The sequence below is a fragment of the Pimephales promelas genome, chromosome 6, assembly GCF_988280905.1.
Source record: "Pimephales promelas chromosome 6, fPimPro1.hap1.1, whole genome shotgun sequence".
Lineage (NCBI taxonomy): Eukaryota > Metazoa > Chordata > Actinopteri > Cypriniformes > Leuciscidae > Pimephales > Pimephales promelas.
Window position 1 is genome coordinate 36,541,027 of NC_142774.1, and position 288,358 is coordinate 36,829,384.

Consider the following 288,358-nt stretch of genomic DNA (forward strand, 5'->3'; position numbering starts at 1 on the left):
TCTATGGGTTGGGCCCCACAACAGCCCCGACAATCATCACCACCTTTCTCCCTCAAGACATTAACAGCAAATTTGTTTTCGGATTGAGATCTGGGGAACTTGGAGGTAGAGGAAACACTTCGTCATGTTCCTAAAAACTATTTCTGAAGAATTTTTGCACTGTGGCAGGGTGCATTATCCTCCTGAAAGAGGCCATTGCCACCAGGGAGCACCATTGCCATGAAGGGGTGTACGTGGTCTGCAAATATCCACATGAATGCCAGGACCTAAAGTTTCCCAGCATTATATTGCCCAGAATATGACACGGTGCATCCTGGTGCCATCTCTTCCCTAGATACATGACACACACGCACCAGGCCATCCACCTGATCTAAAAGAAAATGTGATTCATCAGACCAGGCAACCTCCACAGCTCCATGGTCCAGTTCTGACGCTCACATGCCCATTGCAGGCCCTTTCGGCGGTGGACAGGGGCATTATGGGCACTCTGACCCGTCTGCAGCTACACAGCAAACTGTGATGTGTTCATTGTGTTGTTCTGACGCCATTCTATCATGGCCAGTCTTTCAGCAATTTGAGCTAAAGTATAGCTTTTCCGTCTGATCGGACCAGACGAGCAAGCCTTCGCTCCCCGCGTGCATCAATTAGCCTCGGACACCCATTAGGACTGGGTTAAAAATATTGATTTCTTGATGTTAATCGAATGTCATTTTGATAAGAACCAAGCAATTGCTGTTTTGTTGATGGATGCACACAATTGTGTTGTCTCCCATCCATTAAATCGCAATAAGCTATTTTTGATATGAAACAATGTCTCAGCGTTCAAATTCTCTCAATATCATTACAAAATCCAAACAATAAATAGAGTTTTGATGCTCTTTAAGGTGGCTTGACAGATCACGGTAACACTTGAAGGAGCAGCATAGAGAATGTGAACCGATCATCTCTTCTGATCATCCTACTATGGTAGTCAATGGGGATTGAGATCTGTTTGATTAAAACATTCTTCCAAATATCTTCCTTTGTGTTCAGAACAAATAAGCACATAGAGGTTTGGAACAACATGAGGGGGAGTAAATACTGACAGAATTTTCATTTTTGGGTGAACTAACCCTTTAATGTTCTTCACTTCAGCCTGTTGTGGCTGATACTCTACAATTTTCCGAACACAAACATTCAGTGAGGAAGCCTGCATTACATTGGGCGGAGGCTTGTGATCATGTGACTAAAATCACTTTAGGAAAAAAAGGCAAACTTCCATAGTGCAAACAAGTCTCAGTTCAAATTAACAAATTTTCTATATACACACCAAATGTGTGTGTGTGCTTATGTATGTGTGCGTGATGAAAAGGAGAGAAATCTGGCTGATATTGGAGAGTTAATTAAATTGTGTGAGTAAATGTCACACAGTATTAGAGACAAGCTGCTCTTTCTGTCATCCACACACACTCACAATTAGATATGAACTCCGGGAGGTTTATTAAAGCAGGAGACTGAAGCAGAGAGACATGCTGACAACAACGTGCACACATGCGCACAAACACACTATTTGACCGATGCAAATCACTGGAAAACATCTGATAGAATCTTCATGATAAAGTTCTCAATAGCATAACCAGAATAACTTAATGAGAAATATTCATATTGAAATGTCTGCAAATCTGTGGACAGTGCGAAACATTGTTAAGATCTTTTCTGAAGCTCACATATGGAATTATTGGGATTTTTCAGCCAAAAATGCAACTTCTGTCATCATTTATTCTCCCTCATGTTGTTCCATATTCATATGCTGTTATTTTTTCAGTGGTTCACTATGGCCACATCTGCCAAGCTTCAAAATGAGTGAGGAACAGACACAATTTTAGCATGTATGAGGAAAATGAAAGCCCACTGCTGTTTTGGCATCAGTGATGTTGAGACGGCATTTTTGAATCTGGATGTTAAGGGTAAGCCTCATCTGATCTGATTCACATTTTGCTCTGTTTCTAGCTATCATATGAGTTTAAAAGACGTGTAATATAACATACAAGTCATATATCATCACATTGTATATATCAAATTTAGGACATTTTTAGACCTTTTGGAAGACCTGCACAAATTAAATTGGTATGTCCACACAGAACAAACCCATCCAATTTAAAATTAAATTATGTATGTCTGGGCTAAGCCAGTTGGTCATTCAAAAAAAATAATAATAATGGAGATAAAATATACAACATTTTACAATATAAACTAGAATTATAATATACAATCTAGAATTCTTGACCACATTTTAAAGAACCCTTTATGCCGAAAAGGTTCTACAGAAGGAGAAATGTGTTAAATGATGGCATAATACTACATGTCTAATGGGTTATTTCAAATAAAGTATGTTTAAAAGCTGTTTAGTTCATAACATTTATTTAAAATTAGAAGGTTAAGGTACAAGGTTAACCATAAATGTTCTATGAACGACATTCATTGATTGCAAACTACTCTGAAACCATGAGCCTGCAGAATGCGCATCAATTCATTTTTACTTTGAAATATGCGGCCCTCATTTATTTAACTACATGTCAGCCTTTTGAAGTTTAATAGTCACATTGGGCTGATTCCTGTTTTTCATCCCTGAATTTTAGGCCTCTTACATGCAATTCATGATATTTAAGATTTTTTAATGAGCTTTAATTTAAAAATAATAATAATAATTTTTTGCTCTGAAAGTTAGTCTGGCAAAGAGCTCATTCAAGCCCATTTCCAATCCGTCGAAATCGCGGCACCAATCAGAAAAGTTGGGGCGGGCTTTACACGATGACGACAGCGCTTGGATTTTGATGTCTACATTACAAAGATGGATGCCGCCGTCGATAATCACTCGTTCGAATCAGCTATCGCGTCTGTTTTAAGCGATTTGAACGTTTCCTTTTTGTTAAAAACCGAGCAAAGAGCAACACTCGGAGTTACCGAGTTACATCTGGATCTGGATCCAACTCCTCCCCCTAGATTTCGTGTTCTGCAATGAGGACCATCTCATCATTTTGGCAACACAGCACTGTCAAAAAGGATGCCCAAAATAGGTTGGAATTACAACGGTAAAAAGACAGGCGAATGATGTACTAATAAAAATGTGAACATTTATTTAAAAGCAAAAACACCAAAAATGGACTAAATTTTATTTTAAAAGTTTAATAATTAATAATGTTTAAGAACAAATTTGACCACGCTGTATTAGAGTATTTTTTTTCTCCCGCCAATGAGCATTACAGCTTAAACCATCAGGCGGATAGAAAGCTAGTACTCAAAAATCATGTGAAACACCCATTCAGCAGCATTTTGCACCAGCCCGCAATGCATTGTGCACTACAATACAGTAGATTACTGTTGAAAATGGGGTGTAAGTTAACAGCAGTTGCTTACCGTATATATTGCCCAGTATGAATTGTTTTCTACAGCAAAAACAGCAGGCTATGTTCCTATCAGAATTTGGTCATTTCTTTCCCCCAGCAATTGTTTACAATGTGTTCATCGTGTGATTGTGTCTCTACAGGAGACTTGGATCAATATGGATTATTATGGATTCCAAGAATGTTTTCAACCGTCAGCGTTTTGGGTGATCAGTCTTTCAATAAAGGGACAGAAATCTCACACATATCGTTACAAATATCTTCATTTTTGTTCCAAAGATGAACGATATGATGACAGAACTTTATTTTCTGAGTAAACTAACCTTTTTAGCCTTAAATTGCTCTCCATTCAATCTCATAGTTGACTTGTAGAAGCAGTTGTGCTCATTTTTTTTCCTATGACATGTAGTCACAAGTTTGTAAAGAGAAACTGTTGATAAAGTCTGATGGGCTTTTCTCGAGGCCTGTCCATGATAAACCACTACAGACAAAGGAAAAGCAGCCTTTTAAATTCGGGTTCTCTTTTATGAGTCTATCTTTGTCACTTTCATGAACGCTGTATAAATCACAGAGCTGACATTTTAATTTTTGACTCTGCACAAAACAGTTACAGCCTGTTCTGACAGAGTGTTGCTTGCTAATTCAGTACTTCATTTGAACATTAAAATGCAGGAGAGCTTCGGCTAATTTCCCTTCAATCGGTGTACTGTGGGCTTAGTGGGTGACATTAGTGAGGACAGAGTAAGGACGACACTCAAGGACTGCAAATTCAAAGGTGTCATTGCTAAGATGCCATGTCCGCAAATAACCTATGTGAGTTCAACCGCTGGTTGAGCAAAAAAATGCGACAAAAGTTAAAGTTGATCAAAAAACAGTGCACCAAAGCATCCGCAGGCACAGAACATCTCCGAAATGCAATATTCCCCAGAAAATATTCATGCAGGAGTGACACAAGAGCTTTAGACATTAGATATTTGACAGGCAGAATGATGAATGTCACTCACGGCAATTGTCTAACTTAACATCAACATCAGAAAGTCCTACTTGCCACGACTGTACCGTCTGCCAAGCCCAATTGTAAAATGGAACAATAATATTTATAATAGGAGCAACTGCACGCATTTGTTTCATAGTTGGTATGTAGCAACCAGAACGAACCTTTAAAGGAAGCATTAGAATGGAGGATTAAAGGCAGTTACACACATTATTGTAATTAATTATGGTAGCAGTAATAATGTCAATGTGCAATTATGGGTGTTCCACAACACAATTACAGTACATGTTGTTCATTTATATAACTATAATGTTACAAAACATATACACAGGAAAGAAAAATCAATTTTCAATCAGTTCAAATATGCTATGAGTAAGTTTCTCCCAAGAAAAAGTTTCTCCCCATTAATCTTTTATTTGTGTCTTCGATCAGATTTTGCAAAAAGTAAACCAGAGATTTCAATTTGAACTAAAATATTTCTCAAAGATCAGATAATTAGAGATCAATTTAACTAATGCAAGCGTTTGTTTGTTTTGGTGACACAAAACAAGTTTTTTAAATTTTTTATTAAGTTTTGAATTATTTGTGATGTCACAACACACTGATGGCTTATCTCATGAATATTAACAAGGCAACCTTCAGCCCAGTCAAGGTTATTAATATTAACTGAATTCATAATGTAGTTTGATATATCAGATACTAAAACAAACAAATAAACAAAAAAGACTAAAATAGAAATGCAGCCCAACAAAAAAAAAAATACATCATTTCAACAAACCAATTTTTGTTCAGCAATGCTAGATTATGGTGTATTGTATTTTAACAGCTGCCTCATTTGTGTCTATTTTTATTTCTCCCAAGTAATTTTAGGAGAAATATCTGAGACAAAGCTATATAACCGAGAACTCCAATAAAGATACAATTAAAAAAAAAAAAAAAAACCTGCAAAAATAATAGTCCTCTCCAAACTGGCTTCCCAAACATGTTATATTCACATTATTTATATTGATTAATATTTTGAATTAGCTTTTACTTTTTAGATTTTTCAGCTTGCATTTTAACTTTAAAGTTTTACTAATTTTATTAATTTAATATTTTTTTTACTAGTTTTTGTTTAATATTCCTATTTATTTCGTTTTAAGAAAAATACTTGGAATTTATCTTACTTCAGTTACTTGACAAAAGGCACCTTTTCTAATACTTTAAGTTAAAAAATAATAATATAATATTTAGATTTTAGTTTATTTCAGCTTTATTTCAATTAACGGAAACCATTTTTATAGTTTTGGTTAACAGACATAAAGGTAGTCCCGCCCCAAAATCACGCCATTGGTTCAGTCAGAAATGGCAATGACAGATTGCTCCAATAAACGGAATAAGGAAAGGCAAACTCCAAATGACTTATTATTTCTGCACATATCACTGGGACATTGAACTTCAACTTGAATTGTGAGCAACCTCTGAGCCATTAACTTTTCCTCTGGGCAGACACACACACACTCACAGGACATTCTGTGACGCATAATTTCAACATCACCAGCACAGTCCGTTCACCCTGACACTGAACCTCAGGATGTGCTGTAACCTGTATGACTATGACTAATGATGCTGTATGTTAGCATATGGAGAGCGTGACTGACTGCAGGTGAGTGAGTGTGAGCTGGACAAGGAGGAGGGAAGGAGGGAAGACTGTTAGTATTTAATAAGACAGAGTGCCTCTCTTCATAAAGAGAATGACTGATGAATGACTGAATGTCTGCCATTCATTCCAACTTGGAACCCTCCGCAAGGACATCGCTATGGAAACTCTCCTTTCCTCTCTCTCCCCACTCCTGTACATCCATCATCCTCATCTTTTTATTCAAACGCCACTTCATCAATGAAATTTAATTTTGTAACTTTGGCCAAAAAGCAGGGCTTTTCCAGCACACAGTCCATCCATGTGGAGACTATTAAGCGTTTAACTTTACATATAGATGCAGATAGTTCGACTAAAACACCCTGACACACACACACACACCACTTTATCTGATCAAAGTGGTCAAATCATGATTTTCCTTGATCTTTTGATATAATAGAACTCAATGTACCATCTAGGCTAAACCTGCTCTAGCTTTCCTGCTCATCTCATTAGTATTCATAGGTATTCTTACGTAAGGTGTACTTCTAGCACACATGGGTGGATCTCAAGAAACCAGTCAAGAAACTGTCTGGTTCAGATTTCACCCCAAAATCCAAAAGAGAGAAAAGAGAGACACGTGACCTAGATATAAAAACTGTAATTTTGTGCCCATGTGAAGTTTATTTCAATCTAACGTGAACCGATACAAAAACAAAACAAAGACTTCGCTTGACTTCGCTTGTCACTTTGTAAGCCAAAACGCGGAAGTGAGTTAGCATTTTAGCACTTCTGGTTCCCTCGTCTAAAGTCTATTGGTTTTTTGAATGGGTTTTTGCTAAATCACCTGAAATAAGGTCTGTGGTGAACAAAGCCTCGAAATATTTGCACATTTTGATCTGACATAAAACACACTAGTTATAACCAGCTTGTGTTTTTTTTTTTAACTTTATTGTGTCTGCTTGTGTTTTTTTTTTAACTTTATATAGTCTTCAAAATGAATACATTTTGTATTAACTTGTAAAGATAATCTTGATAGACAAAACGTGTAAGGGTCACAACTCTTCGTAGAAAACAGATGTTATTTTTTGCGATTTTCCAAAAGTCTATGGGGAAAATGCATAGCTTTTAGATCGCGGGAACTCATGCGCCGGTAGCTTTCCAGTTGTCCTACAAAATGACGTCATAAATTCGGCACTCTATAGGCGATAAGAATTAATAGACAAAAAAACTTGACTATAAGGCCGTGTGTCCACCAAAGCATTTTTCCACGCGCCTGGCGTTTGTTTTCAATTGTTTTCAATCAGAGCGCCACGTTTTTTAAACGCCATGAGCGTAACAAGGTGCTGAGAGTTTTATTCACGCTGAAGCGCAGAGCGCCCAGTGTTTTTTACTGATCGCCGAGAGTTGAAAAATGTTCAACTTTGGATAAAAACTCAGCGCTCATCACTGTCACTTTTTACCCACCTGTCCAATCACAGTGGAGGAGGGGCGGGACTAAACAACACTGACCAACTGTCACAACATTCTTTCTGTACAACGACATCAACCAACAGAGCTAACCGAACAACATGGATGAAAAATAATTTTTTAGTATGAAACAAATTTTCTGCGAAAACAGTTACAAGTAAACTGTGCAGCAGATATTCTGTACCATAGCAACAAAACGTCTCAACGGAAAAAATGCTGCGCTGCCAAAACACTCTCAAGCGTCCAAAGCACAGCGTCTTCAGCAGAACTTCAGCTGGCTAAAAACGCTTTGGTGGACACACGGACTAACCCATGAAACCAGAAACCAAACAGCAGTTACAATAAGCTAAGCTAAGCTAGACAAGAAACAACAGTAACATAAAGGCTATTTATATACACAAAGACTAATGACTAACAAGGAACACCTGTGAATAATCAAACAATGAACCAATCACAAAACAGAACAGAGAAACACATGACCGAAAACAACTAAGAACAAGACACCTTGAACTTGCGTTGTACAGGCCGATCGGTGAACGACATCAAAGTACCGCGAGAACAATTAGAGAGAAGACGGCTCCGTATGCTTTTGAATCGTGGTTCGAACAAGCCTATAAGATTAGGGAAACACAAGACATGATCACATGAGGGCAAGGAGTCACATGACAAGGAAGCAGGAAACATGACTTAATTTCAAAATAAAAGACATGAAAACATGAAATTAAACCAAAAACAGACGTTATTGACAGATATGTACAAATAACTGAAATTTGTGATCATGAAAATTACTGACGTGTAATAATTTCAATGAACAACTTTATTGACGCAATCTTTGAATCCTGTCTACATCTACCTGAATTCAAAGAATATTAAGTGACAAAGTCAAAAGAATCAAAAGTGGTCATATTAAACTGATTGAAACCCGGTTTAACATAATAAAAAACCATGACAAAACATTGATGACAAGGCCCCTTCAAAACTCAAATTGAACAAACTTAAGGATTATAGGCTTCACCACTTGAGCTAACAAATAAATTCTGCTAACCAAAAAGATTTAATTCTCCCTTCACGCTCTGGTAAAATTTAGTAATTCATGGTGTGATCTGTTGACATGTTTGCGGTGCAGTAAAGAACATTTTAATTGTGGGTTCCTGTGGACAGGTTTCTGACACATCGCGGCCCTAATGAGCAGTGAATATGATCAAATGATCAGACGGCTCAGAAGTAGAGAGACGAGTCATTATAGCAGACACCCTCTGCACTGCAAAACTCAGCTCAGTGTGAGTGGGTTTAAGATGTGCCATTGTGCTGTTACATTAACACACACTGTGCTTTGCAAAAGACCCTTCAGAACCCACTGGGGTTTCATTTGTTTACTTAAGCTATTTTAAAGCACTTTTTTCATTTACAGTAATGTGATTTTTTTTTGTAATAAAAAACATAAAATATAAGTAGAAATTTAATAAAAAACGATATAAATAAAATAAAAATCTATAAATCTAATTGTATTATTTTATAGTGTCTTCTGGTGTTGAGAATTTTAAGAGCTCTGAGGAAGCTTGTTTCCACCATTGAAAAAAATGGTTGCAGATTTTCTCACAATTTTGACTTTTTTTCAATTAAAGGGATACTCCACCGTTTTTTCATTAAACTATTTTATTCTCTTAACTAAGATTAGTTGATAGGCCCACATACCCCTCTCGTCTCAGTGCGTGCACTCAATCGCTCTGGCGCGCGAGACACTTTGATCGCACTTAACTAGCCCAGTTCATTCAATATGGGCCAAGCAGAGAAGCGACCAAACACCTCCACGTTTTCCCTATTTAAATACAGTTACACGAGTAGAGTAACTCAACCTAGGACGGTGACACAAAATAAAATGTTGCGCTTTTCTAAGCGTGTAAAGTGTATAAATACAGTATATTGTATGGCAGAATGCCACAGAAAGTGATTGGGAGCACTTCGACTTGACGCATATTGTTGGTTTAACTTAAAAAATTAAGTAACCTGGTTGCCTTAAAATTTTAAGTTGATTGAACTTGAAAAAGTGAGTTAAAGGGCACCTATTATGGAAAATTCACTTTTACATGGTGTTTGAACATAAATGTGTGTTGGCAGTGTGTGAGCAAAACCACCCTAGAATGATAAAAATCCATCCAGTAGTTTTTTTACAATCTCAATAAATCATATGCACTGCCTCAGAACGAGCTGTTCTGAGATCCAGGTCTTTGTGACGTAGAACGGGAGACAGGGGGTTGATTGACAGTGTGGCTGTGGCCTAGACCCCGCCCTCGGTGATCTGTACACACCATCCTTCATTGTTTCAACGACGACAGCCGGTAATGTCTCTTGGAAACGTAAATGTATGTTCTGTCGTGGACTCGTGGGTTAATCCTGTTGTTGTAGCTTAAAAGTTAATCCTCAAGTGTGGATTGTCGTCTACTGTTTGCGATCCACCGTCACATCCAGTAACAGTAAGTGTATTTTATGATTTTTGAGCAAATAGTTATTTCAGTCAATGTCAGCCAATTCAACAACAAATGCGTCTAAAGTTATTGCCGTCATAGGATGTCTGTGTATATAATTTAAAACCTTGTTTGTATAGTGTGTAACCACACGTTTATAAATATATATATTTTTAAAGATATTGTATTAAAAACTGCATATATGTTGGTGTTCTGTAAGTTAGCCATCTTCTCACATTTGCCACAGAAGCACCCGTATGACAAGTAAACATGACGCCACAGGTCCCTCGCATAAATGTAATTTCGCTCGTACGTAGCAAACTTTATCACAGAATGTGTATGTAGTTTCAAAAAATTGCGCTAGTGTCTGTGTGTGTGTGTGTGTTGGACATCCATCATTTCAAATGGGACGCGATTACAACTCTAAAGTACATAAAAGTATCAAATAACCATACCGAGACGTACTGGTCCATTCTCATTTGTTTATTTTGCCGTAGTCTCTTCGTACTATTTATATATTCCGATTCAAACATACGCTGAATGACATTCAATACGGCGCGTCTCTCACTCTCTCAGTACCGACTGCCATTGGTATCAAGTTACGCCCTCATCCAATGGCAGGGCGGGGATATGCAGCTCATTTGCATTTAAGGTGGAATACCCCCTGAAACAGCTCATTTTTAAACAGGCCCCAAAATGACATTTTCAAGTGGTTATAATAAATGAACTGTGGGGTATTTTGAGCTGAAACTTCACAAATACATTCTGGGGACACCCGAGACCAATATTACATCTTGTTAAAAGGGGCATAATAGGTGCCCTTTAATACAATGAAGGAGATTGATTTAATCATCAGAAACTCAAAATAATAAGTTATCTGAACTAAATAAATTATTTAAGTTGATTTGACAAAAGAAAAAAAATGTTGTGATAACAAATCTTGAAAATTACAATGTGTATCTATGGACTCGGCACTGTAATATCATCACTCCTGAGAGTGAGACGGGGGGAGAGGACTTTTCACTAGTGATGATTTTACTGCGCGATATCACTTGCTGTGGTATTCTGCCATACAATGTAGTTATCCATTTTACATGCTTAGAAAAGCGCAACGTTTTATTTTGTGTCACCGTCCTAGGTCGAGTTACACTGCTCGAGTAACTGTGGGAAAACATGGAGGTGTTTGGTCGCTTCTCTGCTAGGCCCCTATTGAATGAACTTAAGTGCTATCAAAGAGTCTTGCGCACCAGAGCGATTGAGTGCACGCACTGAGACGAGAGAGCTATGTATCAACTCGTCTTAGTTAAAGGAATAACAGTTTTTATATGAAAAAAACGGTGGAGTATCCCTTTTAAGACTTTGTATCTCACAATTGTGAGAAAAGTCAGAATTACAACTAGGATTGGCAGGAAAAAAAGTCAGAATTGTGAATCGTAAATTCAGAATCACAAGAAAAAAGTCAGAATTGTGAGATATAAATTCACAATTGTGAGGAATAATTCTGAGAAAAAAAGTTAGAATTCGGAGGTATAAACCCAGGCAACTTCTGGCAAATTTAGATTTGCTCTGAAAGTTAGTCTGGCAAAGAACTCATTCAAGCCCATTTCTAATCCGTCGAAATCGAGGCACCCATCAGAAACGTTGGGGCGGGCTTTACACGATGACGACAGCGATGTGATTTTGAAGCAGATTTGGTAGCCTACATTACAATGGATGTCACCGTCAAACATCACTCGTTCGAATTAGCTCTCGCGTCCGTTTTAAGTGATTTGAACATTTCTTTTTTGTTAAAAACCGAGCAAAGAGCAACACTCGGAGATGTTTCTCCGCCGCTCTGCATACGTCATTTCCTTCATCGCTCTGATTGGTTTTAGGTCTACCCGCGACGTCCGTTGGGAAATGATTTGTCTAGGACAGTTTGCCAGACAATAACTCAGTTACAACTGAGAATGGTCTGGTTTTAAACAGGCTACAGAATTGCAAGACAAAAAATTCAGATTTGCAAGTTATAAACTTGGAATTGCAGGGAAAAAAAAGAGTGAGATATAAACTCACAATTGCAAGGGATAATTCTGAAAAAAAAAGTCAGAATTGTGAGATATACACTTGTAAATCTGATAAATAAAGTCAGAATTGTGAGAAATAAAGTCTCAATTCTAAAAGAAATTCTAAAATTCTAAAGTCTCAATACAATTTTAAAATATAAAATTGCAATTGCCTTCTTTATGTTTTATTCCATGGTGGAGACAAGCTTCCATTCTTCACGAGGTGTAATTTTGGCAAACAGCTTGGCTTCAGGTTGTTCAGGTTAATAGGATGAAGATTATGCAATCTGCAAATTTAGTGTCACAGACTCTCATTTGGACAGAGATCAGGCTTTGACTGGGACTTTGTAGAGCATTTCCTTTCTTAAACCGTTCCAAATTTAATTTGGCTTTGCGTTTGGGATCAGTGTCTTGCCGAGCTTGTTCCAAACTTCTGGTTTTAGCAGAATGAAACTGTGTGTTTTGCAGGATCTAATCTTCACATTTAACAAGATCCCCCAGTCCCTGCTAATGAAAGGAGTCCCGCAGCATGTGGCTTCAGAAGGCTGGTACGGTGTTGAGGTGTGGGTAAATCTGTGCCATGTACAATGCTTTGGTCTTGGTCTTCTTATCGTTTTATGAAAAGCTTTCCCCATATTACAAATGGGTCACTAGAATGTTTTTTTTAGCGAACTCCACTTTACACATCCGTAGGACAAAATCTTGAATTTGATTGGATTGTGCAGCATCAACAATCTGCAAAACCTGTTCAGAAAGGGGCCATCACAGATTAACCACAGGAGCAGTCCACCACAATAACTACATGTTCCAGTAACGTTAGACAACCAGAAAGTGTCCAAATACATTTCCTCTTTAATTTAAACAGCATATTCATTGTTTTTAGCGATGCACAGATAATAATATTCAAAGACGATCTCAAAAAACGTGGGTTTGAAATCGCTGATGTTTCTGACGTCCCAAAATACCTTGTAACCAATCAGGTCAATATGTGATCATCAACGAGTGGATCTCTGAGCGGGTCAAAGATTAATAAACACTGTAACAAGCGTATTGCTCATTGCTAGTTAATGTTAAAGGGATACTCCACTTTTTTACAACTCCCCCAGAGTTAAACAGTTGTTTTACCGTTTTTGAATCCATTCAGACGATTTTCTGATATTTAGAAGAATATCAGTAACCAGACGGTTTCTGGTCTCATTGACTTCCATAGTAGGAAAAAAAAATACTATGGAAGTCAATGAGACCAGAAACTATCTGGTTACTGATATTCTTCTAAATATCAGAAAATCTGCTGAATAGATTAGAAAACGGTAAAACTCAACTGTTTAACTCTGGGGGAGTGGTAAAATGAGCCTATTTCCAAAAAAAGTGGAGTATCCCTTTAAAGGAGCTGCATGTAAGAAATGTATTTCAAATAATCATAAAACGGCCCTGATATGTCACTTGACATTAAAAAATCATGTTCATTTCAAATACTTATCACTGACAATAGCAGTCCGGCCAGGATATTGTCATTTAAAAAGTGAAGTTGCAGCCCTATACTGTCATGTTGTGTTTTGGTCTAATGCTCCACCCTCCACCGATCTACCAATCACGAAGTCAGTAGTGTTGCAGCATTCGGGTTACCAGCTCTGCTCTAGTTACCACAGCTGCAGCTACAAACACGTGGGATAAAAAAAAATATATAAAATATTAATTATAAAATAATACTTATAAAATATAAAAACTTATAACATAAATATAAAATATAAAAAATATATAAAATATAAAAACATCCCCGGGTATCACAGACTCTTTCTCTTGTTACATACAAACACAGCTGCCGCCTTTTTGCAATGATTGCTTTGTGCACTGTAATGGATTATAAGATAGCATGCGCTTTTGTGACTCACCTGTTCAAACTCGTTCATCAAAATGAACGAATCTTTTTCAGAGTCAATTCGTTCATTTCGTTCGTTCGAAACAGGAGAGTCACGAACGTTCATCACAGAGCAAAGCAAGGCTAACATTTGAGCTTATAAAACTTAAACATTGTTTTTTTTTTTTTTTTAATGAGCGATCGTTTCGCTTGATAAGACCCTTATGCATCGTCTGGAATCGTTTAAAGCCCCTTGAAAAGTTTGTAGTTTGCACTGAAACTGTCTTTTGGACCTTGAACCGTTTGGTTCCCAATGAAGTCCATTATATGGAGAAAAATCCTGGAATGTTTTCATCAGAAACCTTAATTTCTTTTCGACTGAAGAAAGAATGACATGGACATCTTGGATGACATGGGGGTGAGTAAATTATCAGCAAAAGTTTTTTTTGAAAGTGAACAACTCCTTTTTAATGTATGTCTAGTTTGAATTTTCCGGAAGCTTCTCATTTAAAGACCTAATTCAAGTACGCTTCACATCAGGGTCCTGATCACCCTATCAGGCTTTATTTTGCGCTAACAACTTGGATGTACATTATCCCTTGCATAAATGCAATGTAAATGGGAACCAAATATGGGAACCAAACATTCTCAATTAAATATCGCCTGGTACTAACATAATGTGCGTGATAAATCGTTTTTAAAAACGTCTGTGAATGTTTATTGTGTGATCATTATAATAAATCATTAGGTGTTTTTTATGTATTGAAGAGAACATGGTTGTAGATCACATGAAAGGTAATTAATGGTCATCTTTGACATTACAGATGCACAATAACAAACTCTAATATCGTCAATAATCACCACGTACTCAAAATAGAAAATTCCAACCGGTGAAATTATGATAAATTGACAGTTAATCGCAATTAGCCAAAATGACAGAGTGCAAAGGCTCAACTGGGCACTGGAGATTCAGCAGCGGTCTGTCTAATGTGGTCAGACAAAGCAAAGCAGAGGAGTGTGGAGTTATTGATCCGTGACAGGTCGAGAAACTGGAGAGAGTGATCAATTTGAACAAGGCAGAGGGAAAAGAAGGAGAGAACTAGAGAGTGAAAGAGAGGGGGGAGGAAATAGAGCGATGAATAGTCGCAGAAAGACATCTGGCAGATTGTGTACACTCTGAAATAAACAAGGGCTTTTCCAACCATCAGAGCAATTCAAGCTTGAATGAAAGTCCGCCTCAATAATATATGTCTTATATTATCTTAATTATGGAGTGTTTCTTTGCAAAAGAAATAAACTATAATGGACATTTGCATTCAAAATGTCATTATTGAGCAAAAGACACTTAATAAACAACCCTACTTCACATTCAAGACATATGTCATGGTATGGTTATGAAGGTGTCGTGTCAGTCTTATGCAAACCCCTCCAAGTAAAGTGTACTTAGATACACACTTTTCATCATTGACTTAACTCTACTAAATACATTTTTCCCAATTAAAAAGTACTTTACTGTAAGACGCAGAGAAAGCATTCGAGACATTAAAAACTGCTTCCGTCCATTCAGTTTTCAATGAGCTGCAGTTTTTCTGCCATAATGCTTTTGCAGCATCACTTAAAATCCATGAACACACACACACACACACACACTACAACTCAAACTCATCAGCACACATGCGGACAAAAACAATTACGCAATCAATTTACTCTAATTTAGCATAAAACTAATATTTCAGGCTTAATGGCGAAATAGCTGAAGTCTGTAATTATCAGACATCATTCCATTAAACTGCAGCTATCCTAATTGGACTAACGCATCAGCTATTAGATTAAAACCTCTGTATAAAGCATTAAGCCCACAACACCTTGTGATGACGCTTTAGGCTGAGCCCTAGAGACAAAGATGAACAGAAAGGCATGGAGAATACATGGACAGAGCGAGTGGAGGGAGACGGGAACCGTGCCGGCAGTGTGTTGTGGTTCTTTAGAGGTGATTGATGAAACGCAAGGTGATAGAGGCAGAACGCAGGGAAATGAAGCCTAACGTGCCCCCGCCAACTACACAGATTTGGCCAATAACAAACCCTGCATGTTTTGTTATGAATTGCCAATGAAATGTTATAAGCATTCAAAATAAACAACAACAATAATATGATAGCAAGCTATTCTCCATGATAAACTGTCCACAGTAAGCCCTCCCCCAAAACGCTGAGTCAGCCAATCAAATGTGTCGGAGGCTCTGGGTATAGAGTGGGGTCTTAGCTCATTTGTTGCCTGGCAACCAGGTGCTTTCCAAGGAAGGGTTGATCCCGAAGAGAGTCCACATATAGTGTTGTAATATAGCGCAAACCCCCTGCTTCTTCCTGATTAACTTCTTATGTCCACCCACCCGCACACACACACACACACACACACACACACAGATGTAGAGATACACCAATCTCGCCACACAGGAATCTGTCAGCACTCTCACCGGCATCACCAACAGAGATGAACCCTTGGAGGCTACACGCTTGGTACATGGGTTAGTGATTATGGGCTGGTCACTTGGGATCTCTCTAGCTTTTAGTAGAAAAACTGTTTTCGGTGCATCCACCTTTGCTTCTACCATTACTAAAGGGATGGTACACCAGAAAAAAAACAAAAAAAACGCCATTTTCTACTGTCATCATGCAGTTCCAAAAACGTTTGTCCCCTGAAATCAATTATTTTATTTGTCTATCATTGAATGGGTCTGATTTGCTCTAATCCCTCTTGATTTTTCCCTCTCAACAAAGATTATTGGAATACATTTTAAAATAATAGTCTTTCTAATTCAACATTTTATATACATTTACACTCAACATTTAATACAATGCCACTTATTTTTAATTATGTGAAATTGACTAGCCATTTCTGAGGGAAAAAAGTAAAAAACCTACACAAGTTTATTTCATTGATCATTGGGATTGTTTGCACCATCTGATTGCTTGAATTGAATTATCCATTGCATACAATGTTTTTGTACAAGGGTTCCATGATGAGTCCTTGATCACTCTTTTTTTTTTTTACTGTAGTTAGTGTGTAATGTTGCTGTTTCAGCATAAACAACATCTGGAAAGTTACGACGCTCAAAGTTCAATGCAAATAGAGATATTTTCGATTTTTAAGGACTACAACAAACAGCTGGTAGGGACTACAACAAGCTTCTTCCCAGGTTGGTGACATCACAAACCCTTAAGTTCAGTAGCCACGCCCACTGATTTGAGCATGACAAGTAGTAGTAGGTAAATAACAGACGTGACGCTAACACTGGATCGAGCAACTAAGTGATAAACATGCATTTGAAGAGTGTAAAATGTGGTGCAGTGCCAGGTTGTGGAAAAACACACTCTTAGAAAAAAGGGTTCAATGCGGAGTTCTATATATGAAGTATAAGGTTCTTTACTCAATTCCAAAGAATCCTTTTATGCTAAAAAGGTTCTATAATGACAAGAAAGAACCTTTTTGGCACAGGTTCTTTATAGGCTATTATTCATTTATATATTACATTATTCTGCAACATTTTGTAGTCTTAATTAAATTATTGTTTATTGAACTGTTGTAGCAACTTAAAGGAGTAGTTCACTTTTGAAAAAAAAAACTTTTGCTGATAATTTACTCACCCCAATGTCATCCAAGATGTGCATGTCTTTCGTTCTTTGGTCGAAAAGAAATTAAGGTTTTTGATGAAAACATTCCAGCATTTTTCTCCAAATAATGCACTTCAGTGAGAACCAAACGACACTTTCAGTACAAACTGCAAACTGTTCAAAGGGCTTTAAACGATTCCAGACGATGAATAAGGGTCTTACCAAGCGAAACGATCGCTCATTTAATAAATAAATAACAAAGTTTAAGTTTTGCACTGAAACTGTCTTTAGACCTTGAACCGTTTGGTTCCCACTGAAGTGCATTATATGTTTTCATCAAACATTTCTTTTAGACTGAAGAAAGAAAGACATGGACATCTTGGATGACATGGGGTGAGTAAATTATCAGCAAAAGTTTTTTGTAAAGTGAACTGCTCCTTTAATATCACATTTTAATCATGCTGATTTTTGGAGGAGAAAAAAATGAAATGAAATTCTTCATGGGATATTGATTAACTACAAAAAATTATATAAATATACACATTTTCTAACCCCCATATCTTGAATTTTGTGATCATTCACATGCATTCATAAATACATTTTAGGGTCTTGATGCTTGTCAATAATATTAAAGGGTTCTTATTATTGAACCCTTAAAAAGGGTTCTGTATAGAACATTTTAGGGGTTCCAAATACATAGCGCTGATAGAACCTTTTCTTCTAAAGTGTATTTGCATCGGATTTGCAGAAATAAAAAAAAACAACAACTGTGCCTTCTATATTGGATCCCAAAGGAACGACAGAACACACTTATGCGAGTAAAAATGTTTTTAGTCACTATTGCTTTGTTAAACGGTTGATACGTATGGATTATGTGTACAGTTCCTTTTTTAACAGACTCAAAGACTATACGACACTGGGGAGTGGAATATATACCTCACGCTCAAGCACACACATAAAGCTTGCAGCAAAGCACTGGCAAAAGTAGTCAAGTGAGACACATCCCTGGGCATAACCGGCGTAAACTAGTGTTTTTCCTTGATGCCTCGCCACAGCCAATCGTGCTGCAAGCATATTGGCTCACTGATGTTGAGATTACCCCCATATGTATCAAAATGTGGTATTGAAAGACAAGACAAGACGAGGCAATTCGTTTGGTCCCTAAAAAGTATCTCAAAATTCCAAGCCTTACTAACCAAGTATTTGAAAGTTGAGCAGCTCACTTGGCTACTGATTCAGCAGAAACCAATCAGCTGTTCCCTATGGAGACGATGTGATTGCAAGTAGATTGAGTTAAGGACCTATCAGGCAGTGCAAACTTGAATTTAATGACATAATTTTGTACTTGTAAACAGAAAATGTCCATTAATAATTTACCACGCTGATGGTAGATTTGGGACCTGGCATATCGGCGGATTAATTAATCTCTTGTTGAGACCACAATCTCAGAAAGTGAATGAGGTAATGAAATGAATGCTTTAAGACTCTACTAACGACACATTGCCATTATACTGTAATATCCTAAACATTTTGCATGATTAATGTAAATAGTAGCCTACACAAAAAAAAAAAAAAACTGAGAAAGTATTCCTTTTTTGGGTGTCCAAGTGCATATTACACACCAGTGTCCCACAGTAGAAAGCCTTTTGTTCCATATTAAGAAGAGCTTGTTTTATGTCTTTATTTATTTAGGAGTGTGAGTGGCAGCATGCAGCTAAAGTCGCCTAGGGCTTCATATTCAGCCTCACTGTCCGCGGCTCTCGCTGGGTCAGTGTTTGCGCTCTTGTGTGAGTGTGGCAAGGTACTGACACGATACTCAAACAGGGCATACCCATGGTGACGTTACCGTAGCAACATCTCCTTGCTGCTGACAAAAGAAGTTAAACCTTGTGCGTGTTGTGAAGTGCACGAGTACATCCTGCTTTTCCCTGTGATTTTGTCTGCATGTATTCAGTGATTTATATCTTAAAAAGTACACTGGCTGCAGAGACTGTCAGATTGTAAACATAAATACCGCATAAAAATACACACTCATCAATAGCCCCCGTCTCCAGTCTGGGAGTGTTCGGGCTGGACTGATGCTTGCTGACAAGGGTGTTACATCACCGAACAGCACAAATCTGTCAAGAGACACACTTTAGAAGAATATTTTTTCAATAAACAAACAAAAAAAAAACGTACGATTCCAGACACTTCAATCTATTGGTGCATCATGTGCCATGTGATACACTGCATTCAATGCTCTATTCTCTTTTAAGACAGTTTTATTTGTGTAGGTTTGACCTGAACACTAAGTTAAGTCAAATTAAAACATAAAAAGAGTTATGCACAATAATAAACTGTGAAAAATAACTAAATTTGGTGTACGCGCACAGAAAGCCAAGCGTGAATACACACACAATTATGTCAAATGCTCATATCAGTAAAAAAAAAAAAAACTTATTCGTGCATTGGGTCGGCAGCCATTAGCGAGTCACTAACCTTAATCAAACAAAAGAGAAAATAACTTACAGCATGTGACTGAATTTTTTTTTTTTTAGCTTTAATAAGAATGCATTTATATTTAAATGATACGGTGAAGACTATGCAGTATATTAATTTTTTTCAATTAGTTTCTGTACTATTTCGAACAATAATTACAGAACATGTTCTGCCTTACAACTTTTCATTCTCATAAAAAATTCCTATACAGAAGATAATAGAATCATCCCATAAACGCATATAAATGTCTCATTTATCTTTGCATTTACTCTTGAGAAATAACGGTTTCTGTCTGTAATTTCTCTCTTGTTTAATAAGAGCGGTCTGCTTTTATGTTATACATCAAATTTAATGCTAAATAAGAAATACAATGACTAATTAAAACATAATTTGGTGGCTCTCTTTTGCTTTGCAGAGCCAAGCTTGAACAGAAATTAGCATATAAAGCTACCCACTTAATTGCATTAATTAATTTAAAATGATAGACAGGCTATCCAATAATAAATAAAATTGAATAAATTGAATGGTCAATAGAAATCAAACTTTTATATAATTTGTATATTTATATTAAATAATCCAAAAACCGTTCACAATTGTCTTGACACAGTCACAGACATTTTTTTTCACATTCTTAGTCAGTTTTCTTTTTTGACTTCATTACTTCCTCTCCCTCTCGGTGTAAGGTGGATGAACTCTGCGCTTAGTTACTGTACATCAGTGACTCCCGTTGTCTTGGAAACCAGTATGGTTACCCTGACAGCAATGACAATCATCTGTAACCCCAGAGATTCATTAGTGACAGTAGCCATGGAGATCACCAATCAGCTAAGTTTTTGCACCAGTGTCATTAAGAGTTTCCTTGGGGACTGGGTCTGTGTGTAGATATTTAAATATATATATATATATATATGCATGTACACTTGAGATACAAATGCTGTCATATCTCTCTAGAACATAATGTCATCTTCTGACATTCCCTTACTTTCTCAATGTCTCAATGTTATCCTCATGGACATAGTCACACATATACACACAGGTATTGGCGAGCTCTGGCTTGTTATTTCACATTAGGTATAGACTTCACTAGGGACTGTCCTTTCAATTAAAGAACAAAACACATATGCATCCAGGTTTCAATTAACACATATAACCCCCACAAATAGGATAAATAAATGAGAACCTGTCAAATCTAACACCTCAAGTTCACACTCTGATATGCAGGGCATCTAGAGACTAAAGAGATGGTTCACTTTGAAATTAATTTTTGCTATGTTTTAGCTTACATCAAGTGCATCCAAGATGTAGGTGTCTTTGTTTCTGCATTTGATATTTTTAAGTCAAACCGTTCTTGTCTGTCAGTCATATAATGGAGGTCTATGGTCACCACCTCAAAGAGCATGCTCAGAGAAGTCCAAATTAAACATGATTAAATGACTCGTAAATGTAAGTGCACATTGATGGCCTAAGACACAAAACGAGCGGTTTGTGTGAGAAAACGAACAGTATCTTGAATGTTACCTCCCGGGAAATTGTGGCGATGACTTTAATATGATTAAGTAAAAACATGTTTAATTTCTGGGAATGACAGCAGTGTGTCTCAGTTCTGGCAGCATATGCGTTGCTCCATCCTTGTGACTGAGTAAATTAAATGAGTGAGTAAATTAATAAGTTCAACTTTATATTCGACTGATTCCACTAAATAGTGAAAGAGCCAGCATTTCACATACTGAGATGAGAAGAAATGTATAGGCTTACACATTGATAGCTCATCCATGCTGTTGTACTGTATGAGAAAGTCTCTATCGTGTCAAGGCTTTTGTTTATTAATATAGTAAACAATATAGCTATTGACTTCACTGTCTAAACAAACAGATCTCATCCCTTTAAAAATGAAAGTGTGGACAGTCAATCCTAAAGATTGGATTAGTGTGAACAAAAGCCATAGAGACCTGTTTGATATTAGCTCAATAAATAATAACCTAGCAACCACTCAGAACAGCCTAGCAACCACATAGCATCATACTAATCCCAACAAAAACTGCATAACAATACCCTGACAACCATTACTTTCATTCAGAATATCCCTAAAATAAACACTCACCTAAAGGATTATTAGGAACACCATACTAATACTGTGTTTGACCCCCTTTCTGCCTTAATTCTACGTGGCATTGATTCAACAAGGTGCTGAAAGCATACTTTAGAAATGTTGGTCCATATTGATTGGATAGCATCTTGCAGTTGATGGAGATTTGTGAGATGCACATCTAGGGCACGAAGCTCCCGTTCCACCACATCCCAAAGATGCTCTATTGGGTTGAGATCTGGTGACTGTGAGGGCCATTTTAGTACAGTGAACTCATTGTCATGTTCAAGAAACCAATTTGAAAGGATTCAAGCTTTGTGACATGGTGCATTATCCTGCTGGAAGTAGCCATCGCCATCAGAGGATGGTCATAAAGGGATGGACATGGTCAGAAACAATGCTCAGGTAGGCCGTGGCATTTAAACGATGCCCAATTGGCACTGAGGGGCCTAAAGTGTGCCAAGAAAACATCCCCCACACCATTACACCACCACCACCAGCCTGCACAGTGGTAACAAGGCATGATGGATCCATGTTCTCATTCTGTTTACGCCAAATTCTGACTCTACCATCTGAATGTCTCAACAGAAATCGAGACTCATCAGACCAGGCAACATTTTTCCAGTCTTCAACTGTCCAATTTTGGTGAGCTCTTGCAATTTGTAGCCTCTTTTTCCTGTTTGTAGTGGAGATGAGTGGTGGGGTTTTCTGCTGGTGTGGCCCATCCTCCTCAAGGTTGTGGGTGTTGTGGCTTCACAAATGCTTTGCTGCATACCTCGGTTGTAACGAGTGGTTATTTCAGTCAAAGTTGCTCTTCTATCAGCTTGAATCAGTCGGCCCATTCTCCTCTGACCTCTAGCATCAACAAGGCATTTTCGCCCATAGGACTGCCACATACTGGATGTTTTTACCTTTTCACACCATTCTTTGTAAACCCTAGAAATGGTTGTGTGTGAGAATCCCAGTAACTGAGATCAGATTGTGAAATACTCAAACCGGCCCGTCTGGCACCAACAACCATGCCACGCTCAAAATTGCTTAAATCACCTTTCTTTCCCATTCTGACATTCAGTTTGGAGTTCAGGAGATTGTCTTGACCAGGACCACACCCCTACATGCATTGAAGCAACTGCCATGTGATTGGTTGATTAGATCATTGCATTAATGAGAAATTGAACAGGTATTCCTAATAATCCTTTAGGTGAGTGTATATACTATCTGTGCATTCTCTTACAATATTTTCACACACACACACATCCTCAGCACTGATGATCCTTCAAAAATAATAAATCGACAGATGCTTCACAACCTAGGAAGTGCACAATCACACACAATCATCCCCTCATGTCTCATGGTTAACATCAAAGTGCATGAAAGGAGACATGAGACAGAAATACTCGGTAAACGTACTCACTCTCTGGGAAGACCAGTGGTTACATAACACGGTCAAATTGCATTGTTTCTCTTCTGCGAGACCAATAATGCCACTAAAGGGACAGTTTGACAACACTTCGGTAATTTCCAACGTAATCCTTGTGAGATACAGAGTCTTAAATTATGAATATCATTTATGTGTCTCATAACTTTATGCAACAGAAAAGCTCCCTCGGTGGAATTTATGACGCAACATAGAGAATTATCTCGTAATTTTTGCTTCGCATGCAGGCCGCCTTCCCTCTTAGAACTTAAGAAAATGCAATATATGAAAATTCGGATGATTTTTTTCATTGCACAAAGGGGAGAAGCAAGTGAACGGTATGGACAAACCACACTGCATGCAGCAATTATTCATCAGCACAAGGCTGGCTCATGGCCATGGCGAACATCATCAGCTGAGAGGGACAACAATGAATTAGTGAGACAGAAACAAAAGCAGTTCTCCGCCTAGAAAAAGAGTGAGAGGGAGAGGTGTACTAACAGCACAGTAAGTCTAATTGCCAGTGTTTAATTATTGTACACTATACAAACAAACAATAAGCTTATTGCTTTAAGGAGCTTTTTCTACCTAATCTGAAACTGAAAATGGCTTTTCTAACTAGTCAGAAACTAAAAATGACTCTTGTTGAAATAAGTTGTAATAGCTTTTTTCTATTCTATATCATATTTTCATTTTCTATTTAATTAATATATACATTAAATAATTTGCAGCATTTTTATGATGGTATATATTTTTGATAGACTCTATTTTTTATATTGATGATGATAAATATATAGTAGATAATATTGAGTTAATATAGTCAATATGATAATTTCCAGGACTTTTTTTTTAGCTAATCTGAAATTGAAAATTACTTTTGTTGTAATCAGGGGTAGTAATTATCCATGTTGTATTATTTTACTAATTTAATTTATAAATCAAATAAAAATGTATAAACTTTGCAGAATTTAAATGGTACTTTATTTGTTATTTATTGTATACCTTATTTGCACAATTTCTGACTACATTGATGATTAATATATAAATACATAATTAATATGAGGGATTTTTCTAGCTAATCTGACACCAAAAAATACTTTTGTTGTAATAAGGGGTAGTAATTATTTTATTTTATAATTTTTTTATTAATTTATTTGATTAATTAATACATTTAAAATGTATAAAAATGGCAGTATTTTCTATTTATTTATTTGTTATTTATTGTATACCCTATTTGCACAAATTTTGACTATATATATATATATATATATGGACGATTAATATATAGTATATATTATTGAGTCAGTAGTGAATTTGATTAGTCCCAGGGCATTTTTCAAACCGATCTAAAAACTGAAAATGACTTTTGTTGTAACGAGAGGCAGTGATTTTTTTTTTTACTTTATTATTCGCATTATTTTATTAATTTAATTCAACTAATGTTTTTATTATACTTTATGTGTTATTTACGTCTATTTGCAGAATATTGATTAAGTATTGATTAAATATTGATGATAAAGTTTCGCACGCAGGTATTTTCATGATAAGTATACCAATACTGCATACATTTTGCCATGTCAATAAACCATCCTAAATGGAGAATAAGCAGGAGTGCACACAAAGAAAGGATATGGGCTGCACACAAGTGCAAGGCACCAGCTGCGGGGTCGAGTGCTCTGATGGAGCCAGAAGAACACCACCGGTGCAAGGGTCGGATATGGAAGCTGCACATTCTCCTTCACCTCTGCCATGCTGCCAGTGGACTTCCAAGATGTTTCGCCACTTCCAGTAAGGCCACCGGGCAGGTCCTCAGCCTCCTCGAGGCCTGGGCCTTCAGCCTGAGCTGCTGTGGTCCGATCCGGCCACAGGGTTGGTTCTGTGTCCTCACCGGTGGTCATGATGATAGAATAGTGGGCAGCAACGTGACCCTGCTGATGGGAACGTCACTCATATACCAGTCCTCCATCCTAAGAAAATTTACTTAAACACATTATGCCTTTCACTTTCTCTGCATATGAATAGGGTTAGTCCATCTAAAAATTCCCTTGCTCGCCCTTATGTAGTTCTAAACCCACCTGACTTTGTGTTCCAAAGGGATGCTCAAAACCCCAACATTTTAAAAATGCCAGCATAAAGATCAACATTTAGCAAGTTCCTTTAATCAAAAGGTAAGCCATAGGAACATCAATCACGCTCTCTTTTCATTTCCATTAAGGCCATCACTATAGAGCCAAAACTGACGTCTTTTCCCTGCAGTGGGATTTTTAGATGTCCAAGCAAAACGTGTTGTGCCAGCAACCCTGTTGTTGTTGTTTTTTTCAGGATTATCATTATTACTTTCCATGCCTTATAATGTAACCAAACTGTAAATTGTAGAACTTTATAATGAAGACCAAATGCTGTGTGAGGAATAAAAATTCCACACATTTTACTGTTAGTTGCACTTTAGATATCATTTTGCTTTAAAGTTGTTTTGTTATATTTCATGAAACATTTTTTTTAAAGCCTTTCAATGACAAATAAAGAAATGGTCAGGGTGTCTATAAATACGAAAACATGCTTAGATGTATTTATTAATTAATTTTTAAACATTATACTACAGTAGTAACTGTCGATCAAAAAATATATTTCTTTGCTGAATAAAAAAACAAAGTAAAAAAGAACTGATTTTAGAGACCTAAATTATTTATTTTATTTCCTGTTTTCTAGCATCAATCATAAAGTTTAACGAACCGTACATTGTAAAAGTATGTCATTTTGAAAAGTAAAAATGCTCCATTAAACTATACCTTATCTAACCATAGCAAAACAATACATGTTATTTTACTGTCAATATTGTGAAAAGGCTACAATAAAAATCTAATAAGTTATTACCATATATGAAATTTTTGTAAAAACTGTAAAATTTTTACAAAAAAAGATTTTACAAGTTCTACATTTACCAAGACAATGTGCCATCTATAATGCTAAATTATTACTGAAAATACGTTTTTTACTGAAAAGTATGAATAACCAGGGAAATTCCCAGAATGCCATGCGAATCATGACATTTGTTTATATTATTTATTTAGGCTCATTATTATGCCCATTGCAGTTTTTATGTTGCAGACAGTTGATGTTATTCAGTATGTTTATAATTATTTTAGTTTAATATTTGTTACACTGTCGCTATTTTGATATGTTTATGTTATCATTGATCACATCAGTTGCAATATCCCAAGTCATTATGTGGCCTTCTATTGTTATTATCAACACATTTTCCAATAGAAACCCGATTTAAAAGCTCAAATAGTTTGTTAAACTAGCATTATATCATTCAACGACTGTAATATATACCAAAATCACAAAAAAACGCCATCCCGTAACATCGTCACTGCATTTTATGCGGTAAAGTTCAGGCAAACACAGCTGCCAGTTTTACCGCGCATTGAGAACAGTGTAGTTTCTTACCGTGTGTGAAATGACAGCACGTTCTGGCTCATGCTCTCAACTGCGGCTCCCAATCCCACATAAAATTAGTCCCATCACGTCCCTTCTTCATGAAAGGATCCAGAAAAACAAGAACGATGCATAAAACTCTCAGTTACATCAGGTTTAAGGAACTCCTTGTATGATAATACTCCTTTGAGTGAGAAGCGCGAGGGTCAGTGCAGCGCGCGTCTTGGCACACTCGAGTCTCGAGCTTGAAGTTTCTACTGGACGCGTGACGCGCTCTGTGTCGCGAGGAGAACTCCTGTGCGCGCGCTTCTTCCTCTCTCTCTCTCTCTCTCTCTCTCTCTCTCTCTCTCTCTCTCTCTCTCTCTCTCTCTCTCTCTCTCTCTCTCTCACTCTCTCACTCACTCTCTCTCTCTCTCTCAGTTCAGAACAAACGCGCGTCTTCCACGGCAGCGCAATTTATTTCTTCCGGCAGAAAGTGAGATGTAGAAGACAGGGATTCCCCCAGGAACAGATCCAGATTTAGGCGAAACATTTACAGCTTCTTTCATACAGTCCCTCGACGGCATACATTTATTTGCCTTAGAGATCAGATTTATGTTATTTTGAGGGCACAGTTTCGTAAGTTTGCTGTATCCAGGTGACCCGAGCGCTTATAAAATGTGGTCGTCTTTGAAAATCAGTGTTTCTGCTGCTCTTAATGAGCTCATCCACTCTCACCTCTGACCTTTCAACGATTTACCTTTTAATTACCATAAATTACATCTTTTCCACATCATTTTCAGCCAGCAATCACATTATTATTCACTTCGTATTGTTAATAGCACTCCTGTGTGGAATAATCAGTAATCTGCTTTCAAAGTTTTCACTTTTTGTACAATATAATTTCATATAGCCCACAGCTACTAATCTTTTTTCTCTCAGCTTTGAGCATCAAACTTCAAGTCTTAATTTCTATACTTTCTTAATTTCTATAATTTCTATATTTTATGAAGAAAAGGACAGTTATAATTCTGACATCCTCCCTTTATAGGGACTTGGGATTTGGAAAAATGATTCAAAGTTTTTTCACTGTAAAATGCAAAACATTTGGTTCATTCTAATACATTTTTACACAATAACACCAGAAGCCATTTGCATGGTGGAGTAAACATGTTTGTGTGCGTATCTGATTCTTCGCCAGACATATGATATCAGCATTAGTTTTGTGACCCGGGTTAGGTTACCATAACAACCATTGCTATGACATCATCACAAAATGCATTCTGTGTTTCCCATATTGTGTGCACAATTCGTGTCTGTTGTAAAATAATGCCATTCTGAATTGTGAAGGTTTAGTTTCATCCATAATTAAACATCTAAATCAGCTAATCAAGGTTTTCAGGATTACTCAGGAAAGTGACCCTGATCGAAATGACACACCCAGAAGCATGATGGTGTAAAAGGGTTAATCACAATGATACCCTGTAAGTGGATACTCCTCAAATGATTGTGGAAATGAAGTGCTCAGAATCAGACTAATGGTGCATGTAAGTGTCTATCAAACCAAGTGTGTGCTTTGTGCTTCGTCTCTTTGTGTGTAGACGGGAGTGTTTATAGATTTAAACAGGTTACAGGCCTATGCATTCCACTGTGACTGCAGTACCGAAAAACTGCAACATGGGCAATACATCCCCCCACACACACACACAGGCACACACACACCCTCACACAGACACACACGCACAATCACATTTAGTTTTGGGCCTTTGTTTTGTCCCCAAATATATAGTTCAACCAGGTCAATTTAAAAACTACAAACAGGCATCACAGCTTTCTTTACCGATGTGAAGCAAAGTTCACATGTAATTTAGTAATACTGAGAGCTTTGCACTTTGCAGTGTGGTTTTAGCATGAGGACTGATGGATTGAGGACAGAGCAAAAATCAATGTGATCACTCAGCGGAGTAAATGAAGGGAAACAACACTATAGGTGACGTGATGTGTTTGATCCACTGCAGTGGTTCTTCCTCAAGTGAGTCACGAGAGCACAGAGTTAAAAGGTCAACCGAGGAAAGTGACAAGAGAATTCAGAAACATGGATGATATTCTGTAACAGGGTGGCTTAATAAGTAAGTCCTTAAAAAATGAAAAAAATTCCAGTTAAAGTAATTTGAAAGTGTAAAAAATATTTCAGCCTATTTTTGAGATTTACACATTTCAATTGTATTTTAAAATTCCATTAAATTGAATAAAAAACGTGAAAATATTGTTACATTTATTAATACGAATCGCATAAACTAAACAGTCCATTAACTTCTCCATTGAGATTTATACAAAATAGTTCACCTCAAAATCTCAATTCTGTCATTATTTACTCACCCTCATGTCATTGCAAACCCGAAAGACTTCCGTTCATCTTCGCAACACAAATGAATATATTTTTGATGAAATCTGAAAGATTTCTGTCCCTCCATTGACAGTTACGTAACTACCACTTTGATGCTTCAAAAAGTTCATAAAGAGATAAAAATAAAGAGAGTAAAAACTAATCCATATGAATTGGTTAAGTCCAATTTCTCTGAAGAGACACGGTTGCTTTACTAGATCAACAGATTTCATTTAGGCTTTTATTCACAGTATAAACATTCATGAACTCACACCTCAGTTGTGGTAAACGGAAGCTCAAGCATGTTTGCCAATGCGGTTCATTCTCGTGTTACGTATCTTTTGAGCTTCAGCAAGAACCAATGAGGTTCATTCTCGTGTTACGCATCACGTTTGAGCTTCTGCAAGAGCCAATGAGGTTTATTCTCAAGTTATGCATCACGTTTGAGCTTTAGCAAGAACCAATGAGGTTCATTCTCGAGTTACACTAGGAGAAATGGTTCTATTTAGAACCAGAAATGGTTCCATCCCCCACTTCATATGGAACTCCAAAATGGTATATAGAACCATTTTTTTTTTGGTAAAAGGTTCTATTGGCCAAGTATGGAACCCCAGGGTTCTATATAGAACCCAGAGGAACCCTTTTTTTAAGAGTGTATAGAACCTTTTAGGGGTTCCAAATATGTAGCGCTGATAGAACCTTTTAAAGTTCTATACAGAACCTTTTCTTCTAAGAGTGTACACATCACGTTTGAGCTTCAGCAAGAACCAATGAGGTTCATTCTCGTGTTACGCATCACGTTTGAGCTTCTGCAAGAACCAATGAGCTTCATTCTCGAGTTATGCTTCACGATTGAGCTTCAGCAAGAACCAATGAGGTTCATTCTTGAGTTACGCATCACATTTGAGCTTCAGCAAGAACCAATGAGGTTCATTCTTGAGTTACGCATCACATTTGAGCTTCAGCAAGAACCAATGAGGTTTGTTCTCGAGTTATGCATCACGTTTGAGCTTCAGCAAGAGCCAATGAGGTTAATTCTTGAGATACGCATCACGTTTGAGCTTCAGCAAGAACCAATGAGGTTCATTCTTGAGTTACGCATCACGATTGAGCTTCAGCAAGAACCAATGAGCTTCATTCTCGAGTTATGCTTCACGATTGAGCTTCAGCAAGAACCAATGAGGTTCATTCTTGAGTTACGCATCACATTTGAGCTTCAGCAAGAACCAATGAGGTTCATTCTTGAGTTACGCATCACATTTGAGCTTCAGCAAGAACCAATGAGGTTTGTTCTCGAGTTATGCATCACGTTTGAGCTTCAGCAAGAGCCAATGAGGTTAATTCTTGAGATACGCATCACGTTTGAGCTTCAGCAAGAACCAATGAGGTTCATTCTTGAGTTACGCATCACGATTGAGCTTCAGCAAGAACCAATGAGGTTCGTTCTTGAGATACGCATCACGATTGAGCTTCAGCAAGAACCAATGAGGTTCATTCTTGAGTTACGCATCACATTTGAGCTTCAGCAAGAACCAATGAGGTTCATTCTTGAGATACGCATCACGTTTGAGCTTCAGCAAGAACCAATGAGGTTCATTCTTGAGTTACGCATCACATTTGAGCTTCAGCAAGAACCAATGAGGTTCATTCTTGAGATACGCATCACGTTTGAGCTTCAGCAAGAACCAATGAGGTTCATTCTCACTCGTCAAGTAGGTTCAGTTGAGCTTCTGTTTATGTTTGCTGATCAATGTTTAAATGTGAATAAAAATCTTAAATCAAATTAAAAGGCTTATTTCTTTTTGAGCGTGTTGTTCCAGAAGGGCAAACTATATGAGCTATTTTATTTATTCAACAAATAAATATGACTAAATATTTAGCTAGAATCCGTGTGTGTATGCGTGATTTGACACATTACGTGTTGTATGTGTGATTTGTGATTTTAAATGAGAACCAATGTTTGAAACTCTCTCGATTAAAATGTTTTAGAAAAATAATACACACATATATTCTTAATATAGAGATCTATTGGAGATTCGGGGATGTTGAATGATCGATTCTGATTGGTTGACGAACATTCTAAGGTGTGCAATTATTTTCAGAGAAACTGAAGGAAATGAAGTAGTTCCAGGTCTTGACCGGATCCCCATTACAGTTCCATATCACTTCGTCAAATGATTTTAATTATTTCAAAGGTCCTTTCAGCTTCACGGTGTAGCCACATTACCACCTGAAGTGTGCATTCTTTTTCTAATAATTCAAGTCCATTAACTCTTGTGATATGTGATTCGGGCTTTAAAAACGAATAGGAAACCAATTTGTCCCCTATTTGTGCAAAGTGCCAGGTAATGATGAAATAGCTGGCAGTTGCATACTTTACATAAATTTACATGATTTAGTTTCCTTTTATAGGCGATTAATTCAGCAAACTAAAATACACTAAAACTAGACGTCTGCTGATGAATGGCTCTCTTTGTAGAAACATCTCACAGCTCATTATATTTTGACCTGGAGCTATAAGGCGCAAGAATGTCAGTTGCTCTCTGTACAGCTGAAACATGCAGCGATTATGTTTGCTTAGATTTGGTAACTGAATGTTTAATCAACACTAGAACACATTCATTATTCTGAACTAAAGTATATAACAAGCTTAAATGATCTAAAGGACATAAACGGTCGGTTGAATAAGCTGGTGTGATCATGTGATCTACCTGACCTTTATATCTGTTCAAATGCACACAAAATGGACATGCAAATGGGCATTTTTAAATACAGCAAGTCTAATCACATGCAAAGTGCATATTCACTTAGTCTATGAATTTAAAAATATAAAATACACTCGTATTCAAAGCATCATCTTTCAAAAGGACAGTAACTGCAGATGAGTTGCTTAGCAACCTTTGGCCTTGATAAGAGGGAATTGTAGTCCCCACTACGCAATCACAGGTACACATACATTGAGGCCAGCATGAGGCGATATTCCTTAGATGAATTAAGAGTTTGTTAACCTTCGTTTTATCAGCAAAAGATTAATGAGGATGGAGGAAGCTTGTGCCGTAGGTAGAGGAAGCTGATAAGAGAGTTTTATGGCAAACACACAGTGCCGAATCAGCGACTTTCATTGTTTTAAACGAGACAGCAAAGGGGAGATAGGCGAAAGAGATATATCATACACTGACTCACTAATACACACGCAGAGATCTTCCCATAGTGCGCAGAACCATAAAGCTGCTTATATACTCACATCATTTCCCAACATTCAGGTTGCTGACATTAAAGTCAATCACTCTCAAATCTGCTGACACAGCATCTCATACAGTAAATGATATTTCATTAAAAGCACTTAACATCTGTTCACTGGATGATATTATTTTTTATGATAACGTCAAATGTCAGTCATGGTTCAGGCATGAGAGTTTGAAAGCGTGGACAATTGAACCAGTAGAATTGTGTTTCTGAGAGAAATATGAAGTGTTGTGTTTGTGTTAAGGACATTAAAACTTAATATTGCAAATTATAATACTAATTAAAGTCCTATGATGCCTATGATTGTGCAATTGCAAAATGAAGTAATACAATAAATGTAGTTCAAGCCTGATTATATTGCAATCAAGAAAATCAGAAAGGTGGATGGGGACTTACTATGCAATAAAATAACTTAAAACAACATAAACTGATATAACGCACTGGAGAGTGTCTCTTTTAAGGGGTTGCCGATGTTGTTCTCATCTCATTGCAATACTGCCACCTAGAGGTCAACACTGTATTTCATTGCATTCTAATGTGTCAGCATTGACAGGATTCACATGTAAGATTGTGACTTGTTTTTGATAGATGTGTCAAAAAGGGAAGTTCACATGGCAAGCCGTTTTAACTTTTAATCATTTCCAGGATATGAATTCTTGATATCAACAATTTGCATAAAAGTTATTGATATCCGGAATTAGATTTCTTCTAGTAACAATGGAAATTTTTGATATCAGGAATTACATCTCAACTAGTAAAAATTTTCATTCTTGATATCAACAATTCAATTTTAACTTGTAAAAGCTATCATTCTTGATATTATTAACAGTTGAATTTCAACTAGTAAAAGCTATAATTCTTGATATTAACAATTTGGGAATGGCAATAAGCAAGCCGTTTTGACTTTTAATAATTAATTCTTGATATCAACAACTACATTTTCACTAGTTAAAATGATACTAATTGATATCAGGAATTAGATTTCTCTTAGTAACAATGACAATTTTTGATATCAGGAATAACATCAGTTTGGTGTCATATTGAAGCTTCTCTTATGGCAAGCCATTTTAACTTTTATTCCCGCATATGAATTCTTGATATCAACAATTGTAGTGAAATGTCACCATAGGCTGCCATTCAAAAACCAATTGTTGATATCAAGAATTGATTTCTTACTAGTTGAAATTCCAATTTCACAGAAATACAATTATTACTAGTAAAAACCTTTATTTTTGATATCAAGAATTCAATTGTTACTCGTTGAAATGTCTATACCCACAATTTAATTGCTACTAGTTACTTTAATTTACTTTTAGTGTGTATTTGAAAGTTTGGGTTGTTGTTTAGAACATTTGTTCATACTTGAGCAAGGGAAAATAGAAACATGATAGAAAGAGGACCTCACTTGTGCCCAGTGGAGGAGGAAGTTGACACACACATGCCAGAATCTGTGGAAATAAACAAACACACACAGGCTTACTCAGCTGCGCCTGTCAAACCCTGAGCTTAAGATGTGTTACTCATTACTTCTGGCAGAAATAGAAAAGTCAAAGAAAAGGAGTGCATGTGGGACAGAGCAAAAGAGTGATGTTATGAAGTGCTATTATAGGAAATCAGTTCATTCTTAACTAAAATTAAATGATTAGTTAAAATATATACAAATAAGACATGGATTAAATAGTTCAATTATTCAATGAATTAATGTTTAATTAATGACCTTAATTAAATGTATTTTATATACAAGCACAATTGGTGTGATGTGTTTATGTAGTATTACTTAATTGCAATTTTGCATCATATTACTGTGTCGTATTTGAATTGTCCTAGACTTTGTATCAGATACATTTGCCTTAAATGGCAGTCATCAGATTTTTGGCAGAAGGATGTCTTAATTTATTAGATTGTTTTTTTATTTTTATTTTGTGACTTTTTAAAATTAAATTAAATTCATCTTTTTATGTGGCCCTCCTAGTCCTCTCTTAATACCTGAATAAGGACGACGGACAGCAGACACTGGAGCAAGAACAGAAAGCACTTTCTGAAGCCTGCCGTGGTGTCACGTGCCCGAGGAAAACAACATTAGAAAGTGCATTCGCCACACTGATATATAAAAATGCATCAGATATTATGCATTCATCCATATAGACGTGTGAGCATTAACGTGCGTCCACATTTACTGTTTGATGAGCCTGATGATTGATGTCTTGTTGGTTAAACTGTACTGTGCAGGCCAGCCCACAGATGGCGCTAGAGAGCTGAATTACGCTCAAAGAGTCTGATGTGTTCGGGAACCAGAGGATCTAAAAAGCAATGCTGTCAATGAATAGATCAGAAACAATGGATAATGTACAGTTGATTAACATAATATAATGCAAATATTTTGTAAATAGATAATAAATAAAAATGCATATGATACAATAATGCAGATACAACGGCAAGTGATTCCACTTACAAAGACTTGGCTTTATTAGTGAAACCAGGATTTGTGCCATTGTACAACAGCTTGAATAAGTACAACAACATGGCCTGCTAATAGATCACAAAAGGTCAACATGTTTAAAGGGGTCATGACCATAAGACTGTAAAAAATAGGTAATGACAAGAGAAACAAATTTGCCTATAGTTAAGATTTTAATGCGTCTACACAGATTAGGGGATTAGGGTGTTAAAATATTAAAATGAATAATGTCATGAGCAAATCTTCTTGGCAGGTTGTCGAGTTGAAGGGAAATGAGCGGCGGTGAGTTGTAGGATAGATTATGTTAAACCAGATCTCACTTTGTAGGAAGATTTCATTGTTGTTGATGTTTTAACTGCTCCCGAGGCAGCACACGACCTCTCCATACTCCTGCATGATACACACCATCTCACATTCAGCTACACAAGCACAGTTTATAATGGTTGCTTTGTTGATAATGATATAAATAATTCTGAGCATTGCCAGATCTCACTAGAAAACAAGCAATCAGCTCCGATATAACAAGCCTAAAACAAGCAACTGCAGCTTGGTTGGTCTTCCTCTGGGAGGGGTTTATGAATCAAGGATTGTTTCATTTAATTTATCTGATTCTGATAAAGATATATTTTACGCATTGCATATTTTATTTAAAATAATGTAAACTTGCATCAGTAGTGGACCAACAACACATGGGAAATGTATTGATTAATAGAAATTTCATATATATATATATATATGCAATTCATTTTCATCAAAATAAATACAAATAAATAAATAAATAAATAAATAAAGGATTGTTGTGTGTGTGTGTTACTCTGGGAAGTGCAGTCTGTAAATAAAGGCACCAGCAATGAAACATTATCAATGTTCTGCAGATGTGGCCTCACATTCTCTATTCCTTTTGGAAGTTTGGCCTGGAAAAACAAGAATCAGGTTATCTCTATTTATGTCAAAGTGTGTGTGAGTGTGTGCATGTGTGTGCGTACAGCTTGTCTATCAGTTTAAAAATCATTCCTACCTCCTGGTCCCAACAAAGAAAACAGCTTCTTAGACGGTCTATATAATTCCTTTTATAGATATCTGAAGTGTTAACAATGTAAATGAGTGGCACCCTGTATAAGCCCTCGATAAGACATGCTCCATGGCTATCTCTGGCACTGTCTCTTAGCAAAATCTCCTCTCTGAAATCAATGAACAGTACTGTTTAAAATTCAACAATTGGTCATAGACTAGCCAGCATGTGTCTGTCTCTCACCTGCTTCCTCCATGGCTCCTCCACGTTATCTGGGTCGAGAGAGAAGCTCTCTGATTGGAGGGAGATGTGACAGTCCCATTTTCTCAGCAAACACCTACTCATGGAGTGATTCAAAATGTAAATAACATGAATAACATTTGTACAGTCAATCACCCGACATTGCTTAAATAATAAAAAAAAAATGTTAAACAGCAGCTGAGGAGTGAGTCACATGATTCAGGACATGTTTCCTTTGAAGCAGAGGAAAAACATTCCTATCCAACAATCATAACCTGACTTAAAGTCAACAAAGACCCTATTTACTGTTTTTAAACACATTCCTGGTATGTTTTGTCAATGTACAGCCGCAGATAATTCCAAAGATATTATATTTTCACATTAGCAGATTTCAAATCAGCATATTAGAATGATTTTTGAAGGATCAGTGACACTGAGTAAAATTCTGATTTGCTATCACAGGTACACATTAACTGTTTTCTATGTTAATATATTTTAAAATGTACAGTAAATTGTAATAATACTACTGTATTTTTGATCAAATAAACACAGCCTTGGCGAGAGTCTTATAACCCAATCTTACTGACCCCAAACGTTTGAATGGTAGTGTGTTGAAGCCATTTCAACCAATAATAATATGTTTATTTAGTAAAATCTGAGAATACCTGTGTTGCAATTGGAACGTAGAAATTTGAATGTAAGCAGTTGCCCAGTGATTTAATATAATGCAATTTGATTGGTTATTAGATTAATATGAAAGAAGAAGTAGTAGCCCATACTGCGAAGCAGTCAGAAGCCACTGGACTTTGGAGCAACACAAAGTCCAGTGGCTTCTTTTGACCTACACGGAACAGTTAATTTGTTTTTTAAAAGTTTTTGTTTTATTTTATGTTTTGAAATTCATAATTAAACAGTCAAACGAAGAACTTTGGATTCAAGACTTTTATTCGCTGACGTTTTGTGTTGCGTACAAAAGAACTTTGAAGTCCTAAGCTAGTGAGTCAGGTTGCTGCACTCACAGTAGTGTATGTCATATTAAATATATTTCAATTTATATTTAAATGTATTATATTTATACAACTATAGAAGCTTTCCCCTAATGCCAAAATCACTTCCCTTTTCATCTGATCTGTTCAGGCTATTGGTTAGCATAAACCGGGGGACAAAATGCCTCAGGCTATTACGAATGTGTGTAGGAGTGTTTGTGTCTGCTGACCTGACTTCAAACTTCCTCTTTAACGGGAAAATAGACAAAATGAACGAAAGCACTGTCCAGACCCAAGATAAGTCTAACCACATCAGGATGAGCTAGATACTGTGACGACACCAGACCAAGAAAGATCTGGTCCCTGAGGGGTGTGATATAGATGTCATCTACACACACACACACACACACACACAGATTTCCTCCAGATTTTTTTTTTCAATCAAATCCATGATCATAATTCTTCACACCTGTAGTGTCATCATGTACTGTACCTGTGGTATTGTGGTTCAAAGGCACACACACACACACACACACACACACACACACACACACACACATGCTATCAGGATGTAAAGAGACTTTCAACTAGCATAAAAAAAAAAAAATATTTCTGGAACAAATCAACTACCCTCCCTTTAAGCCAACAGTAGATACTCTAGTCTAGGGTATGCCAGCAGTAAATGTACTAGACTTGGGGTACTTGGATTCAATTGTGAATGAACTCAGACTCACAGCAGGTCACTGCATTGCTTCTACTGCTGTAACACTCACACATGCAGAGTTCACAGCATGAATCTACACTAGAAGACCTGTCAGAGTCGGTGAGGTGTTAAATATCCTCACCATCCTAGAATTCAGTGCATGCACCCAAAATGACATCAGCTGAGCCATATGAGAACAATTGAAGATCTCTTTAGGACAAAAAAATTGTTCTCAGTGTAATTTGTGATATTACGAAACTGTTAATCTGAAGCATATTTACCGTACTTAAATCCAGTTCAATTAACATTTATTTCAAATTCAAGTTCAAGTTGCTTTACTTGTACCTGGAGGTAGATTTTGTTTGCAGTAGAGTCCTCACACATATGGAAAACAAAGGGGCACATATAACACACCATTCAACTTAAGACTGATTTCCATTACATGAGAGTAGATGTTAAAACGTGATGCAGACAGTACAAATTAGGAGATGGCAAAAAAAAAAAAAAAAAAAAAAAAAAAAAAGTTCTTACCGATACAGAATACATTTTACATACATAAAAGCAACACCTGTGCAAAGTATAGCTATGACTTATTCCTCAGTGTAATGGGTGCAGGGACAAAACTGTTTTTGTGTCATTTTGTTCTACACCTAGGGATTATAAACCTACGCCCAGAGGGTAGAAGCTGAAACTCTGTGTGCAATGGATGGGAACTGTCGTTTAAGATGAAACCAGTTATGTTTTGTGCACAAGTTCTCCACTCTCCACATTGAGCAGTGGCTCACCATATCTGCTAGACCACTTTACTATTTGGTTGAGTGAGTTTTTATTTTTCAAAGAGAGGTTCCCAAACCAGGCTTCTAGCGCAAATGATACAACTGATTCAATAAAAGCGTGGTAAAAGAGGGTCATGATGGATTTGTCAACGTGAAAGCGACTGGCGCTGATGCCCTTTTCTTACAACTTTACAGTTATTTTCAAATGTGAGTTTTCAGTCTGTTATAGGTATTTATACAATTGCACACATTGAACAGTTTGACCTTCGATTGGTGTAATTTATTGTGTTTGGATTATTTTTCTAAAATCAATGATCATGTCCTTTGTTTTGGCTACATTTAGAGTGAATTAGGATGTAACGAAAAGGTGAGAGTACGCCTCTTTGTGGAGAGCCGGTTGATCAACAGACTTTGTCAAAAAAGACTGCAATTCACTCTCACTCTTTGCGTCCTGTTTGTTAAAAAGTTAAGGATCCAGTCTACCAGGTTATTGCTCGGGTCAAACCGTTCTAACAGCCTTGTGGTTAAAATATAGGGTTGGATTGTATTAAAAGCAGAGGAAAAGCCAACAAATAAAAGTCTGGCATGGGAGCCTCACTGTTTTCCAAATGAAGAGTTCAGATGCAAAAGCCTCTAAATGCCATTTGAAATTTTCTTCTTTAATGATGATTTTTGTCAAACTCGTATATTTAAGTTCAGTAAGATCACTTAAATAACAATTAATAGGTAATTATCATTGCCATTTAAGTGAAATCACTGAACTTAAATATACAAGTTTGATAAAAATCATCATTAAAGAAGAAAATTTCAAATGGTATTTAGAGGCTTTTGCATCTGAACTCTTCAAATGCTTCAAAAGTAAATTAAGTAAAAATGAATGCGGCATCTTCCAAAAAAAAAAATAAATACATAGAGCACCTTTTATTTATTTTATTTATTTGGTAAGCAGCCTTGCAAAGAGTGGGATATAGTATAATCTACAAAATAATTATTATCATAAAATAAACTCCTTCCTTACATAATGCATTTTTTTCATATACTATTTCTGTACACGGTAGCAATAAACATAGTAACTGCTAACTATTGGCGGTGAGTGATGTAATGTCAAAGGTCACGTGCATCCAAGGATGTTCATGCATGTGTGTATGCTCACCGGTTTGTGAGATGTGAGAAAGGAAGCCCTCTCATTGACACAGAAGGTGGAGCAGTGGTCCCTGGGTGTCCCGGGCAGGAGGAGGGCAGAGTGTAGGCTGCCACACTCATTCTCTGTTCCAAAGGATCATTTGTGGAGGTGGAGATAAGCCTAGATATGAACAAATGCAGTGTTACAGTAGGAATGCAATTGCAGTTTTTATGGAAATTTGTTTGATGGAATTTGAAAAATATGAAAGATTTCTGGTTACATGACACTGATGAATCAGTAACCGTAATATTATGATGATATTTTTTGAATAACGGTACAATACCATGGTATTAATTACCATGTGAAATCACCACAAAATGACCAACGCATTCTCATCCCAAGGCGTCATATACGACACTTTTGCCAAAGCGTAGACATCCAACGGACATGGCACCCTTTAGCGTCAAAATGAGACGCTTCGGTTATGGTAGGTTTAGATATGGGGTAGGGTTAGACCACTAGGAGGCGCCGTCTGCCCCACATATATCGGCGTCTCATTTGACGCTAAAGGGTGCCATGTGCGTTGGATGTCTATGCTGTGGCAAAATCATCATTACTCTGAGACCTACAAATACCACATAGAAATTATGTTATTATGTTATCATGGACAATACCACTTTTGTGTAATTTTTAAATTGTGTAATTAAAAATGAAACACTAAACATGAAAATCAATAGTTTTAAATGCTAAAAGTGAATGTGGCCATATAATACAGCATGAAGAATGGATTATCATTTTGAAATTTGCTTACATTTAATTTAATTACAGCAAAGGTCATTTAAATGTAAATAAGCATGAGCACCAATATCGTCCAATGTGATTAATTGAAAATCCTCTACTATTGGCCAATAACCATTATGATCCCTATATATCAACTCTACACTCTAGGACAAGTCAATAAAAATAGGGCCTAATGAACTTTTAGGTTTTAGAGTCAAAAAGTAAATGTCAGTAATATTAATAGATAATGTGCCATTAATTACCAGAACTTTTTCCATTTTTCTATAGATTTACCTGCACATTTCAATAGCGTTATCATCTTGATTTAATTTAAGACATTATTAGACCCATTTATAAACCATTTCAGGACCATCAAAAACCAACAAGGATGTTTTTGTTATATTTATATGAATACATTTAAGTATACACACACTAAGACCGCAAGGGATTTGTTCACAGATATGCTGGTACACACTGAAGCTCTCATTTCAGTATTGCATTACTTTGAGAGAGATAGAATAGCATTCACTGCCCCAATGTCACCTCACGTGAGAGATGCTATCATTGTAGTGCAAAAAACACTTGGTAATTTACACAGCCCGGCACATATAAACTCCCATTTCTTCAGCATTTAGAATCGCTGCTCGCATTAAACTCTCTCCTCCAACCCCAACTCCACCCAACAAACCTTTAATCATTCTGTTTTCCTATAAAGTCATACATTGCAAGCTTTATCATGTAGTTTTACAACTTATAATTGAGGATTTTAATATGCATGCATTTACTGATTCTGTTCTGTACCTCAGGGGGTTTGATTTGCTCTCCCCGCTCTGCCCAGGCATAGCAGCATGGACAGGCGTAGGAGTTTTTGCCCAGAACTGAACCATACCGCCAACACTAACTGCTATAATTGCAATAAATTTATATACTTGGCAAAGTGGTCTTGACTGAACTTACATGCAAGTCTTTTTTGCTTGGTTGCAGTGGAGATCCAGATCCCAGACAGTGCAGCAAACTAGCAGTGTGGCAGAGTGTTGGTGTTTGACCCCAGAACACTGAGTAACATTTCTTGAGGGTCAGCTTCCACATTTCCTATTCAATGAAATGAGAAAATCAATTTCACAGTCCAAAATCAGTACCAACAATATATTCATTCACATGGTTACAGTTGTGAGCAATAAAAATACAGCCAGCTATTGAGTGGTTTCCTCTTTATTGAACATACTGACCTCCGCTGGCAGCGAGCCCATCTGTATATGAGCATGGCCTCTCTGTACAACCCAAAGCAGGGGGAATTTTTTTTTCTTTTTTTTTAAACATTTTTTTTTTCCTATTTATGCGAGTAATCAACTGGTAAAGTTTCATGGTGACATCTGTAAGTTAAATTTTTTATCCTATTCACCTGCAGTGTCTCGCCTTAAGAGCAGAAGGATTATCTATCTCTCTATTTAGTTATGAGAAAAAAAAACATATTCATCCGCAGCCACGCATAGCTTAAACTCAGCCATAATAATGTTCTTTTGCAAAATGCTTGCAGTTTTGTTTTTTTAACTGCTAAAGTGCCAAAAGTTACATAGTGTGGCTAAATATAAAACATTGTGCATGTTTTGCTCTACTACATCACATGTCCTCACAAACTATGATGAGCATTTTGTAACAAAGTATTTGCATTTTGTGTGTTTCAGAGAATGTTAGATGTGTGTATGCTTGTTTTGGATATCCTACAGGTACTGTTGCTGCAGGAGTGTGAGGAACGCCAAAACAAATATACAACAGATTCAGAGCCAGAAGCAGCACCTTGAGAATAAAGGTCAGATAAATGTTACAACCAATCCGGGACAGGGGAATTTTTCCATTTCATAAACAGTGAAAAAAGCTATTTCACAGTTCAACACTAACAAAAGAAATACCAAAACACCAAGGTACTTTTTTTTTCAGGGCAAATAGCTTGAAAATTAAAAAAATACTAATCAAAACAAACAAATACTTTGAAAGCTATGTTAGTTAGTTCTTATAAAAATACATCAGCCAAATGAAAGCCATAAAAAATATTAAAAAAAAATGTGTCTCACAAGTCTCACAAAAGTTGCTGGGCCTCTCTCTAGTAAACATTGCACAGTGAAACGTTCATTATCCACTGATCTGATACAGGTCTTTGATGAGAGAGCTCCAAACAACTCCTACATAAAAAGATCCATACAAAAGAGATGCGGTGCCAAATTCTGGGCTTTTTTTCCCATAAACCCGGCTCTTGTGAACATCCTGGGGCTGTAGTTTAGGAGTTCAAATGTATTGGATATGCTTTGCCATTGTCAATGACAATTTCTGTCATGTTGTTACAAGCTGATAATAGAGGAATATCCATATCATATTGAATACAGTCCTTAAGCTCTTAAGTCCTCCACTAGGATCTGTGTTTTGTGTCTGGCACAGATAAGCAAACATTAAAAGACTCTTATTCAAAAGAGAGTATTAGAACACACAAGGACACAATAGAGCTTGTTATCTGACTGAAACCCTTTGTCTTTTACGTCTATAAATATGTTGATTTGTCAATAAAATATAACTGAGGACTACATTAACTCTCTTGAGCTTTGAAAAAGCGATAACATTTTCCTCTGGGAAGCACTTGTTTTCTGAATTATTAGCCCAAAGGTTTCTGTTGGCTTGCAGTACTTAATTTTTTTTAATCATTGAGCAAACAAATAGCAACATGATAGCTACAGTATAACACCAAAAAATTACAGTCTTTAGCATCAAAAACAGGATTTATTTTATTTTCCCAAATCTTCTGTCCATGTGAACCACACAGCCTTCTTTTACAGTTCTATAATTGTATATGCCACCTGGGCATTAGAATAGATGTCATGGTTATGCAAATAATAATACAGTTTCTGATTGGCATTGCATTTTGCAAGGATTCGTGGGTAGTTAAAGTGCGTGGAGCCTGCTTCTATGCGGGCTTCGCGGAAGACCGCTTCAATGGTACAAAGGGGGCGCTGCTGAGCACACTTTAGAGCGTTAAAATGCTAAATGGGACGGCCTACGGACTCGTAGACTTCAGGTGAAAAAGACGTACACTTAAGTGTATTAAAAATGTACTTACATTTGTTTTTAGTACAATACAAATATAATGTAATGCATTTTTAATACACTTAATTGCACGTCTTTTTCACCTGGGAATTGGCGAGCATGCGCAATTTAAGTCCACTAGACCGAAAGTCTGCATGAAGTGCGCCATTTGGGACAGGGCCTTACTGAACCTCTTCAGCCGCTGGAGTCTTCATTACTCTGAAGAGCTGTGGTTGGAGCAAACGATGTGGGTGGGGCCTTCCACTATCCAATGGGGATGAAGGAGAGGAGAGGTGAGGGATATCACTGGGGGATAAGACAGCATGATCCTCTTCCTGTCCGCAGACCAATCAGAGAAAAGAAAATGATTTTATGCTCTTGTGCAAAGAGAAAGTCTTTTAGTTCCAATCAGTAATGGAAAAGAATGGAATTCATCTGTTGAAAACAGCATAAAAATATGCCTTCGGCACATTGGAAACAAACTGCATTTATTTACACAGCGTTATTTATTCATTATAATGGTTCTGCTCTTTTACATGAAGCATATGTCAAGCTCCCTAAATACTGGTCTGTTTTTAACACTAAGCAAATTTTAGCTTCAGAGAACTAAGAATATTGTGCATGAGTCATATTGACTATTTTTATGCTGCTTTTTCGTCCCTTAAGCAGCTTTGCAGGTTCTGGTCACTGTATGTGTTTGTATGGGAAAGAGAATTGTATTTGTGAAAATAAAATCATACGTCTTTTCAGCTTTTGACCATGCGTCATCTAACTGACGCTTTAGGCACCCTTTAGCGTCAGTAGGATGACGCTTTCCTAGCAGTCTAACCCTAACCCTACCCCAGACCTAAACCTACCCGCGCCTGACGCTAAAGGTAAAGCGTCAGTTAGATGATGCCCTAGGATTGCGTCAACTAATTGACGCTAAAGGGTGCCTAAAGCTTCGGATGTTGAAGCATGGTCAAAAGTGTCAGTTAGATGTTGCCTTGGGATGAGAATGCGTTGGTCATATCACTTTTAGGTGAACTATTTCTTTGAGTGCGTCATGTATCCTCTCTAACCTGAATTCCTCAGAGTTCAGGTGTTTCACTGCCAGGGCGTAGACTAGAGATAATGTTACCCTTCTCCACCAGCAGATTGACAGGTAGATTGACAAGTTTCTTGTCCAGTCTCCTGACACCCCAGGGGAGGGTGGGGTGAACAGGTCTTCTGTGCCTCTTAGCCAACCAGAGGAAGGGTGTTTCAAGAGCTCTGGATGCATCCAAAGAGCAGCTAAAGTAACCATGAACTCAAAATTATTTTTTTATGGAATATTGCGGTATTTATTATAAATGATTAATCCGTGTAAAATAATCCAAAATAACTTCCTTAATTAAGTCTTCTAGCTGTGCCAAGAGGAATCTGAATCATTGCCTTCCAAATCTAGCAGACACTGAGAGCGTGAGTAGGAGCTGTCCATGAGATAGCAGCAGGAGCAACTTTATGACTCTCTATGGCTCTCCCTTTGACTTTATGCCTCCACGTTCTCCCGATTGTCCGTGTAACCCCAACACCCGGGTCCCACTCGACCCTCGAACCCGAGTCTCCGGCATGAGAGTCAGGCGCTTTAACAATGAGGCTAAAGACTGCAGCCTATAGCGTCTGTCGCTAGAGTGCCTATTGAGATCAGGGGAGTGAGGTTTACTCGCACAGCAACTATAGCTGGCCTCCGTTACATCCGCGAGCTTCTCCTCATTTCAATACGGTAAGTTCTCTACTGTGCGACAGAGAGTCGTGTGGTTGTGACGCAATCGTTAGCCTATTTTTTACAAAAACTGCTTCTACAGGGCCATAACATAAGATACAAGGTAATGGAGCCTTTTATACACCGCCGTGTTTCTTTAGAAATAAACAATGGGCAAATGGAGTCTTTAAACGACTCAGATGTGAAGTTATTCGCTGTCAAAGTGATGCTAAAATGAATGGGAGTCAATGGAATGCTAACAGCAGGTGAAGGTTTGCTAACCAATGGCGGCCCCCAGGGTCCAGGAGGCTTCAGTTTCCGGCTGGTCAGACTGATCTCATGAAATGGCGTATGTATGACACGCCAATTCGTATTTCCATTTTTGGTGTGCCATCAACACGCATAATCGCTTTTCAGAGTGTTTATGAATGCCGTTGACTTAATCGTTACATACTGTATATATAAATATATGTCCTACACCAACCCCGTCCCTAAACCTACCCGTCACTGGGGTTAATGGCATTTATGAGTGTTGCCCTACCATCCTAGGAAAATTTTTTTTCGCTCCCCAGACGTAGATCTACATTTTGCTTTGTTTTGCTCAGACATTTAACAGCGTGTACATACACACGGAATCACTCGGACATTTAACGGCGTAGACATGTACGTATACACGCGGATAGCTAAAAATGCGTATGGATAACACGCCACTTTCAAGTCAAGTTTATGCAAAAGTCATGATGTCATGTTGGGCTGGTGTCTCATCCCAAGACATCATATAACTGACGTGTTGGGACGACTTTTGACCCTACGTCAACATCCGCCGTTTTAGGGTACCCTTTAACGTCAGTTACATGACGATCCTTGGACGTCATACAACTGACGCTTTACCTTTAACGTCGGTTAGTTGACGGGGTAGGTTTAGGTCTGGGGTAGGGTTAGGATCCGATAACGTCATCTAACCGACATTAAAGGGTACCCTAAAACGGCGGATGTTGACGTATGGTCAAAAGACGTCCCAAGACGTCAGCTATATGACGTCTTGGGGTGGATTACCCCCTTGCCACAACCATGCAATCAGTTCCCAATGGACAACATTAAGTCCCACCCTAATTTTTTTTCTTGTTTGAGAAGACAGATTTAAGTCACATTAGGGACAAATAGAGTATAACAACTTCTGTTTCATGCTGACTTTGATTATTTTTCTTTGCAAAGTATTAAAACAATGTAGCTAATTTAAGCTAAAAAGACAAAAACAAAAAACAGCTGTAAACTAAAATATAAAGAACCCTTGTAAAGTAAATGGCACAATGTTTATTTTAAGGACTTGTTTTTAAATAGTAATAAAAACCCATTACCAGAAGTATGCAGCCCGATATAAGTCGAGCAACCTGGGCAATTAAATGTTCTCCTGGCAAGAAACGTGGATGAGCATGCCTCGACAAAACACTCCTTGTACTGTGTCAAACTAGAACTGGAGAGTATTCAAATGAAATGAATGACGCACTCAGGATGCGTGCTCAGTAGGGTACATGTGAATAACCCTGCAAAGTGTTCAGTATAGTCTCCACTCAGCAGGGCATCTCCTCTCTCTCTCTTCAGCCACTGGAAGACGGTATGGCAACCAGCCCAGCCAGAAGGAGAAACAACACAGTGTCAAAGCGGTCACTATGACAACCATAAAACAACATAACTTGTGTAACATTGCACTATTATATGCAAATGACAGATGAATCAGTGTTTAAGATGCACACATTATTTTTTGGCTGAAACCAAAGAGGTTTTGTATTTTCCGAAGGTGTATTTGGCACACACTAATCTTTAAGTGTAAATAAATAAATAAGTGCACTTAGTTAATACATGCATTTGTGTAAATGTCTTACGTGTTTGGTTCTATTACATGCACACAGGGCTGTCAGTAAAACCCTGACCAGTGAACACTGGACCAAAGTAGGGTTAGACATCATAACAAAAGGTAACCTAACAAAAGACCATCGCTGATTGTAAAAGCTCTTTGAGAATCTTTAATTTTAGCCCACTTGCCTTCCAATGGTCATCTGCATCTCTGTAATGTTTGCAGATGACAGCTGAGGATGAAGCTGAGATAGAGCTTCCTCCGAGGACAAGCCGGGTTGTCTCTAGTAAGAGAGATATATTACAGAAACTGATTTGCATGCAAATCGTCTCCAGTGAGCTGAAATACATCAAGCATCAGTGAGTACACAGTCTTTGAGATATGATCGTTGTGGAATGGGTTTTTTGTCAGTATGACCCTTGAATCAATAATAATGTTTATGCAAATTCTTTCAAGAGGTCAAATGCAATCTCTAAATTCGAAATACTTAATGTAAAGATAGAAATTGAACTTTAAATATTCCAATATACTGACTGAATATATTTTAACAAATGAGGTTGCAGTCTGAATTGAATGTAATGAGAATGTAAGAGGATTCTTTCAAAAAGGCTCCCGATTATGTTATAATATTTCTAATCACATTCTGAATGGCAAGCTCTAGTTACTTTCAGCGATGTCCATCTCAAAACAATGCAAGGTTCCTGAAATATACAGTATATATCATGGTTGTTTGTATGAATTACCTCAAAAATTAATATCTGAATAAACTATGCGTTTAAATTGTGTACATCCGCTAAAAATGCATTAATTATGCAATTTACATGAAATTGGGTGAGCTGTGTGAGAAAGGGGTTTAACTTATAAAATTTGAACTAAAACTAAAAGAGAAGGATCACTTACATTTATCCTAAGCAGAAAGAAAATGCTAAGCTTTTTTATGATAATGAAATTTTACATTTAATTTAAAATGTAAACATTTTATTTGCCAATTTTTATGCTAAGCTTTGGAAATTGTTTATTTTCAGTAGTTTATGTAATAACCTTTTTTCTTAAAATTGTATTGATAGTGATATCTTTATTCACCATATTTTGTGCATATTGTAATACAGCCTATATTTTTATAAGACTCTTATTTACTTTATTTCTTGTATAACCATGATTTAAACTGTGACATTTCTATTAAGTATAAGTAACAATATAGGCTATGGCTTCTCATTACCACGTTCAAATCTATACTTATCAAATTGGTGCTTGCTATGAAAGCATAACTAAAATAATCTCCCTCCCTAAATGAATCCTCAAAGTTACCGCATACCATGCATTCAGTTTTACTATAGTACATTCTCAAAAGAGTCAAATAATTGTTGTACTTCTAGAAAATATAATAATATCACTATTCTATTCATTTTAATGAAAATATTGTTTCTGTACTCACTGACTCAAAGTTATCCTTCATAAAGCTCTCATTGTGAGCACTGAAGGGATGGTTTCTTACATCGTTGTGTGTGTGTGCAGGATAGAGAGCTGGGTGGACGCTGCACATGTTCTCAGACATGCCAACTGACTGTCATCTGTCAGATACAGGGAACTGAAATCCTCTCCATGCAAACAATTAAATATTCAGTGCAGTCTCGTGTGCAAGTTATTCAGTTCTGAGACGCTCTCTTTAAAATGAATTAATCAAGCTGCACTAAGTCAAAAAAAAAAAAAAAAATCGTGTCATCTGATCTGAATCAGAGCGAACGTGACCAACATGCACAGCTGCAATAAGCGCTCTTAAAGGGATAGTTCACTTTGAAATTAATTTTTGATATGTTTTAGCTTACCTCAAGGGCATCCAAGATGTAGGTGTCTGTTTCCACAGTATTTTCAATTTTGACATTTTTCAGTCAAACCGTTGTTGTCTATCAGTCATACACTGGAGGCTAAGGGGGTCCACTAAAAAGCGTGCACAGAGAAGTCAAAATTAAACATGATTTAATGACTTGTAAATGTAAGTACACATTGATGTCCTAAGACACGAAACGAGTGTTTTTTGTGAGAAAACGAAGTATTTATATCGTTTTTGTGTGAGAAAACATATTATTCATATCATGAATTAAGAATTTTAAATGAGTTTAATAAAACATTTTGTATAAAGAAGGAAAGAGGGAACATTAAGTCCATGTGATTCATATTCATGAATTTAAAGTCCCAGTGAAATAGAAGTCTCCAGTGTTGTGACGTATTTCCTTGTGAAACGGATTATAGAGTGCCGAAGTTACGCGGAAGTGAGTTAGCATTTTAGCACTTCTGGTTTCCTCGCTCTAAAGTCTATTTTTGAATGGGTTTTTGCTAAATCGCCTGAAATAAGGTCTGTGGTGAACAAAGCCTCTATATATTTTGATTTGAGCAGATTTTGATTAAAGATTACCACAACAAACTTATTTCTGTGCATTAACTTGTACGGATTAATTGTTCAGCACAAGAATAGTAATGTGCGCTAACAAAGTAAATAGGGTAAATTTTGTTTTCACTTTGAAAATATATATACATATATTTTTAATGTATGAATAGCCTAGAAAACATCAACTGGTCTAATCAATTATAAGAATAACAATAGCACGTTACTAGCATTGTTTAATGTGTTTTGCATGACTTGGCACATTGCTAGCATGAATTAACATGTTGCTGACAAGTTTTAGCATGTTGCTAACATGATTTATCATACTCTTAGAATTAGCATGTTGCTAACATGTTTTAGCACATTGCTGGAATGATTTAGCATGCTGCCAGCATGTTTTACATTGTTTTACATTTCATATTTTTTGCAAGTATGTTTTAACACGTTGTTTGCATGAATTAGCATGCTGGCATGTTTTAGCATGTCCTAGTTGCTAGGCTTTGCAAGTGATAGATACTTGGTGGATGTGAAGCTATACTCTATTACAGTATAAACATTTTGGTCCCCTCAATGAAATTATATGGGATAGTTTTAAAAACCTAAAGATATAGCAATCCGAGTCAGAACAGTCTGAAGGTCTGACCTGAGTTTGGTGGGTGTAGCTTTAAAGCTAATAGGAGGAGATACTGACTTAATTTATTCTCAGAAGAAGAAGAAGAAGAAGAAGAAGAAGAAGCTTAAATAGGATTTCAGTGTGCTGGTTTTGTCAAGCCAACAGAAGAACATAAATTCACTCAAGTGTGTCTTAATTTGTGACTGTACATTTTTTGTTGTGCATTATATTTCCTCATATATCGAAAAATCGAATCAAAAGCATGTGATGTTCTGATCAGTTCACTGCTTTTCTGCTCTCTTTAATTTTCTCTTTTTTCTTTTCTCTCACTCACTTTCTCTCTCTCTCCTTCCCCCTCCGCTGCACAGCTGTACTGGCAGACACACATATTCTCTCCGTTTCTCTATCAACATTGTGCTTCCTCAGTTTTTCACTCTATGTTTTTTTGTCGCTCCAGTTTTTCTGCGCTGAAGGCTGTACTCATCGTCCTTCTACAGATTATCCTTCTCATTCACCCTCTCCATTCTACATCTCCATCTTTTTTAATAACCTTTTCATCTTTTTCAATTTGTGCTCATCCTTTCCCATCCCTTTTTTTCTCTTCCCTCTTTCTTGTCTTCATCCTGGTCTCATCTCCACTTCACTGCCTGTTATTTTTCTCTTCTGGTCTTTCTTCAATGGAGGCTGAGGCTCTTTACAGTTTCAGAGCGAGTGAATGTGATGAACTCAGTTTCCAGAAGGGTGACATCCTGAAGGTGAGTCTGCATGCAATAGTTCACTGTGAACACTAGTATGATACTACAAGGATTATAGTCTGCATGCTGAAATTTGCAGTGTGTGCATCGGTGTTCTAGCAAATATTTCAGATTGGATATCTGAATGAATAGGTGGTGGTTTATGTAGCTGGGCAGATTGTGGGAGGGTACAGTGCAAGATAATTCTTTCCCCCGGTTTCACAGACAAGGCTTAAGCCTAGTCTCAGACTAAAATGCATATTTGAACTTGCACTGGCATATCTAAAATATGTCACTGCCATTGTTTTGTCTCAAGATGCACACCAGTAATGTGTTTTTCTTAATCTAAGGCATGTTAATAAAAGCAATTAACTGTTCTAAAGCCTAATCCTGGCTTAATCTAAACCCTGTCTGTGAAACCGGGCCATTTTCAACTTTATAATTATAAATCTATTAGGGAAAATTGTAAACATTTCTCAGGGTATACTTTGTGTTATAGGTACTCTATGCAAGAATTGTACCTTCATATAACAGCTTCAACGTCATTTCGGTGGTAAACAAACTCAAAGTAAGGCGTCTCATCCTGGTTGTAAAGATTGGGGGGGGGGGGTATGGGGGTGGACACCGCTGGAAAAACCAGCAATGCAAGTTTGAGAGGAGCGCCACGACAAATCTTGCGAGAATCTCAACATGCTTTACAGCAACGACGTCACACACATCAACCACAACATGAAGCACGAAGTCACTTGCGCGCATTTCAGACGTGATACACGACGATGGAAAAAGCAAAGAAAACGCGGTCGGAAGAGACACGATCCGCAAGTTTTTTTTTTTTGTTCTTTAATGGTCCAGTGGTAGATTTTTGTCAAGCGTGTCAGAGGTTATAGGATCTAAGCTTTTTCTCTCTCATCAAAACTGAATATGTCCATCAGTGGTTACAGTCTATATCAAGCAGGGACACGTTTTTGTGCATTTTATTTTGTGATTTCACCGCAATGAATAGAGAGTCTCCGCAACCGCGATAGATCGAAGAGCGCGTCCGAGTGAAGACCGAGAGAGACACTGTATCCATGACACTGATAGCAGCGGACGCGAGCGTTCAAAAACACATTTTAGCGCAAAAAATGCACGCAAGATTTGTACCTTAATATAACAGCTTCAAATGGGTCAGTCTATGGCAGAGACGCATGAGTGGTATTTACGACAGTAAAATTAAATACAAGTCCTCAACAGCGACTCTAGGGGTCGCTGTTTGACAAAAAACAGAATTCCTGCATAGTGTGCCTTTAACTAGGCAGTAAAACACTAGACCAGTTAATAATTTGTTTATGCGTTATTTGAACTTAAGCGGAAATCTGGTCATTTGCATTGTTTTGCAAAACACTTTTTTTTTTTTTTTGATTAACAAAATGTGTTATCTGGGGCTGTTACATAGTTACATGATACTTGAAAAGTTGTTTAAATTTCCACTTAAGCAAATAGTTATTCTCGAACCTAAGGTGATAGTGGACATCTGAACTCTTATGCAATCTTGCTTATTTTAGGTGACAAACATGGACGACGATCCAAACTGGTACACAGCTGAGCTGTTGGGTAGGCGGGGCTATGTACCGAAGAACTATATCAATGTAAGACCTCACACGTAAGTATCACGTGACCAAAGTCACATTATTTGACATTATCTGTGAATGACAAAATGTTTTGGGAAACCTCTGCAGTCATCTTCTGTTCTGTTCTTGTAACTCATAATTAATATAAATAAATGATGTAGTGATCGTCTTGTTCAGTTTAATTAATTCAAATGAGCTAAAGTAACACAATTTTTCAATTATCTTAATTCAGAAAACTGAAGTTTATTTAATCCGCGTGAGTCATTTTTGTTGACATAACTAGAAACTGGGCTGTGTATCTGTAGTTCCCTGCATGCTTTGCGTTGGACTGCACTAATAGACAGTAGCACCTCATTGCAGTTCACAAGATCCAGGGGGCGGAGTCGGATCCAGATATGAGGGGTGGAGCTGGGTAGGTTTAGGTATACGTAAGGTGGGAGGAGTTGGATCTGGATCCGACTCCCCATGGATTTCATGTTCTGCAGTGAGGACCATCTCCTAATAGATTAAATCTAGGGATAAAGTGATATTTTATGTGTTATTCAGTAAAGGGAAAAACATGTTAGTGTTTAATGTCTTTTTTGTTCTCATTTGTAAATCGCTTTGCCTTTGGATAAAAGCGTCTGCTAAATGAATAAATGTAAATGTTCAGTTATGTTGGTCATTAAGAAGAGTTTCTATGTTTCACACTTCAGTTAACGTCCGTTAGTGAGCAGTGATGCTCCTTGGTTTTCAAGGTGTATTGTGGGTCTTTTTAGGGAGAGGACATTTCTCTGCCCTGGAAAGATTTTGCGATTGAGACAGTCCTTAAAATGACTTCCTGATCAATGCACTGACTTCTGAATATAAAGCTGATAGAGATACACCATAAGTAAGGGTCATTTCTTTTAGTCATGAAATCACTAGTTTGTACTTCAGAACGTATTTGATAGGTGTTGTTTCTCAGTGGTTCTGAAGTATTTGTGATGTGTAAGGTGGATGACAATTGCATCGGTCTTGACTTTGGAATGGTACTGTTGGATGCACAGCCAGAGCTTTGGGGTTGGATGTAGGATTATGTATTTTACAATTGATATGATTCGTCCAGACTAGAAAAAAAAGAAACATTCCTCTGTACAAATGTAGGGATTTCCCAGCATTACACCTCACTGTGATGTCATACAATTTACGAATTGCTGTGGGTGTGGCCTTCCCGTCGGTGTGACTATTATTGAAACTGCTAGGTCAGGACATTGCTAGATAAGGACTTCCTTAGCCTGCAGTTTTACCGTGATGTGGATTATTGAGATTCTTGTGAGACAGTGAGGATTAGCAGGAATCAAAGACCAGACCAAAGCCCTTCAAACATGCTGTGGCTCGACCTGAACAGAGCAGTTTATGACAGAGAATCTACCAGATTGAACTGAAAGGATGAGTCAGTTCAATATTCATGATTGCAATGAAAAAGAGGACTGAATGAGGGCAAACATTGGCTTATGGTCAATACAGCTCAAGTTACTTAAGCAAAGATGGCAGGACACTTGCGCCCAGTGAACCATGTTGTTTCCTATACCCTATATCATGTAAACACTCACATTTCTAAAAATCTGAAAACATGATGAAAACATTATACTTTTTAACACTGAAGGAATTTTGTGAACAAATTGTTATGGAAATTTAAAAAAAAAACTGAAATTTTATTTTCTGAGTAAATTTTTTTTTGTGATGAATAATAACAACAAATAAAATATACTATATATATACTATATATTTTTACTGAAATTTCAAAAAGTAACCATAATTTTAATAATAATTTGCCATTGCTATAGATCAAACAGAGCATGTCATAAGTCATAGGTTAAATTCCCAGAGAATGCATGAACTGATAAAATGTACTTCTGAAATGCAATTTAAAAAGTCAAAATAAATAAATAAATAATGCATTAATTTAAATTTAATAATTGCCTATTTAGATCAAGTCTTACTTGGAAGTTATTTGAGTGTGGTGCAGATTATTCCCTTTATTTACAAGATTTTAAGTTATTCAAAATGATATGCTTCATCTTTTCTATGAAATGTACATGGTGAGCAAAGTGCTTGAGACAAAAAAAAACCCAAAATAAACTGATTATTGTAAGAGGAATAAACTCAATGCAAAAAACTCAATGACAAAAAAAACTTGCAAACGATCCAACAGTACAACCATATTAATTATTCATAGCCTGGTGCATGCTGGGAAGAGGTAGACTGAGACTGAACAACAAGTACATTTGTCAGTGTAGGCCATTGTTTGAGCTAAAAAAAAAAAAAATCTGCCTAGACTTAAAACACTGAATTGCTTCTGTTCTCTTCTACAAAGCAGTACAATAATCAAGTAAATCTTTTCTTGAACTTTTTTTTTATCTGATCAAAGAACCCCCCCCCCCCCCTTTTTTTTTTAAGTAAACTACTATACCAGCATTCCCCTTTTAGTTTCTAAATATACAATATGACGTATTGTGACAGATGAGCTTGTATTTTGCAGGTGGTTTGTGGGTGGAATATCACGACAGGCCGCAGAAAACCGCCTGAGACCGCTGGAGTGTGGAGCGTTCCTCATTAGGGAGAGCGAGAGCACACCGGGAGAGTTCTCTGTGTCTGTCAGGTCAGATACACCCTATAAAAGAAACCTACGTTCACTGCTCGCCTCTACCAAACACATGTACACTTCATAATATAAAGGCTTGATATTATTATTCCCTGCATGTGCTGATGTCTACAGCCGACATGAGTGTGCTTGCATATGCGTGTGTGTTAATGTGTGTCCTTGTTACCCTATCTGGCTCTTCATTAATACACTCTAATTAGAGTGGAGTGCATGGCGTTTTGCTGTGATGTAATCCTTTTGCTCCCAGCACTCAGCCTATTTAAACAGTTCAGAGTTCTCTTGGTGGAAACGGAAACCTTTTAAATATGCCAAGCAAGACGTACTTTTTATAACACTTTGTGTTATACATGCACATAACACATATGTATGCATTTACTGCATGTACTGTTCAGATTACTAGATTATTGCTAGATGTTCTGGTGGACACTTGTGATTATTGCTAGGATGTTCTGGTTACTTGCCCGATTCAAAAGAGCCTATTAAAGGAGTAGTTCACTTTTAAAAATAACCTTTGCAATTTACTCACCCCCATGTCATCCTTTCTTCAGTCGAAAAGAAATTAAGGTTTTTAATGAAAACATTCCAGGATTTTTCTCCATATAATGGACTTCAATGGGAACCAAACCGTTCAAGGTCCAAAAGACAGTTTCAGTGCAAAACTGCAAACTGTTCAAAGGGCTTTAAACGATTTCAGACGATAAATAAGGGTCTTATCAAGCGAAACGATCGCTCTTTTAAAATAAAAATAAAGTTTAAGTTTTGTAAGCTCAAATGGTCGCCTTGCTCTGTTCTGTGATGCGCGTTCGTGGCTCTCCTGTTCGAACTCTCTTATCAAAATGAACAAATCTTTTCCAGAGTCAACTCGTTCATTTCGTTCGTTGAATGAACACAGATAGACTGAACACAACACACTGAAATATACACATGCGCATGACTTCACCATTTTCACAAATTCACATTTGTGTAGTTTACACTTTGAAACCCATTTTCCAAAAATTAGCATTTTCAGGCACCCAAAACGCCATTGGCGTGTAAATGGACAACCAAAACGCGTACAATTCTTTCAGTTTATAGTTGAAAACAGTATCATGTAAACGACACCTTAATGGGACATCTCACCCATCTGATTGCTCACTAGTTTTGCTTAAAAGTAATAGCATGATTTCAGATATCATTCATTGTTTGGGGGTTGTTCAATGATAGTAATATTTTGTCTTTGCATCAACACCTTTTCTTTTCTTCTTTTATGTACAGCTCACAGCTCATGGTAGAACTCGATTGAATTTGAAGTTGAAACTATTGAAGTTGGCATGCGTTGGGAAGGTGGACATGCATGAATTATTTTTTAGATCACTTTGCTTTACACCTCTAAAGGCCTGACCCAAAACGTCAAATTCTACTGAGACAAAGAGAAGGAAATTGAAAGAGAATTCGAGGGATAGTTGCAACATAAATGCAGCACAATGAATCCAATCTAGTCACATATTATTAGCACAGCACCTCTTAACAAGCTTGAGTACCTGAGGCCAGGACAGATGTTTCTGTGTTTTTACATGTGTGTGATGGAGAGGGAGGGAGAAAGCAAGGGAGAAAAGACAGAAAGATATAGAAATAAAAATCATTTATATTTTTTTAGGTAAACCAACCTTCACAGGTATATACAGTGACATTTAGTAGCCTATATTTTTGGAACTCTAACTAATATAAATGCTTAACACACTCTCAGGAAAAAGGTGCAAAAGCTGTCACTGGGTGAGGATCCTTTCAAAAGGTACACCAAATTGTACCTAATAGTACCTCAAAGGTATTGGTACCAAAAGTGATTATATTAGTACCTAAATGGTATATTTTAGATCCTCCCTAGTGACAGCTTTTGTACCATCAGCTTTTGAGTGCATATCATTTGCAAATGTTTGTTCAAATGGTCTCAAAAAGTAGCTGATGAACAGCTGTTTTGTGGTATAGTTATTAAATTATTGTGCAGTTTAGCATAGCTGGAATGCTGTATTGACTAGTCATCATTCAGGAATGAGCTGAACTATACATACTTACAAACATCCCAGATAGCAAACTGACATTGAATCAACGTGGAAATATGACATCGAAACAACGTTGATCTGACATTGTTTTGCTCATCGAATTAACGTTGAACCAACGTCAGACGCGTCATTCTTTCAAAACTAACGGAAAATCAACTTGAAATCAACGCGTTGTTTCAACGTTATGAAAGCAAACCAGTTTTCCATTTTCATTTAGCTTTGAAGAATGCCGCGTCTGACGTTGGTTCAACGTTAATTCGATGAGCAAAATCAACGTTGTTTCAATGTCATGAGAGACGTCGTTTCCACGTTGATTCAATGTCAGTTTGCTATCTGGGATAGCATTTGAAATGTTCCTATTTTTGTTTTAGGAGTTCCCAAAAATTAACGTGCATGCAAGGATAAAAAACACTTTATTTGTCTTATAATATGCATTTATTTTTTAACTGATTTGCTTACCGACTCCCAAATGATTCGTTCGACGATTCATTTTCCCAAACACCTCCTTTGAGTGACGCGAACCTGCGGCGATTGGTCAAATGACCCAGTCAGTTGTTATTGGTAAACCGTAGGCGGAGACTGTCGGCAACGGAACGCCAATAACCAGGATTATAGCTTGTCAAGTGTTGAAAATTGTATATAGTGTTTGAACAAACGTGTCAGAAAAAGTGCACTTTTCACACGGTCCCTTACTCGCGTCTCCGTCAAGAGCGAGCTTTCCCGGCGAAACTCACATTGCGGCGGCTTTTGAAGGGCAGTGCTTATTAGAGCAAAGTCATACTGTATTTGGCTAAGTTTAGGATGTAATTGCCATTTTTCAATGAATGTCTGGCGAATATCAAAAACAAAACTAACTTTACCCCGCTTAGAAGCTGCGCGGAGTGTACACAACACAATATAACTATATTGTGCATGCTACAGAAAATATAGCAGCAAACATTATTAATACTTACAGATTTTGATTTGGAGGAGGACGAACCTGATCCATATACACATACTGAGTCCTCCTTCAGGAACAACCGACTTGCGAATCCACATATGAATTCATTTAGGTTTTTGAATTTTGAATGATTCGTCATTAAAATGATGAGAACACAAGGTTCGGGGCGGGCGTTGCAAATATGAACTCTGACTAGTGATTCTTCACATGCTCGTCCCTGGACAATGGAAACAAGTGGCTGAACTGTCTTTGCAATGGACTATGTGCACGTTAGCATATGCTAGTTCCGGCTGCGAAACCGATATGGGGTGTCTAGTTTCCGGTAGCCTGATGGACGACGTAGAGGATGTATGTTTCTCCAGATGTCTTGAACATTTGCCGAATATTACAGTCGATTATGTTCATCGACTGGCTAATGATTTTCCTCCAGCTCCCCAGAGCAAGAGAGAAGGGGTTTAAATATTACATTTCTCAGTATTTGCATCATTTTGAAGGGAACGTTAAGTCACAACAACATCCATGCTCAGACTGATCTCATGAAATTGCTTATGTATGACATCACGTATTTTTGGCATGCTATCAACACGCATAATCTCTTCTTTTCAGCGTGTTTATGAATACCGTTGACTTAACGTTATATAGAGTTCAGATGCAAAAGCTTCTAAATGCCATTTGAAATTTTCTTCTTAAATGATGATTTTTATCAAACTTGTATATTTAAGTTCAGTGATTTCACTTAAATGGCAATGATAATTACCTATTAATTGTTATTTAAGTGAGATCACTGAACTTAAATATACAAGTTTGATAAAAAAAAAATCATCATTCAAGAAGAAAATTTCAAATGGCATTTAGAGGCTTTTGCATCTGAACTCTTCATATATATATATATATATATATGATATATATATATATGATATATATGACCTACCTCAACCCCAACCTACCCGTCACTCCTACCATCCTAGGAAAAAATAAATATCGCTCCCCAGATGTAGATCTACATTTTGTTTTGTTTCGCTCGGACATTTGACGGCGTGTACATACGCGGTACACGTGGAATCACTCGGACATTAATGTTGCCATGCTACGTGCTCAAGCTATGCGATTTGGTAACTGTTATATCTCTCTATACATTATAAAATGCGAAATCATGCGTTAGAAAGTGCATTTTCCAGAACAGTTTGTGTTGGCCATTGTTTTGTTTAAGATGTTCAGAGGCTATGTTGTTGACAACCACTAGCAGCTATCTATATAGAATGTCACATAGATCAGTGTTGACAACCACTATACATGTCATACAGGGAGTAAAGGTATCCGACGTTGGTTCGTTCCTTATCAAGTTAGGCTGTTTAACACATATTAGGCTGTTCACACATATTTCTAAACAGGTCTCCCTTGCAAAATAGGTTCTAAACCCAGGGGCTTCTCCTGGTTAAAGGGTATAATATAATAAATAATTAGTAGCCTAAAAACTTCCTTCTAGTTGTCATGGATACGCAACGCTCCACTCTGTAAAGCGACTGCTTGGGTGCGGTGACAAAATGTGAAATATCGTTTACTTTTCACAATGCAGCAGCGCCTGGCTCCACCCAAATATGAGTGAAAACTGTGTTGGTTGACTTGACAATGAACAAACGAACATAGTTTTAGACAAATATATTTAGATAGCTAAAGATAGCCGGTCCACTGATGTAGGATGTAAACAACGGCAACCGGAACCGAAATACCCAACATCCGCCCTCAAGGCGGAAGTTAGCATTTTTCTCGTGCACAGAGTCAATGTAGAACACAGCGTCTTCTCGACATGATGCGATTCAGCTGAAGTATTTGAATGTGTTCTAGACGTCACTTCAAGTTTACACTTCCGTATGCACGCGCAGTTGTTGGGAGCGGCCAATGACCTATCTACGTCACGATGTAACAGCTAATGACATAGACTCAGAGTCGACTCTCACTTTTGAAAGACAATAACTTTATATACGGTGGACTTTCCGATATAAATCTTTGCAGGATGTTTTCATTCCCTTAGAGCTATATTTCACACCACATGATTTTCAAAAATCCATGATAGGTGCTCTTTAATGTAATGACAGTTTATGTTGGAGCTTGTGTCTAAGAATTGTTAATGTTGGGTCATATGTAATGACTTTGATTATAATTACTCATAATGTCTTACTCTCCCTAAACATGCCCTGCTGTTTTGATGATCTTTAGAACAATTCCCTCCCTCTCTCTCTCTCTCTCTCTCTCTCTCTTGCACACACACACACACACACACAAATCCACATCCCAGAGGCAGTTCCTCATTCTGTCACCGTTTCTGTCTGAACAAGCAAAGTGATCCATGCAGGATTGCGTGGACTGATATGCATCTGTGTGAGTAACACCCACACAGGTTAAGAGCAGGTGTGGTAGGGTGGATCCACCAGGTGATTAAAGACACATGCCCCAGGTGCAGGGTGTGCATCATTGTTTGCATGTTTCACAGTAAACCAAAAACAATTAAGAGCATGTTCAAATCAGAATTATTTACAATAAATTTAATAAAAATAAGATGAGTCATTTGTAAAAAAAAAAAAAAAAAACAAAACAAAAAAAAACAAAGAAAAAATACATTTATATATTTCTTAAAGATTTATCAATTTACAGGGGTTGTGAAAGGCAATATATATATATATATATTTATTGATATAATAAATATATATTGATCACTTATATATTTAATGCAAGTGATCAAAATTAATTGTAATAAATAAATAATTGTAACAAATTATACATTCTAAAATTAAATAAAAATAAATCATATTTTAGAATATAGACTGAAAGATAGATTGATTGATTTCAGCAAAAAAGAGTAATTGAGAAACAATTATTGATGATAAATATGTTTTTGAAAAATAATTAACACATGTAGTTACAAAATACTTACTGGACATCCACTGTATTACATTGATGCATAAGGATATTGATATTTTGCTGCATTTTTTGATTGATTCTTAGGCCTGGTTTCACAGACAAGGCTTCGATTAAAGGTAAGGCAATTTATGGAGTGGCTAGAAATAGTGAGCTAGCTTTGAAAGCATACGATCCCACCCTCCCTAGAGCGTCTCCAAAGCCACGCCTCCTCCAAAACACATGAACGCATACAGCAGGGAGCAAATAAAAGCGGCACGAGAGACGGTGTTAAACTACCTCAAGTCTCAAAGCACATAACATTACTATAATATTGAACATAAACAACTTGATGAACTCTGACCTGAAATTCATTTCGGCGTTGATAGTGTTGCCATTGAAGCTCATAAATTCGAGTATAACGTCACAGGTTTCCATCTTTTCCAAATTACAGTAGTTAAGGTGTGAACGCAGCATACGTTTGTTGATTTGGATCACGAGGAACTATGAAAGGCGGCTGCAGATTTGTTTGCGGTGCTCAGTGACTGATGTCTGCGTGAGCAAGTGCACGGATGTATGGAAATACATAAGTTGACAGACAGGAAAGACATCGTCCTGTGCCTTCCACGGATGATATATGTTATATAAATATAAATATCTTACACAACTTAACTTTGTGATTGCTATCAGGATGTGAAGAGACTTGCAACCTGCATAAAAAATGTTTCTGGAACAAATCACATACGTAGCTTGCCTTTGGTGTGCGTCTTGAGACAAAACAAAAGTACTGACAAGTTGCTTTCAGTTAAAACAGCTCAAACATGCTTTTTAGTCCAGGATAGGCTCAAGCCTTGTCTGTGAAACTGGGGGATAGTGTATTTATTAGTACACTGTTGAATGTACTGTAATGAGCATTTTATCAGACAGGAATACTGTAATGTATCTGCAGGAGAATAAGCACAGACTTGTTCAGAGCCTAATTTGATTACAGTTATTAACACTGTGCTTTTTCTGAATCATTGGGATTCAAAAACTTGTTGAGAGCTGAAATGTCAAACTGTGATTTATTGGGCAAAACCTTTAATCATACACTCTTAAGCTCAGATTTAATAAACTGGTAAGTCCAGGCAAGATCTACCCCTTAATCTAGAAGCAACAACCCTCTCTCTCTCTCTCTCTCTCTTTCTAGTTACGGGGACCATGTGCAGCACTTTAGGGTTTTGAAGGATGGATTAGGGCAGTACTTCATATGGGATGAAGTCTTCAGCTCCCTCAACCAGCTGGTGGACTTCTACAGAATCAACAGCATTGCCAAAGAGAGGACCGTCTTCCTGCAAGAGCCTGAGGGATCATTAGCTGTAAGAGCCTTACTGAGGTGTCAAAGTTCAACTCTGGTGAACTCCGATCTGCAAATTTGCAAAGCGAAAGGATGTTTGACCAATAGAGGATGTGAAGCCAAGCTTCGATCTCTTGGCTTAATGCAAACCTCTTTAGCTTGAGCGTGACATCATATCCTGTTACAAGCTCTAACGAGGCATGCGTAGAGCCATATGTGACCCCTCCTTTATCAACATTATTGCTGGGAATTTTTTTTCTTTGGGAATCCTTTTGAACTTCAGAGCTATTTTATTTATTTTTATTTTCTCATAAATTACAACTATGTATCCCACAATCGTGGCAGGTATTTCTCACAGTCGTAATTTATTTATGTAATCGTGACTGTCCTAAATTTCTATTTTATCGTGACTTCTGACATAACTTTATATCTCACAATTAAGGCAACTTTCTCTCATAATCGTGAGACTTGTTTCTCATTATTCTGACAATATCTTACAATTGCAACTTCCTCATAAATTTAAATAATTTATTTCGCTGACTTAATTTCTCACAGCCGTGCTTTATAGCTCACAATTGACTTTCTCATCATTTTAAGACTTTTTGTAATCGCAATTTTTTCCTCATAGTTGTGACTATTGCAACTATTTCTCTTACATTTTGATTGCATTTCTTTGTAACCGTGACTTTCTAGCGTGCGAAACGATTTATGGAAGTCGTAACTTTATATCTAACAATTTAGGCATGTTTTTCACAATTGTGAGACTTCTTTCTCCTAATTGCAACTTCATTCCTCAACTTTTGTTTCTCACATTTGTGACTTTATTATTGACAGTAGTGACTTTATATCCAACCAGATCTCATGGCAATTCGTACGAATGTTACGAGGTGGTTAATTCGTAACAATTCGTATGATCTCACTTGTACGGATTAGTAAAATTTCTGCTAAATCGTACATATTTTAAGAGTTGCCCAATTTGAATGAATTCGTATGAATGACCAACCCCTGACCCCGCCCCTAAACCTACCCATCACGTGGGTTTACACAAATCGTACGAGTGAGGTCGTACGAATTCCTACATATTAGCCACTTTTAATCACTCGAACAAATTCATACGAATTGGTTGTGAGATAGCGTTGTTATATCTAACAATTTAGGCATGTTTTTCACAATTGTGAGACTTCTTTCTCCTAATTGCAACTTTATTCCTCCAAAATTTTGATATTATTTCTTTGTTTCTCACATTTGTGACTTTATTATTGACAGTCGTGACTTTATATCGAATTTTACGAGGTGGCTAATTCGTAACAATTCGTACGACTTCACTCAAAAATTTTTGCTAAGTCGTACATATTTTACGAGTTGCCCAATTTGAATGAATTTGTACGAATGACCTACTCCTGACCCCGCCCTTAAACCTACCCATCACGTGGGTTTAGACAAATCCTACAAATTCGTACTAATTAGCCACTTTTAATCACTCGTACAAATTCGTACGAATTGGACATGAGATAGCGTTGTTATATCTCACAATTGTGGTATGTTTTTCATAATTGTGACTTTTTTCTCATAATTGCAATGCATTTCCTGTAATTTTGTGTGTGTGTGTGTGTGTGTGTGTTTCAGAGGCCACGCCATGCCCATGCTCTCTTCGACTTCACATCTCATCATGCGACTCATCTACGTTTCCTGCGCGGTGATGTCATTGATGTGCTGGACTGTTCAGACGCTCAGTGCTGGAGGGGGCGATGCCGGGGAAGAGTGGGCGTTTTCCCACCAGAGTATGTGCAGCCAATTTACCACTGAACTGTCATGTACAGATAAGACTTACTCATCCATTACACACACTCTCCATAAATCTGAAGGGGAACAAAGTCCAATGCATCAATGTTTGGTGTATCAGGTGATTAAGGTTTGAATTAAACTTATGTGTCATGGTCAGCATTTGCCCATAAATCTCTTTGTAAATCATTCTTAGCAAATCAGGAAGCAATTCTAACTTGTCAACAAACCAGTTTTGTAACACCCTTAAGGATTATAACAGTTGACTATTGAGTGACATTTACTCGCTGATCAGCCATCATCTGAGCTTCCTATCTATTCTTCTTTCAAATACTTTCAAATGGAAGGAGTTTTATTGCTCTTAATTCATGATTTTAATTGATAGACATAAAAAACACATTGTCATTTTGCTCATTATTTCCTCTTTTAAAGTGAACATTCATATTAAAGTTGTACATACTTGGAAAATGTTCTTTCTCTTTTTCTTAGAAACATACTTTAATGGCAATTTTTGTGATTTAAAAAATCCAATCCTAGATTGATATTCAGAGACAACATTAAATAATTAGCAAATTGATTTCTTTGTAAACACTGTGGCTTTGTGGTGCTATAAAAACATTTGCTCAACCAATGGCTTGTAACAATATATATATATATATATATATACATATATATATATATACATTTCCAACATCATATCTTAACAAATCATGGATAAAACCAACAAAAATATTTTTTTTTGTTGTTAAATAGGCCACTGGAGATAATTATAAAACTGCATATATGCAAAAAAATATATATGTATTTTTTATATTAAATGGATTTAAGTTTTTCTGTACCAGAAAAGAGAGGGTTATTGGATTGTTTTCAGTCATATGTCTGTTCAGGAAGACCTCTGACTGATGTTCCAATGGAAAGCAAACGTTGGATCCACCCATGCCATGTGAAAACATTTGGGATTCTATGCTGTTAACGTGATCACCATAAAAATAAGCAATAATAAGATAATATTATTTTCAGAGTGACCATAATTTAAGTAACTCTTTCTCTACTGATCAGTTCATGTATTAAAAGCAATGCAATTTAATTTACATTGACATGTATGATGTGTGAAATCAAAGTTTAAATCTTATTTTTCTCTTAAAGCTGCAACTGCTGTTCATTGATATACAAAATAGTATATATTAGCAAGCTTTGCTGCAGTGTTAACGGTCTGATGTACTGTGATAAAATATGAGTCAGCCAAACTGCTAACACGTATTTACACCTAATAATTGCCTGCACGCATTGAACACATGATAGATAACTGTAATGATAAGTTTTGTAGAAATACAGCAGGTGTAATACATAAAAAAAAAAAAAATTAAGGATGTATTTCATGAGCAGATATGGTCTCTATGACCTTTGAACTCAAGGAAAAAAATTAACTTTTATCTAGAAAATTCATTATTTTTAATGCCGTTCACATTTATATTCTATAAAGGAGCATTAAACCCTTAAATTAGATCATCCATCCATCTGTACGTCTACGATTCATTCCCACACACACACACTCCAAACCCAACACACTAGATTTACACATTGCTTCATAATTTTAATGTATCAATTATTAATTTGCACATTAACAATAAAACAATATAAATTAAGAGAAAACAAAAAAGTTAAATATAGACAGTCACAAATATTCAAGCTAATGTTTCATGATTTTCTGTTCTTAAAATTATTGACAAACTGCTCTTACAACCATATAATATAGGCTATTCTCACGCTATTGTTGAAATTATTATTAAGACACAAATTACACAGTCATTGATGTGCTGTACAGAAAATTACAGTTTAATCACTGTTCATTCATTACAGAGAAGAAATACTGCAGTTAAACTTACACCCATTTCTTTGGGAGTATTTAGTAATGAGGTTTTTTTTTTGTCCCAGTTAATGTGAACATATTTATCAAACATAAGATCTTACTTTATGCATATTGCCTTGCAACATGCACTGTGAGAAAACTCATGGTAACTTCTATTCTCCCCTGTTCTCAAAGGTAAATATACAATTGTTCAACATATATGCATTATATGAAAATTTGTATATATATAACTGTTTGATGATGATCTTAATTCAGCTATTGCATTGTTTTGCAGTCGTTCTGATCTAAATGTAATTGTATTTTTAACATGGATATCTAACAAATAAAACCCCAAAGGTTTTATCAGTCAACTAGGTGATGCACTTATATTATCATGACAAAAAAACTGATGTGCGTGACTGTTAGCTGGAGTACGTTACGCATAGTAAGCATAGAGGAAGATGTTAATGCACACAAGGATGATGGCATTGGCGCAGCAGAAGCGAGACCAGAAGGGATCTTCTCTGATGCTGTGAATGATGGGAGATGAATTCCCAGTCACAATTCGGCCAGGTCGGGGACTACAGAACCCAGCGGTGCGCACACACTTACCCCTGCGCACAGACTCACAGCCTAGATTGACACAAAAATGTTGGCTGTGAAATGAACTGCCATGATGCTTTTGATTTTTCATGATTACCATATTCATAAACGATGGGCTTTAAAGGGTTTACTTTATATCTGATTCAACTTTGGGTCATTAACACTGAATCAACATTGAACTGACTACTATTCTAGAGCTTCTTTACAGCAGAATTTGTCTCATATTTGATGAAGTGTGCATTTTTGATTGCTTTTTTTTCCTGTTTATAAAGTGCTATGAAAGGTGGCTTGAGATAGTCTAAGGTTCTTGTAAGAATACCAAGGTATTATCATGGTACAATTTAAAAATCCGTGGACATTTTTTATGCTTAAAAAGCTTCAGAACTGAAAGAAATGACATATTGCGTGATTGCACATAACCTTAATCTGCCCTACAGTTTTCAAATGTTGTGCTTGGTAACATAATCCACCTTATGCATTAAGCTTACTTACATTCCAAACCAAGAAAATGACAATTGGTATTTTTCTCAGTTGCCTTGTGTGTGTTCTCACGCATATAATCATCTTTTGTTTTGTCAACTGATACATAAATGTAGAACACCACCACACCCTGATGAATAGACCGCAACAAACCTCATGAGATCGATCATATTGTAAACTCCTCTCACACCTCCACTCTGTCTCAGGAAGCAGGATTAGTTTGTGTGTGTTCAGGTTTATCTAAATTTGTGTCAAAAATCTCTTCATTAATCAAAAATGGACCTCACTAGTTCAAAAGGCTTATAAATTTGCATCATGTTTATATTCGGATCTAATATATTGCATAGGTTTCTGAAGGGTTCAGGTTTATATCAGAAATTATATAAAAGCAATTGAACTCTATGAGATGTCCTCAATAATATAATCGAACAATAGAGTGTGTGGTTCTGGCTATAGAATGGGGTCAAAATGTCCCCTCAAAGATGGCAATCTCCAAAATCTATTTCCATTTTTTGGTCCCAATGAGGAAAACAGCTCATAAATCACACTAAGTGGTGTTTCTTTGAAAATTTAAAAATGCATAAAGTTTTCTATGATGGGTTTGGTAGGGTTAGTGTAAGGGGACAGAATTTGAACAAAACTCAATCGAATGTCCCCATAAAACATGAAAACCCAATGTGTGTGTGTGTGTGTGTTTCGTACCATCTGTCCTGCGGCTGAGTGTATTTACTTTCTGTAGAGGTATTTCTCTCTCAGCGCTGTCGTGGAGAGTCCACCAGGTAAGATTATGTATCTGAAATGAAATCAAACACAAGCCAATCTACATGACATGCAGCAAAAATACTACTGGATTTAATTGATTAAAGTACTTGATAAAAGACATTAAAATGTATCTTGTAAAAGCTTAGAACAGCATACTATACTATTAGGTACCGTACATTTAATGTATTTATAATTCTGTTTCCTGTAATGCAGGAATCCTGTAATGGAATGCACTTTCCAGTAAGACAAAGGAACTGAAAGTAATATCAGGAATGATTTTAAGATCTTTTCTTTACACATTATTTGATAAGACAAGACAAATTTTCCACAAAATCATTTTAAATGTGCAAAAGAACTATTTTTCTATCTGTACTGATATGCTAATTGAGAGAATATTACCTGTTCCTCATTGGGTGGAGGGGTCAGCAGACTGATCACAGCCACAACAATAGCAGTGAGGGCGCACAGTATGATGGCAAAGTGTAGGTAGTGTACACTCCTTAGGACAGAGGGAGCAGGGTCAAACACTCCACAGCGGGGTAGAGGGAAGACAAACTCAAGGACCATCCGTGTAAAGCCCACCACAAGACCCACCATCAGGCCCCAGAATGCTCCCTGCAAACACAATACCAAACAAACATTACAACCATACAAACATCGCTGTTCCTTTTTCTCAACATGTTATATGAGCGTTGAGAAACTGTTAAACTAACTGTTTATATTGAAACCCTTATATATTTCAGGTATCTGAAAAACAGCTCTGAATGAACTCTGAGCCGAGATTCCTGACATGACAGGCTCTTATTTGCTTATTTAAAGTACTTAAGGGTGGAGTGCAGGGTGAAGATCCCTTGACAAGTGTGAAAATTCCAGCGAAGTGGTGTCATATTTCTGTGAGAGGTGTATTATCAATCTATCTATCTATCTATCTATCTATCTATCTATCTATCTATCTATCTATCTATCTATCTATCTATCTATCTATCTATCTATCTATCTATCTATCTATCTATCTATCTATCTATCTATCTATCTATCTATCTATCTATCTATCTATCTATCTATCTATCTATCTATCTATCTATCTATCTAGGGCCTATGTAAGTGCTCTATGTAGGGATCTATCTATCTATCTATCTATCTATCTATCTATCTATCTATCTATCTATCTATCTATCTATCTATCTATCTATCTATCTATCTATCTATCTATCTATCTATCTATCTATCTATCTGTCTATCTCAGTCAGGGGTGTCTAATAATTATGTGTGCGTAAAGACAGTAGATTTTATAATTAGGCCTATGTAAGTAAAACTTGATTTTATTCTTCTCCATTTTGTTTCACTGACTTACGCAGATGCCCTTACGCAAACATGTTCTAGTATAACAATTTATTTCGTACCCCTATGAATGTCATCTGGCCAGTTTTGGTTTCTTAAGGCAATATTCTCGAGGCAACTTTCGGAATAACGCCCTAAAACGTTAAAAGAATGTTAAACTAATGCTCTCAGTGCTGAAAAATATTTTCAGAGCAATTATACTTATCTCAAATCTCACTAGCTAAAATGGGTATTTCCTATTTGCTGTGGGGGATGTGGATAACTTTCCAGTAAAAGACCCTTCAGGGTAAAAACACACAGGAATTCTGAAATCCCACCCTCGCAGTTTTAAAGCCCTGAAATGATGTGTTAAACAGGTTTACATTATTTTGCTAAACTGACTGGTTTAAGGCTAATTTTTTGCTAAGACATGTGAGCACTGCGTTTTAGCCTCCTGTAATTCTAAATCACTCTAATATGAAAATAAACTATTTTGTTCTACTTTGTGAAACATCCAAGATAATCACACTAGTACACCGCAAAACATTTATTCAAAGCATAGCCTATTTGTTAAAACACATTGGGATGAGGGGTTAATAATAGAATCAAATGAAAGAATCACAAGGCCTTTTTTTCTGTATCTTATGCACTCTCACACAATGTTAGTCCTGTTCTATGATTATATCCTTGTTTATCACTGGTAAAGACCTCAAGAAAACATGTCACACTGGTTTTTCAACAATATCTATCTATAAATGTAATATGCAGCTTATCACAACGCATTATCAATGATTTTTGCTTCTCAAAAGCACACTTTACACACCACAACAATATAATGACTTATATTAAGGTGTGACTTATTTTCCGGGAAAATACAGATATCTATCATCTCAAACACTTACAAGTGAAAGTTAGAAATCACTTACAAGTGAAAGCTCTCTTTTGCTGTCATTCAGACATGTACACACACCCTGACTAAGCTAATGGAATAAAATAGCCAGACATTCCTTCTTCACGAGAGAGAAGTGGTTTCTTCGAATGCGCGTGACTGGTAATGTCAGTATGTCAATATGTACATAGTCCTATAGTGAGGCCTCGGACAGTGTTTATTGTGATCTTTTGTGTGTGCATTACCGCTTCATTGGTTCTTTTCCAGAAAACAGCCATTACGAAAATGGCAGTAACAGGAGGGGCCAGATAGCTGGTCACTGACTGGATGTAAACATACAGCTGACCGCTGTTAGCGCTCTGAAGAATTGGGATCCAAATCACGCTAATCACCACCAGAATAACCGTCACTATCCTGAGAAAACAAATTGACGTACGTTTTATGATCATCTTCGGTTTCAGCAACATTTCTTGATATGATCAAGTTGAGCTCTGGAACATCCAAATCCTATGGGACCCCATAAGTAATACTTGCTAATTTAAATTATCCAGCTTCTAGTTATCTTAATATGAATTTGCGGTTTTATTTTCATTTAAAATGATCTCAACCTAATGACAGGGCATAAATATGAGCTTATCTAAATGAGTAATCCACTCCTTGAGTTCATCCTGCGGTTATGCATTGCATTTCTGAAGATATAAATCATTCTTTCGTAATTGCTTTTGCATAAAAAGCACCATGATGTTGGATCTTAGAAAACATGTAACCTTTACACATGTCATCATAATGATCGATGGTTCTAAATGGGTGACACAATTCTACGCATGAAATGCTCATAAGCACACATAGACACCTGCCAACCAGCAGCAGCTCCTTCTCGCTAGCCCCTCTTCGATACTTCTTCCAGATGTCCATGGTGAAGAGGGTACTGCTACTGTTAAAGATGGAGGTCAGTGATGACATCAAAGCAGCCATCATTACAGCTATCATTAACCCCCGGAGGCCTGGAACACACATGCTTACAATTACTTGATTTTTAGGGCTATTAAAAGGTTGTGACATGTGCTTTATTCACATTTTTGATGTTACCAGTTCAAACATATAATATACACAATATGAAAAACATAAAATCCTGATCCGGATTACCGCTGGGCATGAGCTCGATGACCAGTTTTGGAAAAGCATGGTTGGAACATCCCACCTCTGCACCACACACCTTTAAACACTCTTGAGGGTCCACACAAGCTACTGTGTCTGAAAAAACAGAAATAAACAGTAGCCTATTTAAAATAGATGTTCTAAGGGAAACAAAACACTCATGAAACCGCAAATAATGGAAAAGGTCAAAAAAATGAGTAGGCCTAAGGGATACATAATGTTTGATATATGCCTAACATATAAAGAGAGATTAATTTCTGGACAAAACACACATTTGTGGAACTGGTCTTTTTACTCAAAACTTAACTTAAATTCTTGAGGCAGTTTACCCGTGTGACAACTAGCCCCGGCTGTCCATTTAAGTGTCTGCCTACAACTACTACTTACAAAGTCAGGGGGAAATCGGAACTGTCTGTTCTGTTTCACTTTCCTCCGTTTCCTGTCCTTTTTTTCCCGGACACCCCGCCCAAAACCCACGTAACTGTTGACTCGACAGACACGAGTCTTCGCCGCGTCATCAGTGCTCATGCAACCCGACGTCTGGCCTCTTCCTGGCTCTTTCTAGCCCCACAGAAGTAGGGCAAAGTCCCACAGACTTTAATGGACAACAAACTCAGGACATTATTTACTAAACCAGGAGACGGAACGTGGAAGAAACCGTGAAACTTTTGTTTTCTCGTTGGGGATATCCAAGTGGAAGATATACGCGGATCTCGCCGGTTTGACTGAAGTCTGTTGCGTTTGTGTGTGCATGTGTGTGTGTTTGTGCCCCTCCCGGTCAGGTGACTGAGGTGCGTCTAATCACCAGAGCGCCTCTGGAGATGCTTTGTTCCAGTCTACCTGTCGGTAAAACTGAAAGATGATCTCCGGCTCAGCGGTCAGAAGCGTCCTGTAACGTTACTGAACTACCCTGCTCGGGGAAATATGACCAAATAACATCGGAGGAATCGTGTAACGTTATATCTTAAGGCAACAACAGCCTTTATTCGAATTAAAAACGTGCTTTTGGGTACTTAAGTTATAGTTTTTGTCAGCTTCAACACCTATAATCGATTGAATCGCCACTTTACCATGGGAACGCTTTACCACGATCACGAACGGAATTTTTCTAGCCGTTAACCGAGGAAGACAAACTTTGAGAAGAGTTTTAAGAGGATTATAGTGGGACCTAATTTATTAAAATCCTTAACTAGAAGAAGAAAAAAAAAGGAGCCAGTTTCTATCACCTAATTCGGATTGTGTGGAAACGATGGCGCTCTCTCAAGTTCAGTGTCTGGATAACAATCATGTGAACTGGCGTCTTAATGAATCTAAACCGGAGTTTTTCTACAGTGAGGATCAGCGGCTGGCGCTCGAGGCGCTTGCTACGAAAGGACGCGACGCTTTTGACGCATACGTGAAAGAGCACGAGCTGCGTCCTTTCCTGTCGGAACCGGAGCTCGAGTTGCTCCGTCGGAAAATAGAAGATTATAAGCCCGGTTCTGAGCACCAAAAACCAACTGGTACGACGGAGGGGGAGGACATTGCGGTGTCTTTGCAGTATTGGCCGGACCGCTCCGATATCTCCATACCAAATCTAGATCTCGGATGGCCCGAATGCACTTCTTACCGCGGGGTGACGCGCGTCAATGTGTACACGCAACCGCCGTTGGAGGGACAGTCGCATATAAAAGAGGTTGTGAGGAAAGCCATAGCGCAAGCACAGAAGGTTGGTAAACTAGACTAACTTGAAAAGCACGGTATGGTCAGCCCGCCTTAGAAACACTGCAGACCCTTTGTCAGTGACTTAATAAAAATAAATGTTGTCAGTAATTCGGTGCACATGTCACTTCACCAACTGCCCAGTGTCCACTACACGAGACAAACTACAAGAGAGTTGTTATGCATGTCTAAAATGGCATTGCTCACTTAATTTATCGATGTCGTCCTGATAATAAAGGAAAATGCTTGATATTCATGAGTTGCGATGGTTACCTTTGCACACTCTGAAACGTTGTCTGAAAACATTTTGAACTTATACCTACTTGTACACCCCCCAAACCCATACCAAGTTTCATTAATAACATTTTTCATTATTTGTCTATAATTCTAAGTACTCACTTTGCAAATTATAATAATAATGAAGAGCAAAAATCAATGACAACAGGGGGTGATGGGGTATACCAATAAGCAAACAAGCTGTTAAATTTGTCAACACACTTTTAAACACAACTGTTCTCCTTCAAGCTCATTCATTATTAAAAAGATAACTGGTTAATTGTCCGTTATTAATTGAGTTCAGCATTAAACAACAAAATGTTCAAATATCCATCACGTTTCACAATCTGGTTTCCAACTGACTAATTTTTCTTGTTAGAACTTGCTAAAGCTTGAACCCAAAGCTTCGGCCCATGACACATACTGGCATAAATTCTCTTCCTCCCAGTCTCTCTTTACCTCACACACACTGAAATGTTCATTCAAATAGATCCCTTTATCCAAAGACATTTGTCACAATGAGTGCTTATGAGATGTAGGTAGAGTACAACCGACTTGGGGTGTGTAAGAGTTGTTTTGTGTCTACATCATGTTAAGAGAACACACTCCTTACTAACAAAAGAACTGTAATTGGAGTATGGCCTGTATAGTACACACTGAGAAAGAATACACAATTATTTGTATGTTGTATGGGTTGAACTGTCTAACTAACATCTATACATTTACTGTGTGTGTTTGCAGATGATTGCTGTGGTGATGGATGTTTTCACAGACGTTGACATTTTTAAGGATCTGATAGAGACTGGATTTAAAAAGAAAGTGGCTATATACATTATTATAGACCATGCTGCTGTACAGGACTTCCTATTTATGTGTGAGAGAGCCAACATGCACAAAGGACACCTCAGCGTGAGTTGAAGATGCATTTACTTATGTCTGTTTTAAGTCCTTATTATCAGAAAAGATGTAGTCTGTGTATAAATAACAATTTGTTTTGTTTTTTTAGCATCTGAGGGTGCGATGCATCGGTGGTTGTGAATTCTACACACGCTCCGCTCAGAAGGTTCGTGGCTCATTGAGTCAGAAATTCATGTTTGTGGATGGAGACCGTGCTGTGTCCGGATCATACAGGTTTGTACTGTATGTGTGAATTTTAATGTGTGTATGAACATATACACAGGGCTTGACATTAATGTTTTTGCTCGCCAGCCACTGTGGCTAGTGATTTTCCAAGTGACTAGCCACTCAGCATTTTGACTGACCATAATTTGACATTGATACCATAGGTAAGAACCGCCATTGAGATATTTTTAATATATTATCTCATAATTTGACAGGCTACATATTAGGCTGCCGTCACTTTAAAACCTGATGCACGGACCCATTATACTGTTTTATGTAGCCAATATATTCTGTGGGAATGAGTCAAATTACATATAATTCAGTATTTAAAAAATCGCTTTTTTTGACAACAATACATTGCATGTAGTTTATTATTTCAGATGTCCTTTTAAAAGACTTTAATTGAACAATGTATATATTATAAAATTCAACCTGCCAAAGTGGCTTGTAGGTGGGTGTCAATGTCAAGCCCTGCATATATACATGAAGCTGTGTTTCCTAAATACAAGCCAATCACACAATGCCTGTAGGATGAAGTACAGATATATAGTAAGCATGCTATTAAAACTGCATGCTTTGAAAATTGAAAATTGCCTATGGGATTTAAAAAACAACAACATTTTATTTATGTTTTTAATGATGAAGACCACCTCTGATTCCGTTTAGTGTGAAACAGCAACTACTTCTTTTTCTTTTCTTTTTTTTTTAAACTTACAAAACTATTGAATCAGGTTTAGTAGTCTTGGTTAAAGCCAAACCAAACTCAAAGCAGGATAGGTCTTAACTTTAAAATGGAATCTTCGCTCAATATTGAGTGTTTGGGTGAGATTAGTGAAGCTTTCAGTTGAAAAACATTTAATACACAATGGCAAATAATATTATATTATAGAGGGTATAAATATACAAGGGTGTAACAAAACAAACTAGAATATGGATTAAAAATGTCAAAACAATAATCTAGTCAAACAATAACAAAGTCATGAGACAAGCCTGATAAACCAATCACATGGTAGGAAATACCATAATACAAAAAAGGGAAGTGTGAACAGACAAATCAAGAACAGGAAAGCTACAGTAGTGAGCTACTTTACTGTCACAGAGTTGGATAACATAATGTTGCTATTAGGTAGTTACCCCTTAACACTGGTGTTAACATTCTTTTAGATACTTTGAGTTGCTAGTTTAAATGTCAATTCATGGGCTTCTATTCTGTGCATGTATTATTGTTTCTGACTTCTGGCATTTTCATATTTCAGTTTTACGTGGACAGCTTCTCGTTTGGACCGAAACATAATTACAGTCATGACTGGGCAGTCCGTTGAAACTTTTGATAAGGAGTTTCGCGAGCTGTATCTGAACTCTCTTGGGGTAAACCTCACCAAGATTCCCCTGGCAGAACTTCCGGAGCCTGACCCTACCCCAGTCGTCGTTCCTCCCCCTGTTTCCGCTGCGGTTGCAAGAAAACTAATTAACCCCAAATATGCTTTGGTCAATGTAGATACAACAAGCAAATCCTCTTCAGACAAAGCTAGTGCCAAGATCAATCCTCTGGTCAAGATTCCCAAGCCTAAACAGGAGTTGCAATTGCATCCAGGACTTGTAGGCTTGCCAAAGGCAGATCTCATTCTTTACTTGCCCATCTGGCCCGAGCCAGACCCATCCAGTGATGTTATTGGGTATATTAATATTCGTGACACAAACAAGCCAGCACCAGTGCATTTAATGCGCTCGCAAATGTTTGAAACATCTCAAGCGATCCGCTTTAAAGACCCTTTCACTGGCCCACCTGAGGAACCGCTACCAGATAAGGCAACTCTTCGTTCTGCAACTGCACAGTTGTCTAAAACCAATGCAATAGGTCAATCAAGCGCCCAGCTTCAGCCGGAGACTGATTCTAGTAATGTCCTTCAAGATACACCAGCCAGTTCGCCTGATTCGCCAAGCTCTCCAATCCAGCAACAAGACCCCAAAGCCAACCTTCCTCCACAAGAGCAGGAACCCAACCATGAACCACCAGAGGTCCAACAGGCTTCAAATCCGCCTGTTCCCAAGCCACGCACCATTCAGTTGGTGGTTAATAAGACTGAAGGCTCTGGAGACGCAGAGGTCACTTTAGTCAGAAGGAAGGAAAACCAGACAATGGATGCTGAAGACAACGACGCCATTAGCACCGCTGTGACCTGTGCACATTCATTAAAGGATAAAGATGAAAATTCCACAATGTCAGATGAATACTATGAATGTACTGATTCCGATAGCAGTGACAAACTCCCTAATGGAAGGATAACGGGTTCCAGTCGTGTTGGAGAACACAGCGCTAACGCGCTTAACGTGATGGCCCGCTTCTCTCAATCCATGCTGGACTTGAGATCGGATGACGTTGAACTGGATCTGCAAAGCACTGCCGAGAGGAATCTACTAAACACGCAGAACAGAAACAAAACAAAGGTAGGACTTTGATTTTAGTGTGTCTGAAGGTGAAAGTGCTTTTTATCAGATTTGGCTCTCCACTCTACCAGTCAATAAACCTGGGAGTGTCTCAAATAGATGAGAAGAAGCCAGGCATATGCGTTATGTAACGCACAAGGGTGTGCCGATGTTGATATTTCCTGCATGCCTTAACCTGCTATGAGTGCTTAAACACATGTATAGGGGTAGTGGGTGGGAGGAGGGTAAATGTAAATGAAGTTGCATATCAGATGAGAACAGGAAAATAGCATGTTATTAGGGTTTGTCAGATCCTCATTTTGGATGGATTTTCCCATGAAAGAAGTAGTAGTGTGTGTACATATAGGGCCATTATTGGATAAACTTGCTACTATTTTACTATTACTACTATTTTTCATATTATATGTTTTAACTTAGTGACGCCTTAATACACTTGTTTTTCTAAATAAACTTTAATAATATTGCTATTTATTGTTTATCAACCATAACATAAAATAATAATTTCCCAATATACGGACATCACTACTTTTATCACATCGTTTTTACAAATATTTGCCTAATGCCATTAATTATATCCTAAACTGTTTCCAATAATATTCTAATGTTTCTAATAAAATTCTTCCATTAGGTATGATGTGAAAATATTTTGAAATCACAAGCATTTTGAGGGGTCTAAAACTATCCTGCTTAACCCTCAAACCGTATTCACTTTATAGCCTTTAATCCTGTAATTGTGGACAAATGTGGGCACAGAGAACTTTTTATTTATTATAAATGTCATATCACTGTCTTCGATAAAGTTTTGTCTATCCATTTCTGGAGTTTTCTTTTATTTTGGGGGTATTTTTGAATTTATTTACTTCAAAAAGTACCATATTTTCTATGTAAATTATTCTTATTTTATGTTTTATTTTTTTAACTACATTAAAATATCATTCCAATAAGTTCTTAAAGCTAAAACCTAAAGATGAAGTGACTTTGCTGTCACCTGGTGTCTTATTTTGGCTTATTTTAGAATGCTCTGAATTACAGTTTTTCCCATTCATTTCTATAGGTGCCCATTTTTGACCCAAATACACGATTAAGGACTTTTTTTTTCACACATTTAACATCGTAGAATTGAGTAAAAAAAAACTGTGTGTGTTCAGGAGGCAAACTTAGGAAAAGTAGCCAAGTCTTGTACCGCTCAAATCAAGGGAAGTATTTTTAAAAAATAAATAAACTATTTTGCCCACATTTGTCCAGAATACGGTTTTAGGGTTAAGTTTGTAGATCCTTTTATATGGTTCTAGCTGGTTTAGAATAGTGTAGTACAACTTGATCAAGCTTGGTTAGATCTAGTAGTCCACCTTGGACCAGCAATAAACCAGCTACAATGTACCAAAAACCAACTTGACCAACATAAGCTGGTATTACCTGATTTTCTTTACGCAGTATAAAAAGGTGACAAACTTGCACAGAAGATGACATAGCACTGAATTTTTGCAGCTCTAGCGGATACAGCAGCTGGAGGGTGTGTGTAGTACCTGGGTAGAGGGCCCTGCTGATCATGCCAGGTAGGATGATGAAGATCATGGGAAGCATCTTGAGATAGCTGGCAAAGATGGACGCCCCTTTGGCGTGACTCATATTCTTTGCTGACAGAGATCTCTGCACGATTACCTGCCAATGATCAACCAACATTATTATTTTGTCTTTACTGAATTCTTTTTGAAAAATTCATCTGAACAGTTTATGGTTTAAGTCAAACCATTTGAATTTATGCCTTGAAGGCTGTTTATCATTTTTCTTTTTATATACGTATATACCTTCCTCCCTTTCAGCTTTACCAGATGGTCTCCAGGTCACCTCTTCGAGACGGTTATGGCCGGGCCAAAGTGGTGATTGCAAAACCTGGAGTGTTCCATAGACCCCCTAAAAGCAGCGGCCGTGTGATCGGGGGCCACAGGTACTGGCAGGGGAAGATGCATGGCCATGAACTCTCTTCAAGTGGATCAGGCCAGCAACAGATAAACCGTTCAGGTCGGTCCCCCAGGAGACAAAGCCCCGCCTATACGATAGAAGGACTGCGAACAAGCCAATCACCCGCTCAGCGCCTCATACACTCTCAATCTCTTTCCCCCACTCAACGGGCCTCTCAAACAAAGTCTCCGTCTCCTCGTAGGCGGGTCGAGACTCGTACGCCGTTAGGAATCTCTTTATCTAAACTGGCCACTTTCAAACACCTCAGGGGGAAGGTTCCAGTGAACACGTCTGGTTTTGCTTTGGGGGATAAATTGTTGACTCATAGTCAAAGTGAAAAGTAACTGATTCGTAGTGGCTATCTTCCCGTAAATAACGACTTTGTATTGAGTACAAAGGCATGAATGTGTACTGATGTAGCCGCCAGTCTCCGCCGATAAAGGCTTTTCAACTGGAGTTCAACTGGATCTAAACTGACACGAGTGTTACAGTGGCACACAAACACTGACATTTTCTGGACCGGGCCGAGGAGCTCTTGCTGCATAAAGCCTTTCTCTTTATTGACGTGCCTTTGAGTAATCTGTCCTAGTGCAAGGGAATATGGTGGTGGATTTATGACCATGGTGATGGCGATTTTTCACATTCACCTCTGTTGTTGGCTAATTGGTGTGGGAAAAGGATGTTGAAAAGTTTGTTACAGTACAGACTGAAAGTGGGTTATATTTTAAAACGCATACACTAATATTCTGAGTCTGCAGTTGTCCCTGGTTATATCAGAGATGATCAAGGCCTGTTCACACCAGGACAGATGTTTTGTGCAAAAAAATGAGTTGTGATAAACATTTTAATTTTAGTTAGCGGCTTTAAATGCATCTTTTCACACTGTTTTAAACATTTGCTTGCTGTCAATGCAATTTAAAAAAAATAAGGTTAAAAGGTTTGTGCATTAGGCCCAGAGTTCATAAAACTACGACAAATCTGAAAGACTATTTTGCTTAAAAACTGTTTTTTTTTATGAGCGCCACCTACTTTCAAAAGTAAGTTTGTATTTTCTTTCAGCCCATCTATAGTTTTTTTTATGGAGGCTTGTTTCTGCCACTGAATAAAAAAAAATAAATAAATAAAATAATTGTGACTTTTTATCTCAAAATTGCAAGATATGAAGTCAGAATTGCGTGATATAAAGTCGCAATTGCGTGTTATAAAGTCAAAATTGCGAGATATAAAGTCAGAATTGCGTGATATAAAGTCGCAATTCTGAGAAAAAAAGTTTTTTTTCAAGTCGCGATTGCGACTTTTTATCTCACAATCCTGACTTTATATCTCGCAATTCTGACTATATCTCGCAATTGCGACTTTATATCTCGCAATTCTGACTTTATATCTCGCAATTCAGACTTTATATCTCGCAATTGCGACTTTATATCTCGCAATTCTGAATTTATATCTCACAATTGCGACTTTATATCTCGCAATTGCGACTTTATATCTCGCAATTGCGACTTTATATCTCGCAATTCTGACTTTAAATCTCGCAATTCTGACTTCATATCTCGCAATTGCGACTTTATATCACACAATTCTGACTTCATATCTCGCAATTGCGACTTTATATCTCGCAATTCTGACTTTATATCTCGCAATTCAGACTTTATATCTCGCAATTGCGACTTTATATCTCGCAATTCTGAATTTATATCTCACAATTGCGACTTTATATCTCGCAATTCTGACTTTATATCTCGCAATTGCGACTTTATATCTCGCAATTCTGTTTTTCTGACTTTCTCGCAATTCTGACTTTATATCTCGCAATTCTGACTTCATATCTCACAATTCTGACTATATCTCGCAATTCTGACTTTATCTCGCAATTCTGATTATATCTCACAATTGCGACTTTATATTACGCAATTCTGACTTTACATCTCGCAATTCTGATTTTACATCTCACAATTCTGACTTTACATCTCGCAATTCTGAGAAATAAAGTCAGAATTGCGAGATGTAAACTCGCAATTATGAGAAAAAAAGGTCAATTACCTTTGCAATTACCTTTTTATTTTTCATTCTATGGCGGAAACAAGCTTCCATAATTTTTACATTTTCATCTTAAAAAAAAATTGCATGCAAATAATTGACCACATTTTAACGCCAAACATTGGTGTTGGTGTGAACAAGCCTTTAGCTTTTGAGTTGGAGTCAAGGCCAAACCCTCCAACATCTAGACCAAAACCTGTCCATTTCTTATTCAGAAAATGCTGAATTTATTGCAGCATTCATTTCAGATACTGAGCCACTTTGCGAGGTGTTGAACTGTGGTCACGGCTGAGGACCTTAGCTAAGACCCAAAACAAGACTTTAAGATTTGAGCCCCCAACCAGAGGACCTACTGTAATAACACTCAGACCAAAACAACATTTATTGGGCCTTGAAGGGATTCCAACTCTTGACAGTATTTCTAGGAATTTAATCATGTCTCCCGATTATGTTTTTTTTAGGAAATAAATTGCTTTTTAGAGACGTTATGTGCACTATACTTTAAAGAAGGAAAGTGTTATAACTTTAATTATTGCAAAGGCAGTCTTCTAAATCGTCTCAACCGTTGTGCTTATGTTTTAAATAAATAAAGCTTAAAAAGCAAGGTGTTTTAAAGATGCTAGTCAGCTCACACTGATTCCTACAGTTTCTGTAAGGATATACTTGAATCATTTGGTGATGTTTTCAGTGATGCAGGTCAGGGTAGTTGTACTTAATTTGACGCGAATCCCTCACAGTCTCGTTTTCATTGCGTCAAATTAAATGGGTCTACCCTACCCTGACTTGGGTTCATTTCAGGCTTTTTTTTCTCCTAAAGTTAACCTTTATCTCTAAAAGTCTTTGTGGCAAACAAGTGATGCATCAAATACAGTATCTTATTACAGAATGCAAGTCACAATGCAAATTAAGTTTGCAATACTGTCCTCTACATGAGGCCGTTTGCATTGTGTGAGAACCAGGGTAGACTTATCATCTATTTTTAAGAGTAAGTGTATGTTTAAGCATACCTGATCAGTGCACCAGTACCATGTAGCAATAATGGTTAATCCCAGTGTCATGCCTGGCCAGGGTAGATCTCCGTGAACAGGGTCTCTGAACAGGTGCATGGCATCAGGCCTGGGCAGGTGACATGTTGTGTTTGGGATGATCTTAGATGGCACCGCTTTCAAATACACGCTCTCCAGGTTATTGTAGCCTCCGATTTTATTGAATGCTGTAACGTACATAAATACATATCAGCTAAATCTACTACTGTTTTGGATCAAATGTAGAGATTTGGCATAAAAATGTATCTTTGTAGTATTGTCTAAAAAAAAAAACATGCCGTCAAAACACAATGTATATTTTGGATTGAATACAATTAAAGATATTATTTAAATTTCTTTAACTTGTTTAGACTTGTGTGGATAATTGTGTGTGCGTGCAATTTTCATTTAATTTTCGGTTCTTTAAAACCTGTACAGATGGTTTTCCGTAAGTTGCTAAAGACCTACTGTATTTATGTACCACATCCCCATGCAACCCAGCAATGCAGGTTTTAAAGTGTTTCAATGTGTCCCAACAGGACACAATGTGATAAAACCTCCCTTTGACAAAAATGTGAGGTGTGCTTTTGTTCATTCTGAACAGCTGTGCCGAGTTACTGGACGCTTGTTTGTTGACTGTGACAGCCACAGTGAAATCTGCTCCACATTACACCAAATATGTTGATATTTTTGCCTGTTACTGTGCAGTGTTTGCACTTTCACTAAGAAAAAGGCAAATTCCATCATACGATGAAAGTTACCTCAATGGTTCTGTATTGGCATCGATGGTTCCATTAGGAACCTTTCCACTGCACTAAAGGTTATTTATATTGGAAAAAGGAGATCGTAGATTATTTCATGTTCTTCACACTAAGAAATATAGTGGATCTTTTAAGAACTGTTTACTGCAAGGTTCTTCAGGGAACCCAACATGTATATTCTATGGCATCACTTTGCACTGAATATTCACAATTTTGTATGCATTTTAAGAATACTTAATGGTGCTAGATTTTAGGCATTTATGCAAATATAATTTTTAATTGCTGTATTTATTTTAGGCTATCTGGAAAATGTTTTTTTTTTTTTTTTTTTACATGTATATAGAAAATGCTATTATTGATATTTAGCAATATATATTACACTGTAAAAAATATTGTTGGTTTAACTTAAAAAAGTAAGTAACCTGATTTCCTTAATTTTAAGTTGATTGAACTGGAAAAAGTGAGTTAATACAATGAAGGAGATTCGTTTAATCATCAGAAACTCAAAATAATAAGTTATCTCAACTAAATAAATTATTTAAGTTGATTTGACAAAAAAAATGTGATAACAAATCTTGAAAATATTTTTTTTACAATGTATTTATTTCGAAAATAGATAAATAATTTAACCAAAATGTCATTATATCTCACATTTTTTACTATTACTTATTTTATTAGTTTAATCATCAATAGGCAATTTTACAATAAATATTTATTTTTTTCCCATACCAGCAGACAACCACAGATAAGCCAAGCTAAAACTGATTTTATCTGCATTTATATGCTGAACGTATGACATATCTGTATCTGTAAAAAAATATTGTTGGTTTAACTTAAAAAAAGTAAGTTAATTGAACTGGAAAAAGTGAGTTAATACAATGAAAGAGGATTATTTAATCATCAGAAACTCAAAAGTATATGTTATCTGAACTAATTAAATTATTTAAGTTGATTTGACAAAGGAAAAAATGTTGTGATTACTAATCATGAAAAGATTTTTTCACAGTGTGGAATGCATGGTTAAAAAGCACATATAACCCTGAAAATGTGTCTAACATAGCTGTTCTCTTCCAGCTGCCATCTGTTGTGGCACTTTCACAAGATGTTCTTACTTCCCTAGTGACAGCTGACATTAGATCACTGCCAGAAGAGAATAAAAGAATAAGCCTGAGACTGACTGACCTGTAATGGTGAGGATGACTGCTCCAATGATCATGACAAAGGTCTGAAGAGTGTCGGTGTAGATGACGGCAGCCAAGCCACCTGGAGAAACAGAGGACTAAGCAGGTATTGCTAAATTCTCTCATGATGGTTTAATGTGATATCATATGAGTCATCGGGGTCAAGTCTGAATCAGCACTTGTAGACAGAGGAGTAAATACAGTGACAGCAGAGCAGCGGATTAAAGTCATTATGCAATTATGCTGGAATCAGTCATGTAGACTATAATTACTACTGCAGAAAGGAACTGTTACTGAACCACTGGGCTTCAGTGAGAAAGTTCAGACAAGTAATCATTTAGTGGAAGCTTTTATCCAAACAATTGACAGTAATACTCAAACCTGCGGTTAAGTACCTCACTCGAGGTTTGCACTGTCAACAACTCAAACCAGCAACGTTCCTGTTACCCACCCTGAGTTTTAACCATTATGCCACTCTATCCAGTTTTACAACATTGCAGTTGAGGAGGAATCTTCTTTAATACAGCGGTGTGACACCATAAGCTGTTTTGTCACGCTACACTGCTGATTGTTGGAAAAAGCTAAATTGTGGCAACTGTTCACTACTGAAACATGTAGTGGTACCGCTTTAAACAACAAGCATCATTAACTATGATCATTTATTAATCTAGGTTGATGCGAAGTTATAAAGACACTCACCTAAAGGATTATTAGGAACACCTGTTCAATTTTTCAGTAATGCAATTATCTAATCAACCAATCACATGGCAGTTTCTTCAATGCATTTAGGGCTGTGGTCCTGCCTGGTCAAGACAATCTCCTGAAGTCCAAACTGAATGTCAGAATGGGAAAGAAAGGGGATTTAAGCAATTTTGAGCGTGGCATGGTTGTTGGTGCCAGATGGCCGGTCTGAGTATTTCACAATCTGCTCAGTTATTGGGAATTTCACTCACAACCATTTCTAGGGTTTACAAAAAATGGTGTGAAAATGGAAAAAACATCCAGTATGTGGCAGTCCTGTGGACGAAAATGCCTTGTTGATGCTAGAGGTCAGAGGAGAATGGGCCGACTGATTCAAGCTGATAGAAGAGCAACTTTGACTGAAATAACCACTCGTTACAACCGAGGTATGCAGCAAAGCATTTGTGAAGCCACAACACACACAACCTTGAGGTGGATGGGTTACAACAGCAGAAGACCCCACCGGGTAACACTCATCTCCACTACAAATAGGAAAAAGAGGCTACAATTTGCAAGAGCTCACCAAAATTGGACAGTTGAAGACTGGAAAAATGTTGCCTGGTCTGATGAGTCTCGATTTCTGTTGAGACATTCAGATGGTAGAGTCAGAATTTGGCGTAAACAGAATGAGACCATGGATCCATCATGCCTTGTTACCACTGTGCAGGCTGGTGGTGGTGGTGTAATGGTGTGGGGGATGTTTTCTTGGCACACTTTATGCCCCTTAGTGCCAATTGTGCATCGTTTAAATGCCACAGCCTTCCTGAGCATTGTTTCTGACCATGTCCATCCCTTTATGACCATCCTCTGATGGCTACTTCCAGCAGGATAATGCACCATGTCAAAAAGCTTGAATCATTTCAATAGAAATGCCCAATAGAGCATCTTTGGGATGTGGTGGAACGGGAGCTTCGTGCCCTAGATGTGCATCCCCATCAACTGCTATCCTATCATATCAATATGGGCCAACATTTCGAAAGAATGCTTTCAGCACCTTGTTGAATCAATGCCACGTAGAATTAAGGCAGTTCTGAAGGCTAAAGGGGGTATTAGTATTAGTATGGTGTTCTTAATAATCCTTTAGGTGAGTGTATACTATTTTTCATTGTTGATTCATGTATTATGAACAAACATTAATAAATGTTAATTTATACTCGAGTAGCCTATACAAAATGTAGCCTATTAGTAATGTAGATTAATCAATGTTCTCAAAGTGTTGTTCATTGTTATTTTGTGATGCCTAATACACAAATAGACTACCATTCTCAAGTTTAGATTAGACAATTAAAGGGTTTGTTCACCCAAAAATACAAATTCTGTAAGTATTTACTCACTCTCATGTTGTTCCAAATCTCTATGTGTTTATTTGTTCTGCTGAACACAAAGGAAGATATTTGGAAGAATGTTTTAATCAAACAGATGTCATTACCAATTGACTACCATAGTAGGAAAAAATACATACTATGGTAGTCAATGGGGAATGAGATCTGTTTGATTAAAACATTCTTCCAAATATCTTCCTTTGTGTTCAGCATAACAAATAAACACATAGAGGTTTGGAACAACATGAGGGTGAGTAAATACTGACAGAATTTTCATTTTTGGGTGAACTAACCCTTTAAGCCTCAACCCCCAAAAACCTTTCTATTTCAATTAAACACATTTCTTTTGAACTCTCTATTTATCAAAGAATCCTGAAAAAAACTCAACTATTTTCAACACTGATATTGATTTGCGTCTCAGTAAATCAGCATTTTGGAATGATTTCTGAAGGATCATGCGACACTAAAGACTGATGATGCTGGAAATTTGACATCACAGGAATAAATTACATTTTAAAATATATTCAAATAGAAAACAGTCATTTTAATAATGTTTCACAATATCATGTCTGTGAAATAATGCAGCTTTGGTAGGCATAAGAGACTACTTTCGAAACACACAAAACAATCTTAATGACCCGAAACGTTTGAACGGAAATACAAACCTGCAATTGTGTAGAGGGCAGTGACGACCAGCATGAGGACAGTGGAGAGGTAGAGATTCCAGCCCAAACAAACCTGGATAAACAGAGCTCCAGAGTACAGATCCGTCTGCAGAACAGAGGATTTTAAGATCTCAGGTTGCTTTAGATATAGGAGACTTGATTGTGAAGAGTTTTCATCACTTAAAAATAATGATATGATCAATAAGTTATGACAACATATGTTTTTACACTGCTTTAACTCATCAAAATAAGGTAAGCAATTTTTAACTTTTTAACAAGTTATATAAGATTCAACTTTTTTTTTTAAATCAGTTTAAATTGAATGCAATTTAAGTTGAAATGGCTTGATAACTTAAAAATGTAAGGCAGCAAACTTGTTTTTTTACAATTATACTGCATTTGAGTATCAACTCTGTTTAGGCTACTCTTGTTAATAAAGTAAAGACAGTTGTTGACATACATTAAAGGGTTAGTTCACCCGAAAAAGGAAAATTCTGGCATTAATTACTCAGACTCATGTTGTTTCAAACCCGTAAGACATTTGTCCATCTTCAGAACACAAATGAAGATCTTTTTAATTGAATCTGAGAGATTTCTCTCCCTCCATTGACAGCCTATATGCAACCACCTGTCCCCTTGCCAGCTACTACATGTCACCCATTGGTTTAACCTCAGTGTTATGAAGCAACACCAGAGCTTTGTTTGCGCCAAAAACAGCATGTTCACAAGAGCACCACGGCTCCAACGTGTGTTGGAGATTAATATTTAATAAATAAAGTGGTAAATTATGGGGGGGAGGGGTCGTGCCAAAGTTTGATAGCATTTATGGTTTATTAGCAAGCATTAATGGTTTATTAGCAAGCCAACAAGGAAGCGCGGGCATTTGGGTGTGAGTGTTTATATATGCCTGCAGTGAAAAACTGATGTTGAAACAGCTAAACTACATTCTCTTTCACAACTTTAAATTCCTTTGGTGGAGAAACATGCCAGCACAGCAATACAGGACTGAATAAATGAAGCCTTTGTAGATTAATGTTTGACTTTTAGCTTTGTGTGAATGATACAGCAAAAAACATGAGTGAATGTATGTGTGTTTTCATGCTCACTGAGATCTTGGTAAACACAGACAGCATCAAGCTGAGAACTGACAAGTACGTTCGAATTCGCTCTCCTCCAAACCGCCGACCCAGATACTCTGGCATTGTGACAATCTGAGAGAGAGAGAGAGAGAGAGAGAGAGAGAGAGAGAGAGAGAGAGAGAGAGAGAGAGGAAGTGCAGAAGGGAATGGCATGATCTAAGCAAATTAATAAGCAAATCTGGGAAAGTAGAACATGTGGTGAGTCTGTGTGTGAGAGAAAGAGATTGTGAGTCTAACACGTGGCAGTATTAAACATAAGATCTGAATTATTAATTCATATAGGACTGATATAGCTTAGCGAGAACATCAGTATGAACAGTGTATCAGTGTACGTCTAAAACTCACCCCAGAAGACACATAAACTGGGACAAAGATCCAGGCAAGAGCCAACAGGACATAAGTTGCCTAATAAAGAAAGAAATAGTTAGTGCACAGTGAAAAATCTATTTCTTCATCAGTATCAATTTATTTTCTCTAATTTTACAACAATCATTTTACTTGAGGAGCAAAACTGCATGAAACATTACATTGTGTTTGCATTGAATATAAAGTGGCCCTAATTGGTATTTTGACAATTAAGACGCATCTAAATGTATGTTTTGTCATTGAATCTAATGACATTCAAACAGCTTAATGGAATAGTTCCCTCGAAAATGAAATCGTTTATTCACCCTCATGTCGTTCCAAACATGTATGACTTTCTTTCTTCCACAAAACACAAAAGAATAATATTTCAACTGTTCATAAACATGAACGAATCTTTTTCCGAGTCATTTGGTTCATTCAACGAAAGAAACGAACAAATTGACTCGGAAAAAGATTCGTTCATTTTGATGAACGAGTTCGAACAGGAGAGTCACGAACGTGCATCACAGTACAGACCAAGGCGAGAATTTGAGCTTATAAAACTTAAACTTTGTTATTTTTTTTAAAAAAAATGAGTGATCGTTTCGCTTGATAACAGCCTTATTCATCGCCTGGAATCGTTTAAAGCCGTCTGAACAGTTTGTGGTTTGTACTGAAACCTTGAACCGTTTGGTTACCACTGAAGTCCATTATATGGAGAAAAATGCTGGAATGTTTTCATCAAAAACCTTAATTTCTTTTCGACTGAAGAAAGAAAGACATGGACATCTTGGATGACGTGGGGGTGAGTAAATTATCAGCAAAAGTTTTTTTGAAAAGTGAACTACTCCTTTAAGATACTAGTACTTTATTTTTACTGACATTCTAGACAAAAACAAAGAATTATATTTTCGGTAGGCCTTTATTTTATAGCCCTGTTACCCATACATATGATATTATACAATTAATAACTCTGTACTAACCTTGAACCTACCCCTAAAACCAACCGTAACCCCTGTAGTTATATTACCCATATACTGTAAAATAAAATGCAACTGAATTTTCATCACCCATAAATAATGTAGTTTTAAACAGAAGCTGGTCTTTTTCTCCCCCTAGTGCTGATCGAATGCTGGTGCATTTACATGAACTGCTAGATTTTTCATGTTAAAGTAATGATCGATAACAAAATCATGCGTTTGCTAAGAGAATGAGGCGTTAAAACTTGATGTCTCTCACATTCCATTCAAATCCAGCAACAGCGATTCCTCCTGCTGCTCCTGTCCCAGCCAGACCGATGAACAGTCCTGAACCCTCACTGCTGGCAAACAGAGATGCACCAATCTGCACACATTCATCTACACATGAGTGCCATTCTCAGGAAGGACGACGGGAAACAACTTGATTTACTATTATCAGCTTGACACTCTCAGTATTTGCAAGATCATTGACAAGACGATCGTATGCCGTGTGACATAGCCATTTCTTTTATTAATGATAAGTAATGGTTAACAAACATGTATTCATTACTTGAATGAGCTCATTGTTTCTGCCTTAAATTTAAAAAAAAAAAATGGTTTAAATGAATACATTATTCGCTAACTGTGTGATTTGTACATGTATTTCTGAAATGCATAACTTGGACACAGTCACCTCTGATAACAGATCACTAAATTGTTATATAGACATCCATTTTCTGTGAAGCTGCCATACCTTTCACAATGTATTGTGAAAAGCAATGTGAAATATGTCTATAATTACTATAGCCTACCTGTGTCATGTATAATAATTATATACAGGGATATATTTGTATGACCTCATTTTTGTGACCTCATTTTAATTGCGATATGTGGAATTGTAAAAATGTATTTGTCACTATGCATGCAGGACTAATTAAAGCGCACTGCAAAAAAAAAAAAAAATGTGCCTTCTCTTATTAGGGGTCCAAATGTCTCAAGCCACTAGTTAAAATGTGTTATTTTGGGTCTTTTTTATTATAAATTACATATAATAATATGAGCTAAAGGTTTAATTAACATTAATATAATGTATTTGGTGTGTATTTCCATCTTCTGTTTGACTCTCCAGCTGCAAGAACTTAGCCTTATTATAAATGTATTAAATGGAACATTATAAATGTCTTCACTGTCATTTTTGATCAATTTAATGCGTCCTAGCTGAATTAAAGTATTAATACATTTATTATTATTATACATTTTTGAATGGTAGTGTATCATGGTTTCCACAAAAATATTTATAATAACATTGATAATAATAAGGGCAACAATGTTGTTCTAAAAAACTGAAAAGTTTTTAATTTATTTATTTGCATATACAATGTTGTGCAAACTAAATCTGTTCACAAGACTTCACGAAAACGACTAAAAACATTGTATTATCCTGTCAGGCCAGTAGTTGGCGATGTCACTTTGTAAACAAGAAACACCATACACTGAACACATCATATGCATGTGCACGATGTCACTGTTTTCACAAATTCAAGTTTCTGTAGTTTACACAACACAATAACAATAACAGTATCGTTTTCAAAAACGTGCACTTTGAAACCAGTTTTCAAAAGTTTGCGTTTTCAGGTCCCTAAAAAGCTGCTGTGGTGTAAATGAACAGCCTAAACGCTTAAAAAGTTTTCTATTTTTAGTTAAAAACGGTGTCATGCAAATCATCATATTAGGGGCTGCTGATTACACGACACCGATTTCAACTAAAAAATGGAAAGCGTTTAATGCGTTTTTGCCGTTCATTCACATTCACATAACAACAGCGTTTTGGGGACCTGAAAACACAAATTTTTGAAAGAGCAACGTGGATTCAAAGTGCAACTTTTGAAAACGATCCTGTTATTGTCTATAAACTACAAAAACGCAAATTTGTGAAAACGATGACGTCATGCGCATGCGTATTACCAGCCCGTTATCATCCCAAGGCATCATATACTGACGCTTTTGACAATATGTATACATCCAATGCACATGGCACCCTTTAGCGTCAATATGAGACGCAGATATACATATGGGCCCGAAGGCGCCTCCTATTGGTCTAACCCTAACATGACCGAAGCGTGTTAAATTGACGCTAAAGGCTGCCATGTGCATTGGATATACGCATCGCCTTGGGACGAGTTGGTATTACGTGTTCAGTTGATAAGCGCGAAGTGTTTCTTTAAAAAGTGATATCAACTACATGCATTGTAATGTTTTTAGTCGTTTTTGTGGATCCGCGTGAATGGAGATCGGTTTGACAACATTGTCGCCTTTAGCTTACATGACAAACGTGCAGGAAAAGCTTTTCAGTTTTTAGTATCGTTGTCGTGTAAACGTACCCTTGGATTTCTGAAGGATCATTGTACAGAGCAAACTGTTTTAATTGTGTATTTTGTTGGGGCTTATTTATATATTTAAATTTCGGTTTTGCGAATTTAAATTTAATTTAATTTCGGTTATTAAAAAAAGAATCACATATATTCATCATTGTCTATAAAACGTTTGCCTTAAGGTCACTTTTATGATCAACCTTTGTAGTTTATTACTCTACTACTTAAAAGTAAAGTTTTTATTTTTAGATTGTAAAGTAAAAAAACAAAACAAAAAGGATTTTTTTTTTTTTGGTAATTTATCTCCTCATTATAAGGTTTAAACCACATAAATTAAAGTAAATGTATGCTTATAGATTGCTTCAATTGGTTCAGTTTACATTAATTATCACTCACCGGCCACCAAGCCATGTCTCTGCCAGCCAGAAAATATCCACTCAGTGTGTTTCGACTCACTCTGCAAGATGACTGAAACACACAAGAGTTTATACAAAAGTTACATGGGCTTGTATTTCCCACTCTAATATCTTATGCCGAGTTCAGACTGCATGATTTTAGCCACGATTTTGGCTCGCCGACAGGTTTTGAGAAATCGCCGACAAATGCCCGAAATCACAGGCAAATCGGCGCTCGTTCACGCGAGTGACAATCACGCAGTGTGAATGAGCAAAGACGCGAACTGAGAGAATCACCGACGAGTCGCCGACGCCCGTGAGATATTTGGCATGCTAAATATCTGGACCTGTCGGCGATTCAAAATCCTGCTGTGTGAAAAGTGTTTTGACTGAAAACTACATCGGCGATCACCGGCAGCCAGTGAGAGAGCAAGATACAGAGCAGCAGGGAGTTCGGGGAGGAGTTATAGATCACATATCAACATGATATGGCATTGTTTCAACAAAAAAAGCTTCTTCTCGGTCTATTTGGACACAATAAATGGAAGAAAAATTAGTAGAAATTTGGCAGGAGCACTCGTGTCTGTTTCACCAGCTGTACCACAACTGGGTCGAAAAAAAAAGTCTCACGTGAGAACTCCGGTCTTGCACGTGTGGTGTCGCGCGTTGTTTCCTTTTCATATCTCACGCGTGTTTGTTGTGAAATGTAGTTTGCGTGCAGCGTGCTAGACAGAGTCTGTCGGCGATTTTTCTAAAGTCATGCAGTGTGAAACCTTCTGTCGCCGATCCATCGTCCAGTGTGAACACAGCAGCGACTGAATGCTGGCCAAGATAGTCATGCAGTGTGAAAGGAGCAGCGACCTGACTACTTTGAAAATCGTGCAGTCTGAAAGAGCCATTAGATGTTAGAATAAAGTAACATAATCCACAGTTTACATTCACATGTTCTTAAACACAATTGTGATCTATTTTTTTAAACATCACCTTTTAGGGGTTCCCATCATAGGATCATTTTATGGATTTAATTTAATTCATTAATAAATCATTTTAAACTATTTTTTTTATTTCATAACATTTTATGAATAAAAAAAATGAAATAATCCCTTAAACATGAAAGTATTATGCAATACTTCAATATATTTCTGCAAAAATTATATTCAACCCCATTGAACCTTTTTTTCTAAGAGTGTAAAAACACTGTGACAACAGAAAATATATGTTTGATATAGCTAATACACGCATGCAACACAAAAATGTCTCACCCATATTCCAACTGCGACGTTCAATAAAAAATACGCTCCAATAACAATGATATCAGATACGCTGAAAGACTGGGAAAGGGGGAAAAGTTTAGTGGTAGAGTTAGACGCCATGTCCTGTCTTCACACACACTACACACAGACTAAGGGCACAAGGCAAAGAGGCTAGAAAGACACAAGGCGTTCCGGTCAGGCAACTCTGTGTGTGAATTGATCATTAAACGCATCAGTTTAATGAAGCAAACTTGCATGAAAACAACAAGGCAGATGAAACACATCCGTGAACACACACAGAATCTGCTGCTCGTTTGGGTTTCTGAAACTTACACATGCACCTGCACATAGAGACATTGACTACACACACACATGCTCAGACGTATAATCAGAGCATTTAGACGTGTGATCTAACTAACCTAATGCGACTGTCAGAGTCTAAAAAACATCCCTAGACACACTTAACAAAGTGAATCATTTACTTAAACACCCACTGGTGCTAGCCATTAACACACACACATGCACTAACCGTCAGCATCAATCTTACACATGGACATAAGTATACTTTAGTGTTCGGGGTCACTGTTCACATTAGCAGTACTTTATTTGACAGTGTGGCAGGAGTATTTGCTATCTAATTTCTTTGAAAATGCATCATTATTGACCCGTGATCAAGTTAATTAGTAAAACAAAAGACTTCTGTTTTCCAGAGTGTTTAGTAGGCTATGTCATTTTATTTTGGCCATGGCAGTTTTAAATGATGGCAGTCTCTCATTATTGAGTTATTTATTATATTGATACTATTTTTTTTTCACAGTATCTTTAATGCTTTGAAAAGTGTATGGCAGATAAGATTTTGCTCTTATGCTCGCCAAGGCCGAATTCATTTGATCAAAAATACAGTAAAACAGTGATATTGTCAAATGTTATTACAATTTAAAATACATGTTTTCTATTTTCATATGTTATTTTAAGTAACTTATGATGGGAAAGCTGAATTTTCAGCATTATTAGTCCAGTATTCAGTGTCACGTGATCCTTCAGAAATCATTCTAATATGATGATTTGCTGCAGGAAAAAAAAAAAACAATTTTATTATTGTTGTTGAAAACAGTAGCCTAATAGACTATTTTGTGGAATTTAAACTATGATACCATTTTTTTCTCTCATGATTTTATAGAGAGTTTAAAAGAACAGCATTTATTTGAAAGAAATAACACGTAAAAGTCTTTACTGTCACTTTAAACCTGAATGCATCCCTTGCTGAATAAAAAGTAACCCAAGCGGCAACCAGGCGGCAACATTCTAACAGAGAAAGTAGACGGAAAAATGAAGCCTACCCGGAAGTGCGAAAAACTGCAATACATCTAAGATCCGCTAGAGGGTGGTCCCAAAAGGGAGCAAATGGCAAATATCCATAGATTCCGTGTTAAAATGGCCGTCTTCACAGCATAAATTCATGCTTTTACAGGTTGGTCCCATGGACTTTTATTGTATTTTCGGATAGGTTACGAGTGCCTGACAACTGTGAGGGGGGTGATTTTTTTTCTTTCTGACTCCTTAGTTTAGATCGTATTTAGATATAAATTGTTTTACAAATAAGGGCGGTTAACTTTGATTGACAGCTGATAACGGGCTAACGTTACGCCGAGTGGAATTTGACGTCTCGGCCATGATCTGACCTTTTTTTTTTTACAGTCAATGGATCTGACACAACACATCATACCACCTCTGTATCCTTTCTGAACATTTGTATTATGTATTTCTCAAGATTTTCTTTAAATGGCGCCGCCCATACCCCCCATAAACAGTCTCAAAACTGTACTTAAAAAAAAGTCAATGGTTGACGTCACAGACGCTTTGTCCATATTTTTTAGTCTATTTTGCCCCCCCCCCATTTATCATTAAAGGGTTAGTTCACCCAAAAATGAAAATTAAGTCATTAATTACTCACCCCCATGCTGTACCAACCCCGTAAGACCTTCGTTCGTCTTCGGAACACAAATGAAGATATTTTTGATTAAATTTGAGAGCTGTATAACTACCACATTGGCTCCTAAGGGACTGCCTCTTGACGGCCCAAAAAGTCAATGAAGAAAATGTTTAAATATCCCAAGTGACTACCGTGGCTCAACTATATGTTTATCAAGCGACGCGAATACTTTTTGTGCGAAAAAACAAACAAAAATAACGAGTTTATTCGACTATTTTTTTCTTCCTTGTAGGCCAGAACGAGACTTCCTTATAGATTTCCACGACGCATGCGCGAGAACTGCGATCTGAAGTAGTGTAAGCTGTGTACGCAGATCGCAAATCTCGCGCATGCGTCGTGGAAATCTATAAGGAAGTCTCGTTCTGGCCTACAAGGAAGAAAAAAATAGTCGAATAAACTCGTTATTTTTGTTTGTTTTTTCGCACAAAAAGTATTCGCGTCGCTTGGTAAACATATAGTTGAGCCACGGTAGTCACTTGGGATATTTAAACATTTTCTTCATTGACTTTTTGGGCCGTCAAGAGGCAGTCCCTTAGGAGCCAATGTGGTAGTTATACAGCTCTCAAATTTAATCAAAAATATCTTCATTTGTGTTCCGAAGACGAACGAAGGTCTTACGGGGTTGGTACAGCATGGGGGTGAGTAATTAATGACTTAATTTTCATTTTTGGGTGAACTAACCCTTTAATGTAATGCAAAATAATAATAATAATAATTACCCTCTTTACTGCAATGTAATGCAAAAAAGTAAATAACACAGTATAGTTGTAAGTAGTATTTATTGCTCTGTCTAAAAAAACAACAACAACAACAACAACAAAAAAAAAACATTGTATTACAGTAATGAGAATCAAATGAGAATCCACGAATAAATAGAAATAGGAAAGAAAAGCCACATCTGGATGCATTACGCTACATTACACTTTCATGCTGAAAAAATAATAATAAGCGTGCTCTTGCTGTAGCTCATTCCTTCTCCTGGATATTTACTGTACCTTCTGGAAGGGTTTAGTTCCAGCCCCAGTCAACACACCTGCTGAATTAGTTCTTTCAGTTGTGTTGAATTACAGTTGGAATAATCTCTGCAGGAGTAAACGCTTGGTGAACTAGTGATTAAGGATGGCAAACACAACTCCACGACAGGGCCAGGATGGTAGGAGGGGAATCTCCCTGCAGATAATTTGAATAATAAGTTCTACCTCACAAATAACTGTGTATTAGTAATTGCAGTCCTTAAAACTGACAGTGCAAAATAAATAAAGAACGGCTAATTACCCACTGACTGATGTGGGTTAGAACGAGCCCAAATTAGACATCTGCTCTGGTTCTGCTGACACCCTTAGGGAGTAATGTATCGTATCACAGACTTTTAGTTGTAATTGTCACCAAAAATGACGTCTGAAATGACAGAGATAAGGAGTAAGAGAGCGATTAAAAGATATGAGTATGGCTATCAGTGTCTGAGCGCCACCAATGAGATTTAAAGGAACAGCTCACTTAAAAATAAAAAAGAATACTGATTCTTTCTTCTATAGACGTTTTAATTTGTTTCACCATGGAACATCATTTGCATATTAAGCATAATCATTAGTGTGATGCACCATCAAGGTTTTTAACTAAATACAACTTACATTTTCATCTGTTCATCTGTTGCCCACAGGCTGTTACTTTTTCTGTTTTTAATCTTGCCAGGTTGTGGTCACTGCCATTGTATGCTTTTGTTATAATGTGTGAACTTCTTGTGAAATATTCCCTTTTGTGTTCAGCTAGAAGAAAGAAGGTCAGATTTGGAATATACAGTAGCTGGGTGAGTAGCCAAAACTATATATATATATTTTTTTAGATGACGTTCATTTAATGTGCGTCCTCCCCCATTCTTTAAAGGACCACGTGCCTTTGGCTCAGTGGACACGCTCAGTTCTTACCCCACTAAAATTTGTTCTGTGACCTTTCTCCACAAAAACACACACTGCTCACAAAAAAAAAAAAAAAAAAAAAAAAAAAAAAAACACACTGCTTCCCTCCGTTTTAATCTGTCAGCTCTTGGGAAAGGGTCTATTTAGTCACGCCCCCTGATTGATGCTGCACCATCAATTTAACCAAGCTCTCTCTCTCTCTCTCTCTCTCTCTCTCTCATACACACATTGTGGCAAGCTGCTTTAATATTAATTTCTTTAATGTATTTTAATGTTAATAGTTATTTTATAATTATTAGTGTGTCATCCAGACTAGCATCCCACTCTAAAAAGAAATCCAGGAGACCCATTTTTGCGACTTAAAGGGGTCATGAACTGGATTTTTAATTTTTTTATATTGTTGTCTGAGGTCAACTTATGACGTTCGCTTGGTTTTTACATTCAAAAACATCAAAATGAATAAGTAATAGGCTATTTTCTACCCTAGTTTTAAGCCTAGCTCAAAAACACTCAGTTTTAATGGGTGTCTCGCATTGAAGACTTGAAGTAAACGGCCACTGCTGTGAGTGGATAACAGTTTTGCATATTATAATGAGTTTCAACTCACTCGCGCAAGCAGCGACTGTCTTCTTCCACAACCAGACACAGCACAATATTTTGTAAACGCCATGTTTATTGCTCGGTAGCTCGATCCGGTTTGTCATCACGAGGTAGGCATCTACGTTATTTAGCTATGCTAAACATATTTAGATATATCGAAATCGTCTTCCATTGCGATTTCCGGTATAATATGTTTAGTGAAAGGTAAAACTTCTGAAATCTCCGTGTAAACAATGCGTGACGTAGACGCGCGAGAGATCACTTTCGGCCTAACTTCTGGAGACGGTTCAGTTCGGTTCAGTTGGATCAGTGCACGTTAACAGCTACGTGCTACAAGAGATAAAAACTATTTAAATACTGTTCGTTTTCTCACACAAACCGCTCGTTTCGTGTCTTAGGCCATCAGTGTGTACTTACATTTACGAGTCATTAAATCATGTTTAATTTTGACTTCTCTGTGCATACTCTTTGAGGTGGACCCCCTAAAACTCCATTATGACTAACAGACAACAACGGTTTGACCGAAAAATGTAAAAATTTAAAATACTGTTGAAACAAAGACAAAGAATTAATTAAAAATTAATTTCAAAGTGAACTATCCCTTTAAGACTCTTATTATGTTGAGCCTAGGGTAAAAAGGGGGAAGGGCGGCCATTTTGAAAGGTGGTTGTTTGGTGAGGTGGCATGGTTTTTTTGGCTAACCTAGCTCAGAGAAAATGGTGCAAAATGACCTCTGGAAATAGAGACATGGTTTATTAGACGTGTGAGCTGTTTCATATGTGCATGCTCTGGGATATACGCGGTGGACTATACTTTTGGGGACTTATTCCAACTGGAGGATAACCTTTTCTTGTGGGACCTCAGACCAATGGATTTATTCTTTTTCTCTTTTTGGGGACATTGTTTTCCATCCAGACTTTGAATTGCCTACCTACCCCAAAGCAGAAAAGGACTGAGCCAGGACTGTTGAGTATCTTTGTTATTTATATTTTGCTTTTTTGCTTTGTTTGAGTTTTAAACAAAGAGTCAACAGATTTGTTATGTTTGTAGGTGCCTGCCAAATTTATAAATTGCCCTTATAATTTCAACACGCTATTTTTTGGTGACTGTGCTGTTATTGTAATCATGCTGTTTTTGTGTAGTACTTTTGAAATAATAGACCACTCCCTTTGTTATAATAATTTTACCCTTTTATGAAAGGTTGAAGTTGTTACGGCAGTATCGACACCATTATTTGACATTTGACAGGAACACATATGCAACTTTCGCCCATAAAGGTAATGGGCGTGAAGTATCTGGACAAGGTGCGCTACACAGTTTAGCCAATCACAACACACCGGCCCAAACTAACCAATCTGAGCCCACTGCCTGTTTCTGAGGGAGTGGTTTCACAGAATCAGGATGTAAACCGGTCGTTTAAATGACAAAGGAGAAAGCGGCTTACAATAAAGGTGAAATTTATGAAAAATAAGACTTAAAAAAAAAAAGAAAAACCACGAATACATGTTATATTGCACCCCATAAACACAATCATGCAAAGAAAAAAAGCAGTAAACCACCACTTTAATGATATTTAAAAAATGTGTTTAATGCTACAAATTAGTTTGTATTTTAGATTGTAATTCAGATCCCACATGTTCACTTCCAGATAGCATGCATACATTTTTTTTCTGTAACTGGTTGTGATTTTTTTTTTTTTTACTATATTAGGTTTTTTCTAGTACTAACTGAATATATAGTCAGTTTTTTAAAGAATAAATGTTAAATCAGCTTGCCACACATACACAGATAGTACACAGACACAATCACGCACACACACACACACACACACACACACACACACACACACGCATACATGCGCACATGAGAAAGTGACAGCGGATTACAACCTCCAGCGCCCGCGCGCACATCTGCCTGGATGTTTACGTAATATATACGGTCTCTCTACGAGTTTAGGGTCAAATAGACGGCTTCCGTTTTGATTTACACAACATCTGATAGTTTTGTAACGAGCCATGTCACCGTGCGTAAATACGCGCAAGGTTTCCGCGCCGTCCCTTTAACCTGAAAGCGATTGGATTCTGTCACCTCAGTACGCAATAAGACCCTTTTCGTCGTAAGCGACTCAGTGGACGCCACTGGTCACTTCACTGGGCATGTAAACGCGCCTTGCGTGTCTCTGCACTCTGCGCACTCGACCTTTTAACGATGAACGGCGAGGATGTGCTGGCGTTAACGGCACCGTTATGGTCGCCTGGTCCCCTGAAGATGCGCTGGATGTAAAAGTATAGCCATGACTGCATGTGTGAGAGAGGGTGCTTGAGTGTGTGATTGAACAGAATGGGGAAGGAACAAGAACTCTTGCAGGCGGTGAAGACGGAGGATCTGATTACCGTCCAACGGCTCCTCCAGAGACCCAAACAGGGCAAAGCGAGTGAGTATCACACCGATCTTAAATGTCTCATCACACCCTCCACACACCCCCTTGCTATTGCTTCAATGAGCACTTAAACCGACGCGGCTTTTGAATAGGCCTATGTGATATTGTATGGCAAAACACTTTGCTTTAGCGAAATAAATAAATGTGTGGTGAACAAATTTCCTGAATTTTTTAATCGGTTCCCTCTTAAGAGCATGTAGAAAAATGACTTTGTAGGCCTTCTGTATGTCGTATACGCGTCTATGGGATTGGGAACCGAGAACCGTTTCTGGGTAAGGACCGCTTATATAGGCTACATTTTTTAAAACGTAGCCTACAGAAACTAAATAATTTCCGTGGCGTTCACGAACGGTTCTCGTGCATTTTTTTCGGAGCACCACCGATTTCTAAACGAAACGTTCCTTTTGTGACTCAAAATCATTCAGCGCGGCAGGGTCATCCAAATGTCTCTGGAGTGAGTCGGTTCTTTTTAGTTATTATCAGCGCGGACATCTACATTCGCTGATTATAACGGAAGCGTTCCACTTTAGTCGCGTCGCTCAGATGGGATCGTCAATACTTGATGCTCGCTGTGGCGGGCCGCGCCAAATCCGCTTTGATGTCCAGATGAGCGCGCGCTCAGATATGGCAGGTGGCTCAAGATCGCAAAAGATTAAACACATGGATCATTGAAGGAAACATTTGCAGATGGATATTGGCATTTTACAGTTATGGCTCATTAAGTACCTGACTATTCTTCATATTATAGGTTTATAATGTCGATAGATCTTTATTTTATATCAAAGTATCTGTTATTCCTACCAGACAGCTAGAAACGCTAGCTGTTAGATAGATAGATAGATAGATAGATAGATAGATAGATAGATAGATAGATAGATAGATAGATAGATAGATAGATAGATAGATAGATACCAAGATACCATCTTGTTTGTCCATGGGTAGCATGAGGCTTGGGAAGGGAAGGGATTATATTAGTGAAAAGCGCCAGATGTCAGAGTAATAAAGTGTGTGAGTGCATGAGAGAGAGCGAGAGAGAGAGGCCACTCACTCAGCTGTTTGGGCGTCTGTCCATTATGACGTGTAAAGGGGCGTTCACGTGACGCTGACAGCGATTTATCATCGGTCAAGTCACCAGGTCACTGTTTGAAATAGGTAGGCTATACGTGTCGCTAGGGGCCATCAGTCAAATATATTAGCATCCACAGCAATGCACATTATAAGCATGCGCTGCAGTTTTGTGGTCTTGTGACTCTAAATGTTCAAGGTCTTTAAAGTAGGATGGATTCTGATTGGCTGTCGGTGTTTTTATCTTTCATCAGCGGGAAAAATATTTTTGAAAGCGATTCCATGATATAATTCATGCAGATATATTTGACTTGTTTTAGTGGGTCACTAATAATGCTCGTTTGGAATAGCTTTTCCTCCTTATACTATGTTGTACAAGATCAGGCACACGCCACGTAAACATACGCGCACACATGCCTATAATTGAAATGCAATTACCACTTCCAGTGCTGGGTAACATCCCAGGTGGTCAGAGATGCATCTCCTGCTATAGGAGGGGCAGCCTGAAATGAAAGCAGGCCACTCGCTCTCTCTCTGTGTGTGTGTGTGTGTGTGTGTGTGAGAGATACAGTATTACAATAATAGCTATACTGAAGATGCCCTTCTTTTCCTTGTGTTGGTAAAGAAACAAACCTTTTTTTTCTGGTGCATTTTTTAGAGACCATCATCTAGAAGAAAATAACACAGATTTTTTTTTTATGTATACCTGTGGAGTGTGTGTGCTGAATAAAGACATGAATGAAGACATACCTTTTGTAGATATTCTTTTAAGAGAGTAGTTATTGTTTTCATCTGAAGGCATAGTAAAATTGAGGATCAGATGGTGTGTCGGTATGCCAGACTGTAGACATCCTTTCTGTGATTGTTGCTAAACCCTTGCCAACACCTTTATGTCAATGTCCAATATGTTCTGCTGTTGGGCTGTAGATGTTCTCATCTCAGAAAGCTACATAATCTCTCAAGAGCCTCATAAATTAAAATTTAGGCCTATGCGCTCTAAAGGTTTATTACATGATATCCTTGAACTTTTTCCCTTGACCTTTGATACCCGTTTTCCATACGCTTCCCTTTAAACTACATCAGGAAAAAAGGTGAATCTAGCACAAATTTTGCTCTATTAATTACAATGTATAATATATCATATCTTGTATTTCTTTATATATATGAGTTGTTTCAACGATGGTGTTTGAGGGAGTGGCCATTGACTCTTGAATATGGATATTTAAAGGCAGGGCAAAAAATAAGTTTATATTGGTAATAATAAGGATATAGTTGCTTTTAAAATTCGTTTAGTGTTATGCGGTTGTGTGCTAATTTATGCTCTTTTATTTGAAGCCACCAATGGAGGTTTGCACTTCTAATAAGTCTAAACTTTAAATTTGTTGGTGATACTGGGTACATTCCCAACATTTCTTATGAAGTACTGTCTGCTTTTGTGTAATTATTGTAAGTTTTATGAATGAACGTGTATAACCTACCTGATATAAAGTGCGTTTAACTAGTCATTTCTATGTAGATAATTCGCTTTTGTGCGTCCACATACCTTTAAAATGTTTAAAGTTAAAAAGTATTTTTTTCCTCTTTTAAACAACCAATATCTGAACAAACTGATTCAGTACAGCAGATGTCCATAGACCTCCCAAAAGATAAAATTAGTGGCTGTAAAAGATTCATATATCTTAAGCAGGTTGATTTGACACGGTTGCTTCTTGTTCTAGAGCAGTTAAATGTTGTTCTTGCACGGGCAGTTAACCACTGAGCATTGACACCAGGGCACTTAAAACACCTGCTAATGCGATTAGCATATAGAGCATTAAGTATTCCTTTTCTGTTTGAGCATTTCCAAGCATTTTCCCATTTAATACGACCGAATCAACTCATTTAACTTCAGTAAGTAACAACATAGTTTAACATTTTGTGCGTGTAATACAAAGTCTTATTGGATTTAGAGAGTTTGAAATAATTCATTACTTCTCGTGGTATTCCGAATCTTTTATGAATGACAAGCCACGCGCAGATTCATTCATGCAGCAGAGCAGATGGAAAGCAGGGAAAAATCAAAGCATTTCAGAAATGTTTGTTCACAGCATAAATGGTTCTCTAACATGCATGCACAAAGTAGCACATCTGACCTATTTTTAGTATATTTCTGTCACTGATTTCATTTTCACATGTTTCCCAAAGGTCTTAGAGAAAAAAAGAAAACCCAAGTGGACTAGATGTTTGATCAGCTCATTTACCAGCTAACATCATTTGTAATAGTTTTGTATTATCTTTAAAGAATGAACATATAGATGTGCGTTTAATTGACCTTGTGTAACTAGTAATTTGTATCTTTCTGTCAGTGATTTAATTTTCACGTTTCCCAAAAGGTCTTAAGAGATAAAAGAAAATCTAAGAGGTTTGCCAGATCAAACCCGATGTTTGATAATTTACCAGCTAACAGCATTTGTAATAGTTTTAAATGGTCATTTATATATAATATATACTGGTTTGTGGTTGCATTTAAAGATATTGTAATAGCCATAAAATAAAAGATGGATTGTTGCATTATATATACACTCTCAGAAAAAAAGGTACAAAAGCTGTCACTGGGGCGGTACCTTTTCAAAAGGTACACTTTTGTACCTAAAGGGTGCATATTGGTACCTTAATGGTACAAATATGTTTTCAAAAGGTACAATTTTTTTACCTAAAGGGTGCATATTGGTACCTTAATGGTACAAATAGCATAAAATACCAATATATGTACCATGAAGGTAGCAATATGCACCCTTTAGGTAAAAAAGTGTACCTTTTGAAAAGGTACCGCCCCAGTGACAGCTTTTGTAACTTTTTTTCTGAGAGTGTATGACTGCAGAAAACTTGGTTGAGGCTAGTTTTCTTGGCCGGATTATTCGTTTTCTGTAAATGTGAATTTTCTGACAGGTTATATGCGTGAGTGTCACTTTAAAGGGGAAATGAAGCAGTAAATCAAGTTTACATGATTTACAAGATGGATTTCCAATATAATCAACAATTATATATCGAGCATGTCTTTGCGATTCACCCGTTGTAAAATGCAAAAGACTTCCGACTTCGGAGTGGCTACAGAAAAAAAGAGACTGCAACCAGGCCCATGCGAACACAAGGATAAATATCGGAAGGGCTTTAAATGTAGTCGCGCAGTGCTGATGTTGTTAACATGAACAATTTAAGAACACAGTATAATTTGCACGGTTTGACGCGATCGTTAGATTTAATCAGCGGGACTGTCTGCTTTTTTCCCCTTAGTTGGACAGAACAAAAGTGGACGTTACTTACTTGTTCAGATGACATTTTCCGGTGAAAATTTGTATGTTGGTCACACTTCCAAAAAGTAGAATATGTGATTCAGAATGACACTGGCTTGGCGACTAATTGTGCATTCAAGTCCTCCTGGTAAGTTCGTACTTACGAGGTGGAAAGTCGTGTTTATGACGGCAGGTGCGTTAAAGTCACTTTCGTCGGAGTAAGATGGCGGTGCTCTTTCTCTTAATTAATTGCACAAAAATACAGCAAGGTTCTCGAACTCTATAGTTCTAGAAATGAATTTATGAAGCCACAGCAAACTTTACCGTTTCATATTACATTGTCATATTATAATGCCATCATATTCTATGCAGGCAATTAGCTTAATGCGCTGTAAATAGAAAAGCCTGACAATATCACTGTTAAATACCTTTAGGTATTGTGGTATTCCGGATGTTTCTCACTGACACGCCCACAACTCGTAAAGATCGGGGCTTAAAGAAAACCCAGAGCTTCCCACTCGTATTTACGACATTGTGGTGGCGTTCATGTGCGGAATATGATCTTTACGAGATGACTTGAACGCACCATGGCAGCCGCATATTCTCCTCAAAACATTGTGTTGATCCGCGCTGTGCCATGCCGAGGCACAACCCACGCAAAGTTGATAATTCCGCGAATGACTGCAATTGCAGATTTCGAACAGAGATGGCGACAAAGAGGAAAAACTACGGACTGTAGTTTTTAACGTGAACTTACTTAATTCATGTTCATGTGTAATTGCTTTTCTGCTACTGTGTCTCTTCACTGGGCCTCATCTTTGCACGGTTCAGTGTGTGTGTGTGTGTGTGTGTTTGTACTCTAGCCACCGTGTATGGTGTGAGCAGGACATTCCCAAACCAGCGAAAAGAAAATGCCAGAACACATCAGCTCAACCAGCCATGAACATCAATGCACTCTCAGAAAAAGAAAGAGGGAGTGAGAGACAGAGAAGGAAATACCATTTATCTCACCCTAGAGGAGAACACATGAGAACACGCAGAACTTCATAGAAAGAAATCTTTGTATGCGTATCTCATATCCAGGGAATATATATATATATATATATATATATATATATACACTATAGGCACTGTAAAAAAATATTGTTGGTTTAACTTAAAAAAAGGTAACCTGGTTGCCTTAAAATTTTAAGTTCACTGAAATGGAAAAATTGAGTTAATACAATGAAGGAGATTAATTTAATAACCAGAAACTTAAAATATTCTGTTATCTGAACTGCATAAATGATCCAAGTTGACAAAAGAAAAAATGTTGTGATTACAAATCATGAAAATATTTTTTTACAGTGATTGAGACTGGTACATTTACAGCTTTTGCATTTAACTCTCTGATGCATGGTGAATACTACAGATGTGATACTCTCACAGAATTATATTATTAAGAATATTAATAATATTAAGATATGGAATCATTTTGTTTTAATAAACACAAGTGGTGTTATTGTTAATTGAAATTGAATTAATGGTGAAATCAAATAAAATATAAAAATTATTTGAAAAGCTTGAACTTAAATAAGTTAAAATAAAAATGAGAAATGTTGTCTTGGCAACTAACTGAAATAAAATAATTTGAAGTTTAAGTACTAAAGCTGCTAAAACTAAAACTAATAAAAATGACAAAACCACATAATTAAATTATTCAAACTTAAAAGTAAAAATAAAATAAAAGTTAAAAGTAATAATAAATACTATTATAGTATATAAAACCTAAATAACACAATGATTAAGATTGTTATTTTTTTAACAATTGATGTTTTATTATTCAGCCAAAATTGTAGTTAGGTGGCGGGTTTGTTCATTCAAACATTTCTTGTGTATTTTCACGTTTTTTTGGTTCCTTCAATGCTGACCTTAGTATATCAAATCAGAAGATGGAGTGAGTGTGTTTAGTAGCAGTTCAATTACTTACATCCAGCTAGAATTATTAAATTTTTAATCCAGCTTTTTCATGCATCTATAACTGTTGAATCTTGACAGTGGGTTTTACGATAGCTTCCCCTGTGCTGGTTTTGTCGTTGTCATTGTCAGAGCTCCGCATTGTAAACTCAAACTGATCCGTCCGCCGTTGAAGCTGACACTGATTGGTTGGGCCGTAATTTTCCCAGACAAGGAGGTTTCATTGGACTTGAGGCCAAATGTGGAGTTGAGAATGTGAATGCTGTAGATTCATCTGTATGTACAAGGCCAAGTGTGTGCGGTGCTGCAGGACGAACCTACACTAACAAGGTGACACAGATTCCTGCCCTGGCCGTTTACTTTGACCAGAGCCCTTGTGTCCTTGAGAAGGGCACTTAACCTTTTGCTTTGGCTCCATTCTGTGTATCAATGATCCTGTTACAGCCTAAAATACAACAACTCCTGTATTCAGTATCTATCCAAATCATAAAGGTGAAAATGACAAAAGAAGATCATTCAGTACAAATTTAATTTAGCAACCTCCATTCCCTTGTCTAAATTGCAGATTCAGATAAGCTGGTCCTTTTCATGGCTAATATGAAACATTTGCTGGCAGGTGTATTTCATTTATTTAATTTCTGCTTGCAAGCAGTCAGAGCATAAAACGTTTCATACATTTAAAATGTCAAAAAAAAAAACATCCCCCCCTCCCCCGTCAAAGTATTTTTTTTCCTCTGTTGACTTTAGTTGTCCACTTCTCTGTGGCATTTGAGACACCACTGCTATGTACAGGTGGAAGACTTTAACAACATCCCAGTATTTGCTTGTGTATGGAAGTGTATGGAAGGAAGGATATGATGGTTGTGAGGGCAAGAACATTTATTTATTCATTCATTCATTCGTTCCTTCCTTCCTTCCTTCCTTCCTTTCTCCTGTCCTTCTTCCTTCCTTCCTTCCCTGTTCTTCCTTCCTTCTTCCCTCCTGCCCTCCCTTCTGTCCTTCCTTCATCCTGTCCTTCCTTCCTTCCTTTCTCCTGTCCTTCCTTCCTCCCCTGTTCTTCCTTCCTTCCTCCCTCCCGTCCTTCCTTCTTCCCTCCTGCCCTCCCTCCTGTCCTTCCTTCCTACTTGCTTCCTTCCTTCCTTCCTTCCATTCTTCCTCCCTTCCTTCCTTCTTTCCTTGCTTCCTCCCTCCTGTCCTTCCTTCCTTCCTTCCTTCCTGCCCTCCCTTCCTTCCTTCCTTCCTTCCTCCCATTCTTCCTTCCTTCCTTCCTTCTATCCTGCCTTCCTTCCTCCCATTCTTCCTTCCTTCCTTCCTTCTATCCTGCCTTCCTTCCTCCCATTCTGGTTATACAAAATTATGGGAAATTATGTTAATAATGGGATAACAGCTGTCTTGTTATAGTTTAATTATAGTTGTATTAATATTTTTAATTAGCTTTTATTTTATTTCATTTTATTTTTTTCATGTAAGTTTTAGTTAGCCGTTAGCTATTTTGTTATGTGCTTTTATTATTTTAAAATATTGCTATTTAGGTGTCATTTATTTTCAATTAAGTTTTAGTTTGTTTTACTTTCTAGTTAACAATTATAGCGCTTCAGTTCATTGCCAAGACAACATTTCAAATCTTTGTTCAGTTTTAGATTTTCAACTAATATTTATATATTTTTTTTATTTCAGCTTTATTTGAATTAACTCTGAATAAACTCTGTATTTTAATTAAAGAACCCTGTATGACAAACTAGCTTGTTGTAAGTATTCAGATGGCATACTTATTAAATTAGGCAATAATATTGGTCTAAAGTTGCTTCTTCAAAAGAGTAACATACATTTTTTTTTTATTTACTCATGAGTGCAATTGAAAACCCCTTCTGTCCATATGTTGGTAGAAGTAAAGGTTTAGGAAAACAACACACATATTGCCTTGCACAACAGGCTGCAGAAGCAGCAGCGTGGTAGTGTGTTGTCTAGCACCTGAAGCTGTTGATGTTAATGTGTAGTAAGATATATCAGAGGTTATGGTAGGTCAGCTGGAGTCTGGACAGCACAGGTTTTTGCTGCATTGAGCAGAGCTTGACAGGTCTTGTCTTGTAGATGAAAACAGGACAAGGCAGGCCTTCAGTAAAATGACTTGTTGTGCTGATTCCGCTTGTGTCATTTTGTAAAGCTTTTGTGGGTTCATTCTGGGAACATCACACCAACATAAACATTCTGCCATCATTTACCCTCATGTTGTTCCAAACAGGTATTTGAGCAAGTCGCTATCACAGAAAATCTTTTGTAACTTGTTGTCAGTGCCTGGGTAGAGTTGCACCAGACTTTCGTAAGTTTTTACTTAAATTGGAATGTAAAGTCCTCACTAGGTAGCATTAATACTAGCTGGTTTGTAACTAAATCATAAGTAAAGTCCCACTAAAGGGCCTTGAAATGTGCAGCTTTATTCAATATTTTGAGGTAATTTCCACAGGACGGGACATATCGAACAGCCCAGCCAATTGGCTTTATGCACAGCTGCACTACTTCCTGAACTTAAGCCAGCTCCTTGTTTCCTGTCTGCCATTATTGGACAAATTGATTAATCCAGGTGTGCCTGACCTCAGTAGTGTTTTAGGTCTAAAGTTGTCAATAATTTGCTAATTGTTGTTCACTTCCATGCTTTGTTAAGTTGTTTTTCTCACTCCTGAGATGAACAACTGGCGTTTGTGTATGTGGAGACATTGTACATGCTTGTCTCTGTTATGACTGTTATACATAAAACTATTTGTCAATTGAGTGACCATGGCAATGCTGAGCATCTGTATTGGCTCAGACTAGAGCCGTGTGTCTGGGCATCGCCATATTGCACAGCCGTTTTTTATCCTCTTAAGGCTCTGTGTTGGTGTGTGTGTGTGTGTGTGTGTTTTTTTTGGTGGGGTAGGATAATCCTTGAGGTGGCGAGAAATTACCAGAGGAACAAACACAAAACTGCTAGAACTTGAGATCTGAAGCTGCCTTTTCTGGTTGTTACATTGGATATTATTAATATTAACTTACTTATTACTGTGGTGCACCTACACCAGCAAGAATCATGTCTGCCAATTAGCGTATATTTAACAGAGTGCAACAATGCCCACTTTTCCAGTATTGTATTTTTCCAATTAATTTTTCCCATAAGGATTAAAAAAAAAGTCTTTGTTAGTCGTGAACCAAACCAACTAGATATGAGGTGAACCACAAAAATGATTTGTAGCAAAAAATGCAGACAAAAAGGCAAAGGTTAGACTGTGTACATAAAGGATTTTTTTTGAGAGAAAGGACTACAATCCCATGAAGCATTGCAAATGGCAATCAAATGACAAAATATGAAATATAAAGGTATTGATTTAAATATGTTGATTATAAATCTTTAGAATCACTATATTTTGTTCATTGCAAAATAGATATATATATATACACACACACACACACACACTCACACACATTTTTGAGAGTGTAGGGCCATTAAAGAGTGCTGAAGTTATGACGTCACTCTGTAGGTCAAAACGCGGAAGTGAGTTAGCATTTTAGCACTCCCGGTTCCCTCGCTCGAAAGTCTATGGGATTTTTTAATGGGTTTTTGCTAAATCGCCTGAAATAAGGTCTGTGGTGAACAAAGACTCTAAATATTTTCACGTTTTGATCTATGACGTAGAACACACAGTTATAACCTGCTTTTGGATTTTTAACTTTATTGTGTCTACTTGTGTTTTTTAAAAACTTTATATAGGCTTCAAAATGTATACATTTTGGATTAATTTGTAAAGATTATCTTGATAGACAAAACGTGTAAGGGTTGTTAAACACAGATCTTATTTTTTGCGATTTTCCAGAAGTCTGGGGGGAAAATGCATAGCTTTTCGATCGAGGGAACCCATGCGCCGCTAGCTTCCGCGTTGTCCTACAAAGTGATGTCATCACTTCGGCACTCTATACTGACTTATTGAAGATTTCTTTGCAGAATCATGGGTAATGTAGTTTTTCTTCTAAGAATTATGCTTTTCAACATGTTTATTTAAAAAAAATAAGTTGAAATAATGCTGATGGCTTCAACAAAAGCATCAGCGATAAACAACCTCAGAGCTCACTGTTTGTCTGTCTTTAACATTTTAACAGTTATTGTTAAAAAGACTGCAGGAATCATGCACGCAGCCATCTTTAGAATTTTGTGTTTGAACGTCCGTTTTTGCGGTTGCTCTGTATATTTATATAGTATCGCTGTTGAAGAGTACTTACTGGTGAAATGAAATTGAACATGATCATTGTAATGTTTCAAGCGGATGTTATATCAAATGTCAGTAGACCGGGAAGTTTTTAAAATGAGCTGTTCATTCCATAAATACGCAACATCTAACCATAATGCTGTGGAAATGCGAACTGGAAGACCGAACACAATGAGCACAGCCCTTAAAAAGGGACGGGATGAGGGTTAGAGTGGAGATGAATTTTGGACCAATGAGATTTCATGGTGGGCATGGCTATGTAGCGCAACACATTCGAAAAAGGAACCAAGCGATTGACAAAATATCAATAAAAAACTTTTGGATTTACATTGACGAGATATAACTTTGTCTAAGATGAGATATAAATGAGAGAGACATACAGTAAAAGTATTAAGCTATATCTTTTTGATAATCAATATATTGTTCTCTGGAGAACTTTTTATACAAGTCTAAGTATTTAATATCATTGCTGTCTAACTTTTCTATGGGTTCCCTCATAATGTATTTTTAGAGTCTAGTGTGAAACTGACAGTCACGTGTACGGCATGTGAGGCCAAACTAGTGGAAGAAAATGGTTGTTCTCTCCATGTTTCTCTCTCTCTCTCATTTTCTTTTCACAGTCAGCTTGCTTCAGCTTCAGGCCATGGCTGCTTTAAACTGAACACAGTTAGATGATGCTGAGGGATGCTGAGGGGTTGTGTGTGTGTGTATTGTGAGAGTGTGTGTAAATATGCAGTGCACACTAGTCCTTTTTTGGTGGTATTGAAGAGACCGTGGTACATTTACTTTGACACAAAGAACCAAATATAACTCGCAGAATTCAAAGGGAGTAAAGTGGTAAGTGTGGCAGTATATGCTCAGCATGTGCTTTGCAATTCTTCCCAGTGCTCATGCTTTCGGGTCATTTTAAAATGATAATCATTACATATAATTATAGCTATGGGTTAGAGTCTAAGAATGTGGGGAGACAATGTGTGTGTGTTGTTCAGATTACTGTGCTTGTCCCAGATTATGCTCCAGAGCTGAGAGATTAAATGAATTCCTTTTTAAAAATAGAAAACAAACATGGAGGAATGCCATTATTATATGCATTTTATTCTGAATTATGTATTTGGTTACTCAAATAATTTTCTCACTGTCCCATTGTGTGCAGATTTTCTCATTAGATTATTATTAAATTGAATTGAATTATTATATATTAAAGTGTGAATACAACTTAAATAATATAAAATTTGTTCAGCATTACTCTAATGAGGATAATAGTTCAAATAAGACCCATTAGATTCTCATTACAATAAAATTAAATAATACATTTTATATAATATTGTTTAAATTACTTTATTGACTATTGAGGCTTTATTCCAACGAATATAATCCCACAATTTATTTTTTTAAACAAAATATCCCACCCCTTTTTGATTTTGTTTTGAATTATGACCTGGAAATGTTCTTGATAGGTTTGGTGTGATTCACCCATAGAGCATATATCACGTCTCCAGAGCGAACCTTAGTACACTTGGGAAACCTTAATTTAATTCCTGAATTGTGAATATTAACCTCAATATCAGTTCCATGAAAGGTTTCTCGACACCTCTTTTGTATTGAACTTGTGTTGTATCCTTCACTATCTTCATAACCAGTGATAAGGTTGGATAAGTCTTAGCTTGTCCCTGCAGGGGATTTGAAGCTCAGTAAGTCATGTTCTGTGTTCACTATCGCACGTATAGCATCAATATCATGCAGCTTGACAGATTAATGTTGCATCTGATTGGAATGTTGAACATTCCGAGGTCCTTGAGTATTAAATGTTGCATTTCTTCACACTAATGAGGTTCTCAAACATAAATAAGTTGATCTATATAAGATCAGGTGGTTGATTATGATTTCACTTTTATAACATTAGTTAGTGTGTAATGTTGTAATGTTTGCCAAATGCATAAATATATAAGTATAGGCTACCTATAAGATGCTTCTTCACATAATTCAGAGCTTCTTCCCCACTCTTCTCTCTCTTAACTCTCTTCTTTACCAGTGATTATTTTAGTATTTATCCATAATGTTCCTATTGTAAGCCACACCGGGTAAATAACAGTGAAGTATCAATATACTGATACATTACTGTCATTTGGATCTAGACATAACCTGCGGGCTGAGCATTTGCTTTAGAATTGATCTGTGATTGTGGATCTGATGTCAGTCAGTCAGTCACATGCTTGTCTAGGCGTCTGTGTCGTAGGCTGTCAATGAATTGATTACATAATAATGAAGTACAATGTAGGGGCTTTAAAAGTGCTGCTTTAGTGCAACGATTATTCTTAAGAACTAGAGACAACATTAAGAACAATAGCGGAATAGTGTGTGAGAGGCTAGGTAATATATAGGCTTTCATGCAGCACTAGAGAACAGGCTAGGCAAAAACTGTGTGTTTTGAAAGTAAAGTGTGTCATTTCTGTTCAATAGCTGTAAATGCAAAAATAATGACTGTCCTGTGGATGTTTTGTGGGCAAGTGCCCAATTACCCATATGGTTAATCTGGCCCACAGCCTAACTTTGCCTAATTTGATAATAAAAAAAAAAGCAGTACTGCTTCTTCACCATTAATAGAGGGCAATGAGGGCATCTACATTTTGACACTTCTGGAAGGGAATTAAACCGAATCGTTCTGATGACAGACTTTGGCTCAGGCATTTCAGAATGATCAAACCAACATTTGAGATGCTGTGCGATGAGAAACGTCTGCTGGTTAGTCCAGTTATCCAATCACATCCACTGTTCAGGCAAAGTCACGTCCGCATCGAGGGATTTATTAAAAATAAACAATACAGCTTCTTCACCATTAATAGAGGGCAATGAAGGCAAACTAGCATAATTGTCAGATTATATCCTTTTAGCATTTAAACCTCATTAAAGGAACATTTCACCCAAATATGAAGATTATATCACTTACTCATCCTCATATCTTTCCAAACTATGACTTTCTTTCTTCTGTTGAACATGCTCTTTTTCTTACAATGAAAGTGAATGGTGACCACAGATGCAAAGCTGGATTTTCAGTAATAACGACTTGAATTTTAGTCTGTTTCTCACAAACAGCTTTCTGTGAATGCAGAGGATTTGGAATATGTTATATGAACTAGTTTTAATGCATTTACACTGCATTTTGGAGCTTGATATTCATTGTTTCATTATTAAAGGTACAATATGCAGGATTTTTGCAGTAAAGTATCCAAAAACCACTAGCCCAATGTTATACACTTTGTTTAGTTGATTACTTACAATATCCCAAATGTTTCCAACTATTTGTAAATCGTGAGAAAATTGCCATTTTTAACAAAGGAACCGGGGCGTGTGAGCAGGGGTGAGGAGTCGCCAGTCAATGACGTCATATCCGCGTTACCCCTGGTTTCGGCCAGGTTTGACCTCGAACTGCCATAGTAACCATGGCGACAGACGTGGACAACTGGGTCTGTTATGCCCAACTTTGAGACAAAAAAGAGGACTAAAATGAAGATCAACATCTTTCGAGATGCCGAGAGCTCCACGTCCGCGACTAACTTCGACTTGACAGAGACGCGAGTGTTGCATGAGCAAACAGGCGAGCAAATCAATGGATATAAAACTAGTCAATGCTATATAGTTAAACATGATGAAAAGTTAGAATATGATCTGAATGTTATTTTCTAATGTTGAGCTACAACCAACAAACAACCTAATTAACAACATTCAACACACACAAATGCCGTTTAGTGTGATAGTGAAACTGTTAGAGCAAGTTAGCGCCGCGTTACCTCAAGTTTAATTCCTCTAAAAACTGATCTGTGTGAGCAATTCAGCGTGTATTTCGGTAGAATTAAATGCCCTTATTCCTTTATATCCGCGGGACTCGCGTTGCGTGTGGCGCTATACGTCTAGCAATCGCGCCCTGCTTCATACCACAGTCATGTTAAAAACATCACTGTATTCACCCATGCATGAAAGATCCATCAGCTTGACTACAAGATCCATAATTCCGCTTAATATACATCATTAATATACGCCTTTGTTATTGTAAGAGGTTAGCGACCCCTGGTGGCGAAAAAATCTTGCATATTGTACCTTTTAAGGAAGAGAGCAACTCAGACATTCCTCTAAATCTTTCACTTTGTGCTCTATGAAACTAAGAGTTTGGAAGGACATGCTGGTGAGTAAATGATATCAAGATTTTAGACCATGGGTAATCCTTTAATAGGCGGCAAACTGTTTGGCATATTTACTTGGGGAGAAGTCTTGTTGGGTTTCAGGGGAAAAAAAAATATGATTTCAGCATTTTGCCATGACAGATGATGGATTATATCATCTTAACCTTTAACCTTTTGTAGATTTCCAAGACTTGCACACTCTGCAACACTCCAGCTGGGTCTGCTGTGAATAAACTCAATGCAATATTGAAAGAGGATCCAAGGGAAGATGAGTAATAAAGAATGTTTAAAACACAGGAGGTTATGTGCGTTCGTGAGCAGGGGCTGGGCCACACTGATTTTTATTGTCATGGTTAAGGTCAAGGTTTCCATAGCAACAGGCACCATTGAGGTTGCAGTGATAATGGTATGAATAATTTATCACATGGAAGGATTATGACTGAGTTCCAAAACACACCTCATGGTGTGTGACTGTATGTGCACCTGTTTGTATGCACGCAAAATGTATGCTTAACTTCTTCCTTTATCGTGAAACCATCACCGCCGTTACTAGAAAGTCATTGCATGGCAACTTCAGGTGAGGAGTTGCCATGGTATTTCCGTCACATTCTCTAATTAGCATCACAGTGACATTGAGTCGTCATGGAAATGCTCGGTTGCGTTTTTCTCATTCCATTCCGTTGTGTTTATGAAGGTGTCTTGCGAAAATTAGATGCTTAATTAATTGTATATTAAATGTGCAATAATTACGTATCCATTAATTTAGAGATAAAGTTGAATAGCGAAATTAATTAACTAATTTATCATAAGCGTAATTGATTAGGCTGTGATCAGCGAGTATGAATAATAATGTCATTCATACATAATTAATAGCTTCTTTAGCATGTTTAGTAGAATAAGACTGCTATTAAGGTCAAACGAGCAGCACACACACATACAGGTTGTTTATTTCACTATTTAGTGATTTTTTTTTCTATGCATTTCGAATTTCTCTCGCTTTCTGTCTGTCTCGACACTCCCATCCCTCTCTCACCCTCTGAGAAGGCTGCCATCTGGACCACTTTCATTTACAGCACACACACACTTACACACGCATACATCTGGAGATTAATGTATCAAGCCATAGACTTTTGATGGAAATATCACCCAGAATTGAATGCATGATTTTGATTAGGATTGTCAGTGTTTTGCTGTAATATGTCATTGTGCGAATGGGTGGCTAATAACCAGCTGTGATTAATCCACAAGTTTCCGAGGGGCGCTCATGTAAAAAATAAAGTGGGTGAAACTTCCGGTGAGGCGGCGGAAGTAGCATTCCAATGGTATTTTGTGTGTTAGTTAGTGAAGAGGCTAGCTGTTTTTCGGAGAATTATTTTACTATTTAAAGACGCAAATCTTTGTGAGAGATGTCGTTACGGAGCTCAGGGACAACATGTGCTGTTTGCGGTTGTATGTATAACCGGACTAAACTAATTCAGTGGCTTAAACGTGATTGTTTTGAACATAAGCTGAAAACGAAATCACAGTGATCCTACCAACGAAAGTTTCCATCACCTCCCAAAAGACGACGAATCATCCTGTGTACATTTGTTTAAAATCTTAATATTCTATAAACTCTATCAGCATGTGTTTGGCTGTTCACTACTGATGTTACACCTAAACTCAGGATCAAAGCCTGTGTTGACAGAATACCAAATGTGCCAGTTAATGTAGCCTATTCAAGTAGCACATTCATTTATAATTTTGAATAAACTCCAAAGCACAATGACTAAGTGTGTATTTTTTATTTTAATTGTTTGTCAGCTCGCACAACTGTCTGTCAACATGCCTTGATCAGTATTGATTATTAATAATGTTATTATAATACTCCCAATCAACTACTGCGGAGGTAAAGGTACTGTTATTTCACCCTTTTGAATTTCGTTGAGGTTGTGTTCCCACATCGTTAGCTAGTTTGGATCGCTATAACTTGAATGACTGTCAACTGTTGAATGAACGAGTGTTAAGCATGTCAAGTAGCGCATTGTTTACTTCAAACCGGAAGTCGCGCCCACTTTTGACGCAAGGCCTCATGGGGCGTAGGAAACTTGTGGATAGGGTTGGGTATCGTTTGAATTTGAACGATTCCGATTCCTTGTTTCGATTCCGGTTCCTAACGATTCTCGATTCCGATTCTTTTAAGAGGCAGTGTCAAAAAAGTTTAGCTAACCTTGCTAACCAATGGCCTTTCTGAAGGAAATACTCCTTCTGTAAAAATACTCCTTTTGTCACAAATTTTGCATTTTGCCGAGATTTCGTTATTTTTAGAAAAGTGAAGCCACACTTTGGATCGCCGACATAAGCTACTTGTTCGACTCGCGTGGTTATGCCAACACTTCCGGTAGACGCTTCTTCGTTGGTGTTGTTCAGCGGTTTCTTCTTCCGCTCGGCGGACTGTGAATATTGAAACTAGGAATCGAAATTTTAACTTTTGAACGATTCTGGGAAAAACTAAAAGTTAGTCTCGGTTCCAATCGATACTCGATTCTCGATACCCAACCCTAGTGATTAAACAGTAATGGAAACTTTACCTGCTGGCTTTATCTAAGAGGAATACCCTCTGTGACTGATCTACTTTGACCTTAGTCCTCAATATTAACATGGTGGGAAAGTATTTTATAACTGCTGACTAGAATCCTGCTTCAACGGTGTCACAAATGGTTGGCTATTTGCACCAGTGTCAATATATCCCAGTTTCACAGACAAGGATTAAGCCTAGTCCCAGACTAAAATGCATGTGTGTGAAACTAGACCTATATGTATTAAACAAAACTCCAAAAATCCCCATCGGGAACAAAACAAGCATATACCATTAACAAGAACTGAAAGAAAACCAAGGCTTAAATACACAGAACAAGCCAATCGTCGAAATGAGCAACATGTGTAACTGATACTCAAACAATGAATAACCAAGCTAACCAACTGAAAACAGGAAACTGAACTAGTCGCATGCAAAACCCACCCAAACAGGCACAAAACCAAGATTGTCTCTTGTGCTTTGTATACATTGTATGATTTTGGGCTGTCCCATATTCACATAATTTAGTGTGCAGTTTTATTTGTGATTTTTGTAATGTTTCAGCATGAAGTATTCATTAACATTTCATTATATGCATATTTCCAGGAACATTTTTAAATGTAAACATATTTACAGGTATTGTATTTAAAACATTTTATTTTAGATGACAATGTGGAATTAAACCTTGTCATTACCTTGTGGAATTAACATCTCATTTAAAAAAAAATAATTATAATACAATACAATTATTGTTTTAAAATTATTTTTTTATGTATTATAAGTAAACACAAAGCATGTCTATTATGATTGACTTTATTTTCCTACCATCTTTTCACATGTAACCATTGCATTCATTATGTTTATGTCTGACCAGAATGTTTTTTTTTTTTTTGTTAGTTTAACAAATGTGTCCATTTGGCCACATTAATGGAACATCTCCCTTGACAATTATAAACTGCATTAATTCTTTATAAATATTCTGTTTCCTCCTGCAGAGCTCCTGGGTGCTGCTAAGAAGGTGAATGTGAACTTCCAGGACACAGACGGGTGAGTTTCATCTATAATACAGTGACATCACATGATGTCCATCAATTACAGTTTTTCTGAATTGCTAAAAGGTAGTTAAAACGCTGTTTGCAAATCTCATGCACTCTTTTTTCAAAACTCTAAACACATTCTCACTCACTAATTTCATTTCACACTGTGATTATGTTTCAAAATGCTAAACTCAGGTAGGCGAAAGTTAAACACAACTGCAACACAGTTGTCATCGTTCACACACAACTCAAAATTGTTCCCACTTATTTCTAATGATGTGACCAAACCAACTGTACAAAATACAAGTCAGTCAAGAGTCTCAAAATTTACTCAAAATGTTGCACTGAATGTTGATACCAACAATGGATGGAAACAATAAAAGAGGGTAAGAGTAAGAGGAAGAGCAAGGTGTGGAGAATGTTGTCAAGGCTGGATCTGGCTTTAGATCTTGCCTGCAGAGATGACATTGTCTGAGATGTGGAGAAACTCCTCCAGCCGATCCAACATGAAGACATGATGCAGAATCAATCTCTCTCACTGACCTTGATTCTGCAGAACTCTTCTGAGTGTACTTTTCTGTAACATGCTTTTCATTTAGAGGTTTTACTCTAACCTTTTTGGCTTTTGCAGTTGGGTCTCTGTATTTTCACAATATGTGCTGAATATGCAGGCATTCGATAGGCCTACTATTCAATATTCAGTACAATACTATACCTTACTACTGTAAGTTGTCATTATACTTCTTTACGTAATTGCAAAACTTTGTTACAATTTAGTTTTGTAACTGTGTTCTCCATTTTTTGATGTGTAGTGTCTAATGAATGATCTGTAGTGTTGATAATTTGAATTGGCTGTTTGTATGATCTGAGAGCATTGTTTGATTTTGAGCACAGATAAAATGGTTTTGAGCCAATTGTTTGAGTCAGAGGAAAATTTTGTGTTTAAGGTTTTGAGAAAGTGAGTGATGGTTTCAAAAAATGTGTTTTAGCAATTCAAAAAAAAAACTGTTTATTGAGTAGTGATCTGATGATATAGGCCATTCAGTGGGCATGTTAAAGGAAACAGCGTTTACAACTTAATGTAACGTATTTCCAGGTGAAACATGGCAGTACGTTATTTTATTCATCGGCACTTGACTGGATATTGAAAGTGAATGTTATTTCGAAATGGCCGTTAGGTGGAGGGAAGGGCTTGAAAAACTATGAGTGATTGATGGCATCAGTACCATGCAGTCTGTTTCGAGTTCATGGTTAAGTTAGCTAGTGGACAGTGAGATTTGAATGCTGCAGTGTGCTAGTAGTAGTAGAGAGAGAGAGAGTGTGTGTGTGTACTTTAGGGCTCTGGCAGAGAGAAATCTCTTATTCATGGAAGTAGGTCATAGCCTCCTGCTCAGTTAGACAGCGAGGGATCGGAGTAAAGTGGCAGAGTTGAGCTGCAAAGAAGTAAGATTAGGGACTCTCTAAAAAGATACGCATAAGCCTTAAAGTGCCCCATTATGCTCTTTCGGATTGGATAGTAGTGTGTAATATAGCCGTTTATGAATGTAAAAGGTCTTCAAAGTTTCAATGAACAAAGTGCAAGATAAAAGCAGTTATTGTCTCCTATAAGAAAGAACCAATTCTGAACTGCCTAAAACGAGTCGTCAGTAATTCCCGTTTTACTGTACTTCCTGCTCAAACCTATGTAGGTTTGAACAAATTTTGGTAACACTTTATTTTACGACCCGCAAACAACTGTGTAAGTACACCGAAATTATGGTGTACGTTTCTGTAATTATAGTGTACTTCCGTGTAGGTATAAGGGAACAATATGTTAAGTTTGGGGTAATAAAGGGGTAACAAGCACCACTTTAATTTACAGCCCGCATGAGTTACACTTACCCAGTAACTACACAGAACAAGGGGGTAAAAAACGCTACTTACTATGTAGCAATACGAAACAACACTATTTCCACTGTAATTACAGAGAAAGGTACTGCTATCAAGAAAAAAAACAAAACAAAAAAAAAAACGTTTTAATCATAACATAACATTTGACCAATCAGAGCAGAGTAGGCTCTCGGAGGGGAGGGGTTTAGAGAGAGTGGACCAAACCATTTCAAACACTGAGAAAAGAAGTGATGCTGCGAGGAATAGCTTTTATGAGAATTTTTTTTAAATAGTTTTATTTTATTTTTTTAGGAAACCTGTAAAATAGCAAAATATGGCCACTTTAAAGCACTTGGATTGGAAAGAGTAACTGATATATTAGGATTGGGTATTATGAGGACATATATTAGTCTGTTTTGAAGAAGATTTCTTAACCATTGCAGGCCTAGAAATTAGAACATACACAGATCAACCTCAAGCTTTTCTGTAGATTTCTGTCATTGTTTCTACTCACAATTCACAAGTTTTTCTCCTTATTTAATTGCATTTTAAGTGCAAGTTGTTGACTTAACTAACTTAAACTTAAATTTTAAATTTAAAATTTGTTTTTGTCTATTCTAAATGTCAATACGGGGGCAATTTCTACAAATTTCAGGACATGCACGGTTCTGTCTCTACCGGAGATAAATTAATGCCTTTGAGATAAATTTAATCAAACAGATTTTTTAGAAGTCCAGTGTTTTTTTCTTCTTCTGTCTGAACTGCTATTGTCTTTTCCATCCATAGTAATATCTATCTAATCTCTGGTAGGTTGCTGGTTGGAAGTTTACATGAATGACAGATGCTCTAAAAGATTTAGTGCCAAATAAAGGTGAAAAATATTCAGTAACATTAATTAATACATATAAAGCAATCATACTATGACTTTGACATCATAATGATTTACCGAAGCATGACTTTTTTTTCTTATGTGACAGAAATTGGCTTCCATATTATTTTAGATACAATGAGTTATTTTAATTTAAACCAAACCACTCTTATTGTAACAATAACACCTTTTATTAAATTTGAGTCATTTATTGGTTCAATACTTTGTCCATATAAATGTTTCTTATACCAAAATATCCCTCCGGCTACTTTAACATTTTACATTATTTAAATTGATTCCAAAGGTTTCCCTGTGCATATTTTTTTTCTATATGTCACTTGTATGGTGGTTAATGCATATTGTGTTGGTGTGCTTTTGTTTTATAGGTTATCTGCCCTGCATCATGCTGCTCTTAATGGTAACGTGGAGCTGATTGCGCTGTTGCTCGAGTCACAAGCCGTCGTTGACATCAAAGACCAGAATGGTACAAACACACAGCACCTTTTAATGGTCTCATATGTACTATAGTACATTATTTATTCAATATACAGATGAATCAGTTATTGAAATAGACTACCGTTCAAAATCGCTAAGAGTTTTAAATATTTTTTTGAAAGGTCTCACCAAGGGTCTATTTATTTGATCAAAAATACAGTTAAAACTGTAAAATATTATTTAATTTAAAATAATTGTTTTCTATTTTCTATCTAAAAAAATACCGTCCCCTATGGAAGCTTGTTTCCAAAAATGAATAAAAAATAAAAAGGTGACTTTTTATCTCTCAATTATGAATAAAAAGAATTGCGTGATATAAACTCAAAATTGTGAGTTATAAAATCAGAATTGCGAGATATAAACTCACAATTGCTATATTTAAAGTCAGAATTGCGGATAAACTCACAATTGCGTGTTATAAAAATCATATTTCAAAATCATCTGAATTTTGTTTCTCAGAATTGTGAGTTTAGATCTCGCATTTCTGACTTCATAAAAAAAAGACTGACTTTTTTTTTTTCTCAGAATTGCGTGTTTATATCTCGCAATTCTGAGTTAATTACACGCAATTGCGAGTTATAAAGTTGGTCAATTGTGAGATAAAAAGTCGTAATTGTCTTTTATTTATTTTTTAATTTTTTATTCCATGGAGGAAACAAGCTTCCATAGTCCCCACACTTTTAAATGGAAGTGAATATGTTTCTCATTCAAACTATCTCCCGTTTTCTGAAGGGATGCGGCCCTTGCATTACGCTGCTTGGCAGGGCAAGTGTGAGCCCATGAAAATGCTGCTCAAGTCAGGGTCATCAGTCAACAGCCAATCAGATGAGGGACAGATCCCTTTACACCTCTCATCACAACACGGCCATTATGAAGGAGTGAGTAAATGCACATAAACAGTCAGACTTGCATGCTTATGCACACATGCTGTACACACACACACACATACTCACTGTACTGCACTGTGTGTTTCCAGAGTGAGATGCTGCTCCAACATCAGTCGAACCCCTGCCTCAGAGACCACGCTGGGAAAACCCCTCTAGACTTGGCCTGCGAATTTGGACGTGTCTCGGTTAGTTGCGCAGTGTTTTGTGTGTGTACTCAGGGGTTTGTGATAGATGGATGAGAAGCGGTGCTCCCCGGTGGGAACGAGGGAACTACACCTCTTCTCACGTTCTCAGCCAAATGTACAGTAGGAAGCCCGACATGCGCTCACACCCCGGTTTCCACTGCTTGCAAATGAGCACAAGAGACTCTTTCATAACAGTTTATTCAGACTTGGGTTTTGTTAGATGTACAGTTCACTCAAAATTCATATTCTGTCCACTGCAAAAAAATATTTTCAAGATTTGTTATCACAACATATTTTCTTTTGTCAAATCAACTTTATAATAATTTATTTAGTTGAGATAACTTATTATTTTGAGTTTCTGATGGTTAAATTAATATACTTCATTGTATTAACTCACTTTTTCCAGTTCAATCATTTAAAAATTTTAAGGCAATCCAGGTTACTTACTTTTTTAAGTTAAACCGACAATATTTTTTTACAGTGTAGTAATCACAAAATTTTTTCCTTTGCCAAATCAACTTAAATAATTTATTTAGTTCAGATAACATATAATTTTGAGTTTCTGATGGTTAAATTAATCTCCTTCATTGTATTAACTCACTTTTTCCAGTTCAATGAACTTAAAATTTTAAGGCAACCAGGGTACTTACTTTTTTAAGTTAAACCATCAATATTTTTTTTTTTACAGTGTATTTGCAAACAAACGCTGCTCCAAACCCGTATGACTTTTTTTCTTATTGGAACAAACAGAGATTTTTTTTTTTAAATTGTACTGGATGCTATTTTCATCCAACTGGGAGTATGTATGTATGTATGTATGTATTTTTTGTTATTATTTATTTAATAATTTCAAATCACCTTGTTCACTTATTTATTTATGCAAGAATGTCTTTATGTTTTTATGTGTATTTGATTATTATCTCTATTTGTTCATTTAATCATTTAAAATCTCATCTTTCGTGCAAAATAACCTTAAATGTATTATGTCCATGTACACTTTACTTCAAATCTTATGAAGCCACATTAGCCATACACTCTAAAAAATGCTGGGTTGTTTTAACCCATCTTTGGGTCAAAAATGGACAAACTCAGCCATTGGGTTACATGTTTAAATCATATTTTTTACCCAACATTTGGGTTTGTCCATATTTGAATTTGACCCAAATTTGGGTTAAAACAACCCAACATTTTTAGAGTGTAGTTGTGTGTAAGAAACAGAGCAAAATGTAATCATTATACACTGACAATCTTCACCTGTTGACCATTGCAACTGGGTTATTCAGTTCATTGAGACCCTTCAGTGCACTAAATCAGTCTGATTTGTCAACGACTCATTCAGTCCACGGCTGCGTCCGAAAACTTAAAAATGCTGCCTTCTGAGGCATCAAGGGTTGTTTCAACTCAAATTTGGGTCAAATATGGACAAACCCAAATGTTGGGTTTGTTGGGAATCACGTTATTACCACAGTCTGCTTTTTTGATCTGGGATAAGGCCTACACACCTGTTTAAGCTGTGTGTGAATGCATGTTTTCTGTGTGTTCCACAGGTGGTGCAGTTGCTCCTTAGCAGTAACATGTGTGCTGCCATGTTAGAACCGAAGCCCTCCGATCCCAATGGCATCAGCCCGCTACATTTGGCTGCCAAGAATGGACATATTGAAATCATCAAGTAGGTGCTCACTGGACTTCTTGGCTTTGCAACTACGATGACTTTGTTCTTAGCCAGTTAAGAAAAAACAGCTGTAGAATTGTCATTTAGGTTGTAGTTTTTATCTGCCACATCCTTCAAGTGAAGACATTATTATAAAAGTGCTCATATGTTGCACATGTCCTATAGCCAGATTATATTACAACTTTCTCATCAATATTTTTGAATATTGTTAATATATTTGGTTACATTTTTTATTTTAAGAATATATCTATGGACAGAATATATGCAAAGTCTGCAAAACTCGGGCAGATAAAGAGGTTATGTGAGGATGTTTGCGAGAAATTGTTTTATATTGCTTTCATTTAGCAGTAATAAATTCTGTACAAGGGGACAGACATTGACGGCGTAAAATCCTGACACAGCATTTAGCTCAGTGACACAAAACTGTCTCTGTGTCATGACTGATGTGGCAAGACAGGTCAGGAGCAAAGGGATCGGGGATGATGGGAGAAATGAAAGGCACTGTGGGCTGTCCGATCAGTCCCTGGAGGCTTCATTCATTAGATTTGCACACACACACATTCGAACCGAGCGTCCTCGTTTTTCCTTTTGATGGGCAGTGCCGTCACTGCCTAGTGACGCACGTTGTTAATTAGTGATTTCATCATTCATCAAATATTTTAGGCTGCTTGTGGATCAGTATGAATGTGTGTTTGGTTTGACGGATATGAAAGACACATTTTAAATGCCCATCCGTTCCTACACCACGGATTCTCAACTAAAAGGCCAAATCGTACAGTTTTGTACAGCCCTCCAAATGATTGAATCGCTGAAAAAATCTGAAGCATGGCCACAGTTCATCTACCTTAGTTTTATACAGGAATTATTATATTTTAAAGATAATGCTTTTTACATTTAATTGAAAGAAAAAGGTCTACACAGCTCAAAGTCACTCCAAAGCTAGTTATCAGTTTCTGAACTGCCTGAAATGCCTTGATTGTAGTCTTTGCTGGGTTGTTTGAACCCAAATTTGGGTAAAATATGGATAAACCCAAATGTTGGGTTAAAATGTAATTTCAAATTTTAACCCAACTTCAACTTTCACTTTGAACTGTAATTTAAAAAAAAAAAAAAATTAACCCAACATTTGGGTTTGTCCATATTTGACCCAAATTTTAGACTGTGGGGAACACATCACAATTTCTCATTTAAATAACTCCCTCTTAAGGCATACAAAAAAAAAAGTACAAGTCCTGGGTCAGCAGTGTTAGTAGTGTGTAGTGCGGACTGTTAGTAAGGGGCGTGACATTTCCAAAACCCTCTTGAAGTGGTTGACCAATCACAACACACTGATCCAGTCGACCAATCAGAGCACATTGTGCTTTTAGAAGGAGGGGCTTCGTAGAGACGGACAGGAACTAAACAGAAAATTCCTGACAAATTGGGAAGTGAAGTGCTGCAACAGTGTCAAAGATGTGAAAAATGTGTTTTTCAAGCATGAAAACCTATTCTAGTAGACCCCAAAAACTAAATGAATAGGTGTCATTTAATACTTACATTTGATGTGTTTGTTGGACCCCTTTGAATAATCTTTCCCTGTAAATACGAGTGCAAACAGTATCTTATTATGTTAGGCTATCTTATTATGTTCGTATTGATAAACTTTGTACTAGTTAGAATGATGTTGTGAAAGAGAGCCTTATCATGTGTTTACCAAAAAATAAATATAAAATGTTGTGTGTGTATGTGTGTGTTCAGGTTACTGATCCAGGCTGGAATAGATATAAACCGACAGACTAAATCAGGCACAGCGTTGCATGAAGCTGCTCTCTGCGGGAAAATCGAGGCTGTACGACTGCTGCTGGATGTGAGTATTTGCAGTGAATGTCTAATAAGGGGAGAATTGCCACTGTCTGGTTACCTCCTGTTTCTGGACTGGCTGCAGTAACACGTCTCTGTCCATGCGGGGATGCTCGCGGTCGAGTGCAGAATGAATGGGAGTCCATGGGGTTTCACCCCCAGAAGATGTAATTTGAAAGTTGCATTAAAAAGGGAGGGCTAAGATAATACACTCCGCTGAAAATTGTATTTTTAAATTCACTTATCTGTTCTAAAAATTCGTTCAAAAATGTGATGACGTCAAATAATAGCAGAATGCTAGCGTGTTCCGGCCAACAACGGCCTAACCTGTAAGAAATCGAAAGGACATAAGTACTCATTCGACTTTTGGTCTATAATCTATATTGAACTTGCGGAATCAACAATAAAATCTACGTTGATTCAACGACAAGCAGGAAAAAAATGATACGTTTTGCCGTCTAGCTCCATAGACTGCCATTCATTCAGAACTCGCATGCGATGCATGCATGCATTATATTATGTGTGGTGTCCACAATGACTTTTTGCCAACAATGGCATGCATTCATTTCGTTTTTTCAATATATATATATATATATATATATATATATATATTAGGGCTGTCAAACGATTAAGCACATCCAAAATAAAAGTTTGTGTTTACTTAATATATGTGGGTGCACTGTGTATAATTATTCTGTATATATAAATACACACACATGCATGTACTGTATATTTAAGAAAAAAAAATATTTATATATAATATAAATTATATAGGAGTCTACGTATATACAGTATATACATGACAATATTTCTTAAATATATACACAACCATGTGTGTATTTATATATATACAAAATAATTATACACAGTGCACCCACATATATTATGCAAACACAAACTTTTATTTTGATGCGGGACAGCCCTAATATTTTTATTATAATCAATGCTGAAAACAGTTGCTTAAAATGTTTTGGAAACCTTGATTCACACAGGATTTTTTTGATGCATAAATCTTTTGTAACACTCTAATGGATTTTTCACAATGGATTTTTTCCCCTTTGCATAGTAATGACAAAAAGTGCAGGTCACTGAGTCGCTCAAATCATCATGCATTGTACAAGTCTCCTTTTCTCTGTGAACCAATATGCAACATGAGCCTTTAATCTTAATGCTCAACTGTGGTAAAATTTTTTAGAAGACATAAGAATAGAAGAGTTGAAACCGATGTTTTCTAGACTTGTGTGTGTTTGATATGAGCACTGGTTGTGTTTGTGAGTTTGCTGGTATGTTAATGATCGTCATGTGAATGTGTGCATGTCTGTATTGTCAGTGTAATAACTCTGTACCATATGAATGTGTATTCTGGCTTTTCTCTTCAGAGTGGTATCAGTGCTGGGGTGAGGAATACATTCTGTCAGACAGCGCTGGATATTGTTAACCAGTTCACCACTACCCAAGCCAGCAAGGAGATTAAACAGATGCTGAGAGGTACAATGGGAGAACTAAAATTCACACGGAAAGGTAGAGTCAAAGGCTTTCTGAAATCACTGGTATGTGTGTGTGTTCCTGCATTTAGATGCATCGGCTGCTATGCAAGTGAAGGCTCTGAAGGATTACTGCAACAACTATGACCTTACAAGCCTCAACATTAAAACAGGCGACATCATCACGGTAAAGAAGCAATTATTTTACTGTAACAAAGTAGCAAGTTGTGCATTTTTTTTTAAGCTTAACTAAACTTTACACTTATTATTCAATAGATGATGCTATTCAAAAGCATGGGTCAGTATGATTTATTTTGAAAGAAATTAATACTTTTATCCAGAAAGGATGCATTAAATTGATCATAAGTGACATTTATAAAGTAACAATAGATCTCTATTTTAAATAATTCCTGTTTTTTTTTTTTTTTTTACTTTATTTTAATCAAAGAATCCTGAAAAAAAAAAATGCATCAAGGTTTTCACAAAAATATTAAGCCGCACAACTGTTCAACTTTGATATTAATATGAAATGTTTCTTGAGAGGCAAATCAGCATATAAGAATGATTTCTGCAGGATCATGTGACACTGAAGATTGAAAGATTATGCTGAAAATTCAGTTTTGCATCGGAGGAATAAATTACATTCGGAATTGTCACGAACACCAAAAAAATCAATTTTTGATTTTTTTTTTCATGGACTTAAGAAGATAAACTAAAAGTCCATGAAAAAGAATGAAAAATCAAAGATAACCAAGTGTTCGTGACAATAAAAAAAAAAAATAGTTACAACAATCGTAATAATATTACTGTTTTTTTTTTTTAATAAATGCAGCCTTTGTGAGTATATAATGGTATTTTAAAATAATCCCCAACTTTTGAACGGTAGCATGTAAGACATAAGTAGTATACTTTATGGAAACCTGGGTTCGACCTAGGGTAAACCAAAACTATTGGAATAAACCAAAACTATTTTAGTTTTGTTGCACGGTGCAGTGCAATGTATTGGTTGTTTTGAACTCAACGTGTGTGTTTGCTCCTCAGGTCTTGGAGCAGCATTCTGATGGACGCTGGAAGGGCTGTATCCATGATAACCGCACAGGAAATGACCGCGTGGGTTACTTTCCGTCCAACATGGTGGAAGTCATCAAAAGGGCAGGTGTGCCATCGCATCGTCACATGAGCCTTCTAGGATATCATGCGACACATATGCACATTTTAATCCACTTTAAAATCAAGGTCAATCTGAAGCTCATACCTGGCATTTAAATGTTTATGTGTGTGGGTTCTGCTGAGTTTGTATTTAGTGCATGCATTTCTGCATTTATGAGTGTTTGTGTATTTATTGTTGTGTGTGTAGATTAGGGGTGAGCATTTTGTTAATTTCGTCTTCTTGAGTCCTCGGTTGCATCAACCGAGTAGGGAGTACACATTACTGTTACTATTGGAACAAACGTTTAAGTATAGAGTGCATTAGCCCCTTTTCCATTCATTTTTCCCATAGGGATTTAAAAAAAAAAAAAGAATTATAAGCCATTAAACAAGACAATCAGCGATACGCGAACACTGCAAACTTTGATTTGAAGCAAAAATTATTTGAAAATCAGGAAAAAATACAAAGGTAAAAGACTGTGTATAACATATTTATTTAGGGAAAGAACTACAATCCCATGAAGCATTGCGAAGAGCATGGTCGAATTAAAAATGATGGAGAAACAAAACTCACTTAGAATTGTTGATTATATGTATATATATATATATATATATATATATATATATATATATATATATATAAAACCAATATATTTAGAGTGTTTTGCAGAATAGACATGTATATTCAAACATTTAAGTATTTTGAGAGTGTAAAGATATTTACTCGATTATGCCATTTGCAGTGCTTCATGGGAGTGGGCGGAACTAGCAAGATCTTTTGGTGCGTATTGCTTTTTCTCTGATTGGTGTAATTTTCTGTACAGCATCATGGGTAATGTTGTTTTTTCACCAATTCCTCTATTAAAATAGATTAGTTTAAAAATAAGCTGAAATAATGTGGGCGGACATCTTCAGTTGAAACAAATGCCATTGATGAATAACCTCATAGCTCACAGTACGTCTATCTTTAAAGGAGTAGTTCACTTTTCAAAAAACTTTAGCTAATAATTTACTCACCCCATGTCGTCCAAGATGTCCATGTCTTTCTTTCTTCAGTCGAAAAGAAATTAAGGTTTTTGATGAAAACATTTCATCATTTTTCCTCCATATAATGGACTTCAATGGGAACCAAACAGTTCAAGGTCCAAAAGACAGTTTCAGTGCAAACTGCAAACTGTTCAAAGGGCTTTAAATGATTCCAGACGACGAATAAGGGTCTTATCAAGCGAAACGATCGCTCGTTTAAAAAAAATAACAAAGTTTAAGTTTTATAAGCTCAAATGCTCGCCTTGCTCTGTACTGCACTTTCGTGACTCTCCTGTTCGAACTCGTTCATCAAAATGAACGAATCTTTTTACGAGTCAGTTCGTTTGTTTCGTTTGTTGAAAGAACCAAATGACTTGGAAAAAGATTTGTTCATTTTGATGAACGAGTTCGAACAGGAGAGTCACAAACGTGCATCACAGAACAGAGCAAGACGAGCATGTGAGCTTATAAAACTTAAACTTTGTTATTTATTTATTAAATGAGCGATTGTTTCGCTTAATAAGAGCCTTATTCATCGTCTGGAATCGTTTAAAGCCCTTTGAACAGTTTGCAGTTTGTACTGAAACTGTCTTTTGGACCTTGAACCGTTTGGTTCCCATTGAAGTCCATTATATGGAGAAAAATTCTGGAATGTTTTCATCAAAAACCTTCATTTCTTTTCGACTGAAGAAAGAATGACATGGACATCTTGGATGACATGGGGGTGAGTAAATTATCAGCAAAAGTTTTTTTCAAAAGTGTACTATTTCTTTAAGTGTTTATAAATTATCATTCAAAAAATCTATTTCCCTATGGAGAATAATATTGAATTTTTACTTCCGGAACCGACTGTTGCACTCTGTTTGTGCCGCTGATATAAATGATGCCTCAAATTATGAAGTGATCACGTGATTGTTTCCCTAGAGGATTATAAACTTTGATGGAGCTGCTGTCTTCTGCGTATTCAAATACATGAGTACTCAAGCCCAATCCTAGTGTATGTGTGTGGTTGTGTGGGTGGCTGCTCATTCGCTCCATATCAGGGTTGCCAGATCTGCAGCATTTTCTGGTAAAAATCACATTCCAGGGGGGTAAAAAATTGCGTTCCAGGGAGGGGGACGCTTCAACCCACGGACTGCAAAAACAATCCAGTGGCAACAGTGTAAAACCACAGACTTGGCAACACTGTTCTATATCCAACTGCCCTGCCCTTTATCACCAGTCAAGTGATTGTAGTTGGAGGCGTCAGCTCGAAGACATGAAAGAGGGCAGATGAGAGTGGCTCATCTATGTGTCACTGTTCGGTCATCTCTGCGTCCACCTGTACCATCGTTTCCATGCCCCCCTTTCTTTCCTTTCAACTAACATCAGTGGATTCACACTTCTGCACATTAGCACACATGCAAACAAACTTTCAGACATTTGCACATGCAGATCAGTGGCGACTGCTGCTTCTCAGGAGCAAAGAAACAACATCACATATCAATGTCAGAATGTGCACTCAGATTTACTTTGTTCTGATGTTTGTAATTTGCTATTTTACAAAAATATTCATGCGAAGCTGAGCTTCTAGTCATAATAGAATTGACAGTGATTAAAACTAGGGCTGCATGATTAATTAAAAGAAAAATGAAATTGCGATGTGGCATTGCGTGCTTAACAAATCCTCAAAATTGTGATTTAATTATGTAAATACGTGGGCTGCATGTTTCAGGGTGAAGTTCAGCACTGTTACACGGAAGGACTCGTCTCCACAGCTTTGAGTTTGGGTCACTTAATGTGCGTTTGGGAACGCAGCATATGCCAACAATCTTCTCAAACTTTAGAAGTGCTTATAAACCAGCTAATGCCAACAAAACAAAAGAGAAGCTTTAAGGGTTCCAGAGGTTTTCTGCCAGAACTTACTTTTTTTTTCCTTGAATATCCCTATTTTTATGGTGAGATATTAGTGTATAATAATTGTAATAATATTATTTTTTAAATTGTTGTTTAATAGTTATTTGTATTATCATTTTATTTTGTAGTCTTACAGATGTATTCACACATAACTTCTCTCATAAAGTCTGAGACCCAAAATAGTGTTTAGAGTCTTGCTGGATGAACATCAATATTTGCGTAATTTAAAATCAGTATTAAGTGGGACTCTATGGACCATGAAATCCATTATTACTTTATAATTTTTAAAAATGTTTACTTTAATATTGCATTGGTGTAAAGAGTAGCCTACAAATCATACTTAAAAGTTAAAGTAGTTACAAAAAAAAGGTACAAGTCACCAAAACCATCTGTGTAAAAGCATTTAATTCACAATGAATGTAGATGCACTACTCCTTAAACCTAAGAGACATGCCCGTGAAAAACAAGAAACAGCTGATTTGTTTTCTAAGAATTGGAAATTAATTAAAAAAAATATCAAAATTGAAACTACTGCAGAAATAAAGACACCTACATCTTGAGGTAAGCTAAAACATACCAAAAATCTCTTTCAAAGTGAACTATCCCTTTAAGCACGTAATTACATTTACTCAAATACTTTACACCACTGCAATAATGAAATGTAACACTGATTGACGTACACATTCCAACACACTTCAAATCCTCATTTTCTCCCTTTCCGTGCATGAATGTAGTCTGCATGCATAACACACAGATCAGTTATAAATTTGGTGTTTTTGGGAATGCATTTCAAGTATGTTTTGTGAAAATAGTATGCATGAGTATAGTTATTTTTTCAGTTTTCTAAAGCGTTAATTTTCACCTTGCATGTTAACTTACAGGATAAAGATAAGCTCAGCTGTAGAGTTAGATATTTTTGCTTGAACATGTTTTGTTTTGTGTTTCCTTTCCTGTTTTTTTGTTGTTGTTGTTGTTTGTGTTTTTTGGTGTCGCCTGTTGTTCTGTTGTACCCAGGTCCCTCAACCCAACAGTATCTTAAGATACAGATCCGTCCGCCAGCAATTGGTTCAGTTGTCATGGTGAACGGTGACTGCTCCCACATTTTTTCTCTGCCCCTCACTCCCCCACCCCCTCCTTCCCAGCCCCTTACCCATCAGCCCCTCTTCACCTCATTTGGCTATAATATGCCTACCTGCAGCACAATTGGGTATGAACCAGCCTCCTCCTGCTCAGAGGAGCCACAAAAAGAGACAGGTATAAACACACACATACAGTCAGAAAAATACACATGTACCCGTCATAAGCATATCATATCATACACCTAAAACTTCATGACCATAGTGAAATGGAGAAAACAGGATGTGAATCTGAATGTCTTTGAGAAAGTTGGATGTGTACCATACAAAATGAGCAGAATCAGAGATATTTGTGTGAAGAACATGTCTAGGCCATATTTCAAAGTAGAAAAATTATGGTTTCCATAAAGAAAATGTTTTTTTTTTTTTTTTACTGCTGTGACTTTTTTGAATGTCTATTTAGCATATTTCCCCCCAATTCTATTTACCATATAGTGCAAAAAAGTATCACAGTTAGTATGAAAAATTATATAATTATATATTATATACATATAAAAAATACTGTTATTCAGCAATGATTAATTAAATTGATTAAACATGACATTATTGTTAAAAAAAAATCCATTTAAAGGAAATACTGTTTTTTTTTTTTTACTTTTTATTCATTAAAGAATCCTGAAATCAGTTTCAACAAAAATATTAATAATAAAAAATGTTCCTTGAGCACCTAACCAGCATATTTTACAAGTGATGATCATGTATAATCTGTAGTGTATTATTAGTCTTTTTATGCATATTTAAATAAAACAAACTGTATTACTGTACCATTACAGTCATGAAAAATCTTGGTAGCACTTTATTTTACAGTCCTGTTTCCCATGTCCCTACTTATAGTAATACAATAACTGGGTAATAACTCGGTACTACCCCTGAACCTACCCCTAAACCTAACCTTAACCTATGTAGTTACTGTACCTGATATTACCCAGCAATTTCTTAAGTACACACTGTAAAATAAAGTGCAAGAATTTCAGTTGTAGACATTACATTTCACAGCTAACTAAAGTTTTATAATTCAGTCTGAATATTTTTGGTACTGTATTTACAAACTTAACGTACATGTTCATCAGCAAGGATCCCAGATTACTGTTGGATATGCTACAGTCCATTTGAACTGTCCCCAAATGATCCCTTTACTATCTGCTTCCTCTGTGTGTATCTGTTTTTGCAAATTAGGAGCTTGCAAAGCAATGTATTTCATTCTTACATCACTATGATTGTGCGTGTGTGTGATATCTTTCAGGCTCAAGGGGATCCGTTTCCAGCCCTCATGGTTCTCCAACCCTCAGCGGCCAGCAAAGCAGCGCAAATGAGGAGATTTGGGTTCTGAGAAAACCTTTAGCTGGTAAATACAGCGTTTTTCAATGGACAGTTTACGTGGCGTGAGCTGTAGCGTGATATGCTATACTTTATCTAAAACTATTTATATTCATTGATGTTTACTATATTTGCTGATTTTATGGTCTCATATTAATTGGGAAACTACATGGGATATTTACTAGGGCTGTCAAATGATTAATCACGATTAATCACATCCAAAATAAAAGTTTTTGTTTACATAATATGTGTGGGTGCACTGTGGATAATTATGTTGTGTATATATATATAAATGCACACATGCATGTATATTTAAGGGGAAAAAAAAATATATATAAAATATTTATATTTATATTTAATATAAATTATATATAAATCTATATACAGTATATACATGAAAATATTTCTTAAATATATTCAAGCATGTGTGTGTATTTATATATATATAATAATTATACACAGTGCACCCACATATGTTATGTAAACAAAAACTTTTATTTTGGATGTGATTAGTCACGATTAATCATTTGACAGCCCTAAACACGTTTAAAAATATATAAAAAAATTTGAATCAGTAAAATGTTTTTAATGTTTTTGAAAGAAGTCTCTTATGGTTAACAAGACAGCATTTATTTGATCGGTAAAACATTTATACCGTGAAATATTAATACCATTTAAAATAACTTTTATGTATTTTAATGTATTTTAAAATTTAATTTATTAAATTAAATTTAATTTAATTTATTCACTTATATTCAAAAAAAGGGGGGTGAGACTTAAGCGGTTAAAAGGTTAAAACAGCTTTTATTTGAAACTGAAGTCTTTTGTAATATTATCAAAATCTTTACTGTTTTTTTAATATGTATTTTTACCAAGTACAAGTTCAAAAGTTTTTAAGATTTTCTTTTTCCATGGAAAATAAAAGGAAAAATAATGCAGATTTTTTTTACCTGCTCTTTTTCATACAATTAAAAAAATAGACGGTGATTCACATGGTCAATATTCCAAGTCTTCTGAAGCAATATAATACCATCGTATGATGAAAAGACATTTAAGTGGTTATTCACTGAAAATATCATCAAATTTCTTTCATTTGTGGTGCTTCAAGAGCCGTCACAACAATCATCAGTGATGTTATATGTGGCTAATATGCATGGCGGGACAATACGCTTAAATGTTTTGAAATTACAGAAGATCCGAAAACTTTATCTACAGTCATATAAATTCAAAAAAGTTTGTTTTAAGTTATTTGTCAATCACCTAAATACACTTTTAATCCTTAAGGTTACACTTTATTTCAATATTCCACTTCAGACATTCGTAACTTTGCAACGGCATGTCTACTAACTCTCATTCGTTCAAAGTATATGTCAACTAACTCTCATAGGAGTATTAGAAGACTGAAGACTCTATAAAGTTGACATGTAATTGCAGAGTCAAGATATTAAGCAGACATTAAAATAATACTGTAATAACTGCTAGTTGACATGTAGTTTCAAGGTTACTTACAGCTGGTAGAATGTCTATCGAATTAGAGCAGATGCACAAACATGGACATACTCAACGTTTTTTTATTTTTTTATTTCTGGTTTCTTGCATGATAACTTGTACCTGCCAGCAGGGGGCAGTGTTGGCAGCATGGGCAGCACAGGCAGTCTGACCAGTGGACGTTCATCTACTAGCGGACAAAGCAGCAATGCCAACGCTCACCTCACCAACTCACCAGTGCCCGTGCCGACCACCCCCACACACTCGCCCGGAGTTAACACACACGGCCTCAATGTGCCGGGACTGCATGCTCAGGCCGAGGGCGTGAAGGTGCGGCGCACACAAAGACCATAGATGCACATGAGGACAGATGTATAAATTCTTTCTTTGTCTGTTTTTCTCTCTATTTCTCACATTACTGATCATGTATGTGTGCATTTGTGTGTGTGTTTTAGCTGTTGGCCACGGTGCTGTCCCAGTCAGCCAAAGCAAAAGAGCATCTTATGGACCAATCACAGTCTTTAGATCCTAATTCAGGTACCACGATGTGTATACCAACATTCTCAGAACTAACTTCACTTTTCTTGTAAAGTTACCGGTGTCCAGGTGAATTTTAAGTCAGTAAAATAGCAAACCAGAGTGTGTTTGTGAATCGTTTGCCTGGTTTGATGTTTTGCTGTAAAATTCCAGTGTGTGCAAATACTTTTGAGATCCATTGTAATTTATATTTTATTTTATGCATTTAAACCCCCTATTTACATTCAAATATTAGTCTGATCTTAGAATACAGGTTTGTCTCATTATGTCTCATTTGTACACATCTCATATATCCATTGTTCTATGCGTCCAAAAGTTTTAATAAGCCAATACATGTGTTCAAAGTTCTGATAAGTAAATATGTATATAAAACCTTACTTGTTTTTTTCATTTTATTTACTTTTTTTGCTTTAGTGTCTTCTCAGCGGACCCCGAGTGCATCTGCTGCCCCACGTCAGCAAAAGAAAAAACCCTTTGTGGATCCATTGCTGCAAAGGAAAGATGAAGTTTCAGCTGAGAGCAAGGCAAGTGTGTGTGTTTTATATATGTGTTTTATATAACATATATATATAAAACATATATATAACATATCCAAAATCCACAGTATATATGATTTTGAAGCAAGAATATTTTTTTTGCTGCCACACAGTGGTTGTAGTGTGTACTACATGACACACTTTCATACTAGGACTTGGAATCATGATCCTGTCAAAGCAATATCTGAATTATTGATGTGTTTCCATCTTTCCCTGGCTTACTGTGTGTGTTTGTGTGTGTGTTGTAGAGCTCAGAGGCTGTTGTTGAATGGCTCACTAGTGCACAGCTGCAGTTCTACACAGCAAACTTTCTCACTGCTGGTTATGACCTGCAGACCATTAGCAGAATGACACCAGAGGTAACACAAACACAACGCTATCAATCAATTAAATATTTAATTCTATATTTAGTTATCAATTTCTTTCTTTCTGCTATATTTTATCACCATAAACAGCTGCCATCTTTCAAAATACTCAAAGTATTTTAATGCTTAAAATATATCATATTTTGGAGAGTGACTTAAGTGTCCAGATTTTTTTTGGGGCCACTGTACATTATAATAATAGTTATTATAGAGTTATATTATACTCTTCAACTTAAAGGAATAGTTACATTTAAATTAAAATTCTGTTGTGTGTGTATGTGTGTGTGTACCTCACAGGACCTCACTGCTATTGGGGTGACAAAACCAGGGCACCGGAAGAAAATGCTTTCAGAGATCAGCAAAATAAACATCCCAGACTGGATACCTCAAGAGAAACCAGTAAGAGAAATAAAGTCGTGTTCCAGAAATCGAAAATAAGATAAGAAAAAAAAAAATGAATACAAAATATGTATCTGTATACTATTTCTGTTTCACATCAAATAAGCACATTTGTGACGTTTATTTAGAACATGATTTTCAGGTTTTGTGAAGTCATTGAAGCAAAAGAATGATAAACCAAATATGAGTAAAACTGTTTTGCTGGTAATATTGTTTTTTTTTATAATAATAATAACAACAAAAAATTTGAAAAGTCAAAAATATTATTTCATTACGTTTTAGACTATGACCCCACTGTATGTATATATACACATGTACAAGCTTAATTGCTGTTAAAATCCGTTACTAAATATCTGTGTATCTTTGTAGGCCAGTCTGGCTGAGTGGCTGTCTGCAATTGGTCTGAATCAATACTACCAGACTCTGGTTCAGAACGGCTACGACAATATGGACTTCATTAGTGATATTACTCTGGAGGACCTAAAGGAGATTGGCATCACTAAACTAGGCATGTATACTACACATCATTATGTTTATATTTATTATAAATATTTTTTTTTCCTTGATATCTGTCACGATAAGATCCAAGGAAGATGGAGATCATTGAAAAGCAACAAATTTGTTTAATGAGTAACTCAGAACACAACCAACAGGCGAGATATTTAACGGCGTGTACATACACGCGGAATCACTCGGACGTTTAGCGGCGTAGGCATACACGCGGACAGCTCAAAATGCATATAGATAACACACCACTTTACTTGAAATTGGCGTGTATGTTTACGCAAAAGTCATGGTGTCATGTTGAAATACAGCATTGTGGCTTTGTGAGTACTTTTGGATCTTGTATGAAAAACTGTTAAGTGTTCCACACTTGTGAGAAGGATGATAATAGCGTCTGCTGAATGTTAAAGGGTAACTAAACCCCTGGTCAGAGCCTGACTCCACCCACTGGCAATATTTGAAAATGCTAAAAAAGTGGGCTGACCCCAGCAGAGATAGAGGGGACGAAATAGATGCTAAAACACTCTATCATGATCGTTTTCAATACTCACGATTCCAATTCCTGACTCCCTACAGTGGTTTTGACGACACAAGATGGTTTTTATACTGCCAAGGGCGTAGCTCGCGTGGTGAGCCGAAACCTGCGTACGTCACGAAGTGCGGAACATCCAATAGGAAAATTCAACTGCAGTAGCCACCGTTCAACATGAAAAGGGCAGCACTAAGACGTTTTACACCATATATTGTAGAAATAAAACACTTAAAAGTTACTCGAATCAATGACTGGCATTAATAAAGACTTTAAAAAAAAGTTGATTTAGTTACTCTTTAATAGGGATATGGTTTCTTTGAGTCTTCTTTTATGCATGTTGTTTTTGTCTAATTTTACATATATCTGTTTTAATGTTTGATGTATTTGTGCCCAATGCCAATGTCAGGGTACCAGATGCCATTAATGCTGGTAAAATAACAAATGAAAATAGTGTGATGTAATGAAAATAGTTTTTTGTCAAAATAAACAATATGACTAGACTGACCCACCATTAATATTCATGTTGGTCCTTTCATCAGGGAAAAGATTACAAGTTTAACCTCACAAACAAATAGTTACTGTCCATGTCTTTTTTTTTTTCTTTCCCACTAAGGACACCAGAAGAAGTTGATGTTGGCTGTCAAACGACTGAGTGAATCTCCAGAAGCAGACATTCCCACCAAAGAGAGCCAGATAGAAGAAAGCACAGACTCAAAACAATCATTAGAAACCAGCACAGAACCAGATGTAAACTCCGCCCCCTCGGTTCGAATACGCAAAAGAACAGAAGGCCGTGGCTCTCCCCGGCACAGCACCCATGGCCGAGGCATGCAAAGAGCTAATGCCCCTCCTCCTCTGAGAAAACCTGGCTCAATTGAGAGTCCCACCCCAACACCTCCACACACCCCCACTAAAGGCAGAACCTCACCTTCTGCTTCAAATTCTCCTTCACATATCCCTTCCTCCCCATTAAAAACACAGAGCAGGGCCAGAGGGCCTTGTGACTCTCCCCGTTCGCATGCTCACGCTCGTAACGTTCCATTACTTTGCCTACCACCTGAAGGGGAAACCGAAGAGGGCAATGGTCAAACCCCATCCCAGCCAAGAAGTGGACAGTATATCGTTACTGATGCTGAGCGTGACTTACCTTTGCCGGACTCCTCTGTGAAATACGCAACACTAGGTGGACATAGGGTCACTCCTTGCAGTTCAGCGAAAGCCTCTGGGGAAACTCTTGACATCAACAGTGTCAATCGCAGTCAGTCATTCGCTACAGCTCGGCCTCGCAGACGGACTCGTCCTCCAACTCCACCGAAACGCTCGTGCTCTTCCATTTCCACTGGTAACCTGGCTGATGATGAAGCTGTGGCTGATGATGAAAAAAGGGCTAACAATTTGCTACTCAATGTGACGTACAGAGAGCGCAGACGTAGCGATTGTGGAATTGCCTCTGAAAAAACTTCATCTGGGGGCAGCGTTAGAGACATTGCTGCCATGCTTGAAATGTCCAATATTGGAAGCAGTGGTAAAGGAAGTGGTTATTTGCAGGTATTTAAACAGTTACTCTCAAAATAAAACAATCATACTGTGGTCAACTTTAAAGGGATAGTTCACTTTGAAATTCATTTTTGATATGTTTTAGCTTACCTCAAGGGCATCCAAGATGTTGGTGTCTTTGTTTCCACAGTGTTTTCAATTTTGACATTTTTCAGTCAAACCGTTGTTGTCTATCAGTCATACACTGGAGGCAAAGGGGGTCCACCAAAAAGCATGCACAGAGAAGTCCAAATTAAACATGATTTAATGACTCATAAATGTAAGTACACATTGATGGCCTAAGCCATGAAACGAGCATTTTTTGTGAGAAAACGAACAGTATTTATATCGTTTTTACCTCGTGTAATCACAGTGATCTGAATCAGTTGTGCAATGTCCAACTGAACCGAACTGAATCAGTTCAATGTTACGCCGGAAGTGATCGCTTGCGTGTGACGTCACTCAATATTTACACGGAGATTTCGGAAGTTTTACCTTTTACTAAACATATTTAGATATACCGAAATCGTCTTCCATTGTTGTTTCCCGTATATCTAAATATGTTTAGTGAAAGGTAAAACTTCCGAAATCTCTGTATAAACAAAGAGTGACGTACTGTAGGTCACTTCCGGCGTATGCGCAGACCGAAGCGCCCGTGCCATCAGATTTTGTCATGGCTGATTACAAGAGGTAAAAACTATATAAATACTGTTCGTTTTCTCACACAAACCGCTCGTTTCGTGTCTTAGGCCATCAATGTGTACTTACATTTACGAGTCATTAAATCATGTTTAATTTTGACTTCTCTGTGCATGCTTTTTGGTGGACCCCCTTAGCCTCCAGTGTATGACTGATAGACAACAACGGTTTGACTGAAAAATGTCAAAATTGAAAATACTGTGAAAACAAAGACACCTACATCTTGGATGCCCTTGAGGTAAGCTAAAACATATCAAAAATTAATTTCAAAGTGAACTATCCCTTTAAAAATTCAGTTATATAGTAGCAATGTTTTACACATCCGTAGGTACGTATTGATGCCTAACTGAGTTTTGATGTTTTACCTGTTCTTCAGGCAAGTCAAAACGTCCTTCGGCAGAACCGAGAAGTTCTGAATTCCGATGCAGATAGTCGCCGCCGCACAATCAGTGAATTTTACGACTCTCAAAAGCAGCCTGGCAATGATGTACAAGAGGCTGAGATGAAACGAGCCATGCAGGACCTCGCACATCATGGACCAGCACCTTGTGAATCCCATCCAATTAAACAGGCTCCTGAGCCACGTCCACGTTCCATGATCACTCATCTGGAAGGAGTTGTTTCTTCTCTACCACAAGAGGAGTGGTCACGGATGGATGCCACTGCAACTTTGAGAAGACCACGACCACCACATTATTCAGATAGTGAACATTTTAACCTGACAGAAACGAGTACGATAAAGCGAAGGCCCAAAGCATTGGCTCCACCACAGAGTAATGGCACTGACGGAGATGGGCTAGAGAACTTCCGGAGAAGACCTGTATCAGAAGCTTGCGCTGGAGATGGTGTTAGGGAGGAAGAACTGCAACACGACAGCTTTGGCTCTCTTCCCAGACAAATACTGAAACCCCCAGTTTCACCCAAACCAGCAATGGCACTTCGCAAATTCGATCCCCCAACTCCTTCAAGGAGGGTTCCATTACCTGGACCAGAAGGTCAACATAGCCCAGGTAAGAATGCTATCTATGAGGTCATTGTGTTCCTCATATTATCTCACCCTTTGTCCTGCAAACTGGCTAACAAGTATAAATCAGCCTTGCAAGCCTACATTTCATGGGTATTTTTAAACAGCAGTTCAATGAAACCAGGCCCCCTGCTTAGCTTGACATCAACAGAGACCTTCCTGATATCCGGTTGATGTAGTGAAATATATTTTCTGAATGGATTTAAGTAAGTTGTACATTATGGTTTGTTTGTCTCTTTATAGTGGAGATCAAGAAAATCCCCCCTCCAGTATCTCCCAAGCCAAGTCCACCTCCTACACTGCCCAAACCTGTCAAAATCAAGCATATCCATACCACTGGAACTCCCGGCTCTCCTCAGGCTGATGTTCTCAGCCCATCCAATGTCTCCTTTAGCCCTGCTTCAATTGAACAACTGGAACATCCACCACAGACTTTGAGTCCGGTCACCCCAAAACCAATGGAGGTCTCCAGCATGTTGTCTCCACGCCCAGCAACTTCTCCAGCTCAGAGTCCACAGACCCCCCAAACCCCGCAAACACCTTCTACACCAGGTTCAGCTCCAGTAAAGCCCCCGAGGTCCTCCATGGCTGGTCTCTCAGTGGACATCCCAAGCCCTCTGGAAGTGGAGATCCCTGGAGTGGACATGCAAAAGAAGCTTAGAGAAGTAGAAAAACAGAGAGAGAAAGATGAAGTGAGTAAGCAAGAAAGAGTTGAGGAAGTCGGAATAGCTAGAATGGAAAGGACAGGTCTGATCCAGGTTGATCCAACCTTTCAAGGTGAACAAGGCCTGATTTCAGGTTGCTCAGCTGGGAGTCATTTCAAAGAGACTGGGGAGGGAGCAGAACCGGTGGTAATGAGAAGGAGGAAGGTAGGCGTAGCCAGACAGACACAAGTAGAGGGTGAACCACAAGATGGAGTTGGAAAAACAGAAGTGGAAAGCCAAGGGTTGTTGATAGCTGGTTCAGGGAACATGGTGCAACTCAAACTGGAGGAGACCAGTGCGTCCCTGGCTGCTGCTCTGGAGGTAGTGGAGGAGAAGATTAAGAAGGATGACAGGTATAAAACACAACTCTTCCTCCTTGGCACTTAGCAGTCTCTTCATTGCATGATGATGATGTTACTTGTTGAAACTCACCATTCTTTTTCTTCTACTTTCTGTTTATTTGCCTCTTCAGCTCCATTGTGGACAACAAGAGCACAGTTAACATTCTCGATGACATTGGCAGCATGTTTGATGACCTTGCGGACCAGTTGGATGCCATGTTAGATTGAAAATGAAAAAATATATTAGATTCCTTAGGACCTGTGAAACACTCAAGCTTCATTTTTTCAGTGTGGACAAGCGAAACCAACTTTGATGCCTCAGCAGTATTGGAATCTCGATAGGGCAAATTAAGCTCTTCCATTCTAAAGTGTGTCTAAGTCTACAATTAAGCATCTCTGAGAAAAGAAGCCTAAATTTTGACTAACATTCTCCACCTTTTCATTCTCCACCAGCGTTTTGTCTTACTGTAGTGGCCAGAATAGGTACTGCAAGTACATTTCCTGACCTGCAAATACGGCCTGCTGTCTTGCTGCTTCCAGAGATAAGCACAATTTTAAGAGAGACTATGTGACGAGCTTTCTAAATATCAAGCAGAAAAATGCTAATATGTGTGAGTGTGTGTATATGTGTGTACAATATGTGGGGTGAGAGTTCGATGAATATTTCGTTTAAAGGCAATGTACATCATATTCTCTTTGATGATGTTAGGAAGGTGTATTGCTCTTTTCCAAATCTCTGCTGAGAGCTTGTTCACAAGTAAAGGGGAGCTTTGAATTTCACCTTGTGGTCTTCAGCTGGACAAGTTACTGAAAAACACTTGGTTTGGACGACAAATTTGAAGAGCACAGTCCCATTTATGACCCTGACTTTTTTGGACTATTTCTTTGATCCCTTGAAGTATAATGAAGAAAAGCTTTGGACTTAAAGAGGTATATTGTAATCTCTATGTATGTTATTATTGTTGTTGCTGTTATTGTTGTTGTCGTCAGTGTGTGTGAATGTTTGACTGTGTAGTGTAGTTTTTGCATTGACAAATCCCACTCTGCCCAAGGTGTAATACATAGATATAGACAGAATTCAGAATAAGACTCTGGAAAAGAGTAGTGTATATATGACATATAGGTTATAGTTATCATTGATAGTCTAGAGTATGGAATGATACAGACACCTGCTCATTCCTAATGTGCTCCTAATAAGTGTTTATGTGTGTGTTTGTTTGTGTGATTGGAGGGGAGGTCTGTTTGAGAGTGAGAGAATATAGGAAGTGTGTTTATAGTTCTAGGAAAGAGATGTTTGAATGTTTGTCATCTCTTACAAAAATGTACCATGTTTTTGGACATGGTACCATGGTATTTTTCTTGGATGACAATGTATTGTATATTCTACAGTACATGAATATGGTGACCATACAGTACCATGGTACAGTACCAAGTACTGTTGTATTTCCATCTGATACCACAGTACCACCACAGTACTTTTTGTAAGGGCTGAGAGTGTTGATCTCTTGGACAGTGCAATTATTCCTGTTTTGAGAGACTTGCTGACAGAAGAAGTTGCATATTCCATACAAGTGTCTAAAATTAGATAATTTAATACTGTCATTGCAAGATGAATAAGACTACAGAGCAATATTTTTGATCCATGCACCATGTTATAAATTTAGCTTTATAAGTAATACTTTAAAACCAGGGATCTGGGATACAACAACTGAGGATTTTCCGACAATCATGACAATTTTGTCCTTGATTATGACCCTGCAAAGTCAATGTAATAGATGTTGGAGTATAAAAACTTTTACAGTGTAAAGCTGTGTAATAATCAGTTGTTATTTTGTGTAAACCTTCAGATGGCTAATGTGTTTGTCTGACCCTGGTGAAAAAATCATCAAAGACCTCTTCCATGTAAAAAGCATTGAGAATATGTGGAATTAATATAAATAAATTGTTATGAATATAACCATAGTGACAGCTGAGAGTTTTGTAAAGCATTTTATAATTGGTCATATTTTTTTCACGTTACTGTCTTATTACTTACAGTTACTTTGCATGCATACTATTGTACACACTTATTTCTATTACAGGTATGTAACGAAAATTTCATTTAGTAAACGAAACCCCATGTGTTTCGGGTGACACCTGTTTACTTCATGAATGGCTGATGTCTTACACTAAATGTACACGTTTCCTGTGCAATGTACTCTACTGTGGGGGAAATATCTTTACGCTGCATTGTCCAAGCTCTATATTTATTTATTCTAAAGGACTGAGAAACGCAATGGTGGAGGAAGGGGCCAAATCTTCATGGGGTGCAAGAAGCTGGCATTGTAAACTTGGTTTTGGAAAATAATGAAATCTATTTATGAGAAATTCGAAGCCACGTCATCCAAGACAACACCACATTCAACAACTTTCAACGAGTCTGTCTGTCCACATTGGCTCGCATTCTCAACAGAAAACAAATCAGAATGAAACAACTTTAAGGTGCTGTTTGAGAGAATATGTGGATGTAAATACAAAATTGACTGCAGTACACTACATTCAACATTGTTTCCCAGGGTACTGGATAACACCATATTGACTGATTTTTTGTTCTTTGTTTCCAGGGAGTACTGGAAATGGATGCTCATGCAATCCCACATGAGTTCATCTTTATAGATGAGACTGGGTTCAACCTAGCAAAGGGTTCGTTCCTACGGACTTGCATATATCTGTGTGAGCCCCCCTTTCACCGAGGGCCCCGGTTACTTTATTCCACTATTACTCCCTATCCAAAGCCCCTGACACAAGGACCATACATGAACACGATGACAGTTGTGTAAGTTCTCTTTTTGCCTGTCTTTCTCTCTATTTCTCACATTACAGATCATACATGTTTGGTAAGTCAACCAAAACTTGCCATACTTATTGTAAGGAGAAATGCAGAGGTATTAGAGCAATAAATGATGTGGGAACTTTTGAATGATGATATCTGTGGAGGAGGGAGAGTTGTGTTTTGATATTTAGTGGTGTTAACTTTTTGATGAATTGAAGTGACGTAATAAAGTAGTTTTATAAAAATCAAAATCTCTCTCTCAAAATATGTACCCTCAGACCATAATTTCATTGTTTTTTTTTTCTTTTCAGCCGTTCTTATCCCAACGCACATGGCACCCTATGATATCTATGTCTCAGAACAGCCTGTGACGAGAGCGAGGTACCAGTGTTGTAGTCGAGACCACCTCACTCGAGTCCGAGTCCAGACCGAGACCAGAGAGAGTCGAGTCCGAGTCAAGACCGAGTCCATAGAGAGTCGAGTCCGAGACCAGAGACGGTCGAGTCCGAGTCGAGACCGAGATCAGTGAGGGTTGATTACCTAATTTACTTTTATTTACTTAGAGAAATCCTTTTTTTTTTTTTTTTTTTTTTTTTTTTTTTTACTGAATTTACTTAGAGTTTAAAAAATATGATCAGTTTAGGGTAAAAAGTCCACATAGTAGGTGGTGTTAAAAGTAATTTTATTACAATTTGTCATGCGCAGTTGCGCACTAGAAAATCACCAATCACTGGATGTGTCAAGCAATTTAAAGAAATATTTTATTAACATTAGGGCTGTCGCGGTTATGGGATTTCCCTTGCGGAATTTCCCTTAATTGTATTAACTGCCCTTATAAACGTTAGAAAGTCATGAAAATAAAAAATGACATCACAACTTATCGTTATAAAATCAATATTTATTTTATTAAAAGTTAATAATTAAGGTTTGTTTATCAGTACCATAGCAACGGTCAACTTCCACTGGAATTGTCGGATAGGAACCGTCCGTAGCTTTTCGCAAGAGTTCAAATTTTTTAACACATCCGGATGACCAACAGACACGATTTTTTTCGCACTGCACTCGGTCGGACCCGTTTCGGACCCATTCGCATGCGGTCTGCGAATCTCCATAGGAAATGAATGACTTCCGGTCGTTTCGCAGCCGCATCGGAGCTGATTTCAACTGCCAGTGTGAAGGCGGCGTTAGGCGCTATTGCTATTTTACCGGCATTACCCTATTTTTAGGGGCGGCAGTGGCTCAGTGGTTCATGTAGGTTGTCTACAAACCGAAAGGTTCCACCTGACCAAGTGTCGAGGTGTCCATGAACAAGACACCTCGACCAAGTGTCACCTCGAGACACCTCCCGACGAGCTGGATGGCGCCTTGTATGGCTGACACCGCCGTCGGTGTATGAATGAGTGTGTGAATGGGTGAATGTGAGGCAATATGTAAAGCGCTTTGGTTAGGTCTATGAAAGCGCTATATAATGCAGTCCATTTACCATTTACCTGCGGGATAAATGACTCTTGCGCCCGGCGAAAGTTTAAAAGGTGTTGGTCTGAAGTAGCCTCATTATTCATAGGTGTGGTTTGGGCATAACGTGAAATAAAACAATCAAGGGTGCGTTTCCTGAAAGCATCGTTAGCCAACTATGGTTGCAAGTTCCGTCGTTATCAGCATAGTTCAACGAGTCGGTGTTTCCCGAAACCATCGTTCCAACGAACATTCGCAAACAGCGTCGCAAAGTTGTGTGGTTTGAACGACAGCCCTCGAGCTATGGTTAGAATCATCGTTTCTATATTGCTACACATTTGGACGTAATAAATCCTTATCTTGAGCAAAATAAACAAGCTGACATTCAGTACAACTGATGCCTTTTATTCAGAATACATAAAAATGTAATTTACGCCTTTTAGTTTGTCAAAAGATTTAAAGTACCGTGTTTGAAGAGTGTGCATGTGTGAACGTGCTCTACTGTGTAAGAACGAGCCAAATATTGAGTCTGGTAATAAAGCAAAATAACTGAGAACCATTAGAAATAGTCCTCAGATGACATATGTCTGTAATTTATATTAACAAATCTAGCGTTAATTGAGTCTCAAACAGTTTCATTAAAAGTAGTTATTACTCCACCACTTGCGAAACCAACGTGGTTGAATGATACTTTGCCACAATGGGTTTCGGGAAACAGACGCGACTAGCTAGTTGATTTCTCCAACGATGCATCGTGCATGGTACTGAAGCAGCGAACTACATCGTTATAAGGGAAACGCACCCCAGAGCGTCATCCAACATACCCTTTAAGAGCAGGGGCCTGTACCATGATGGTAGTTGAACAAACTCAGGGTTGCATCATTAGTTTTGAGTTGACAAAACTAAACCAATACAACCAGGCTTTGTTGGTACCATGATGCTGATCGTCAACTTTCCCCGTCAACTCAGGCTTTGATCCTACTGATTGGTCCAAATTCGGTTTGCAACCTCTTACCTGGAACATAACCTGCCCTGGACCAGGTTAGCCGTGGAGCTTAAGTTACTATGGCGATGAACAATGCTAAAAGCCAAACCACTTCCATGGTACCTAAAACCCAGGGTTGGCGCAAACTAAACTGAAACATAACTGGCTAGCTAGCCACCTAAACCGGCTTCATTGTATAGGCTCCAGGTGCGCACGTTGCATGACGGATTGTTACATAATCCCCTGGATCATGCTAAAAACATGATGATCAATGATGCGCTGTGTCCGTTATCTTTTAACTTTAATTGCCACTTTGATCGGAGGCTGTGTTTTTTTGTTGTTGTTTTTTTGTTTACATAGTCTTGCTTTAACAGTCATTATAATAAAAGATAGTACTGCAAAAAAAAAAAAGTTTACTGTAAAGCTATTTTATTGCTGTTATATATTTATTGTCCAACATTTACATTTTAGTACAACATTTATTTGCTGAATTAATTTATTTCATTGATAACTTATTTTTAACGTTATGTGTACCTCCTGGGAAACGATCTAATGTTATTATAACTTTATGAACTGATATCACTTTATTCTTACCTGTCACACTAAATGTGGAGAGTAATCATTGATTAAATCCTTGAACTTCCCTATCTCAAGTTATGTGGGGGGGAAAGCCTGGTTAAGTAGCAACATCTTTTTAACTGCTATAAAGACCTAAAATGGTCCTAAAAAAATTACCTTTGCACTGGACTAAATACATGTATAATATATGACTGCCGAGCCACTGCTGAGTCACTTTCACTCCAAAATGGCGGAAGGGCTGCTGCCAAGGGGGTAATCCATCGACCAGAATTTGAAGCTGGCCGGATGTCGCCATCTTGTAGCAGAACTTCACTTGAGTTAGCATTTATATATATATATATATATATATATATATATATATACTGTATATATACTGTATATACTATGAGTATATTTTCTTTTTGTCACTGATTTTTACATGTTTAGTCGATACAACTAAACAGATTTAATTAAAGGGGTAGATGACTTGAACATTTTATTTGGGTGAGGATGAATTCATTTAAATTTCTGTGTGAATGATTTTATTTAATAAATGTAATTATATTATTGTATTTTGAGAGCTCATCGTGAACTGCAGGGAAGTGCAAAATCAAGTCAGATTTAGAGGAACAACAATAGGAACAATTTAACATTTCAGATTACATTTTTTTTTATTTATTTATTTTTTTTTTTTTGCTGAGGTATTGGTTGCATTTTGCAATTCCATTGATGTGTTCTTCTATTACTGTAAAATAAAGTGCTAATAATACCCAAAAACTCAGTTTTTTATCAACCTAATTTCATCTATGAAATGGAAAGGACATCTTGCATTCAAATTAAATCAAACACTCATTTGCTGTTGGAACTCAATCATGATGAACTGCAAACAGCATGACTGTGCAAAGTCAAGTCATAGCCTTTACTTCCAAATTACTTTCAGTTTCTATTTCCAGGAAATTCGGCCTGTTCTTATAAAATGAAGCTCAAGTTCTGCCAGGAAGAATCAGTTGTTACTAATTGAGCTACTGATGGGACCTACCTACGCCAAATAACTCTAAATCATTATATTGCTTACTGCATGGGCTGTTAATAAATTAATTGTTTCAGTATTATTCTCCCGAGTCTTTCTGGTAGAACTTGTTTGAATAGGATCTGTTTGAAAAAATATGCGTGTCAGTAAGTGACGGATAGCTTGGACTAAAAGGGAGTTTCATTTGTGGTTCAGACGAAGAAACTTTAACATCCGAACCATTCCATTGCATAAAAGTTTCTGAAACTTGGTATGAACTTTTTAAATTTCTATTTGCATCGTATTTTGCAATAATATTCATTTCAATAACGGTATGTGTGTAGTATATATATTTTTATCATTATGCATTTGAGTATTTGACATATATAGCTCGAAAAACGTGTGTATATCTGTTGTGGTGCGGACTTGATTTCAGTTGCTTTAAGTGAGATATAAGCCATCTGTGTTCTATGATAGAGCTGATATTAAAGGGTTAGTTCACCCAAAAATGAAAAAATATGTCATTAATGACTCACCCTCATGTCGGTCCAAGTTTGAGATATTTCTGATTTAGTCTGAGAGTTTTCTGTCCCTCCATTGAAAATGCATGTACAGAATACTGTTCTTGTCATCCTCACCTAAATGAAAGTTTGGGGAGTTTTGGCTGAATACAAAGAAAAGTGTGTTTTCTCCATTACAGAGGACGATTTTTTTCAGGTGTTTCGATTTTTTTTTTTCATTGTTTCAATCCTCACAGCAATGAGCAAGATAAAGCTAGGCCAGTCATTCAGACGTCAAACAGTTTAAAGACTGTTAGGTCTGAAGGCAGCTGCGTACAATGGTATACCCTTTGGCCTGCTGTGCTTGAGACCTTTGCAATGGTGGCACAAGACCAAGGGGTTTCCCTGACATGCAACACGTTGACGAAGGTTATTGTGGTGAAAGAAGCCTTGGTTCTTGTCCCAGGGTCCTGTGTTGGGAGCTCCTTGTTGTCATGTAACGCTTATGACGGATACTTCCCTCTCGGGCTGGGGAGAATTCATGCATGGTCACTTAATTGCCTGGTGATGATGGCTCAGGCTCTACATCCCTGTGCACCAGATTCAGAGAGCAGACATCCCTTCAAGGAAGGGGCTGAGGCCCGAAGAATGGAGCTCATATGGCGGCGCAGGTGTCGCTGGAGCTGCGTTTGTACATAGTTTCCCTTATCATTCCACTCCCTGGGGTTCTGGAGAACAGAGTTATAAGTGTGGGTTTAGCCTCTGAGGGGTTCCTACTCATAGACTCGGGTCTCTCGACTGAGGTTGTTGAGCATTTGCTATCTCTAGAACTCCCTGCAAAAGGACACTGGTGGGAATCATCACTTGATCCAGTCAACTGCCTGGTTGGTACAGTGATGGGATTTCTGCAGGATTGATTCTCCGCAGGGTTATCCCCCTCCACTCTAAAGGTTTATGTTGCGAACTAGCTGCTACGCGTCTTTGGGGAGAAACCGCTGGTGTTTCCTTAGTTGTGCGTCTGATCATGAGGATCAGACACACAACGAAGGTGGCTTTTTTTATGCCGGCTTCTTAAGCCTTCTAATAGGGGTATCCCTACAAGAGGTGTGTGATGCGGTGGGCTGGTCCTTTCCGCACACATTTGTCAGGCTTATAAGGTTTACACCTTGGGGTTCCAGGTGATTCTGTCTTTGTTGTGCTCGCCTGATTTCACACAAGACAGGCACTGGTCACTATGGCAGCATTTATATAGACGTTCCCTTAGCGTCAATCTCGACACAAAGCAAGTTTCCTTGAAAGGGAACACCTCAGTTACGACTGTAACCTAGGTTGCCTGAAGAGGGAATGAGACGCTGTGTCACCCTGCCTTCCGGCGTGCCAGTGATTGACATGCTTTGCCCTATCAGAAGCTGAGAATGTTTGGTCTGGGTGCGCTTCCTGCCATGATGTCACACGCCTATTTGCCATCGGACAAATTTCACACGTGCTTCACGGCGCATTTTCGCAGAGCGTTCCCATTTTGACAATCTCGATGCAGTGTCTCGTTCCCTCTTCAGGGATCCGAGGTAACAGTCGTAACCAGGGCGTCAGAGAGTTTCTTGTCAATTTTTTTTTTTATTCAAGGAAAAAGAAAATGTTAATAATTCTATTTTATTGCAGCCCATTCTCACTCCCAAGGCGTCACCTAACTGACGCCTTGGGAAGCATTTGGACATGCTTCAATATCTGACGCTTTAGGCGCCCTTTAGCGTCAGTCAGATGACGCCCTAGGATCGCGTGTACTCTACCCCCACCCCACACCTAAACATAACCGCGTCCTCTAACTGACGCTTTCCTTTAGCGTCAGTTAGATGACGCCGTAGGATCGCGTCATGTAAGTGACGCTAAAGGGCGCCTAAACCGTCAAATATTGAAGCATGGTCAAAGGTGACGCCTTGGGGTGAGAATGCGTTGTTTATTGACAAAATATTTTAGTTTGACTGAGATATTTTTTTGATTAGATCAGATTACATTTTAATCACATGGTCATGTTACAATGTGCCCCACATGAGGCATGTTGTCACATTTCACATCCATTCTTTCAGGGTAAATCAAGAAAAAGGTAGACACTGTATTAATGAAACAAAACCACACGATTGTACTAGACATGTGTGAAATTAATGTGGGAAAAAAAAAACACTCTGAACCCTAAGTGAATTTTCACAAACTGAGAAAGTCAAAAAGTGTTATGCACCGCTCTCCCCCATCTAATGTTTGAAATAATATGGATGTCAATATGTGACCAACAGCATAGACAAATAGATAGATCAAAAGTGGGTGTGGGCATTTTTAATTATGCATGCAAGCTTTCAAAAATGAAAGTGAAACTGAAATAAAGAGATATATATACACCGTTCTGCGGCAGGGCTTGCTTACAGTGAGATACAAGTCAACTGTGCTCCAGGACAGACTGATATAAATATTTCAAAGGAGAAAAAATGGGATTGTCTGGATCAAAACCAGTGCATCAACCAAATCCAGGTGAGAGGGTCATTCTTCCCTGTGATTGTTTTTTATTTATACAGAACACGTATGCACACACCATAGATTTCAAATTGATACATAATACCAAATTAATCTAAACTTATTTTATTTTTCATAGAACTGGATAGACCATGGAGGAACTTTGACTGGGGGTAAGCTATACATTTTAAGCTATTCTGTCTTTACAGACAGTTGGCTACTTTATTTCGCTTTTATGCAGGCTAGATATTATCTTTGTGCATAGCAGTCAAAACAGTGATCTATTCAGTTAAAAGTGCAAATTGTTTAAGCTAAGAATTTGATTTCCTTGTAAAATATTATTGGTTTCTCTCACCATTGCAAGAATCTTGTGTTTAACAATATATTTGAAGTAATTCTGCTGAAGTCTTGAGTTGCTAGCAAGGCACTTATAGGGGACTCAAGCACTTGGACGTGGAAAAATATGGTTAGCCATGATGATGTGTTATATTTTTTATATATTTTTTTTTAACAGTTATTATAACAAATAATTGTATGAATTATTTTAGCATTAAAATGTATCCAACCTTTCACTTGGTAAAAATAACAAAAAGTAGAAAGGAGTCAATTTAATCAATTTAATGACTATCCTCAGAAGTTATCATTAATAATGACAATGTTGGCATTGAAACTGCCAGATAAGTAATTTGGCAACAATAATTGATATAGAAATAGAGAAATGTACATCTAAAAAAGGGTATACATTAATCTTACAAGAAGTGGATCATTTTGTTACTTCTTAATGGAAATTAACATTATATCATTTAATTTCAAAAACTGTAATGTGGTAATGCTATTCCAAATTAGACTCTATTGTGCCACATAGAACAAATCTGCTTTGAGTTCTGTTCTGTAAAATTGTGTTTTGCTTTAACAGAATAAAAGAAGATCTAAAGGAAAAGCTGGAAAACTTCTCTCCTAGTGATCCAAATGTAAAGGACATCAAGATCCTGGTAACTGGACAAATTGGAGCAGGAAAGTCCAGCTTTATTAACTCCATCAATAATGTCTTTCAAGGACGGATCACCTCTAGAGCGCTAGTGAATTCATCTGGTGGTGGCAGTCATAGTTTCACACAAAAGGTATACCTATACAGAAGTTGAATGTTTTCTAAAAGACCCAGAAATGTCTGGTGACAGTGCATTTAGCATTTAAGCTAATTGTTGTATGAGCATTTCTTGGAAAAAATGTTCACAAAAATGTGTGCTTCTATATTTTGATCTTCATTTGAAGCTCAAAGGATTCACCATCAGAAGTGGGGGGAAAACTTTGCCCTTCGTCTTCAAGGACATAATGGGCTTAGAAGCTGAGATATTGGCTGGATCACAGGCAGATGACATCATCAATGCTGTGTTTGGACACGTGAAGGATGGCTATAAAGTAACAAACCACTAAATTAACATTTTGGCAAAGTTGTGTGTGCAGTAGGTTTGACGTTTAACACATTTTTCTGAATTTCCATTCTCAGTTCAATGAGGCGGAGACAATCTCTCACGAGGATCAACATTACACCAGTGACCCTCTCCTCTCTGATCAGGCTTTCTGCCTGGTGTACGTCATAGACACAAATACAGTCGAACTCACAAATGAAAAACTTATTGACAAGCTGAAGATCATCCGCAAGAGAATCAGTGAAAGGGGTAAAACTGAATGTTTATTTTTATTCATGAGTTCACATTTATTAGGAGATAAGTGGGCATAAAACGAATTGGGTTTGTGTGTGTTTTCGATGTCCAGACACAGGCTGAATGCCAAATGCAAACAGGGCATGTTTCAATGTACTTTTCAACTTTTTTTGCCTAATTATTTATATGACCCAGACCATGTTTGTGGGTCAGTTATGTAGATACTGTATGCACAACAAAATGCCAAACATGTGTTAAATTTTGTTGAGGAAAAAAACTTGTTCTAGAACCTTTATTGCCTCTGCATTTGCTGTAGGGATTCCTCAAGTGGTTGTCATGACCAAAGTGGATGAAGCATGTCCGCTGGTCAAGAAAGATCTAAGGAAGATCTACACTAGCAAGATCATCAAAGAGAAGGTATGTGATATCAACCAAAGACATACGCTTGTTTAAATTTTACAGATTGCAAGTATACGTATATTGCCCATGTTGATCTGATTCTTCTAATAGCCACATCTGATTTTCTGACCTAACATTCTGTTCCTGTCCAGATGGAGAAGTGCAGTGCCAAAATTGGTGTGCCACTGTCAAACATCTTCCCAGTGAAGAACTACCATGAAGAGATTGACACAGTGGATGACATTGATGCTCTGATACTAAAGGCACTTGAACAGATTGTTTACATTGCCAATGATAGATTGGTGGACAATGAAAGCTACTGACAAAAATCAAGCATATAGCATCTGTTCTGGATATTATGTTAGTCAAGCTCACATCAGCTTATCCACGTCTACCTGTAGGAATACGATATTCATAAGCTCTTTCAGTATTATCAGCTATCTGAATGTGCTACATGCGCTGGGAGTTTTTGCTCAGAACAGAACCATACCGCCAATCCAAACTGTATTTGGCAATCGTATTTGACATCACATATACAGTATTGATGCATTTGGAGTGGGTCATTCTTTGAATGTGATACATTTTCTTTATCATTTAAGAAAGATTGTGGATTAAAATTACAATAAGGATTATGTTTTGTGTTAAATTCTATAAATAAATGTACAGTGGGGTTCAAAGTCAATGAATATCTGGGACTAAAAATCTAATATAAACCTGAAAATGAATGTAAAGATTCAGAATTAAAACTATTAAATTACACAAATAAGTAATGTGGGAATAATGCACTGACACTCTTATATTTTTGATTATTTAAAACAAACATGAACAAAACTTTTACTTATTGAGATCTGTTGAACAAATATAATATGAGTATGAGTATACAATGAGTATATTATTATTTATTTTTTTTTGTCACTGATTTTACACCTTAAGAGTCGATACACCCTAACAGATTAAATTAAAGGGGTATGACCCAAACATTTTATTTGGGTGAGGATGAATACATTTAAATTTCAGTGTGAATTATCTTATTTAATAAATTTAATTATATTATTGAATACATACTCATTTGATAATGTAAAATTTAATGTGTTATTCTCTGGTATTTTGAGAGCTCATCGTGAACTGCAGGGAAGTGCAAAATCAAGTCAGATTTAGAGGAACAACAATATAGGAACAATTTAACATTTCAGATTTTTTAATCACTCTTTTTGTTTTGCTGAGGTAGGCTATTGGTTGCATTTTGCAATTTCATTGATGTGTTCTTCTATTAACATACAGGGCTAATACCCAAAAACTCAGTTTTAAACTTATCAATTTAATTTCATCTATGAAATGGAAAGGACATCTTGCATTCAAATTAAATCAAACACTCATTTGCTGTTGGAACTCAATCATGATGAACTGCAAACAGCATGACTGTGCAAAGTCAAGTCATAGCCTTTACTTCCAAATTACTTTCAGTTTCTATTTCCAGGAAATTCGGCCTGTTCTTATAAAATGAAGCTCTAGCATAAGTTCTGCCAGGAAGAATCAATTGTTACGTCCCTCATTACCTTCTCATCAATCGTTTTCTAATACTTGCAGTATAAAAGACTTACAGTCGCTGCTGATGCTGACGTTTCCATTTATCTCCATCCTCCCCACCACCACGGTCCCTTCCCTTTCGGGTCGGCTGCACCCCTGCCTTCGTCTTTAGGCAGGAAATGCAGAGTCAGTACTCTCAGATTGTGAGCTACTGACGGAACCTATGCCAAAGCTTGCTGCATGGGCTGTTAATAAATTAATTGTTACTGTGTTGTTCTCCCGAGTCTTTCTGGTAGAACTTGTGATTTCTGTTTGAATAGGATCTGTTTGAAAAAATATGCATGTCAGTAAGTGACGGATAGCTTGGACTAAAAGGGAGTTTCATATGTGGTTCAGATGAAGAACCTTTAACATCCGAACCATTCCATTGCATAAAAGTTTCTAAAACTTGGTATGAACTTTTTAAATTTCTATTTGCATCGTATTTTGCAATAATATTCATTTCAATAACGGTAGGCTATGTGTGTAGTATATATATCTCTTTCATTAGCCTATGCATTTGAGTATTTGACATAGCTCGAAAAACGTGTGTATATTTGTTGTGGTGCGGACTTGATTTCAGTTGCTTTAAGTATAAGCCTGTGTTCCATGATAGAGCTGATATTAAAGGGTTAGTTCACCCAAAAATTAAAAAAAAAAAATGTCATTAATGACTCACCCTCATGTCGGTCCAAGTTTAAGATATTTCTGATTTAGTTTTCTGTCCCTCCTTTGAAAATGAATGTACAGAATACTGTCCTTGTCCAGAAAGGAAATAAAGACATCATCAAAGTGGTCCATATGACATCAGTGGTAGTTAGAATGTTTTGAAGCATCGAAAATACATTTTGGTCCAAAAATAACCAAAAATACGACTTTATTCAGCATTGAATTGTCTTCGGGTTCTGTTGTCGAGCCGCGCTCACAAGTCCGCAGACAGTGACGCTGATGACGTAAGATGCTGGTGGCGTGTTTCTGGTGTGTCCATGTATTCGGGTTCAAATAAATATGGTTGGGCAAAAAAATGCAAGTCTTCCTCTGTGTCGAAATCCTTAGACATGTTTGTGAAGTTTGTGAAGAACTAGTATTGTTGTGTCTGTGTAGATGGTGATGACGTGTAAGGGGCCGTTCACATATCGCGCCTAAAAACGCGTAGAAAACGCTAGGCGCACGCGTTCTCCTTTTTCCAAAGAAGCGCTAGGGCAGTTGCACTCCGGAGGCGTCTGTCGTTGCTAAGCAACCATCAGCTGCGCTCTCCATTACATGAAGGAAATTTCAGCAATGGATTTCCACCACCGAAAAACCCTTGCTGTAACTCTGTTACAAGATTTATTTACTCATAAAAGTAAAAAAAAATCGCCGCAGTGTTTGGGTGCACCCCATACTACAAAAACGCAAGAACCATGGGGAATTTCACCAGCTGATTCAGGAACTCCGCCTGGACAATGGGAGGTCCAAAGCCTATTTCAGAGTGGACAAGGAAGAGGTAACAAAAATGGCGAGGAAGCTGATTGGTTGGTTCGTGTCACGTGACCTACGGTGCGCTTGCGGCATTCTGAAAAGTTGAGATGTTTATAGGTGTGTTCGACATCGCCTGCGGCTGGATGCAACCGATCGGCGAGAACAGCCGCGTGCAGGCGGGGAGGAGCTGCAAACGGAGACGTGAAGTCGGACAATTTCTGGTTCCCGTAGTGACGGCTCACGTGGTGTTTGCATGCTTATACCACAGCTGAAGTTAAATAAATGCAACATTTGCCAAATAAACAGATATTTCAGACACATTTTCATTCAATACTTTACTGCTTCATACAGCATCTGTTTGAACTAGAATAAAGTTCAAAATAAGCCTATAATCAATGACGTGGAATCAACGTTTTTTAATCAGTTTTATTTTGATAATGATAAACATGACACAATATAACATTGCGACTACATGACAAGAGTGTTTAAAATACTGATTTGTGAGCTTTAGTGGAACTAAAGGTGTGAGAATAAACACGAAACGCACGTGATCGTTGTCATGCGGTGAATCCGGCGAATCGTGGAACAGCTGTGACATCATCAGAGCTCGTGCAGCCGCTCTTGAGAAGCTGCGCTGGCTGAGTCCTCCGGCTACTCACGTATCGCTCTCGCGGTACTTTGATGGCATATGTCACAGTCACGTGGAGTCAGCGCTGCATCAAGTCGGACAAAATTTCTAACCGGCATGCACTGTTCCAAGTCAGCCGCCGATCGGTCTGCGCAGAGCTGCATGAAGTCGAACAAGCCTTTTATCTCGATGCGGCGCGGACGCGCCTGGAAAAAACGAGCGCGTCGCACCACGACCGCGTCGCTTCCATTATGAGCGCGCATACCGCGCGCCTACATTTGAAATAACGAACTTGAGCGCGCAAAAGACGCGATATGTGAACCGGCCCTAACATTTTACATCTAAAAGACATTACATTTACAACGTGATACAAGTTCTAGCCAACATTTGACAATGATAAAAGTGTGTTTGTGAAATACTCCTTGGTTTTTTTTTGAGCAAGATGTAAAATAGCTCTTCCTGCTACTTGGAAATAAACACTTGTTGTTGGCACCTACTCTTTTCGTATAGCCTTTTTTCTGTGTAATGGTAATGGGCTATATGCACGCATAAGTTCCGCATTTGACGTAAGGATGCTCGTCCATTTCCGGTTGTGGAGATTTAAGTGAAAACCGAGGTAAACGGGATTATGGCAGAGTCTTCAAAATTAACTGTCCTCCTGTCTTTGAAACGAAACGTACATACGTTTAGATGTAATTTTATATATAGTTATGGATATTTAATATAATTTAAAAAAGAAGCATAAACACAGCGAGAGGTGTCTGTTTTATCTGTTTTTGTGACTAACGTTTCTTTAGTATAACCATGGAGTATAAAATTCAATATAAATTCTCGGTATTGCATTGGACTCTATGATCGGCGGAAGTTATCAAGCATCCTTACACCTTCACCGGAAATACCGCCGTGCATAGAGCCCATTGGTAGTCTGCCAACTTTTGCGGTCCATCTGTGTTTTCAAGCAAAGAGCCAACCAGCAGAGGGCACGTATGAGCTTGAAACAGTTTATGACGTTTGTGGATGTCGCGAAGAAGAGCGGGTATAAAAGCCGTGGTTCAACACTAGTCCTGCCTCTCTTTCCTCAGACAACGTCTAGTGATCAAGAAGTTTGGTGAAACATGTGCGTGTCTTCAGAAACCCGCTTTGCGGTTGCAAGCATGTAAGTTTTTTTTTCAGAATCCCAATACTAGCGTAAGTTTGCGATATTAGTTAAGACCCACCTTTATCTTATGATTTGAGTAACACTAGCATAAACGTTTCAATTGACTTTATTGCGTGTAATTATACATTTAAACCCCTACATCTCCCGCCTGGTATTCGTTTGAGGGCTTGAATTTGGTTTACACGGGAACCGCATATGAACCTATCTTTGTTTTCCGCTTGTAGAGTCTCCAGTCTGGATCATGTCGGGAGAACAGGAACACGTGGACTTGGATGAGGTCCGCCATTGGCGTTTGAACGAGTACATCTGCATTTGATGCATTGATTCTAAATCGCGATGAATGCGATCAAGCGATTGAGGTAAGTGAACCTTAAACGAGGGGTTCTGATGTATGCATTTGCATTTTGAGTAAAATTATTGTTGAGCCGTTGATGACTTCTATTACTTTTCTGACACCTCGTATGAACGCTGTATTCAGCAGCTGATTATACAATCTAGTCTGAGGCTCTTTCTTGCATGATGCATGTGACTAAGTTTCCCACATTGCACTGTTTGTGCTTTGGTAGTGAATGTTTAGTGGGTGAAGATACTACTATTCTGATATATATATATATATATATATATATATATATATATATGTGTGCGTGTGTATTTATATTCTCCTTGTTAAAATCAAAGTTCTGTACATTAATCTGATAGCTTGACCCACTTTTTTTTGCATTGATGTGACTCTCAATGTTTTCATTGACTATTTTGTGCAAATTATATTAAATCCTTAAATCTCCTGCCAGGTTTCCGGTTGTAGAGTCTCTAGCTGAATCATGGGAGAACAAACTCTTGGACTTGGAGGATGTTCGCCTTTGAACGAGTATAACATCTGCATTGTGCGATCAAGAGATTACTGTAAGTGAAACTTAGACAATGGGCTCTGATATGCACTTTTTGAGAAGTTGAGCCATTGATGACTTCAATTACTTTTCTGACACCTCGTATGAACGCTGTATTCAGCAGCTGATTATACAATCTGGTCTGAGGCTCTTGCATGTGACTTATTTTAGGTTATTCTTAATTTCTTTATTTTTTAATTATGCCTTTTGTAGTGAATGTTTGGTGGGGAAGATGCTATTCTAGCCTTTTTAGTAATTTGTAGCCTTTTTAATTTAAAACATTTCAAAGCTTAATCGTTCGATCCCTGTTTTAATAAAATTAAATGATTGTATACTAATGTGGTTTTATAATTAAAAAGATTGGGACCTAATGTGTTTGCGAACAAGCCCCAGTCATTTAAAATGTATCATATCTGGGAAGCACGTAACTACAAAAGTAAACCAATGAAGTGTGTGAACTCCTTTTTGTACTTTTTTTTTATTTTTTTATTTTTTATTTGCATTTAATGTATGTCACGCTCCCTAAAGCAAAATGTGGTGGTGAGACCATTTAATTTTTTTCCAATATTGCAATATATTTATATACTTTTTTTGTCAAATAGGTTGACTGGTCGGCGGTTAATGTTGATCGTAAGCTCTACCTGAGCAACTTAACTCCATATGATTTTCTCTGGACTCCTTGAGGCTGCAAGGCATGTACACTTGGATATGATGCAGCTTTACATCCTTTATACACGGTTTATTTGCAAATGTGAGATCCAAGAAGTCTTTTGGTGTCTTGCAGTTTACAATCCGATCTCCTGTTTATGTGTGGTTGTCACTGGAAATTAATACATTTTTGAAACCCTAAAATATTGTGCACTTCAAATTACATGTTTTGATTAATTTCATTGTTTCAATAAAAGTTTGAACAAAACCTTGACTTTTTTTTTTTTTTAATCCTGTGTATCAGTCTAGTTTCTATAATTAAAAAAAGTAAGCTCAAGTTTAGGATAAACCAATAAAATGTATCAATTGAGGTATAATGCCAGCATGAAGCATTTTTAAAACTGAGAAATGCTTGAACCTACTATAGCATCCGGCCAATATGAGTGATGTGATGAACGATACATCGAATAAACCACCATACGAGACTGATCCACTCGGGGCATTTCTGACGACAGGAAGACCGGGTTTCAGAGACCGTTACATGCTCTCTACTTCCGGATTATTGCTCATAAAGATCGCTTCGTTGTGTAGTTCAACAGCCGAATGATGTGTCGGAGAACGTTAATGCATTCGTGTGTCGCTGAGTGACGAGCTTTGAACTGAATCTACGACGTTTTTATGTAGACTCGCGCAACTGTTGGATTTCACGCGTTTAAATGAAACTTATAAGGTGAGTAACGTTAAATGTGGCGACGCTGGAGATGAAAGAACATAGAGAAATACGATTAAAATAGCGACTGTTCGGAATAGAGAGGAGGGTATTGTCAATGCTGTCTTTTTTTCTGTCTAGCTGTCTTTTGTGATGTGACACCCACGCGCCACAAAGAGAAGCTAAACGCTACTCTTTTACGTGGGTAATAAAAAAAATGTTTATCTTTAAACCTCTGCATGTCGATTCTTGAAAGTTACGTTGTACTGTTAAAATGATGGTTATTTCCTAGAGACTAGTGTTCTATGCTCCCTGAACCGATTTGCGTGCTGCCTGACTGATGTTTATGGGAGTGGTAGAAAATACGGTGTTTTAATGCTGCTTTGCGTAGAACTGAGCATTTCTAAGATTTGACTAAACGTAAAACCGGAGCACGTAAAATTGAGCTGTCGGGGATTCATTGCCGTCTACGAACAGTTGACATCTGTTCGGTTTATTATCCGTGGCTTCGGGAGAATGTGGTGCTGATGGCTAATGGGAGAACACATTTTGAGTGATGCTGGACTGGCTCTTACCGTACGGTTTCAAGTAGTTTAGGCTCTATTAGTAAGGTTTTGGCTTCATGAGGTAACTTTAATTTTCCTCCAAATATTAAAAAAAACAATGATATTTTAACTAATACGGGCAGCCTCTTGGATTCCTAATAGGAACCATGTTTTAAATTTCTAAAATAATGTATTTTATTTGCTGGGGCTTACAGTATCACTCTCCAGAAATTATAAACAAGAAAACAAATAAAGCTGAAATTATTTAAAAAAGTAGTCCAAATAGCCTAGTATTTTCTTTTTTTAAAAATATTCTTTATCAGAAACTTGTCTAAAATTTCACTGTGGCATAAACAGCAGAGGACAATGACTGTGACAATGGTATTTTGATGCTTTTATGAAAATGACATGTTTTGTAAATTAGTTTTATTATTATCATTATTAAAATTGTTTCTTCCGTGTTTTCAACAAAATAATGAGCCAACATCACTAAGAGATGATAAACATGATTTCTTTTTCTTTTTTGTGGGGAGCATGAGATTTAGTAAGTGTTGACCATTATAATGAATACTAGACAAATTAATATAGGCCACATTATTTGGGTTACTAACAATAGAAATTAGGACAGATGTGGGTTATATGCCTTGAATTAGATGTGGTCATTAAGAAACAACCATAGTTACAACCATAACTTAGCAAGTCAAATCAGTTTTGTTTGAGCTGATTTCAAATTGCTTATTTAAGTCTTTATTAACCATCATGATGCTACTGTGTGGTCAAAAAATCTGTTCTTACTGCTTTTTGTTCAAGCATATATCTGACAAACAAATATACAAATGTAACATGAACATTTAGGAAAATTGTGTAATACTCTTATCATCCTTCCAAGTAATGTGCATTAATTTATACCAAATTACTACTGAATTGGCACATAATGTCAGTATCTGCATCACATTTTTAAGTTTAGCTATTTTTCAGCAAAACTATAACGTAAACTAGTGGTCTTGAATTCAAAGTGTCACTTTTGTGGTACAAAAGAAGAAGAAAAAAAACCACACACAGCCTCATTCCTTTTCCGTCACAGTCTCATATGTTTCCATGACAACAGTGACATCAGCACTGTGGAGGGATGTGTGTAAGGATGAAAGACTCATCTGTGGTTCTCCATGGTTACCATCCACTGCCAGCCAACTGCAAAAGTTATTATCAGTCACATGATCATTTGACCTATATGGTGATTAACTCATCAGCAATTATAATAAAACAATGTAATAATGCATTTGCTAAAACAAAATGGTAACACTTTTGTTTAGGGTTATTCACATGAGGCTATATTACTAGGATATTGGTTTAAAGCACATGCATACACTCTTAAAAAATGCTGGGTTGTTTTAACCCAAATTTGGGTCAAATATGGAAAAACCCAATTGTTGGGTTAAAATGTAATAATAAAAAAATAATGTTGAAAGTGAAATTTGAAGTTGGGTTAAAATTTTAAATGACATTTTTAACCCAACATTTGGGTTTGTCCATATTTGACCAAAATTGGGTTAAACCAACCCAGCATTGTTTAGAGTGTATTAGTGCCTTTTTCTGCATGACCATATTCTAGATCCCTTAATCATACCCAATAACCATTAATAAGCCGTAAGGAGTTTATTGAGGCAAATTTGTATTGAAATCTCATTGAAAAAGGCTAATTTTATTTTCATGCTCTACAACATGTCTGTATAGGAGTGAGTGAAATACAGTATGTGGTGACATTTATGGATTACACAGTAGCCTATGTTGAGTTACAGAATTGTTTATTTAATCAAAACATTTTATAGAAACCACCAGTTTAAAATAATTAACTTTGTTAAACAACATTCAAACTCAAATGCCAAGGGCATCATTACCCTAGCTTTAGGTAAGCAGGTAGGTAATAGTAGTATGTAATGTGTTAGCTTAAATTAGCTTTACCTCATCCTGCATTTTCTAACTTTTTCTTTTTGTTTTTAGATTTATGAACAATCGTGTACCATCTAACAAGAGATATCAGCCAACAGAATATGAGCACGCTGCTAACTGTGCCACACATGCGGTGAGTTGTGTTTAGAATAAGAATAAGCTACACTAGAATAGGGAGGGATTAAGGAATCCCAATACTAGTAAAGTAAAACGGACCGAGCACCAAAACACACTTGCAGCTAATCAGGAGTAATGTATGTATATACACTCATGATGGGGGAGGTGCCTGTGTTGCAGTGTGTTTGTGAATTTAGGGGTGGAGCTTTCAAGATAGGGGTGTGAATCTTTTGGGTAGGGGCGTGCTTGTTTTGGTGATTTTAAATATCAACAGCGTTTTTTCAGAAATCGCTTACTGCACCTTTGAAAGATGTTTTATTATCAAAGTTCAGGATGAGCACATTCAGATATTTAACCTAATTGGCACGAGAAGAGGCATATATATATATATATATATATATATATATAGCCGACCTACCTCTATCCCATGACAGTTTTCCAGCATCCCTTCATCACCTCAACTCCTCAATCTTAAATATTTCCTATCCCAACCAGGGATCGGGGAGTACTCTGGGTTCTGGCCAAATTCAGCACGCCAAATATGCATACTTTTACTATATCCGATATGGGAGGGAGGGTGAACTCATAAAGTGCTCATGGAAGAGTCAGTTGTCAGGGATTTGGCTGTTAAGTAAAGTCAAGTGACTTTTATTTATATAGCCCTTTATATAATATACATTTTTCAAAGCAGCTTTAAAGTGATAACAGGAAAATAATAGATTTTGGTTGTTGTTCTACTGAAGTCCGTTCAGTTAATTTAATCTATAAAGCAGTTCTGCAAAAAAATTACGTCTTCGTCTCATACAACAGGATCAGAACTGTCAGATCAATAATGTTTTTGAATATTAAAGGTACAATATGCAAGATTGTTTCGCCACCAGGGGTCGCTAACCTCTTACAATAACAAAGGCGTATATTAATGACGTATATTAAGCGGAATTATGGATCTTGTCGTCAAGCTGATGGATCTTTTTTGGATGAGTGAATACAGTGATGTTTTTAACATGAAGCAGGGCACGATTGCTTGAACTTGATGTGACTACTGTTGTTGAACCTAGCTGGATATTAAAATTGTGCTGTACTGACGGGGTGGCTGGGAAAACAAAAGTTGAGTTGTAGGTAATGTTCTTTCATCAATCCGCCAGGCAGTCCGAGATCCATGCAGCTGCCATGGGATCATCTGGGTTGAAATGATCAGCAATGATAGGAGAAATCATGTTCCTGTATTATGAGTCCCAATGATGTAGTGTATATGGAGAGGTCCAAACTTGATCATAAAAATGTACATATATACAATAAATAAATGCCATACATTTGTTTTGAATATTTCCTATAGTCTAAAATCTGCACATATTGTTCTATTTAAATAATCTGTGACTATTTTTTATTCTCAGCTCTGGATCATTCCCAGCATTTTGGGTGGGATCTTGTTGTACCTCTTATCTGATGACCACTGGGAGGAGATTTCCGCATGGCTTTATGGGGCGGGACTATCAAGTCTTTTCATCATATCCACAGTTTTCCATACTGTCTCCTGGAAAAAGAGTCATCTCCGGTAAGACTATGAGCTAAATCAGCTTTTTGATCAGTACATTGTTCAGTTTGTTTACTGGGAATTCAGTCACTTGAACATGAAGTGATATTGTTTTCATTTAGGAAAATCCAGCTAGGGTAGCTTGAATAACCTTTTAGGCCTATACTAAGATAATCCATCTTAATATTTATTTGCACATGTGCTTGAGAAGTGATATCTTACTTTACTTTTTAGATCGGTTGAACACTGTTTCCACATGTGCGACAGGATGGTGATCTATTTCTTCATTGCTGCATCCTACACACCATGGTGAGCTCATGTACAAACTGAATGTTGTTTATGCATCAAATTAAGAAATTAGTTTTAAGTCTGCATTAGGGATTAATGGCTTTGTGTTTGGCTTTCATACATTGACACAGTTAGAAGTGCAGGTTGGTAGTTACGTTCATATTGTCAGTTTTTGGGATTGTCAACTGCATTTACTTACAGGCACGAGTACTGTGTGTTACAAGCTCATATCTCTGTCGCTGTAAGTTACCGAAACCACCAACATACCGTAGATGCCAATTTGTGCAGCGCAGAGCGGCTCTCTTGGACTGTGACATGACAGAGTAGTTGTCCAGTCCAGTTGTGTTCATCTCTTTTGTCCACTTCTAACTACTGTCCTGATTTCTTCGATGGGAGGGTCTATACGCCTTATTCACGGCAGCGCCATCTTTGATTTTTAATGAGAATGAAAGCGAGGCTGTGAGGGATAGACTTGCATCTATTCAATGGGCTGTACTGTTATTTAATGTGTTTTTGGATTGTTCTGCTCATGAAACACTGGAAAAATATCTTTCCAAGAAATGTCAGTTGACAAAAAAAAACCCTGACAATGTAAGCTGTGGAAAATTGTAAGTAATATAGACGCTTTATTCAGCTTTTTACAGCGGATGCCATTGGAAACACGGTAAGTCTATCCCTCACAGCCTCACTTTCATACCTGTCATGGCGCTGCTCTGAATAAGGTCTATAGGCTGGCAAATATATGGACTTTTTCAGATCTTTCAATGTAATGAATGAAATTAGCTCACACAACTTACAAATGGACATGATCATGGAAAACAGAAAAACACATGGAGAGCAGTAGGCAGCTGAACATGCAGTGAGTGTGTATTAGAAATCAGGAATGGTGAGAGAACATTGTGCTTGGTACATTTTTCGTCTTTAAACCAAACTTAAATTAAATACTTAAATCCTGTCTGGCTAGCGTGCTTCCCATAATGTTTATGCATTTAGACGGTGAGTGAGCGGTCTTTTGCGGCTGTTCGAACACATTCGACCACATGAGCTTCTACACTACGAAAGTAATCTGGTCAAATGAGTTTTCAACTACCTCTGGAAGTGGTTGAAAGTGGACAAGCTCAAAAAAAAAAATGTAGAACCCACTTACAACTGTATTTAGCGTCATCTACTTGTGCTGTGCGAATGTGGCCATGAAGACCAAGGGTTCAAATGTGCCTTTTTTAGTTTGTTTCCACTAAGATGTGTGAATCTGTTTTTAGCAGAAATACTGATGGTGCCATAGATTCTGTTAACACAGAGAAATGTTCCTTATTTTGGAGCACCATTAATTCAATAAAAGGATGTGTTGCTTAAAGTCGCAGAATAATCATAGACTGTAAAAAAATATGGACGTAGTATCCGTGACGTCACCCGTAATTTTTGAAAAGCGTTTTTGAAGCCTAAAGTGTGTGGGGCCGGCTGTCGGCCATCTTGGCAGCGCGTCGCCTCTCGTCACTACCGGATCAAATAAAATGGGCAAAGAGGCGGGTCGTGGGTGGAGCTGAGGTGCTAAATACCACTGAATGTACATTTAGTGTTTATATCAAACTGTGAGACTTCCACAGATAGTTAATTAATGAATTAAGGATGTAATGGCTTTATGGCAGGCTGACGCTACGGGAGCTTGGTCCATGGGCTGCCCACATGCGTTGGGTTGTCTGGGTGATGGCCACTGTAGGAACTGCCTATGTATTCTTTTTCCATGAAAGGTGAGCATGTGTTTGACAAATGACAAGTTTTTATTCTACTTACATTTTCACTTTAGTACGTTTTTTGTGCTACATGTGTTTCTTGTGTCCTTTATGTTACAGGTTTAAAGTTGTAGAGCTGATTTGTTACATAGCAATGGGTGTTTTTCCCGCCCTTGTCATCCTCTCTATGGTAAGAAAATGAATGCTTTGAGTTGAAAATGTCATGACAGGCTCATTCGAATGAAATGAAATGTCTGTTTTCCTTATAGGCAGACAGTTCAGGTCTGTGTGAGCTGCTGGTTGGTGGCGGGTGTTATGTTTTGGGCATTGTGTTCTTTAAAAGTGATGGAATAGTGCCCTTTGCTCACGCTATATGGCATCTCTTTGTTGCAATGGGAGCAAGCATCCATTACTATGCCATCTGGAAGTACCTGTACACACCTCTCAATCAACCAACCAGTACGGCCCGGTGACACACCTATGCATACACCTAACCACAAATCATTTGAATATATATTTACCACTAAAGTGCTAAAATTCGACTAAAGCATAAACAATATTGTTTGGTTTTTTTTTTCTCCTGTGTTTTTGCTAGTGAACAGTTTGACTAATGTAACTCTTGTCACTTATTAATAGGTCTTTAACTAGCACAGAAATTACAACTAGCCTTTGTGAGACTACAGGCAGCAGGGGTCATTTTGGACCTGAAGCCGTGTGCAATCCTGAGACTGATAAAGGATCCAGAACATGAACATTTCTGGAAAAGTCTGGACATATTACATGACGGTTTACAATTTTTTAAAAGGTATATACTGAGCAAATGTAAAATCACTGCCAGATATTTGTAAAAACACTCATCCTGGATAGTAATTACTTGACTACAGTTTGTAGTGTTGTTTTTTTTAATTGATGTAAGGTTATTCTGCCAATTCTGCCACTGCCAGTGGGGAGATATTCTTATTTCTGTCAGAAATATGAGTACATTTTGTATTACTGTACACAGTATCGATTCTCCATGCTTTTAGTCTAGTGCAAGTTTGTTGCATTTTTGGGTGTGTAATGTCTTTGGAAAATGCCGTAAGTGCTTGATGACAATGTCCAGGGAAAGATTTGCTTAAAGATTTCATGGCTTAAAGATAAGATTAGGGTTTTTCGACTCATACCACATTATGATTGTGTTTTAAATTGTTCTTTCAGATTTAAAATATGCTTAATTTGATTTACTAAAATCAATCAACTCGAGTACAATAGGGTTTCAGCAACAACAACAAAATGTAGGGGTTAGGTCACAGCTCAGTTTCATTCTTCATTCATTGTTACATCTTTCGTACTGTTTATGCAAGCGCTGAAGAAGCCTACAAAGCTGAAATTCAATAACAGGCATTTCGTTTCTGACATGTGACGTAAGCTATTGACAGACTGGGCCGCCTGAAAATTAATTTTGGATGCATGCAAATCTATTGAAGGAGACCCACAAAACAAAATTAGGAACCTTTAAATTAGCATAATAGGGGCACTTTAAAGGCTTTTTCCCATTTTACTGCACTCAATTCCAGTGAAAATCTGAAAATAAAGTGTTTTATTTTATTTATTTTATTATTTAACGTTAAACATTTTTAGCTGATGTAGATCACAGTCTATGATGTAGATATTATTTTAAGAATCATTTTGTATTAGTGCTTAACGGGATATGAAAAACAGATAGCCTACACTGAAAATCGCCAGCTATTTGCCTTCATCATTTAAAGGTTTCATGAACAGGAGTAAAAATAACACATATTTTTAGTCAGGTTCACCGCAGATTGAGGAACTTACCCAACAGTTACCCAAAAACCGAAAATTCTGTCATCATTTAGGCCTTGTTTACACCTGGTGTTAAGATATTTTTGGTTGATCAGATTACAAGAAGTCAGGGACCTGTCGCTTTTGTCCACTCTCAACCACTTCTGTCCTGATTTCGACAGAAAAACAAGTTCGGAGACGACAGAAAAACAAATGGAGTGCGGCAGCTTTCGTTTCTGCTCTGACAGCCAGAATCTTATAAAGCGAACGATCGCTCAAAATGAACAAATTTTTTTCCGAGTCATTTGGTTCATTAAACAAACGAAACGAATGAATTGACTCGGAAAAAGATTCGTTCATTTTGATGAACGAGTTCGAACAGGGGAGTCACGAACGTGCATCACAGTATAGAGCAAGGCGACCATTTGAGCTTATAAAACTTAAACTTTGTTATTTATTTATTAAATGATCGATCGTTTCGCTTGATAAGACCCTTATTCATCGTTTAAAGCCCTTTGAACAGTTTGCAGTTTGCACTGAAACTGTCTTTTGGAAGTCCATGCTGGAATGAAAAATGAGAAAAATGCTGAAATGTTTTCATCAACAATCTTAATTTCTTTTTGACTGAAGAAAGACAGACATGGACATCTTGGATGACATGGGGGTGAGTAAATTATCAGCAAAAGTGTGTTTTATTTTATTTTTTTTAAGTGAACTAACGTTACCAGATGTAAACAGGGCCAGTTCCAAACGGGTATGTGTTTGTCTTTCTTCTGTAGATTATTAAATTAATTTTCCAGTCTAAACTTTGGCTGTTCCAACTTCATAAATAATAAAACTGCAACAATAAAATACCATAAAAAGGTTCCTCATTTTTTGTTTTATGTAAGAAAGAAAATCATAGAGGTTCGGAACAACATGAGGGTGTAAATAATGGCAGAATTTTAATTTTTGGATGAATTATTAGACTCATTTAACACACTTTTGTGTTTTTAGTACCATCTCAGCTTCAACATCTGATTACCAATGTCAAGGTGTGTAAATTAGCCGTCTTTTCCATTGGACTGATCAGCCAAAGCTTTTCCTCTCAGGGTTGCTGAATCACTAGGCCTAATCACTTAGCCCATTCATATTTTAATAACATTTAAACGTTGAAAATAAATTGAACATTGTATTACTGTCATGTGGATCAGGGCTAATAGGTGATCAGGGGCACTCTTGCTGTCACAACCACAAATTGTCAAGAAAAATGAACAGTCTGTACTGTAGTTATAGACTAATAAGTCTATTAAAAAAGTATTTAAATTAGTATGGCCTATACAATAACATAAAGCTCTTAAATATCAGAATAACAGAATTTTTCCCAAAATGTGTATTTGTTATTTTACATCTTAAAAAACTGATATTTAATGTATTATGAATATTGAAAGTGTAAATAGTTCCACATGTACATAAGCATAATTAGCTATAAATGCATTATAATGTTGATATTTATGTTTGCTGTGTTAAGATTATACATGTCATTAGGATTTCATTAGTGGTTTTTGAAAAAGTATTTTTATTTTCTATTTTCCTTCTAAGTTTTATTTCATGAGGAGTGAATTTCAGCTGAATTGTGTATGCTATTGAAACACATCGCCTTAGTCAGTGAAGATTTTATGCTTTTAGTGGACCAACAAGGTGAATGTGATTTCACCAAGTACGACATGTTCCTACAGTAGATCAACGTCATTGTTGGTCCTGGAACAACATTCAAATCAACCAATCAGATTTGAAGGACAAGTTTAGGCTTACAACCAGGTGCTTCTACATCTATGTTATTCACATTCATTTAACAAAATATGTTGATCCAGCAACATGTCTTACTTGGCAAAAACACTGTGACCTTGCAAACACACTGTCAGGTACGTTTTTCTGCACCCTTACAGGGTTTTAGTTGAAAGTAAGGGCTGTTTGTGACTTGAGGTTTCAGTTTGAACTAGAAATTGCTTCTGCTCTCATTTTTTTTTTTTTGCTTTACCGAGACTTATGAGTTGCACTGACTATGTAATTTTCTGTAAATACATGAGACCCTAAGGATATTTTTTATTTACCAAGTATTGATGTTACGGATGATGTTCAGTATAATATAAATCGAAATTCTTTTTAACACAGTTGTAGAACGAGTTTAACTGTCTCTAAACTTTTGTTCACTAAGTGTTCCCTGCTTTTGTCATATTTGGTTGCTTTTTTCAAATCTTTGTTTGGTGTATTCTGCTTTATGATAAATGTGTTTACTATGAAGGAGCAGTCACAGTTTACATCCACCATACAGCTTTCACTGCCACTCAGCCTGAGATTATACATTTAGATTTTCTTTGACCTTGAATGAAAAGAATAATATTTATTATAACTTATTAGCGTGTGCATACTGAATGTACAAAAGTCTTCTTCCTCCAAGTCACTGGAATATGCTGGATGGCAGATGTTTGATAAATGCTGTGATTAATGATGGTGTTTTACCTTTACCAATTTACCAGTTAACCCAAAAATGGACAAACCAAGATAGAAGATAACTAAAATAGTTATCACATTTAATGCTATTTTGCATGATGAATTTTCTTAAAGGGATAGTTCACAAGTAAACACAAGTAAATGATGACAATTTTCATTTGTGTGTGAACTAAACTTTAAATAATGTAGAATTTAGTGTAGTCTGTTCATGATGTCTGACACCGAACCTCAAAAAACATCAAGCTGCCTACCTGTCCTTAATTGGGGAGAATTATGAAAAATATGAATTCAGTAAAATGACTGAATCCTCTATTTAAACTGAATCCACTTGAAACCGTATACCCTGACCTCGCTGTAAATATCATTTGTGCCTTTTCTAGTTTGGGTGTGTTTCGGAACAGTTCAAGGCTTTATGTCGTTGTCCATTCTGCATATAAAAATGTCTTTTGAAGCTTTCACATGAAGGTATTTGTGATTGTGATTTCGCTGCAACATTTGTATTGCCCCAGTTTTTGAATTTGTAAGACCATGTTATTTCATATACCAATGCTTTTTATCAAGGAAACGTCCTTCTCTCTGAAGCATCATTTGAGTTATGCATTTTATGCATTTTGTATGTCTGTGGGTTAATCAATAAACAAAGAATAAACACCATTTTGATCCCAATTATTCATTAATGTATTGCTTTTATTTACTGAAATTGCAGTTAATGTTGAATACATTGATGCTGCAGAACAATTTTCACATTTTAACTAAAATGTTCCATATAAAATGCATACAAATAGATTTGGCTTTTAATTAAATCATGTTTTAATAGTCTAGGCAAATAATGGCTGTATTAGATCATTGTTACAGTATTTCTCTGCCATCAGTTCCACCACCAAACCACCAGATGTCGCAATTCTAGTTTGGTTTAACTTCACTGTGATCAATTTTTTGTTTTGTTTTTGTTTCAGTACAGACTTTAAAAGAATGGCAATGTTTCGTATGTACAAAACGAGCTGTCTACTTTCAAGGATCTTTCATTTTTATGCCATGGATCAATCCATTATACCAATACAGATTTAAACACTAATGTAGGCCTACAAATGTGAGCCAAAAACATCCTGGGATTTGAATGAGTGTATGCCTCTTTCTGAGCTGCCGGATGTCCCAGCAGAGGGCCCCATTTTGATTTTAGACCCTCGGGAGACTTCAGATCTATTAGTCGTTCCACTGGAATTAATTATTCATAGAGATCTGCCATGTTCTTAACAGACATTTTCAGTAAAGTGCCCAAATTACATTAAATTGCTATTCCCAGTCATCCGAACATTTGCATAACATTTATTCTTTAAGCATTGCACATTATTTTAACTGCAGTTTCTCTTAAACCAAGAATTGTAGCCAAAATAAATTTAGAAACTAACTGTCATATAGCCTAATAAAACTCAATCCCCAGAAAGATTAATGGATTGGTTATGGATCTAACATTCAATGTGATATTAAAATACACTGTATTGCTATAGTTAGTAGGCCTATAGGCAATAGGCTAGTTAATGAATGTTCTTTCACATGGGTGTTCTTGCCTTATTTTTTTAAAAATATTTTTTCAGAATCAGTGTGTAGAAAAAATATTGATCATAGTGGCCTAGCTCACTGGAGTTGAACTACACTGTAAAAAAAATATTTTCTAGATTTGTTATCACAACATTTTTTCTTTTGTCAAATCAAATCTAATTTATTTAGTTGAGATAACTTATTATTTTGAGTTTCTGATGAATCTCCTTCATTGTATTAACTCACTTTTTCCAGTTCAAACTCAACTTAAAATTTTAAGGCAACCAGGTTACTTACTTTTTTAAGTTAAAACAACAATATTTTTGACAGGCTCTTTATTTGCACACAGGGACACAAAAAAGTATAATATTGCAATATATTTTCATCAACTGGTGTGCATTTTATAAAGTCCCCCTTTGGCTACAGGGTGATAGATTTTATTTCAGAAGACTGGTTACCCACTGAAGCTCGCAGGATTGAGCCTGGTGGCCGGTACCGGAGACCATGGGGAAACTATTGCTGCTGGAATAGGTGTCAGTGAGGCCATTAGGGGGCGCTCTCCCTGTGGTCTCTGTGGGTCCTATACAATTTTTGGATGAGACGTTAAACCAAGGCCATGACGCTGTGGTCATTAAAAATCCCAGGATGTCCTTTGAAAAAAAAAAAAAAAAAAAAAAAAAATAGGGGTGTAACCCCGGCTTCCTAACCAAATTGGGAATTTTTGTTAGCTATAACTTTAGCCTAATCATGGTACATGTGTGTAACTTTAGTATGTTACTCAGTAGGCTACTTTAAGTTAAACTTTTAATTTGACATTATTACAGTGCACTTTAATGCAAGAAAAACAAAGTGCACCCTCTTTAAATGAATGCCTAGACTAGTGTAGTTTTATTTCAGTATATTATCATTTGCATGTAGCCTATAGTTTTGTCCACTACAGATGTAATATAGTTGAATTAAGACCCATTCCTATCTCATGTAGCCTCAGTTTAATTCGCGAAATAGCCTATTACATATTCTATGGCAAAGCATACACCCTACCCCTACCTAAACGTCCAAGCGTAACAATGCGAGAGAGCTTCAATTTCTCTGTTCGGCTGTTTCCGGCTGCAGTCGGCTGAGGGAATGCAGACAGTGTAGTAGTCAGTGGAGACGGGCAAAAAAAAGAAAAGGAAAGGGATAAACAGCTCCGACGGCTATCCAGGAGCAGCACCGAAAAATAAAACCAGCAGGTAAGGCATTCCGAGCATACCAACAATAGATTTGTCTACATTGATATCTATGTTTGACACCTCACTATTACTGTACAGGTAGACGTTGTCGCATTCCATGACAGTGACTGGGCGGACCTAAAACTGTATCCCACCGGCCCGTAGAGCTAATTTAACATATGAACAAGAAGAAATACTGGCAAATGTCAATAACAGGAGTCAGGCGAGCGGCTTGTGAGGGATCAGAGCTCTGACTGAGACTGGCTGGCGGAGACCCGTTAAGACGCACAAGCGGATTAGGACTCGCGAGCAGGTGCCTTTGTTGGCTCGCGCCGTTGCTAGTGGAGACCCGCAGTAGCCCGACGCGCTTCTTTAAAATTAATGCCTTCGAATGAGCTTCTCTTCAACACACGGGGAATAACACGAGCGTGACAGGTAAGAACTATTTTGCAACCTTGTGTTTGATGTTTTTCCTTTTTAAGAACCAAAAAGAAACTTTCTTTATTGTAGGCTATACACGCCAGTTCAAAAGTGCTGATCTTATGCACGCGCAGTTACATTACAGTAGGCTAGTGTAAAATGTTCATGAAGGTTAAATTATTCATTCTCTTTTAATGCCCTGTACCTTTAAGAATCAAATAACGTTTTGTTTGAATAATTGTGCACATAGGATGCAAAAATGGATTAATCGAACACTTTAGATGTAGGCTACCTGTAGACTGATATTATTTCAATAAGACGCAGCCTTAACTGTTTGTGAATAGGCTTCAGGAGCACGGTGAAGTATTTTCACGCACGAGCAGATGGTCTCCGTTAGACTGCCGAGTAGTGGGGATTTTAGCTGATGCAGTCTCTCTCTCTCTCTCTCTCTCTCTCTCTCTCTCTCTCTCTGTCTCTCTCTCTCTCTCTCTCTCTCTCTCTCTCTCTCATACAGTTTAGAAGGTGTTTCTCATGTCTGCAGGATTGGAGACACTCATCTCTGCAGTCTATCTATCTATCTATCTATCTATCTATCTATCTATCTATCTATCTATCTATCTATCTATCTATCTATCTATCTATCTATCTATCTATCTATCTATCTATCTAAATTATTATAGCATAGCTGTCCAGACCTATTCTTTCCATCAAGCTGTATTTTCCATCATATATTTGGCAACATCCCTGTTTGCTTTACACAGAAATTCAGCCTTGCCCATCCTGTCTGTCTGCCTCTCTGAAACTAACTCTGTGTATATTAAACTCGTCTGTGTCTCCAGTACAGTTTGTATACAATTGTGTACAGTATATATACTGTCAAATCAATTGAATCCAACATAAAAGTTTGTTTAGTCTATGTATGTGTGTATATATATTTGTATATACACATGTAAGGTTGTGAATAGTAACACTGTTGTTGCCATTTGTTACAATTTACTGTTTTCTCAGTTCTAGGGGTTTTTTAACCAATGCACTTTCCGGCACCATGTTCTACGGTTCCTCATCTGCCAGCATGTCTCTGCCATCCAAGAACCGCCTGAAGCGACAGAGTCGCACTTTTACGCAGGTTCTTTACCGGACCCTGAGTTATCGGGATCGTCGCTCTGTGACCGACCTACCTGAGCAGGTACGGGACGATCCAGCTGAGCTTTCCACCCAATCATCTGCACCAGGTGTGCTGAAGATATTTGGTGATGAAATCAGTGCTGGCGCTAACTACAAAAGCGTCCTTGCCACACCTCGTTCCAGCGCCCAAGAGTTGATCAAAGAGGCGCTTGATCGCTATTCTCTAAACAAGGCCTCAGTTTGTAGCTATGTGTTGTGTGATGTGATTGGACGGTTTGAGGGCCCAGACCGGCGGTGGCGGACTGAGTGCCTTCGGGCGCTAGGGAACAACGAAAAGCCTCTTCTCTTGCAGGACCTCTGGAAGCCAAAGGAGGGTTACTCTCGCCGCTTTGAGCTCAGGAGAAGAGCCGAGGTTGAGGAACTGGCAGCAAAAGAGAAGGATACAGTCACTGCAGGTAATGCACAAATGCATTCATTGAGAAACAGGAGAGGATGTTCTTGCCACGTGATTTGATGTCTTAATTAATTGAAACAGGAAAATCCTGTACAGCAGGGCAAAAAAATGCATGAAAGCACATTATAAATGAAATCATTTAGCAACTCACCCTCAAGTTGTTTCAAACCTGTATGAATTTCTTTCTTTTGCTGAACACAAAAGAAGAACATTTGAAGAATGTTGGTAACCAGAGTGTTGATGGACCCCATTGACTTCCATAGTATCAGGGTTTCCGCGGGGCATTAAAAAGCATTAAAAGTCATTAAATGGATTTTGCGAAAATTAAGGCCTTAAAAGGCATTAAAAAGCATTAAATTTGATTCTTACAGGCATTAATTTTTTTTTATAGTTTTGAAGAGAATTTTATACAAATTTATTTGAATATAGCCTTCATAATTAATAATTTGTATTTTAGGCTTCCGGTTCGGTACGCATACAAACCGAACGATTGCTTGGACCATTTTTCCTGCCAGCAAAATTCGTGCTGACGCGGCCAACACAACGTTGCGCAACATCAAATGGCAGGCGTAATGAAAGCAGAACGAAACTGCGCTACTCGTTATGTGCTTCACGGATCGTTTATCAGTTCGGACCAGCAACATCTATGCAGCGCGAGCCGATCTCGATCAAGCAACACTGTTACTTCACAGCGCTAAGAGATCCGGTAAAGAAAACATTTGAATTCGCCACTGAGGTAATAACATCGCTGCGAGATCTAGTGAGAAGCGTTCACATTTCTCCGTTATTAACCGTAGATCTCTATTAGATCAAACAGCGCTGTCATGGAAACCAGGAGAAACATTGTGCCGTGAATGAACTAGTACTTTACGTCCACAGACCAGCAACATTCTAGCCTGGTTCTACCAGACTCTCGTACATACATTTCATTTGTACAGAGAGTCTGGCCTCCCTCAATTGAGAAACGTTTCCTTCCTTGTAGGCGGGTTCACTATTAAAGTTCAAATCTATTGGATCTGCCCAGAGTCACTCACGATCTGCCATAGCCAATCGCTAATGTGTGGTCGTGAGTGACGTATGTCATGCGCCGAAACGGCTGGAACAACCATAGACAGTAAAAGAAACAACAAGTCCGAACTCCGAATGATCAGAGGATTAAATTTACAATAGGATTTCAGTCAACGAGAGCTGCAGGTTTTGTTAATCTAGGAACAATTATTAATTCGAAATGTATATTTGACATGAAGGACAGTGATTATTCAGTCAATGCTGTAAGTTACAGTGAATGATCAGTCTGTCTGCAGATGTGTAATAAACAACAATTTTTCATATTACGTATTTTTGTTTCTTAATTACCTTAATTATGGTCTTCAAAGTATGTGTTTGTACATTTTTATATGGCATTTAGTTGTTTTTTTTATTAAAACAAATTAACCATTGACATCTAAAACTGAAAATCAAATATAGTCTCCAAAGTATGGGTTTTCAAATTTTTATTTATGACATTTTTTTTTTTTAAATCACAACCAATTTGTATGATTTACAACATGTAAAACTGACACACCAACCTCCTGTACGAGTGCACAAAGGAGCTCAAAATGTTCTATTCATCACAAGAATCAGTAAATTTACTGTTGGAAATCTGAGCGACTGACATGACTCCTGAGCGGATCTTCAACAATAGTTTAGCAGCCAGGACTCGGGGCTTCCGAACACCGCGAACACCAGGCTAAAGTCCAAAATGTCACGGTCATTGTGCACGAGCTGCCCAGCACAAACTTCCAACCTTTCTGCCTCCTTCACTTGGTCCTCCGTTGTGCAACAAGAGGTGAGACGACAACAATCCGGCTTTATATTCTGTATATTCGGCAGTTTCTTTTCCAACAACGGACCGAATAGCTTTTCTCACGTCTTTCTCCGCTGCCATTACTGCACTCAAACTGACGCACTACATCAACGTCATCGTTCTCAGCCACTCCCTCTATTCGCTGATTGGTCCTACAAAAAATTGATTTCTGGAAACCTGGATATGGAGCGGTCCCAGACGCAGTACTGAAGGAAAATGAAATTGAGCGGAAGTGCGTAGGCGGGCGCAGCCAGGCTAGCAACATTCACCATGGATTTAATATAGTAACACTAACCGGAACCAGTTTGGCTAGAATGGTGAAATGCTTTCAAGTACTTCACACATCTTTTTCCAGCACTTCAAAATTCAAATATTATATAAATAAATATATATTTAAATGTTATTTTTAACGTGATGACCAAAACATTATTTGTTCATCCTTCAAAGATGACCCCCATTTATAAACCTGAAAGTTTCAAGATCTAGGAAAACTCACACTTATTTAAAAATATTTTTTCTTTAAACAAATAGGAAATTTCTCTGGCATTTCTTTCTTTTTGCTGTATCGAAAATGTACCAAACCGTGACTTTAAAACCGAGGTACGTACCGAACCGTGATTTGTGTGTACCGTTACACCCCTAATATATATATATATATATATCCGTGGTTAGTCATGGGTCGTGTATGGCATTATTTTTTTTTAAATGGCATTAAAAAGGCATTAAAAAGGCATTAAATTTCATTTGAAGATACCTGCAGAAACCCTGAGTATTTATTTTTTTGTAAATAAGTATGGTAGTCAAAGGGGTCCATTTTTTGAAGAAAGCTGCCAATATTATAGTTACAATTATAAAAACAAAAAAATTGTAACTATAATATTTTAATTAAAAAATTAAACAATTTTAACAACTAATTTTTAATATAATAAATTATATAATTTAAAATACCTTTTTTTTTTTTAGCATTGAACTGATCAGCTGTTTGCTTTCAAGCATTGTTTCACTCATTATTTTCAAGAACAAGATTTGATAGTTCCAGGCTGGAACGCAGCATTAGCATGACTGTCATGATCAGATCAGTATTAAGCTAACTGATAGCTTCCAAACAGCTTTGACTGCTCAATTGCTGGATAATTTGTTTCCAGAAAACGTCGGCAGTGGGAAATGTGAAATTTGATCTCCTACACCACAAAATGGCACCATCATATTTAGCACTCTAATGTTAATTATAGCAAAGACAACAGTCGTGAAGACAAAATGTATGCATTCGTTTTAAAAACAGCCTAAAAAGCAAAAAGTAAGGTATCGTTATATATTACGCTACAAATTTAATTTTGTACAATGCCCTTCTATCACCACTATCTTTGAAATGACGTCAATTGAGGCTCTGTATACACGAGAACGCTCGCGGGTGAAAACGTACAAAATATTTTATTTTATTAGATTGAAAACTCTAGACACAAGGGGACCAAATACAGTCTAGGGGAACTAATATTAATGTTAAAAATCCTCAGAAAGTGAAAATTTCATGTCAAGGGACCTTTAACAGAAGCTTAAAATCACATCACTCCTTTTAAGTGCTATCTGAAGATAAAAGTGGTGCTGAACGAATCACTCCAATCAACACTATGGTAAAAATGTGATAACTGGCACTAGATCGTCAATGTTCTTTGTCATTCAGGGCTGCTCAGGTTTGCTAATGCCGACTCGCAGGTGTCAGAGCAAGTGCCAGAGATAAATGCACGACTGGATCTGCCGTAGTATGGCCGGCCTCCAGTAGTTGAATTGAGGTCTCAGTTTCACTATTTTATTTGTGCACTTTTATTGCAGACTATTCATAACATCTTTCCCTCACTGTCTCTCTCTTTCTGTTTGTGCCTGAATGCTGTTGTACTAAATTACAAATTCAACAAGGTGGCCATTGAGCCAAAACACAAGGTGGAAGTTAAATCAATATCAGCAGGAACATTACTCAGGATAATTTATCCTCAGGTTGAAGTGCTATTCTTCTTGGTGGGATAGAAAGAATGTATGCGTGCCTGTATTGGATTCTAAGTGTAGATGTATTTGGGGGAAAAATTATCCCCAGAAGTGCGTTAATCTGACAAAACCTTCCTTTGGGAATGTTCTCAATTAAAAAAAAAGCTCCAAACTACAGTAGTTTGGATTGTGTAACTAGGAACTCCATTTAATCTGCTTTTTTTTGGAAAAATCATATCATGCATTATGGAATCTTGGGAATTTTTCTGTGAGCTTGCTACAGTGTTATTAAGTGCACAATTTTTGTAGTTCTTGTCTACGTGTGTTTGCATTTTAATTAATGAAAATGTCGCAGGCTTATCAGAGGATTTTAGTCCTTAAGCTTGTTCAAAGTGGTCTTCTTAAACTTGGCTTAGCATCCTGCTGTTTCTTCGTGAGAAGTGATGCTCACATTGGGACTGTTCCCAAAAATGCATGCGTCGTGCTTTTCACAGTCAATCAAAAGGGCAGTGATGTTTGAGAAGATGGAGGCATATACATAGATCAAGGGTTTCGGAAGGTCATGGATGAGTAAAGGTGAAGAAGGGTCGGGGGATTACATTTGCAAGTCAACACCACCATCTGCACACACACATATTTCTCAGTGACAGATGCTACATGGGGGCTTTATGGATAGTGTCTAGGTATTTACCAACACATGCACGTTTTATGACAGGTTTGGAATTGGCAGTTATACCTGCTTGAGCACAGTGTCAGAATATAGAACTGTATTTAAATTGAACTATCACTCATTGAAGAAAAGGTTCTTTATAGATCCTTAAAAGGTTCTGTCAGCGCCACGTATTTGGAACCCCTAAAAGGTTCTATACACTCTTAAAAAAGGGTTCCTCTGGGTTCTATATAGAACCCTGGGGTTCCATACTTGGCCAATAGAACCTTTTACCAAAAAAATGGTTCTATATAGAACCATTTTGCAGTTCCATATATGAAGCAGGGGATGGAACCATTTCTGGTTCTAAATAGAACCATTTCTTCTAAAAGTTCAATCCTATATCAGCAGTTTCTTCAAAAACACGTAGAAATCATTGTAGAATCTATTTTGGGTGTAACAATATATCATGTCACAATATATCACAATACAATACCGTGAATAGTGATAATATGTATTGCGTTTAGTTCATCCAAAATTTACAATGCAAGAAAAAAAAATCATGATTACAGAGTTAGTGTCAGAATATAATGCATAATAATACACTGAGGGAATATTTGTGGGTCCTGATAATGTCAAATATCTGATGTTGCCAGTTAAACGTGGCCAACAATATTTTAAATACAACAATTTAGAGTGAAAGCATGTTCGTCTAAAATAATTCTGTATTTTCAGCTTCAGATTCATGAATATTGTTATTCTGGTGTCTCTATTGTCCTGTGCTTTGGGTTTCCAGCACCAAGTCTATTCATTTACACACACAATGTAATATCGAATTTAGCATTTTAATCTTTAACCATTTACCATATGTCTTGGAGTCTCGCAATAATATCATATTGTGAGTTCAGGATCGAGATATGTATTGAATTGTGACATGAGGGTATAGTTACACCCCTATATCTATTATACAACCAAAACCACATGAAATGCTAGTTAAAGTGCCCCTTTTATGCTATTTTAAAGGCTGCTAATTTAATTTTGTTGTGGAAGTCTCTTACAATAGGTTTACATGCATCCAAAGTCAAAAAACACTTAAATTTTCTCATAAAATACATTGCAGAATTTTTTTTTTTTAACAGTCTATGAAATGGTTCGGATTCAGTCTCCCTGCAGCCCTCCTTTCTGGAAGCCTACTCTGATCTGTTTGGTCAGATTGTCCAGTCTGTTGTAATTGGTCTGATGCTTAAAGCGTGTGTCAGAAATTAAATAGCCATTACCATATCTGAATTTTGGAGGCTTCCTCAGCTCTTTACAGTTAGATATTGTTTGTATATCGTCAATTCGAGCCCAACTGATGAGGCTTTGGATGTGCATGTCGACAACACTAACTAAACTCATCCAGGCCTACATCTACATTTGAGGGCGGGTCGAAGTCTATATGTTGTTCGCTGGCAGCCAATGATGACGAAAGGCTGGCATTATGCAATTTTGTTACAAACCTTCAGAGGAATTGCTGATGACTCATTTCAGGCAGTGCAGAATCAGTTATTTCTTTTGGGAGACAATAACTCATGCATTTATTTATCGTGAACTTTGATCTGTGAAACTTTGTAGACTTTTTACATTCACAAAAACAACTATATTACACACTTCATGAAAGATAATATCCAAAAAAAAAAAAAAAAAAAAGAAAGAAAGAAAGAAAGCATATGGGGCTCATATTCAATGCTTCTATGACTCACAGGAACATTTAGATGGTGGAGAATGGCATGAATAAATAAATAGAATTGTGTGTATATTTTCATGGTTTTGTTGGTGATTTATATTTGTTGTGGTGTTTACCCATGCCCAGGGACCCACACAAACTCCCCTGTGCTATCTTCAACCTTGAGTAGAAGCGGGCATGGTAGATGCCATCGGAGCTCCCCCCGGGGCTGGCGTTTGATACAGCCCTGTACAACTATTGTAAAAGGTGGGGACTGTCCTCAGGTATGGTGTCAACCACCAGCCCCACCTCCATATTTCAGTACCATTATTTTTCAGACCCATAATTTACCCATAATCAAGTGTTGCCTTCGTATGCCCATGTACTACCCCATTTATCCCTCATCCCACAAGAATATTACCTTTTATTTACATTATGCCTCTAAACTTTATTTTCTTCCTTGAAACAGTTTTTGCAATATGTTTGCTCTGTTCTTTTCCATGCAGTGAATGGGAATGCGGACAAAAAAAAAAAAAGCAGCCAAAAGTACCACAAAATGATTCAATATTTGCTTTGTTTGAACTTAAATTGAGGTTACTAAGCATGGTATAAAACCGAAATAGACTCTTTGCTATGCTTTGAGTTTCACCTCCATATCCACTGTTGTCTTTTAATGCCTGAAATAAAATCCACTTGTGTGTTTTCATTTTGGCTGTATCATAATTTAAGATCACTGCAACCCTCTGACAGCACAAATTAGGTTACACGTCTTTCTGAAATTATTTTTTTAAGCACTTTTGAGTCAGCAGACATCTGTTTAAACCACATAAGGTTAGTGTTGTGGCTAAGGACAATGTATGACAATTACCTAAGTGGTTTTCTCTCTATGGCAGATATCAATGCTCAAGCAAGGAAGCTGCAAAGAAACCGTGCTAAAGGAACAATGACACTCAAGCACGGCTCCTCGTTTTGCCGTAGCCTCAGTGAAACCAGCCTTAACTTGGTGGGACTGCCTGGTGAGGAACCTAAACGGTACTACTCCACCCTCCCAGGGCCAATCAGAACACGCTCTGCACGAGACGCCGAGATCCGTAAAGAACGAGATGGTGGCGGAGTTAAACACTCTCTCTACCAATCACCACACTTGCTGCTCCTTCAAGGGTACAACCAACAGGTAAGCAAAATCACCTATATACAATGTCTATACTGTTCAAAAGTTTGGGGTCAGTATTTTTTTTTTAAGAATTTAATTATTCTAATCAGCAAGGATGCATTAAACAGATCAAAAGTGACAGTAAATACATCTATAACATTAGAAAAGATATCTATAAATGCTGTTCTTTTTTGAAATTTCTATTCATCAGGAAAAAAATACACTGTAAAAATGAATATGCTTGATCTAATCAATAAAATTGTGGCAACAGATTACAAGCAATATTATTTATTAAATTTAACAAATTAGAATTGAGTAATAGTTAATCAAATTAATATTCTAATTAATTCTAATTTGGACAATTTAATTAATAATATTGCTTGTAATATGTTGCCACAATTTTATTGATTAGATAAAGCATATTATTTTTTTCAGTGTAAAATATTCATGATTTTCACAAAAATATGAAGCAGCACAACTGTTTTCAACATTGATGATAATAAGAAATGTTTCTTGTGCACCAAATTAGCCAACACATTTTTATCCTAGGGCGTCATATAGTGACGCTTTTGAAATTTCGTCGAAATCCAACGCACATGACACCCTTTAGCGTCAATATAACACACACAGAGCTTTGTTCGGTTATGGGTAGGTTTAGGTCTGGGGTAGGGTTAGACCACTAGGAGGCGCTTTATATTTCTGCGTCTCACATTGAAGGGTGCCATGTGCGTTGGATGTAGACGAAATGTCAAAAGGGTCAGTGACGCCTTGGGATGAGAACGGGCTGAAATTCGCGTATTAGAATGTCTGATGGATCATGGATGCTGAAATTAAAATTTTGCCTTTACAGAAATAAATTGCATTTGACATTATATTCAGTTATAAACCAGTTATTTTAAATTTAAAATTTAATGTTATACAATATTTTATCAAATACCTGCAGCCACGAAGACACATCTTTCAAAAACATCAAAAATTGATGGCCTTGGTCTCTGTCCATCATGGCCTCCTAATCATCCATATACTAATTGGCTCTTCTCCACCTATAAGCTGGTGTGTGATGGGCGTTCTGGTGCAATATGGCTGCCGTCGTATCATCCAGGTGATGCTGCACATTGGTGGTTGAGGAGATTCCCCCCTTCCATATGTGTAGCCCTTTGAGTTCCCAGAAAATGAAAATAAACAAAATAATGAAATAAAATAATGAAATCATAAGTGAAAACATTATTATGTATATATACAATACATTTCTTTTTTTTGATGTGTCACGGAACTTTCTTAAACCATTTTTGTATTACTCCTGTCTGGAGTTGTTTATTGCTTGATTTGCTTTTGTTTGTCAGGATTGCCTGGTTTACCTGTTGAATCGAGAGCAACACACAGTTGGTCAGGAAACAGCATCAGCACGGCCAAATATCTGCCTGTCGTCTCCGGATGTGCTTCCACTTCACTGCCGAATACGTCGTGCTGTGCAACGGCGCTCTTCCTCGGACCAGCGGTTACTTCTAGAACCTGTCGCCCATGGCAATGTTCTGGTTAACTTCATGCGTATTGAGCGGCCCACTCCGCTACGTCATGGGGATTTGCTGTCCTTTGGTGCTCATTACATCTTCCTGTACAAAGACCCACTGAGTGCGAAACCTCTTCCTGGCCAAACTCTCACTCGACTTCGGGCGCTGGCACGACTTTGCGATAGCGAGTCGGGGGGTGTGCCTGAGAAAGGAGAGGCATGTCGTATGTGTGGGGCCGTATTACATGAACCAGTGGCGTCTCGGCGCAGCTCTAAGGCTCCAGCGCGAGGTGCACAGAAGAGAAAGCTGGCGTTGGAATTTGACCGGGCTCACGAGGATGCGCTGGTGAACCGGATGCTGACACTTATTGAGCCGAGCGGGGATGACCACAAGCTGACACCAGCATATTTGCTTTGTCTATGCATCAAGCACTCAGCTAATACATTTCCACCTGGCAGCTTTGGTAAACTATTGCTGAAAATTTCCAAGAGGATTCAAACCATCGCATGGGTTAGTACTCAGATCTGTTTAAAGATGAAAAAGTGTTATTTTTTCCATGTTCATATACTTCTCTCCCAATTTGAGATTGCATATTTCATTTCCTACAAAGTTGGGAAGTGCAAAATACTGGTGCCATATTGGATATTTAATTTATGAATCTCTGATATTTATCATATTTAATTGTGCATGCATATCTCCCCTATTTTTGCATTTAGATTACCTTTGCTATCATCTAAAACTAACTTAAAATGAATCTTAATAATTAATAGTAATGTTAAAAGTAACACTTTCACTGTACATTTGTTGTTTGATTTTAAATTCACTTGTAGTATTCAAAACATTTGATTTTAGCTTCTAGGTAATTACACACTTTACCTTTAAGAGAATTCTTGTTTAAAACTTTTAATTGCATACTTGGCCCACTCAATTGTCTGTCACTCATCGAACTACATTTCCCATAATTCCTCTGGCTCCTCCCACTGTCATTGGGACTACTTGTGTTTTAGTATGGGAGAAGGAAATGATGGAATGGCAAGCAGGGCAAGTCTTGTCTCCATCTGAAAAATGACTTGTTTTACAATTTTGCACATAAGAAATGAAAGAGTTTTCTGCTTGTTTACATTGTCCAAGTGCAAGCATGTTTCTTTTATACAAAATGCATACCAATAGCATTTGCATGAAGAGGATCAGTCCCAGAAGACCCATTGATTGATTTTCTGCTGTGAGGGTCAGTACTGTATTCACCTCACATGGCCTTTTGTCTTTGTTGACAAATGCATTTTTCTTTGTTGATTTAAACACTACAGAATTTTGTGAATGTCCCTTTAATCCTGCCCCAATGAAACATGCGTTTAATGACCGTCTTTGAACTCATCAATTATTAAAATCCAATTTTAGAAGGTCAACCATCAGCCCCAATATTAACCAGCCAAAGAAAAGAGCAAGAAAGGAAAGGTTAAAACAAAAAAAATGACTCTGATGTATTATACCTCCCACATGCAGCTATTCAAAATTTGATGACATTAATTGCCGTCCGTGTCTGTGTCTCGCAGGAGAAGACAAAGGAGTTGGCACAGAAGCAAGCTCAGCAGTGAGTATCATGTTCCCCCTTATAATAAGCACATGCGTGCACTTTGAATGTGTGACACTCTAAGGTCACTTGGCGCTGAATAGGCTGTCACCAATTCTGAAAGCATTGCTACTGAGTCAAACCATTGAATGTGTGTGTTTTTGTATGATTATACAGTCAAGATCCTGCCTCCCTGTCTCTGCTCAGCATCTCAGACCTAGTACCTGATCTCCAGTTCATTTTCTTCTGGATGTCCAATGCCATAGAAATACTGTATTTTATCCAGCAGAAGTCCCCTGCATACATGCAGACTATTGAGCTCATGGACGATAAAGGTATGAAACGCTTGGCTTTTTCCACTTAAAATAGTTTCCAAACCCAGGGTTAACGGAATCATGTGTTTTCTTGTGCTTTATGTTTCACACTGCTCATATTTTACCCAGGATTAACAATTAAAGGTAGGGTAGGCAATTTTCTAATAGGCTAGCAATAGCGAGCTATTTTTGAAAGCATAAGATCCCACCCTCCCTTTAGAGCGTCTCCAAAGCCACGCCAGAGCCATGCCAAGGGACGGCGTTAAACTACCTCATGTTTCAAAGCACATAAAATTACAATTATTATGAACATAAACAACTTAATGAACCCACCTGACTGCTGCAGATTCATTTCCAAATTGATTGTGTAAGCCCAACTCAAATTTCATGTACTAACTCGTTATTTCATCTGACTCCATAAATGAAAAGGTTTTAATGATATCTGTGCATCATTAAAAGTAAGCGAATGTTTGACTATTCTTTTTAACTCTTTACTGAAAATAATGTCAGAGTCCATTAGAATAAAATCAAATGTTTACCATTTATTATGTCAGGTAAATGTATCATGCCAATTTCATAAGCAGTTCAAAGATAATCAATACAATAACATCAAATGCGTAGGACAAAATACTTAATGCTGAAGCCCTGAGGTCCTTCAACATTATGGGCTAATTTGAGTTACATATCGCCCCGAGCCTCTTGCTACATTTCATTATATAGACAGAGTTGATTCAAGAGGCGTAATAAGAGGTGTAGTTTACACCTCTTGGGGACAGAGTGCGATTTGCCTGGAAGGCACACCCTCCTCTTTGTACAGGTTATCCCTAAAACTCTTTTGGTTTACCACTTTGAGAATGAGACATTTGTACCAGTCGCACTGAGACATTTCAAATGATTCCAAACATGTGTAATACTGTTTGATAATTATTCACATCAATTTTGGGTGAATTTCTGGTAATCTCAACATGATAGAAAGAGGGAATAGGGGAATGGAGGGTCAAGCGAAAAAGATAGATTAGGATTGCTTAGGTTGGATTTGTGTCTCAAATTGTGGTGAGAACTTCACAAGAGAGAGTTCAAATGTTAATTTCCAGCATGGTCCTTTGTCTTCTCAGGGAGTGAATTCAAGTCACGAACCACTCCGAATATAATGTCACGGGTATGGAAATCTCTTCCATTCCTAATTACAGTAGTTATGGCATAAACGCAACATAAGCTCGTTGTTTTGGATCAGGAGATGATATACATATAAATACCTTTATACCACTTAAAGGAGAACTCCGGCGCAAAATGAACTATTGGTCTAATAAAACATCGATACCTAGTCAACCGTTCTCTGAGATTTGTTTTCATGATAATCGAATGTAAAGAGTTTTATATCTAAAAATTACATAAGTAAAAAGAAATCGCTAGTTTATACCACTAACAGGGCTCAAAATAGCCCCACACTAACACAGTAACATAATGAGGGTCCATACATGCAAAACGAAGCATTGAGAACTTTGTAAGTGTACAGACCGTTTAATAAGAAGGTACTTTATAAAAACAGTTCACTTCGTGTATACAGACAGGAGCCATCTTGAAAAACAGTCACGACAAGTCAAACCACGAACATCAAGCTGAGTGAGCTGAACTGTATGAACGGCGTTTGGGAATCGACTTGTCGAGACTATTTTCTAAGATGGCTCCTGTCTGTATACACGAAGTGAACTGTCTTAATAAAGTATCTTCTTATTAAACGGTCTGTACACTTACAAAGTGCTCAATGCTTCGTTTTGCATGTATGGACCCTCATAATGTTATTGTGTGAGTGTGGGGCTATTTTGAGCCTTGTTAGTGATAAACTAGCGATTTCTTTTAGTAAATGCCCCCCAGTACTAGCATTATGCTAAACAATTTTTAGAGATAAAACTCTTTGCATTTGATTATCATGAAAACAAATCTCAGCGAACAATTGACTTGGTACCAATGTGTTATTAGACCAAAGGTTCATTTTGCGCCGGAGTTCTCCTTTAACGTAGTGATTGCAATCAGGATCTGATGAGACATTCAACCAGCATAACAGAAAAATGTTTCTGGAACAAATCGTCTAACCTGCCTTTAATTCTGTGTATACATAAAACTGCCGTTTCACACTGTACATGAATGTTCTTACATTTACATTTATGCATTTGGCAGATGCTTTTATCCAAAGTGACCTACATTGCATTTCAAGGTACACATTCAAATTCTTATCAGCTTTCCCTGGGAATCGAACCCATGACCTTGGCAGTGCAAGCGTCGATGATTTACTGTTTTAGCTACAGGAAAGCATTCTTTTTTGCATATTTGCGGTGTCAGTGTCATTGATTGGACAAGCGCAGTGCGCGACCTGTTTATTTAAATGCTCTTGCATTGCGTGTCCTCGTGCATTGCTTATTATCAAGTTTTTCTGAATGGACTTTTCGGACTATAAAAGAATGAAACAGTCTCTTCTTCACTGTAACTGACGGGTTTTCCATCTGTATTTTTCCTCATCAAATGCTAAAACGACTCGTCTCTGTGATGAATCATAACAATCGAACACCACATTGTTGCACACTGTACACATTTGGCAACACTGGTTAACACTGAAAAAGCTAAGCAGCATATCCTTGAATAAAAAGCAGTGCTAATTAAAACGTTCCTCCACCGGACATTAAAAGCAGGGTTTGAAACAACGGTAACCTGAGGGTTAAATACAGCGTGAAAAAGTCCTTCTCAATTGTTTTTATAGTAGACTTTCAAAGATGGGGTCTATGGGGCCCAATATAGACAAAATTAAAAACAAGATTAACAAGACAGGGGGATTAGAGGTTATAAAAGACACATCAAATGTTAAATGAAATGCTAATTGTATTTTTTTTTACTGTTTCTAATTGCAGCAGGATCTAAAGAATCTCTCCTCTCAGCAACAATATCAGCAAATGAAGAGGCTATGACCATACTGGAGGAAGTGATCATGTACACCTTTCAGCAGTGTGTCTACTACATCACTAAGGTAAAGGGTAGTATTACGTTATATGTGTGGCGCCGCCCTTCTGAGATGTTACCAGGGCTGCTGGGAATGAATTATTTAATGTGTGTGTGGCTTCTTGTGTGTGTTGTGGGTCTTCCTCTCCTCTACCTCCTTCTATTTCAAATAAATGCTGTTCTTTTGAACTTTCTATTCTTTAATCCTAAAAAAAAAAAGATCACATTTGCCACAAAAATATTAAGCAGCACAACAGTTTTCAATAGATAATAAAAAAAGTTGCAAATGAAATTAGCATATTAGATTTCTGAAGTAATGATACTGAAAATTCTGCTTTGGTGTCACAAGAATAAATTACATTTTAAAATAGAAAAAATAATGTTTTTGCATAAGATACATAAGAAAATCGTACCTATCCCAACTTATTGACAATTTTGTCAGTGATTTTTTTCCATACAAGATGTCATGTAGTTTTGAGACATCTCAGGTCATTCATTGTGCATTTTTGAGCCAATCAGCTGAGTCATAATTGTCATGTGACTGAGTAATAGTCTGGAAAAGAGCTTAAAGAGCCGCAGGAAAATGACTACACTAATGGTAACACAAAAGAGGAAACGGTCCTAATCCTTCATTAGTGACACTTTTAAAATAATAGCACTAAATTCATTTATTATATCAGTGACAGCCCTATAATTAATGTGTATTTGTTGGTGTCTAGTTATCAATGTCTTAACAAATGCCTGTTTACATTTCAGACTTTGTACGTTGTGTTGCCTGGGCTGTTGGACTGTAACCCGTTTGGGACAGAGTCTTCATCAGAGCAGTGCCGGCGGGCTGTTGGAGTGTGTGTTTGTGCTGTGTGTGTGATGCCAGAGGCGGTTCGCAGGGTGGTGAGTGTGTTTCAGACTACATCAGACCTGCTGCAGCAGTACCAGGTTCATGCAGAGATTCAGAGTCAAATGTTCGCCTACCTCTTCTTCTTCACCAATGTCTCACTCTTCAATCAACTCATCGATAAAGGTGAGACACACACACACACACACACCCTTTGATATATTTTCATTAAGCAGCCACTGCTGCTATGGCAACAACAGGACACAGGTTGTGTGTCAGCAATTGCAGGCAGTAGAAAAAAGGGGTGAGAGATATGCAAAGAATGAAACAAGATATCAGAATGGAGACACTGATGGATTGGAACATAATATTTATTCTAGTGTTGGAGATACTCTGAGCCAATGGACTTCCTCCATTGGTTCTTTTCTTAGGGAATAATTTTTACTTAATTTTGTTCCAAATTATGTTTTTTCAGGGTACATGATAAGAAATATGTGGCTGCTCCTCTAATGAGCGTAGAATGACAACTTGTGTGCAATATATTCCAGTCCCCTAAAGCTGTAAGATAGGTTTTAAGTCATTGTTCAGTGAAAAACTTGCCTAATTTGAAGTGTATTCTGTGTAATTGAATAGGAAGATTTTCAAAATAGCTTAAAAAATACTACTAATTATACTACTAATTAAGTATAATACCATTCAGAAGTTTGGGGTTGGTTATATTTTGAAATGTTTTTTTTTAAATAAGTATGTTATGCTCTTCATGGCAAACAGTAAAACAGGCATATAGTGAAATATAACTATTTGAATATATTGTAAAATATTGTATAATATAATATATACTTGTTTCTATTTGAATATATTGTAAAATTTAATTTATTTCTGTGATGGCAAAGCTGAATAGAAAAATTGATGAATAGAAAACAGAAATGGAAATGGAAAACAGTATTAACAGTTTAAATGTATATTCTGTCACTTTTGATCAATATTTGATATATGATCAATATTTCATCAATATTTGATAATATTTGATATATGATCAATATTTGATAATATTTGATATATATTGATATATCATGACCATAGTTGCTTTTTAAAATATTTTGTTTTGCATTGCATGTTGCAAAACTACCATCAGTTTTCTTTTTTAAAGGGCAGCGTAAGACACATGTCATTTCTGTGTGTATAGTACATCTGCGCATTACTCATGGTCAGGTGAAGATTATTTCTTCAGACACCCATAATCCTCTTTATGTTATAACAGACAGAGGATCAGAGCTGTTCTTACACACAAACATGCACATACACACTCACATAAAGTGTGAAGAGTGGTTTTGACTTGAAGTACTGCAGTAAGCTCATTTTAATTAGGTACAATAATTAATCATAGTCTCATACAAGTATTACAATATGCTATATAATGATTCTGAAAAAAAGGTTTGTTGTGATTGTATGTTCTTAGGCCCTGCACGTGGCTGGTTTCAGCGTTCTCGGGTCCTGCAGATCCAGGCTAGTGTGAAGATGCTGCTGGACTGGGCTAAAGGGGTGGGACATAGTCATCTTGCACAGAAATTCTTTGCCAAGTTCTGTAGTGCTGTGAGCATCCTGGCCACAACACCACAACAGCTCTCACAGGTAATGCAGGGAGGCTAGGGGTGTTGGAATTTGGTTTTGTGTACCTATTAAAGTCGGCATGAAGCGCACAAGTCGGCAAAAAAAAAAAAAAATGGGGAATGTGATGGTCTTTTCTTCTCCATTTTAATGTACAGTTGTATTCAGTTGTATATTTGCAACCCCCATTCCAAATCATGTTTATTGGCAAAATTTACAGACTTTCAGTTGCATTGAACAAATCAAACAAAAGTAATTGAAATAGCTCCAACACAACAAATTTTTCAAGTGGTTTCCCCAAATTTAACTGAAATTCAACTTTTAATGTCTTTTGCAGACTCAAAATTATTAAACTCCCTGAGTAGAATCCCTCACAACAGCACACATCTGCAAAACAGGGACCTATAGCATGAACCCGGTTTAAGTGGCTAGCCAGGTATGTTTCAGTTTAGTTTGCGCCAACCCTGGGTTTTAGGCACCATGAAAGTGGTTTAGCTTTTAGCATTGTTCATCGCCATAGTAACTTACACTCCACGGCTAACCTGGTCCGAGTCAGGTTATGTTCCAGGTAAGAGGTTGCAAACCGAACTTGGACCAATCAGCTCTGAACAAAGTGACACATGTCTGACACGATAAAGTCAATCCACCTGTTTCTACTCCAAATCAGAGGTCACTACATAGCAAATGATTTTTAAAGGCAAAATCGACAAAATTTATGTAATTATTATACTCTTAATTGATCAAACATGTATAGCAATTCAGCAATTATTATTACGCAGAGTTTAAATTAATAAATGAAGAGTTCAGATGCAAAAGCCTCTAAATGCCATTTGAAATTTTCTTCTTTAATGATGATTTTTATCAAACTTGTATATTTAACTTCAGTAATTTCACTTAAATTGCCATTCATTTCCACATTGCCATTTAAGTGAAATCACTGAACTTAAATATACAAGCTTGATAAAAATTATCATTCTAGAAGAAAATTTCAAATGGCACTTAGAGGCTTTTGCATCTGAACTCTTCAAATATACAAAGATAATATAAATATCCATTAGAGTCAATGAAGCTATAAAATGATTACATGTGAGCTTAAATGTTCAATTCTCTCTATACCTTTATCAACTGTATAAACTAACTTCACAACTTTTACTTGCACTGATATAAAGTAGCGAGACTTTCTTTTAGTTGTCCTCTTTCATAGACAGCTATTTTCTTCTTGCTGTGTAAGTTTTTTTGAAATTCTTAATATTTTAATACTTTTATTTAATAAGTGAATTGCGCTGCTTCTCTCGCGAGAAATGAATCGCAGTTTCACTCTTTCTCAGCATGTGATTCGCTGTTCGCTACTGATGTCACCCCTAAACTCCTAAACTCAGGATCAAAGCCTGAGTTGACAGAGAGAGGTGATGATCAGCATCATGGTAACAACAAAGCCTGGTTGGATAGGTTTGGTTTTGTCAACTCGAAACTACTCCTGCAACCATGATGGTAGTTGAACAAACTCAGGGTTGCAGGATAAGTTTCGAATTGACAAAACCAAACCAATCCAACTAATCCGACATGTGTGCTTCTGATCAAGGGCTTCATTAGTTGCACCAGGTGTGCTTGAGCTAGAACGCATGAAATATCTGAACTGGTTAGGTTTGTTGAGTGTCAGTTATTCTGATCAATGATTACAGAGACACTTAACCTAAACAAACATTGACTTTTTGAATATTTTTCGTTTTCAATCTGTCAATTTCAGTGTTTGTGTTAAAAAAAAATCACCTGGCAGTGTTTCTGGAAGTTCCAGATTATTTATTTATTTGAATTTAGGAGTTGGTTGCATAGATCTCTTTTTTTTGTGTCATATTTAGAGTATCATGTTTTGATTATATTATTTTTTGGTCTGGTTATACAAGTAAAGAGAAACAATTAAAAAAAAAAAAATACCCACTAAGTTTTGTTGTAGCTTGCAGCGTACACTGTAGCTTGACAATCTACAGTTTCAAAGTAGCATTACCAACACCAATCCCCATGCTAAAGACATTAAATGCTCTTGTGTGTGTTTTTGTCTGTAGATGAGTTGGAAAGCTTTGTGTGCTGAGCACCCGTCCCTAAAACCTGTCCAGCTACACAGAATCCTCACACAATACCAGCTCATGGCTGAGCTCGGTCCTCTACCAATCTGGCAACCCAGCAGTGAAGATGAGGCCTATATCTACAGAACCGGTAGGTGTGCTGGATGAATGGGATTAGACTTGATCTAAATCCAGGGGTTTTGTGTATGCTAGTGTACATTGTGAAAATGTCTTTTCAATAGTTGATCTACTGGAGAGTTTTGAGAACCACCCTCCTATTGTGCTGCCGAGTGCTGGATTTAAGGTGGACCTGGAGAGTGATTGTGTGGAGGACAGTATATACCGCCAGCTACTTTACGTTCGTCACTTCGTTTGGGGTCTTCGCACCAAGACCCATCCTTCTAATGGCTGTGCTGACCGGCAGGAAGCCCAGGTAAAATATATTTAAAAATACAATATCAGCTTCATTCAATCAAGTCATTATTAAAATGCAAACTTGTGAACTAGCTTAAAGACTGTAGCTTACAACACCAAGATTTAAATTCTAGACATGAGATTCGTTCTTAATCTGATTACAAGATTAACTGTGTAATTACGAGCTGCAGGCTACATTACGGACCATGTGTGAGTCAGTCTACAAAAAAACACAACAAATGTTCGCTGTTTAAGGATTATCCGAGGCTTATTTTATTGTTTGTTTGTTTTGCCTTCAGTTTAATTGCTTTATGGCTTTATTCAAGTTGAAATCACCCAAAATGTACATTCCCAGAATGAAAAGTTAATAACATTCCTCCATTGTATTTTTTTGTTTCCAGCAGAGGGCAGCCATTCTATTAATTTATTTGGTAGTGACTGTACATTTTATACAAAGCAGCAACCCTAGTGCCATTTTTACCATGCTAAAGGACTATAGATATAGAACAATTCAATAATTCTCCCTCTATAGTTAAAATACTAAAGCACTGGGTCTTTAAAATATTGTTGTAGAAAATAATACAAATGTAAAGTCCCTTTCTCCAAAGCACTGTTCAGGTAAAAATAAAAAATACACATTTTTTTAAATCATATTCTTCGTCTCATCATAGCATTCCATCTATAAATATGTCAACAGATTTAGAAGTCGGCATGAAACAGAAGTTGCGATAGTTTTTTCTTCTCTATTGCGACACATATTCTGAGTATAATGGCTTCTCGATCGAGAAAAAAATGTAGGGTGGGACTTGATTTTGGTTTGTGTCAGAGTTTTTTGATTAAAGATTAAACAGGGCACATGAATTAAAAAAAAATATTCATAGATGAATCATTTATCACAAACACTGCAATATTCCATAAAAAATAAGACTTTTTGCTTTCATGGTGACTTAACTGACATGTTTGACCTTGAGATTGCTTTTTCTAAGGGTCGTCAACTTAAAATACTGATATTAATTAATGATAAAAATTCTGTTCTCCAGCGTGAGACTCCTCAGCCTCACACCAATTCACATGCAGCACCTCCGATGCGTGGGGAGGGAGAGGGGGAGGTGCGGGGCTCCTCCGCGGGTCTCGGAGGAAGAGGAGAGGGGGCGGGAGCTGAGGAACGACCCCGAGACAAGCCACCGCACAGCATTCACCACAGAAACGGGACCAGCATCCGATACGCCAACCAAATCCAAGCGACAGACTCTTCCTGTATACTGACTCCACCTAATACGCCCCTCTATCCGGAACACACGTATATACACTCCAACACACAGTCCAATTCAGTCCACTACCCTGAGCATGCTTCACAAGAGCACACACATACACACTCTCACACAAAGTCCAATGGTTGCATGCGTTCTACTCCAGAGCACAAGAAAATCAATGGCTTCATCAGCAATGGCATTGAAGGCAAGTCAAAAACGCCTTTTGGGTCGTGGATGTGTGTGTTCTTTCTGCTAGATTTTGTCTTTTGGGTCATTCCTGTTATGCAGTATATATATGTCACTCCTATATTTACCATATCATGATATTGGGATCAGAGTAAACAAATTATATACATCATTTTTCAATATATTTTATTCAGTTGGAAAATAATGAGGACACAATGTACTGTGTAGTAGGAATGAGCCTGTGTGAGCCTTTGGTTGTTCGACAACAGACATGTAATCATGTCTGATTTGTGTACATCACATTTTTATTTCACTTGAATGAGTTTATGTGTGAATACATGTGTTTATTTCTTATAAACATATGCACAGAGTTCTGTGTGTATAGTTCTGTCAGTATTGCGTGTGTTTACTCTTTCCTTCATTTAATAACTGTGTTTGCATGTGCAGCAGATGCATTTGCCCGTTGTGATCATTGATTTTGTTTATTGGCCTGACTTCGGAGTCTGTGTAGATGTGTGTGTGTCAAATGAGCACTGAGTCTTGTGTGTGTGTGTGTGTTTGTTTGTCCCTGCCCCGCTCCAGGCCCTTTGAGTGGTTGTGGTTTTCCTTTCCCTGTCCCTGTCTCGCATCTGGACCCAAACTCTGATGATATCTGTTCCGTCTTTGTAGTGGACCTGGATAAAGGACTGTACGGCCTGGGGATGGGACTTATCGATGGACTTGTGAGTCTGTGTCTGCTTTTAACTCTGGTGGTCAATGTTCTATGCCCATAGCAATAACACTATACGTTTGCTCTAAAACCTTGACAGCGTGTTGCAACATAGGCTCATTGAAGTGTCTCAACCTACATTTTTGCAAAGCTCTAAAAAAAGTAAAAAAGTGAAATTTACCTATACATGCAATTCACTGCAGTTTCCAGCTGAAATGTAAAACAGACAGAATTGTATAATCCTTTTCACACAAATTATCATCACAGGAGCAGATTTTAGATTTATAAAGCTTTTGTTTTCACCCAGTCCCTTTTATATTATTATGTAATAATCTTAAAACACTTTTACTAGTTCATGATTTGTAATTGAATACATTTAGACATCTGTGTCACAAAATTGCTATATATATATATATATATATATATATGAAGAGTTCAGATGCAAAAGCCTCTAAGTGCCATTTGAAATTTTCTTCTAGAATGATCATTTTTATCAAGCTTGTATATTTAAGTTCAGTAATTTCAGTTAAATTGCAATGAGGATTACCTATTAATTGTCATTTAAGTGAAATTACTGAACTTGAATATATAAGCTTGATAAAAATTATCTTATCTATTATCTATTATTTTAGAAGAAAATTTCAAATGGCATTTAGAGGCTTTTGCATCTGAACTCTTCATATATATATATATATATATATATATATATATATATATATATATATATATATAACTGTTCTGATAAGTAAAAGTAAAAGTCCTGTGAATGACAAGTCACAATAAAAAGCTCCAAAATACCATGGTTGCAGCAACAAATGCAATTTTATCTTCCGTTTGCTTTTGTTAAAGGGATAGTTGACGATTCTGTTGTCATTTACTCACCCTCATGTTGTTGTAAACCTATGAGTTTGTGCATGATATTTCAAAGAACACTGGTAACCAAACAGTTGTATGGAAGCTTGTTTCCGCCACAGAATAAAAAATAAAAATGGTAATAGCGACTTTTTATCTAAAAATAATGCAAGTTATAAAGTCAGAATTGGGTGATGTAAATTCTGAGGAAAAGAGTTAGTTTTCTTTTGCTTCGAATTGGACTTTATAACTCACAATTGTGAGTTTATGTCACAATTCTGAGGAAAATGTAAGAAAAGTAAAACTCAGAAAAGTCAGAATTACAAGTTTATTTCTCCTTACTTCACCTTTGAGTTTAAATCTCAGAATTGCGAGAAATACAGCCTGAGTTTACATCTCGCAATTGTGAGATAAAAAGTCACAATTATCTTCAAAATGTTTTATTCTGTGGCAAAAACAAGTAACCGTTTGGTTACCAACATTCTTCAAAATATCTTCTTTTGTGTTCATCAAAACAAAACAAAAAAAAACTCAAGTTTAAAACTACTATTGGGTGAGTAGCTGATGTCAGAATTTTCATTTTTGGTTGAACTATCATTTTAACTTCCTCATACAACCGCAAATTTCCGTTTCTGTTAAAAACGCTAAAGCTAATATAACCATAACCAACTGTCTTTAGAGGATACTTACCGAGACCAAATTTTTTTTGACATAATTTTGCGTGTTTAATCTGTTAAAGCGATATAATCTCGCAAGATGTTGCATCCAGAGAAAATCTGGTGTTATAAAGTCAAGGGTCAAGAGCCCAACTAAAGCAAACACTGACCACTATCATGGTTTCTTTAAATGAAATAATACATCATCATCATCTAAGCATCTGTTCATTCTCAATACCAACTTCTGTAGATTTGATCTGGTCAGTCGTAATTGAAGCTGGTAATGCTGTCTGTGGATTTGTTTAATCCTCCTCCGCTGAGATCTTCAGAGATGTAATGTCGTTTTTTATCTTCATTTGATTTCATCTAAGATTGTGTCTGAAGACACGTGTAGTTCTTGTGTTTCTCTTTCCTTCTGTGATTCTGCTTGTTAACAGCAGGTGTTCATCACTAATGCTCAATAATCACTTAATTAAATGTATTGTTTAGGTTCAGGGTGGGCTTTAGTGTAGGTAATACTTCATTTTCAAACATGATAGAGCATTAACCTTTTAGCGCATTTCATTTCCGAACTGCTGTGACATGGACAACAACCAACATAATAAAACATCGCTGGTTCATATTCATCTGTTTCGGATAAAACTGAATGTCCTTTAGCCCCACACACTGGACATTTCACTTTGAAAGTGTCAGGAATCCTGATTTCTCCCAATTATAAGGCAGTATTGCCTCCCCCATAGTCCCAGAATATAGGTTTTGGAATAGAATATTTTTTGGAATATTTTAATCCCTCAGTATTATTAAAACAGCCAAACTAAATGACTTCCATTTTTTTGGTGATAAAATTCAAACCTATTTTTTGGACAGATTTTTGATTATGTTGTGGATCATATGTTAGCCTGCAAGCTAAAAGTGGTGAAAAGACTTAAAAACACAAAATTCTGATTCATATCATAAGCTTTAATTAAAACTAGCCTGATGGGACCGATCATTTCACTTTGATTCCATACTTTCTGTTAAAAAAAAAATAAGCAAAAAAAACAGTTCTCGGTTTTCTCACTCATATACAGCACACCCCTCTGAACTCTCCTGGAATCTATATCAGGACACTGATTCCAGATGGACCGGCTGCTGCAGATGGGCGACTTTGCATTGGTGACAGAATCCTGGCTGTAAATGGGACCAGTCTCATTGGAGCAGACTATCAGAGGTTATAGTGCTCCCTATATTAGCGAACAAATATACCATGACATTTTCACCAGGCATGATCCTTTGCAATGATTGTTTCTGTTAACCCTGGCATGTCTGTCTCTCACAGTGCGGTGGATTTGATTCGTCTGGGGGGAGGACGGCTCCGGTTTCTTGTCGCCAAATCAGATCTTGAAGTATCAGAGAAGATCAGTGCCTCTTCCTGCTGAGAGAGAGGCTGCAAGTGTGACCCTCTACCTAAACGAAATATGAGGAGGACAGCGAGGACTGCAGACTGGAGAACAAGCACACTATAGGACCTCTCAGCGACTACAGCTCTCTATCTCAGCCCTGTACAATACTGCACTCTTTCTCATTCAGAACAACAGTTTGACACCTCTGTCTGTCTTTACGTCTTAGCCAATCTGGTTTTGTCAAGTTTTATTGAGGGGGAAGATATTTGTGCACATAATCTGGCTGATACTGTACAAAGACAATAATGGGAAACAACAGAGGAAGTAGGTTTTTTAAGATTAGGTCAAGACAAATATCTGATCGTTCATGATTGATAAAAAGATTTGAAACATAATTTTTTTTTTTCTGATTGATAAAATCTCTACTGGTAGGCTACAAAGGTTCTCTCTTTCAAATTGTTGGTTAACAACACTGAACATATCTATATATCCTGAACAATTGCGCTCAACAAAATCAATCTCTCAAGAGTCTCATTTCATGGTGCAACACTCTTTCTTTTTCTGTGTTCCAAGTATCTTTAAATTCTCAGTTTCCTATGTTAGCAATGCTCACAATGGCAACAACTTAAGGGTTAGTTCACTCAAAAATGAAAATGTGTTCATCTTCGGAAACACAAATGAAGATATTTTTACTTAAATCAGAGATTTATGCCCCTCCATTGACAACAACGCAAACACCACTATCAAAAAGTTCATAAAGAGATCGTAAAATAAATCCATGTCTATAATTGAGCGGTTTTGTCCAAAGATTTTCTTGAAGAGACAAGAATTGATGAACAGATTGAATTTAGGCTTTTATTCACGAATAAACCTTCATCAACTCCCTTATGATAAATGGAAGTTGGTGGCTTGGCATTCATGATGCAACAATCAATAAGGTTCATTCACATGTTACGCATCGTGTTTGAGCTTCAGGTTTGTTCACATCAAGGAAGTTTGGTTGAGCTTCTGTTTATGTTTGCTGATTAATGATATGCGAATAAAAGCCTAAAATGTATTAATCATATAAAGCAATCGAGTCTCTTCCAAAAAAAAAAAAAAGACTAAACTGCTCAATTAGCCTAATAAAGATTAGACAGTCTCTTTATTAACTTTTTGAAGCATCATAATGGTAGTTGAGCAGTGTCTATGGACAGAAATCAGATACATCATCGTGTGTTCCGAAGATGAACGAGTAGGTTTGGGGTGACAGAATTTTCATTTTCAAATTTAATTTTCAGTTCACTAACTCACAAGTTGCATATTAGCTATATATCATTTATCGTTTTCAAAATGATAAAGTGTTAATATACTACATAGAATTCACAATATAAGCTGCTTTGTTTATATGAGTGGACATAACTTTTGAATACTGAAATAATGTTTATTTTTTCCCATTATTTCATGTTTGTACTAAATCTGTATCGCAATTTTTCATAAATGCATTTTTTTTCTCAGTTGAACTTGTATTTGGAAGATTTATATGGTAACATACCTTGCTATTAAAACTGAACGTTGAGAAGTCAAATTACCCTCGAGTGTCTTAATTCGACAGAAAACGCTGACTTGCAACATTGACCAGGAGAGGGCGCCAAAACACTGCAAGTGTGTTGGACAAAACAGTAGGCTACTCCAGAGCCACATGGCTCTGGGCTACTCTACTAGCCATCAGTTCTACTAAATAAATAAAATGGACGACAAGCATGTGTTTTCGCAAAACTGCTATTTAATTACCTTCAAAATATGACTATAAAGTCATAAGTCATTAAACTGTGTTTGTTTATGGAGTCACAATAGTCTACACAGTGAAGACAAACGTGAACTACAAATTTAAGTCCTGCAGAGGGCAGTATTGTCCCAAAGTTTGCTCGACGTTTCACATTTGCTGATAAGCCGCCTGAGGTAGGTCTATTTACGTTTCACCTTTGGCGATTTTGACTTAATAGTAACTAAAGTGCTTCATTTGTTTTTAATTGAAATATCGAACATTTTATCAGACTAAACACCTGTCTGAGAGGAATTCAAGAGCGGGAAATGGTTTTAAGAGTTTTGATTCAATTATATTGCTATTGCACCGCTGCTTCGGTCTGAATGTGAGAAACCTACTGGATCCACTTATTTAGGAGTTTAAAGAAGAAATGTCGATGCGCTTGTTTTCAACGAGCTAGTTGAAATTCTTTACCGATATACGTAGGTTAAGTATTTGAAGACCACACAAAAACTTAATTTGACTGCTCTGCGGGTAGTCAGGAGAAGTAAAAAAACTCATTTCCGCGAATCGGTTCTTTCGAACAGTTCATTTCAAAGAAACTGTTCAACAACTAGTTTTGTTATGTCACTGCGTAGGCTAATTGACTTTCCGGCGTGATACTGAAACTTTCTAAGCCTCTTTCTAGAAGATTATGCGTGTTTTAAAATGGCATTTTATGTGTTAATATGGGCGTTTAGTTGCAGCTAGCTAATGCCTGTTCATGTTCATTTTTTTTTTTTTGCACTTATGATTATGAACCAAATGATTAATTTAGAACCTGAATATAATGTGTTTACACTGAATAATCCATTTGGTATCTTGGTTGAAAAACGTCTTTACGTTTGAGTAAAATGCCATGCTATGGGCTACAGTAGGCATATTCAGTAGCCTATAGTACAGGCTATATGTTTTACTTGTAATGTTATGTTTTTACTGTGAGTTCACTCGGTTTTCGGCTCACTACGAGTCGGTTCTCAGTTCAGTGAGTTTTTGACTCGAGAATCTTGAACCGATTGAGTAGCCCTAGGCTAGTACATCCTATGAACGGGTCGCTCAGACCTGTTTGTGAGCTGTTTCATCTGATTTACTGAAAATATTCGAATTCGAAAAGATGTTTTTCCTGACTCGCCTCTATCTATGTTGTTTGTGAATGTGTAAATTGTGGCATTGTTATTCTGTGATTCTTGTGAAACTTCTTGTGTTGCCGTCTTGACCAGGTCTCTCTGGAAGAAGAGATAGTAGCTAATATCTCAATGTGACTCTCCTGGTTAAAATAAAGGAAATAATTTGAGCCTTCCTTCATGAATCAGACATCGTTATCTCAAACCAGACACTTATGAAGTTGCATGATGGTGAATGCTGTTTAGGATGCAGTAGACGGCGAATTCGCTCACTTTGGAGACACAACCTACCTCAGCAGCGCACTGACAGGTGTAAGATTAACTTTGTTAGGCGCGGGCGCGTCCGTGCGCGACAAATTAAATTAATGGAACAAATTTCCCCCGTAATTAAGATAAAAATTCGTGTCAGCTATAACCTTGCCTAGCGCTAATTATGTACAAATGATTTATCATCTGTTTCGGTCGGAATATTAATCTTCAGCTCGTTGCAAAGCGCGGCTTGTGTTAAGAGATGAGGCTTGATTAACACTGACAGGTCTAGTAACTGCTCTCTCCCTCGCCTCAATTAACAGATAGTGGATGCGCAGGCAAGCAGAACCCTATTCTGAATCTGAAGCGACTAAAATACCCGAGCTTTCAAACACAGCTGCAATAAGAAATCCTTGTTATCCCTTATTCGACTAGACGCCATATTTAATTTTCCGCAAATGAAACCGAGGCGGTGAGGGAGAAGATGTAGCCCATGTTCAATGGCCTTAATATAGGGTGTCAATCATTCATTCAACTGACATTCAGGAAAATTGAAAATACATCTTTTTATAGAAAATCTGTTGACAAAATACTACTCTGTAAAAGGTGTTTTGAAAATTACAATGGATGTCTGGCTCGTTTTTTATCCTTGAAAAATGAAACATGGCATATCTGAATATAGTTCATTGTCGGCATGAAGACTTTCAAACTTATTTGTTGAATCACTCACTTCTTACCCTGACATTTATGAGGGTATTTCATTCTCTAAACTATTTAAATCATACTTTATACATATAGTCCATTTATTCTCCACTGTTTACCTATTAGCCCTGATATATTAATATCAGTGCATGTGTTACTATCACTATGGCTTTTTTTTCTGAAGGCAGTTTGCTAGGTTAAGAAATACATCATGCTACAGCCTGCATCATCACACCGGTGCTGATACAGAGTGACAGGACACTAAGCTGCTTTATAGCAATGGATGGGCTTGCAAACTGTATCATCAATCATGTGAAATGAGCAGAAAGCACTGCGAGGGGCAACAAAGTCAGGGCATAGTTGGCTGTAATCATTAATTTATCCACTGGGCCACAGACAACATATGTAAACGCAGTAACCTCGAATAAGCCTAAATGTGTTGCGTCAACACTCAGACATTTTTCTTTATTCTTTATCTATGGCCAGGATAGCTTGAAGGGATAGTTCACTTTAAAATTAATTTTTGGCATGTTTTAGCTTACTATCCCTTTAAACGAGTGAAATGGACTTATGTTTCTGATTACTTAAAGCTAGGTGATTTATTGAACATTTTTTTTTTTGTTATACTGGTTGAAAGTCTCTTCACATCCTGATAGAAGTAGAAGACGTAGGACCATAAAATGTTCGTCCAATCATTGCATTCGATCCGAATGTGAATATGTCTGGTGCATTCGATCCGAATGCAATGATAAAATGTCCTACCTGCATGTCAACTTATGAATTTAAAAACCTCCGGCTCTGAGCACCTGCTCGCGCAGACATCACACCATCAGTACATTTCCTGCTATGCAGAGTTAATCAGACGTCAGTCACTGAGCACCGCTAACGAAACAGCAGCCATTTTTTACGGTTCCTCCTGATCCAAAACAGTGAGCATATGCTTACATTCACACTATAACTTAACTATATTTGCAAGAGACGGAAACCTGTGACTCGAATTTATGCGTTTCAATGGCAGTACTATCAACTCCACAATGAATCTGCAGCAGTCAGGTGGTTCAGGTTAGTGCTCTTTAAGTTGTTTATGTTCATTATTAATGTAATGTTATGTGCTTTGAGACATGAGTTAGTTTAACACCGTTTCTTGTCTCGTGATGCTTTGCAGACTCTGCTGTGTGCGTTCATGTGTTTTGAAGATGCCGTGAAGGGTTGAATCTCAGGCTTTCAAAGCTAGCTTGATATTGCTAGCCTCTCTGAAATTTGCCTACCCTACCTTTAAAGAAAATTGCATAAAGGTATTTTTCCCCCCATATGTGTGTTAAGGTAAGGTTTAGGTTTATTTTCAATACTGCCACCCATAAGAGAGGTTGATGATCAAGCAGGACCAAGGTCTTATAATGGTGAATCAGTCCTGAGGGAGATTTATTCAGGGGCACTGACATTTGGTCTATATATTGCTGATAACAGTGAAGACCCTGGAAACTGCACACAGCAGCAGATGATGAATGGAGCGTCTGACCGTAATCACTTATCTCTTCAGCCTCTTCTTCTCTTCCTCCTCTTCTATGTGACAGGAGTACCATCTCCGTTTTGCCTCTTCCTGACTAAATATTCACTGTCTATTCAAGATCTCCTTATCTTGGCAGCAATGAATCACACAACAGGCATTTTGAACCATTTATTGAAATTCAGTTACAGGAATTCAGGGTGTTGATAACAATAATACAAATACTCTACTGAAGGAGTGTACTGGGTCAGTGTTTGTAAGGAAAACAATATATGTTACTATACTATGAGCATGGTGGACATTGAGTGTACTCATATTTGATGGGTTTTTTGTGACAAATGGTGGCTACTAAAGTCAATGCAAGATTTGTCATTATGCCAGCGAGTGGTTCTGTTTTTGATCAAAACAATAGTAATATCATTATTTCTGTATGTGTTTTTATTATTAATTTTTACTTTTTGAAAAGCCATTAATAGGCTTTTTAATGGCAGATTCCCATTGTGACAACTTGGCCCATTTAAATGTGACAACATGTCCTGTATTTTGTCACAAAAAGACAATGTTTATTTTTTTTATGTGTTTCCTGGACAGAAACGTTAGAAATTTTGCAACCTTGGAATACTCACTGGAAGTGTGAAAGCTATTCTTGATAACATGTAGGCTCTTAATGTAAGTATCTTATGTAGGTGTAGGTATCTTAAAGGGTTAGTTCACCCAAAAATGAAAATTCTGTCAGTATTTACTCACCCTCATGTTGTTCCAACCCCGTAAGACCTTCGTTCATCTTCGGAACACAAATTAAGATATTTAGGATATTAAAATCGCTCCTGCATACAGTCCATAGGCTTCTTGAGGGACTGGCTCTTGCTGTCCTCGAAAAGTAATTGAAGACATCGTTAAAATAGTCCAAGTGACTACAGGGGCTCAATCTTAAGTTTATCAAACGACGAGAACAATTTTGTGCGCAAAAAAACAACAAAAATAACGACTTTATTTCAACTATTCACTTCCTTCTCCATAAGCCTATAGTCCGTTAACGTAGTGTGATTGCGTAGAGCTACGTCACACGTAGGCTCACTATTGGTCGACGCTGGTCATGTGTGTGTGATGCGTGTGACGTACAATAACAGAAGCTTACGCTATTAAACTAGTTAGCTGACTCGCGCAGAGGGAGAAATAAACGAATAGTTGAAATAAAGTCGTTATTTTTGTTGTTTTTTTTGCGCACAAAAGTGTTCTCGTCGTTTGATAAACTTAAGATTGAGCCCCTGTAGTCACTTGGACTATTTTAACGATGTCTTTTATGACTTTTCGGGGACGGCAAGAGCCAGTCCCTCAAGAAGCCTATGGACTGTATGCAGGAGCGATTTTAATATCTTAAATATCTTAATTCGTTTTCCGAAGATGAACGAAGGTCTTACGGGGTTGGAACAACATGAGGGTGAGTAAATACTGACAGAATTTTCATTTTTGGGTGAACTAACCCTTTAAGAACATGGATGCATAAAATAAACATTAAAAAGGCACTATTCCCATATCACAATTATAAGGCAAATGTAACGAATTTTGATATTTGTTGTTAATAAGTGCACAGTGGTGTGTTGTGAGAAAGCCCATCGTACTGTTAGGGCATATTCGTCATCGGCAGGGCAGTCCTGCTCCCCGCAGAGGATGAATAAATCCATTTTTAATGACAGTTGCTTGTAACTAATAATCTTCGCTGCAGCAGGTACGACATAGCATATGGGTTGAGAAAGCTATAGGGACGATTGCTTCAGCCACTGGATGGGTTTTAGAAAAGCAAGGTTAAGGTTGACTGGAAAAGAAGCCCGTTCCTCAATGATAAACAGACCTCATCCTTTTTTATTTTGCTGTATCCCCTGAAAACAATTACAAAAATAAAGCTCACGGTGGATCAAGGCTATACTCACACACACACACACACACACACACACACACACAATAATCAAGAATATATTGATAACTGACGTAAGTTTTGTAAATTAACTTTGTCTGCTAAGGCAACTAAATAAGATGATGCACTTCATATTGCAGCCCATGATTATATTCACAGTGGCACCATTTATATCTGAAATTCTATTTGACCATGGTTAAACCTAATCTGTAATGGCTTGTAAACTGCCATCTATTCTGTATGTAGCAATCGGCTGTGTGGTTTGGGCTCCAAGAATGTTTGTTCTATCTCAGAGGGATTTTCACACTCCACCAGACACAGAATCTCTATAGATTCTCATTGAAATGGGAACCTGGAGGCTGGTGCTCTTCATTTACCACCACAGCCCCCACTTCACTGCTTTCCCCCATACCTACTTTCTCTTATAGTTTGAGCAATAGGAATCTCTTCCAGATGAAATGAAGGAACGGCTTGACACAGTTCGCTTTAATGGGGTGACAAAATGAATCACGACTCCTCCAAGTATCCATCACGACCAAAAAGGTGACCACAAATGATCTGTGAACCACTATATATTGATTACCCGTGTACTACAAGTGTCGGATTTAATGTTCAAAAGGGCGCATTGGACAGCTGCAGCCTTAACTCTTCTTTGATAGATTTTAATGGTGAAATATTGATTTCTGTCTGGTCAAGGTCTACTGGTAGGGGCCAAAGTCATTTGTTGGGCAGAGCTGGACACCCGGTTTGCGAGTCACAATCAATCATGTTGGCACAGTGCGCCAAAAAAAAGGGAAGAAAGGGAAGAAAAAAAATATGTGGAAACGCGTGGACCAAAATACGATTCCCTCCCCGTACTAGTCTCACCGCGGCTCTCCTTTATCGTCGGGGAAATAAACGGAAATATGAGCGCGATGTCAGTTTATTGAGTGGAGAGGCTCGGGCAAATTGCACATGACGTTGGGTAGGTGGAGTGGCCCGTGAGTGAAAATGAAGGTGTGGAGAGAAAAAAGGAGAGAAAAGGAGCGACTATGTTTTATTTAAACATCCTTCGGGAGACTACAGGCTCAGGTAATCTGTTGTGTTACAACTCAGTGCCCCGTTCCCCTCCATCCGCCGCGATAACAGCGAGCGCCTAATAGGAACCCATCAATCACAATAAGCTTCCAATTTCGCCCGGTGTCTCTACACTCTCAGCCACTGTTTAACGTGCTCTAATAACGGTGATAACATACTTCTATAGCCGCAGATAGCGACCCGAGCTCATCCGAGAGGTCATTTACCTCGAGCAGATTAAACAGCGGTGAAGTCAGCATCTCTTTTAACTGGAGAATAATATACGAGGAGGAAACTGACAAGATTTTGAGAAGAGTGACGCAAAAACCCCAAAAGTATATACAACATACATAGAGTATCCTTGAGAGAGGGCAAAAGTACACAGATGGAAGCGGGAGATCTGATTGTGATTATGTTGCTTACCTAATGATTTTTGCTCCACTGCACTCTAAAAAATGCTGGGTTGTTTTAACCCAACTTTGGGTCAAATATGGACTAACCCAGCCGTTGGGTTAAATTTTTACATTACATTTTTAACCCAACATTTTGGGTTTGTCCATATTTGACCCAAAATTGGGTTAAAACAACCCAGCATTTTTTAGAGTGTGGTTTGCTCGATTGCACTGGTTGGGGAAAGGCAGTCTATTAGGGTGTCAAGGTAACTGGAATCGTCTTTAGCCCCTCTCTCTCTTTCTCACTCTCCCATCTTAACCCTGCAAGATGAGCCTCCACGGTGAGAAAGACCTACTAGAAGAGATAAATGCATAGTGGCTGCGGTAGTGGCGTGGTAATGAACATGCCACATTAACTAGCCCGCACCGTCAAAGAGCACTAATTACAATCTTTATAAGATGTGGTGGCGTTAGGTCAGCCAGGGAAAGGCCTTCTGGTATTATAATCTGATAAATGATTTTTTCCCCCTTAAATGTCCTTTAGGCAGATTTTAGAAAATGAAATGCATTTAAGATAGTCCTAAATTTTAGGTCTGGCTATTATTATTTTTTTATGTTAAACATGCGTATTTTGTGTCGGATAGTGTGCCGTGGTGCTCCAAGCAAGGGACTTAACACGGTAAAATTAAAGGGTATAGGCTAGACTACAATTTGGTGTTTCAAACTGTTCGACAACCTATAAAAGCAATGTTCTCAATTATAGTAGAACGTTCAGTGTTCTTGAAGAAAAACTATTTTAAGGCATTCAAATTCCTTCAGTGCACAATATTTGAATTTTCCAAAGCTTTTCCGCCAATATATGTGCCAATAAACACAAATAGGCTATTGCTTCAATTAGGCTACCCACTCTTTTAATTTTTACAGTGTATGACAGCGAGCTTACTGGAACTGTTCTTCTGGCACAGGTTCTAAATCAACGCTGTATTTGGGTGATGAGATTTAGCTTTCTACTTTTCTCTGAATCCCCAGGAGGTGGCGCACACTCACTTATTTACAGAAAGTCATGCTCGATCCCTTCGTTCTTCATTTTTCCTGCACTTGTGCAGATTCACCCGTGCATCTTCATGACTAAGGTGACTCGCAGCTAGCATGCTGCGTTCAGCAGACAGTCATGCATAGGCTAGACCGTGTGTGTCTGAGGAGAAACACATGCATTTGCGTTTGAAATCGCTTTTCTGGTTTTTAATTGATTTATATCAGTTCAATTTATTTGCTTTGTATCATGGTTTTTATCGTGATTTATACAGATTTAGCTATGCATGCTTATTTTCTAACTTTACGCAAAAAGATCGTCTCTTTATGAAATTAATAGTTTAAGTGAATTGATTTAGCAAGCAAATAAAATGTATAAATATGTTGACATTAAAATTAGCTATTGATCATAAAACATAAATCGTAGAATGTTGCAAAATTTTGCAGAATGGATTTTTAATACCAGATAATAAACGATTTTAAAAAATTAGTTTTTTTAGATGTTCAAATTAACTTTTAAAATACGAAGAATTTATTGCCGATGAGTTATATTAATAGGGGCCGGCTACATATTTCAGTTAATAATGCGTTAATATATATAAAAGTTAATGAAAATGTTGGCCAAGTGTCACAATTTTCAAAAGAGGAAAAACTACATGTAACTCAAATATTTGTCAGCTTAAGGCAATTTTTTAGGTTTTATCAAACCCTAAGTTTATACCATCTCGGCCATGTTAAGGTCTAAGTATATTTCGGATAGACTGATCAAGCAGAAGAGATGTTTGTCTGGCCTTGCCTCATGGCACATACCACCCTCTTCGGAGAATTTTACAAATGTTTTCACTTTTTCACTTAGCTATATGAACCGTGTTTGGATTTTCTACTCTCTTTTTTATTTTCTTTCTTTGACCTCGTGTCATGAATGGTGAGTTTGAGGAGCGCATTTTTGTTTACCTGTAATATTAAGCGAATATATATATATATATATATATATATATATATATATATATATATATATATATATATATATGAAGAGTTCAGATGCAAAAGCCTCTAAATGCCATTTGAAATTTTCTTCTTTAATGATGATTTTTTATCAAACTTGTATATTTAAGTTCAGTAATTTCACTTAAATAACAAATAATAGGTAATTATCATTGCCATTTAAGTGAAATCACTGAACTTAAATATACAAGCTTGATAAAAATCATCATTAAAGAAGAAAATTTCAAATGGCATTTAGAGGCTTTTGCATCTGAACTCTTCATATACAGTATATATATATATATCAAACTAAGCTTTAGCTGGTCAGCTTGTTTTACAGCATGTTTTGTCTGTATTGCATGACAAAAATGAACTTAGTTATAGCCTATAGGGTTGCTATTTATTAAACGTGTTATAGCCAACGTACTTTTGCAAACAAATATGATTAAATAAAATGTGTTTTGTAGCCTACATTTTTATATTTCCATTTATATATAAAATGAATTAAATAATAGGCTACATTTAATAATCTGTCCATGCACTCAAGTAAATGAGAATGAACAATAGCACGGAAATTTGAACTTCTCTCGTCTCCCTTAGTGTTATGTTAATTAATCTGTGTGACGTTTAATTTAGAAATGAATCTACAAACTATAAAATCATATCACTGCATGTCATATAAAAAGAGCGCTCAGAATACCTCATTAACAGGCGGTGGTTGTAACTGAGGAAAGATGGACTTCCTATTGCTGTCCTATATCCATTGTGAACCTTACTAATGCCCTGGGCCTGTCAGTCAACGATTTGATCATGAGTCATGTTGTCTACAGAACAATACAAGAGTCATGTTAGGATCTCCCCCAACAGAGGTTTTTAGATCTAGTTCATGGAAATCTCATTACATATTAAAATTTAGGTAATTATGCACCAAAAAAAAAAAATGTGAAGGAGGGAAAATATCAGCATTGAATTGCATGTGTTAAATAAGTTATTGAATATTATATATATATATAATTGTAAATTATAAAAATAACAGAATAAAAAACTAAAAAATAAACAGAAGTGATGTGACATTATTTCTTGTTTATGTTTTATGTTGTGTGATTCAGGTTCTAAAATACGCTCCACATTTGCTGTGTTCTTGTATATGTGTTGCTTAACATAAATCTTGATATCTGTGTTTTGCAGCTTAATAGCATAAAGTAAAAGAGAGAAAAAAAAGTTCTGTCTGCTAAGCGGGTTCTACACATCAGTGTGAGGACTTTGTTTGGCAGAACAATGCTTGCAGTCACACTTGAGAAAGCTGATCGCTGTAGCATGGGTGCACCGGGAGGCCCACAGCCTTCAGAATCACTGGGATATCACACACACAGATGCTACATAAATACAAGAACACACTCTGAAAAAAAAAAAACCCTCAATGCTCACTATAGATATTAGATTTAAATATATGAAGCCAAAACGTTTATTTGTAGTAAAAATAAATAAATAATAGAATCTATTTAAATGTCAAATTGAAAATTAAGGATGCATGTCCACTGCAAAATGCACACCAATTAGAATCAAAACGATAGATATAATATTTAAATGTTTGTGTGTGTGTGTGTGTGCTTAGTGTACTTCTATGATAAGTACTGGGTAATACAACTTAAGGTTAGGTTTAGGGGTAGGTTCAGGGTTAGTATACCCACACTGTAAAAAAAAAAAAAAAAAAAAAAAAAATATATATATATATATATATATATGTTCATGATTATAATCACAACATTTTTTTTTTCTTTTGTCAAATCAACTTAAATTTATGTAGTTCAGATAACAAAATATTTTGAGTCTCTGATGATTAAATCAATTTCTTTCATTGTATTAACACAATTTTTCCATTTCAATGAACTTAAAATTTTAAGGCAACCAGGTTACTTAATTTAAGTTAAAACAACAATATTTTTTTTTTTTTTTTTTTTTTACAGTGAGTCATTTTAATTACTATAATGTGTACATGGGGAATAGAACTGTAAAATTACGTGCTACCATTTAAATGGATCTTTTGATACAATGCACTTATTGTGTACATACTTTACATTGTACATGCATTTAATAAAAAATATTTGAATTACAGATCAATTTTTGTAATTACTTTTGTAATGTAATCTTCGCGGTTTACCCGCATCCCACCACAATAGCAGTAAAAAGGGTTTGAACACACTAAGTATTACTGTACTTCAAAAAACAGTGTTTAAAGACACCTAATAGTGTGACACAAAATTTAGTTTTTTGAGGTGTGATTGTTGTTTGTGTGTACTTGTTGTTTGCCTGACGAAGACCTTTTGGTTAAAATGTTGTATATTTTAATAAATTAATTATTAGGAGCAGCAGTGTGGTGATTTTATTTTTTATTTTTTCTATTTCTTTATCTGATCGAGCACCTGCCTAAAGTTTCAGGATGTACGCATATTATTATTTTTAATCCACTTTTTTTTTCCCATACAACATAATTGCTAATTAATGTTTATCTGCAAAGTTCCGTTGTTTCATTTATTATTTGCTCGGACCTATAGAGTTATTTATGGCGATGTCAACTTTGCACGTGGACAAATATGGTGTATTTTATTTTCTGAAAATACCCTAATCACTTCTCCACACTCATGGTGGGATTCTGTGTGTTTTGTTGTATATTTTTGGTTACTATTGCAGAGCAGGACAGCTGTGACCAAACTCTATCATATGTGGACCACATCCATCCTAATGGGGTTAGGGAGATGGAAACGGACAGTTAAAAGACAATGGATGGATTCAGCATTAAGTGCAAGCGAAGCATGTGGGATAGTCATTATAGCATGATTTGCAGTGTTGACATCCATATAACCTCTATGATGCTGCAGTCATGGAGGTCTAGTGAGGGAGTTAGATCAAAAACACAGGTCCTGTATAGATAATATGAACCACTCCACTACCAGACTTTCTCAAACATCATTAGTCTTCAGACCGTGGGCCAAATGTAACCTTTTGGTATAGTTGACTTTCTGTACTGTATATCGTCTGTCCAGAGATTCTGTTTAGCCAGGGATTGTTTTAGAATTGAACAGGCTTTTGTATTCTCATTGTAAAGATAATATGCCAGTGGTTGTGCAAGATGACTACGATCAATATCAGTCCTTAATCTTTTATCTGTATTTCATGTAACGTGCTGCGGCTCTCCTCCTCAAGCTTAACTTTAAAGGGATAGTTCACTTTGAAATAAATTTTCAATTTAATTTTCCTCAAGGGCATCCAAAATGTAGGTGTCTTTTGTTTCCGGAGTAGTTTCAATTTTGATATTTTTAGGTCAAACCGTTCTTGTCTGTCTCTCATATAATGCAGGTCTATGGTCACCACCTCAAAGAGCATGCACAGAGAAGTCCAAATTAAACATGATTTAATGACTCATAAATGTAAGTACACATTGATGGCCTAAGACACGAAACGAGCCGTTTGTGTGAAACGGAAACGAACAGTATTTATATCGTTTTTACCTCTTGTAACCACAGCCACGTCTAAGTGATCTGAGAGCACGTCGTATGAATTAGTACAAATTAGCCACTTTTTAATCACTCGTACGAATTCGTACGAATTGGTCGTGAGATAGGGTAGATCTAAACATATTTAGATACACAGGAAATCGCAATGGAAGATGATTTCGATATATCAACAGACAATGTTGAATATTTTCTGCAACCGCACGAGAGATCACTTCCAGCGCTTGTAGAGAGCAAAGCGGCGGCACTCTCAGATCACTTGGAGGTGGCTGTGGTTACAAGAGGTAAAAACGATACAAATACTGTTCGTTTTCTCACACAAACCGCTCGTTTCATGTCTTAGGCCATCAATGTGTACTTGCATTTATGAGCCATTAAATCATGTTTAATTTGGACTTCTCTATGCATACTCTTTGAGGTGGTGAACATAAACCTCCATTATATGACTGACAGACAAGAACGGTTTGAACTAAAAATATCAAAATTGAAACTACTGCGGAAACAAAGACACCTACATCTTGGATGCCCTTGAGGTAAGCTAAAACATACCAAAAATTAATTTCAAAGTGAACTATCCCTTTAAGATCTGTCATGGACATTGTGACATCAGTGACTTAGATTCAGCACAATCACCTGATTCATCATCTCGAGGGCCAGTAGAGGTGGACAACCAACACCCTGAATGACACAAATGCAAGAATGCACAAGTTGTTGTCGAACAAGTCCAAAGATTGTTTATTATAATCTCACAGATTGATGAACCGTTTGTTGATAGAACAAATGAAGATCTTGAACACTCGGGTCAATGTTTGTTGCCAATTTCTTTATGATGAGAAGGAATGTATGTGCATTCAGGATAGATTGTAGGGATCACATCAGTCGGTGTGTGTTGTATTGTTATTTTTGATGCCGGTCAAAGTGCTTTAAGAGGCTTGTAGTTCAAGAAAACATTATGCAACTTTGTTTCTGTCCTTGTTACATATTTTACATGTATATTCTAAATTGACCACAGTTGAGCTTTTTTTAGTTATTGTTTTTAAGCACAGATAGCCATGAATAACACATTAAGATCTGATCAGGAAAGTATAGAAATCCCCTTTGATTGTACTGTCAGTTGTTGACATTTTCTTGCTATAACTATCAATCATGATTGCAGGGTCAAGATGATTGCACATTTAAAATGTTTCGTATTTGCATTTTGCCGTTCCGTTTGCAGGAAGCTTGATTATTCAGATGAAGCTGGATGATGGAGTGCGCCGGGGCAGTGTTGGTGTGATGTGGGTGGGTGGCGCCCCTCATGTTAGGGTTAATAGGAGGGTAGGAGGCATCACAAGCAGGTTATCTCCCATAAGCCACCGCCTACGGCTTTAGTCGTCACCATTTACAGCCGTTTAACCCTTAACCTGCAACACTGGGTCAGCTGACAGAGAGAGAGACTAATGGATTTATTCAGATGAGTCACTCTTGCCTACTTAGAGCAATTGTTGAAACGGTATGAATATGTGTTTGCGATTCAATTCAGTTTATATATAATGTATTGCTTGTGTATTTTATTTAATATGATATCACATAGCAAGTCAGGGTGATTTATTGTAGTTTTTTTTTATAATGTAATCATTTACACATTGTGTTTCTAAACATTACAGGACTGACACATTTTATGAGGACATTAATGTATATATTATTATTAATAATAACAAGTATTCATAATTATAATAACTATTATTAATAATTATTATTAACATCAATATAAGTAAATTAATTATTTTCTTAAGGCCACAAGTTTTACTACAAGAACTGAATAGAAATATGATGTCAGTTTTTTTATTGCTAATATCTTTAAAAGAAATAATGTTAAAAATATTAATTTATGAACAGTAATATTAATAATATATTAATTTAAATTATCATCCTGTGGCCCCCTGAGCCCCAGCCTCCCACTGTAAAAGAATATTGTTGGTTTAACTTAAAAAAATAAGTAACGGTTGCCTTAAAATTTTAAGTTCATCGAAATGGAAAAATTGAGTCAATACAATGAAGGAGATTGATTTAATCATCAGAAACTCAAAATATTATGTTATCTGAACTACATAAATTATCTAAGTTGATTTGACAAAAGAAAAAATGTTGTGATTACAAATCATGAAAAAATGTTTTCTACATGTGGTTAAAATCATGTTTTAGAGGTCTTAAATCTATGTTTTGTGAGCATTTATTTTTTTCTTAAAGGTTCAGTATTTATATATTCAAAATTAAATAATCAGCTTATTTGTGATATTAATGTATTTTTGTTGTATATATATATATATATATATATATATTTTTTTTTAACTATCCAGAAATGCTTGTGGGATGTTTTTATACACACAAATATTTGAACGCTGACACATTTTGACTATGTGGCAAACAAGTACATTAATAACCAGGCCAACAAGTCTGTAATGATGCCTGTCTTGACAAATACATGCATCCTCAGTGTTTGTGAAAGATGTTGGAGATTACAGAGGGACCATGTGTCTGAGTGCCGTCTGGATCCCCGTGACTTAAGTGTAGCGCACAACTGACATTACTCTTACAGAAGAGGTTAAAACTCCAGCCCGAATGCTAAATCGAGAGAGGCTTCGAAATCCACAGTCTTAGCATTCCACGGCGCAGTATGTACAGGCTGACCTTAGACAATATATTGAGCGGATGTCAGGGCAGAAACCACGGCTGAGCACCCCTCCTTGAACGGCAAAGATTTTAAAGGTATAGTCTTGACAGATTATATCAGGATGATTGATAATAATGCTCCTCATAGCTTCTCACACAAACTCACTACCTCATGTTGTTTCCTCAGTAGAGTCTGATGTGAAGAAAATTTGACAGCTGAGGGTTCAGATTTGTGTTACAACACACTTACTGGTTTTGAAAGAAGTCTCTTATGATCACCAAGGCTACATTTATTTGTTAAAAAATAAAGTAAAACAGTAAAAAAATGCAATTAAAAAGAATTGTTTAAAATGTAATTTATTTCTGTGATGCAAAGCTGGATTGTCAGCATCATTACTCCAGTCTTCAGTGTCACATGATCCTTCACATTGTAATATTTAGTTATTGGTTATTATCAGGTGACTGGTAATGTTTTTTTGTTGAAAATGATGCTGTTTAATATGTTTTTGTTATCTTTTGTAACTTTATAAATGTCTTTACTGTCACTTTTGATCAATTTAATGAATCCTTGCTGAATCGTTTCTTTCTTTTTTTTAATCTATTAATCTATTTATTTTTTTAATCTTAAATACCCCACAGTTTTGAATAGTAGTGTATCACGGTTTCCACAAAAAATATTAGCTGTGCCATCACAGGAATAAATTACATTTTAAATTATATTAAAATAGACAACAGTTATTTTAAATTATAAGATTTCCTGGTGAGCATAAGGGTTTCAAAAACATTAAAAACTAGTGTTTGCTCATACAACTTTTAAAGGAGCTATTGACATTACACACATCATGTGAATTGTTATATCTTTGGGTGAATTCAGCATTTTTTAGGAGAATAATTATGTAAACCCTTCATGATAAAGGGAAAAGGAGGAATCTTATCTGCGTTTGTGTCTCCCAGTGCAGACGAAGGGGACCTGGAATCCCCTAACAGATAGAAAGGTGAAGGGGGTGCAAATAAGGGAATAGACTGATTTTGATGTCGAATGGGAAGCGACCGGGACGCTACTGCTGAGAACGGAAGCGCGCACACACACATGCACACACATCCCGTCTGTCTTTAGAAGAGACCTGCCACATAATTAAAAAGATAAACTCTGTGATCACTAGCCTGGAGATAAGGGTCCTGTGAGAGGGGTGGGTATAACACTCTCTCTCTCTCTCTCTCTCTCTCTCTCTCTCTCTCTCTCTCTCTCTCTCTCTCTCTCTCTCTCTCTCTCTGTCTCTCTCTCTCTCTCTCTCTTTCTCTTTCTGCACAGCAGTCATTGTGTTTACACATTTGTAATATAGCCAAAATGAAATATGCTGTCACAGATATATTAATTTCATTAAATATTCATATAGGCATAATGACAAATGTTATTAGTATTGGCTATTAGAATAAACATGTTGCTTAATATTCATCCGTTACAATCATAAATTAATTCCCTTGCCTCTGCAAAACAAATGCACGTATAAAAATGACTGACTTACTGAAGAATTGGCTTCTAGGGGAAGAAAGTTTATAGGCAGGTGTCATATAACATAAAGTTGTGATTGCAGCAGGTAATCAAACTTTATTTAGGTCTCCCCTTTTGCTTACATTTTGGTCAAGTACATGTTCATTTTGTTCATTTTCTTACCTTTTGCTTACATTACATTCTAATAAAATATTAGAATTATAAACACCCAATAAAGAGAGAAAGGTGCAGAATATATATATATATATATATATATATATATATATATATATATATATATATATATATATATATATTCATATTTGTCAAAAAAAAACTTTAAAGACAGCTTGCTGAGATGTGTCTGCTTTAAACACGTTTTCAGTATTTTCATATTTTTATTTAAGTATTTACAAAATATAGAATCATAAGAAAATGAATTGTAATGCTGTTGGCATAACTGTGCATGTTAAGATGAAATCTAATACTATTTGTAGCAAAACTGGGGGGAAATGATAATGGCCTAGATACTGACATGACAATGAAAATGGTAATTAATGTCACAGATTTCAGTAACTTCACTCAAAAAAATTGTATGTTGGCTTTAATTTTATTTCGTCAACAGGTTCCACATAACTGGGTTATGTTAAACAAACATAATTTGTTCATGTAACTTCAACATCATGAATTAAGTCATTTTAACTGACCCAATTTAAGTAGTCTCAACGTGAATTTTTAAAGGCTTCCTGACATGATTCAGGTATTATTTAATATTCATGAATCCATTCACATTTCATTTATTTTAGTGACATATAATAAAATTGATAAACTATAGCCTGCTATTTGTTAGCAGTAGCACATTAGCATATTAAATGCTAAGTTTAACATTCTCCTGCAACCAATTCAATTAAAAACGTCGAAATCAGTCGACAACCAAACAAAATGCTCCACTCTTCCCCACAATGGTAACCCACTGTAAATTGAATGGTTCTAATAATTCCAATGTAATTTGACATTAAACACAATTACACACTATCAAGCCTTCGCCATTTCTAAATTCCTCAAAAAAAGATTGTAAGATTGTAATTGTAACATTTATTCTCTCTTAATTCAACCATATGCAAAGCATGCTGGGAACTAACAAGCATCGCCCACAAACACAAACGGATTAAGTAAACTTAAATTGCATCTATTTAAGCAGATTGAACCCAATCAAATTAAGTTCGGGCAAAATGGCAGTTGTCTCGCACTATACTGCCACCCTCTGGATGTACAACATTTTTTACTTAACATAAATGGTTTGTGTTCAGACAACACGTTAAGATTTTGTACTGTTAAGTTGAGACATAATTCACGTAAATGCGTCTCTATAACACGCATTGTGTGTTGTCATGTAATTTATACGAGAAAATGAGTTTTTACGTGCATATGAGACTCAGTTTTTCACACGCATTTGGTACACAGTTCATTTTCGTATAATACACACCCACACACCCCACACCTAAACCTATATACGACAATTACACGACAATACACATGCGTGCTATGGTTGCATAACTATACATAGACCTTAATAGAAAAAACAAACAAACAAACAAACATTTCAAGTAAAAAAAAAAAAAACACACACAATTAATATAAGTAAGCTAAATATAAATATATTATGTAAAGTGCAAAACCTTCCTAGCTCACTTTTTGAGTGTTGCTTGTGAGATGCATTGTTTTTGTCCAATCAGTGTAAGGAGTCAGTTTCAATATTTAAATCAGTGTACATACTGACTTTGCATATAGAGCTGTGATGTATTGTCTCGCCCTTTTCCAATTATACCACGGTTGCAAGGTGACTGGTTTTTGTATCGGATCCCAGTTTATGTTGGCACAGTTTGGTTTAGTTGGTAGGCTACATTTCAGACCTCACTATTATGCTTCAGCAAAACACATGACGTAGTATTCTACGCTGATTCGGATTCGGAAAGGTGTTGGCCTGTTCTAAAATGAATTCTGTGAGCAAAAGTAGAGGGAATGTGGCTCCTTTCTAACACACAGATAAGGACCGCCTCTGGCCTGTCTCTCTGTACATGTATTGTCTGTGGCTTTAACCCTGCTGTGAGGTGTCAGGGTTTATCAGCAGCTTTGAGGCCCTCTCCACATCTCCTCACTGACTGACACACACAAGGGCTTTTAATACTTCACCCTTATTAACACGAGCGCTAATAGTATTGATAACGGGGAAGAGAGGAAGAGTGCTCGCAATAAGGGCATCTGTCATTGTCTCTCTCTGCAGGCCGCAGAATCTGTTTTGGTGCATTAATTCAATCGCATTATTGCAGCGAAAGTCACAGATATAATGGATTTGTGCAGTCTAACAGAAAATGGCTTTTTAAAATACACACAATTAGGTGAAAGTCAGTCCGGCCCGCATATCAGCATAATGGGGAACGGGGAAAGGTTTTAATATGCCAAAATACGGGGGGTTAACTGCACGCTCCGATTTATTATATCCAGGTACAAGGTTAGTTGGGTATTGAAAAAACATTATTGATTTTAATCTCTGTGTTTAGTGCATTATCTTTAGTAATTGAACCTGTTTTACTTTTTTTACTTTTCACCCGATATACTTTCAAATTAGGAATTATAGCATGTGCTGCCAGTAGCCACGATGATTTTCTATTGTAACAATGCTATCTAAATATTTAATAGTGGAATTTAGTTGGACGATTCAACAATATAGCTTGCTTTAATTTCTAAATTGTTCATATTAAACATTCTCAAAGTCAAACTGCACCTTGTCTCACCACTAACAAAGAGCAGTTGTTTAATAAAGCATCCGAAATGCTCACATGCCGTAGCCCAAACTATTATGAGGCTCCTCTATGAAAGTGCAAACTCAGCCATGAATATTGCATTTCTAATAATACCGTACACGCACAGTTGCACAAATACACATATACACACTCTCACCCTGACACACAAACACAGGCGCACAAACAGAACGCGACGCACTTTGCAGTTTTATTGCCCGATGCATAATCTCTTATTTACGCGGCTGTTGAGGTGTGTCCTCCACAGTCCGTTGCTCTTCGACTGACAGGCTGCACCTCTTTACCCACAATGCAGTGGTAAATTCAGGACCAGGCAGCTGTCTCCTCTGTTAACCTCTCTCTTTTCTCCTTACAAGACTTGCAAACACTTTATACTCCTACACGAGGGAAGATAATCAGAATGTGGAGATAATGCACACACAATTCTGAAGGGAACAAAATAGGGATAGGACGATGTTAGTTGTCATATTCAGCCAAGTTGTAGCAAATGTTATAGTAACTGTAAGGTTTTGAGTCAAAAGTTCAATTACACTCATTATTCTCACTAGTTTTCTTTAGTGTTTGTATTTCTAACATCTGTTTCAACTCTATTAAATTAAATTATTAAAAATGATCTGACCAAAAAAAAAAAAAAAAAAACAGAAAAAACCAATGTCAATGTCATATTTTTATTAGATTTTTTTGTATAAAAAAGTAAACATAATAAAATTACATTGACATGCATTCTGTCAAAGCCAATGACATTTTTACAGCAAGTTCTTTTGTTTTAAATGTCGAAAATGTATTATATTATTATTATAGTAGTATTTTTGTAAGTATTTAAATATACACTCTAAAAATTGCTGGGATGTTTTAACCCAACTTTGGGTCAAATATGTACAAACTTAGCCATTGGGTTACATTTTTTAATTACATTTTAACCCAACCTTTGGGTTTGTCCATATTTGACCAAAACAACCCCACATTTTTAGAGTGTATATTGACAGCCCATTCTCACCCCCAAGGCGTCACATAACTGACGCCTTGGGAAGCATTTGGACATGCTTCAATATCTGACGCTTTAGGCGCCCTTTAGCGTCAGTTAGATGACGCCCTAGGATCGCGTGTACCCTACCCCCACCCCACACCTAAACCTAACCGCGTCCTCTAACTGACGCTTTCCTTTAGCGTCAGTTAAATGACGCCGTAGGATCGCGTCATGTAAGTGACGCTAAAGGGCGCCTAAAACGTCAAATATTGAAGCATGGTCAAAGGTGACGCCTTGGGGTGAGAATGCGTTGATATTGATGTGTGCATGTATATTAATATGTATGTATATACATACACACACACACACACACACACACATATATATATATATATATATATATATATATATATATATATATATATATATATATATTAGGGCTGTCAAAAAATTAATCGCATCCAAAATAAAAGTTTTTGTACATAATATATGTGGGTGCACTATGTATAATTACTTTATATATATAAATACACACACACATGCTTTTATATGTAAAAAAAAATCATGTGTATACTTTAAATAGATTTATATATAATTTATATTACATATAAATATAAATATTTTATATATAAAAACATTTTTTTTTCTTAAATACATGCATGTGTGTGTATTTTATATATATAGTAATTATACACAGTGCACCCACATAAACTTTTATTTTGGATGCGATTAATCGTGATTAATCGTTTGACAGCCCTATTATATATATCTATATATATATATATATTACAGTGACATGCATTCAGTCAGTCAGTCAAGTGTCATCTGTTTTAAAATGCTATATGTACAATATATATATATATATATATATATATATATATATATATATATATATATATATACATGCATTTTTTTACGGTTTGATGTTTCAGAATTGTTTGATTCTTTGTTGTAAAGCCTTTTCACTTTGGCAGTTTACCAGCTATTTTTGCATGTTGTCACAAAAGGTCACCGTGGGACAATGTTCCTGAACAGCAGTGGAAATGTGCAATCGCTTTTCCCTGACTTTAGGATACGCATCTGTAGGCCCACTGAGACATTCATTGGAGTAGACAACATGCTCTAAGCTTTAGTTAAGAAATCAGCCTGAATCATTTTAACGATATTTTGATGCGTCTAATAAGGCCTTTTGAAACACATGCTCGCACTCACACACAAACACAGACACACACTTGCTGGCGTCTCATACATGACTAGTCTTTCTTGGGGCTGGCCCGCTTCTGCTTTTATCTGACCCCCCCTATCAGGAGTAATCCGGCTTAGCTAACTTAATGATGCCACTTGTGCTGTGCCGAATGCGACGGCGAACTCTATAAATTGCATCCATTAAAATGCAAATCCACCCTTGTCCAGAGTGCAGGGCCCTGACACAAAAGTGAGGGAGTCAAACCGTGCTCCCCCTTCTGTCGCCGCGCCTCTTCCCACAAGGAACAAATACCCCAGCGATAACTGATGCTCCGATTATCATTCCTCTGCCATATTGCGGATGGAATGAACCCAGTGTGAAGGAGAGGAGGAAGAAAAGAAGCGGATTTTCAGAGATTTATAATTTTTTTTGTTGTTGTCAGGAAATGAACAAATGGTTATCAATGTAACGAGGGAATCTTTCTTATCGGCTTGCCAGGTTTTTCGTACTGATACTCTTTGCAGCGTATTCCACAGGAAATGAATTTCTTCCTGTGGGCGACTGCTCTTTCTTTTCTCTTTTTCTATTTTTTAACCCTCTTCTTGCATCTTTGCAATTCTACCTGGCTTTAAAAACTGTTTTTTTTTTCCACAGTGGTATTAAAGAGCTAAGTCGGCTTAGAAAATATTAAGTTAGATATTAAGATAGATCACAAAGCAACAGAGCAGTTCAATTCATATAGTAATTTGTTGGTTCCTTTCCAGTTTGTGATGCCACCAGTTGGCATCTGTGTACTTTTATTGTTGTTTATGTATGTCTGGGCTGTGTGTGGTGATTTTAAGCTTTCTGTTCCATTGTGTCAACTTGCAGGCTTATTTAAATCCAATGGGGGAAATAACTTATTATGGCGATATAGGCTATTTATCACACTTTTTCCTTATTTCTGAAAATCAATTTCTAGACACAAATCTTAAAGGGATAGTTCACCCAAAAATGAAATTTATGTCATTAATTACTCACCATCATGTCGTTCCGAACCCGTAAGACTTTCGTTCATCTTCAGAACACAATTTTTAAAGATATTTTAATGAAATCTGAGAGTCTTTTGTCCCTCCATTGACAGCAAGAGCCAATAAGGTTCATTCTCGTGTTACGCATCACATTTGAGCTTCAGCAAGAACCAATGAGGTTCGTTCTCACGTGTCAAGCAAGTACGGTTGAGGTTCTGTTTATGTTCGCTGATTAATGTGTAAAAAAAATGTGATGATAAAATGTTCATTACATAATTTACTGTTGACTGAAAGTATGTCAGTACATCATCATATTGTGTTCACTTGTTTATATTTATCAATGATAAATGATGTTGTATAAGATTGGAGGATAAGAATGATCTCAGTTTAAAACAGTTTTGGGATATTTTGTAATGAACATACAACACTTCTACACTCAGAAAAAATGTACGAAAGCTGTCACTGGGGCTGTACCTTTTCAAAAGGTACACTTTTGTCCATTTTAGGTACTAATTTGTACGTTTTATGTGCTAATATATACATTTTATGTGCTAATATGTACATTTTTGGTGCAAATATGTACATTTCAGGTGCTAACATGTACATTCCAGGTACTAATATGTCAACGCATTCTCACCCCAAGGCGTCACCTTTGACCATGCTTCAATATTTGACGTTTTAGGCGCCCTTTAGTCACTTAAATGACGCGATCCTACGGCGTCATCTAACTGACGCTAAAGGAAAGCGTCAGTTAGAGGACGCGGTTAGGTTTAGGTGTGGGGTGGGGGAAGGGTACACGCGATAGGGCGTCATCTAACTGACGCTAAAGGGCGCCTAAAGCTTCAGATATTGAAGCATGTCCAAATGCTTCCCAAGGCGTCAGTTAAGTGACGCCTTGGGGGTGAGAATGGGCTGAATATGTACATTTTAAGTGTTGATATGTACAGTTTATGTGCTAATAGGTGCTAATATGTACATTTTAGGTACTAATATGTACATTTTAAATGTTGATATGTACAGTTTAGGTGCTAATAGGTGCTAATATGTACATTTCGGGTACTAATATGCAGCCCATTCTCACCCCCAAGGCGTCACTTAACTGACGCCTTGGGAAGCATTTGGACATGCTTCAATATCTGACGCTTTAGGCGCCCTTTAGCGTCAGTTAGATGACGCCCTAGGATCGCGTGTACCCTACCCCGACCCCACACCTAAACCTAACCGCGTCCTCTAACTGACGCTTTCCTTTAGCGTCAGTTAGATGACGCCGTAGGATCGCGTCATGTAAGTGACGCTAAAGGGCGCCTAAAACGTCAAATATTGAAGCATGGTCAAAGGTGACGCCTTGGGGTGAGAATGCGTTGCACAGTTTAAGTGTTGATATGTTCATTTTTAGGTGCTAATATGTACCATTAAGGTACCAATATGCACCCTTAAGGTACAAAAGTGTACCTTTTTGAAAAGGTACAGCCCCAGTGACAGCTTTTGTACCTTTTTTTCTGAGAGTGTATAGAGAAAACAAACATTTATGCAATTTGACGTTTGATTAAAAACCTTGCAGTTACTAAGACATAACTTTTTATGTTTATAGTTACAGTCTCTTGTAAATGCACTCTATGGGTTGGCGTTCATGCCGGAAGCCGAGAGTGCTCTTTTCTTAATCAATAATGAAATATTGAATATTCCCGTTGACATCTTCATGTCTTAATAACTAAAAAAGAATGACTAAATACCACAGCTGTCGGGTGTGTGTGTGTGAGTGAGTGAACGAGTGAGTGATTGATTGACTAATTGAGTTAGCAAACTAAATCACGTCACATGCGATGTGAGTTTAAAAAGAGTTTCCTTTTATTTATCATAATCCAACAGTATTGGATTTGAAACATCATATATTGATATGGTAATGTTTAAATTTTGTCCATCAGGGTCACAGAGAAAAAGACAAGGTCGTATTCACACCATTATGTTTTGTTGCATGTATGGGCATCTGTAATAAAAGGCCGTGGTAGACACTGGACAAAAGGAGTGTTTGAATTTTAAAAAAGACATTAGACGTGGAGCCGCTCAACATAACATGGCTTGACTCAAGGTTTTCTGGACGGAGCCGATAAGGCTGCCCTGGGACCGAGTGTTGAACATGGAAGATGTATCTGAGAGTAATGTTTCATTGTGCCAAAGCGTGGGGAAGCGAACTGCCAATGCTCTGATCGTCTACACCTTTCAAACTGTCACCGGTAGCCAGGGAAAGGGAGAGAGAGATGAGGAAACGATAGAGGAGGCATGAGAAAGTGATAGACAGATGGGGGAATGATAGAGGTTTCCAATCTGTCGTTCTCTGAGTCCAGAGAGCAGTGTCATGACAACTAGGATTTGGGGTTTGCTTTTTAAGTAAAATGATAAGTCAAGGGTTGTGTGCAGTTTGGAGAGGAACTTGTGGTAGTGGATCATATTCCTCAAACTAAAGTGGCATATTTTGTAGAAGTAATACAAATGTTTCTTGTATGGTATGTGTGTTTTTTATTTTTATCTCATAACAACATATTTAGCATTTTTAGCTACATTTTGGCTTGGTATTAATTAGTAGCATATATTGGTGTTGTACTGTTATACATATATATTATGTTATACTATTTACAAACAACAAGTTTCTAATGAGTAGATAGGTTAACATTTTCTTTTTTCTTTTTTATATCTATATGTGTATCTTTGTTCCTTAAAGGGTTAGTTCACCCAAAAATGAAAATTCTGTCAGTATTTACTCACCCTCATGTTGTTCCAACCCCGTAAGACCTTCGTTCATCTTCCGAACACAAATTAAGATATTTTTGATGAAATCTGAGAGCTGGATCACTCCTGGATACTAGTCCATAGGCTTCTTGAGGGATTGAAACTTGCTGGCCTCGAAAAGTTATTGAAGACCCTTAAATAGTCCAAGGGACTACAGTGGCTCAATTTTAACTTTATCAAGCGACGAGAACACTTTTTGTGCACAGAAACAAACAAAAATAATGACTTTATTTCAACTATTAAAAAGTTTCAATCCCTCAAGAAGCCTATGGACTAGTAGTGATCCAGGTCTCAGATTTCATAAAAATATCTTAATTTGTGTTTGGAAGATGAACGAAGGTCTTACGGGGTTGGAACAACATGAGGGTGAGTAAATACTGACAGAATTTTCATTTTTGGGTGAACTATCCATTTAAACATACACTTTTTTCCAGAAATTAACTATGCAAATATATCATCAATCATTCTTCCAAGGCATATTTTTTATCTTACTCTGATTATTTGTAAGCATACATTTTTATATTTTAGACCTGTCAGCGTGTGTGTGTGTGTGTGTGTGTGTATGTTTTGTATGAGAAATTGCATACATGCGTCTCTCACCCGTGCGTTTCTCATGATATCCGTAAATATAGAAAAGTTGCCCTGGCTACTTTGACGCATATTTGGGATTGGCATAGGTTAGTTGTCACAACAAGCGAGAAAGCTTGACATGGGTCAAGCTAAATCTCGAACCTTTGGGGAATCGCCTGTTGAAAATAAAAATAAAAAGTCTGCTGGCAAAAAGAGAACACATAGGATGGTGTGTTGTGTAATCGCATCATCATGACATCATATTAATAATCAGTCACGCAAAAAACGCTTTTGTGTTTTTTTTGGGTAGAGGCTGTTCAGCTTTAGGCCTGGAGACCTGTAATGATCCTCCCACAGGTTCACCTACAGAAACCTTGTTACGACTTTTATTATCTCTAGATGGCCAAGTTTGTTCGTCTTCGCGGCGCTCCTCCAGAATCCAGCGGGGAGCTCCGACGAGGCCTATCCAAGGACCTCACCCAATCGGTAGCGACGAGCAGTGTATAACAGTTTTTCCGCAAAATGAATGCAGTGTTTGTTTGTTTTTACTGCTAGAGGGCCAAAAGATAGCCCTACATAGTGTACCTTTAACTCAGATTTGGAATCAAAGAACAAATCAAAGACTGTTGTGTATTAACCCAAATCACATACATCTAAGCTGTTAAAGTTAGAGCAAGTTGAAGTGGTTGTCATGTCATTGTTTCCTGTCACAGTCAGATGACCTTAATGACCAGAAAACTGGTGGACAGTTTCCCAGAATGTCAGGATGTGCAAGCGCTCCTTGACATTTTGTTAGTTAAACAGAGGAATTATTTGACATTTGCAAAGTTGTTGTAATGAATTCTGTTTGAACACTTTCCTGTTTTTATGTATTGTTTTTTATTGTGTTCTGAAGATATAATGGTTTCCGACAGTTATGCCAAATGCAGTTTTTTTCTATGAACAAAAAAGATTAATATTAATCTAATTTAGTAGAAATGTGTTATTTTGTTTTATTTGGCAGTAACCAAAACAAATAACTATACTAAATCATTGTTTTGCAACAACCCCATAACCGCATTTTAACATATTGCAGAGTGAAACAATGAGAAAGAAAGAAAATACTGCAGGCTTTTATTTTATCCCAGGGTTGTTTCTATTGAATTGATTGAATCACACTGGTAAACATTTTGTCATGTGCACTGATGAATTGTGTTGTATACTATAAGACCTATGGACTTGTACTCTACTCTTCAAAAGTTTAGTTTTTTTTTTTAAAGAAATGAATACTTACATAAATACTTAATATTAAACGGATAGTTCACTTTGAAATTAATTTTTGATATGTTTTATCTTACCTCAAGGGCATCCAAGATGTAGGTGTCTTTGTTTCCAAGGTATTTAAAATTTTTATATTTTTAGGTCAAACCGTTCGTGTCTATCAGTCATATAATGGAGGTCTATGGTCACCACCTCAAAGAGCATGCACAGAGAAGTCCAAATTAAACATTATTTAATGACTTGTAAATGTAAATACACATTGATGGCCTAAGACACGAAACGAGCGGTGTGAAAAAACAAACAGTATTTGTATCGTTTTTACCTTGAGAAACCTAAATAAAGCCAAATATAATTTCCTGGTGAAAATGACCATTGATAAATAGTTATTTTTCTACAGCGCACCACCACATGAGTATTGGAATTCAGCCACTGTGAATGGTATAAAAGCTTCTATACAGTTTAAACGCTTTTAAATGCAAAGATTTTCATGATGAGGCACACAAAATCATGGCACACAATCCAAAACCAAAAAAGAAGGACGTATTGTTGTTTTATTTATTTTTTATCTGCATGCTTCAATCGCTTAGTCTGAATATTTGTCACCTTGTCAGTTTTGGAGTTTTGGCATGTCAAGGCATGCACAGTGGGTGCCGTGGTGACAAAGGGCAGATGGTTGCCAGGACAACCCTGCGTGTGCGGGCGATGCCAGGCTGGTGCCACGCCGTGACCTAATAAAGCAGGCGCCATGTCGGGTTACGACCTGAAAACCGAGCGCAAAGGCCAGACAGATTGGCCAAGCAGCAGTAGGGCACAATGGGGCACATTCTCTACAGACTGGCTCCTAATGGATTAATGCGTACTGGCTGTAGACCTCACTGCGTTTATCTGCACTTTCTACACATGCTGTCCTTCAACATGTTTTCTACTCAATCATGTGCCATAGTGTCATATTACGGTGATGTTTCCATCTGTAGCCATGTATGATGTAAAAATAGGATGCACTTGTTGAAGAAACGTTTTGTAATCAATCCTCTAATAGTTTAATTCACATGTGCGCATTGCTTTAATTCACCATTCTCATTGTGAGTTTCCTTTCAGCAGCAAGAGTGCTTGTGGTTTGGGATTAAAGGAAGCGGCATTGCAATCATATTATCGTTGGTATTAATGACATGTTTACATAGCAAATGCTCTTAACATGGTTGACGTGCTACTTGAAGAGCAGAAAATCCTGTCTTCACCTTACTGGATTCAATACAGCTGCCAATGCTAATAAGTATACGGCATATACTGCGCTTTACAAGGGAAAACTGTCAAACGCACAGGGAGAATAAGCCAGCAGAGGGTAATGTCGAAAGGACTGTGGGTCGACTGTCTGTCAACAGTCTGGCTGTTAGTTTGCATGTTGTTGTGCACACATAAGCCACTAGCAAGTGCTCTTTTACTGTATTTGATATTGCTTGTCCTGTCCGCATAATCTCAGTTGTGAAAATGGTGTTTTCATGATCTGTTTGGGTTCGGAGAGACCGCACGGCCCCTAGATATCTATCTATCTATCTATCTATCTATCTATCTATCTATCTATCTATCTATCTATCTATCTATCTATCTATCTATCTATCTATCTATCTATCTATCTATCTATCTATCTATCTATCTCTGTCAGAAAAAAAGGTACAAAAGCTGTCACTGGGGCTGTACCTTTTAAAAAGGTACACTTTTGTACCCAAAGGCTGCATATTGGTACCTTAGTGGTACATATTAGCACCTAAAATGTACATATTAACAATTAAATGTACATATTAGTACCTAAAATGTACATATTAGCACCTAAAATATACATATTAGGACCTAAAATAGACATATTAGCTCCTGAAATGTACATATTAGCACTTAAAATATAACACCTAATGGACAAAAGTTTACCTTTTGAAAAGGTACAGCCCCAGTGACCGCTTTTGTACCTTTTTTTCTGTAGTCTATCTATCTATCTATCTATCTATCTATCTATCTATCTATCTATCTATCTATCTATCTATCTATCTATCTATCTATCTATCTATCTATCTATCTATCTATCTATCTATCTATCTATCTATCTATCTATCTATCTATCTATCTATCGGTCTATCGGTCTATCTGTCTACCTGTCTGTGTCCATCCATCCATCCATCCATCCATCCATCCATCCATCCATCCATCCATCCATCCATCCATCCATCCATCCCTCCATCCCTCCATCCCTCCATCCCTTTCAATAAAACTTTCAATAAAATGGAGGGAAGTTTTTTTTTTTTTTTTTTTAATTAGCTGTCCTTCTTTTTACAAATGTGATTTCACTTAGATGGGGATTTGATTAAGGAGTTTTTCTATTTGTTCCTATTGCCACATATCTGTGATAGAAAGGTGAGTGCAAAAACTTTCGTCCATAAAGAGGCTGTAATTTGGGAGTCTAATATGCTGAAGCCGAAATGGACATAGGACATATTAAACATTCAGTATTTAATAAGAGTATTGTGCTGAATCTTCTTTCATCGGGTCAGATATTGACATTGGCAGAGTTCAGGTGCACTTCATTATGTATAATATTCTATGACATTAATTAAAGTAATTATGAGGCCGTGGAGGGCAAAGATAGCTGAGGAGATTAAGGGTATTATGTCATGATTTTGCCATTATCGTAGTACATAATTTCAACTTTAATTTGAATTAATTGTAAATTAATTGTATGCAACAGCGGTCTCAAAACATGTGGCTAATCTTTGCCCTCTGAAAAGGAGAGAGATAAAATGAACCCCTTCCTTTATACAGGTTAGAGTTAATTACATTTCATTTAATTATTTTTCTGTTACAAATTCAAATCTTTGCAGGCTAATACGTCTCCTCCCATCCGAGAAGAAATACGAGGAGCAGAAATGGGATGGATTGAAAGAGAGCGGGGGAAAAATGAAGCCTAAAAAAATCAAGAGTCTCTCTCTCTCTCTCTCTCTCTCTCTCTCTCTCTCTCTCTCTCTCTCTCTCTCTCTATTCATTCTCCTTCTCTCGTTCAGAATAAGTGAACTGTCAGCAAATTCTGGGGCAAAAATTAATTATTTCAGCATGATAAACCTTTTCATCTGCTTGACTCCTTCTTCAGAAAAGCCAATTAATAATGTCAAACATGCTATCTCTCATGGGACGGGCCGTTGGCTAATGAGTGTGTTTACTATGTGGGCTGAGAGTAGTGAGTGCAAAGGCAAAACTTTGTCCTGATCACGACACACCTGTCAGACCAACACCTCATCACTGGCACGTCGAGGGCAAACCTCATTTTATATGCCACTCTTTTTTCCCCTGGAATTAACTGTGGTCCAGGGAGGCTCTCAGGCAGGACTGCAGAGCTAATGGATGATTCACTTAATTATGGAGGCAGACCGGAGAAACACTCGTGTAATGATCTGCTGAAAGACATGACTGGGTCAGGACTGACTTAAGCCGTGTCGTTGCAAAGACTGTACTTTATATTCTATACTTGTACACTGTGTACTCAACACATTCTCATCCCAAGACGTCATCTAAGTGACGCTTTTGACCATAGTCAATCGTCTAGTGCAGGGATTCCCAACCTTTTTGTTGTCAACTTGACCTAAAATATTTACCAGAAGCAGCCCTTGAGATTTTAGGTTAATATTTTCTATTCATTAACAGCACATTTGTATGTACACAAACCATTAAATTAATATATGTGTATTTATGTCTTTACTGTCTGGCGCTTTAAAGTGGTAGTTGCGTAGGCTGTCAATGGATGGAGAGAAAACTCTCAAAGATGTCCATTTGTATTAATTCCAAATGTATTAACTATTCCTTTTAAGTAGATGTATTAAACTATGAATTTTTATGGAAATGTCAGGTTGGGACAAGTATCACGTGTATGCTGTAATTTTAAACCATTCAAAACCATGGTTTTCTATTTTTGGATGTTTCGGTTTACATTTTGTTCTTTAACATTGATTGGTGTTCATTTTACCATTTGATTTTGTTCTATTATTTAAACTAATGTTTAAATTAATGTGAATTTTAGCCTATAATGGGATACAAGCTCTCAATTAGCTGGTTCCCATAAAGTGTGACAACATGTCCTGTAGTTGTAATTCAAAGTTTGGCTTTTTAGAAAAAGACATTTTTTCAGCAGATTATTGCAGAAGTGATAACAGCTTTAAAAATGCCATTGTAAAAAAGGTTAAATTTTTTTTAAATATTTAAGCAAATGTAAAAAAAAAAAAAAAAAAAAAAGTCAAATATTGTTTCACAAAATAATTTGGACTCTAAAATTGCTAGAAAATCAAAGTCTAACCAAGCTTTGTTCCAAATTTAAAAAATGTAGCCTTCTAAGTGTACATTGCACAAAGAGCTTTTCCTATGCATTTTTCTAGACGTAACAGACGACAATGTTGTCAAAACTATCCCTGTTCAAACAAGTGAAACTAAAAACTCTGTTTTCTGTTGGCATGCCAGTAGTTGGCGATGTCACTTTGTAAAGAAACACTGCACGACGCAGACTGAACATGTAATACACATGCGCATTACATCGCCATTTTCACAAAGTTTACTCGTTTTTGTAGTTTACGTAGAAACGGTAAATGGTACCATTTTCAAAAACTTGCACTTTGAAACCCTTTTTAAAAAGTTTGCTTTTTCAGGACATTGTTTCAAGTCATTGTTGTGTCATTGTCATTTTTTTTTTCAAATTGTCTCAATCATTGTTGTGTAAATGAATGGCCGAAACACATGAAAAGTTTTCCGTTTTTAGTTGAAAATAACGTCTGTAAACAGCACCTAAAAGGTTTTAAGAGACTGTTTCCATGGTAACGCAATGTCCAATTTCAAAACCGGTTTCACAGAATGAATTTTGAGTGTTTAAGCTTTTGAAAGATCCCAAATTTATGATCATTACTAAAATATATGAAAGGGAAAGAGGCAAAAAACATGCCAAGTGTCCCACTACCGTTAACGGTAACACTGACAGTTAACAGGCTATAAATTCTATATAGAAAATGACTTTAAACAAAAAAAAGTTCCCTGAGAAATATTCACTAAAGTAAAATCTGTGACAACGAGCACTGGCCTCCTATAATAATAAATTATGTTTATTTTGTGCATGGTGCGATGCACACTTTGACTTTCCATTCCAGTGAAGGAGCGAGACATGCATCACTCCGTCTATTTCAGATTTTACAGTGTGACACTGTTAACTGCACAACACATTTTACAGTGACATGTCCGGGGGACACGTAGCTGTAGTTTAGGGCAGCCGAGCCGAGAGTAGTATGTCCTCATACCATTTGTTAATTCCTTTGTCTCTTCAGGGTGTTCGGATACTGCGATCCATTGGGGTTTAATGCACTATGTGCATAAATATAACTGGCTATATATTGCACATATATGACCTTGATGGCACTTTACTGAAATAAATTGAACATAAAGAATGATCATTGCTTCTGCTGTTGTAGAAGTCTGGAGTTATGTGTTTGTAGAAGCTGCAGAAATCAAGAAAAGAGCCATCATTAGCATGTTGGGCTAATGTGTTAAAACGGGCAGAGCGTTTAATTCATCCGAGGAGAGTTTTCTGTCAGCTGTTTTGGCCTCTTTGTGTGTGTATTCCCCACAGCTGACCAAATCAGACTCCTGTCAATCATTTTTGGTCTGCTCATAGCATGCATATTTCTGGATGTTTGTAAGCTAATTATTTTTAGTCCTTCTATCAATAAGAAGAGCTCCAGCAATTTTGATTTTGGCTCATTCTCAGGAAACGGTGCCATGAGTCTCCATGACTTGTGATATTTTAGCCCGTTCTCATCCCAAGGCGTCATCTAACTGATGATTTTGACCATGCGTCAATATACAACGCACATGGCACCCTTTAGCATCAATATGAGACGCCTCCTAGTGGTCTAACCCTAACCCTACCCCAGACCTAAACCTACCCGCTGACGTTAAAGGTTGCCATGTGTGTCGGATTAGGATGAGAATGCGTTGGATATTTGACATAAACTGTCATATTTGTTAGAATAAACTTTTTGTGTGTGTGTGTAACGCAAATAAATCCATTTTATTTAATTTATTCGTTTTTTGTATCAAACTACATGCAGATTTGCATTGATAGTAACAAATCAGCATATTATAATGATTTCTGAAGGTTTCTTATAATAGAGTGATGCTGAAAATTTCAACTTTGCCATCAAAGAAATAAATTACCTTTTAATCTGAGTTACATTAAATTGATTTAACAATGTTACTGTAACAATTTAATGCAGCCTTGTAAGCATTGAAGAGACTTAATTTTACAGACTCTGAACTTTTGAATGGTAGCGAACAAATACCAGTGTGTATGTATCGCATTAGTAACAATAATAAAAAAATAAAAAAACAACTACACTCTTCAAGGCTGTAATTATCGCACATTTTAATGATTGAGCGTAATAGTTTAATAATTGCTCATTGAAAAACCCATTCTGGTTGACCACTAATGGAAAATGGCCACACCCCCCCTCAACATTATGTAAAGAAAGCCATTAAAGTCTAGTAGCAAACTTTCCAAATGAAATGTAAAATATTTTTTCTTGAAAATTCTCACAAATGCGTGGCACTGTTTCTTCAGAAAAGACCTTTTATAGGCTACATAAAAAAAAACAAAAAAAAAACAAACACTTCGGACACCCTTTAACAGCTTTCTGTATCCAAGCAGATGAGCAAAATGGACATTTTCCCATTACCTAACATGTCACCAACGTGTTAAAAGAGTAAATACATATTTCCCATCTCTGGTTTCACTTTCCTGCTCTCTGTCTGTCTGTCTCTCTCCCTCAGACACCAGTCCTAAGTTGTTTGCACGTTGTTTAAGTGCTGTCCTCACACTAGCATTCCACCTCGCATGATCGTCGCCTCAAACAAGTCGAGAGAGGGTGAGGCAAAACCACACAAGTGACAGAAGTGCCAATTGTGGTGGCTGAGAGATGTGGACTTCCACATTCTTTCACGATCCGAGCAGTCGAGCTCCATCTGAGAGGCAAGTCGCGGCCATGCTTTATTTATCTCCTCGTTTTTGTGGTTTCACGGCCTTTCCCGCCCGATATTGCCACATGTGATGGGGATCGCTCAGGTTCATCTCATTGACACATCAGGAGACTGGGTGTCTGTTTACTACCTCTCTCTATTGTAGATTTCCTTGGTTGTGTTCGCATAGAAAACAGTGGCTGCAGTGAAATAAACACGCAGCATTGCTGCTTTGGGTTTGTGTGTCTGTTTTATCATCCGCAGTCTTTGCATGTGGTAATGGTTTGGTTTTCTTTCAACTCGAAACAGACGCATTTGCCAGCAAATTTAAACATCATAAGAGGGCACTACTGGAAGATCTCCAGACAAACAAAATGAAAAGAGCACACTGTAACTCAACTCCACTTTTATAATCATGTCTAAATCAACTACAGTTCAACTGAGGTGAGGCCAAGCCTGTGATCTTTCAATCCGATGGAAGCCATCGTCATAATTTGTGGCATTTTATCTTTTGGGGTTTGCGTGGGTTACTTTGGAATGACATATTCGATTAAGTTGTTTTAGAATTTGGCAAAATGGAAAGCATTCAATCTTTAATTCCAGCGGGAGGTATACAAACAAGTGCCATAAATGCGTTGGTTGCTCAAACTGAAATTGCAATCTGGCATTTACTTCAGGATAGACTATGTACTTGGCTTAAATGGTCAGAATATTAAAACGTAAATCAAACTGAGTCAATTACAATATTCACCCATATTGAAGCTTTTAAAGTTAAATCAATATACATAAAAAATAGAGAACTCAAAACAAATTCAACCCTTCGTTTAGGGATTGAGAGAGATTTTAGGCATCAGAGGATCAACAAAACATGCAATTTAGCACATGACCTTGTTTATAGATAATGCAACTTTTGCATACAAATATGAATTGTATATAAATATAGTGTAAAATACATTATAATTTAGCAGACGCCTTTATCCAAAACAAATGTTCAGAATTTGTGCACAATTAAAACAAGTATATACAGTATGTGTATTTGCCTATACTGATAATATATATCAATAATTAAAATAATGTATAACACTATTATTTCATTTTAATACAGTTCGTTTTATATATTTTATTTCAATTTTTTTTAGAAATATGTCACAAATATTTACATAACATATAATATAACATATTAATATAATATTAACATAATATAACATAACATAAAATATTTTAATAACAAAAAAAATTAGGGCTGTGCAATTATTATCTGATTACACAATATATGTGTGTGTGCTGTGTAATTATTTTGTATATATAAATACATATGCATGCATGTACAGTATGTATTTAAGAATTATTTGCACGTAAATACTGTATTGATATAAATACATAATCTATATTATATATATAGATATTTTATATATGGATAACACATTTTCTTAAATATATACATGCATGTGTGTGTATTTCTATAATAATTATACACGGCACACAAAAATATATTATGTAAACACAAACTTTAATTTTGGATGTGATTACTCGCAATTCATCTTTGCACAGCCCTAATAAAAATATCTCCCTAACTATGTATTATTATCAGATTTTAAAGTATGAACCCAACCAAATTGGGTTATATCGGCTGTTTTCTATTGCAATCAACATTAGCCAAACTTTACGCTGTTTTCCACCCCGGTCTGGGCAGGTGCCACACAAGGTCAAAGGTCACTATCCAGCACATGACTCAAGCTCTCACAGTAGGAGCTTTAACAGTCCCAAGGGACGAGGCACCTGTTCACCATGTGGGAGGTAGGAAAAGCAATCAGACCTTTAGCCCCTGCAGCCAGTGGACACACACCAGCTAAAGTCCAGCATGCTAGGGGCAGGAGGAATCTGTGGAATGCTGGCCCGGTGATGATGATGATGATGATGTATAGAGGAGAGGGAGAGAGACAGACACCTTGCACATTGCACCTGTACCGGAGGGTAGAGTTACAAGTCTAGCACAAGGCCACAGGAGGAATGTGTGTTTAGCTTCTGAAGCAGGCCCACACCAGTGGACACCAGCAGATGGGCAGCTGAGAGCTGGCTTAAATTAGACACACATATGTGTTCACACACTCTCACTCGCAAAAATAGAGGGTCTTGAAGATGGGGTTATTTGCATACTCTTTTCTGGCATTCTCAATCACCTGCTCCATCATACTTGCGTACAGGTGTAGGACTGTTCATTCCTGAGATCAGTAAACATAGACAGGTTGCACAATTAGTCTTGCTTTACGCAAAGGTCAACAAGCTACCAGTTGGCGTGGTTGAGGTTTGGAATAAACTTGTTATTTTAAAGAGGCTTTTAATGACAGTTATTCATGTGGAAAGAATGTGTTTTTAGGTAATTAAGTCAGTCACTATTGCAAAATATACTGGCGATCGGGGATAGTGATGCACAGCAGAATAAATATACACGTTGCCATTCAAAAGTTTAGGTTAAGGAAGTTTTTTTTTTTTTTTTTAAATGTGGACTTTCCACAAAAAAAAAAAAAAAAAAAAAAGTGGACTTTGGACTTTCTATTTATCAAAGAATCCTGAAAAATAAATTACATTTTCCAAAAACAAAAATTATGTGGGTCAGCAGCACAATTTAATTACAATTACATTTTCATGTACACAATTCAAACCGACGTACATGATTTTTCATTGATTGATACAAGAGACATGAAACTAGAACAGCATGTTGGAAATGGTTTGACATTATTCCAAAATAACTGTTTGCATTATATAACAGTTGCATAATAATAGAGTGCATCCAGGTTCGGGAAAGTAAAAACTCCATTCATTTTCTCTCCATAGGGAAACTGATTTTTAATGAAAACTGATAAACCTTTAAAGACAGCCCTACTGTGAGCTATGAGGTTGGTAATCGGTGGTCATTCTAATCGGTGGTGCAATAATCGGTTAATCAATGATGGCCTGCATTATTTCAACTCCTTCTTTAAAATGAATGAAATCCACCAATCACAGAGTCGCCACAATCAAAACCTGACAAAAGAGCTCTTTAGCTCCACCCACAATCAGTCTCCCCACACTCTCAAAATACTTAAATATGTGTGTGTGTGTGTGTGTGTGTGTGTGTGTGTGTGTGTGTGTGTGTGTGTGTGTGTGTGTGTGTGTGTGTGTGTGTGTGTGTGTGCGTGCGTCCATATTTTATTGCTATAAACAATTTTTTCAACATTTTTATATTTCACCATCGTTTTTCGGTTCGCAATGCTTCATGGGATTTGTAGTTCTTTCTCTCACTAAAGCCATTAAGTGCACAGTCGTGTAGGCCTACACTGTAAAAAATAATCGTGTAAACACAGTACACAGTAACTAACACAGTAAACTACTAGCATCTGTGGTTACCAGCATCATACCGTAAAATATGGTGTGTTACTCCTTTTAAAATTAACAGCTAAATACCGTTTTGTCAGCTACATTATAAAACTAATTTAACAGCATGTACTGTAGCTGACAAAAAAAAAAAAAAAACAGTAACACACCCAATTTTTTGAGGTATGATGCTGGCAACCACAGCTGCCAGTAATTTAACGTTTTTCTTTACAGTTTTTAAAATGAACAGCTAAATACCATTTTGTAAGCTACCGTATATAACTAATTTAACTGCATATACTGTAGCTGACAATACAGTATTTAGCTGTTCATTTTAAAAACAGTAACACACCATATTTTTACGTTATGATTCTGGCAACCACAGCTGCCAGTAGTTTACCGTTTTTTTTTTTTTTTACAGTTTTTAAAATTAACAGCTGAATACGGTTTTGTCAGCTACAGAATATAACTAATTTAACTTCATATACTGTAGCTGACAAAACGGTATTTAGCTGTTCATTTTAAAAACAGTAACACACCTTATTTTTACAGTATGATTCTGGCAACCATAGCAGCCATAGTTTACCGTTTTTTACACGATTATTTTTTTACTGTGTACCTCTTTTGTCAGATTTTCAAATACAAAATGTTTCAAATCAAAGTTTTCCTGTTATGATTGACCTCGTAGCTGCTTTGGCCTGTTTCATGGCTTATAACGCTTTAACAAAGACTTTATAAAAAATCCTGATGGGAATAATGAATGGAAAAAAATACTTCTGGAACCAGCGCCTCTGAACTAGTGACGGGCGCAATTGCACTCTATTGCAACTGTTATTTGACGGAATCAGAATCAAGTATTCAAAAAATGGATGTTTAATAGTAATAACAATTGGAAGTGACAGCAACACTTTAAAATGTCCTCTTCATAAGCATCATGTAAGGAAATGAAGACCCTGGAGCTAATTAGAAATGTTCCCAAATTTATCAGTCGCTCACTAATTTCATACGTCAGTCTGAACTGTGGACTGTGACTGCAGGCGACAAACGCAAAGCTTGTAATACATCCACAGAATAAATTTATGCAAGCAAAATGCTCTCATAAACAAAGGTCCCAAGTGCCTGTGAGTGAGCGCGCTCTTATAAATGTTCAGCCTGGCACATTACAAATTTGAAGGGAGAAAGCGTGCTTTGGCCTCTGGAGGCAACATAATTAAATTATAATCAGCACGGATTAATTAATCTATAATATTTATTCCTCTGTTTCGAGAAGAAGGCAGCGCAATGAAGGGTATTTGTGTTCACTCCTCATTGTCTTAATAATGGAGGAGAATGCGACGAGGGGAAAACTCAACAAGGCCCCTTGACGCCGCAGCCAGAAGGTTATTGCTGATATCACATGCGCTGAAAGCACTTATCACACACAACAAATAATTAAGGGGCTGATAATAAGAAAATTAACATTGGCTTTGTCTGCGTTTGTTTTGTGAGGCGCCTCATTGTGATGAAGGCTTTAGGCGACCCAGAATAAATTACTGGGGTAAGTCGCGCTGCAGCATGCAGAAGAGATGTAGTCATTAGACTGGTGATAAGTGGCAGTGAAAGAGAGAAGGCCCTTCCATTCACTCAACATTATTTGAAGCCAAAGCCTCAGATCAAATGATTTGGTCCAGGGAGACCTCGGAGGGACTGCCGAGGGCGTAAAAGAGAAGAAAAAAAAATGAATAAATGTCCTGTACTGTATGCTAAGACAAGACGAACAGATTAATCCTCTAAAGTAGACCTTTATTGACATACTTAGTGTTATTAAATGGGGCATTCTTAAATAAAACACACGCAGATATACACACACGTACCATTTGTGCCCATAGAGTTGGTTAAATATGTCACAAAAAAAAAAATAAAATAATAGATGGTGCATTTTTTTCATAACTATTTTTTAACTTCATGATAATTACTTTTTGGACTGTCATTGGTAAATTTGCCAATTTTGATTGAAAACAAACTTTTTAAAACAAGCGCCAGCATTTTGTCTTTATTTTCTCTATATTTGTATTTTACTCTTTATTTTAGTTGTCAACATACTGTATTTCTGCAAAGATTAAACAATTTTTTTTGGTTTAACTTAAAATTTGAAGTTCATTTAAATAGAAAAATTAAGTTAATGCAACGAAGGAGATCGATTTAATCAGAAACTCAAATTAGTAAGTTATCTGAACCACATTAATTATTTAAGTTGATTTGACAAAAGAAAAAAATTTTGTGATTACAATTTTACAGTGCACGTCTTTGCCAGAAATGTTCAAATAACCATTTAATTTCTCACCGTGTTGCCCTGTATAATTAACAACTTGCGAAGTTAGGTACCTAAGTTATTTGTCTCATTGTTATTTGAATGTACTTTAAAGAATATCTTTGACTTAAATTTTGAGGTTAAACCATGTCTTAAAATGAATAAAAGATAATCAAATCCAACAAGTTTTGCATATACTTTGCTGAAGCTATTGGTGTTTTTGGAAAATTAAGGCATTTGGATTACTTGCTTTTCCCCTCACATCTGCATAACTTAACATCTTCTAATCTGAGGAATCAGCATCCACCACAGTCTGCATGGACTCTAGCCAGATAAACGTATTGTGAAGGAAGGCAAAGAATCTCCACTCTCAGTGATGTTTGAACTTTCTCTGATTGGCACCACAGCTCGGTAGCGATCGCTATCCTGCTGATCCCGTCGCAGGGAAGAGCAAGATCCCAACAAGTTTAGGAAGCGGCGGTGACAGTGCATTGTCTTCCAACAATACTGCGCAGATAGTGGGCAAAGGAGATGGAGGAGAGCAGAGGGGATGAGGGACAATGGTGAGGAAGAGACACGCATGAACAGTTGCTGCTTCTTTTATTTCGCTTGTCTAGACAGCGATGTTCCACCCCAAAAGTTTTTTTTTTTTTTTTTTGCAAAACAAATGAAAGGGTGAGGTGTGAAAGTGATCACCAATGAGGAGCTGAGAACTTTTACCCCCCTGATATCTGCAGAGCCATACTAGCTTTGAGCTGAAGACACCACCGGTATCTCTGGGCTATTTCTCAAACGTTGTTATAATATTCCCATATTTGACTTCTTCAAATTAAAACAATTTATAAATACAACTTATCTCTAAACTGTGATCATTTACAACGCATTCTCACCCGAAGGCGTCAACTTTGACCATGCTTCAATATATGACGCTTTAGGCGCCCTTTAGCGTCAGTTACGTACATGACGCGATATAGTTCCTACAGTATAGTGAGGCCTAATTTTACTTCATTTTCTGTTTTTTATATAGAATAAACACATTTGAACTTGGGTATCACGTAATTTGACGTAAAACAAGGAAGCAATTAAAGTTGATTTTTGTTTTCTATAATTTATACTAATTACAATATTTACTCTAGACCTTTTTTGTATTGTACAATGCTGGATTGTAAGCATTAATATCATTGCAAAGCCAGGCCAAATAGCTTTAAATGCTTCAATGCACTTCACTTTCCTGAAGTATTTCTACTTTCATAATGCACAGGTGGTGAGACTCATTAAGAAACATGGGAAAGGCATGTAGAGGAAGCCTACAAGTACACTACAAACACTCAATAGCATAAGTGTACACTTGCATAGTCTCTCTCTCTCTCTCTCTCTCTCTCTCTCTCTCTCTCTCTCTCTCTCTCTCTCTCTCTTTCTCTCTCTCTCTCTCTCTCTCTCTCTCTCTCTCTCTCTCTCTCACACACACACACACACACACACACACACACACACAGTCATGAAGGTCTAGCCATAAATAAGCCAGGATTTACACAGTGGCTCCACCTTTCATCATATCATGTCTTGTGGACCTCATTGTGTCATGGATAAACAGCACAGACAGCTTCGTAGAGCGCAGTCTCACATTCTTATCAACACATCTATGACAGGACACAAGATTCTGACACATACCGTTTCATAGAATATTGAGTCGGGAAACAGGAATACTATAAACCTATTGGTTTTTGCATTTGCTTTATAGAGTTCACCCAAAAATGTCTGACATTATTTACTCACCTCAGTTGCAAAGTTACTTATATTCAACAGAATGTTCAAAAGGGACCATCAAATTAAAGTGTTACCTCAAAAAGTTCATAAAGAGATCATAAAACTTATCCATATGAATTGAGTGGTTTACTCAAATTTCTGGAGAGATTTGATCGCTTTTATATGATGGACACTGAATTTGTAGGTTTTTATTCACATATAAACATTGATCCGTGAACATAAACAAGATGCTCAACCGAACCTTGATGCATGGGAAGAAACCTCTTGCTGAAGCTCAAACGTGATGCGTAACATGAGAATGAATCTCATTGGTTCTTGCGGAAGCTCAAACGTGATGCGTAACATGAGAATGAATCTCATTGGTTCTTGCGGAAACTCAAACGTGATGTGTAACTCAAGAATGAACCTCATTGGTTCTTGCGGAAGCTCAAACGTGATGCGTAACTCAAGAATGAACTACATTGGTTCTTGCTTGTCAAGCGATTATGCTTGAGCTTCCGTTTACCACAACTGATGTGTGAGTTGATGAATGTTTATATGTGAATAAAAGCCTAATTTAAATCTTTAGAAAAGTATCTAAACTGTAGCCTGGTTAAAACTAGACCATTCTCAGTTGTAACTTAGCATTATAGACAAATCATTTCCAGAGGGGCGTCACTAATGGACGTCGCGGGTAGACCTAAAACCAATCAGAGCGATGAAGGAGATGACGTATGACAGAGTTGCGGCCGACGGAGAAACGTCTCCGAGTGTTGTTCTTTGCTCAGTTTTTAACTAAAAGGAAACGTTCAAATCGCTTAAAACAAACGCGATAGCTGATTCGAACGAGTGATGTTCGACGGCGGCGTCCATCTTTGTAATGTAGGCTACAAAATCTGCTTCAAAATCACAGCGCTGTCATCGTCGTGTATAACCCGCCCCCAACATTTCTGATCGGTGCCTCGATTTCGACGGATTGGAAATGGGCTTGAATCTAAATCAAATCTAAATTTGCCGGAAGTTGTCTGGGTTTTCCCAGGCTATCTAAACTGCTAAATTCACATGGATTAGTTTTACAATCTCTTTATGAACTTTCTGAAGCATCAAACTTGTAGTTGCGTAGCTGTCAATGGAGGGACCGAAATCTCTCATTTCATCAAAAAGATCTTGCGAAGATGAACGAAAGTCTTACAGGTTTAGAACAGCATGAGGGTGAATGAATGATGGCAGAATTAAAATTGTGAACAAACCATTTAAGTCGTTGAGTAAAATTTTCTATTTAATACAATGTATTTTAAAAAATGTTCCAACTTGATGCCATGATGACCTTCAAAAGTTCTTATTTGTTTCTTTAGAAAACCATACAGTACCGTTCAAAAGTTTGGGGTCATTAAGAATTTTTCTTTTAGCCAGAGATTTATACTTTTATTCAGCAAAAATGCATTCAATTGATCAAAACAGACTGTAAACACATTTATAATGTTACAAAAGATTTCTTTTTTCAAATAAATGCTGTTCGTTTCATATTCATCAAAGAATCATGAAGAAAAACTTGATTACAGTCTCCACAAAAATATCAAGAGAACTCTTTTCAACATTGATAATAACTGTGTTTTAATGGTATTTTTTTTTTATCAAATCCATTTGATTGTGAGCATAAGAGACTTTAAAAACAAAAAATCTTAATGACCACAGAATTTTGTACCGTTTTACACTTACGTAGAACCTGATTTGAAGTTGTTTTTTCCCCCAAGTGTTTCTAGAAAAATATGCGCTAACATAAAAATCTATGACTACTGAAGAAGAGCTTTTTTTAGGCTCATACTAACTGGTTCATTCTATCAACCCCCCGACCCGCTCGGCTGTAAATCCTGCAGCAACTGTGCCGGGATATGCCACCCACTGTGCTACTGCAGCATGCAGAGAATGGGCATGTCGCATGCCAGCAAAGCTGAACTCAATAGGCCTGTATGTCCCTCATGGGTCAGCTGGTGAAAAGGGTGTGTGTGTGTTTAGGAGTGTGGAGACTTGTAGGGATCACATCCTCAAGCCTCCATGCAGGGGCTAACGCCTCGTTGTGGTAACCTGAACCTGTTAATGCTAAGCGTTTCTGTTGAAGCCAAGACACTGGCTCTGCAATATTCAAATAGACAATAGTTTCAGCGATGATTAAGGGTGCGATTTAAAATTTTGTTCAAAATAAAGCTCTGAAATGGATCATGTTTTTCATTTTAAAACGCACATGGCGAAAATGTAAAATACGGTCAAAGAAAGCAAAATTGATGAGGTGATGGTGTTTCTTTGGCGTCGTTCCATCCGCTGCGTTTAACCAGACAGAGGGTGCTCGGCCTTGCTTGCCAACCATGTTCAGTGTCCATGGCAACGTCTAAGTGATGTCTGCATAATCAGGGAGATTAAACGGAAACAAAGGTGTGGCCTGAGTCTTATTGGGCGGCTCGAGGAGCATGTTTACATAATGCCGTTCAAATAGTGCTTTCTTTTCTTCAAAACAACAGTTGTGCAGAAACAACGATTGTGAGATGAATCAGCAGTGTCATACATTAATACATTTATATACATACCCACCCACACTTCAAAGATAAGCACAAAATAGGTTCAGATTTTTTCTTCAACATAGTATAATTTGAACTTTAATTCTATTTCTGTAGTATTTACATACAGAACAGGTAATATGTGTGTGTGTATGTATGTATGTATATATATATATAATTAGAAATGTTGGCCCATATTGATAGGATAGCATCTTGCAGTTGATGGAGATTTGTGGGATGCACATCCAGGGCACGAAGCTCCTGTTCCACCACATCCCAAAGATGCTCTATTGGGTTGAGATCTGGTGACTGTGGGGTCATTTTAGTACAGTGAACTCATTGTCATGTTCAAGAAACAAATTTGAAATGATTCAAGCTTTGTGACATGGTGCATTATCAGAGGATGGGTACATGAGCCCATAAAGGGATGGAAATGGTCGGAAACAATGCTCAGGAAGGCTGTGGCATTTAAACGACGCCCAATTGGCACTAAGAGGACTAAAGTGTGCCAAGAAAACATCCCCCACACCATTACACCACCACCACCAGCCTGCACAGTGGTAACAAGGCATGATGGATCCATGTTCTCATTCTGTTTACGCCAAATTCTGACTCTACCATCTGAATGTCTCAACAGAAATCGAGACTCATCAGACCAGGCAACATTTTTCCAGTCTTCAACTGTCCAATTTTGGTGAGCTCTTGCAAATTGTAGCCTCTTTTTCCTATTTATAGTGGAGATGAGTGGTACCCGGTGGGGTCTTCTGCTGTTGTAGCCCATCCGCCTCAAGGTTGTGTGTGTTGTGGCTTCACAAATGCTTTGCTGCATACCTCGGTTGTAACGAGTGGTTATTTCAGTCAAAGTTGCTCTTCTATCAGCTTGAATCAGTCGGCCCATTCTCCTCTGACCTCCAGCGTCAACAAAGCATTTTCGCCCACAGGACTGCCGCATACTGGATGTTTTTCCCTTTTCACACCATTCTTTGTAAACCCTAGAAATTGTTGTGCATGAAAATCCCAGTAACTGAGATCAGATTGTGAAATACTCAGACCAGCACCAACAACCATGCCACGCTCAAAATTGCTTAAATCACCTTTCTTTCCGATTAGATAACTGCATTAATGAGAAATTGGAATTTATGTTTGCATCTCATGCTCTCATATGATTTCTGTCATGACAACCCTCTGAGAGATTGGCATGGTAATGGATATGGCCTTGGTGATGCATTCACAGGCATTGTTGTGAGCATGTAAGACATTCTGCTGCTGCGGCACATGTAACATACATGAATTATCCCCCATAGCAGATCTATACAGGAGGAGCTCGGGAAGGTGGAGGGTTTATGAAAGCACGTTGCTGACTGATAACAGCAACACTGCTGGTATTTGAACAACAAAAACAATCAATCAGCTGCACTATGTAGATACAGATGTGTTTGTAACCAAATTGAGTTGAGAGCCTACTAGATTTTCAGAACTTGGTATTATAAAGCCGAGAATTTTAGAAATCATTCTAATAGCAGTTTTGGAAACTTTTGCTGCTTAAGTTTTTCCTGCTTAAAATGTCTTTTTTCTACTTTTTTGGGGCTGTGATAAAACATTTTTAGGATACTTTGATGAATAGAAAGTTCAAAAGAACAGCATTAATTTGAAACATAAATCTTTTATCCACCTTATTCCTGATGACCTCACTGCGTTTTGAATTATGGGTGGCACTTCCTGTTTGGGGAACTTCCATTCAAAAAGACTGAAACAAATCATTTCAAATCATAAGGTTGCCCTTTAAATAAAGCTGTTCCGACAGTTTGACTGGATGAGCTGTCAATTTTCCTTCATGATTTATTTTCAGACATCATAAGAATAACGTTATACTTGGTATTGACGTGACGTTATAACAAGAATATCTATGGCAAGAGCTCTTCAGTCGCTGCTTTCTTTTCCTCATGATGATTTTTATTTTTTTCTTTGCAATCCTCTGTAAAAGTATGAAAAAGGGCAACATATACGGCACATTTCTGGTCTGTTCTCCTGAATTTAATTTACGATATTCCATTAATAATTCGCTGGAATGCACGAAGAATATCTCGTTATTCTCCTCAAATCCTCACGTCTCTTTCCAGGTTTGTTTTCACGGATAAATGCAATTGATAATCTGTCAAACTGACGAAAATCAGTTTGATTTAGTGTCACGTAATGCTGAAGTTAATGAAAATTTTTGATTAATGCTTGTTATACAACACAGATATATATTTACTATGGTGATATTTAACCAAAGACACACTCTTATGGGGCTGTTTTTGGTCTGTTGAAAGTACCTTGTTGATTCTTTTAAACTTATACATTTCATTTTAACGTTTGATGGTTGATGGTTGAATAAATGAATTGTGACGCTTTTTTAGCATATATTGCACTGATTGTTTACAAGTTATGAAGTTGTTATGAAGTTACAACCATAATTTGCGCAAAGCATTATGGGGCGTAGGAATGGGGTGGATAACATTATAAATGTCTTTGGTCAGTTTGATCGCTTCTTTTTAAAAAAAAATCTTTCTTACTCCAAACTCTAGATCTTAGGATCTGGCAACTACAATTTGATTTTCTTGTATTTAAATTAGTATGTATATGAACATATGACACATAGCTGTGCGGTAGTCCCTATTTAGCACTGCCCTTCCCCCTTTGTTCATTCTTACCCTCTCAACCCAAGCAAACCCCCCCGGTCTCAGTTCCTGTTTAGGCTGGTATCATCTATTCAGTGCTACGCTAGCCCGGGATGCATTAGCATGAGAAAGTGCCGGGTGCTGCCTGGTGGCCAGGGAGTCGCTGCAGACATCCAGCTGTCCATTGAATCCAATTTCCCCCTCTCCGACAGCCTCCGCCTGAATCAATCATGTTTACTCTGCCTTTTTTGATTTGCATTGTCACTACGCTCAAGACCCCCTCTCTTTGCGGTTCACGCTCATCTGCCCATCTCGCCGATATCGTCCGCTCCCCCTCGACCTTTCTGTTGGGCGACACCAGTCCTCCCACCCTACCGCCATTACACCGGGGCACATGACTTCTGTTACCATCCGTCAGTGCTTGACAGCTCTTGGAGTGCTGATTTATCTAATTAGCAATCAATTAGCTTGTTACAACTGGATGCAATTACCTTTTACAGAGAGAGAGAGAGGAGGGCAGCTGGTGGAGGTAATAAATCCCGGTTAAGTGGACCACTCCCTCCCCTTTCCTCCTCTTCACATGAGTGTCTGACAGAATTACAGGACCAGCGCTGAAAACGCAAACACAGTCTCCAGGGGCTACTTTCTCCTCCTTCGCTAATGTGCCGAAATCCCACTTTAATGAATATTGGATGACTGAAAAGAGAGAAAAAGGGGGGTCAAAAATCACCAGGCTTTTTAATAATAAGGCCAGATTTCCGCCCGTTATAATCCTTGACAAAGGCTGGGTTGTTTTACAGCTGCTCCCGACGCAGAGGTGTGTGAAGGGTCAGTGAATAATTTTCTGCATGGTTTGAAGCCATTAAGAGTGACCGGTGACTAAACGCATAGCTCCCCTCTCACTATAACCTACTGATCGTGTCATTCTACTACAGACCATCAATAGCCTGAAGAGACAGGGTTGATGTCAACCTAAACATCTCTGTGATAAAGGTTATGTGCATCATCTCATGTTCCAACTTAATATGCAGAGATAACTATAAATAAGCCATTTGCTCTTTTGAATCAATTGCTCTTGAACTATGAGCGTCCCGACCACTCTGTAACATTAGCTTAACCATTGGTCTGAGTTTGGGGCAAGACTATATGTTTGGCTGACCAACGGAAGACCAATGATACATCACCTCAAAAGAGATAGTTTACCCCCAAAATAAATTTCTCCCCCTCATGTTGTTCCAAGCCTGAATGACTGTTCTATCTAGAACACAAAATAAGATTTAGGTGTCCTAACTAGTTTAAATCTAGATTAAAGCCACATCTCTTTAGCCAAGCATATGTGATTTATAATGGCATTATAATGCCAGTGCTTGGAAGACTTCAGACAACGCCAACTTTGAAATGACAAACAAAACTGTCAAATGAATTGAATTGAATTAAATGACATGAATTAAATTACAATTAATTTAAAAACACTGATTAAAAGTAAGAACCCCTATGATTTGGAACAACAAGTTTGTGAGAAATTGATGACAGAATTTTTATTTTGGTGTGAACTATCCTGTTATTTCACCCATTCCGTCTACATTTTGTCCCAAATGTTAGATCCCAATTCCAATTAAATTATGTTCTAAACCTCTGAACTGTGATTGTCTAATACTCCTAAAATAGTTAGCGGTCTTAATTTATTCTTTGATTGATATGCTCATTACCGCACTGGTCGTGACAGCAGGAGTTCTGCTTAACCCTGATTGAAGGTGAAAGGAGAGGAAGTCTTAAAGGCTAATAAGAGAGACGGGTCATATTCCAGAGGATGCCGTGATTAAGCAGGCTTAGTTTTCATTAAAAGGTCAGGCCCATGTATATGTTAAATGTAAAATATTTTAAAGTTCATTTGAAACACATCCAATTCACCCACATGAATAACTTGAAAATAGATTTGCATCATCTGTGGTAGATTTCTCTCAATTACATTTATTCATAGACGCGTGATCTCTGGGAATTGAACCCATGACTTTGGCATCCGTAAAAAACTTGAGTTGCAAGAACACTTGTTTTGAACAATGGTTATGATTGGTAAATGGTAATGAGAATCATAATTTGCTTGGAAATATGATAGGAAAATTTTAGTTATGATATTGCGAAGCGCTAATTTGCATTTAAAAGTGCAAATTAATTTGCGCTTTTGCTGTCATTTAATGCATCAGGTAAAAATATTGGATGTGGTTGTTATGTTTTGGTTCAAAGCTGGAGTGTAATTCTCTGCAAAATCATATTATGAAAAAAAAATCTGGTAATAACAGTCGCCTTTAACATTAGTTCTCACATTACCAAAAAAAGAGAGCACATATTAGCCTGGCTAACATCAGACCACATCTCATTGCAATTGAGACGTGGTCTGGGAATCACATGTTGATTTTCTCATATTTGAGGCATAGTTTACGAAAGCCCAGAACCGTTTATTGGGTTCTACGAATGTCTATCAAATGCGTCTGTACGTAACTCCTAGCCAATCGTTTCACTTATACCAGATGGCGTATGTAGAGCGAAAGAAATTAGACGAGGATAAGACGATGGGTCAGAGATATATTTGCATTCTAAACTACTTAGAACAATATCTAAGGCTGCATCGAAAGGTAACTTCGCGTCTGCTGCCATGTTTGATCCATAGGTATAAACAAACTGCTTCAGTGTGTCGCATAGATGTCGTCATCATCTTGTTGCTCCCTCCCCGTTCTCTGATTGGTCCCCTTGCTGAGGCAAAAATTTGGTCCATGGTATCCAGAACGCCTAGCAGCGTGAATAAAATCGCGCTGCACAAAGGCAGTATGGGGAAGCCCAGACTAAGCATATGTGACCCTGGACAACAAAATCAAAAAGGGTCAATTTTTTTTAATTGAGATTTATACATCCTCTGAAAGCTGAATAAATAAGCTTTCCATTGATATATGGTTTGTTAGGATAGAATTTTTGGCTGAGATGCGACTTTTTGAAAATCTGGAATCTGAGGGTGCAAAAAAGTCAAAATATTGAAAAAATCGCCTACAAAGTTGTCAATTTTTGTTCGCGACATTGCTACATTTACGGTAGGGTGACCACCCGTCCCGCGTAGCGCGTGCGCGCACAGCGTTTGAAGCCCAATTCATGCGTCCCGCAAATTGAGACCGCGTCACGCATAATCAATGCTTGCTCAAAAAAAAGTCGGTCACTCTTTATCCTCGAGACGCAGGCAGCCAAACGTTGTGCCTGAACACGTTCACGTTCATGAACTTGTTCATATTTTGGGTGAACTGAACGTATTGTTTAACTGCCTGTCCTGATGAACGTGTGAACTCGTTCATTCTGGCGTCTCTGAACGCACGCTCTCTCAGTTTAACTTCGTTCAATGGGGTGCCAGATTTCTATAGGGCCTTCCAGGCGAACACCCTGCTAAAACTCACCGTAAACAGGGCTCAATATGTTGCGAAAAAACACCCAATCTGGCAACACAAGCCACCAGTGTCGCACCGCGGCCGCCGTCGACAAAGGCGTCGTATGATAATTTAAACGGATTTTATAACGAGGTCGGTGAAGATGGGAAAAATCTTACATTTCTGTGCAAACTTGAACTTAACTAGTTCATTTTAAAATGTGTGAACTGAACTTTGAACTAGTTCATGTAGAAAGTGAACTTCATCAAGACTGGTTGCCACTCCCACGTGACCTGCTGACTAGGTGATGTCAACTTTTTCATTGTTGTCATGACAGCGCAGCTTCTCATTCCGTGAACCTCTGGAGTTGTGAGTTTAGACTTTTTTTCGACTTTTTTTAAACTGTTCCTGTGGTGTTGAGCAACTATAATTCCTGTTAATCCTATAATTTTATACTTTTATTGATTTAAAGTGAATTCATTGTAATAAAAAATAAATAAAATTAAATAGCTAAAGTAAATCGTAAGTGGAAGTGCTGTCAATTCATTGAATGTTCAAAATATTCATCTTTATTTAGAAAACAAATACACATTGGTTGGCCTATTCATGAGAATATATCAGCAATTACACATGTTTAGGGAATAGGGCATTATTAATGCATGTGCTAAGGTATGTGCTTTTTTTAACAATTATTCATGTACAAACAGTAAGGCAATAGTAACAATTCTAGATACGTAGACAATTCTAGGTATGGGTAAACCACTATCAGAGTCTGCCCGTGGGATGGGGGCACCGCCGCGCCAAGCAGTGTCCCACATTGTCCCTCAGAAACATACCCCTTGTCCCCCCTTGGGCTTATTAGCAGGTGGTCACCCTAATTTACGGTAGGAAATTTACTAAATATCTTCATGGAACACGATCTTTACTTAATATCCTACTGATTTTTTGGCATAAAAGAAAAAAGTATAATTTTGACCCATTAAAATGTATCGTTGGCTATTGCCACAAATATACCTGTGCGACTTGTGACTGGTTTTGTGGACAAGGGTCACATGATTTTTTTTTAAACTGTATTAAACAACTATTTTGAAGCATTTTTTTCCTTTACAAACTATATTCATAAACGCTATCATATGTGTAAATAATAATAAAATAACACTTATTGTCTGTGCTTTCCTGAAGCTCAAACAGAAGCAGGATGGCTCTATATTAACCCAAAGATCATGTGTTCGATTCCCAGCTACGCCATCAACACAGTGACGATTTCTTCAGATAAAAGCATCTGGCAAATGCATAAATGTAAACCCCTATGGGTAGATGAGCATCTGACTTTAGCTGCCTTTAACCATGAAATTATTGGGTCACATTGGCGCGCCAACATCATAATCATAATAGAAATTTTGTACACATTCCGCAACACATCAGAGTGATGAAAGCCACAACATATCAAGAAAAAAGCATATGGGTTAACCAGTATTTCCAACTTAAAATCAGTGTCAGATTGATCAATAAAATAATATCAGTGCTAAAAAGTACAGATTGTGGATATATTTCTGCTAACACCATGTAAACATTTTCTTCATATATTGGTCTCCTTCCATAATGCTGACCATTGAATGTCTCTACGCTTTTAGATTAGCTTTAGCAAGCTGTATCTATAATAGAGTAAAGGCGAAGGTAAAGAGTACGCCGCCTGATGTCTTTCACTTTCTCCCCTATTCAATGAGAGGTTTATTTTCACTACCTCTCAAAGAAAAGACTATCTGTTTAATCCTTCTCCGCAGCTTAGCCGCGGCCCATGAAATGAATCTCAAATCCAGGTATAGGTATTGGTATAAATATCTCTTTTCCCCTGCTTGTGTACTCCGCCGCCGCATTCGGGATAACAATAGTGGCGTCTGACAAGGCAAGGTTAATCCTATATGCTTGCGTATTATGCAGGGTCAAACTCCATATCGCACGTTTGCCGTGTCATTAATTTCCAAACCTGCGGCCCGGGGTCCCTGGGCACACAATGACTCGCTACATTAGCTAAATGGCCAGCAGTCTGTAGTTCGTAATGAGATGAGTCGCTAGCATGGCCGCTCGTTCATCATCCTGCTCGGTCCAATACAAGTGTTCTTTTATCTAGTTTCTCTCAGAGCTGATGTCATCACAGTGGACATTAATCAGCTGTCAGGGGAACCAGGGACTCCCATAATGCCCTATTAGCAGCCCTGTTCCAAAATCATTACCTGCAAATGAATGACCAGAGATTGGCCGCGACGACCACTCCCAAGTCTCTCAAAGTGTGCGGCAGGACCGAACGGGCACCTGGAGTTGAACTTGGGTGCTAAAGGATTCGGCAGGTGCGGATGGGACCGTTTGACACGACGTCCCATTTCTTTATTTCAGATAGTATGGTGTTGTTTGAGCGGTAAAGACGGGAAGATGAAGTAAGCCAAGGCATTTGTAAAGCCATGCTAAATAAATTCAGACCATACTGAGTTAATAAATCATCAGACTATGGATGAATAAAATTCAGCACTGTCTTCACATTCCAAGCAAAGATGTTTGGGCTATGGTTGGTTATTTGTTCCATTTCTTTCTTGTCCTCAAACTATCCCTCAACTTTTGCCACGCAGTCTCAAAGACACAAGTTCCTTTCAAGTGAGTCCCAAGGTTAGCGATGTCATTTCCTGTCTTTTAAAATCGGTGCAAAGGGAATGTCATCAGCTCTACAAATAGTATGCAGTGGAAAAAGCTCTCCAGTTTCCCATGAAGCTCAGAATGCTAAATAATTGTACATATTGTCAGATATTTCTCCTTTGGGACTGCATGAATGAGAAGACATTAATGTGAGGACCCTTGCCTCCCTTCTCTTCCATTCAGAGCATCCATTTCAATAAGGTGGCCATATGTCGAGCTCCTCTGAAACACCGCACCAGCAAAAGTGATTACTGTGGTTAATAGGTGTCACCAGTCTATTGTAAAGGACATAATTACTGGGGGTCAAGTATCGTATTAATCAAATGCCATTTTGCCAATCCATCTAGTGTCACTGGCCCCAGTTGCTTTGAATGCGTCCGCTCGTCCCCTCATGTATTTCAATTAAACTCCAGATGAGCTTGTGAACAGTGGGAATGATCGGCATTAAATTGGACATTTGGAAAATATGCGGGATTTATGGGCATGTTATTCAACATTTAAAAAAATAAATAAAACACACACATTGTTTTTTCACTTTTTATGGGGACTTTCCATTGACATAATGATTTTTATACTGTACAAACTGTACATTCTATCCCCTAACCCTACACATCACAGTCAATTTTATGCATTTTTACATCTTAAAAAAAATATATTTTAGGTTCACGATTGCCGTTTTCCTCTTGGGGACCAAAAATGTCCCGACAAGGATTTCAGATATTGTCATTTTTGTATTGGACATATTGTCCCCATAATGTAGGGTGACCAGGCCACACACACACATACTATTTTGGGGATGCATGATGATTTCCATAATCTCATAATCCATAATAACTCAAAAATAGTCATGATATACTGCAAAAGGTAATACATAAAACACCTAAATAATTGCCCAAATAAAAAACACTAAATCATCTGAGGCATTCGTGACATTTATATGCTGATGCCGTTGTGTGCTTCACTTATACTCATTCATCTCAGCCATACCCCGTTTGTGCAGTATTTAAGAGGCTGATATCAGATTAATACCCCCATTAAGCGAATGAGAGGATCCATTTGCATAGATGGGAAGGAATATGCAGATAAGACAGGACAGCCCACGATAATGTAGGGGGTGGGGCACGGAGGGAATCTAGCTGGATAATATAGCTGAGCACTATTCAAGGCAACGAAGGAGCTGTCAGTCAAATTTGATTTCCTTTTTGTGTCGTGCACTCTGGTATCAGTAAAACATGAATGGGTCATTTCAAATGGCCTGTGAGCTTATTCCAGTTTCGGAATTAGGGGGAAATGGAATTAGTTTTGGCAATGTTATGATAAAATGAAAACGTTGTATTCCTCAAAGCACTTGTTACAAGAATTTTGAAAGGGTTATGCACATTAAGATTTGCACTCTTAAAAATAAATATTCCCAAAGGTTTGCATCAATGCATAGAACAACATTTTTTGGGTTCTCCAAAGAATAATCCCAAGCACCTTTAGAGAGCCTTTTGTGCAATGGCAATGTTCCTGAATGTTAATAGATGCCAACAATTTGTAAGAGTGTATGTCTGTAGCAGCGTAGTTATTTACAATTAGTCAAAAGCGTTAAGTAATAGTACTTTGTACTTGTAAAATGAAAGTGCTATATGTTTGGGCATGTCCTTTAGTGAAGCACCTCAGCTCCTCAACAAATAAATGGGGGGGAAAAAGATGCAAAAGTACTGCTTTTATCTTTGCCGTAATGTAAATGTATTTCTCACATTGTTTGGTGAAATGAAAAATAGCATGACGTGGTTGGGTGAGCTGTCTGAAATATAAAAAAAAATCAGTGAAAGCAAGTGAAACCGTTTTTATTCATAACATATTTCCCTCCCATATGTTTCTAACTTCCCCCATTTTTCTCTCTCTAGCTTATAAATTCTCATTCTTCCTCATTTAGAAGTCATTTTCCTCTTCTGTCACCTACTTTGTTTTCACTCAGTCTTCTCCTTGGATTCGCCGTTGTTTGTATAAATTACCATTCATTGCAGAGTCACTAAAGCATAAGTGGTCTGCTATCCCGTGTCAGTAGCTTGCCTCGCCGAGCATGGCAGAGAAGCGAACCCTTAAACGAAACAAAAGTATCGCATGGGGGGTTGAGGAGGAGTCGCTGTTGCAGATGACACAAACACGGCGCCAAACGTTCTCCCTCGTAATCAGCCAATAAGGCGGAGAGATGCGAACACGGGAAGAACAGCTTTACCATTCCAGCTGACTGGTGGCGAGCCAAGTGCGCAGTGGCGTTCAAATGGCAACACACACTCAACACCTGTTCTCACCACCTGGCTAACACAACCTAGGCCATGGGAGTGTGTCAATAAAGGCAGCGGGGAGAACGTATATGAGTGTGTGTGTGTGTGGAGAAAGAAACTGAGAGAATGAGAATGTGTGTATGTGGAGAAAGAAACTGAGAAAAGGAGAGTGTGTGTGTGCGTGTGTTTTACGATAAAGGTAGGCCTATCTGCGGCCCTTTCAAACAGTCCAGCATCATTTGCATGTTGTAATTGGATTGTGTGGAGTGCCAGCTTTGCAGCGTATTGTAATGAGGCACGTTTTTTGTTTAGGTCTTTTATTCACTGGAACGAGGCTCCTTATTATTATCAAGCCATATTTTGTGGTCTAGCTATTTCATAGATCGCAGTAGGCTGCTGTGTACTAAGTTTTAGACCTGGAGTTACTAAGATAATTCTATGCATTATTTGTTTGTTCAAATTTAAAGGAGTCAGAGAGAAAATTAGCATAAAATGAGAAACTAGACTTTCTTTCTAAACAAAATGTGAGTGCTGGTTGCCCATGCATTTAACAGACGCATTTATCCAAAGCTACTGTTTGAGCTACTTGGATTGCGTAGAACTACAGGTTGTGCAACAAGGGTGTACTTTGTTGTTCTGGTAGTTGTTATACAATGTAAGACCTAAACCATTTTAAGTCCGATTTTAAGGAACAAATCATCCTTTCTAAACGTTTAAATTATCGCATCACTCATTGACTTAAAAAATGTATTTAAATCAGAAGTCGCCATATTAAATTGATGAGCAAAAAACAAAACAACCACCTATCCGAGACCTAACTGAGACCTCTCGCTTAAGAAGGTACCAGGCACCAGGTTTACTCTACCCACACCATTATTATTATCTAAAACAAAATTAAACCGATTTATCCCGGACGAGCCCCCAATTTTTGTTACAAACCCCTATTTAAATTTGTCGGGAAGAGGAACGTAACATGAAGAAGGACATGTGAAACCAAAATACAATGCGTAAATATTTATTAAATAACAAAACTATCCATAACAAGAAGGAAACAAGTATCATAATAATAATAATAAGAAGAAGAAGAAACAAAATATATTTCTAAAGTAATTAAGAAAATATTATAAACCCAGTTTCTTGTTAGGGGGGTTTGTAGGGTGTTGCAATGTGGTTACTTAGGATTTGCCATATGGGTGCTAGAGTATTGCTATGTGGTTGCTAAGATGTTCTGGTGGTTGCTTACTGGCCCTAGGGTCAAGTTGATTTGTGTGGTCGCTAAGGTGTTCTGGTGGTTTGTAGGGTGTTGCTATGTGGTTACTTACAGTAGGTGTTGCTATATGGGTTCTGGAGTATTGCTATGTGGTTGCTAAGGTATTCTGGTGGTTGCTTACTGGCCCTAGGGTCAAGTTGATTTGTGTGGTCGCTAAGGTGTTCTGGTGGTTTGTAGGGTGTTGCTATGTGGTTACTTAGCTGTTGCTATATGGGTGCTAGAGTATTGCTATGTGGTTGCTAAGGTGTTCTGGTGGTTGCTTCCTGGCCCTAGTGAAAAACAAGCTCAAACCTGGTCTGTAAATATGGCTCGGTCCTGCTTTCAATGTACAACTGGTGGATGTTTCTTGTATTTTATCATCCACAAGGCAATGATTTTAAAGGGTTAGTTCACCCAAAAAATTAAAATTATGTCATTAATTACACAAACTCATGCCGCTCCAAACTTGTAAGACGTGTTCATCTTCAAAACACAAATGAAGATCTTTTTAATGAAATCTGAGAGCTTTCTGTCTCTACATTGACAGCTACGCAACAACCACTTTCAAGCCCCATAAAGATAGTAAGGACATCATTAAAGTAATCCATGTCACTCTATTGGTTCAACCTCAGTTTTATGAGGCAACATTAGTGCTTTGTTTGCGCACAAAAAAAAAAAACATAATTTACCACTTTTTCTTACGTGTTTACTTTCTGAGGCTTGAAAGTGGTAGTTGCGTAGGCTGTCAATGGAGGGAGAGAAAGCTCTCGGATTTCATTAAAAAGATCTTCATTCGTGTTCTGAAGATGGACGAATGTATTACAGGATTGAGAGATGATGATGTGTAATTAATGACAGAATTACTATCTCAAGCCATGAATTATAGCTAGCACACCTCTACTCAATAATTTGCACATATAATTCTCGTTTGTAACACAAAAGTTCTGCCATGCATTGTAGTTCTTATCCCCAAGTATGAACAATAGTGATAGCAAGCACCATTAAATAGTAACGTCTGTCAGAGCAAAACATTTGTATTGCATTACAGTTATAGGGAATGCTTTTCCAAACACATCTTCCTGTGGCACACTGTTTTTGCTTGTGTTACCAGCAGCGATTACCGCAACCCCCCCATGCACAGCCTGTGCCCTGTCACTGAGGAGCAGTTATTGATCTGTTGTATTGGTAACAGAGGGGACAAGCAGATTGGGACGATTTTCCTCCCACCAGCAGTGCAGAATGCTAAGCAGAACGCTGGCTGTGCGCCAGGATATCTCCAAGAGTGAGCAATACTCAGGAGGAAACAGATTTACGGCATGTTTTTGAACATATTGCCAAACAGACTGCATTTCTGAGAGGACACTGACCTTTTGACATCTTTTTGAAGGCACGTGTCTCTAAAGTACACAATGCTATGATATTTCATTGGAGATACATTCTCGCTACTGCTCAAAACTGATATGCCTTTACATTCCTTCTTGTATTCTCTGATTTATAGATTTTGAAAAATCCACAGGCAGGTTTCCACTGCCATATCGATTAAACAAGTCTATGCATGTAAAGTGTCTAGTGTTCGGCTGCTTGTTAATTATGAGGAATGGAAGATGTTATTTGACACGGATCAATGTTTTGTGGTTCTAACTTGACATAACATGCTTGGATAAGAGCCAAACATGGAGTTATTGCATCCTGTTGATAGCTAGATCGAGTCAAACACAATTTGAGATGTTTTACATAACTAATAAACATGCAGGCAGATTATGTTGCTGTCTGCAGTCTTAGAATAGACTTTATAGAATCATCAGCAACCCAGAGGAAAAATATTATTGTGCTGAGGTTGGTCTTTTCATAGCTCAGGAGACTTAATGGAGTTCTCAACCAGTAAGCGTCAGCTTTATCTGAAATGTTTGTCCTGAAAGTCTTCAAAAGCTGGGAACATACACTTTGGAAGTAGGAAGAATTTGATGAGAAATGTTTGGGTTGACATCTCTGGCTTGGCAAACCTGAGTACAGTTTGAGATGTTGTTTATATATATATACTGTATATATATATATATATATATATATATATATATATTTTTTTTTTTTTTTTTTTAACAGAACATTCTGTGATTTTAACATAAGTCTTAATTTATATTACCCATATTATGACGGTATCATTATTAATATTACTGTCTAAGAGAAGCAATTGAGATATAATTTAGAAATAATATTAGAATTGTCTTTTTACTTTAGTAGACAAGCAGCCTTTTCAAAACAGTGTTATATCCTTATAATGTCCAGTTTGATAAAAAAAAACAGAAAAACAGTAATATTGTGACTTATTATTATAAAATATATTTTTATGACATATTTTAATATGTTATTTATTCATTTGAATTTCAGCTGAATATTCAGCATCATTACTCCATGGCTTCAGTGTCACATGATCCTTAGAGCTGATGATAATAATAAGAAAATTTCTTATTATTAGCAATTTTTATCAATATTATCAATAATTATCCTTTTTTGTAGAAACTGTGATCCATTTTTTCAGGATTCTTTGAAATTTGAAACAGAAAGCTTTCATAACATTATAAATGTTTCAATTTTGATCAATTAAATTGACTTTCACTTTCTGAATAAAAACTAGATCTCTCTCTCTCTCTCTCTCTCTCTCTCTCTCTATATATATATATATATATATATATATATATATATATATATAGAACACATAGGGAAACAATTTATACGGATTTAGATGGGTAAACAGCAATAGCATAAACAAATAGTGTTTCAGTGATGCCTTATGTTTAAAGTTAAATGCAGCGTCTTATAGAAGCTATATAAATCAGAAACAGATTCTTTAATTACACACCGTCATCACGGAAAGCTTATCCCATTCTGCATGAGAGTTTGGAAATCACACTTGCGTAGGCCACTTTTTTTATATGTGTGTGTGTGTGTGTGTGTGTGTTGTGTCAGCAGTGTTTCCTCATCTCTCCTGAGTCGTGCAGGGAAGAGCTGACAACTGGATAATAGCTTTTTACTTTTCCACAGCACAGACCTGCCACTTTAATGTGAGTATAATTCATTATTCAAATAGAGAGGTGGGGTGTGATGTGCAGGAGAGAGACAGGAGGAGCATTACAATAGCATAATTACATTATATTTTATTATTGACTTTATGCAAAGGTTGCAAGGATTCTGAAATGAGAGTGGTAAAGGATTATTCCTCCTTCAGTGGAGTATGAGTGCATGGATGGAGAATGGGGAGCGAATTTTTTATTTTTTTTTGCATCCGTTCAACCATCCACTATCAAATTTTTGAATGTGAAAAATGAGCATGTCTGACAATGATTTACAAGACCCACAATTAAACCAATAATGAGGACTTTAAAATAAACGAATAGTTCAGTGAATAAAATTATTCCTTCATCACTTCATACATTTCCTTGTTGTATCAGATTTATCATCCAAGTTTATTTTATTTTATTTATTCCGCAATGCAGTGATAATACCTGATGCTAACATACAACAAACAAAAAGGAAACGGTCTACATTTTACAGTAAACATATCCATAACAGTATGAAATACAGCTGCACTTTACTAGTTCCAGGCCCTGAACACTGATAGCATAACGAATAAATACAACGTGAAGTATGAGTAATTTTCTTTTCTTTTTTGTAACACAGTTAACATTATGAAAGCAACAGGGTGAGCCAAGGGTTGTGCTTGGTACTTTCACATGAAAACCATTAGGTCGTTTGGCATTTTTAGACTTTGTTCTGTGTAGCACATCCTCGTCACTTCAAACGCGAACAATTCCTGACATGAATGAGTCTAGATTCACTTGACTTTGTTCTACATTACTGACATCTGAATGTTTATTCTAGATGTTAACAGCAAATAAAAAAAATATAAAGACAGACATCTTCATGCACACAATTTCAGCGCTGCGACAATTAAAATGATAATGTTTCACTGTACCGAGACGAGAGGGAGAGAAGTCTCACATTTGTGTTGCAGCTGATTCCCTTAAACGCTGGAGGCCCAGCTCCATAACTTTATTTTTGGCCAGCCGCTGAGCCTTTAAGTTCTGCAGATGTGAAAGTAAACTCCTTATGACTCCTAGAGCCTGGAAAACCTTTCGACTCTGGGGACAGGGATACTGTACCAAGCATGCTCTAAAACATCTCTCCAACTCAATACTGAGGTGCTTGAACCAAAGCCGCTCTCACACTGTTGCTAAACCGAAACAGAAAATGTGGGAGATTTGAAGGAGGGCATAGGCGCCATAAAATTCAGATGGTTTCAGCAAGATGTAACTGATTTATTGGTGCTGATTGGGAAATATTTTACATGCACAATAAAGACACAGAATGAAGTAGAATGCATTGTGGATAGTGGAATCTACTTCAGTTCCTTGTTAATCTCAAAGCTGCAGCTGCCGTGTGGTTGTTCATACAATATAAATGAGTTAGCTGTGCGTGCTAGTTTCTATCTGTCTTGTGTCTGTCAATCCGTCCATCCGTCCATCCATCCATCCATCCATCCGTCTGTCCATCCATGCATCCATCCATCCGTCATTCCGTCCGTCCGTCAGTCCATCCATCATCCATCCGTCTGTCCATCTGTCCATCCGTCTATCTATCCATCCATCTGTCTATCCATTCGTACATCCGTCAATTCATCCATCCATCCATCCATCCGTCTATCCGTCCATCCATTCATCCATTCATCCATTCATCCATCCATCTATCCGTCCGTCCATTCATCCATCCATCCATCCGTCTGCCCGTCCATCCATCTGTCTCTCCATCTGTCTATCCATCCATCCATCCATCCATCCATCCATCCATCCATCTATCCGTCCGTCCATTCATCCATCCATCCATCCGTCTGTCCATCCCTCCGTCACGCTGCCATCCATCCATCCATCCATCCATCCATCCATCCGTCCGTCCGTCCATTCATCCATCAATCCATCCGTCTGCCCGTCCATCCATCCATCCGTCTGTCTATCCATCCGTCCATCCATCCATCTGTCCATCCGTCTGTCCATCCATCCATCCGTCTGTCTATCCATCCGTACATCCATCCATCCCTCCCTCCGTCCGTCCGCCTGTTCATCCGTCCCTCCATCCATCCGTCTGTCTATCCATCCGTACATCCATCCATGCGTCTGTCCATCCATCCGTTCGTCCATCCATCCATCCATCCATCCATCTGTCTGTCCATCTGTCCGTCCATCCATCCATCCGTTCATCAATCCATCCATCCGTCCGCCTGTCCGTCCATCACTTTGCTTTTTCCAGCTTGTTTGGACTTGTATTTATTTTAATTCGACTTTCTTACATTCTAATTCTAATCGCAATTCTGAATCCTGGTTGCTACCTCTATTCCCAATTTTAATGCAAGTACAAAATCTTTTTTGTATGTAGTAAGCTCACATAAGGTATTTTTTAATATCAAATGTTAATAATCTTGTATAATATTAACTGCTTTCTTTTTCTTTTCTCTTTTTTAAATGTTGTTGTATTTATGCAACTAACTTTTTTGTAATATTTTTGTAATACTTTTTTCTATATTTTTGTAACTCCATTTTTGCAATGACGTTAGCCTCATACTGACATGGCAGTAAAAGCTATATTACTACTACCTCAATTCAGGTACTCAGGTAAACACACCTGATTTTGTTATATAATGCAACGACATTCACACATTTTTTAAAAGTCTAGTTTGAGGTTCATTAAATTCTTCTTAGGGCTTAAATATATAATTTATTCTCACACGCTGAGGATACCTCCACAGACAGACAGAATAAATCTTTAAAAGCCGTCTACACGTACACCTTTGTTTTTGAGCAAGGAAGAGAGAAGATATCTAGTGTCGCCCAATCTCTCAGGTTCTCTACATCTCTTAGATGGCTAAAAAGGATCCAGGAAGATGATTATTCCCAGCTGTAGTGCAGTGTCCACAGTGAGGATCGGATCTCCAGTATGTCTGTGGTAGCCTTGATTAATGACACTCAAAGCAAAGGGATCCCCCATGTCCACGTCTAATGAACGTCTCTGGGAGCAGGTAAAACTAAGCCTCTCTTGCCTCCACGCTGAGATCATTTTGACTTATGACTTCACAGAAGAGCCTCTATATGTACATCTCATGGTTGCTGCAGTCTTCACTGTGAAACTGAAGCAATGCGAAATACATATCTGGATTTGCATTTCTCAATGCTTTACAGGCAGTTCAAAGTTTTAGATAAGCTTAGCTTTTAGTATGACACTTGCATGGTTTATGGTTGCTGTGTATGCATTCACACCATTTTTTTGCAAATGTAAAGGTTATTATTGTAATCAAAAAGCGGTTTCTTGCAAAATATTAGTTTTACATCATTGCAGTGTATTGACTGATTTGTTTAGCCAATTAACCATATGGTCAGTTAGTTACTTATTTAGTGTTCAAAGTAATAAAATCGTTGTAAGGGAATTAGATATTCTCAAACGTATTTTAATATATCACAAGTGACTAGTGATATTGCATTGTTTTGTGTTTGTGTATTTTTTATTTGTTGTTTTTATGTCTTTTCGATAATTCTTTATAAATTGTACAGCACTTTGGCCAACAGCTGTTGTTTTTAAATGTGCTTTATAAATAAACATGACTGAGGTGACTAAGATGACTAAGCCTAGAGGTGAATATTGTATGAGCTGTAAGATAATCTTTCTCTCTTTTTTTAGTTTTGATAAAAATAAAAACATTTTCATTCACACAGTCATGCAGAGCCGAAGCACAACCATAATAATGTTCTTCTACAAAATGCATGCGATTTGTTTTTTTTTACCGCTAAACGGCGTAATGTTACATAATGTACCTTTAATCTTATAATACATAATATATCATATAATAATACATTGTTAATAATAAAAAAATTATAGCACACTGACAATTTAAAAACATATTGAAAAAAAGTCTGAATGAATGGAGTATGTACTGTATATTTGAAGTGATAAAAAAATTATCAAAGAAGAAGAACAAAGATATTAATTGTACTTATTTAACGAATTGTTCTTTAGTGTCAAATAACAACTAGAATGCTAAATATTTCGAAGTTTAGGGAAGTTAAGCCAAAGAGAAAACACTTCTACTCTTCAAGAGGTCTGAACGATCCAAGGAATACATTTGAAGCCAAACATATCACAGGAGCAGCGATTGCTTGTATATCTTTTCTTCCACAAATTCCCACTCTTCAGAAGGCAAGTGCATATTGCACGCAGACCACCAGCGATACCTTTCAACGCTCATCCAACAAATCTACGTGTTTAGTGCCATGCCAGATTCACTTTGACCCAAGGCTGACTCCCAAACTCAAAAACAGAAAACTGATCAAGAAAATGCTTAATTGTTGATTTTGGCTCCTTTGTCTGGCTTTTGATCCTGTTTTGGAAAGGCCTCGGGTGCAAGACTAAATATATGCACCTCCCTCATTTAAGTTCATGCACTGAATTCGCATCAGTTCTTTGTTGTGAAACTCGATTTAATGAAAATCTGGTGGCAGCATGTGATTGATGGAACTTGCATCCAATTGGAACCCCGCTAGCTGCAAAATTGATTTCACTTAAACCAACAGTGGCAGCAAAGTTCTTCATTACATGAAACGTTCAATAATTCTTTCCATCTTCCTTTTAATACAAAAGAATGCTTCGAATGGCAGAGTCTGACCGATTCTAAACCAGATGTTCAACGGCGTACCCAAAGTTTCATTTTTTCATTATTAAATGACGTGCAGCCGACAAATTAAAGTCTTGCATATTTTGCTGAATGATTTCTGGGCAAGGCTCGGGTCATGCTCCTCAGGAAGCTATAGTGAAGCCTCTTTGAGTTATCATGTTATCATTCTTTGCTGACAGTACTGTATTATTTGGAGGATGGTTGATACTTGTATTATGTTTCACTCCGTGTTTCGCTGCCCCTGAACCTGCTGTGCCCACTCATAACCAAGAAAGTTTTAGGATTTCATAAGTTTTTCCCAGGAAAAGCCACAAGACTGATTTAGCCGTAATCTTATACAATGTCTTTATAGAAGCCAGATCTTCCTCATTGTGCTGTATGAGTCAGAAGATATAAGCTTTGGGATTGAAAGAGTATACTACTTTTTCCTGACTTCCAGTCCCTAAGACTCCCTAAGTCCCCAAGCAGATAAAAATACAAGAGGAACGTATGGGGGGAAAATCATCCATACAGTATTAACACTCAACACGGCATGATGAATAAAGGTATTCTACTTGCTCTTAGTAAAACATAAAGGGAAAGTTCACCCCAAAATGAAAATTAGCCCATGATTTACTCACCCTGAAGCCATCCAAGGAGTATGCATTCTTCTTTCAGGTGAAAACAATCGGTGTTATACTAAAACATGTACTGGCTCTTCCAAGCTTTATAATGGGAGTGAATGGGTATGTTTTTTGGAAGTCCATCAAAGTGCATCCATCAATGATAAAAGTGCTCCAAATGGCTCTGGTGGGTTAATAAAGGCCTTCTGAAGTGAAGCTAGCGTTTGTGTAAGAAAAATATCCATATTTAAAACTTTATCTAATAAAAAACTAGATTCTGGCAGACAGTCTACGCAAGACGACTTACGCCAAATGACAATGTCAACCGTGTTCAGCATTGTATTGTGCGTCAAGTTTAAGGATTGTATTCGTTTAAAAGGAGAATTTTCATTTTTGGATGAACTATCTCTTTAAACTAACTACAAGTAACTTTGCAACTACATGTCAATAAGCCGTCATTAGCGTATAAGTTGACTGTCTGCTTAATTTTGATGCTCCATAAACAGGTATTTTTTACTGACTATATGTAACTTTGCGAACATGTCAACTTATAACCCTAACGGGACAGTTAGTTAACATGCGTTGTCTAGAATGTCTTAAATAAAACCTTGTAGAACAGAAACATTTTCCCATGAGATCATTTAGTCAGTCTGTCTGGTCAAGCTTTTGAAACTCTAAATTATTTAGCATAGTTCACCCAAAATGAAAATTCGGGCATCATTTGATCATCCTCAGTTGATTCTAAACCTGAATTTATTTATTTTGCTGAACACAAAAGAAGATATTTTGAAGAATATGGATAACCAAACAGTTGATTGGCCCCATTGATTTCCATAGTATGAAAAAAATAAATAAATAAAAAAATACTATGGAAGTCAATGGTTACCGTCAACTATTTGGCTACCGACATTCTTCAAAATTTCTTTCTTGTTCAGCATTTTTTGCTTTGGTGTGAATTTTCCCTTTAAGATTGTTCCTACTATGGATAACCGTACCATCAGCAACACAATAGGAAAAAAAAAAAAAGAGCCATAGCAACTCGGTGTCCTCAAAAATCCCTTGAATACACACTGCTTGCCCTAAGACAACTGAACAAGCTTTCTATATAAACCAGCTCTGCTGTGGAATTCAGCCTCAACTTTGTACAAACATTTTGGAGTATGCAACAGTGCAGATGTTGGGATACTCCATTGTAAGGTATTACCATGGTCTATTTGATCTGACATCGAACATAGCATATCTATCTTAGTAATGTATAGCAGAAAGTGACCCGATCTAACCGGTTTAGACAGACCTCACCATATATTAAAGTCACTCTTGTCTTTGCCCTTTAATAGTATCAATATGGACATTGATATGTTGCTTTTAATGACGTATTTGATTTAAGAAAATTGGAAGCATGTTCGAGAAATTGGGCAACAGGAATCAAGGCATGCAGCTCTCTCAGTAGTGGGTTTGCACTGTAAAACAATGACTTGAAATGGGCTTCGATATTGAACCTCTCACTATATAAACAGTCTCTTCCTGTTAAAGAATGCCTAGGATCTTGTAGTGTTTTACTTTCCTATTCACTTTAAGATGTAGTTGTCAAATTATTTGGATTTAAATGGTTTTGAAAAATGCACAATTTGTTTAGATATAGAAGCATGCAATGCATGTCATATCTATATTTGTAATGTGTGTGTGTGTGTGTGTATATGTATACATTAATTTAAATGTATATAATATTAAATTAAGGACATAGATTGAAAATTATTTTCCCAGACAGTATCCTTTTACTCCAATATATGGCAAAAGCTTCAAAATGCAGCCAAGCATTGATATATGATCAAAAGATTCATATAAGTAAAAACGTGGTTCAAAATGTATGGTGTTGATATTCAGAATGTGTTTTGTTAGCTGTATAATTGGAATTTATTTATGGATGGATCTATGGAAGTGAGAAAGTGAGAGTTTGATGGATGGATGGATGGAAAAAGTGAGAGCTGATGGATGGATGGTTTGATGGATGGATGGAAAAAGTCAGAGCTGATGGATGGATGGATGGATGGATGGAAAAAGTGAGAGCTGATGGGTGGATGGATGGATGGAAAAAGGGAGAGCTGATGGATGTATGGATGGAAAAGGTGAGAGCTGATGGGTGGATGTATGATTGTATGGATGGATGGATAGATGGATGGATGGGAAAAGGGAGAGCTGATGGGTGGATGAATGGATGGATGGATGGATGGAAAAGTGAGAGCTGATGGATGGATGTATGGATGGAAAAAGTGAGAGCTGATGGATGGATGGATGGATGGATGGATGGATGGATGGAAAAAGGGAGAGCTGATGGATGGATGGATGGATGGAAAAGTGAGAGTTGATGGATGTATGGATGGAAAAGTGAGAGCTGATGGATGTATGGATGGATGGATGGAAAAGTGAGAGCTGATGGATGGATGGAAAAGTGAGAGCTGATGGATGGATGGGTGGATGGATGGATGAAAAGTGAGAGCTGATGGATGTATGGATGGATGGATGGAAAAGTGAGAGCTGATGGATGGATGGGTGGATGGATGGATGGAAAAGTGAGAGCTGATGGATGGATGGGTGGATGGATGGATGAAAAGTGAGAGCTGATGGATGTATGGATGGATGGATGGAAAAGTGAGAGCTGATGGATGTATGGATGGAAAAGTGAGAGCTGATGGATGTATGGATGGAAAAGTGAGAGCTGATGGATGTATGGATGGAAAAGTGAGAGCTGATGGGTGGATGGATGGAAAAGTGAGAGCTGATGGATGGATGGGTGGATGGGTGGATGGATGGATGAAAAGTGAGAAAGCGAGAGCTGTTTAGTGGTTGTAGACATCTGAACTCTGGCTGAACCCCTGACTCTGGCAGACTCCTTCAGGAGGTTGCATGCAGATGAGGCATTTGGGTTTGAATCTGCAGGGCTTACATAAGGCAGACAGAAAGACATGATATCTTATTTTCCTTAGCTGTCCTGACACAAAATCCACCACACTTATTAATCTCTTATGCCGTGTATTTTTATTTTTTTTTGGTAATAGTTGCACTCTGCAATCGAGTGGCTCGATGAGCAGATGTGCCTGTGAAGTCCTTTTTGGTTTTTATATGGGCAATTTGTTTGGGGAAGAGGATGAAGACATTTACCAATTCTGATTTGGGATCATGATCCTGTAGCAAAGCTTGGCACTCAAGAGTTCTCAAATTAAGCAAAGTTGACTCTTAAGCATGTGCATGCAATTGAGCCTGCCAATCTTAAATATGGGGCATGTGCGTATGAGAATATGTAGAAATCGAGGACGAGTGCACAGAGACAGACATATGGAGAGAAGGAGTGCAATAATAATATTTACATCAGTTGAGTCCTGACAAATGAATTAGGATTAGACAGTGATTTGAATCAGTCTATTCACACGTTTTCTGCATGTGTTGCAAAGATGTTCCCTGGCTTTTTAATGAGGCAATATACATTTTCTACGAGTTCTAAAGGGTGAAGCATATACCGTCATTGCAATTGCACCTAATCATCTTTATGTTTCTCTGACTTATTGATATTGTTATCAAAACCACAGAAACTGATTTTGCTCAGCATGGTGTACACTAAAAATAAAGGATTCAAAGGGAGATTTTAACATCGATGCCATAAAAGAACCATTTTTTTGGATCCTCAAACAACCTTCCAGTGAACAGTTATTACATTTTTTTATTTCTTAGACTGAAAAAACATGTTAATAATCTAATGAACCTTTTTCAAAAATAACGACCTTTTTGAAAAGGTTTCATTGATGTTAAAGGTTGTTCAAGAAACCATCAATGTCCATAAAGACCTTTTACTTTTAAGATGATAGGGTAAAATACATGTGAATTTCTCAACAGCAAAAGTATTTATCGTTCATTTAAAAGAGTAGTTCACTTTTAAAAAAACTTTTGCTGACAATTTACTCACCCCCATGTCATTCTAGATGTCCATGTCTTTCTTTCTTCAGTCGAAAAGAAATTAACATTTTTGATGAAAACATTCCAGGATTTTTCTCCATAGATTGCACTTTACTGGTAACCAAACGGTTCAAGGTCCAAAAGACAGTTTCAGTACAAACTGCAAACTGTTCAAAGGGCTTTAAACGATTCCAGAAGATGAATAAGGGTCTTATCAAGCGAAATGATCGCTTGCTCTGTTCTGTGATGTGCGTTCGTGATTCTCCTGTGCGAACTTGTTCATCAAAATAAACAAATCTTTTTCCAAGTCAATTCATTCATATCGTTCGTTGAATGAACCAAATGACACGTAAAAAGATTCATTCATTTTGATAAACGAGTTGGAACAAGAGAGTAATAAGTCAACATTCTGTGTAAACATTGTGACTCATTGAATGTGTGTTTGAGCATCTCGCTTGCAGACAGAGACATGTTCATTCAAAAGTGTCAGTGAGATTATTTATTTATTTGTTTTAAAGAAATCTGGAGTAATGATTCATCTTGGTCATTGCAAGAATAAATTACCATTTAAAATATGTGAAAATAGAATTTAAAACCACAACAATTATTTTGAATCTTATTGTTTTACTGCAATTTTTCCTCAAACATGCATAACTTTATGAGAAAAAAAAATCTTACCGACCACAAACTTTTGAACAGCTTTTAGTTCTTTGTGCTAGCAGTAGCTTACCGTCAAAAAACTCCAAACATCACTGACTGAGACAAACACAAACAACAACTTCCTATTAATTCATTATTCAAACTTAATTTGAGCCACAATCGCCCATTAGATTCCCATCAAGCCCTTAACCAAACATTCCTCAAAGAAGACAGACAGGCAAAAGAGGCTGCCAGAGGACTGTGAATTAGCATAACTGCCATGTCCCATACGTCAGAAGAGAACTTTAATGATTTCTGCCCGCTCCCTTCTCCTCACTTGGCCATGTTTTGGAAGGAAGTCGTGAACCCAGCGCAGGGAGAGGCAGTGTGGACTGCTATTGCTCCCAGTGTAATTTGAAGCAGATTCTGACGTTTGGGGTATTGAGCTCATCATAATTTCCTTTCATGCTCATCTTCGATCCCTGAAGTTATTCTAAACACAGGCATAAGGAGGCCACATGCAAACAAACATGATCATTAGAATTACGGATCCCTGACTTTGAAGAGCAGGTTCTCCCAAAAGTGGGATTTCTTTCATTAATTGCTCACTCTCATGTTGTTCCAAACCCGTAAGACTTTCATTCATCATCAGAACACAAATCAAGTTTTTTTTGTTGATTATGAAATCTGAGCGCGTTCTGTCCATCCATTGACAGTCTGCGTGACTACCACTTTGACGCTTCAAAATTTCATGAGATTGTAAAACTAATCCATATGAGCAGTTTAGTCCTAATATTCTGAAGAGACACGATCACTCACGCGAGAACAAACTTTAATGGTTCTTGAGAAAGCTCAAATTGCTGTGTAACACGAGAATGAACTTTATTTGTCTCGCACGTACATCAAGAGAACATTCTCGAGCTTCCGTTTACCACAACTGATGTGGGAGTTAAGGAAGGTTTAGCCTACATGAAAGCCTAAATTAAATTAAATCTGTAAGCGAACGTGTCTCTTCAGAAAATTTGTTTTAAACCATTCAGTTCATATGGTTTGGTTTTACGAACTCTTTATGAACTTTTTGAAGAGTTAAAGTGGTAGTTGCGTATGTCAATGGAGGGACAGAAATCTTACGTGTTTGCAACGACACGAGGGTAACGAAAAACGTTCAATTTTGGGGGGTGAACAATCCCTTTAAAACAACAGCCTTTTTCTTAGTTTTCTTTTTAGTCAACACTTTGTCAACACTATTTTCTGCATCACTTAAAGGAGTAGTTCACTTTTGAAAAAAACTTTGCCGATAATTTACTCACCCCCATGTCATCCAAGATATCCATGTCATTCTTTCTTCAGTCGAAAAGAAATTAAAGTTTTTGATGAAGACATTCCAGGATTTTTCTCCAAAAGGTTTAAGGTCCAAAAGACAGTTTCACTGCAAACTGTTCAAAGGGCTTTAAATGATTCCAGACGATAATTAAGGGTCTAATCAAGCGAAATGAACGCTTATTTAAAAAATGAATAACAAAGTTTTATAAACTCAAACGCTAGCCTTGCTCTGTTCTGTGACGCACGTTTGTGACTCTCCTGTTCGAACTCTTTCATCTAAATGAATCTTTTTCTGAGTCATTTGGTTCATTCATCGAACGAAATGAAAGAATTGACTCGGAAAAAGATTTGTTCATTTTGATGAACGAGTTCGAACAGGAGAGTCACGAACGTGCATCGCAGCGAGCGATTGAGCTTATAAAACTTAAACTCTTTTTTTTAAAGAGCGATCGTTTCGCTTGATAAGACCCTTATTCATCTTCTGGAATCGTTTAAAGCCCTTTTAACAGTTTGCACTGAAACTGTCTTTTGGGCCATGAACCGTTTGGTTCCCACTGAAGTCCATTATTGGAGAAATATCCTGGAATGTTTTCATCAAAAACCTTAATTTATTTTCGACTGAAGAAAGAAAGACGTGGACATCTTGGATGACATGGGGGTCAGTAAATTATCAGCAAAAGTTTTTTCAAAAGTGAACTACTCCTTTAACACAATGCAAAATAACTGCTTCCAAACAGGTTTCCTGGTCACTTTCCCTATCTGCCATTAACTTAATAAATAATTATAATTCATTTATAATAAATAATAAAATTTCTCCATCCGCCATAATTTATAAATAAAAAAATGACCACAAAACACATAATCTTACCTCAAATATATTGATTTATTTGCTTGTTTGTTTGTTTGTTTGTTTGTTTGTTTTCATCTGAATTTAAATTACAGAATTTAAAATTGTTACAATTAATTTCAAATTAAAGTTACAAATGTATATTGTACAAATGTACAAATGTTCCAAGATGCATATAAATATAGAAAGCATTTACAGAAACAAGGGTACACTTTCAAGTGTTTATTTTGGGTGTACTGTCCCTTTAAGATACATTAAGGTGTAGTATATAGATGTGGGTTGTCTGGCTAAGAGATCAGGGAACACTCTGACATTCCAGTCTTTCATATGCAGGAATCAGAGCAGTGGCCAGTGTGGCTCCACCACCGTGGCTCGTATGCCAGCAGGCATCTGTTACTGATCTGCCTGGCTGGTAAGTGATTCCTCATAAACATCGCTCACCAGTTCATTAGCAGTGTGTGTGTGGACTGGTAAGTTGGCCTGATGAATGCAGTGTGGTAATGCCCTTCACAGTTCCCCTGTCTTAGGGCTTCCCGCCTGAAAGAGATACTAAGAGAGAACAACAACCAGTGGACTCTCTCTTTTTTTTTTTTTTTTTTTTTTTTTTTTTGAATACCGGAGGATTTATTTAGGCCTATTTTATAATAATTGTTTACACAAACTAAAACAGAATAAAGTGTCAAGCATTGCAAACAAAAATTAATGACCCAGAAACTGAAAAAGAAAATGCAGCAAATTGCAATAATCCTTTTTAAGATCATTGATGATTGATGCGTGCATATGCATCTAATGTATGTCCTTATGTGTTTGCGCACGTGCATAATATGTGCATGCATGTGTTAGCAAATGGTTATGACATCATCATCAATCTGTCCAAATTTCATAGTATAAGCCTCTGTAAAATGGTGATGTCTGTTCTGCTATTTTAACCGATTTGAGACAGACTGGTTAACAAGCCAGGAATGTCACTGGGTTGATTTTGAATTTGGCCAGTGGCTTCGTTCCACATCAAGAGATGCTCGGGGCTGTTGGTTAACAGATGATGTTCTGTGCTAAAACATTAACCAAGATGGCAAGCCCATATATATTTATATTTCGTAATGAACATGTGATGTCAATCTCTTAACTTTATTTATTTATTTATGGTTTGTTTGTTTGTTTTATTCTATTTTAAAATATGGACAAGACATTGAGTGTGATTACGTGTACAATAACTATAAGAACCTGTTTCATAGCCGATGATAAATTGAAACTGAACTATGAAAAAAAAACAGCTTATTTTTTAAAAAAAACGACAGAATCATTAAAATTATTTATTTTAAATAAAGGTTTTTCAATTATTTATTTATTTATTTAAATTATTTAGGTAGGATAATGGATACTTTGGTACAAAACAAATGACAATATTCAATAGTCTATATATATATATATATATATATATATATATATATCGTCACCTTGGAATTATAAGGTTCTATCTGCGTTCTGAGCAGTTTTGAGATATTGAGCTTCAAAGTTTTTGCATTCCATATAGGAAAATGTGTATGAGGAACATGTTTCTTTCAAACATAAAAATAACAGGGACCCTAAATGTACAAAACACATCACATAATGTAAATAAATTGCCACAGAATAAGAAAATGTGAATAACTAAATTTTGACAAAAATGTCAGATAGAACCTTATAATTCCAAGGGGACGATATATATATATATATATATATATATATATATATATATATATATATATATATATATATATATATATATATATATATATGAAGAGTTCAGATGCATTTTCTTCTTTAATGATGATTTTTATCAAGCTTGTATTTAAGTTCAGTGATTTCACTTAAATGGCAATGATAATTACCTATTAATTGTTATTTAAGTGAAATTACTGAACTTAAATATACAAGTTTGATAAAAATCATCATTAAAGAAGAAAATTTAAAATGGCATTTAGAGGCTTTTGCATCTGAACTCTTCATATATATATATATATATATATATATATATATATATATATATATATATATATATATATATATATACATACACTTTATGAACTTCCCCTGACAAAGGTACACTGTTTAAAGTGTTTACATGACGTATGAAGCATAATCTGTCTAACATTGTGCATGCAATCTAGAAAATAATAACTAAACAAGGAATAAATGATACACACTTTACATAATTTAAGTGCTAACATTTGAGTGATCATGAGTATGTGACATCAGTTTAGCATGCATGCACATCACCATTCCTGAACTCATTACAAATTTAAAATGACATAAAAATGGCATGCTCTTCATTTTTACTGTCTCTATACACACATTATGATGACATAATGACAAAGTAGTTGTACATTGTACGTTTCTGTTCTTCTAAGAGCCAAACCTTTACAGTCTCCTCATTATCAGCTCAGTCCATGTGGTTCAACTTTTCACCCTTCTCTTCTCAGTGGGGCCCGAACGTGAACACAAACACACACCTGTGTTCTATTAGGACATCAAGCCATCCATCCCAATAGCCAAAGATAGCACTATCTCAATCAGTGGGAACACTGGTAGCTGCAGAGCTTCCCTGTGAGTAAACATATGAAGCTCTGGTTGAAGGGAGGGTCATGTTGCAGACAATCCGTCGAGAAAAATACCATACTGTGCATTTCTCTGCTTCAGGAGCAGCAACATATTTTAGCCTTCAGCCTCCTGGCTCACAGCTGAAGTGACTTGATTCTTCTCAGAGGCTTTGCTTTGCTGCGTATTCTGTATTCATGAGCTGATAGGAAAATGCTCCGAAATACCATTTTGGGTCTATAATGAAAAGACCCTTTGGTTTCACAGTCCTGGGACGATACTGTTTCAGAATGCGGTTTACGCATGTCCTTCTGCTTAACCTCTGACCCAAAGACGGGCCTCGCAGTGGCCTCCAGTGAGGTTTTCAGGGAAGTTGAAGTAGATGCTGTCAATGGAAAGAGACTCTGGGGAGCAGGGATGTCTAGTCACCACTGTGGGAACTAATACCACACTAACACCATGGATTATGAGAGGATTAAATGCTCGGATGTAATTGACTGCTTTTGCTCACTGCACGTTGTAACTCAAGGTGTCAGAGTTTGATAGGACTATGGAAGCCTGCATGTCTTTTGGGAGTGTAGATTATAGTCTTGATTGATTGATTGATTGATTGATTTAAAATCATATTATCAAAACATGAATTTATTTATTTGTTTGGTTTTATTTTTTGATTCAATTTTCTTGAAATAAATAGTCAAATAATATATTATCTTCTTAACCAGGCCTACTGTTTGTTTTTAAAATAAAAATGTTTTTAAAACATAAAATACATTTAGCTTAGATTACGTTTGTTTTTATTTTTTGTTAATGTAAATGTTTAAAATCATTTATTTTAATTCAGTAAATCAAATATATGTAGCCTATCTTCTAGATTACTTGTTTATATTTTTTAAATCATTAAAAGGATTTATCGTAATTCATATACACATTATTTAATGTTTATTTGTTTGGTTTTGTTTTATTTCAAAACATTAAAGTGATTTTAATGAAAGATTACTTATTCATCTGTTTGTGTAAATCATTAAAAGTATTATTTTAAATAAATATTTTCAAAATTCATCATCTTCTAGATTACTTATTTATATTATATTTGTTTTTTGTTTTTTAAATCATTCAAATTATTTATTAAAATCGTTTAATTACTTGTTTGTATTTATTTATTTATTAAAATGATTAATTTAAAACATTTTTAATTACTAAAAATATATATTTTTGAAATATATTTAATCAGCGATACCATCTTTTTTTATACGGATTTATATGTATGTTTGAAGGCAGGTTGTGGAACCCATTTTAATGTTATTTATTTTTAATAACAACATAAGTTTAAACATTTAAACATAAAGGCAAAACACATGCATTACAGAACGATCACCTTGATGAATATGACAACAGCATCAGGTGCTGAATCCTCGTGTTAGCTATAGTCCTCTGGAGCTTTTAGGCTAGATGACAGGAACAGCTTTCTGATCAGATATGCTAGCGAGAGAGGCATTACAACAACATCAATAATGAGCGGCCGGACACTGCGGAGAACAGGCAGCAGACTCTCGAGGAGAGACTATATCTAGGCCTGCAGAGGGCAGAGAGTGTTGGAAAACAGGCCTGAAGAGATTTCACGCTCTGGGCTGTCCAGATGATTTGTGCCGACCCAGGACTGAAAGCACAGCTACTTGCTGAGAAACGCTCCCAATGGGTTAAACTGATGCAGATGTATCTTAATGCCACACAGACACACACTCATTGTGCGGCAAACTGATATTCACACACTTTCTCCCAGACTTCAGACATGTCCCAGACATCACATGTGAAGCACCACACAACAGACGCACCGTTCTACTTCAGTCAGGTTCAACACACTTCCACCCTAAACGATAAAACGTTTCATCATTTCTGAATTAGACTATTTTTCATCGAACCTCTTCACTGATTGTTTTAGAACAAAATCAATACTGATTTGCCATTCCATTCAAATCCTTTGCAATCCAATCTAGTGATCTATTTACTTAGTCAAGCTTAAACATGAAAACAGCACTCAATTGCTTTGCATCAGACAAATGTGTGTTCACATCAAATAAATAATTATGCTCCCTGTTTTTTGGCGCTCAATAATCTCATCAAGATCAAAGAAAATATTTATTTTACTTTGACATCAATGCAGGACCCAGACCTATGGAAAGCCATTTTTTTTTTATTATTATTTAAAAATGTTGTTGATATTTAGTCTGTCAATTGAAGGGGCTGTATGTATGTATAATTCATAAACCCTTGTTATTAGCGGTGGCCATTCAGTGAACTGCAGCCAGCAACATTATTGCTCGTGCTCGCGCCCGTGCACACGTAACAAGAGTACACAATTTACAAGAGTACACAATTTCAGGTCTGACTCCGATATATGCTACGGATAACGACCTTTTTTCATTCTTTACTTAGAAGTAAAAAGAAGTTGTAAACACTATTGCAGCAATAGGCATACTGCTGACATAGACGTTTAGATCTATATGTAAATATTAGGGGTGGAGCCGAACCCGAATACGGTATTCCTACCCTATCTCACGACCAATTCGTACGAGTGATTAAAAAGTGGCTAATTCGTACGACCTCACTCATACGAATTTATACGATTTCTCTAAACCCACGTGATGGTTAGGTTTAGGGGCGGAGTCAGGGGTAGGTCATTAGTACGAATTCATACGAATTCGCCAATTCGTAAAATATGTGCGATTTAGCAAAATTCCCGTGAGATCGGGTTGGGTATTCCAACGCAGTCTCATCCCAAGGCGTCATATACTGCCGCTTTTGACAATGCATATACATCCAACGAACATGGCACCCTTTAGCGTCAATATAACACGCTTCAGTTATGGGTAGTTTTAGGTGTGGGGTAGGGTTAGGGTTAGACCATAGACATCATTGGCATGGACGAACCATGCGAACCATGAGCTGTCAGCGCATTTAATTAATCATATCCCACTGAATACCGAACTGATTTTCACGCTGGGTTTTTTGCTGTAAAGGTCATACATGTAGCTATGATACGGGACAAATGGGATATTTTATTCACAAAATAAAACCAATAGTAAGGTTATGTAAATGTTAAATCTTACTTGTGAAAAGTAATTCCCGAGCGATAGTTCGCCGATTTGAGAAGGAATATGCTGCACAGTGCTCTGGCATCTACTGCTAAAATGCAATCCAATAGGAGTATGACCGATATCTAGTCTCTATGATATCTATGGGTTAGACCACTAGGAGGCGCCTTCTGGCCCATATATATCAACGCATTCTCACCCCAAGGTGTCACCTTTGACCATGCTTCAATATTTGACGTTTTAGGCGCCCTTTAGCGTCACTTACATGACGCGATCCTACGGCGTCATCTAACTGACGTTAAAGGTAAGAGTCAGAGGACGCGGTTAGGTTTAGGTCTGGGGTGGGGGTAGGGTACACGTGATCCTAGGGCGTCATCTAACTGACGCTAAAGGGCGCCTAAAGTGTCAGATATTGAAGCATGGTCAAATGCTTCCCAAGGCGTCAGTTAGGTGACGCCTTGGGAGTGAGAATGGGCTGTATCAACGTATTCTCACCCCAAGGCGTCACCTTTGACCATGCTTCAATATCTGACGCTTTAGGCGCCCTTTAGCGTCAGTTAGATGACACCCTAGGATCGCGTGTACCCTACCCCCACCCCAGACCTAAACCTAACCGCATCCTCTAACTGACGCTTTCCTTTAGCGTCAGTTAGATGACGCCGTAGGATCGCGTCATGTAAGTGACGCTAAAGGGCGCCTAAAACGTCAAATATTGAAGCATGGTCAAAGGTGACGCCTTGGGGTGAGAATAAGTTGGCTGTAGCCTATATATCTGTCTCATATTGACGCTAAAGGGGACGTGCGCACAAATAACGTGTTTCTATGAATACTTATTTCGAACAAATACTTAAAAAAAAAATTGTATTCGGGAACAAGAAAAACAAAAGGCTGCGTTTCCTCACGTTCCTCACTATTTTTGTTGGATAGATGTTTGTACCCTAAATGGTTGCCGGAGGCAGTTTATAACTTTCGGGAAGTGGAGTTTGATCGGGAGTTTATTCCATTATTGACGTCTAAAGTCGTGTGCTCTCATTTTTGCTCTGTTTACGTAGCTCTGTTAGCGCGGTAATTATTTGTTTTTATTTCATGGCTTGGTTGAATTCTAATGTAGAATGCGGTCTGTTATTTCCATGGTTGTTTCTTAATAACAGACCGTTGCTAAGAGTTGCCATGAAAAACAGAGCGTTGCCATGGATTCTAAACATAGAGATGGAACGAACCATTTTTTAAAAAATAATTTTAGCGAAAGTAATAAAATCGTTTTTTTTTTTTTTTTTTTTTTTAAATCAATACTTACATATCCCTTTTAATTGGATAGTTCAGTCAAAAATAAACATTCTGTTTTTCACTCATCCTCATGTTGTTCTAGACGTGTATGACTTTGTGAAAAATGTCTCGTGTCCAGTGTTGCTTTGGACCCCATTGACTTTCATTGTATAGACAAAAACATTCCTAAAAATAAGTTCCACAGAAGAAGGTATAAGTAAGAAAGACATGAGGGTGATTTTTATTTTTCATTTTCATTTCTGGTTGAACTCTGTATCAGTTTATGGGAATCAGTTTATTGAAGTTGAAGCATTATACCATTACACACACTTGACCATTTGCTTGTAAAACATTCTTTGCTGGAAGTTTTCAAAACAATTTAGAGAAACCATAAATGAAAGTTTTGACGAGAACTATAAGAGCTCTCTGATGATGCCATTTTTTTTTCTTCAGTGTTGTCGCCAACTTCTGACAATACAGTAAGTGCTGACATTAGCACTGAATTTGTTTTCACTGTTTGGGAATATTATGTAGTTTGAAGCACTTGAGTGAACGGCTACTCGTCGGTTCGCGTTGACTGGGTAGAGTTAGTTTTTGTGAAATTACGTGGTGTGCATCCACATCTGGCAGGGAGTTACTGCACGCCCCCCCGAGTCTGTATAAGTGTCTCTGAACATCTGTGTTTCCAGACCCCACATTGTTTTTTGCTTCACATTGCTTTTTTTCTTGTGTCTCCCATGTTGGCTCTCTTATTCCTCTGGGTTTACCTTTGCAAATATTCTCAAACAGGTTTGCAGCTTTCTAGCATCTCTCAGGATGATCCCTGGAGTATGGCAGATTCTGTTTAATCTATTTATGTGTTTGTTTTTTTGTATTGTAATATGTGCTGAAGCGTTCAGGCATTTCACGTGTTAGCACAGTGCGCTACAGGGTAAATGGCAAAATAACTGTTACATGAAAAATACACTAGACGGGCATTTCATCTTTATTTCCCTGCATCTGATTTGAGAATAAGTGCACTGAATCTAAGGTTTTGTGCTCTTTAGTAGTGACTTTAATAAAATGATATAGGTATACAATATAGGCTATATTGAAAGTCAAAAGGATATACGTACAACAGTGATCCTGTAACTGTCTTGTTAGTGTGTTGTAAGTGTTCACTAATTAAGATTCTTCAGTACGAGATGGTCTCTGTTTACTTGAACTCTGCACCATTGCGATCGACTGTTGGAGTTAATGACTTGAGGGTAATGGCTAATGAGTGGAGGATCGACCTGTTGCCTAATTTTTACACTAATGGAAAACCAGTCGGTCAGCCAACCCCATTAAAGCATTTAGAGCTTATAAATAAGAGTTGCCTAATATCATCAGCTCAGAGGAATAGGGAATACACTGTTAAATGACCTTTTTAGAAATATTGAATTTGTGAGGAATGAAAGAGTGCATACATTTTTTTTTTTGGCTCTATAATATACGTATATACACTCACCTAAAGATTATTAGGAAGACCATACTAATACTGTGTTTGATGTGATTTGACACGATACTAATACCCTTTCGCCTTCATAACTGCCTTAATTCTATGTGGCATTGACTCAACAAGGTGCTTAAAGCATTCTTTAGAAATGTTGGCCCATATTAATCTTGCAGTTGATGGAGATTTGTGGGATGCACATCCAGGGCATGAAGCTCCCGTTCCACCACATCCCAAAGATGCTCTATTGGGTTGAGATCTGGTGACTGTGGGGGTCATTTTAGTACAGTGAACTCATTGTCATTTTTAAGAAATCTTTTGTGACATGGTGCATTATCCTGCTGGAAGTAGCCATCAGAGGATGGTGGCCATAAAGAGATGGACATGGTCAGAAACAATGCTCAGGTTGGCCGTGGCATTTAAACGATGCCCAATTGGCACTAAGGGGCCTAAAGTGTGCCAAGAAAACATCCCCCACACCATTACACCACCACCACCAGCCTGCACAGTGGGAACAAGGCATGATGGATCCATGGTCTCATTCTGTTTACGCCAAATTCTGACCCTACCATCTGAATGTCTCAACAGATATCGAGACTCATCAGACCAGGCAACATTTTTCCAGTCTTCAACTGTCCGATTTTGGTGAGCTCTTGCAATTTGTAGCCTATTTTTCCTGTTTGTAGTGGAGATGAGTGGTGGGGTTTTCTGCTGTTGTAGCCCATCCGCCTCAAGGTTGTGCATGTTGTGGCTTCACAAATGCTTTGCTGCATATCTCAGTTGTAACAAGTGATTATTTCAGTCAAAGTTGCTCTTCTATCAGCTTGAATCAGTCGGCCCATTCTCCTCTGACCTCCAGCATCAACAAGGCATTTTCTCCCACAGGACTGCCGCATACTGGATGTTTTTCCCTTTTCACACCATTCTTTGTAAACCCTAGAAATGGTTGTGTGTGAGAATCCCAGTAACTGAGATCAGATTGTGAAATACTCAAACCGGCCCGTCTGGCAACAACAACCATGCCACACTCAAAATTGCTTAAATCACCTTTCTTTCCCATTCTGACATTCAGTTTGGAGTTCAGGAGATTGTCATGACCAGGACCACAGCCCTAAATGCATTAAAGCAACTGCCATGTGATTGGTTGATTAGATAATTGCATTAATGAGAAATTGAACAGGTATTTCTAATAATCCTTTAGGTAAGTGTATATTAGGGGTGTAACAATATATTGTGTCACACCATACAAAAATGCAACAATATGTATCGTGGATAGCTTACCAAAGAAAAAAAAAAACTTTTCAGAGTTTTAGTGTCAACACTTGCACAAATTATGTTGCTTCCCCGGAAAAACTAATTGCATCCACTGTTCCATAATGCTGGGTTCTTTGGGAAGCTGAACAAGCTTATATTTCCCTCACAACCACAAAAATGGCAATATCTGAAATCCTTGTCCTTTTGGGGAAATGTTTTGGTCCCCGTGAGGAAAACAACGTATAAAGTGATTGTTTGTTTGTTTGTTTTTGAAAACCTAAAAATGCAGAAAGTTTTCTGTGATGGGTAGGGTTACTGTAAGGGGATATAATATGGTTTGTAAAAATCACTATGGAAAGTCCCCATAACACATGAAAACACAGTATGTGTGTGTTATTGTTTAACATATACATTTTGAGGACCAAGTGTCCCCACAAAGATAGTAAAATGTGAAAATGCAGTAAGATTTCTGTGTTATTCTGATGGGTATGGTTTAGAGTTAGGGGATATAATGTTTTTATATTATGAAGAACCATCACGTCTATGGAAAGTCTTCGTAATGATAAAAACAAGTGTGTGTGTGTGTGTGTGTTTCTTTATAAGGGTGATGGAAACAAATAGATGAGCATGCAAGCATATATGTGGGATTGTGTGTGTCCCTGAACATGAAGAGAAAGAGAGAGATGCCTGTTAACATGCTGCACTGTGGACACACACTGCTCTTTAAACACAGATTGATGGAGTAATGTCACGCTGCTTGGAGGTCCATTCAGCAGAGGGCATGAGGGGGAACTGACATCCGGGCCTCCTCCGTAAGTATTTCCATGCTCGTGTTCTACAACACTGCATAAAACATAAATAAAACATATTTATGTATTTTTTAATCAATTATGTCCTTGATGGTAATTTTCTTCAGATCAAACAGTGTTTGCATGCATAAAAGTGACTTTGAAAGGAATGTGCGAAGTGTGTGACACAGTTCGTCCGTTGATTCAAGGCAGATTTGGGCAGCAGCTGTGTGTGTCAGGCTCTCTTTTTTTCGTAGACATCTGCGACTGCTCGATGGAAACGTGTTTTTAACCAGTCGTCTCGGCTTCTTAAACATGCCGGCGTTGCTTTCGCATGATTCTTCACCTCAAGTGCATCACTAAACTTTGTATTTGGGATAAAAATCAATAGAAAAGTGCAGAAAGACACGACAAAAGATGAATGCGTCGACTTTTAATATTTGAAATTGCTTTGACTGAAACTTGATTGTAAGCAGTATTAGTGATCAGGCCAAAATTGCTACATTTTTTTTCCACACTCACAGAAAAAAAGGTACAAAAGCTTTCAAAAAGTACACCTTTGTACCTTATTTACCACTAAAGGGTGCATATTAGTATACATATTAGTACCTAAATGGTACATGCCTCTTTAATTTATTTTTATAAGGGGTACCACCAGTGACAGCTTTTGTACTTTGTTTCTGAGTAAAAATTTGTGTCAGGACTACAGGTGTCTTGGACACCGGCACCTGTTGTCATGGGACAGATCAGCCTGCAATTCCGATAAACCCTGTTGCATTCCAGCGTATTACCGTCTTTACGCTACAGCCCAGCCATCCCACCCTGATCCCAACACAAACTTCCTGAACATCCATAAAATGATTTACTCACATGGAACAGTTGTTGCTGTAATGTGTGTCTGTTTTTTCCCCTTCTTGTCTGGGCAGACACACTGAGCTCACACACACACAAGACAAAGAGAGAATTGGAATAGCACCCTTCGGACCACACATCTCGCAGGCTGTGTAAAAGGACTTCTTCATGGTCAATGCTGTGCGGCTGCCCCAGAAATCACTCGTTCTCTTGAGCTGGTTCTGTCATCTGAAAGGGCGAGGGAGTTAGTAAGTTAGCTGAGTGAGTGAGTGAATGAGTCAAGTGGGGGTGATGTGGTGTACTGGTTAAAGCTCAGGGCTGGTAACTGATTTGAGAAAGTCTAAATTTGCCTTTAAGCAAGATCCCAGGTCACTACAGGTGAACAAGTAAGCAAGAAAGATAAAAACATAAATGACTACTTATACTTGAATAAAACGATATATACTTAAACACTTATATACTTATACTTGCTATATAAATACATTTTACCATTCAAAAGATTGGGCTGGGTATACAATTTTTAAAAAAATGTTTTTGAAAGAAGTCTCTTTTGCTCACCAAGGCTGTAATTATTTGATGAATACAGTAAAAACAGTAATATTATATTATAATATTATAATATTATAACAGTATATTATTAAATATTATTACAACTAAATTAAAATAACTTTTCATGATTATATGATTTATAATATATATATATATATATATATATATATATATATATATGTAGAGTTCTAATTATATTAATTATATTAATTATTCTAATTATATTATATATATATGTATGTATATGTAGAGAAATAAATCCATAAATGTTATTTATTTCTGTGATGGCAAAGCTGAATTTTCAGCTGTTTCAGAAACATTTCTTATTATTATCAATGTGGAAAACAGTTACTTTGATGAACAAAGTTCAGCATTTATTTGAAATTTTAATATTTGAGTCTTTACTATCACTTTTAACTCATTTAATGCATCCTTGCTGAAATAATATAACTAAAATAATAATTAGTTAATAGTGAGTAAAGTGTGACCAAAAATTATTGTTGATGCATTTCTCATTAATTATTTTGCAATATTTTTTTTCGCCTTTTACTTTTATCTTTGTCTCACTTTAACCTCATTCATGAAGTTAAACAACTGTCTCTCTACTGTTAGTTTATATCTGTGACTCTCATCCAAAACTAGTGAACTCCCATTCTGAAGTGATACTTAACAAGCATATGCCTATTATCATGTTCTATATTTTATCAAAAACATACACGAATCATCTTGCCAAGAAATGAAGCCTCTCTCTGTTAATAATGTGAAAGCAGCCAAAAGGGAGTTATGAACAGAAAGAGCATTCCTATGTGTTTGTCACAGTTATTTTATTATCATCATCAGATATTTCAACATTAATCTTTGGTTCGCTTCAAATGAAATCATCTTTAGCCTGAAGATGGCTCCCCACTTCTCTTCTCTTCTGTCGGCTTTGCACTTCAGCTGTATCGTTGATGCCGCCCCTTGACCCATCCCGACCCTGGAGTTTATATTCCTGTGGGTGAAAGCCGACGCCGCAGACCACCCCTCCTGTACGGTACTCCATCAGACACTGGTACATATTAATGTTATTTTCGGGTCATTTAACTTCGCTGTGCAGGAGGGCTAAGGGCTGACGCAAAACCGTAAATCATGGAGTTGTGGAGCGGGCTGGTGCCATAACAGATCGTCGTATGGATTTTAGGTGAGGTAAAAGTAGTCCCTGAACAGGACCTTATTTGGGTAATGATACAGGCATATGCAGATGCGTTGACAGGCGTGTTTCACCACTGACACCTACACAACATACATTAACAGGCCTACCACTTTAAATCAGTTTTGAGAATTTAACAAAATGCAGTACTGGATAAAAACCAGACACAAATACACTGAGACACAAGCAACTTTTAAAACATGCGTCTTTGTTGAAAATTTAAAAGATGGAGAGATGGCACTTGTCATATTTTCATAGGAATTAAATACACTGTTGGGATATTAAAGTGGCTAATTTGTATAAGAGAGATGATTATTTGAAATTAAGAGAGACTTAATTGGTTGACATTAATGGCTTTTGCATCTTTATACACCATATGAGGGCGGGGGTTGTGCAGTTTTGATCTTATTGCTCAGATAACTTGAGATAGAGCTTTGTCAAGCAACGTACAACTGTGCGGTATTTACATTGTCCTTGATACACATGTGAAGAGTTCAGATGCAAAAGCCTCTAAATGCCATTTGAAATTTTCTTCTTTAATGATGATTTTTTATCAAACTTGTATATTTAAGTTCAGTAATTTCACTTAAATAACAATTAATAGTAATTATCATTGCCATTTAAGTGAAATTACTGAACTTAAATATACAAGTTTGATAAAAAATCATCATTAAAGAAGAAAATTTCAAATGGCATTTAGAGGCTTTTGCATCTGAACTCTTCATGTATTTTTCTGTAATTACATGCAGCTAACCACCAATCCCAATCCTAACAATATAGTACATTTGGTTTATTAATATAACTCAGTGCTTAAGTATAATTACAATGTAACAAGGACACCTTAAAAATAAAGTGTAACCAAATGTAACACATAATAATCAATAAATCTAAATCAACTGTCTTTATTTAAATCAAAAATGTTATTTATTATGACTGAACCAACCTGAATTGCTATCCATAAGGGCTGGGCACCAATCAAAATAAACGTTACAACTTAGTACTTAAAAATAAACTTATTTATATAAACATTATATAAAGAGGTAGCTAGTTATTAAAATGTATGTGCTTGTATGCTTAAACCATGCAAGTTAATTGACAATAGCCTATTTGGGTGATTCTTCAATTTAAGTCACTTTGACTACATCAAATCAGAGTTTAAAATGTTTAATCTGTGTTAAAACATGTAGGTCTATCACGTCAACATGCTTAATTAGCTTTCAGTGATGATGTGTGGCTCTTTTTGAAGAAAAAAAACCCCTATTTTAATGCTATTTCAAAACTGTTTTATCTAGAGGGGTTAAATTTAAGTTAAATTTTGTGTTAGGACAAGCCAAAAATGAATTAAAAGTTTTCCAAAGGCTAATTGGAGCTAATAACCTGTGCTTAAGAATGGTTGTGTTTTTGTTAAAAATCATTCCAGGGGACAGATCAATTTTTAATATACCCTATGATCCTCTGTGCTTGTTTCTCAGATCATGTCTTCTCAAAGGTGGAACAATCGTTCATATTATCTCGCGGG

General features: G+C 37.1%; 7 protein-coding genes, 2 long non-coding RNA genes, 2 other non-coding genes and 1 pseudogene across 19 annotated transcripts in view; 10 read left to right on the forward strand and 2 right to left on the reverse strand.

Moving 5' to 3' along the window:
* Positions 1 to 33,820: 33,820 nt before the first annotated feature.
* LOC148978771 (transmembrane protein 94-like) lies at positions 33,821 to 44,306 on the reverse strand (annotated as a pseudogene).
* A 3,184-nt stretch (positions 44,307 to 47,490) lies between these two features.
* Positions 47,491 to 66,072, forward strand: grapb (GRB2 related adaptor protein b). Its single transcript, XM_039648243.2, has 6 exons — positions 47,491 to 47,564; positions 50,570 to 50,956; positions 52,480 to 52,577; positions 55,049 to 55,168; positions 62,235 to 62,403; positions 64,008 to 66,072. The coding sequence occupies exons 2-6, from the start codon at positions 50,639 to 50,641 to the stop codon at positions 64,185 to 64,187; spliced, it is 885 nt and encodes a 294-aa protein (XP_039504177.2). The 5' UTR covers positions 47,491 to 47,564; positions 50,570 to 50,638; the 3' UTR covers positions 64,188 to 66,072.
* On the reverse strand, positions 65,977 to 93,084 carry slc5a10 (solute carrier family 5 member 10). Its single transcript, XM_039648297.2, has 15 exons — positions 92,941 to 93,084; positions 91,680 to 91,751; positions 89,192 to 89,296; positions 87,953 to 88,012; positions 87,575 to 87,679; positions 86,469 to 86,574; positions 83,742 to 83,822; positions 81,781 to 81,986; positions 78,298 to 78,433; positions 71,213 to 71,320; positions 70,920 to 71,070; positions 70,312 to 70,480; positions 68,257 to 68,472; positions 67,798 to 67,888; positions 65,977 to 66,645 (listed from the first exon to the last, which is right to left on the reverse strand). The coding sequence occupies exons 1-15, from the start codon at positions 93,049 to 93,051 to the stop codon at positions 66,449 to 66,451; spliced, it is 1,914 nt and encodes a 637-aa protein (XP_039504231.1). The 5' UTR covers positions 93,052 to 93,084; the 3' UTR covers positions 65,977 to 66,448.
* On the forward strand, positions 71,710 to 82,160 carry sack1gb (scaffolding CK1 anchoring protein Gb). Of its 3 annotated transcripts, XR_016168933.1 has the most exons (6): positions 71,710 to 72,932; positions 73,943 to 74,110; positions 74,208 to 74,332; positions 75,580 to 76,771; positions 78,260 to 78,327; positions 78,595 to 78,661. XR_016168933.1 is itself a non-coding variant. In XM_039648296.2 (5 exons), the coding sequence occupies exons 1-5, from the start codon at positions 72,474 to 72,476 to the stop codon at positions 78,263 to 78,265; spliced, it is 1,950 nt and encodes a 649-aa protein (XP_039504230.2). In that variant the 5' UTR covers positions 71,710 to 72,473; the 3' UTR covers positions 78,266 to 78,475. The 3 variants fall into 3 exon arrangements, 2 of the variants coding, with proteins under 2 accessions (XP_039504230.2, XP_039504229.2); XM_039648296.2 differs by lacking the exon at positions 78,595 to 78,661 and having other exon boundaries at positions 78,260 to 78,475; XM_039648295.2 differs by lacking the exon at positions 78,260 to 78,327 and having other exon boundaries at positions 71,712 to 72,932; positions 78,595 to 82,160.
* Positions 93,085 to 99,271: 6,187 nt separating the features above from the next.
* Positions 99,272 to 144,630, forward strand: LOC120468818 (caskin-1). Of its 4 annotated transcripts, none has more exons than XM_089132526.1 (22): positions 99,272 to 99,874; positions 118,139 to 118,190; positions 121,304 to 121,401; positions 122,145 to 122,290; positions 122,389 to 122,484; positions 124,032 to 124,153; positions 125,894 to 126,002; positions 127,375 to 127,483; positions 127,572 to 127,666; positions 128,521 to 128,635; positions 132,565 to 132,804; positions 133,930 to 134,031; positions 135,622 to 135,821; positions 135,947 to 136,028; positions 136,443 to 136,552; positions 136,813 to 136,923; positions 137,227 to 137,328; positions 137,698 to 137,836; positions 138,978 to 139,912; positions 140,976 to 141,609; positions 141,867 to 142,680; positions 142,800 to 144,630. In XM_089132526.1, the coding sequence occupies exons 1-22, from the start codon at positions 99,781 to 99,783 to the stop codon at positions 142,894 to 142,896; spliced, it is 4,602 nt and encodes a 1,533-aa protein (XP_088988652.1). In that variant the 5' UTR covers positions 99,272 to 99,780; the 3' UTR covers positions 142,897 to 144,630. The 4 variants fall into 4 exon arrangements, with proteins under 4 accessions (XP_088988652.1, XP_088988653.1, XP_088988654.1 ...); XM_089132527.1 differs by having other exon boundaries at positions 135,625 to 135,821; XM_089132528.1 differs by lacking the exon at positions 132,565 to 132,804.
* A 4,926-nt stretch (positions 144,631 to 149,556) lies between these two features.
* Positions 149,557 to 155,181, forward strand: LOC120468853 (interferon-induced protein 44). Its single transcript, XM_089132530.1, has 8 exons — positions 149,557 to 149,758; positions 152,392 to 152,507; positions 152,629 to 152,662; positions 153,406 to 153,610; positions 153,762 to 153,908; positions 153,997 to 154,168; positions 154,470 to 154,570; positions 154,705 to 155,181. Exons 2-8 carry the CDS (start codon positions 152,465 to 152,467, stop codon positions 154,873 to 154,875), a joined length of 873 nt encoding a protein of 290 aa, XP_088988656.1. The 5' UTR covers positions 149,557 to 149,758; positions 152,392 to 152,464; the 3' UTR covers positions 154,876 to 155,181.
* A 4,073-nt stretch (positions 155,182 to 159,254) lies between these two features.
* LOC120468862 (uncharacterized) lies at positions 159,255 to 161,169 on the forward strand. The gene is made up of 4 exons (XR_005620295.2): positions 159,255 to 159,363; positions 159,591 to 159,725; positions 160,158 to 160,269; positions 160,856 to 161,169. It is a non-coding gene; the product is annotated as an uncharacterized LOC120468862 (long non-coding RNA).
* LOC120468879 (small nucleolar RNA SNORD60) lies at positions 159,790 to 159,874 on the forward strand. The gene has a single exon (XR_005620303.1). It is a non-coding gene; the product is annotated as a small nucleolar RNA SNORD60 (small nucleolar RNA).
* LOC120468878 (small nucleolar RNA SNORD60) lies at positions 160,320 to 160,404 on the forward strand. The gene has a single exon (XR_005620302.2). It is a non-coding gene; the product is annotated as a small nucleolar RNA SNORD60 (small nucleolar RNA).
* Positions 161,170 to 161,384: 215 nt separating the features above from the next.
* LOC120468857 (monocyte to macrophage differentiation factor 2) lies at positions 161,385 to 172,703 on the forward strand. Its single transcript, XM_039657474.2, has 7 exons — positions 161,385 to 161,631; positions 164,157 to 164,238; positions 165,617 to 165,777; positions 165,991 to 166,065; positions 167,691 to 167,792; positions 167,895 to 167,964; positions 168,044 to 172,703. The coding sequence occupies exons 1-7, from the start codon at positions 161,618 to 161,620 to the stop codon at positions 168,245 to 168,247; spliced, it is 708 nt and encodes a 235-aa protein (XP_039513408.1). The 5' UTR covers positions 161,385 to 161,617; the 3' UTR covers positions 168,248 to 172,703.
* Positions 172,704 to 174,491: 1,788 nt separating this feature from the next.
* On the forward strand, positions 174,492 to 202,042 carry radil (Ras association and DIL domains). 4 transcript variants are annotated; one of them, XM_039657459.2, is made up of 17 exons: positions 174,492 to 174,820; positions 174,899 to 175,234; positions 176,228 to 176,799; positions 183,126 to 183,245; positions 183,872 to 184,152; positions 185,475 to 186,152; positions 187,196 to 187,233; positions 187,390 to 187,547; positions 190,430 to 190,545; positions 191,274 to 191,538; positions 192,812 to 192,984; positions 195,024 to 195,174; positions 195,266 to 195,456; positions 196,478 to 196,895; positions 197,459 to 197,598; positions 200,164 to 200,303; positions 200,412 to 202,042. In XM_039657459.2, exons 3-17 carry the CDS (start codon positions 176,265 to 176,267, stop codon positions 200,509 to 200,511), a joined length of 3,504 nt encoding a protein of 1,167 aa, XP_039513393.2. In that variant the 5' UTR covers positions 174,492 to 174,820; positions 174,899 to 175,234; positions 176,228 to 176,264; the 3' UTR covers positions 200,512 to 202,042. The 4 variants fall into 4 exon arrangements, with proteins under 4 accessions (XP_039513393.2, XP_039513395.2, XP_039513394.2 ...); XM_039657461.2 differs by having other exon boundaries at positions 197,546 to 197,598; XM_039657460.2 differs by having other exon boundaries at positions 190,433 to 190,545.
* An 81,828-nt stretch (positions 202,043 to 283,870) lies between these two features.
* LOC148978772 (uncharacterized) overlaps positions 283,871 to 288,358 on the forward strand; it is a 5,730-nt gene continuing 1,242 nt past the window's right edge. The window contains exons 1-4 of the long non-coding RNA XR_016168934.1: positions 283,871 to 284,273; positions 285,176 to 285,349; positions 286,491 to 286,830; positions 288,312 to 288,358. The exon at positions 288,312 to 288,358 is cut by the window's right edge and continues 1,242 nt beyond it. This is a non-coding gene — a long non-coding RNA (uncharacterized LOC148978772). The remainder of the gene's footprint in view (positions 284,274 to 285,175; positions 285,350 to 286,490; positions 286,831 to 288,311) is intronic.

Excerpts from the sequence above, each read along its gene's own strand:
- grapb (XM_039648243.2), top strand. The coding sequence starts at position 50,639 with ATGTTTTTTTGTCGCTCCAGTTTTTCTGCGCTGAAGGCTGTACTCATC. Across the intron at positions 50,957-52,479 it reads AGAAGGGTGACATCCTGAAG|GTGACAAACATGGACGACGA; the intron begins GTGAGTCTGCAT and ends TGCTTATTTTAG. Across the intron at positions 52,578-55,048 it reads ATCAATGTAAGACCTCACAC|GTGGTTTGTGGGTGGAATAT; the intron begins GTAAGTATCACG and ends TGTATTTTGCAG.
- sack1gb (XM_039648295.2), top strand. The coding sequence starts at position 72,474 with ATGGCGCTCTCTCAAGTTCAGTGTCTGGATAACAATCATGTGAACTGG. Across the intron at positions 72,933-73,942 it reads CCATAGCGCAAGCACAGAAG|ATGATTGCTGTGGTGATGGA; the intron begins GTTGGTAAACTA and ends GTGTGTTTGCAG. Across the intron at positions 74,111-74,207 it reads TGCACAAAGGACACCTCAGC|CATCTGAGGGTGCGATGCAT; the intron begins GTGAGTTGAAGA and ends TTGTTTTTTTAG.
- slc5a10 (XM_039648297.2), bottom strand. The coding sequence starts at position 93,051 with ATGGCGTCTAACTCTACCACTAAACTTTTCCCCCTTTCCCAGTCTTTC. Across the intron at positions 81,987-83,741 it reads AGTCATCCTCACCATTACAG|CATTCAATAAAATCGGAGGC; the intron begins GTCAGTCAGTCT and ends TGTACGTTACAG. Across the intron at positions 71,321-78,297 it reads CAGCAGGGCCCTCTACCCAG|ACACAGTAGCTTGTGTGGAC; the intron begins GTACTACACACA and ends CTGTTTTTTCAG.
- LOC120468818 (XM_089132526.1), top strand. The coding sequence starts at position 99,781 with ATGGGGAAGGAACAAGAACTCTTGCAGGCGGTGAAGACGGAGGATCTG. Across the intron at positions 126,003-127,374 it reads CTGTACGACTGCTGCTGGAT|AGTGGTATCAGTGCTGGGGT; the intron begins GTGAGTATTTGC and ends TTTTCTCTTCAG. Across the intron at positions 137,329-137,697 it reads GGATACCTCAAGAGAAACCA|GCCAGTCTGGCTGAGTGGCT; the intron begins GTAAGAGAAATA and ends GTATCTTTGTAG.
- LOC120468853 (XM_089132530.1), top strand. The coding sequence starts at position 152,465 with ATGGGATTGTCTGGATCAAAACCAGTGCATCAACCAAATCCAG. Across the intron at positions 153,909-153,996 it reads ACGTGAAGGATGGCTATAAA|TTCAATGAGGCGGAGACAAT; the intron begins GTAACAAACCAC and ends TTCCATTCTCAG. Across the intron at positions 154,571-154,704 it reads GCAAGATCATCAAAGAGAAG|ATGGAGAAGTGCAGTGCCAA; the intron begins GTATGTGATATC and ends GTTCCTGTCCAG.
- LOC120468857 (XM_039657474.2), top strand. Across the intron at positions 167,793-167,894 it reads GTATTCTTTTTCCATGAAAG|GTTTAAAGTTGTAGAGCTGA; the intron begins GTGAGCATGTGT and ends TTTATGTTACAG. Across the intron at positions 167,965-168,043 it reads CCCTTGTCATCCTCTCTATG|GCAGACAGTTCAGGTCTGTG; the intron begins GTAAGAAAATGA and ends TTTTCCTTATAG.
- radil (XM_039657459.2), top strand. The coding sequence starts at position 176,265 with ATGTTCTACGGTTCCTCATCTGCCAGCATGTCTCTGCCATCCAAGAAC. Across the intron at positions 196,896-197,458 it reads CATCAGCAATGGCATTGAAG|GCCCTTTGAGTGGTTGTGGT; the intron begins GCAAGTCAAAAA and ends GCCCCGCTCCAG. Across the intron at positions 200,304-200,411 it reads ATTGGAGCAGACTATCAGAG|TGCGGTGGATTTGATTCGTC; the intron begins GTTATAGTGCTC and ends TGTCTCTCACAG.